The sequence below is a fragment of the Hyla sarda genome, chromosome 6 (assembly GCF_029499605.1).
Source record: "Hyla sarda isolate aHylSar1 chromosome 6, aHylSar1.hap1, whole genome shotgun sequence".
Classification (NCBI taxonomy): Eukaryota; Metazoa; Chordata; class Amphibia; order Anura; family Hylidae; genus Hyla; species Hyla sarda.
The window spans coordinates 272443377-272731734 of record NC_079194.1 but is presented as its reverse complement, the minus strand read 5'-3'; the positions used below and the strand labels follow the sequence as shown (position 1 = coordinate 272731734).

The 288358-nt window shown below is 43.7% G+C and overlaps 1 protein-coding gene across 5 annotated transcripts; it reads left to right on the top strand.

The window, feature by feature from the left end:
• Positions 1–95335: 95335 nt before the first annotated feature.
• LOC130277062 (serine/threonine-protein kinase D1-like) lies at positions 95336–283748 on the top strand. Of its 5 annotated transcripts, none has more exons than XM_056527327.1 (20): positions 95336–95458; positions 98758–98871; positions 131554–132166; positions 167874–168012; positions 178727–178855; positions 181708–181892; positions 205022–205205; positions 207002–207085; positions 214762–214909; positions 219567–219678; positions 221136–221213; positions 235562–235826; positions 238726–238754; positions 241863–241935; positions 251504–251610; positions 254009–254170; positions 263990–264088; positions 267919–268186; positions 269929–270014; positions 283303–283748. In XM_056527327.1, the coding sequence occupies exons 3-20, from the start codon at positions 132026–132028 to the stop codon at positions 283480–283482; spliced, it is 2469 nt and encodes an 822-aa protein (XP_056383302.1). In that variant the 5' UTR covers positions 95336–95458; positions 98758–98871; positions 131554–132025; the 3' UTR covers positions 283483–283748. The 5 variants fall into 5 exon arrangements, with proteins under 5 accessions (XP_056383302.1, XP_056383301.1, XP_056383300.1 ...); XM_056527326.1 differs by having other exon boundaries at positions 98758–98964; XM_056527325.1 differs by lacking the exon at positions 98758–98871 and having other exon boundaries at positions 95340–95458.
• The last annotated feature ends 4610 nt before the right edge of the window (positions 283749–288358 follow it).

Sequence of the window (288358 nt, the reverse complement as noted above, 5' to 3'; positions counted from 1 at the left end):
AGAGCAGCCTGCAGTGATCGGATGATGAGACTTAGCACAGCACAGCAGACTCAGGGGAGAAGTGAATGCATGATGAACTCAGTGCTTCCCTCGACCTGCCTCTTCCTGAGCAGTGGATGTCAGAATGAGTGAGCAGCAGAACAGAAGGATTTGTGAGCCAAATACAGAAGATAAACCTAAAAAAGACATGGAAAGAATCTGCATGACCTAGTAAGTAACATATATAAGCATAATTTTTTCTGTGATATTACAGGTACTCTTTAAAATTCTGTGTGCCCTCCTGAAGGGTGACCACATTTAAAACGTTCCCTATACAAAACATGTACTATTATAACCTAACTAGTTAAGGACAGCCTTGAGCAGAAGGGAGAAGTGCCTTATCAAGATGGAGGCAGTCTGTTATGCAGGACCATTTTGGTATTGTGGCCAAAATACAGGCTGGTTGTCTCAAAGGAGTCTCAGTCAGAATCTCCTAACAGCAAATAAATGGGCGAAGGGAAACAAACACAAGCAAATCTTGGCAAATCTGCACCTACTTGTTTATTGCACTTTTTTTGGGATGTGCTGACTAGGTTTGCTTTATGCGTGTGTCTTTCATGTTTGAAATGACCGGACTGAAGCCTGCCGCAGCCGTGCTGTGATCATTTCATAACAACACTTCCTGTTCGGAATTCCTGTTAAGTGTTGTCATAGAGACATTGAGGGGAAGTCATCAAAGCTAATGTAACTACTTCCATTTTCCAAGGAAACCGGGAAAAATAAGAACTGGAATCTTTTAGTCTGTTAAGGACAACTCACCCACTTGCATTAGTTCTGATAAACCTCCATTATTGTAAGGATGTAAACCACAAATGCCAACTCTCCCTGAATGTCTGAGACTCCTGGAATAAGGGAAGATCTCTCAGACTCCTAAAAAGACTATAAAAGAGCAGACACAAGATCCTTTTATAATATCCTCATCTCTGTTCATTGAGTCCCCCCATACTCCTGAGCACAATGGGTGTAACATACCTACCTGGCCAAACTCCGGCGGCAATCACAGTGTGGCATCGCTCAGTAGCTATGGCTACCAGAATCACTGAAAGTGGGGGTAGTTAATTTATCGGGGAGCTTGGATTCTGAGTCAAACATGCTAGGTGCTGGTGTCCCAAGCTTCCTGGAGCATGCTAGATGCGAGTGTCTACTCGTCAGAGACGCATTGATGGTATCTTTAAGGTCCCACTCACATTTCTTGCAGTTTGTTTCTTACATGGGGACCTAGCCTCCCAACCCCGAAAAATAATAAAATAAATAATGAGGCAAGACAAATTAGTGGATTGAAAAGGCCACGGTCCTATTTATTTACTCTTAAATAATCCAGTAATAAATAACTTTAAATGCATAATATATAAATGCAAACCTTTTATAAATAAATAAAATAGTATATAACTATCCAGCTCAAAATTACTGTCCGCCCAGAAATGCTGGGTGACACCTATTTTATTTCATAGGACCATGACCGAAATAGCATAAACTAAGGGAAGGGAGGGTGGGGGATCCTCTTCTGTGCTTGACACGTAGCTTCTGACACCCCTTCACAAGAAGCAGGCATATTTCTAAACATAGAAATTTCCCGCCGAAGGGATACTGACCAATCACCAACTAATTTTATTCTGCCCAGATACCTGAAGTACCTTAGCAACAGGTGATGTCATCACAATAAGCTCTACTTCATACAACCTCCAGGGAAAAGGAGGCGAAGTAACTCTCACATTAACCCTTAACTGAAAACATTAAAATTAACCCTAACATCCGGGGTGAGGAGGCGGCCCCCATGTGGTCCCCGCTTCTAAGACTCCAGGCCCTATATCAGGAAAGAACGTCAATATCAAAGTCTGGAGACAGACAGGTAACCAGATAGCCAAGCCAATGGTCCAGAAACAGCATATACATGGAAACATAGTTCATAAGGTTGAAAAAAGACATAGGGGGAGATTTATCAAAACCTGTGGTTGCCCATAGCAACCAGTCAGATTGCTTCTTTCATTTTTGGAAAGGCCTCTAAGAAATGAAAGAAGCAATCTGATTGGTTGCTATGGGCAACTGGTTAACTTCTCCTCTGGACAGGTTTTGCTAAATCTCCCCCATAGTCCATCAAGTTTATCCTTTCTGTGTTGATCCAGAGGAAGGAAAAAGAAACCCTTATAGGGGTGATGCCAATTTCCCCACATCAGGGGGGGGGGGGAATCCTTCCCGACTCCAAATATAGCAATCAGAATAAATCCCTGGATCAACATTCTGTGCCTATAAATCACAGAACCTGTCATGTTATTACTCTCCAGAAATGTGTCTAGGCCCCTTTTGAACGTTCTTTTTAAAACTAAATAATCCTAACTGTAATAATCTTTCTGGGTACTGTACTCCTCCCATTCCCTGTCTTTGAACCTTCTCACGCTCCACTGTCAACATGTTGTGGCATTGTGTTGGAGATGATTGTGGCCTTGTTTGTCTATTTCCCTTTTCATATGCTCTTTTCCTTCCTATTCACTGGAAAGCAGTTAACCAGTAACAATTTTAACATTACATATGGCAGAAGTATTTACTCTAATCGAAATATTAACCTTTTTCAGACTTTACTGACCACCAGGGCACAATGTCAGTGCTCACCATCTGGACCAGAAACACCAAGTTTTACAGCATCTCAAGCCCAAGTTGTACATGTAGCCAGATCCTTCAGTTGCCCAGTGTTCACACAGATGTGGTTCCTAAGTTTAAGTTTCATTACCTCCATGCTACGAAAAAAACTGAGCTGAGGCTTCCTAAACCAGGGTGTCTTCTCCTTGTGGGAGTTTTTTTTTTTTTTTAACTCTCAGCCTGAAACTCAAGCCATAGAAGAGTACATCAAGGGAAACCTTTAGGCTAGGTTCAGACTACGGAATTTCCGCCTGCAATTCTGCTTTGAAATTGCAGACGGAAATTCCGCTTGCTAAAATGTATAGTGTAGTGAATGGTTTTCCGTTCACAAATACACACTTCGGAATTTGTGAAGCTGAATTTGTGAACGGAAAATCTGCTTGGAAATTTCCGCCTGAAGAAAGGGGTTGCTCTTTCTTCAAACGGAAATCCACGCGGAACACATTGCAGTCTATTGGAGACTGCAGTGTCCACGCGGTCCTAGCACCGACTGATTCAGTGGAAATTTTCTGCCCGGAGATTCCATAGTCTGAACCTAGCCTTAGAAAGATTTTATTATGAAGTCCTCATTGCCAGGTGGAGCCGATTTTCATTAGTCCAGTCAAAAGATGGATCTCTGCCTCCTTGTATTGAAAACCATAGACATAACAAGATTACTGTAAAGAAAGTATGCCTTCACATTCATTTCTGAGCCTTTTGAATTCATAGAGTCATTGGGGGATATCTATCAAAGGATTTAGACTGGTTTTTCCTAATTTGTCGCACAGAAAGTCGCAGTCTAAATATGTGCGACTTTTTTGCTACTTTTGCTCTAGAGGATTTTTAGAACATGATGCATGCTAGTCTATTTTAGACGGAAATGCATTGGAAAATGCATTGGTGCTGAATTTATCAAAAGCGACTTTTCAGCGACAAGTCGCATCGGCTGAAAGTACGCCAAAATGTCAGACCATGTTGGAGCAGGTTTAAATACAGTCTAAAGCATAGATCACAAAGTCTGTGCGCAGAATTTATCAAGAACCTTTTGATAAATTAGGCGCACAATAGACAGGCATAACCCTCGGTGGTTTGGTCTATATTGATGCGGGACATAGACAGCTTTGATAAATATCCCCCATTGTCTTTTCCGATTTGGACCTACACAGAGCTTACAACCTAATTTACGTTCAAGACACCAATGGCATTTAACACCAAGATGGCCATTATGACTACATCGTGCTGATATTCAGCCTCTGCACTGGTCCAGTGGTGTTTCAAGAGTTCATCAACAACATCTTCTGTGGTCTGCTATATATCTGTCTGTGTGATGGTAAATCTACTGATACAGTATATGCATAATGGGTGTTGTCTTCCAAGCACTATGGATCTGTGACAATAGTGTTGTGGTACATAACTTGATAAAGAAAATATGCGTGAAACATGTAGCCTAAATATGCAGAAAATGTGAACTTGAACATCAAGTTCAACCTAAAACCCTACTGTGTTGATCCAGAGTAAGGCAAAAAAAAACGATGAGGTTGATGCCTCCTCGTCATGGTTACCGGCCTAGATATAAAAAGATCGCTAGAAAGATCTTTGTACTGTCCATTCATATGTGTACATTGTGATCAAATCACCTCTAGGATATCTTTTCTCCAAACTAAATAACCCCAAGATGTCTTGATATTCTAATCATATATTGTAGATAATACAATTATATGTATATATGTAATATACATTGGTTACATTTTTTTATATTTTTTTTGTTTCTACAGCTATTGTCTGTATGTCTCTATGAGGAGTCCAAATACAGGAAGTGGGGGTGGACAAGCAGGGCTCTGTGCACTGAGGCTCTATGACACGCCCCAGTCTCACACATCAGGATGATTGACTACCCAGGAGCCTGCACAGAGCCCTGCTTGTCCTGCCCTCACTTCCTGTATTTGGAGAGACACACAGGCAATAGCTGCAGGAACAGCATTTCTTCACCCAAAAGTATACAATTTTTTTTGAACAATGTATGTTACAATTTTATATACCGTATTTATCGGCGTATAACACGCACTTTTTAGGCTAAAATTTTTAGCCTAAAGTCTGTGTGCGTGTTATACGCCGATACACCCCCAGGAAAGGCAGGGGGAGAGAGGCCGTCGCTGCCCGCTTCTCTCCCCCTGCCTTTCCTGGGGTCTAGAGCGCTGCTGTCGGCCCTTCTCACCCCCTGGTTATCGGCGCCGCTGCCCGTTCTGTCCCCCTGACTATCGGTGCCGGCGCCGATAGCCGGGGAGAGAGAAGCGGCCTGTTGCCTCCCCCCATCCCCGGTGGCATAATTACCTGAGTCCGGTCCGCGCTGCTCCAGGCCTCCGTCGTGCGTCCCCGACGTCATTGCTATGCGCTGAACGGCGCGGCGCATGACGTCAGAGCGCCGCGCCGTGCATAGCAACGACACTGGGGACGCACGACGGAGGCCTGGAGCAGCGCGGACCGGACTCAGGTAATTATGCCACTGGGGATGGGGGGAGGCAACGGGGCAGCGGCGCCGGCAATGAGTGCCGCTGCCCCTTCTCTCCCCCTGGCTATCGGCGCCGGCACCGATAGTCAGGGGGACAGAACGGGCAGCGGTGCCGATAACCAGGGGGTGAGAAGGGCCGACAGCAGCGCTCTAGACCCCAGGAAAGGCAGGGGGAGAGAAGCGGGCAGCGACGGCCTCTCTCCCCCTGCCTTTCCTGGGGGTATATCGGGGTATACACGCGCACACACGCACCCTCATTTTTTCATGGATATTTGGGTAAAAAACTTTTTTTACCCAAATATCCGTGGTAAAATGAGGGTGCGTGTTATAGGCCGGTGCGTGGTATACCCTGATAAATACGGTATAATAGTATTATCTACATTATATCAAAAGTTTTTGTTAATGACAAGTACATTTTAAGCATGGGTTAAGCCGAGGGCTATCTTTCATATAAGATAGGGTTAGTGACTATTGATAGTATTCAGAATATTGAGAAGACTATGTTTCTATGTCCTTCTTATATACAGGAGGTCAAAATTGAACACAATACTCCATATGTGATCTGACTAATGATTTATACAGAGGAATTACTATGGTCCTATCCCGAGCCTCTATACCTCTATACCCCCGGGGCTGGTGCTATTTTACTTGACTGGTCTTTAAAGGGGTTCTCCGGTGCTTATACATCTTTTCCCCTATCCAAAGGATAGGGGATAAGATGCCTGATCGCCGGAGCCCTGCCACTGGGGACCCCCGGGATCTTGCACGCGGCACCCCGTTTGTAATCAGTCCCCGGAGCGTGATTACAGGCGACCACCGGGCCGGCGGCGTATGACGTCACGCCTCCGCCCCGCTCCAGGCCTCCACGCCTCCGCGCTGCTCCAGGCCTCCGGCGTGCGTCCCCACGGCGCGGCGCACTGACGTCATGCGCCGTGCAGCACATAGCAACGACAAAGGGGACGCACGCCGGAGGCCTACAGCAGCGCGGACCCGACCCAGGTAATTATGCCACCGGGGATGGGGGAAGGCAACGGGGCAGCGGCGCCGGCAATGGGTGCCGCTGCCCCTTCTCTCCCCCTGGCTATCGGCACCGGTACCGATAGTCAGGGGGACAGAACGGGCAGCGGCGCCGATAGCCAGGGGGTGAGAAGGGCCGGCAGCAGGGCTCTACACCCCAGGGAAGGCAGGGGGAGAGAAGCGGGCAGCGACGGCCTCTCTCCCCCTGCCTTTCCTGGGGCGGTATCGGCGTATAACACGCACATAGACTTTAAGCTAAAAATTTTAGCCTAAAAAGTGCGTGTTATACGCCGATAAATACGGTAGTTGGGCAGAGTTTATTAGGTTAGCCCACTTGTTTTAGGTGTGCAACCTTGTACTTTATGGGTAGCCACTACACGTGGCACTTTTTGGTTAATTATTACTATTAACTCCCGGGGTGTGTAGTTTTATATGTGTTTGATTTTTGAAATATTCTGTGCTGTAGTACAAATGTAATGCAGCATAGTATGACCTGTAAAAAGTAAAAAATAAAATAATAAAAGGTTCTTCAATAAAAGTATGAAGTGTAAAAGAAATAAAATAAATGCCCCTTTCCCAATAAAAGCCCTGTATTATCATAAAAGAACACAAGTCATATATATATACTAGGTATTGCTATGTCCCTAATGATGTGTACTACAAAGCTATAATGTAAATTATCCTGCATGGTAAATGCCATAAAAAAAACAACAACAAAAAAAGTGCAAAATTCACCAATCTTGGTACAAATAGCGGTATAAAAAGATCAAAAGGTAGCATGTATCACAAAATGATACCAATCAAAAGTACAGCTTGTCCCGCAAAAAATAAGCCCTCACTCAATGGCTTCGGATGAAAAATAAAAAGGTTCCGGCTGTCGGAAAATGATAACTCAAAAAAGGGAAAAATTTATTTTGCTCAGAAAAGGAAGGAAAAAGAACATAAAAAGCTATATAAAATGGATATCACCATAATCATAAAAAAAATTTAAACAATGTTAGAAATTTTCCAGTTTTTCACAATATTTTGGAGTTTTTCCACAAAACATGCTGAAAAAATAAGTCTCATGCATAAAAACGTATCCCCTATCCAAAGAATAGGCAATAAGCAGGCCCGTTGCTACAGGACAGGCAAACCAAGCAATTGCTTGGGGCCCCGAGCTGGCTGGGGGCCCCAGAGCACAGCCAGTGCTTGCCCATCCTGTAGCGATTAACAATCCTGCTCTTGGAGCTTGTGCTCTGGACCCCAGGCACCCAGTCAAACAAGAGGGCCCCCGAATGTCTGACATTTTTTTTTTAAATAAACTAATTTACAGCTTTGGAGTTCTTCTCACCTCACCACAATCACGCTCCCCCCACCCCCCACTGCACTTGGTATCTTCCCTCAGCCCGGACTCTTCTCTCAGCCGTCTGAGCAGGAGGAGGGGGAGGAGAGAGCACAGAGCTGTGAGGAGACCGCAGAGGCTGTACAACATGGGGCCTGACTATAGTAGGTGTCCCTGCATGTATATGTGTATAAGCAGGTGTGTGTGGATATATATATGTGTGTACATATGTGTATGTCTATGTACTGTGCCTGTGTGTGTGTTACTACTGTGGATGACTATATGTAAAGAGCCAAAGGCTGTCTGGACATGCTGGGAGTTGTAGTTTTGCAACCTCTGTAGGCATCCTGGTTGGGAAACACTGATCTATTCTATCTGTGTGTGTATGATGCATGTACAGTATATAATGTGTACACTGTGTTGTGTATGATGCATGTACAGTATGTAATGTGTGCAGTGTGTGTGTGTATGATGCATGTATAGTATTTAATGTGTACAGTATGTGTGTTGTGTGTATGAAGCATGTATAGTATGTAATGTGTACAGTATGTGTGTTTTGTGTATGATGCATGTACAGTATGTAATGTGTACAGTATGTGTGTGAATGATGCATGTACTGTATGTAATGTGTACAATATGTGTGTGTATGATGCATGTACAGTATGTAATGTGTACAGTATGTGTGTGTATTAAGCATGTATAGTATGTAATGTGTACAGTGTGTGTGTGTATGATGCATGTACAGTATGTAATGTGTACAGTGTGTTGCGTGTATGATGCATGTACAGTATGTAATGTGTACAGTGTGTTGTGTGTGTATGAAGCATGTACAGTATGTAATGTGTACAGTGTGTGTGTATGAAGCATGTATAGTATGTAATGTGTACAGTATGTGTGTGTATGAAGCATGTATAGTATGTAATGTGTACAGTATGTGTGTGTATGAAGCATGTATAGTATGTAATGTGTACAGTATGTGTGTGTTTGCATGTACAGTATGTAATGTGTACAGTGTGTGTGTATGATGCATGTACAGTATGTAATATGTACAGTATGTGTGTGTATGATGCATGTACAGTATGTAATGTGTACAGTGTGTTGTGTGTGTATGAAGCATGCATGTACAGTATGTAATGTGTACAGTATCTGTGTGTGTATGAAGCATGCATGTACAGTATGTAATGTATACAGTATCTGTGTGTGTATGAAGCATGCATGTACAGTATGTAATGTATACAGTATGGTGTGTGTGTGTGTATGAAGCATGCATTTACAGTATGTAATGTGTACAGTGTGTTGTGTGTGTATATAATGCATGCAGTGGCAGATCCAGGGGGGGGGGGGGGAACGGGGCAATTGCCCCGTCCCGTGCGTGCGCCCATTGGAAAGCAACGCGGAGGAGTGGAGCAGCGAACAGGACATGCGCTGGCCAGCATGGTAAGTGACCAGCGGCACATCAGCTTCAGTGCTCTGACCACCGCTCCTCCAGTCCCGGGACCTACTGCTATGGTGGCCGGACAAAAGGAGCAGTGGTCAGAACACTGAAGTAGGGCACTAAACAGGCATACAGCCTCCAGCCATACACTGTATGGCTGGAGGCTTGATGTCTGTGAGGGAACATTCTACACCTAATGTGGGGGGACTATACTGCACCTAATGTGGAGAACAATACTGCACCTAATGTGGGGGAACTACAGCCTAATGTGGGGGAACTATACTGCACCTAATGTGGGGGAACTATACTGCACCTAATGTGGGGAAGTATACTGCCTAATGTGGGGGAACTATACTGCACCTAATGTGGGGAACTATACTGCACCTAATGTGGGGAACTATACTGCCTAATGTGGGGGAACACTGCTAGCCTAATGTGGGGAGAACTCTGCTGCACCTAATGTGGGGGGCACTCTGCTGCACCTAATGTGGGGGAACTATACTACACCTAATGTGGAGAACTATACTGCACCTAATGTGGGGGAACTACAGCCTAATGAGGGGGAACTATACTGCACCTAATGTGGGGAACTATACTGCACCTAATGTGGGGAACTATACTGCCTAATGTGGGGGAACTATACTGCACCTAATGTGGGGAACTATACTGCACCTAATGTGGGCAACTATACTGTCTAATGTGGGGGAACTATACTACACCTAATGTGGGGGAACACTGCTAGCCTAATGTCGGGGGAACTGTGCCGCACATAACGTGGGGGGAACTGTGCCGCACCTAACGTGGGGGGAACTGTGCCGCACCTAACGTGGGGGGAACTGTGTCGCACCTAACGTGGGGGGAACTGTGCCGCACCTAACGTGGGGGGAACTGTGCCGCACCTAACATGGGGGGAACTGTGCCGCACCTAATGTGGGGGAACTATGCTGCACTTAATGTGGGGGCCTCGTATCGACGTTCGCTCACATCGCGCTCCCAGCATTCAAGGGCCGGCATTACTACGTCCTGACGCCGGCCCTAGAGTGTGACGTGCGTGAACATCAAGGGGGGGCCTCCATGTCCATTTTGCTTGTGGCCCCCAAATTCCTTCAAACGGCCCTGGGGATAAGTTTTAGATCGCGGGGGGTCTGAGTGCTGGGGTCCCCCGCAATCTCCTGTACAGAGTAACTGTGATGTAGCACAGGAGTGCGTCACGACCCCCACCCGAAGCGGAGGCTGCCTCGCTCCCTCCATTAAGCTCTATGGGAGAGCTGAAGGTTGCCGAACGGCTCTCCCATAGAACTATATGGAGGGGCATGGCAGCCTCCGCTTTGGGTGGGGGTCGTGACGTGCTCCTGTGCTACAGCACAGGGGCTCCGTACAGGACATTGTGGGGGGGCCCATCGCTCGGACCCCCCACTATCTAAAACGTATCCCCTATCCTTTGGATAGGGGATATGTTTTTATGCATGAGATTTATCCTTTAATGTGTCAACAAAAATGCACCACTAACATAAAGTACAATATGTCACAAAAAACTATCTCAGAATCTCTCCACTCAGAAAAAGCGTTCTAAAGTTATTACCATTTAAAGAGACACATGTCAAATTAAACAAAAAAGAGCCTGGTCATTAAAGTGGTACTCCACCCCTAGACATCTTATCCCCTATCAAAAGGATAGGGGATAAGATGTCTGATCACGGGGGTCCCACCGCTGGGAACTCCCGCGATCTCTTCTTCAGCACCCCTGTCATCTGCTGCACGGAGCAAACTTCGTCTGTGCCTAATTACTGCAGGAGAGATCACTGGAGTTCCCAGCGGCGGGACCTCCCCCCACAAACCCTTCCCTCCCTCCCCCGCGATCAGGGATAAGATGTCCAGGGGTGGAGTGCTCCTTTAAGGTAAAAAAACATGGGTCTGTCCTTAAGGGGTTAAGGACCTCAGTTAAAGAGAAAGACTAATGAATCTTTGAAATCACCTGTCTAAAGTTAACCCCTTAAAGAAGCAGGGTTTTTCCGTTTTTGCATTTTAATTTTTTCCTCATAACCTTTTTTTTGCACATAAAATTCCATATGATGGCTTTTTTTTCCGCCACCAATTCTACTTTGCAGTGACATTAGTCATTTTACCAAAAAATCCACGGCGAAACGGAAAAAAAATTCATTGTGTGACAAAATTAAAGAATTTCATTTTGTAAGTTTTGGGGGCTTCTGTTTCTACGCAGTGCATTTTTCGGTAAACATAACACCTTATCTTTATTCTGTAGGTCCATACGGTTAAAATGATACCCTACTCATATAGGTTTGATTTTGTCGTACTTCGGAAAAAAATCATAACTACATGCAGGAAAATTTACATGTAAAAAATTCTCATCTTCTAACCCCTATAACTTTTTTATTTTTCTGCGTACGGGCCGGTATGAGGACTCATTTTTTGAACCGTGTTCTGAAGTTTTTATCATTACCATTTTTGTATTGATCGGACTTTTTGATCGCTTTTTATTCATTTTTTCATGATATAAAAAGTGACCAAAAATACGCTATGAAATTTTTGGGCGCGTACGCTATTGACCGTGCGGTTTAATTAATGATATATTTTTATTGTTCAGACATTTCCACACGCGGCGATACCACATATGTTTATTTTTATTGACACAGTTTTTTTTTTTATGTGAAAAGGGGGGTGATTCAAACTTTTATTAGGGAAGGGGTTAAATGACCTTTGTTTAACTTTTTTTTTCACTTTTTTTTTGCAGTGTTATAGGTCCCATAGGGGGCTATAACATTGCACACACTGATCTCTTATACTGATCCCTGCAAAGCCATAGCTTTGCAAGGATCAGCGAGATAGGGGCTTGAATGCTCAAGCCTGTAGCTCAGGCTTGGAGCAATCAAACGCCTATTGGACGCGACGGAGCAAGGTAAGGGGGTCTCCGCTCGCGTCCTAGCTGATTGGGACATCGCGATTTTATCGACTGAGCTGCCGGGAAGCCTTTACTTTCATTTTTAGAAGCGGCGATCAACTTTGATCGCCGCGTCTAAAGGGTTAATAGCGCGCGGCACAACGATCGGTGCTGCACGTTATTAGCCCAGGGTCCCGGCTATCGTTAGCAGCTGGGACCGACCCGGTGTGATGCCTGCTTTAAACACCGGGACCGTGGCGAGGGGCATACAGGTACGCCCTTCGTCCTGAAGGAGTTAAAGACTACCTGTCACCAAACTAAACTTTTTATATATTGTTCCTTATGTAATTATAAGATACCGGTACTTTGCTGAAATACTTTGCTATGTGATTGAAAAAACAGCTGCTAGGTGGCTCTGTTCTGTTCCCATTAGTTTGGTCTTCTCCTGGCCTGGCAGGAGACCAAACTCATGAAGTGCCTTTAGCGGCATTTCAAGGTACAGCTCTCGCAGGCTTCAGTGACATTGCATACAAACACAAAGATTGCAGCGGCACATTATATATGTGTTTTTTGTTTTATGCAACTTTGAGGGAATGGCACCCTCTCTAGCCATGCACCCCTCCCCCTTTTCCCAGGAGGGATTTAAAATTGATAATGGATCTAGCATATCACCCAGACAAGAGGCTATATGCACAGCAGAGGTGAGAGTTGTGAGTATTAGACTCATAATGTATGTTAGGGACCAATCCGAAAACAGCCACCTCCACGTGGTGGATGGGGGGACACGTTTTGATCAAAAAGTGCGCTGAGAGCCTTAAAAAAATTCTGAGATAAAAAAATTCTGATAAAAATGTGTTTATTTATTTATTTTTTATATAATGTGCTACTGCAATCTTTGTGTTTGTATACTTTGCATTTGCCACAGCAGCATGCACCCGTGTATTAGGAAGTTGTGCTGGCTATTTGTGTTTTTTGTTCAGTGACATTGCGCCTGCTGGGGAACACCCACTTTCTCCTGCCGGGAGCTCACACGATGTGAGCAAGGGGAAAGGTATGATACAGAGCTTTTTAAAGCTAAGAAAAAAAAATTAAGCACAGGAGGGGTGTTAGGAGTAGTTAGGGAATATGTTCTGAGTTATTTTAGAAAATATGGTTTGATCACAGGTGCTCTTTAAGACAAATAAGTCAGAGGCCTGATGGGATACACCAAAAGCTGTTGAAAGAGCTTAGCACTGTACTAGCAAAACCGCTAACAGATTTATTTAACGATGTCACTGGTAACAGAACTTGTCCCAAAATAGACAGGAAATAAGCAAATGCTGTGCCTATTCACAGGAAAGGTAGTATGGGGAATTGGGCGACTATAGACCAGTAAGTCTGACATTAATAGTGGGGAAATTAATGGAAACTCTACTAAAGGATAGGATTGTGGAACATCATGTTGGCGCTGGTAATCTAGATATGGAAAGACTAGGAACACTGTATCGTCCCTTTAAATGGTTTATTGGTAGTATACACACAGGCAACGCGTTTCTGGTCCATACCGGACCCTTTGTCAGGCAAAGTGTATGTGACTAAACAAGACAGTGGAGTAAAAATGCATTCAGTATGCATATGTAAAGGTTACATCTATTAAGATATTCTATACCATTGTACGCTTTTTCCGCAATTAGTGTGAGCTCCCAGCTGATAAAACCGGAAGCCCTGCATATGGTATAATGGTTTTAGAATCCCGGTTTGCACAAAAAGAGCAAACCAACAAATTTATATAGAGAAGACGTGCAATTATTTACAGGAGCAATAAAAACTAAATACAATAAAACCTCTGCAGTTTAATGTATAGTCCGTGAAAATACTCTGTATGAGGGGCAAATGTAAGGAGCCGGGGCAAAAGATTGAGTTTTAACCTTATGATTCCACTGTCAAGGAAATTGCATAGGGAAGGGTGTTGCATAATTATGTATTGCACAGTTATATTTTAAGAGCACCATATAGTTGTGGCAATGTTCAAAAGGGGCGGAGCTAGTGTGCCCTATGTATTGAGCGGTAAGGAGGAACATTTCTTTTTTTGTTTTTTGTTTTCTCTTCACTGTAAATGAAAGAACATAGTCTTCATGGGGGAAAAGGACCCCCTACATTTAGTTATCCACAGTTTTTAGAGAGCAATATATAGTTCTGGCCATGTTCAAAAGGGGCAGAGCTCGAATGCACGTTACAAGACTTCGGTGGAAGTCGCAAGCCGCAAGTGTTTGAATGGGTGCTATAGTAGCCGTAGTGGAGCGCTAAAGGGGGGGTCCCATTTGAACACAGTATCAGAGCACTATAGAGGCTGTGGCAATGTACAAAAGGGGCGGATCTTCACATTGGTCTCGACTTTGCTTGCCGGAGTGTGGATGTATTATTACATCTTATTATGTATTATTATGGAGACATAATAATACATCCATACTCCGGCAAGCAATTCCCAATAAAAGGTTTTTATACAGGTCATTCAAAAAATGTAATTTACTTAATTAAATGTCCGTACGGTCTCCTATATGTTGGGGAGACATCCCAGCGTGTGGGAGACCGCATAAATAGACCACGATTAGATGTGGTAACCTGATGTTCCCGATCCCTTTTCATTTTAAAGAGAAAGAACACAATATAGCACAACTCAAATTTCAAGTAATTGATCAAGTCATTCCTCCCAGAAGAGGAGGTGATATAAAACAATTACTCCATAAAAAAGAAGCTTTCTGGATACACACATTGGACACGTTGGAACCAAGGGGAATGAATAGAGATCACGAACTCACACAATTAATATAGAAATCTATTCACTATGTGTTCTGCATATTAATTCCTGATTGTTTGTATTTACAGATGCAAATGTGAACGGATGGGATCTGAGCGCAGTGATCCTCTACGTTCATTCAAGTTTGATAAGTACTATTGAAAGTTATTTTGAAATGATGAATGTGGATTGCATACTATTGTTTTTGTTTATCATGTTGTCATGCCTTTAAATACCATCATTATCTAACACCAGCACATGCAGTTGAGAAAGGCACTTTGCCGGAACCCGTGCTGCTGTGTCTTGCATATGCTGTAAATGCACTAAGAACGAATTAAAAACATCTAAGAAAATAATTCAAAGAGTGCCGGAAATTCTTTACCATTTATCATTACTCATCATCCACGGGCATCGAAAGTGAATACTGCAGTGCAGACCTACACTCTACCTTCATAGGCAGCAGAGTTAACCCCCCTTCCCAATAGGTATAAGAGCAGAGTTAACCCCCCTTTCTCCTTAGGTATAGGCAGCAGAGCCCCCCCCTTTCCCCGTAGGTGTAGGCAGAGTTAAACCCCCCCCATTCCCCATAGGTATAGGCAGAATTAAAACCCCTTTTCCCCATAGGTATAGACAGAGTTACCCCCCCCCCTTCCCCATAGGTATAGGCAGAGTTAAAAATGAAAAATAGAAATTATGCTCACCACGCAGCGATCTCCTCAGCAGCAGGGGCCCGTGTCTTCTCCCCTCCACAGTACAGGCGCTGATCAGTGACGTCATCAGCTCGTGTACTACGTGCTGCTTGGGGGCGGAGGTCCCGTCTCCTCTGTGTAATCTGCAGATGCGGCTCAGTCAGAGGGGACGCCTTCTCCTGTATGTGCATGTATCGCACATACTGGAGAAGGCAGTGCTGTCTGCTGGGGATCTAGGACCAGTGTCCTAGATCCTCAGTAGCAGTGGGCCCTTAACTCGGCCGGGCCCTCGGATGACGTCCGATCGGACCGGCCGGTCAGTCCACCCCTGGCAGTAACACATGTTTTGCTATACACATGTTTATTCCCTTTGTGTGTATTGGAACTAAACCAAAAAAAGGGAGGAAAAAAAAGCAAATTGGACATAATGTCCAAAAATGGGCTGGACAAAATTATTGGCACCCTTAACTTAATATTTGGTTGCACACCCTTTGAAAAAAAATAACTGAAATCAGTTGCTTCCTATAACCATCAATATGCTTCTTACACCTCTCAGCCGGAATGTTTGACCACTCTTCCTTTGCAAACTGCTCCAGGTCTCTCTTATTGGAAGGACGCCTTATCCCAATAGCAATTTAAAGATCTCTCCACAGGTGTTCAATGGGATTTAGATCTGGACTCATTGCTGGCCACTTCAGAACTCTCCAGCGCTTTGTTGCCATCCATTTCTGGGTGCTTTTGGACATATGTTTGGGGTCATTGCCCTGCTTTAAGACCCAAGATGCAAACCCAGCTTTCTGGCACTGGGCTGTACAGTGCGACACAAAATCTGTTTGTAATCCTCAGATTTCATGATGCCTTGCACGCATTCAAGACACCCAGTGCCAGAGGCAGCAAAACAACCCCAAAATATCATTGAACCTCCACCATATTTCACTTTAGGTACTGTGTTCTTTTCTTTGTAAGCCCCATTCCGTTTTCGGTAAACAGTAGAATGATGTGCTTTACCAAAAAGCTCTATCTTGATCTCATTTGTCCACAAGATGTTTTCCCAGAAGGATTTTGGCTTACTCAAGTTCATTTTAGCAAAATGTAGTCTTTATTTTTTATGTCTCTGTGTCAGTAGTGGGGTCCTCCTGGTCTCCTGCCATAGCGTTTCATTTAATTTAAATGTTGACAGATAGTTCGCGCTGAAACTGATGCTCCCTGAGCCTGCAGGACAGCTTGAATATCTTTGGAACTTGTTTGGGGCTGCTTATCCACCATTCGGACTATCCTGCGTTGACACCTTTCATCAATTTTTCTCTTCTGTCCACACCCAGGGAGATTAGCTACAGTGCCATGGGTTGCAAACTTCTTGATAATGTTGCGCACTGTGGACAAAGGCAAATCTAGATCTATGGAGATGGACTTGTAACCTTCAGATTGTTGATATTTTTCCACAATTTTTGGATTCCCAAGTCCTCAGACAGTTCTCTTCTCCTCTTTCTGTTGTCCATGCTTAGTGTGGCACCTACAGACACACAATGCAAAGACTAAGTGAATTTCTCTCCTTTTTATCTGCTTTCAGGTGTGATTTTGATATTGTCCACACCTGTTACTTGCCCCAGGTGAGTTTAACCTCTTAAGGACCCAGCCATTTTACACCTGAGGACCCGGCCATTTTTTGAACATCTGACCACTGTCACTTTAAACATTAATAACTCTGGAATGCTTTTAGTTATCATTCTGATTCCGAGATTGTTTTTTTGTGACATATTCTACTTTAACATAGTGGTAACATTTTTTGGTAACTTGCATCCTTTCTTGGTGAAAAATCCCAAAATTTGATGAAAAATTAGAAAATTTTGCATTTTTCTAACTTTGAAGCTCTCTGCTTGTAAGGAAAATGGATATTCAAAATATTTTTTTTAATTCACATATACAATATGTCCACTTTATGTTTGCATCATAAAATTGACAAGTTTTTACTTTTGGAAGACACCAGAGGGCTTCAAAGTTCAGCATCAATTTTCCAATTTTTCACAAAATTTCCAAACTCACTATTTTTCAGGGACCAGTTCAGGTTTGAAGTGGATTTGAAGGGTCTTCATCTTAGAAATACCCCACAAATGACCCTATTATAAAAACTGCACCCCCCAAAGTATTCAAAATGACATTCGGTCAGCTTTTTAACCCTTTAGGTGTTTCACAGGAATAGCAGCAAAGTGAAGGAGAAAATTCACAATCTTCATTTTCTACAGTCGCATGTTCTTGTAGACCCAATTTTTGAATTTTTACAAGGGGTAAAAGGAGAAAATGTATACTTATATTTGTAGCCCAATTTCTTTCGAGTAAGCACATACCTCATATGTCTATGTAAATTGTTCGGGGGGCGCAGTAGAGGGCTCAGAAGCGAAGGAGCGACAAGGTGATTTTTCTGAAATGTTTTTTGGGGGGCATGTTGCATTTAGGAAGCCCCTATGGTGCCAGAACAGCAAAAAAAAAAACACATGGCATACCATTTTGGAAACAAGACCCCTTGAGGAACGTAACAAGGAATTAAGTGAGCCTTAATACCCCACAGGTGTTTCACGACTTTTGCATATGTAAAAAAAAATTAAAAAATTTCACTAAAATGTGTGTTTCCCTCCCAAATTTCACATTTTTGCAAGGGTTAATAGCAGAAAATTATTCACCTATAGATCACCTTAGTGATCCAGCAAAAAACCCTTTTTCCCATATACCATTAAAAAGTGCTTTATTGTCAATGGCACATCAATTGTGAATTAAAATATTAGTGCACATCAAACCCCCAGTCTGATCAAGATATTCAGCGTGCCTTGCTGGCCACACAGTATTAAGCCTCATGCACTGCAGTTGCTATGTGGCTATCGCTGGAGAGATGTGTCACTATGGTTAAAACACTACACCTCAGCCCCCCCTCAACATGTTTCACTGCATCCGCAGCTTTGTCAAGAGGTAAACAGGGCACTGAGCGTGGACGCCGTGACAGGGGTTTATAATACCTCCCTCAATGACATCACTCCATCGGAAGTGCACTACTGTGATTGGTTATCACAACGTTGCACCAATCACACGATTAAGTGTTTTAATGACATCTGCATTGACCTATCATCATCTATAGTAATGTACCAATCAACAACCTGTACATGCCGACAGTCATGACGTATCGGCGCTGTGACCCATGCGCCGACACTTATATTCCCACTGCACTGACAAGTGTGCGCAGTGACCCCTGCGCAAACACTTGTATCATAGCAGTGCTTCGCCGCTCTGAAGATTGCGCCCGCGCTATCACAAGCAATCTCCAACTCCCAGTTCATAGACTGCTCCATCCCGACCATGTAAGTATGCGCATGCGCTGAAGCTTATATTCACGATCTCCCTGTACCAGAGATCCGCCACATGAGCAATCCAATGGGTATCCTCTGGATAGACAGTGCAAATGTCACTGTTCCTAATCATTAAGCGCTCCTGATGTATATTAGCAACCTGTCTGCATTTCTCTTGTATGGGTTACCTCATCCCTTCTTCATTCAATTAACACTGAGCAGAAGAGACTTCCCAGTTGTCCCTTATTCTGCCCTAATATCTGTATGTATATGAATCATGGGGATTGTGTACATGGAAATAAGGACTGCCCATGCATCAATTCTCATATCTCTGAGCGCATTAACACCATGAGATAATTATGAGATGAGATGATACTATGAATCTCTGTACTGAGTGATAACATTATTTGCATATCACATATATTCGAGGTCTGAGATATTTCTATTGTTGTATTTGCAATGATTGTGCTTCATTGTACCATTTTCTATTCCATAGGTCTATCTCCCCTTACGCACTACAGTCACTGCTTCCACGGTAAGTATATTATTATTTTAATTTGAATTCCCACATGAATGCGTTTATTATAGAGTTGTAATGCTAGAGACTAATATTCCATGTATATCCAGATTAAATGTCATACTAGGATATTGATATTTATGGTTACTATAATTATCATGGTGCACAGAGCTCATATACATGTACATATCCCCAATTATATTGTCAAGTTGAGATGTTAATTCTTATTATTTGATGCTCATGACACAGGGAATCAACAATGTACATGAATATCACCCTGGGGTGATCATACTCATGTAAGATCCCAAATGTATATGCATCCAGGATTAATGATCTATTTAGGGGATGTTAATGCTCAGATGACTCGGAACTTCCATATTGGAATATCTGATTGCTCATGTTAATGGACTACCTAATAGGAATCTTAAATACAGAATCGACAGGGCGACAAGACTGGGAAGGGAGAAAGGTCATTGATATGTCAAGATGGTGATGTATAATTGCACCCCACATTGACCCCATAGTTAAACTATGCTAGACTTGTTCAATGCAATGTCTGTGCACTTAATTGCCTTCTGTGATGTAATTTTATGGCGATGTGCCTTTCATTTTATACTTATGTATTCATTAATCTAAACGCAGGTCATAGTCAAATAAATGCTATGAAGGTGAAACCTTCATTTAGGCCGGACGGGCTCAAACTTTTTAATCTTTGAATCCACCTTGCTTCCTCACGGAGCAGCTTCCTATCCAAGTTCCCTCTTCTGGGGCCCAAGCTCATCTTAATCAAACCCCAAAATTTAAGGGTCCGTGTGTCTCCTCTATGGGCATCTCGGATGTGTCTCGCCAGGGGTGTGTCAGTTCCAGTGCGGATAGTGCTAAGATGCTGGGAGATCAATCTCCTCAATTGTTGGGTAGTTTTTCCCACATAAAGCTTCATGCACTCACACTGTTGATTGACAGTTGATGAAATCCCTGATGATATATCTACGGTTGTCCACCGGGTTAGTAAATTCCTTCATTTTCGGGAGATACTTGCAGAAAGAGCAATTCCCGCATGGATGAGATCCCTGAACTGGTGTTTGCAACCATGTTTTTTGAGGTTTTTTATAGAAGAGGCTATGAACTAGATGTTCACGAATATTTTTTCCTCTTCTATATGTAACCACTGGATGGGTTGATATTACTTCTCTAAGATCTCCATCTGCTTGCAGTATAGGCCAAAATTGACGCAAGATATTCATAATCTGGTGATTATGTTCGTCAAAGGTTCCGATGAAACGGACCATCTTGGGTTCAGAATCATGAGTTACCTTGTTACGCAATAATTCATGCCTGGGAGTATCACGCGCTCTCGCGAAAGCTCTATGTAGGACCCTCTTCGGATATCCCCGTTTGATAAACCGTTCATACAAGAGCTTACTCTCCTGTAAAAATGCCTCCTGACTTGAACTGTTCCTTTTTGCCCGGAGGTATTGTCCGACCGGGATACCTCTCTTGAGGGGGCCTGGGTGGTAACTGCCCCACTCAAGGAAACTATTAGTAGATGTAGGCTTCCTGTATATTCTCGTTTGGACATTACCTTCAGTATCAAGTGTAATCTCAAGGTCCAAGTAATTAATGGTGCTCTTGTGAATTTCAGAAGTGAATAACATGCCTATATCATTAGTGTTAAATGTCTTAACAAATTGATTAAATAAATATTAATCGTGAATATAAGCTTCAGCGCATGCGCATACTTACATGGTCGGGATGGAGCAGTCTATGAACTGGGAGTTGGAGATTGCTTGTGATAGCGCGGGCGCAATCTTCAGAGCGGCGAAGCACTGCAATGATACAAGTGTTTGCGCAGGGGTCACTGCGCACACTTGTCAGTGCAGTGGGAATATAAGTGTCGGCGCATGGGTCACAGCGCCGATACGTCATGACTGTCGGCATGTACAGGTTGTTGATTGGTACATTACTATAGATGATGATAGGTCAATGCAGATGTCATTAAAACACTTAATCGTGTGATTGGTGCAACGTTGTGATAACCAATCACAGTAGTGCACTTCCGATGGAGTGATGTCATTGAGGGAGGTATTATAAACCCCTGTCACGGCGTCCACGCTCAGTGCCCTGTTTACCTCTTGACAAAGCTGCGGATGCAGTGAAACATGTTGAGGGGGGGCTGAGGTGTAGTGTTTTAACCATAGTGACACATCTCTCCAGCGATAGCCACATAGCAACTGCAGTGCATGAGGCTTAATACTGTGTGGCCAGCAAGGCACGCTGAATATCTTGATCAGACTGGGGGTTTGATGTGCACTAATATTTTAATTCACAATTGATGTGCCATTGACAATAAAGCACTTTTTAATGGTATATGGGAAAAAGGGTTTTTTGCTGGATCACTAAGGTGATCTATAGGTGAATTAATTGAGTGACCCACCATATACTGGTCTATGTGGGAAAACACGATTTTCTGGGGTAAATCTCCCCTTCTTGTTAAGACCTTGCCATATATGGCGAATTGATTTATACTATTAGCATGGCAGGTTTCTTGTCTAACAAATTGAATCCCGAAATCTTCCTCACTGAGGCACAGCACGTATTCTCCTCCAATGAGTTGCCACTGAATCAGGTGGATATTAGTATAGCATTTAAAAACCTACAAAAAATATATAAAAAATATTTGCGTTCTTGGTGGGAGGTAGCCAGTTTGGAAACGTATCTCCAGCAGGGACTGGTATATAGAGGATTACGCATCAATATTACTCCCAACTCCCACCAAGAAGATCCTGAATTCATAAAAGGGTGGCAGCAAGTACTCACTGATAATTCATTGCGGATGATAGATTATCTTCTATCATATGAAAAGAAAGCATTTAGCTCAGTGAGTACATTGCTTGAAACTCAATTGGAGGAGATCCAGACCTTTAAGGATAATTCTGAATTTGCTAACCTTGAACAGCGTCTACAACGTAACATACAAATATTTCAATCGGAGATCATAGAAAAAAAGCATAAAAAATATATACGTGATAAAAGAGATTTCGACTCAGGACAGGTATAAACCAAAAAAGCTACTGATAATTTATACAACAAATACACTGATATTTCTGAGTCTGAATACTCTCAGTCTGACGATCCTACAAGTACTAATAACGTTGGAAGGAACCAAACTAATAGACAACCTAGGAATAGGAGTAGGAAAAGGACATATTACAAGAAATACTACCCTAGAGGTCCCAATAATACCCAACAGTATCAGGGTGCCAACAACTCATACCAACAGCAGGGCACATCAGTTAGCAATACTACTAACTCCCGGAATAGTGGTAGTGGGCCATCCACCAGTAGCATTACACCACAGCCACAATGGGTAGGGAATGGAATACAACCTCAACATACAAACCCAAATCCTCCCACAATTACAACTCTCAGAAATGGAGAAGCCCCATTATTTACTACGTCCTATTCTTCAGCATTACAATGTATACCACTGGCACAACAACCAGTGGCTACTACTGCTGCACAAATCATGCCTGGAGTTCACTCACTAAATATGAGTCAACCTCCTCCACTTTTTTTAGGCGAAGGAGTGCAACTTCGGGACAGGGAGAGAAGGGCCTATCCATCCAGACCCAAGTAAATGCAACCAATGATAGCGAAATGCAAATATGTAATTTGTCATCATACACATTAACAGTTGATCAACAAAATCTCCTTAAGAAAGGACTGTCATTTACGCCAACACCCAAATACGATTCTTTTGAGTGGATAAAGGATGTCAATTTATTTGCGAGGAAACTCGCCCTACACAAAGTCCACAATCAAAGAGGGAGTGATATGGTTATGGCCCAGGATAATCAAGTAGTATCTGAATTATATGAGTTGTTGGAAGAAAATGAGAGTGGTGTGAGTAGATCTACACCCCCATTCTCAAATTTAAAACCGAAATGTCGGACTACTCCAAACTTTTCCCAATTCAGCAATATTAATATATTTGTACAAATGGTGAGTGCCCAGTTGGAAAAATTAAGACCAAGGAAACATAACAGTAATTTATCACCTGAAGAGAATAGAGCCTTAGCTGAACTGAATACCAACCAAGAAATAATTATTAAGCCCTTCGATAAGGGGGGCAACATAGTCATCAGGATAGAGCTGATTATCAAGATATGGTTCAGAGGCTTATTCAGGATGAGACTACCTACCAGCGTTTAGAGGCCAACCCTACAGAGGAGTATATTGATGAGTTGAAAATGTTACTTGTGGATGCTAAAAGTAAAAATCTGATCTCAGAAGACGAATTCAAGGTTATGCTTAACCCTAAACCTACAGTGGCGACAATATACGCCCTACCCAAGATTCACAAAAAGAAGATCCCTGTGCCCGGACGTCCTATCATTTCGGGGAATGAAAATCTCACAGAGGGCATCAGTTTATATGTAAATCAGATGCTCGCCCCGTTTGTGTACACGTTGCCGTCATACCTAAGGGATACCAGCGATGCTGTATCAAGACTTCAAGAAATTTCGTTCCCGCATTCAACATTTGTAGCTAGCCTCGATGTAGAGGCGCTGTACACCAACATCCGGCATGATTTGGGGATAAGGGCGGTTGAACATTTCCTATGCACAAAAGGAACACAATTCACGGAGCACAATAATTTTATTTTGGAACTACTTAAGTTTTTACTCACTCACAATTATTTTACTTTCGACGGGAAGTATTATTTGCAACACAAGGGCACAGCAATGGGCACGGCTTGTGCACCAAATTTTGCTAATTTATTTTTAGGGTGGTGGGAGGATTCAGTTGTTTTTTCGGACACTCACCATCAATACACATCTCACATCTTATTTTGGGCACGCTTTCTTGACGACGTTTTACTATTTTGGGACGGCACTGTAGATTTATTTAATCAATTTGTTAAGACATTTAACACTAATGATATAGGCATGTTATTCACTTCTGAAATTCACAAGAGCACCATTAATTACTTGGACCTTGAGATTACACTTGATACTGAAGGTAATGTCCAAACGAGAATATACAGGAAGCCTACATCTACTAATAGTTTCCTTGAGTGGGGCAGTTACCACCCAGGCCCCCTCAAGAGAGGTATCCCGGTCGGACAATACCTCCGGGCAAAAAGGAACAGTTCAAGTCAGGAGGCATTTTTACAGGAGAGTAAGCTCTTGTATGAACGGTTTATCAAACGGGGATATCCGAAGAGGGTCCTACATAGAGCTTTCGCGAGAGCGCGTGATACTCCCAGGCATGAATTATTGCGTAACAAGGTAACTCATGATTCTGAACCCAAGATGGTCCGTTTCATCGGAACCTTTGACGAACATAATCACCAGATTATGAATATCTTGCGTCAATTTTGGCCTATACTGCAAGCAGATGGAGATCTTAGAGAAGTAATATCAACCCATCCAGTGGTTACATATAGAAGAGGAAAAAATATTCGTGAACATCTAGTTCATAGCCTCTTCTATAAAAAAACTCAAAAAACATGGTTGCAAACCCCAGTTCAGGGATCTCATCCATGCGGGAATTGCTCTTTCTGCAAGTATCTCCCGAAAATGAAGGAATTTACTAACCCGGTGGACAACCGTAGATATATCATCAGGGATTTCATCAACTGTCAATCAACAGGGGTGGTATATATAGCCCAGTGCGAGTGCATGAAGCTTTATGTGGGGAAAACTACCCAACAATTGAGGAGACGGATCTCCCAGCATCTTAGCACTATCCGCACTGGAACTGACACACCCCTGGCGAGACACATCCGAGATGCCCATAGAGGAGACACACGGACCCTTAAATTTTGGGGTTTGATTAAGATGAGCTTGGGCCCCAGAAGAGGGAACTTGGATAGGAAGCTGCTCCGTGAGGAAGCAAGGTGGATTCAAAGATTAAAAAGTTTGAGCCCGTCCGGCCTAAATGAAGGTTTCACCTTCATAGCATTTATTTGACTATGACCTGCGTTTAGATTAATGAATACATAAGTATAAAATGAAAGGCACATCGCCATAAAATTACATCACAGAAGGCAATTAAGTGCACAGACATTGCATTGAACAAGTCTAGCATAGTTTGACTATGGGGTCAATGTGGGGTGCAATTATACATCACCATCTTGACATATCAATGACCTTTCTCCCTTCCCAGTCTTGTCGCCCTGTCGATTCTGTATTTAAGATTCCTATTAGGTAGTCCATTAACATGAGCAATCAGATATTCCAATATGGAAGTTCCGAGTCATCTGAGCATTAACATCCCCTAAATAGATCATTAATCCTGGATGCATATACATTTGGGATCTTACATGAGTATGATCACCCCAGGGTGATATTCATGTACATTGTTGATTCCCTGTGTCATGAGCATCAAATAATAAGAATTAACATCTCAACTTGACAATATAATTGGGGATATGTACATGTATATGAGCTCTGTGCACCATGATAATTATAGTAACCATAAATATCAATATCCTAGTATGACATTTAATCTGGATATACATGGAATATTAGTCTCTAGCATTACAACTCTATAATAAACGCATTCATGTGGGAATTCTAATTAAAATAATAATATACTTACCGTGGAAGCAGTGACTGTAGTGCGTAAGGGGAGATAGACCTATGGAATAGAAAATGGTACAATGAAGCACAATCATTGCAAATACAACAATAGAAATATCTCAGACCTCGAATATATGTGATATGCAAATAATGTTATCACTCAGTACGGAGATTCATAGTATCATCTCATCTCATAATTATCTCATGGTGTTAATGCGCTCAGAGATATGAGAATTGATGCATGGGCAGTCCTTAATTCCATGTACACAATCCCCATGATTCAGATACATACAGATATTAGGGCAGAATAAGGGACAACTGGGAAGTCTCTTCTGCTCAGTGTTAATTGAATGAAGAAGGGATGAGGTAACCCATACAAGAGAAATGCAGACAGGTTGCTAATATACATCAGGAGCGCTTAATGATTAGGAACAGTGACATTTGCACTGTCTATCCAGAGGATACCCATTGGATTGCTCATGTGGCGGATCTCTGGTACAGGGAGATCGTGAATATAAGCTTCAGCGCATGCGCCTACTTACATGGTCGGGATGGAGCAGTCTTTGAACTGGGAGTTGGAGATTGCTTGTGATAGCGCGGGCGCAATCTTCAGAGCGGCAAAGCACTGCTATGATACAAGTGTTTGCGCAGGGGTCACTGCGCACACTTGTCAGTGCAGTGGGAATATAAGTGTCGGCGCATGGGTCACAGCGCCGATACGTCATGACTGTCGGCATGTACAGGTTGTTGATTGGTACATTACTATAGATGATGATAGGTCAATGCAGATGTCATTAAAACACTTAATCGTGTGATTGGTGCAACGTTGTGATAACCAATCACAGTAGTGCACTTCCGATGGAGTGATGTCATTGAGGGAGGTATTATAAATTCTGTCACGGCGTCCACGCTCAGTGCCCTGTTTACCTCTTGACAAAGCTGCGGATGCAGTGAAACATGTTGAGGGGGGGCTGAGGTGTAGTGTTTTAACCATAGTGACACATCTCTCCAGCGATAGCCACATAGCAACTGCAGTGCATGAGGCTTAATACTGTGTGGCCAGCAAGGCACGCTGAATATCTTGATCAGACTGGGGGTTTGATGTGCACTAATATTTTAATTCACAATTGATGTGCCATTGACAATAAAGCCCTTTTTAATGGTATATGGGAAAAAGGGTTTTTTGCTTAATCACTAAGGTGATCTATAGGTGAATTAATTGAGTGACCCACCATATACTGGTCTATGTGGGAAAATAGCAGAAAATACCCCCCAAAATTTGTAACCCCATCTCTTCTGAGTATGGAGGTACCCCATAAGTTGACCAGAAGTGCACTACGGGCGAACTACAATGCTCAGAAGAGAAGGAGTCCTATTTGGCTTTTTGAGAGCGAATTTTGCTCGGGGGGGGGGGGGGGGGGGGGGGCATGTCGCATTTAGGAAGCCCCTATGGTGCCAGGACAGCAAAAAAAAAAAAACCACATGGCATACCATTTTGGAAACTAGACCCCGTGAGGAACGTAACAAGGAATAAAGTGAGCCTTAATACCCCACAGGGGTTTCACGACTTTTGCATACGTAAAAAAAAAAAAAAAATGTTTTTTCCCCTTTTACCTCTTGTCAAAATGAAAAGTATAGGGCAACACCAGCATGTTAGTGTAAACAATTTTTTTTTTTTACACTAACATGCTGGTGTAGACCCCAACTTCACCTTTTTATAAGGGGTGAAAGGAGAAAAAGCCCCCCAAAATTTGTTAGGCAATTTCTCCCAAGTACGGCGATACCCCATATGTGGCCCAAACTGTTGCCTTGAAATACGACAGGGCTCCAAAGTGAGAGAGCGCCATGCGCATTTGAGGCCTGGATTAGGGATTTGCATAGGGGTGGACATAGGGGTATTCTACGCCAGTGATTCCCAAACAGGGTGCCTCCAGCTGTTGCAAAAACCCCAGCATGCTTGGACAGTCAACGGCTGTCCGGCAATACTGGGAGTTGTTGTTTTGCAACAGCTGGAGGCTCCATTTTGGAAACAGTGGCATATCAGATGTTTTTCATTTTTATTGGGAGGGGGGCTGTGTAGGGGTTTGTGTATATGTAGTGTTTTTTTTACTTATTATTTTATTTTGTGGTAGTGTATTATTTTTAGGGTACAGTCACACGGGCGGGGGATTACAGCGAGTTTCCCGCTGCGATTTTGAGCTGCCGCACAAAATTTGCTGCATCACAAACTTGCAGCCTGATACTCTCTGTAAGCCCCCTGCCCATGTGAATGTAACCTCCAGCTGTTACAAAACTACAACTCCCAGCATGCACAGTCTATCAGTATATGCTGGTAGTTATAGTTTTGCAACAGCTTGGGGGCACACAGGTTGGGAGACACTGAGTTAGGAAACAGACAATGTTTCCCAACCAGTGTGCCTCCAGTTGTTGCAAAACCACTACTCCCAAACATTCTCAGGCATGCTGGAAGTAGTAGTTCGGCAACATCTTTAGAGCCAGATGTTGCCGAACTACAACTCCCAGCATGCTTAGAGTTGTAGTTTTGCAACATCTGGAGGACTACAGTTTGCAGACCACTAATACAGTGGTTCTCAATTTGTGCCCTTCCAGATGTTGCAAAACCACAACTCCCAGTATGCCAAAATTGTCCAGGCATGCTGGGAGTTGTAGTTCTGCAACATCTGAAGGGCCAGATGTTACAGAACTACAACTACCAGCATGCCTGGACAGTAACGGCATGCTGAGGTTGTGTAGTTTTGCAACATCTGGAAGGGCACAGTGGTCTCCAAACTGTGGACCTCCAGATGTTTGTTGCAAAACTGCAACTCCCAGCATGCCCAGATGCCAAGGGCTGTCTGGGCATGCTGGGAGTTGTAGTGTAAGGGGACCAGATGGAGCAGTCCAGATCGCTTTACGGCGGTCTGGACTGCTGCAAAGGTCCCGCGCCGCCGCCGAAGATCAACTCACCTGTTGCTGCCACCGGGATCCGGGTCTTCAGGGACGAGGTAGATACCTGGGCCGGTCCCCAGCACTCCCCCGTCCCCCGCTGCGTCCTCCGGTCTTCCTCCCGTCCTCTCCGGACTTATTTTTCCACAATTTTGAAAGGGTGCCAATCATTTTGTCCAGCCCATTTCTGGAGTTTGGTGACATTATGTCCAATTTGCTTTTTTTCCTCCCTTTTTTGGTTTAGTTCTGTGAGAAATACTTAATTTTCTTAAAAAATGTCAGGGGTGCCAACATTTAGGGCCATGACTGTATAAGATCAGTTAGTATATATCCATGTACATTTAGTGTGTCATTTATGTTTACATCTTATATGGTATCATAGGCAGTTTTTGTATGTATTCTATTTTTATTCTTTTATTACCTGTAAAAGTTGAACCCACAAGGGCCCTGTGGGAAGTAGATTCCAGTGATATTCTGACTGGTGGAATCCTTTTTAATAAATGATATTCGATTTATTTATTTGTCCAGTAATCCTTGAGCTCCACAAATTCTGGTTCCTTGTTTGGATAAACTAGAGGAATGGCCAGAACTCTGGCAACTAAAATCTGTCTCCCACATTGGGTATAAAAACCCTCTGGCAGAATATAAAATCAGTGATACAGTCCTAACCTCAGTATCTGAGGAAAGGAAATTAGGGATCATTATTTTAGAAGACTTAAAGGGGTATTCCAATGGAAAACATATTTTTTTTTAAATCAACTGGTGCCAGAAAGTTAAAAAGATTTGTAAATGACTTCTATTAAAAAATCCAAATGCTTCCAGTACTTATCAGCTGCTGTATGCACCACAGAAAGTTCTTTTATTTTTGAATTTCCTTTCTGTCTGACCACAAGTGCTCTCTGCTGACACCTCTGTCTATGTCAGGAACTGTCCAGAGCAAGAAAGGTTTGCTATGGGGATTTGCTCCTACTCTGGACAGTTCCTAAAATTGACAGAAGTGTCAGCAGAAAGCACTGTGGTCAGACAGAAAGGAAATTCAAAAATAAAAGAACTTCCTGTGTATTATACAGCAGCTGATAAGTACTGGAAGGATTGGGATTTTTTTAATAGAAGTAATTTACAAATCTGTTTAAATTTCTGCCACCAGTTTATAAAAATAAAATAAAAATAAAAACCCCTTTGAACAGTGTTTGGAGTATATAAATGTACATACATGGCATAGTATATGTCATAGAATGATGAAATACAACAGATTTTATCTGTCTTCGATGTTTGAATACTCTTCTATAGGTTGATGTGCAGCTAGGTGAAAACGTAATGCATTAGCTCATAGTAAAGAAATGTAAATTAAAAAAAACAAGAGATCACAACAGGATTATGACTCATTGAAAACATTTTACAAAAGTAATGAATGGTTAAACAAAAGATGGATACTAGTAGAATGTCAGAGGTGGCAGACCATGGAATGCAAAGAAGACACAAATGTCACAAATGTCAACGATCCTAATGCTACAATCCATGACGTGCATAGGAATAAATAAAGACTTTTACGTAAACTAAAGCTGCACAATATTTTTACACATTGTGGGTGGAGGCACAACATGTTGTATTAAATACAGTCTAGTTGCTTCCAGTGACTGTTCTTAGAACACAACGCTTTATACAAGAAGTGTCAATTGTGGAACTTATGGGACAAAATTTGTTGTTTTTATCTTGATTGTGAATAACTAACTTTTAATAACATTTGTATAGAGTTATATCATGGGCGTAGCTATAGGGGGGTAAAACTTTAGTCGTGTAAGATTGTGTTGTCTCTTTTGACTGCTACCGCAGCAGTACTGCATGCATGGAGCAGGTCCCAATGGAAATGTCAAGAGGATAAAACAGCGGTGGTCAAGTGAAGCAAAATGCAACATTTCTTTAGTGAACACAAAGCAAAACTTGTCTTCACCAGCAGGTTAGGCACTCAGTGTGTTGTTACAACAGACCACGAGTAAGAGTATATCGTGCATACCGTTCCACACTCTATTCCACACTAGTAGACTGTCACATCTCTTACCGTGTATACTCGAGTATAAGCCGGCCCGAATATAAGCCGAGGCCCCTAATTTCACCCAAAAAACCCAGGAAAGTTATTGACTCGACTATAAGCCTAGGGTGGGAAATACATCATCCCCCCCGTCCTCATCCAGACCCCCGTCATTAACAACCTCATCATCATCACCCTGTCATCATTCCCCTTTCATCATCCCCCCCTTTATCATCACCGCCTGTCATCATCCCCCTGTCATCATCCCACACCCCCCCTTCATCATCACCGCCTGTCATCATCCCACACACCCCCTTCATCATCACCGCCTGTCATCATCCCCTGTCATCATCCAACACCCCCCTTCATCATCGCCTGTCATCATCCCCCTGTTATCATCCCACACCCCCTCCTTCATCATCACCGCCTGTCATCATCCCCCTGTCATCATGCCACACCCCCCTTCATCATCACCACTTGTCATCATTCCCCTGTCATCATCCCACACCCCCCCTTCATCATCACCGCCTGTCATCATCCCACACCCCCCTTCATCATCACCGCCTGTCATCATCCCACACCCCCTCCTTCATCATCACCACCTGTCATCATCCCCCGTCATCATCCCACACCCCCTTCATCATCACCGCCTGTCATCATCCCCCTATCATAATCCCACCCCCCCCTTCATCATCACCATCTGTCATCATCCCACACACACCCCCCTTCATCATCACCGCCTGTCATCATCCCCCTGTCATCATCCCACACCCCCCCCCCTTCATCATCACCGCCTGTCAATGTCTGAACAGTGGTCTTCAACCTGCGGACCTCCAGATGTTTCAAAACTACAACTCCCAGCATGCCCGGACAGCCACCGGCTGTCCGGGCATGCTGGGAGTTGTAGTTTTGAAACATCTGGAGGTCCACAGGTCGAAGACCACTGCAGCCTTCGTCATCATCCAGACCCCCCCTCCCCGCGCTTCGGGCCCGGAATAGTGACGTTGCCTTGACGTCGACGCACAGGGACGTTGCGCATGAACGTCCCTGTGCGTTGTTGTCAAGGCAACATCACTATTCCAGGCCCGAAGCGCGGAGAAGAGGCCCCCCGGTGAAGATGGACAGCCCGGAAAGACTATCCCTCCCCACCGGACGGTCCCTGCAGCACAGATGGCCCGGACCAGCTCACCCTTCCTTCCCACCGAGGGGAGGTGAGTTCAAAACTAAAGGGGGGGGGGGTCTGGATGATGATGAAGGCCGGGCAGGCTGGGAGTTGTAGTTTTGAAACATCTGGAGGTCCGCAGGTTGAAGACCACTGAGGGCGGAGAGTTCACTCGAATATAAGCCGAGGGGGGTGTTTTCAGCACAAAAAATCATGCTGAAAAACTCTGCTTATACTCGAGTATATATGGTACTCTCTCACTGACAAGTATGTCTTCCAACTTTTAGGCATCCACACTTCGTACACTCTGCATTGCTCTTGCAGTTGTCAAACAGTCTTTCTGATCCCCACAGGCCTTTCTCTAACTCGGACCCTACCACACTGTTGCAGGTGCACATACCTTTCAACTTTCACTGGAAAAAAGTGTATAGGGTTTCAGGGTTCTCAAATACGACCCTTTCCTCAGTAGTCATGACTACTGAGGAAAGGGTCGTATTTGAGAACCCTGAAACGCGTCTAGTCCTGCTCACTGGCACTTATGCTCTTTATGAACTCTATCCATTATCCACGGAGTAAGCTGATCATACTGTGGATTTTCTACGCATTAGTCGATCCAGACTAGTGTCCGGTCCTGATCTTACCTGGCCAGCTCTGGCTCAGCTGACGTCACACGCCATCTACACGAGGCAAGTTCCATCTACCCAGCGTGCGGTCTCCGGCTTCTTCCAAGTCCAGCGGTGAGGAGATCGACATCATAAGCGCCTGCCAGCGCTTGGTCTCCTGGCAAGTATACCATCGGCGCCTGCCAGCGCACGGTCTCCCGGCAAATTTACCATCGGCGCCTGCCAGCGCCACCAGCCTGTGACGACCACCACCGCGAAACATCTGGACCCTGAGAGCTAAAGCCACAGCACCATCTAAGACCGCTGACTGTGATATCTAGGCACTAGTGTTGCTCGCGAATATTCGCAATTCGAATATTATTCGCGAATATCGCATATTCGCGAATTCGCGAATTTCGCGAATATAGCGCTATATATTCGTAATTACGAATATTCGTTTTTTTGGTTTTTTTTCACAGTACACATCACAGTGATCATCCCTCTCTGCTTCCAGCTTGTGTGGTGTAAAGAAGGCTGTAATACTACTGTGTGAGACTGGCGCGCGAAAAGTCGCATATGCGAAAATTAGCATATGCTAATTTCCGCATATGCGAATTTTCGCGTATGCTAATTTTGTATATGCTAATATTCACATATGTCAATTTTCGCATACGCGAATTTTCACGTATGCGAAAATAAAACGAGAATATATCGAATATGTGAATATTCGCGAATATATGACGAATATTCGTCCATATATTCGCAAATATTCGCGAATTCGAATATGGCCTATGCCGCTCAACACTACTAGGCACAGGAACAACTCTATTGCCTCAGCGAGAGCTGTCAGAGCCACACCATTCAGGACCGGTAACAAAGTATCTAACTTGATATACAATTGTCATACAAAAGGACACTTATATCGCATCATTCTAACAATGCGAGGATATAAGATCAATATGTCTATATAGAGCTATTCCATATGTCAGTGCTATATTTTAATATTTGCATATTTTTACATTTTAAGATTGTATAACTTTGTATATTTACTATATGTGTTCTTCTTACATGGGCCCTGTGAGGAGTAATGCACTGTATTAGAATACATTTTAAATAAATAATTATTTTGAATTATTATTGGAGTACGACCCAGTTATCCATATTCTATATTTAATTAATTACACTACCTTGGAAGGTCCGGGCAATATTTTTTCTATACAGATTTGTAAATTACTTCTATTAAAAAATCTTAATCCTTCCAATAGTTATTAGCTTCTGAAGTTGAGTTGCTGTTTTCTGTCTAACTGCTTTGTGATGACTCACGTCCCGGGAGCTGTCCAGCTCCTATGGGGATATTCTCCCATCATGCACAGCTCCCGTGACGTGACATTATCATTGAGCAGTTAGACAGAAAACTTCAGAAGCTAATAACTATTGGAAGGATTAAGATTTTTTAATAGAAGTAATTTACAAATCTGTTTAACTTTCTGGAGCCAGTTGATATATATATAAAAAAAGTTTTTGCCTGGAATACCCCTTTAATACTTTTACTTAACTGTTCCTGTAGCACAGGTCTGTCTGCTTGTATTGCATTCCTTCAGAAGTCTTTGAATGCAGGTGAGGTTTTTTCCATTGTAATGATACATTTCAGAGCATATATGGGGATGTATACAGGCATACAGAGAAACTAACTTATTATAGTATTAGTTTAAGGGATGCCATGAGTCATAGTATTGACCTATAAATATGCAACAACAAGCAACAATTGTATTTCCCAACCTGCCAATACAAAACACAAGAAAGAAAGAGAAGTCAAACTTTTTTTAAACAAAATAAGTATGCCTAAAATTGCCCAATTCTGACCCCTATGACTTTATTTTTTATGTTTTTCATCTATGCGGATGTTTTACACCTTGATCTGTAGTTTTTTGTTTTTTTAACATTTTGGCTTAGATGGAACTTTTTGTTGTCTTTTGTTATAATTTTTTTCTGATATATAACCAAAAATCAGCAAATTTTTTTGTTATAGTTTTTTACAACAAAAATAGAGAAACATAGCCGCACATCCATCATTTGTATTTTTATTTACTTCTCAGCATAATTTAAAAAAAATAACAGGTTGTTAGTAGACATTCCAATCAAAAAGTACATGTCCACTCGCCACATAAAGGCCACCTAGTCAGAGTGGGTCCCTAACCTGACACTGGCGTAGCGCTGGGCGGTGACCACTGCCTCCGAGACAAAAAGCCTACTGGGGGAATGACCCAGTGGCCAGGCAGCCCCACTGCTGCTCGACCAAGCCCCTGGCTCTGGGCCACACCACCCCACAGACAAAGCATCACAGCATTTTCCCAGCCCTCTGGCAAGGAGCACTTGGTAGGTATTCACATTGGTGTGGTTGCGCTGCGGCGGTCATTGTTATTGTGATGCTTTGTCCGTGAGGTGGTGTGACCCAGAGCCAGGGGCTTGGTCAGGCAGCAGTGGGGCTTCCTGGCCACTGGGTCACTCCCACTGTGGGCATGGTGTTGCGGTGGTGGTGGCCGCCGCCCGGCGCAACACCAATGTTGGGTTAGGGACCCACTTTAAATAGGTGGCCATGACTTGGCGAGTGGGCTTGTACTTTTTGTTCAAAATGGATGTTAACAACCGGTTAGTGTTTGAATTTAGGCTGAGAAGCAAGGAGATCAAAATAAAAAATGGGGATGTGCGGCTGTTTCTTTTTCTCTATTTTTGTTTTACAAAGTGATTTTTTTTTATTTTATTTAAGGTGGGTGCTTTTTTTTTTATATTTCTCATATATTTTTTTTTTTTTATTATTTATTACACTATGGGGTCATGTTGTAATCTCCTTCTAGAACAAAGTTATCATGCTTACAATCGGTAAGTGTATTTAAATCACCTGCGATGCAGAACATGACCCCCTTAAAGTTCATCTAGGAGACTTTTAAAAGCAATCATAAAATTTCTTATACTGATTCATACTGATTTCTTATACTGATTCATACTGATATCACACTAAATAGTTAAACAGCAACGCAGCACTCCAAAAAAAAACAAAAAAAATAAAAAACGGTGGATTTATTAACCCATGTCAGCAGCAACATTTTAATTCACCAGTAGAATCTTTTTCAAGCAGAATGATAAACAGCATTATGGGGCCTTCTATGCCCAGACAAGTGATAAAACAATCAAAGTGCACATGTGAGGAATTAACACCTCAATTACATAACATTTACAAAAATACAGTGTAAGTTACAAAATTTGTATCTATTTATATGAGCCATATATTATAACCAGTGCAAAAAGTGTATTTATAGTGAAAAAACATAAAATACTTGAAATTCATTCATCTATTGTTAATTAAATATCCAGCATATCATCTGTAAACAATAAATATCATAAATGAGAGGGAGATACAATCACCCCGTTCAGTGTGTTAAGATATGGCGCTGTTAGCGTGGGACCGAATCCACTGCGCATGCGGCCCAAACACTCCATAAACTCCGGTCATGTGACTACACACATGACCCGTAACCTAGCACCCAGTGTATACTGAAGACCAGATACGGTCATGTGACAAATCACATGGTACGTATCCAGGTAACAAAGGATGCCCAGTGTCTATCTGCAGCGCATAGGCTCCCGATCCATTGTTGATAGGTGCAATTGCAGAATACCCGCCCGGGGCAGCAGAGACCAAACATGCTGCTGACATGGGTTAACCCCTTGGGGACAGAGCCCATTATGACCCTAAGTTTGGGAGCATTTTTTGCAAATCTGACCACTGTCACTTTAAGCATTAATAACTCTGGGATGCTTTTACTTATAAATTTGATTCCGAGATAGTTTTTTCGTGACATATTCTACTTTATGTTAGTGGTAAATTTTCGTCGATACTTGCATTATTTCTTGGTGAAAAATTCCAAAATGTTATGAAAAATGTGAACATTTTGCATTTTTCTAACTTTGAAGCTCTCTGCTTGTAAGGAAAATAGATATTCCAAATAAATTATATATTGATTCACATATACAATATGTCTACTTTATGTTTGCATCATAAAATTGACATGTTTTTACTTTTGGAAGACATCAGAGGGCTTCAAAGTTCAGCAGCAATTTTCCAATTTTTCACAAAATTTTCAAAATCTGAATTTTTCAGGGACCAGTTCAGTTTTGAAGTGGATTTGAAGGGTCTTCATATTAGAAATAACCCATAAATGACCCCATTATAAAAACTGCACCCCTCAAAGTATATACAAAACAATAGACACAGTATTGGGAGAATGTTACACTGAATTTTATCTACTGTCTAGTGACACCCCAATAACCAGTGCATGCCGTAAAATATAAACTCCAAACTAATATTTCAAAAACCAAAGAGAGCACAACGGAGTCATTTAGAAAAAACATATGTGCCAAATATGCACAGATTTTATTATTTCCGTAGAAGACAAGACAGTGCATAAATAAAAAACATGTATATGCGAGAAAGAGGAATACAACAATAGATGGTGATATCACCGGCTCTGCACAGAAAGAGATCAATGTACATAAATAATGGAATATATCCCAATTCAAATATAGAAGGTATATGCGTATAAACAGATGGTATAAGCACATCTACAATACATATATGTAGCTATTGCACATTCAAGGATATTGCACATAACAAAGGTAGCTCATATATAGAGCTAAACAGTGTAAACATTTAGAAAAAGTGCTATGTGCATATAACAGCTGCCTGTGGATGCAGCATAAAGGGATACAGACCTAATAGCAGCATGTGAAACAAAGTGCTGTGCACTGGCAGAGACTGGGGTAGCACCACTCCAATTTAGGGTAACACCAGCATTTTAGTGAATTTTTTTTTTTTTTTTTTTACATTTTCCCATCCAAATTTAATGAAAATTCGTCAAACAACTGTGGGGTGTTCAGTCTCACTATACCCAATGTTAAGTTCCGTGGGGGTGTAGTTTCCAAAATGTGGGTATTTTTCACATGTGGGTATTTATGTTTTTGCGTTTATGTCAGAACCGCTGTAAAATCAGCCACCCCTGTGCAAATCATCAATTTATGCCTCAAATGTACATGGTGCGCTCTCACTCCTGAGCCTTGTTGTGGGCCCGCAGAGCATTTTACGCCCACATATGGGGTATTTCCGTACTCAGGAGAAATTGCATTACTAATTTTGGGGGGCTTTTTTTCCTTTTACAGCATGTTAGAGTAAAATTTTTTTTTTCACTAACAGGCTGGTGTAGACCCCAATTTTTCCTTTTCATAAGGGGTAAAATGAGAAAAAGCCCCCCAAAATTTGTAGTGCAATTTCTCCCGATTACGGAAATACCCCATATGTGGCCCTAAACTGTTTCCTTGAAATACGACAGGGCTCCAAAATGAGTGAGCGCCATGCGCATTTGAGGACTAAATTAGGAATTGCATAGGGGTGAACATAGGGGTTTTCTACGCCAGTGATACCCAAACAGGGTGCCTCCAGCTGTTGCTTAACTTCTAGCATGCCTGGACAGTCAGTGGCTGTCCAGAAATGCTGGGAGTTGTTGTTTTGCAACAGCTGGAGGCTCCGTTTTGGAAACACTGCCGTACAATATGTTTTTCATTTTTATTGGGCGGACAGTGTAAGGGGGTGTATATGTAGTGTTTTTACTCTTTATTATGTGTTAGTGTAGTGTAGTGTTTTTAGGGTACATTCGCACTGGCGTATTACGGTGAGTTTCCCGCTAGGAGTTTGAGCTGCGGCGAAAAATTTGCCGCAGACCAAACTTGAAGCAGGAAACTTACTGTAAACCTGCCTGTGTGAATGTACCCTGTATGTTCACATGGGAGGGCAAACCTACAACTGTTTCAAAACCACAACTCCCAGCATGTACTGACAGACCGTGCATGCTGGGAGTTGTACTTTTGCAACAGCTGGAGGCACATTGGTTGGAAAACCTTCAGTTAGGTTCTGTTACCTAACTCAGAATTTTCCAACCAGTGTGCCTCCAGCTGTTGCAAAACTACAAATCCCAGCATGTACTAATCGCTGAAGGGCATGCTGGGAGATGTAGTTATGCAACAGCTGGAGGTTACGCAACTACAACTCCCAGCATACTGAGACAGCTGTTTGGGCATGCTGGGATTTGCAGTTTTGCAACATCTGGAGGGCTACAGATTATAGACCACTGTACAGTGATCTGCAAACTGTGACCCTCCAGATGTTGCAAAACTACAAATCCCAGCATGCCTAGACAGCAAAGAGCTGTTTGAGCATGCTAGGAGTTGTAGTTTTGCAAGATCTGGTGGGATACAGTTTAGAGACCACTGTATAGTGGTCTCAAACTGCAGCCCTCCAGCTGTTGCAAAACTACATATTCCAGCATGCCCAAACAGCTGTCTGGGCATGCTGGGAGCTGTAGTTTTGCAACATCTGGAGGGCTACAGTCTCAGACTGTAGCCCTCCAGATGTTGCTAGGCAACTTACCGGCTTCCGTAGGATCCAGGGAGCCGTCCTCTTCTGCCACATGCCACCCGCGCCAATCTCCGTCGCCACCCGCCCATCACCGTCGCCCGCAGCCTCCAGAGGGGTAAGTGGACCTTCGGAGTTCGGTCCCTTTCGTTTCCCCGTTCTGCCCCGCCTTTTTACGAAAGTAAACCCCTCCGCCCCCGATCTGTTATTGGTGGTGGCATCTAGACCACCAATAGCACTCCTATCCCTTCAGGGGGATCGTAGGTGTCTTAGACAACCGCGATCCCCTTTCTATTCCGGGCCACGATAGACCCGTAATGACCCGGAATGACCCCCCTGGGCAATTGCACGGGGTGCCTGCTGATAGATATCAGCAGCCACCCCGGTCCGGTCCCCGCCCGGCGCGCGTGTTGCCATTTTAGGTCCCCTGGCCCACACAAAATGGAGTTGATTAAGCGATTCGTTTTATCGAATCACGGCGATATTCAGATTCGTTATGAATAGAATTTTCTATGAAATTCGTAACAAATTCAGATTCGTACGATTCGATTTGCTCATCTCTAGAAATTATACTTAACGCATCTTGATCCGTCACTCTGTTCCGCTGTAATTCTTCTTTTTCTGTATATGCAAATTAGTTGCTTGGCGCATGGGCGGAGCTACGAACCCTGCTCTGGGCACTGTGATGTCATCTTCGTATTGTCAGCCTGGACATGCAGATCACTGGTAATAGGTATCTAATAGAAAGAGCACATAAGATAACTGTTACCAGTGATCTGTATAGAAAGGCATCGAGAGAAGATGCTAATTGTGTTTTCTCTGCTAAGGGAAGCCCTGAGACATCATTAATGATGTCACAGGGATTCCCTTATACCATCTGAATGCTGAAGCAGAGGTACTGCATTCCAGAGCAAGGCACTCAGTAAGACTAATGTACTGGTGACTTTGTGATGTCAGGACCAGGTTTTCTTTTAGACAGTTTTATAAAGCTCCAGTTTTTCTAACCATGGATTAATGTACACCCAGATCTTTAAAGGGAATGCATCATTATTGATTTTTTTTGTTTGGATTTTTGTGATTATTTTTATTTTTATTATTTTTAGTAAATCATTATTGTGGCTGCCTTCTTACCCGAGCTGTTTTTGACAGCATTTAAAGATATGTTTTACAGCAAGCCCCATGGGCATAGACACAATAGACAGGAGCACATAAATGAGAAATGTTACTAGGCGTACTCTGTGACCTTTGCAGGGGTCATACTACAGGGAGGGGGAGGCTAAGTTGTGAGCTTCATCTTTGTGTTACCTTTCTACTGGTGTCACATTTCACTGTAATACTGTACAGATCACTTTCTAACGGCCTTCTCCTTATCACAGACAAATCAGGAAGTCTCAGAATAGCTTTAGGCCTAGTGGCCAGACTAAAAACTCCAAGATTTCAAGATAATTTCATAATATTACAGTAAAATGGAAAATTAAAAAAATCACCAAATTTCTTAAAACATATGTTTAAAATAAAAACTTAATTTAACAATAGGTCATTTTCTGATGACACATTCCCTTTATTGTTGCTTTTGTAGCCCTTTGTCATGCTTTTTTCATTATACACAATCAGATGTTAATTATATTACAAAGGAGAGATCTAAGGAACGTTTACACATAACAGAGCTTGGGAGACAGATCCGAAATGGTGGAGGCAATAGGAGTTTGTGAAAAAAAAAAAAAATTATTTATTACAATGTTTCTAGCAATGGTAAAAAAAATGATATATTTTCTTCTTTACAACTGGGTGTTCAAATTCATAATACTGTTAATATAAGTTTCAAAAGAAACTGTCTTACACAGATATTCCGAAATAACTAACTTCCAGTGTATTACCCACACTAACATATTGATATAGGCAGGGCCAGCTCAAGAGTGTGCTGCCTGGGTCCAAGAGTGAAATACTGCCCCCCCCCCCCCCCCCCCCAAAAAAAAAAAACCCTGACGTCACATGATCGCGCTGGGCCTGCCAGGCGAACGCGTCACAGTGGCTCACACGCTGCAAGCAAAGAAGGGCTCACAGCGTGTAAGAGTGAATGGTGGTGAGGGAGCTGGCCATTCACTCTAGTGACTTACTGCCTCATTCTAGTGACTTACTGCCACTGTGGACGCAGAGGCAGTGAAGCATTGCTGGGGTGACACCATCGCGGGATTGCTTCCCGCTTGGTGGGGTTACCCAGTGCAGTCTGAACTCCCCTAGCAATGCCACTGTCTCTGGGTGACAATTTGCCGCCTCGGTGAAGATGCCACCAGGGTCCAATGGACCCAGCGGGACCCATTGTAGGGCCAGCCCTAGGTATAGGCTTGAAGTCCCCAATCTGTGCTTTCGTTCCAGCCATATTCTTCTTTTCTTTTGATATGCTAATAAGGAGCTTGGTGCACAGGACTCCCAAGACTCCCCCTTGCATACCCGGCATGAAGTGAATCTGTCTTCTCGTGAGAGAGATTTCATTGCAGTGGAGAGGGGTGTAGTTGCAGAATATTCCTGTCTGCAACAAAGGAGGATCAGCTCAGATTGAAGATGGATGTCACCTCGTGTTCCAAACTCCTCGTTAGCATATGGAGAAAAACAAGAATATCACTGGAAGTAAAGCACCGATTGGGAAATAAGTATAGTTTTCAACAGTATCACCCACACTACAAGACTATACCAAAATGGTTAGTGCAGGAGATACTTTTTTCAAAGTGGCCAACTATTCTATGCCCAAATTTTTCCTTAACTATATACAGTATATAAGATTTGCTGACAATTAAATATGTATAATGATAGCCCCACTGACCTCAAAACAAGGATTGGGCATTTCACACTGTTTCTAAAGGAAATAGGTATCTATCATCACACACATATATAACAATATGATACTATATAGGCGGTTGTTGTTTTACATTATGCCCTTACGGAACATTTTAGAAATGTAAACCTATGCCTCCCTATAAAAGTGCTTCATCACACACAGCCTGTATTCATTGCCTGCACGCATTAAGAGAACTATGTCAGCAGAAAGCTTTTTAGTTGGCTGTTGACGTTAAAGGGGGTGGCCTTCAAACCATCCATAAACAGTTTGCATTGTCCACTTCTCAAATCCCTTCCTGTTTTTGGGGCAGTGATTTCCTTTTTTGCGTGGGACGCTTTATTTATAGAACAGAGAGGGATCTTAGCTTATAAAAACTTCTGCAGGTAATAAAAGAACTCCACTTATCTGTTCGAAACCATTCTCTTATAAAGTTACATTTGTATTTTTCTGCACTGAACTTTTAGTAACTAGTCCATACTAAACAGAATAGCTTCATACTGACAGCTCAATAAAGTCTTGTAAAATAAGGCAAAAAACACAAAGGCTCACATTTACTAAGATTGGTGTTTTTTACACTAGTAGAAGTGGAGGAGATGAAGTGTTTGCACCAAATTTACTAAAAGACATGCACCTCTTGTCACTGCTATATGGGTTCCAATCTTTGAGTGGAAGTGAGCAAATTGTTGGACAGCAGTGAAAGATCAATGCAATGAAATGTTGGGGGAGGGGGAGAATGATCCTTCCAACATGCCTGGTTATTTCGTTTTGAAAGGAAATAAGCTGCTGCCATGGGTGCATGTTGTGGATCACTTCTTTTTACTATTTTAGAACACATGCATGCCTATCCATGTTGAGTGTGCATGTATATGGCATGCTTGGAAGAGATAGCTGTCAGCCAACTTAAGGGAATCTGGTCTGGGATCTAAGGAATTACTGATCTGGTTTGAGCTTTGAAAAATGTAGTATGTCCGGTCTGGAAACAAATAAATTTTGGGGATCTGGTCTGAGGTCTCTCTTAATATAGGGGGTCTGAATTAAATAAAGGGGTCTGATCTCTGGAATAAATCAATTCAGGGGTAAGGTCTGAATTTCTTTCTGGTCTGGGGTTTAAATAAATGAAAATGTCAGGTCTGGAGTCTGTTTTATTTAAGGTTTTGTATTTGTATTTGGAATGTGCTGCAGAAGTGAAGTACCAAAAGTATCTTGGTAGAAAACTGCATTCTGGACTGGATGGAGAAGAAAAGGAAAGTGAATTACTCCAATCAGAGAAGACTTCACCAATAAGTCCCTTGATGTAACAAAAGTATAGTAAGAAAGAAGTCAGTGCAGCTCACAGTACACAAAGCTCTAGGTTAACCAAAAACAGACATATACACCCAAATGTCTACAAAGTAGAAGCTAAAATAACCAAAGAGCAACAGTCCTCAAAAGCTTCCAGGGGTCCCAACGCTGGTCCCTGCCAAAATACACAAAGCATTGTGGCAAGGACCAGCATTGGGACCCCTGCAGGCTTTTGAGGACCATTCCCCTTGCATTCTTCTGCAGGGGCGTCTCCTGGTGACTGCCAGCCTTCACTGCATCTATGTCCTCAAGACATTGATGCAATGAAGTGGAATGGGGAAGCAGGAGCTGTCAGCTTCCTGCTCCACCATTGACTCAGAGGCTGCTCCATCATTCACCCATGACCTGCCGGGTCAATTCCCACACTGGCCAGCGCAATGATATGACATAATAATGCCTGTCCAGGTATCCTGTCCCTGCTGCTCACATAATAAGAAAAATAAAGAGCCAAATAATGATTGAGGAACACGAAACGCGTTGCATTGTGGGTAATAAAATTCCCTCATCTTACCTTGGTCTCATTTACCTTGGTCTTAAGTTGAATATTGGCATGGAGCGACTGCAGAGACCTGCTATCTTATATATGCTATCCAATTGTTGTACTTGCTCAGAGTACAACTTCCCTTGGTAAGTTACCATTCATCCCAAGGTATCACACTACGGAGCGCATCGTGTTGTTTTTCTCTTTCTAATTAATGATTGTGGGAACCCAGGAACCAGATAATTTTTTTTCCAGTTTTCCCACAATGGGGCACATGTGACATTAACTACTAAATAGGGGTACATGGGGCCATTATTATAAGAGGTGGACACAGAGGACATAATATGGGGGCACAGGGGACATAATTATTATAGGGGGTACAGGGGGCATTATTATTTTAATATAGGGTACAGGGGGCATCATTTCTGTATGAAGCACAGGGAATGCCCTGTAGTATAAGGCTTTTGGTCTTTAGTTCACCAAAAGATAAACCAAATCTGCAATCTGAAAATCCTGCTGCAGGTGGAATCAATTTTGCTAAAAGTGTTTCCAGACTCCATTCCAGCCAAGTCTTTAATACTCACAAAGACTTTGTTCTCAGCAGTCAGAGTTTTATTATCAAAAACCTGGAAATCCAAATTTGCACCTACCATGAATGAATGGATAAAAAAGGCAGACCACATTTACATATTACTTGGCATGGAAACACTGCTCCCATGCCAAATTTAGGATAATGTGGCTTCCATGGATCATATTTAGAAAAGTTTTACTAAACATATGGCATTATTACTCTAAGGGGACACAATAAGGGCATTACATGGGGGCACAGTTAGAGCATTACTGGTGAGGACACTATAACCATATAGCATAGTAATGGGGGGTCCATACTCTGCAGAGACAAATTGTATTTGGTAGAAGTGGTCTTCTAGGTAAAATGGAGAAGGAAACATGAACACAACTGATCAGAGAAAACATCACCTATGAGTCACTGTATGTAACAGTCATCACTTATATGGGCTGCAGAATGTCGGTGGCAAAGCATGCATTGGGGCTCGTGCCCTAGATGTTTTTACCATCAAGCAATGCCTCTGGGTTTCTGTCCGTGACTGTGCCTAAGGAGAGCTATATTTTCTTGTATATCCCGAACAAGAAAATGTCCAGCACCAGGATTGCAGTAAAAGCCAGGGAATAACTTTAATATTGAATAATCAAAAGGAACATGAACGCCGACGCGTTTCTGACCACGCAGTGTCTTTAGTCGTGCAATGACTAAGGATCCTGCACAGTCCTAAATGCATCATTGTTCATGTTCCTTGTAATGATTCAATAATAAAGTTATTACCTGGCTTTTGCTGTAAACCTGGTGCTGGACATTTTCTTCTTTGGGACTTGCAGTGGACTGGTTGAGCCCGTACACAGGTGCAGTCGGTGGAGGTGGGAGCAGATACCTTTCTGTCTATAGTCTGTAGCCTTATACACTCTTCAGCCTGTAATACTTAAATATATAGCAGGTACAAAGTTAAATGTAGCAGGCACATCAGCCGTCCAGCCTTCCGCGCACAGCTCTCGCTCCCGCCTGTCTGATTGACAGGCAGAGATCTGCGCTGTGCTCTTCAGTGTCAAGGCTGCACTGAGAGTTTGGACTCTCTGAGCCGGGACATGTAGAGAGACCCATAGTGGTCAGTTTTTAAAAGTAAAAAAAAAACCTATAAAGATACATTTTTGTTAATCACATGTTTTTAGAAAGTTGTTTCTAATGCATTGATTAACAAAATATAAAAAGTTTTTGTGCTGACTGGTACTCTTTAAGGTGTTATTCTGGTGGTACAAATATTTTTCGGATTGACTCCGGGTGTAATAAAAATGCAAACATACTCATCTGCCTCGATCCCCAGATGATGCCATTCCAACAATTCCCACTCCCCTCTGCTCTGTTACTTCCTGCTACCTTGGGCATGTCAACCCAGCAAAGACTGACTTCTTAGCCAGTCATTGGACCCACTGGCGACCAACCTTAGCAAGTCATTGGCTGAGCAGGCATTTCCTGTATGGCAACACATCAGATGAAGCAGGAAAGCAACATAGAGCAATGCTGAACAGCAGCATTGGGGGATTGGGTAGTATGATTGCTTGCTTTATTTTTACAGCACTTGGCATCAATTAGAAAAATGTTTGTACAGGTACAGCTAGAATAGCCCTTTGAGCTCTGTGTTTACAGCTGCATTCCCAGACATTTGATTGTAACAAGCTAATGGGGAGAAAGCATGAACATTTCAACAATACAGCATATTAGCTTGGAGGAAATGAATCCCCCAATTCCCCAGTAGATTTTGTCTACAGTTTCTGTTCTATTGGTTGGTCATTAGGTGCTACAAATGGTCATCTGTTCTCTTGACATGGGAGTGACTTTAAGATTCCAGGTCTCAGCATACTTTTTTACAGGGCTCCCCAACTTTACATGTTGTAACATACTTACCTGGCTGTGCTCCAGAGTTGCTGTTCCACAGAAGTGGTTGCTTGGTTGCTATACCTGAGTATGTGGCCTATTTATTTTTATGGTGCTAGCTACTTGAATAATCCAGGAAGTATCAACATGTTAATATCTTTATTACATCCTGACAAGAATCCTAAATATTACTTATAGCAGTATTGTTATTGTAAATTTTTATAGTGCTATAGTGCTAACATTATTGCAGTATAATTGGGCAATTGTATGCTGCCCAAGATTGCACTACTCTTTTTGACTTTTGGTACTACTGTTACTTTAGTGATATTGAAAGCTGATCGTGATATATTAAACTATATTATTTATCCAGGATTGCTCCACTTTATTGTCTATATTTACTATACTTTTTATTTAAGACTATCTACGACTTACGCTCTACTGACCACCTTGGACTTTATTATATTGGCAGGATATGGCTTTTCCACTAAGGACCACAGACACATAATATCTGACCACTTATGAATATATTTTGCTGGAGGAATAACATTTATTTGCAAAAGATACCTTACCCTGAGTCAAATATATAGAAGCAGCCCAGTAACCTGGAGACTTTTTTATTTTTTATATATTTAATTTATTGATTTTTTATTTTTTTTTATCTACTATGAGCTAAGGTTGTGTAGGGCTTCCAGGCTAGGAATTTTCCTTGTTAGGGCAGAATCACTTGTGTTATGCAGGGTTTAGATACAGTAGTGTCTGTCTGACCACAGTGCTCTCTGCTGACACCTCTGTCCATGTAAAGAACTGTCCAGAGCAGCATAGGTTTGCTGTGGGGATTTGCTCCTCCTCTGACATGGACAGAGGTGTCAGCAGAGAGCCCTGTGGTCAGGCAGAAAAGAAATTCAAAATGAAAAGAATTTACCCTGTAGTATAAATAAGCAGCTGATGAGTACTGAAAGGATTAAGATTTGTAAATAGAAGTAACTTTCTGGTACCAGTTTATTTAAAAAAAAAAATAGTTTTCCACCGGAGTACCCCTTTAAGTAAAAGCCTGCTGGAGTTAGATTCGTCAGATGTACTTTATTAAGAGGCGCAGTTGCTAAACCTAGGTTGCACTTTTTAGTACCAGTTTTCTGCATAAGTTATCAAAAATAAGTGGGGTCACCAAGGTTAGCCCACTTTACTCTACTCACACCAGACTCACAAAACAGGGATAAGGTACACAATGATTTCCATTACATGGAAAATAAATGCAGTCACCGTACAAGTATAATAACTACAGTGATGTCACAGAACAGGTATAATAAATGGAGTGACAGTACAGATAAAGTTATATCTTTACACAGGAGCAATAAATATACAATACATGAGTAATGACCAAATCAAAGTAACAGCACAGGAATAACAGTAACAATGATCATGGTTAAAATGAGATACTGCACAAGGGAAAATAATGATAAGGATAATATTGATATTATAGTGACATCACGACTGAGTACTACCATAATATAATAGCACAAGGACAATAAACATTGATTCAGAATACAAGGATAATGTACACAATGATATCACAACAAGAAGGTAATAAAAACAGTTACATATCTAGAAGATGATGTAGACAGAGATGTCACAGTACATGGAAAAAACAAACCCTGATTTCACAGTATTTCCTCATATAGCAGATTAGCCTGGGGCTCATGTGCAACTGCATCCCCTGCGGCCCCTGACAGATATTCAGAGAAGCAGCTAAGAATATAGCAGCGGGTCTGATAATACAAGTCTAGAATATGGCTTAAAGGGGTATTCCGCCCCTAGACATCTTATCCCCTATCCAAAGGATAGGGGATAAGATGTCAGATCGCCGCGGTCCCGCTGCGGCACCACGCTATCATTACAGCACAGAGCGAGTTCGCTCTGTGTGTAATGACGGGCGATACGGGGGACGGAGCAGCATGACGTCATGGCACGGCCCTTGTGACATCACGGCCCGTCCCCTTAATGCAAGTCTATGGGAGGGGGCGTGACGACCACCACGCCCCCTCCCATAGACTTGTATTGAAAGGGGCGGGCCATTACATCACGAGGGGCGGAGCCGTGACGTAACGATGCTCCGGCCCCTGTACCGCCCATCATTACGTGCAGAGCGAACTCGCTCTGTGCTGTAATGATAGCGCGGTGCCGCAGCGGGGATCCCGGGGGGGTCCCCAGCAGCGGCACCACGGCGATCTGACATCTTATCCCCTATCCTTTGGATAGGGGATAAGATGTCTAGGGGCGGAATACCCCTTTAAGGGTACATTCACATGTACTGTATCTTCCATATTTGATTCCGTATTTAACTATTTATTTGTATTGATTTAACAGCATTGAATCTGCAGCTTCAAATCCGCAGATGCTGTATGTATGAATGTACCCTTAAAAAGTACCTGTCACCAAATAAACTTTTCTAAACTAACTCATGCTATGTTCCCTAACTAATCCTAACACTCCTCTCACCCATAAAAAGTTCAGAGCTTTAAAAAGCTCTGTACTGTATCTTACCTTTATTCTTGCTCACATAGTACAATCTCCCATCAGTGAGAAAGTGGGCGTTTCCCAGCAGGAATGACATCATTGAAGCCTGCGGGGGGACCACTTCTGCCCTCACATTGTTGCAGCGCTGTGATGAATAGGTGACCTCAAGCTCTGTTGTTACGCCGAGCGCTCCGGGTCCCCGTTCCTCCCCGGAGCGCTCGCCTCATCTTCGTTGTTGCAGCGCCCCGGTCAGATCCACTGACCGGGTGCGCTGCGGTCCCGCCTTCAGCCGGGATGCGATTCGCGATGCGGATAGCGCCCGCTCGCGATGCGCACCCCGGCCCCCGTACCTGACTCGCTCTCCCTCGGTCCTGTCCCGGCGCGCGCGGCCCCGCTCCCTAGGGCGCGCGCGCGCCGGGTCTCTGCGATTTAAAGGGCCAGTGCACCAATGATGGTGCCTGGCCCAATCTTCCCAATTAGCTTAATTGGCTCCCACCTGTGCACTTCCCTATATCTGCTCACTGCCCCTGCACTCCCTTGCCGGATCTTGTTGCACTTGTGCCTAGTGAAAGCGTTCCCTTGTCTGTTCCTAGTCCGTGTTCCTGACCTCCTGCCGTTGCCCCTGACTACGATCCTTGCCGCCTGCCCCCGACCTTCTGCTACGTCCGACCTTGCTTCTGCCTACTCCCTTGTACCGCGCCTATCTTCAGCATCTTCAGCAGCCAGAGAGGTGAGCCGTTGCTAGTGGATACGACCTGGTCACTACCGCCGCAGCAAGACCATCCCGCTTTGCGGCGGGCTCTGGTGAAAACCTGTAGTGGCTTAGAACCGGTCCACTAGCGCGGTCCTCGCCATCCCTCTCTGGCACAGAGGATCCACTACCTGCCAGCCGGCATCGTGACAGTAGATCCGGCCATGGATCCCGCTGAAGTTCCTCTGCCAGTTGTCGCTGACCTCACCACGGTGGCCGCCCAGCAAGCCCGACAGATCGCCCTTCTAACCCGTCAGCTGTCGGAAATGTCCACCATTTCGCACCAACTTCAGTCGCAACTTCTCCAGCAATCTTCTCCTCCGCCAGCTCCTGCACCTCCTCCGCAGCGAGTGGCCACTCCTAGCCTCCGCCTGTCCTTGCCGGACAAATTTAATGGGGACTCTAAGTATTGCCGTGGCTTTCTTTCGCAATGTTCCCAGCACTTGGAGATGATGTCGGACCAGTTTCCTACTGAAAGGTCTAAGGTGGCTTTTGTGTTCTGCCTTCTGTCTGGAAAAGCCCTGTCATGGGCCGCACCGCTCTGGGACCGCAATGACCCCGTCACTGCCTCTGTACACTCCTTCTTCTCGGAAATTCGAAGTGTCTTTGAGGAACCTGCCCGAGCTTCTTCAGCCGAGATTGCCCTGCTGAACCTGGCCCAGGGTGTTTCTTCCGTTGGCGAGTACGCCATTCAGTTCCGTGCTCTTGCTTACGAGTTGTCCTGGAATAGTGAGATTCTCTGCGCGACCTTTAAAAAAGGCCTATCCAGCAACATTAAAGATGTTCTGGCCGCACGAGAGACTCCTGCTGACCTACATGAACTCATTCATCTAGCCACTCGCATTGACATGCGTTCTTCCGGATGGCGTCTGGAGCTCCGCCTGGATATGGACTTTGTTCGCACGAAGCGTTTTTTCTCTCCGGCTCCTCTCTCCTCTGGTCCTCTGCAATCTGTTCCTGTGCTTCCCGCCGCGGAGGCTATGCAAGTTGACCGGTCTTGCTTGACACCTCAAGAGAGGACACGACGCCGCATGGAGAATCTTTGCCTGTACTATGCCGGTACCGAACACTTCCTGAAGGATTGTCCTATCCGTCCTCCCCGCCTGGAAAGACGTACGCTGACTCCGCACAAAGGTGACACAGTTCTTGATGTCAACTCTGCTTCTCCACGCCTTACTGTGCCTGTGCGGATATCTGCCTCTACCTTCTCCTTCTCTACTATGCTCTTCTTGGATTCCGGATCTGCAGGAAAATTTTTTTTGGCCTCTCTCATCAACAGGTTCTACGTTCCTGTGACCAGTCTCGCCAGACCCCTCTACATCTATTGTTTTTACAATAAAAGATTGGACTGTCTCGTACGTTTCCACACAGAACCCCTCCTAATTTGCATCGGACCTCATCACGGAAAAATTGAGTTTTTTTTCCTCAGGTTCTTTGGCCCCAAGAAGAGGGGGAGACCCAAGGGGGGGGGTACTGTTACGCCGAGCGCTCCGGGTCCCCGTTCCTCCCCGGAGCGCTCGCCTCATCTTCGTTGTTGCAGCGCCCCGGTCAGATCCACTGACCGGGTGCGCTGCGGTCCCGCCTTCAGCCGGGATGCGATTCGCGATGCGGATAGCGCCCGCTCGCGATGCGCACCCCGGCCCCCGTACCTGACTCGCTCTCCCTCGGTCCTGTCCCGGCGCGCGCGGCCCCGCTCCCTAGGGCGCGCGCGCGCCGGGTCTCTGCGATTTAAAGGGCCAGTGCACCAATGATGGTGCCTGGCCCAATCTTCCCAATTAGCTTAATTGGCTCCCACCTGTGCACTTCCCTATATCTGCTCACTGCCCCTGCACTCCCTTGCCGGATCTTGTTGCACTTGTGCCTAGTGAAAGCGTTCCCTTGTCTGTTCCTAGTCCGTGTTCCTGACCTCCTGCCGTTGCCCCTGACTACGATCCTTGCCGCCTGCCCCCGACCTTCTGCTACGTCCGACCTTGCTTCTGCCTACTCCCTTGTACCGCGCCTATCTTCAGCATCTTCAGCAGCCAGAGAGGTGAGCCGTTGCTAGTGGATACGACCTGGTCACTACCGCCGCAGCAAGACCATCCCGCTTTGCGGCGGGCTCTGGTGAAAACCTGTAGTGGCTTAGAACCGGTCCACTAGCGCGGTCCTCGCCATCCCTCTCTGGCACAGAGGATCCACTACCTGCCAGCCGGCATCGTGACATCTGTGCAGCTTTCAGTCTGTGTATCTTTCAGTGAGGCTCTGTGCAGCTGTCAATCAAGCTCAGAGCACACTTCCTGAGTTTGGTCTCCTGCCAGGTCAGGAGGAGACCAAACTCGCCGTATTAATTGCAGCAGGGAACAGAACAGAGTCACCTAGTGGCCGTTTTTTCTATTACATTTTAAACATATTTATGTTGATAATTTTAAAAGCAAGTGAATGGGAAAGTGTCTGCTAATTACACAAGGAACACTATATTAAAAGCTTTATTTGGTGGCAGGTACTCTTTAAAGGAGATATGTCATGGGGAAAAACGTATTCCCTATCCCCCATCTCCCATAGAAATATACGGAGGAGGCGTGTTAGCTGCCACTTTGTGTAGGGGTCCTGACACGCTGCTCCTGGAGAGAGCCAGGGCCCCGTACATGAGATCGCAGGAAGTTCCAGTGGTTAGACCCCTCTGTGATCCAAAACTTATCTCCTATCCTTTGGATAGGGGATACATTTTTCCCCATGATAAGGAATTGCTTTATTAAGGAATTGCTTTATTAATGACAGTATTTTTACTTTTTTTTTTTCTCACCAAATATAAACCTGGACTGTAAAGACTGTGAAGTTCATATGCTTTCTTGTAATGTGGAATTATAGTTACATAGTTGGGTCATGAGGTTGAAAAAAGACCAGAGGCCATCAAGTTTAACCTATACATCCATTGTGTCCCTACTGATTGGATCCTGAAGGCAAAAAAAAAACAATCATACCAATTGCCCCATACCTAAGCAAAAATTCCTTCCCGATTCCAAATATCTTATGAATTGCATAATACTGGATGTGCCAGACAAAGAATGTAAGAAATCCCTTCCTCCATTTAATGACACTGCTATGTCATACCTTCAACAATGTGCACCAGCCAGATGCATTTATACAGTACGAGAAGAAAACATTAACTGTAAATCAATTTCTTTTAAAATAAATGATAATGGGGTTAGACAGATTTCATGTCTTATTTAGCCAGTTCTCCCATGTAGCTATTGTGCTGATTTATTCTAGTTGTAACTTATACAGTGCATAGGCTTTTAGATAAGAAGGTTTTCCAGAGGGTCAATAATGAGATTTTCCTGTAACCTTTCTCCCTTTTCCTTCCTTTGTATTTCCTTTGAATTCTTCCAAACAGGAGTGACCTGAAGACATGAAATCCTGTGTCCTCATAGATTAGCACATACTGTATAATATTGTCATAAATTATGATAAAAGGCACCTAAAAAAATCACACCATCCCCATTATCATTAACCAGCCCTAAAGAGGATAAATGTTTACATTTATAGGTTTTCCAGTTTTTCTCATACAGACAAATGCTAGCTTTTCATGTGGGCACTTTAACAATTTGTTAGGGTGGGCTCAGACAGCGGAATGCCTGTCTTTAGTATAATGCTGGTCTTAAGTAAAATCCTGCTGGCTTCTGATTTGCTTCATTTATTAAGAGGAACATGCCCCTGTTAGTAGGTCTGACACGTTAGCAGGTTCCCATGCAATAGCACTTTTAAAGTCTATGCGAGCCCTGAGCTAGCCCCCTAAACCTCTAAATAAATAAAGAACCCAGACCAGACCCCTAAATAAACACAGACCTTTGGCCCCTTTCACATTGCCATTGCTCCCTGTCGAGAATGGCCGTTAAAGGAGTATTCCAGGCAAAAACTTTTTTTTATATATCAACTGGCTCCGGAAAGTTAAACAGATTTGTAAATTACTTCTATTAAAAAATCTTAATCCTTCCAATAGTTATTAGCTTCTGAAGTTTTCTGTCTAACTGCTCAATGATGATGTCATGTCACGGGAGCTGTGCATGATGGGAGAATATCCCTTGCATGATGGGAGAATATGCCCATAGGAGCTGGACAGCTCCCGGGTTGTGAGTCATCAGAAAGCAGTTAGACTGAAAACAGCAACTCAACTTCAGAAGCTAATAACTATTGGAAGGATTAACATTTTTTAATAGAAGTAACTTACAAATCTGTTTAACTTTCCGGAGCCAGTTGATATCTAAAAAAAAGTTTTTGCCTGGAATACCCCTTTAAAGTCTCTCTTTTTTTTTTTTTTTTTTTACTTTAACGGCTGTTCTCATGATGAGGAGCAACGGGCAACAACGGGTTCCGACGGCTCCCATTTACTATAATGGGGGCTGTCGTGTGCTGTTATTTTTTGACGGGACTAGCAGGAGAAAAACAGCACATGCAGTAATTTTTCTCCTGCTATTTCCTTGGGCTCCACCAACAGCCGTCACACTGCCATGTGGCAACGGCAATGTTAAAGAAGCCTTAGAAGCACTATTTCTCTGTGTAGCCATATTGCTATCCTCTCTTGCTTGAGAATTGCAAAGGGTATAATTTCATAAAGCTGCTTTGTTGTGTTTTTTGCTGTGAATAAACCAAAATGTGCCTCAATTGTTTTTTACTGCAATCACCTGCCTTGTTTGGCAGGTTGGTCCCCCCCCCCCCCCCCATCAACCCCCAGTAGCACTCAAGGCAAATGCTCCAGCTGCCCCCCAGATATGCCCCTGCCTCTGTCCAATCCGGGTTTCTCAGAGAAGTTTCCTTATGGCTGTGAGTGGCCTGTGAGTCTTTGCTTTTGGCATCATGAAAGGCATATTAGGGTAAAAACTGGAGATGATGGGTAATGTCGTGCAGGCTAGCTGGTAGTTGTAGTCCCTTAGGGATGTAGACAGTAATGATATCACATGGCAGAGTGGTGTAGCAAACTTGAGGGTCTCCTGTGAGCCCAACTATTTTTTGGGCAAAATCCTTTAAATACTGTACAGTATTATAATCACTGCACATGGCCTGGATCTGTCTTGGATGATGGAACTTGCAACTGGAACAGGACAGTGACTTCCTTCTAGTAGGTTTGAGCTTGAACAGGTTACAGGACAGGATTAAATTTAGGAGTAACACTTTGGCCTAGGTGTAAGTACAGTAATCCCCCGACATGCCATGGCCCCGACATATGATCAAATCGACATACGATGGCCTCTCAGAGGCCATCGCATGTCGATGTCAGCATCAACATACGATGCTTTTATATGTCGGGGCCATCGCATTAACTGCTATCCCACAGCGCAAAATGTTTAAGCTGCTGTCGGATAGCAGTTCAAGCATCCCGGACAGGTTCACTTACCTATCCCCGCTGCTCCAGGTCCACTTCGCGATCCTCCGGCATCTTCTGCATCTTCTCCGGGGTCCGGGCCTTGCTTTCCGGCGTCGTTATTACGTAGCTGCGCACGCCGTCCCGGCGCAGCAACGTAATAACGTCACCAGAAGGCGAGGCCCGGACAACGGAGAAGATGCGGAAGAAGCCGGAGGATCCCGAAGAAGACGCCGGAGCAGTGGGACATCATTGGGAGCGGTGAGGATGCGGTCCGGAGCGGCGGGGACAGGTGAGTATTAAATGCACTTTTTACATTGCACGAATCCCTCAACATACGATGGATTCGACAAACGATGGGTCGTTTGGAACAAATTACCATCGTATGTTGAGGGACCACTGTATGCCTAGCAGGAGCTGAGTTAGGAGAGATGCTACTCTGGTAAACGGCAGACCTAGACTAACTGACTGTTTTTTAGGTCCACCCTTCTATGAGAGAGGGGGTTGGACAAGAGACTCTTCCCACAACTGTTCTAGAAGTTTCAGTATAGAAACTAGCTGGGTAGCATCATTTGACCATGGCCTCATATATCTGATACAAGGCGTATGTAGATCTTTAACACTTACACTTACATTATACCACAATATATGCAGTTGAGGTAATGTAATGTATTAAACAGTTTGTAAATTCTCTCACAGTACCCCACACAGATTTATGCATATAGAAAAGGGTTTTCTCACAGCCACATAACAACTTTATATGCATGATTGGTAGCTGGAACATGTCTACCGAAACACTACACTGGCTCATAAACTTAACTGCTTAAGGATGCCGCCTGTTTTTATCTTAATAACCAAGCCCAATTTTTCTAATCTGACGTGTCAGATTTTTTATATATGATAGATTAATGAATAATAATCAACTTTTCAAATTGGTTTTTACTACAAAATTTGCTTACTTTTATTTGTTATTACTGTTTAAAAAAGTGGCCTCTAGGGGTCTCCCTAGCAGTCCTGACCGCAAGCCTTTGTATAGATTTCGGACTCATGCTGGCCTGGCATGAGTCCGAAATCTCAGACTGCGGTCGGGACACGTGACCAGCACAGCGCAGCTCCCTGCCTCTCAATCAGACAGGTGGGAGCAAGCACTGTGCTCGAAGCAGCTCCGGATAGGGAGATCTGTGTACAGCTGTCAGCCCTGCACGCCGCTGACAGTCCCTGTGGCTGTGAACCCCTGCTCTCCGCTCACAGCCGTGAGTGTGCAGGGAGTGACAGAAAGGCAGCAGGGATGGCAGTGGCTATGCGGTTTAGGATGCAGGGAGAATGGAGTGAGAGCGAGGCAGCAGGGATGGCAGGGGCTCTGTGGGTGAATTATGCGCCTGGCTGTGAAATAATGAGTCTGCTGGCTCCTCCTTGGTGAAATGTGGGCGGATGCAGTCCCCCCCAACAGGCTTCAGTGACGTAGAGCCCACATCCTCCTGCCGTCAGCTCACACTATGTGAGCAAGAAGAAGTGAGATACAGAGCTTTTTAAAGCTCTTTAAAAAATTTAAGAGCAAGGGGGTGTTAGGTGTAGTTAGGGAACATAGCCTGAGTTAGTTTAGAAAAGTTTACTTAGTTACAGGTACTCTTTAAGTGGTAATACCTCTGACATGCTTTTACTTAGCAATGCGATTCTGAAGTAGGAAGGAGACTGGGACTGGGAAACCGAACCGTTTTTTTACTTTTTGCATCCCGGGTACAATAGGAGGATAAAAAGTCCCGCCATACTACTCTTTTAACCCCTTAAGGACCAAGCGTTTTTCTGTTTTTGCACTTTCGTTTTTTCCTCCTTACCTTTTAAAAATCATAACCCTTTCAATTTTGCACCTAAAAAAACCATATGAGGTTTTTTTTTTTTGCACCCCAATTCTACTTTGTAATGGTATCGGTCATTTTACCCAAAAATCTACGGTGAAATGGAAAAAACAATCATTGTATGACAAAATTTAAGAAAAAACGCCATTTTGTAAATTTTGGGGCCTTCCGTTTCTACGCAGTCCATTTTTCAGTAAAAATGACACTTTATCTTTATTCTGTAGGTCCATACGATTAAATTGATACCCTACTTATATAGGTTTGACTTTGTCCTACTTCTGGAAAAAATAACTATGTGCACGAAAATTAATACATTAAAAATTGTCCTCTTCTGACCCCTATAACTTTTACATTTTTTCGCATATGGGGCTGTATGAGGGCTCATATTCAGTGATCTGAAGTTTTTATCGGTTCCATTTTTATTTTGATCAGGCTTTTTGATCGCTTTTTATTAATTCTTTTTATGGAATAAAAAGTGACCAAAAAAATGCTATTTTGGAATTTTGAATTTTTTTCCGAGTACGCCATTGACCGTGCGGTTTAATTAATTATATATTTTTTATAGTTTGGATATTTACGCATGTAGCGATACCACATGTTTATTTTTATTATGTTTATATATTTTTTATATGGAATTTGGGAAAAGGGCAGTGATTTGAACTTTTAATGGGTGTGTTTTAAAACTTTTTATAATTTTTTTTTTTTTTACCCCTTAGGGGACTTTCAGGAGGAATCATTTGATTCCTCATACAGATCAATGTGGTTCCATAAAACCACATTGATCTATGCGCTCTACGCTCGATTGATAAAGCCTGGTCCTGCCCGGCTTTATCATTCTCCGGGCAGGAGCCAGTATTACAGGAGAGGTAAGCCCTCAGGCTACCTCAGAAGTGGATGGCCCCCAAGATCGCGCTGCAGGGGGCGATCCACTTCAATGGACCAAAAGAGACGGGATAAAGGCACGTCTAAAGGTGCCTTAATACCCGTCCCTGCGATCTAAAGGGTTAATAGCTGGCCGCGGCGCTCGCTGCATGTCAGCTATTAACGCCGGCCCCCAGCTACAGGAATCAGCTGGGGGCCGGCCGGTATGATGCGGGCTCGAGTCAGGAGCCCGTGCCATACCCTGTTAACGGCACATGGACGAGTTTAGACGTCCATGGTCGTTAACGGGTTAATATACTGTTGTGCAGTATGCTGCAAGTGGAATTGCTGTATGTGATTCATTACAATAAACCCAGGACTACTGAACTGTGACACCTTTCTGTTTGGGTTTGTTTGCTTGCTGACAAGAAGGGTCACCTTCTACACACCATACATTACCTAATGATTATGCCATTCAGTGCTAAAGACATACTGCCTTATGAGCTCTAATAATACATCTTCAATTTAGATAAAAAACATATAAAATAATGAAATACACTATACAGGTACTCACATGCTGAGTCCAGGGTCTGCATTCCTGCCCACACAGTTTACCTACCCTGATGAAGTGCCCTCCCTGCCCTGCTGATGATGTCCTAAACACACCGCCGTCAATCACTAAGGTATTCGGGCAGCATTGTAGTGCTAGCATTAGCCTTGGCAAGGTAAGTAGGGTGTTTTATTATTTTAGACCCTTTTCTGGCTGTAATTTTTCGGAGAACACCTTAAAACATACATCAATATATGCACATTTAAATGAATCCATCATCCATACTCCTTCACACAGGCAACATCAACAGAATTCATTGCGTCTGTGGCATTATTCATGTAAATTATATCTTTTTTATTCACATTTAGTTTATGTATTTTATTTAATGCATTTAAAACATTATAAGGACTAAAATACCAAATAGTAATGTCAGGAATATTACAGGTTAACGTATCAATGTAAAATTAATAATGGGCTGCCAAATGGTTAAATTCTGCCCAACCAAGGAAGCACTAGCTAACATATTTGTTCCTGACTTCCAGTATTTAACATTTATTTATATTAATGATTAATTCCTTTTGTCATTTGATGTTAATAATTATTTTTTAACCATATTAAATCCTGTTCAGTCAAAGGGTACAAATAGTGTTTCTTTTCTGTTATCTATTATAAACCTGCACCATCTGTTCACATTTTACTTTAGGTTTTTAAACCCTAATTTTCCTCTCCAAAGTACAACAAAGTCCATAAGAACAAAACAATGGCATCAAGTTTGTTAAATGTCAACAATTTGCACTAAATGGAATATTTCCATTTAACACATATTTAGAATAGTTTGCTACTTTTTATTCCTATACTATTTTTTTTTTTTTATTAAAAAGATAATGGGGGAGATGTCTCCATCCATGGGGGAGAGTTGCCCATCGCAAACAATCAGATCACTTTTTTCATTTTTCAGAGGCCTTCTCAGAAATGAAAGAAGCGATCTGATTGGCAAATTTTACTCTAGACAGGTCTTGATAAATCTCCCCTAATATTTGTTTGTGTACCTTATATTAAACATATTTATTTATATATATATATATATATATATAATTTTTTTAAACATACTATGGAGCGTCTCAATGGCAGACATTTGTACAGTGGGGGATTAATTAAATCTGTATGTAACATGGAGTATTTATTGAGCCATAATATTTGTGCGATCTGTAGGGCCGGTTTTAGACTAAGTGTGGCCCTGGGCAAAATTAAATATAGGGCGCCCGATTGCATGACCAAAGATTTTCCTGTTTCCTCTGTTTACTGATCACGCACCATGTGAATACGGCCTGAGATCCCAATGAGAGGAAAAGCATCTAAGGCCATAACACAAACATATCAGGGTCCAAATCTAAGATCTATAGTAAATAATTTCTGTTCAAGAGAACGTTCACACGTTCATAACTAGCAGTAGGTTTCCACTGCGAGTTACCCTACCATGCACTTGTTTGGGCACATTCCGTAATAGTGGCAGGTTTGCAGACCCGTTGAAATGACTGGTAGCGTAACCTGCACAGGTTTTTCTGCAGTGGGAAACCGGCTGCTAGTTGCGAGCGTGTGAATGTACACTGAAGGAGAACTTTAGTAAAAAAAATGTATCCTTTATTTCGGGTCTACCAGAATAAAAATAATTAACTTTAACTAACTTTTCAGTGCTCCACTGGTGCCACCAATATTGCAGTCCCCTCCTCCGGTCCTGGTCTTCTTCTTTTTGAATTCGGGTAGAAAACAGACATGGTGCACATCTACAATCTTGTATAATGATCTGATTGCTTCTCAGCATAATATCAAAAACTAACAGGTTGTTAGTATACATATGTGATCAAAAAGTACAAGCCCACTCGCCACGTCAAGGCCACCTATTCAGAGTGGGTCCCTAACGTCCCTAGCATAAAATGGCGTAGCACTGGGCGGCGACCACCACCGCCGCGACACCAGTGCCCACGGGGGGGGGGGGGGGGGGGGGGGAGCGACCCACTGGCAGAGCGGCCCCAATGCCTCTCAAACCAGTCTATGGGCCGCACCCGCCCGCAGACAGCGCCACGGCAGCAATGGACGCCGCCCTGCACCACACCAGTGTGAACAAGGTGTAATGGCTCACTTACCATGCTCTCCCAGTCAGACTGGGAGGCTGCTAGGAATGAAATGGCCCCTGTGTGGCTAATTACTGCTACGCCATTTTATGCTAGAGATGTTAGGGACCCACTCTGAATAGGTGGCCTTGACGTGGCGAGTGGGCTTGTACTTTTTGATCAAAAATGTATACTAACAACCTGTTAGTTTTTGATATTGTGCTGAGAAGCAATCAGATCATTATACAAGATTGTAGATGTGCGCTATGTCTGTATTCTACTCGAATTCATATTGTGATTTCTATCCTTCCTTTTTTTTTTTTTTTTGAACATGTGCTGCACTCTTCCCCACCCCCTCAGCCCAAACCTATATAGGTGGTAATTAGCCACACTAGGGCCATTTCACTCCTAGCAGCCTCCCAGTCTGACTGGGAGAGCAAGGTAAGTGAGCCTTTACACCTTGTTCACACTGGTGTGGTGCAGGGCGGCGTCCGTTGCTGCCGTGGCGCTGTGTCTGCGGGCGGGTGCGGCCCATAGACTGGTTTGAGAGGCATTGGGGCCGCTCTGCCAGTGGGTCGCTCCCCCCCGTGGGCATCTGTGTCGCGGTGGTGGTGGTCGCCGCCCGGTGCTACGCCATTTTATGCTAGGGACGTTAGGGACCCACTCTGAATAGGTGGCCTTGACGTGGCGAGTGGGCTTGTACTTTTTGATCAAAAATGCATACTAACAACCTGTTAGTTTTTGATATTGTGCTGAGAAGCAATCAGATCATTATACAAGATTGTAGATGTGCGCTATGTCTGTATTCTACTCGAATTCTTCTGGCTTTTGGTGACCGATTAAAATAATATATAATGTTGATGATCCCGTACAGTGAACGGTGTATATGTAAGAAGAAACAAACAACCTCAAATTGTTGCTTTTTGGTCACATCATTTATTTCAGAAAATAAAATAAAAAGTGATCAAAAAGTCACATATGCCCAAAGCGAAACCAATAAAAACTACAGATAAGGGTGGGTTCACACCATGATTATGCTACACGGTTTCGGATTACGGTTTCATAAAAAAAACGTATGCAATCGCACAGAAAACCGTGCCCATAGACTTCCCATTCAAAACCGTATGCACCATATTGTATACGGTTGTCTCCGTTTCTCAAACCATAGGGTTTTTTACTTTTTTTTTTCCGGACAGAAAACCGTGGCCTACCACGGTTTTTGGTCTGGGTGAAAAACTGTATTAAACCGTATATGTTTTTTTTAAACATGGGAGTCAATGGGAACCGTACAGAACCGTTTGTGCGTACAGTTCCATCTGGTTTTCACCATACGGTTTTTGACTTTCCACAGTATTTTTTCTTGGAATTTTAATCAAACAAGTGAAACTTTATTCATAATGGAGTGAAAAGTCCACATACGTCAAACATATATGTTTTTTTTTTCGTAAAAAACTGATGCAACCGGACAAAATTTTTCAAACCTTATACGGTTTTCAACCGTATACAGGCAAAAATTTGTACACACGTTTTTATACAGTTTAGTCAGGAACTGTATTGCAAAAACGTGGTGTGAACCCAGCCTAACAGGGGTCAGAATAGGGCAATTTTACATACTGATTTTGTTAAAAAGTATGAGTTTTTTTTAAAACCAGTACAATAATAGTAAAGCATGTAACCATGGGTATCATTTTAATCATATTTACTTGCAGAATAAAGAAAATATGGACTTTTTAATGTAAAGTGTACTGCTTAAAAATTGTGGTATTCTTTTAAATTTTCCCACAAAATAATGATTTTTTGGGTTCGCTGTACACTTTATGGTAAAATTAGTCATATCATTACAAAGTACACTTTTTAGAAAAGAAATAGAGCTTGGCACAGCTATCATATGCCCAATGTCCTGACACTCAGGGACCCACAGTCTGTACCCACAGTCTGTACACCTCCAGTCGGGTGCTCAATCGAAAATTCAGTTAACATGTGAAAAGAAACAATGATGGCACTCACCACAAATTGGGTGACAGCTGTACTTTATTCGGTGATCGGCAGACTACAGCATGGGGAGGAGGGACGCCAGGAGCGCGATAGCTATTTCATGCACCAAGTGCACTTCTTCAGACCACTCCCCCACTGTCGTCAGTGCCGGTGTGAAATACCTGTCATGCCTGATGAAGCTGCGCATGCGCAGCGAAACGCGTTGCATCTAATAAATCCATTGATTTTACTCGGCTGCCTGATGGTTCCTTTCTGCGCCAGACAAACTCCTGACTCCCTGGTCATTCGGTTTTGATTTTACTCTTACCCAGGAGGGCTGCAGTGGACCTTCTTCTATATTTCTTCTGCACTTTACCTTGTTGTGTGTGGGCGCACAACCAACTTTGGTAAGCGGCTTGGCAATTACCGTCCCCTACCCCCACCAACAAGATCTACTGATCCCGCACATGAGACGCCTTCCTCCCTCTCTCTAGGTGTGAAATACCTGGTAGTGACGTCAGTGGGCGTATGCCTTAAAGTACACCATAAGTGTACAAAAATCAATTTAAAAACTTACGAGTTGACCAACATTATGCAAATAAAAGGAAAAAGAGAGACATAGTTACAAAAATATACTTAAATCCACCTTTTCGTTGAGACCAGACGGACCCTGCGCATGCATGCGCAGGATCCATCTCGCCTCCTTTTGCAGTAACAGCTTCCTTCTGTCACCCCCAGGCAACCGGGAGGACTCTTTCCAATCCGAAGAACTTCAGAGCTGAGGTATCTCCTCTGTGCTCATTATTTACATGCTCAATAATTCTGGGGCAGCCTTTTTGCGTTTTTATGGACCGCACGTGTTCACGGATCCCGTAAACAACGTGATCTGTCCGGCTGGTGATAAGACTCCTGACATATATTTCGACTCCCCCTAAAATATTTCTTTTTTCCTTTTTTGAGACTGGGGCACCACCTACAGCTACAACAGCAATGATTTCCTATGGGTGCTGCGTTACTGTGCCAATCCAGGTCTTTTTTCTTCTCGGAGATATAGCGGCTGTTCGTAAGGAGATTGCCAATATATTTTACTTTACGAAAGGCTACCACTGGTCTATTTTTAGTCACTTCACTTAGGAATTACAAAGTACAATTGGTAACGCAAAAAAACAAGCCTCATATGGGTCTGTGGATGGAAATATGAGTTATGACTCTCAGAAGATGAGGAGGGGGAAAAAAATGCAAAAATAAAACCCGGCTGTGTCCTGAGTGGTTAAAATATTAAATCACACCCCCACTCCCCATTTCTAAAGTGTCACTCTGCACTGCTCCCTATGCCCCCCATCCTTTCCCCTTACCTTCTATTCTCCTCTCCTATGTTTGTGGAACCCATAGACAGCATACACAGACTTACTATGTATCGTCCAAGACCTGGGATGACTCCTATTGGCTTAGAGTCCTGATGATGTCACCAAAGGTCCTAGAAGATCCAAATTAAGTGTGTGCTGTCTATGGGCTCTGTGCAGCCCGGACAGCTATCCGGCTATATTCTCACTACTGTAGTCAGGAACAGACTGGGAATAAAAACCAGCCCTGGAAATAATTGCATACCAGCCCTACAGCCACTGGCATCGGGGCACAGATGTATTTCTCTTTTTTTTGGTAGATATATATATATATATATATATATATATATACACTGTCTGAATCCTGTATACTTCTAGAAAAGCAAAACCCTTCATCTGGATAATCCCTTTAAGCCCCCTGTGCTCCATATTCATCACACCAAGACTATATAACACCACCATGCCATGAGTAAATAACGCCTCCATTCAGTGATTCAGGTAAAAACAACTAGAGGAATAACAATATTGCCACCATACTGAGACTTGATACACATACAATATATCAATATCAGATAGCACATGCTGGCCTGTAGAGTCACCACAATCAGTGCTGGATAAATGAATATATTAGATCAGACTAATTCAGAGGCAGAATAATCTTCTTTGTTAGGGTCTATTCACATGTACAGTATCCTGTGCATATTTGATGCACAGGATTTGAAAATGCAGATTTGAAGCTGCGTCCAACTCGTTTTCATTGAAGTCTGCAGCATAAAATCTGCAGCTTCAAATTATGTGGATCAAATATGCGCAGGATACTATTAGTGTTCATGCCCCCTCAGGAGTTATTTTCTTTTCCCATCTTCTCACTCCACCCCAAACCGCCATGATGACTACAAAACCTCTGAGTTTACAAAAAGAAAACTAAATAATACATTTCCACACTGCAATACAGCCAGGGAACCTTTATACCAGAGAGCACCCACAAAAGTCAGCCAGGGAACCTCTATACCAGAGAGCACCCATAAAGGTCAGCCAGGGAACCTCTATACCAGAGAGCACCCATAAAAGTCAGCCAGGGAACCTCTATACCAGAGAGCACCCATAAAAGTCAGCCAGCTGGCACTAACTTGGCAGTGCACTTAATTCTCACAGAAGCCAAGTGAGTAATGCTGAGTCTTTTAATCCCATGGAAGTTAAAGATAGAATGAACAGAAAAGGTGGTGGAGTCTGTCTGTATGTTAGAAGTGGTATGAAAGTCATTGTGAACAATGCCATAGTGTGTGATGATTCTGAGGAGGTGGAATCACTGTGGGTAGAATTACAAAAGGAGAAGAATAGTGGAATCCTGGTTCCACGAAGAAGCGGTGCTTAGGTAGCGCTCGTTTCCAGCGGGAGACGAAAGATTGTAGTCTACGAACTCGGGTATGGTATAAAGAAAAAAAATCTTTATTCGCACATGTAGTAGCAAAGGGATAACGCGTTTCGAGGGGCGGAGACCCCCTCTTCGTCAGATCCAATCATCTTGATTGGTTGATTGGATCTGACGAAGAGGGGGTCTCCGCCCCTCGAAACGCGTTATCCCTTTGCTACTACATGTGCGAATAAAGATTTTTTTTCTTTATACCATACCCGAGTTCGTAGACTACAATCTTTCGTCTCCCGCTGGAAACGAGCGCTACCTAAGCACCGCTTCTTCGTGGAACCAGGATTCCACTATTCTTCTCCTCATATCAGACGTCCAGGACCAGTTCCCGAGACGAACGGGTGCCCAGCAGCTCTTCCACCGCTACCTCCCAGGGATCTGGGGAATAAGCCTTCAACGGTGTTGTGTCTGTAACACAACACCCCCAGGTGAGCGCAGCAGTCCTTGTTTACCTGTGTATCTCCTATACATACAGAATCATGGCACATTAGTGCGCTCTCTTTTCTGTTTCTTTTTTTTTTTACATATCACTTGAGTCTAGAATTACAAAAGGAGGGAAATACTGAAAAAATTATATTTGGTGAAATCTACAGACCCCCTAATATCACTGAAGAGATAGAAGGTCGGCTGCATAAACAAATAGAGAGGGTCGCCCGGCAGGTACAGTGGTAATAATGGGAGATTTTTACTATCCAGATATAGATTGGGGTCCGGGGTTGGCTAAAACTACAAAGGGGCGACAATTCCTAAATTTATTGCAGGATAGTTTTATGGGCCAGTTTGTGGAGGACCCAACAAGAAGTGATGCCTTGTTGGATCTGATCATTTCCAACAACGCAGAGCTGGTTGGTAATGTAACTGTGCTGGAAAACCTTGGTAATAGCGACCACAATATAGTTACTTTTGACTTAAAATGTAGAAAACAAAGACAGGCGGGGAAAGCAAAAACATATAACTTTAAAAAGGCAAAATTCCCTGGGCTGAGGGCTGCACTACAGGACATAGACTGGGGGAGGTGTTGTCAAATACTGATACAGAAGGTAAATGGGACATCTTTAAATCAACTCTAAATAACTATACAGCTAAATATATACCAAAGGGGAACAAATATAAACGATTAAAACTAAATCCTACATGGCTGACAAATGATGTTAAAAGAGCAATAAACAACAAAAAATAGCCTTCAAAAAATACAAATCTGATGGGTCAGCTATAACATTTAAACAGTACAAAAAGCTTAATAAAATCTGTAAAAATGTCATAAAAACAGCAAAAATTCAAAATGAGAGACAGGTGGCCAAAGAAAGCAAAACTAATCCTAAATATTTTTTTTAGATATATAAATGCAAAAAAACCAAGGACAGAGCATGTAGGACCCATTAATAATGATAATGGGGAGGTTGTCACAGGCGATAAAGGGAAAGCGGACCTACTGAATGGGTTCTTTAGTTCTGTATATACTATGGAAGAAGGAGCTGACATTGGCCAGGTCAGTGCTGGTAACACATCATGTAATGTACTGAACTACTGGCTTAATGTAGAGATGGTACAAGGTAAGTTAAGTAATTTAAATGTAAGCAAATCTCCAGGACCTGATGGATTGCACCCAAGAGTTCTTAGAGAGGTAAGTTCAGTAATATCTGTACCCTTGTTCATGATATTTAGAGATTCTCTGGTGTCTGGTATTGTGCCAAGGGACTGGCGCAAGGCGAATGTGGTGTCAATCTTCAAAAAGGGCTCTAGGTCTTCCCCAGGAAACTATAGACCGGTAAGTTTAACGTGCATTGTGGGTAAATTGTTTGAAGGACTTATAAGGAATTACATACAGGAATACATAGGGGATAATTGTATTATAAGTGATAGCCAGCATGGGTTTACTAAGGATAGAAGTTGTCAAACCAATCTAATTTGCTTTTATGAAGAGCTGAGTAGAAGCCTTGACAGAGGAATGGCTGTGGATATAGGGGGAGATGTATCAATGTTGTTGTTGGTAAACTTTTTTGTAGATCATTTTGGTTGGTCTAATTTTGGAGCAATTTCTCCAAATTTATCAAACTTGTGCAAGCCCCATGATAAATTTCGTGCAATGGTCTAAATCTCCACAAAGTTCTATTTGTAGACCTGTTCTACACCTCACAAGAAAAGTGGTGTATCCTGGACGCTGGGCTTTTGTTCTATTGTTTTTCAGGATTCCACTGAGGTTTTTTTTTGTCCACCAGCAAAAACGCCTGAAAAACGGTCCCAGCTTTTCCAGCATTTTGGTAATTTTTCTTGGGGGAGATTTATCCAAAACTGTACAGAGGAAGAGTAGTGCAGTTGCCCATGGCAACCAATCAGATTGCTTCTTTAAAAAAATGAAAGGAGCAATCTGATAGGTTGCTATGGACAACTGCACCGCTCTTCCTCTACATAGGTTTTGATTAATCTCCCCCTTGTGTTTTTTCTTGCAATTTTGCTGGTGTGCGGAAACAAACATTTTTGTACCCTGTGTGCATTTTTTTCACTGCAGGTACTACTCCATGGGTCTGATGCAGAGCGCCAGCCCCACGGAGTGTAAGGAGGTAAGGAGTGATGTTTAGCATATACATATACAGGGTGCAGAGCATCACTACTTACCTCCGCCCGCTGTATAGTATACAGGGGGCATAGTGTATCCATGTATACTATACAGGAGCCCAGCAAGGAAAGAGTTAACCCACACTGCAGTTCTGAGTTAAATCTTTGTACACTCTCCTGTATATACAGCCATCTATAGATTACTGTATATACAGGATACAGTAGGCAGACAAGAACAATTGGAAGTTCCTTTTTACCCACTGCAGTATGGGCACACTCCCCAGGTGAGATCGCAAATGATGTCCTAACCTTTTATTTTCTCATTTCAGATACGTGAGATTCAGTGTATTGCGATGATGACCAGCTTTTTTTTAATGTCAATAAAAGGTTTAATGAGGGCTGTGTGGGGAGTGTTTTTTTTTTTTTCAAATACATTTTTTTTCAATGTGTCGTGTTTTTTTTTATTGAATTTTTCAGGCTTAGTAGTAGAAGCTGTCTTGTAGACGGAATCTATTACAAAGCCAGGCTTAGCGTTAGCCACAAAAACAGCTAGCGCTAACCCCCAATTATTACCCCCGTTACCCACCGCCACAGGGTTGCTGGGAAGAGTGTCAAAAATAGCGTTCCTGGGCCTAGGCGGTAACAGGCTGGGGTTATTTAGGTTGGGGAGAGCCAGTAACAATGGTCCTCGCCCACCCTGGTAACGTCAGGCTGTTACTGATTGGTTGGTATCTGACTGACACTGAAAATATGGGGAACCACACACTTTTTTTTATTACAAAAAAAACAACAACACATAGGGTTCCCCATATTTTCAGTGTCAGGCAGACATCAACCAATCAGCAACAGCCTGACATTACCAGGATGGGCGAGGACCATTGTTACTGGCCCTCCCCAGCCTAAATAACCCCAGCCTGTTACCGCCTAGGCCAAGGAGCGCTATTTTTGATGCTCCGGGCCTGTTGGTACCGGCTCTTCCCGGTACCCCTGTGGCGGTGAGTACCGGGGTAATAATTGGGGGTTAGCGCTAGCTGTTTTTGGGGCTAACGCTAAGCCCAGCTTAGTAATAGATTCCGTCTACAAGACGGCTTCCACTATTAAGCCTGAAATTTCAATTCTAAAAAACACAACACATAAAATAAAAAATGTATTTAAAAAAACACTCTCCCCCAGCCCTCGTTAACCCTTTTATTGACATTAAAAAATGCTGGTCATCGTCACAGTCCACCGAATCTCAGGTAGTCCTCTGCATTCACTTATCTGAAATGACAAGAAAATAAAAACACGAAAAATGGGTTAGTACATTTTTGGCGCTCTCCCCTGGGGGGAGCGCACATAATGCAGTGTGTTCCTAAAGAGGAAGCCTCCAATTGTTGCTAAACTACAACTCCCATCATGGGGGCTGTAGGTAAACAACAGCTGGAGTCTCCCTGTTTGGGAACACACTGCCAAAAAGGCTCTGTTCCCATTATGCAAAATGCATAATGAGAACAGAACCATACTTACCACCCTGGCTTCAGGCCTGGACTGTGAAGCTCCGCCCCCTAATGATGTCATCACTAGGGGGCAGGGGCGGAGAAGTTGCAAGGGGTCTCAAGAGTGTGACCCCTGAGATCTGTCCTTGGACTACTACTCCCATCATGGGAAATTTTGTGTCCCATGATGGGAGTAGTTGTAGTACCGCAGTGCTGAGGGATGGCTCTTGCACATCCCCCAGCTGCGAAACTGTATTGTGACTGTTAGGACTACTACTCCCATCATGGACAGACTCTCTCCATGATGGGAGTTGTAGTTCTTGGGCTGAAGGACAGATCGCAGCAGGTCATTCTCCAGAGACCCGCTGCAATCTGCATTTATTAACTTAAAAAGCCGGCGGCAACACTGCACTCCCCGCCGCCTCCTGTATACAGATGTCACGATTCATAATCCCCGCCGCCGGGAGACCGGAGCTCTGATTGGTGGAAAGCTATTCACCACTATACACCAATCAGAGCTCCTGTCTTCTGGCGGGGATTATGAATTGTGACAGGTCTATACAGGGGAGCGAGTGGAGCCGCTTCTACAGTATATAATTGTTATGTGTATTTCCCCAGCACAGACTAATAGTGACCCCCTGTAAAGTGAGCGCTGGGACCGTTGTGTGATTGACACACAGGTCCCCAGCGCAAGTGTCCGGCCCCACTGACCTTTATATGTTATAAATCTTTATGATACACACTGCCCGTCCTCCTCTTCTTTCTTCTGATACCAGAGACGAGCGGCTCCTGCTTTCACTATAGTCAGAGCGCCCCCTGCCGTTGTCTGACCCCAGCCCCGTGCAGTGTGGAGGCAGGGAGGGAGCGCTCTGTCTATAGACTATGATACAGAAGCCGCTCGTCTCCGGCATCAGAAGAATGAAGAGGAGGACGGGCAGTGTGTATCATGAAGATTTACAACATGCAAAGGTCAGTGGGGCCAGACACTTGCACTCGGGACCTGTCAACCACACAGCGGTCCCAGGGCTCACTATAGAAGGGGTCAGTATTAGTCTGGGGGGGGGGGGTACAGTACACATAACAATTATATACTGTAGAAGCGGCTCCACTCGCTCCCCTGTATAGACCTGTCACAATTCATAATCCCCGCCAGAAGACAGGAGCTCTGATTGGTGAATAGTGGTGAATAGCTTTCCACCAATCAGAGCTCCTGTCTCCCGGTGGCGGGGATTATGAATCGTGACATCTGCATACGGGAGCCGGCGGCAGCGCAGTGGAGCCGCATGTACCGCTGGCTTTTTAAGTTAATAAATGCAGATTGCAGCGGGTCTCTGGAGAATGACCTGCTGCGATCTGTCCTTCAGCCCCAGGACTACAACTCCCATCATGGACAGAGTCACAATAGAGTCCCGCAGACGGGGGATGTGCATCTCTCAGCGCTGCGGTACTACAACTACTCCCATTATGGGACAGATTCTGTCCCATGATGAGAGTAGTTGTAGTACTGCAGTGCTGAGAGACGGCTCCTGCATCCCCTACCTGCATCTTCCACAGTCTGTCATTTTCTACGAGTCCTTGCTAGCACTCTTAGGTTAGACTACTTATATTGCAAAAAAAAACATCTACTTTTTTTTCGCAATTGATACATACCAGTCCACTGGATTAGGTGGTGTACGGTAGACCAAACTGGTGACAACTTTAGAAAACTGTCCACCAAAAAAAACGCAGCTCTATGCAAAAAAAGCGCAATTGTGCAAAATTTGTAGACGTGAAAAATGGTCTAAATGCAATGATACATCTCCCCCATAGTGTTTCTGGATTTTGCTAAAGCGTTTGATACTGTCCCTCATAGACGTCTGACAGGTAAGTTAAGGTCTTTGGGTTTGGAAATTTTAGTTTGTAACTGGATTGAACACTGGCTCATGGATCGTACCCAGAGAGTGGTGGTCAATGATTCGTACTCTGATTGGTCCCCGGTTATTAGTGGTGTACCCCAAGGTTCTGTACTGGGACCGCTGTTGTTTAATTTATTTATCAATGCTATAGAGGATGGTATTAACAGTTCTGTTTCTATCTTTGCAGGTGACACCAAGCTTTGTAGCACAGTACAGTCTATAGAGGATGTGTATAAGTTACAAGATGACTTGGATAGACTAAGTGTCTGGGCATCCACTTGGCAAATGAGGTTCAATGTGGATAAATGTAAAGTTATGCATCTGGGTACTAATAACCTGCATGCGTTGTATGTCTTAGGGGGGATTAAACTGGCAGAGTCACTGGCAGAGAAGGATCTGGGTGTACTTGTAGATCACAGACTACAGAATAGCATGCAATGTCAGGCTGCTGCTTCCAAAGCCAGCAGGATATTGTCATGCATCAAAAGAGGCATGGACTCTAGGGACAAGGACATAATACTCCCCCTTTATAAAGCATTGGAACGGCCTCACCTGGAATATGCTGTTCAGTTTTGGGCACCAGTCCATAAAAGGGACACTGTGGAGCTGGAAAGGGTGCAGAGACGCGCGACTAAACTAATATGGGGCATGGAACATCTTAGCTATGAGGAGCGATTAAAGGAGTTACAACTGTTTAGTCTTGAGAAGAGGCGTTTAAGGGGGGATATGATAAATGTATATAAGTATATTAATGGCCCATACAAAAAATATGGAGAAAAACTGTTCCAGGTTAAACCCCCCCCCCAAAGGACGAGGGGGCACTCCCTCCGTCTGGAGAAGAAAAAGTTTAGTCTCAAGGGTCTCAGCCTTCTTTACCATGAGATCTGTGAACTTATGGAACAGTCTACCTCAGGAACTGGTCACAGCAGGAAGAATTAACAGCTTTAAAACAGGATTAGATACATTCCTGGAACAAAATAACATTAATGCTTATGAAGAAATATAAAATCCCATCCCTTCCCCAATATCGCGCCACACCCCTACCCTTCAATTCCCTGGTTGAACTTGATGGACGTATGTCTTTTTTCAACCGTACTAACTATGTAACTATGTAAAGTGCAGCAGAGCCACAAGTTAACTTAGCCTTTCAGAGTGTTAAAATGTATCTCTAGAGTTCTTTATGACGCAGCACTGTGCATGATACTAATTTGTCTAAATATGATTTTTTTTAAATCCGTGCCTAAAAAGCCAAACAGTAAGATTTCTCCTGGATGCTTTCAGCTGTATATCGCTATGCCGTGTAAGAAGAAGTTACCACTGCGTCTCCATAGGACCCATCTCCAGTGATGAGAACCAGCAAAATGTAATTCATCATATGTTGAGGGATTCGTGCAATGTAAAGTATAGGAAGCTGTACTCACCTGTCCCCGCCGCTCGCGAGGGTGACCCGAGCCTCCGCTGGGCTCTCCTGGTCATCTCCGGTCCTCCGCTTTCTTCTCCGGTCCTCCGCTGTCTTCCGCAAGGCCTTACTGGGCCTGCGTAGCCACGTCATTACGCCGCAGCAGAGTATTGACGTCATCGGAGAGGGCCCAGAAGACACCGGAAGACCAGCGCTGGACCTGGAGGGCACCCCGGAGCATCGTGGAGGGGTAAGTAATACTTACCGCACCACATGGGGAACATTAAGCTGCTATCCGGCAGCAGCTTAAGCATTTTGCGCTGCCGGATAGCACTTAATGCGATGGCCCCAACATTAAAAAAGCATCGTATGTCGATGCTGACATCGACATTCGATGGCCTCTGAGAGGCCATCGTATGTCGATTTGATCATATGTTGGGGCCATCGTAGATCGGGGGGGTCACTGTACAATTGAAAACATCTAGGATTAAAGCTTACAATTTGGCTTTTTAGGTGCTGATTTTAAAAGAAATCATATTAAACAAATGAATATCATGCACAGTGCTGCGTCATAGTCATATGTTAAAAAGAACTCTAGAGGTACAATCTATGTGTATAAATCTCAATGTGTGTATGTATGTGTGTATGTTCCAGCATCTCGTCCAAATGGCTAAAGATATTAATATGAAACTTGGCACACGTTACTTATATGTCAACAACAAAGATAGTTTAGGTGATTTAACCCTTACCCCATTTGCCAGGATCAGGGTTTTTGTTTAACCCCTTAAGGACCCAGGTCAAATGGGTACGCCCTGGCTTCCTGGAAGTTAAGGACCCAGGGCGTACCTGTATGCCCGTGGGAATTTTGGTCCCTGCTGCGTGCCGGGCGGGGACCATGCCAGGATGATGGTATCTATCAGCAGGCATCCCGTGCAAATGCCCAGGGGGGTCCTGAGACCAGCGATTTGCCACAATTCCGGGTCAATCGGGTCTCTGTTCCCGGTAGCAGGAGCAGTGGCAGCAGCGGCGATGGTCCAGGCGGTGCAGGCAGCAGGATACAGCAGGAGGTGAGGCCTGTCCACCTCCTGCTGTTGCTTAGCAACGACTCTCAGCATGCACAGCCAAAGGGAATGCTGGGAGTTGTAGTTTTGCAACAGCTGGAGTTCCAACTACAACTCCCAGCATGCCCTTTGGTAGTCTGTGCATGCTGGGGGTTGTAGTTATGCAATAGCTGGAGGCACATTTTTCCTATGAAAAAGTGTGCATCCAGTTGTTGCATAACTACAACTCCTAGCATGCACAGACTACCAAAGGACATGCTGGGAGTTGTAGCAGTGTGCCTCCAGCTGTTGCAAAACTACAACTCTCAGAATGCCCTTCGACTGTCAATGCATGCTGAGTGTTGCAGTTTTGCAACAGCTGGAGACACATTGGTTGTGAAACAGAGTTTGTGTCCTAACTCAGTGTTTCGCAACCAGTGTGCCTCCAGCTGTGTCAAAAATACAACTCCCAGCATGCACTGAGAGACCGTACATGCTGGGAGTTCTAGTTTTGCAACAGCTGGAGGCACACTGGTTGAAAAACACTGAGTTAGGATACAAACTCTGTTTCACAACCAATGTGTCCCCAGCTGTTGCATAACTACAACTCCCAGCATGTATGGTCAGTCAGTGCATGCTGGGAGTTGTAGTTTTGCAACAGCTGTAGGTTTGCCCCCCCCCCCATGTGAATGTACAGGGTACATTCACACGGGCGGGTTTACAGCGAGTTTTCTGCTGCAAGTTTGAAATGCTGCAAATTTTCCACCACAGCTCAAACTCCCAGCGAGAAATTCACTGTAAACCCGATTGTGAGAATGTACCCTAAAAACACTACACTACACAAAATAAAAAGTAAAATATTACATATACACATACCCCTACACAGTCCCATTCCCCCCCCCCCCCCCCCCCCCCAATAAAAAAAAATGTCTTGTACGGCACTGTTTCCAAAACGGAGCCTCCAGCTGTTGGGAAAAAAAATAACTCCCTGTATTGCCGGACAGCCACTGACTGTCAAGGCATGCTGGGAGTTTTGCAACAGCTGGAGACACCCTGTTTGGGAAACACTGCCGTAGGGTATTTTGGTGGCGGATGCAAATCAAATGCGCATGGCCTCAAATGCACATGTGCTCTCTCGCTTTGGAGCCCTGTCGTATTTCAAGGAAACAGTTTAGTGCCACATATGGGGTATTTCCGTACTCGAGAGAAATTGCGTTACAAATTTTGGGGGGGCCTTTTCTCCTTTTACACCTTATGGAAAGGTAAGGTTGGGGTCTACACCAGCATGTTATTGTAAAAAAAAATTTTTTTTTTTACACTAACATGCTGGTCTTACCCCATACTTTTAATTTTCACAAGCAGTAAAAGGAAAAAAAAAAAAAGACCCCCAAAATTTGTAACTCAATTTCTCCTGAGTAATACCCCATATGTGGTTGTAAAGTGATCTGCAAGCACACAACAAGGCTCAGGAGTGAGAGTGCACTATGTACATTTGAGGTCTAAATTGATGATTTGCACAGGGGTGGCTGATTTTACAGCGGTTCTGACATAAACGCAAAACAATAAATACCCACATGGGACCCCGTTTTGGAAACTACACCCCTCACGGAATGTAACAAGGGGTATAGTGAGCTTAACACCCCACAGGTGTTTAACAAATTTTTGTTAAAGTTGGATGTGAAAATGACTAAATGCTGGTGTTACCCCTAATTTTTCATTTTCACAAGGGAGAATAGGAACAAAAAAAATTTGTAGTAAGTAAGAACATACCCCATATGTGGATGTTAAGTGCACTGCGGGGGCACTACAATGCTCAGAAGAGAAGGCGTGCCATTGGGATTTTGGAGAGAGAATGTGTCCTAAATTGAATGCCATGTGTGTTTACAAAGCCCCCATAGTGCCTGGACAGTGCCCCCCCCCCACATGTGACCCCATTTTGGAAACTACACCCCTCAAATAATTTAATAAGTGGTACAGTGAGAATTTACACCCACTGGTGTCTAACAGATTTTTGGGAACAGTGGTCCATGAAAATAAAAAATTTTAATTTTTTATTTGCACAGCCCACTGTTCCAAAGATCTGTCAAATGCCAGTGGGTTGTAAATGCTCACTGCACCCCTTATTAAATTATGTGAGGGGTGTAGTTTCCAAAATGGGGTCACATGTGGGGGGTGTCCACTGTTCTGGCACCACAGGGGGCTTTGTAAATGCACATGGCCCCCGACTTCTATTCCAATCAAATTCTTTCTCCAAAAGTTCAATGGTGCTCCATCTCTTCTGAGCATTGTAGTTTGTCCGCAGAGCACTTTACATTCACATATGGGGTATTTCCATACTCAGAAGAAATGGGGTTACAAGTTTTGGGAGGCTTTTTCTCCTATTACCCCTTGTGGAAATGAAAAATTTGGGGTAACACCAGCATTTTAGTGAAAAAAATCTAATTTTTCATTTTCATGTCCAACTTTAGCGGAAATTTGTCAAACACCTGTGGGGTGTAAAGGCTCACTGTACCCCTTGTTACGTTCCTTGAGGGGTGTAGTTTACAAAATAGTATGCCATGTGTTTTGGTTTTGCTGTTCTAGCACCATAGGGGCTTCCTAAATGCGACATGCCCCCCCCCCCCCCCAAGAAAAAAAAAAACCATTTCAGCAAAATTTGCATGCCAAAAGTGACTCTTTCTCTTCTGAGCACTGTAGTGCACCCGCAGTGCACTTGATGTCCACACATGGGGTATTTACATACTCAGAAGAGATGGGGTTACAAAATTTTTTTTTTTTTGGGCGGGGGGGGGCATTTTCTCCTATTACCACTAGCATTTTATTGATAAATAATTTACACATCCAACTTTAACAAAAAGTCTTCAAACACCTGTGGGGTGTTAAGGCTCATCGTACCCCTTGTTACATTCCTTGAGGGGTGTAGTTTCCAAAATAGTATTCCATGTGTTTTGTTTTTGCTGTCCTAGCACCATAGGGGCTTCTTAAATGCGCTTGGCAGGTTTGTGGAAGATCACACCTACCGGGGCACACACCTGACGTATCCGTGATGCACAAGTAATTAAGGTCTAACGGTTGTATCAGTGTACAGACCTCATCTTGTGACATCAGGCCACATCAATAGGACTATACCCATAAGTTCCTTGAGAAACCCCGGTAATGGGGGGAAACGTGTCGGAACGGGAATAAATTGTAATGTCCTTTTAATTTTTTCACTCACGATTTGCTCTTATAGGTGGTAGTTATTTGGGTGCACACCTGATATACCAGTGGTGAGTTGCAAGCTCCGGTTATATATTACGAGACTGATGATTATATAAATGTGAGTGGGTAGAGCAATTGCAGATGCAATATTTATTTTGCCCTGACCCAACTTGGGAGATTTTGCATAAATATATATGCGTCGGCCTATCTATCCTGGGGGACCGACGTATGACATTGTACTTACCACATGCAATATCTTTAAAAACAGCCCATTAGTCAGGACTGGCTTTGGACTGGTATAGTTGTTAATAATCAGGTGTTGGGGTATTTTTTGTTTATTGGCAAATGTCACATTATTGTAGTCACAATTTATTTGATAGGCATTTTTAAAGCATACCATTAAAATTCAAGTTTTAGCTATATCCATTACTAAGGTCTTTAAAGGCTGTGATACCATACTAATTGCTTCTCAGCATAATTTCAAAAACTAACAGGTTGTTAGTATACATTTTGATCAAAAAGTACAAGACCACTCGCCACGTCAAGGCCACCTATTAAGAGTGGGTCCCTAACATCCCTAGCATAAAATGGTGTAGCACTGGCCTGGACGTGGCGAGTGGGCTTGTACTTTTTGATCAAAATGTATACTAACAACCTGTTAGTTTTTAAAATTATGCTGAGAAGCAAGTAGATCAAATTACAAATGGTGGATGTGCGGCTGTGTTTCTTTTTGTGTTGCACAAATATATGTTACTGCATAACTTCCAAACAGCTCTAGATATTTCGATAATACTTGGTCACATGTTACTTATATGTCCACTTAAAATATAGGATAGTTCATTTAACCCTTAACTACCCCCATTTGTTAGGGTTGGGGTTTTTGTTTAAAGTCCCATGCAAATCAAAGGGAAATATATGTTCCCACATAACTTCCGTACGGCTGGAGATATTTCAGTAATAACTGGTACACTTATTACTTATATGTCAAATAAAAAGATATGATAGTTAAATTAACCCTTACCTACACCCTTATATAAAAGATGGGTTTTTGTTTCAAGTCCCATGCAAGTATTTATGGGGCTTCCAGTACCTTACTCCACAAGTTCCGCTCTGCTTCTCCTGGTGAATGTGTCAATCCAGCTTGCAAGCCACACCCCATCTCACAAAGACATGCCCACACTTTAAACACTATCGGTCTGGCTTGCAAATTATGCCCAGTCCCACAAAGCCACGTCCCCTTCTATTTTCAGCTTACAATATCTTCATCACAAATCAGTCCCACCGAGGTCTGGATATAAGGATGGGATATAGGGACGGTATATGAGGTCGGGATATCAAGACGGGATGTGAGGACGGGATATGAGATCAGGATATGAGGTCGAGATAGGAGGACGGGATATGAGGTCGAGATATGAGGATGGGATATGAGGTCGGGATATGAGGATGGGATATGAGGACAGGATATGAGGTCATGATATGAGGACGGGATATGAGTACAGGATATGAGGTTGACATATGAGGATGGGATATGGGATTGGGATATGACAACAATATATGAGGACGGGATATGAAGTCAAAAGCTTCCTCCTTTGTTGATTTTCCTCCCAAACAAGCATTAGGAAGGAAAAACCTGGCAACACCGGCTAGTTTGTTATACAACATAGGACTACAACTCCCAGTGTGGTCTCCCTGTCTGTGCCTCCTCCCCCAGCCTTAAATGGACACAGCAAAACCACACTGGGAGTTGTAGTTTATATTGTACATTTACAGTCTGGCAAGCAACATTAAAATAAAGCTCTGCTGTACTGTAGCTCATGTTGGACTAATAGACTCAGCCTGATGCAGCAGGCTGCTAGGAGTAGTAGTATTAGATGGGCTGTCAGTGTGTCCTCCCCATAAGAACAATTTTCTTACATTTAATCACAGGCAGACAGTGACAAGTATTTACATCCATTACTGTCACTGCCTGCAGTCCTGCTTGTCAGTGTGGGGGCAGTCCTCACACTTCCTTCCCCCTCAGCGGTGCCCGTGTTAGCTGACAGGAGGATAGCACTGGGTAACTTGTAAATAGCAGAGGGAGAAGAGTTGTCATCTCTCTCTTGCTCTGCAGGCTATCCTCAGATCTCCTCTCTTCATGTCTCCATAGAGACTGCAAAGGCTGGTTTATACCTGCAGTCTATGAGACAGGGGGAACCTTTGATGTCATCAACGTGCTCCTTCAGGTCTAAACCAGCCTGTGGCCATAGAGCATAGGGAGGTAAGTGCAGCCATGGGTCCCATAGTTTCTGTCAGTCAGGGTAGTAATTGGCCCTGCCAGTGTCTGAAAAATGACAAATCCGGTCTGACTGTATTTTGCCACAATTTGCGTGAAATCACTGTAAAAACGTGGCGATTTTACCACAATGTTGCGCAAATTGCAGCAAAATACAATATTGTGAGTATGGATGTAAATATGTTCAGGGGGCCCTCTTTTGGATGGTAGCCCTGGGCAACTGCCCAGGTTGCCGTGCCCTAACGCCGGCCCTGGTGGTCTGTTACTGTCATTGGACATGCATTGGAAAGAGAATCCCTTCTGTGGAATGACAAACTGAAAAGTAGAATGGGGGGTAAGTATGATAAATCTATATGCCCTCATGTGCAGTAAGTCTAGTGATTTTTTTTAAATTAAACCTCATAATACTATTTTGTAGCTATTATTTTATGATCACTCTTCCATCAATTTGAAGTTATTTTTTCCGCAGTCATTGGGACATTTTGTAGTTCATCTATCATTAAAGCAGGAAAATAATGGCGTATCTCTTTTTTATCTCAATAGTCCTCTCTGTCTATAAAATATAAGCCTTTTTGTTAATATGCAAATTAAGCTTAACTGCCCCCCGGGGATGTTCCACAGCACAGCATAAGCCCAGGTAAGTCCAGCCCATATCCTTTTTATCTAGTGGTTATCAGTCAAATGGGTTAGGTGGATGCAAGCAAACCAGAGGATGAGATATACAGTAGAGTACATGGGGGCTGGACTTGCCTGGGCTCTTGCTGTGCAGGGGAACGGCCCCCTGGGCACTTGCATATTAACAACAGGGCTTATATCCCACCAATGGATAGGACTATTGAAATATTAAATGGTATGCCTGTAATCCTGATGGATTACATTACATTATAAACAGATCAACTTTTAAGCATTATTCCTGTTACGCCTAGCGCTCCGGGTCCCCGCTCCTCCCCGGAGCGCTTACGGCGTCTCTCTCTCCGCAGAGCCCCGGTCGGTCCCGCTGACCGGGAGCGCTGCACTGTCATGGCCGTCGGGGATGCGATTCGCACAGCGGGACGCGCCCGCTCGCGAATCGCATCCCAGGTCACTTACCCGTCCCGGTCCCCTGCTGTCATGTGCTGGCTCGCGCGGCTCCGCTCTCTAGGGCGCGCGCGCGCGCCAGCTCCCTGAGACTTAAAGGGCCAGTGCACCAATGATTGGTGCCTGGCCCAATTAGCTTAATTGGCTTCCACCTGCTCCCAGACTATATCTGATCACTGCCCCTGCACTCCCTTGCCGGATCTTGTTGCCTTAGAGCCTAGTGAAAGCGTTACTGTGTTTGTCCATACTGTGTACTTGTCCTCCTGCTATTGCCTTATTGACTACGATTCTTGCTGCCTGCCCCGACCTTCTGCTACGTCCGACCTTGCTTCTGTCTACTCCCTTGTACCGCGCCTATCTTCAGCAGTCAGAGAGGTTGAGCCGTTGCTAGTGGATACGACCTGGTCACTACCGCCGCAGCAAGACCATCCCGCTTTGCGGCGGGCTCTGGTGAATACCAGTAGTGACTTAGAACCGGTCCACTAGCACGGTCCACGCCAATCCCTCTCTGGCACAGAGGATCCACCTCCTGCCAGCCGGCATCGTGACAATTCCCCTCATGTCATGTTATGATGTATGGCATTATGATCTTTGAATGAGGCTATGTTGCAGTTCCCTGACCAGCAGATGGGCAGGAGTAATGTTTTGCTGCCTATTTTCTGCTGTGTATTTTTCTACTATTAAAGTCAATAGGTATTAAAGTCAATAGGTAGCAAAATCTGCTGCATATTTTCCAACTCATTGACTTCAATGGATAGGAAAATATGCAGCAGAAAATGTGCAGCAAAATACATCACGTGTGACCCTACCCTAAAGAAACTACAGTGCTGAAATGAAGTCATGGCATACCCTAGTAATGTTCTTTAATCATAGTGATGACTAAATCATACAATATGTTGAAAATATAGCACGGCTCATAAGTAAAGTTTGGGTTTGTTTGAACTTTACCAAGTTTGTTTTATCTGAAAAGTACTGCTGCATTCTAAGATTTCTGATTCTATGGAACAGTCTAATATTATACTCTGAGGTACCCTAGCAGAACCCAGGGACCTCAGAGTATCATTCAGTGTATCATTCAGTGTATCATGCAGTGTATCATTCAGAGTATCATAGAGTATCATTCAGTGTATCATTCAGAGTATCATAGAGTATCATTCAGAGTATCATAGAGTATCATTCAGAGTATCATAGTGTATCATTCAGAGTATCATTCAGTGTATCACAGAGTATCATTCAGTGTATCATTCAGTGTATCATTCAGAGTATCATAGAGTATCATTCAGAGTATCATTCAGAGTATCATTCAGTGTATCATTCAGTGTATCATTCAGAGTATCATTCAGTGTATCATAGAGTATCATTCAGTGTATCATTCAGTGTATCATTCAGAGTATCATTCAGAGTATCATAGAGTATCATTCAGAGTATCATTCAGAGTATCATTCAGCGTATCATTCAGCGTATAATTCTGAGTATCATTCAGGGTATCATTCAGAGTATCATTCAGAGTATCATTCAGAGTATCATTCAGAGTACCATTCAGAGTATCATTCAGTGTATCATTCAGAGTATCAGAGTATCATTCAGTGTATCATTCAGTGTATCATTCAGAGTATCATTCAGTGTATCATAGAGTATCATTCAGTGTATCATTCAGTGTATCATAGAGTATCATTCAGAGTATCATTCAGAGTATCATTCAGAGTATCATTCAGTGTATCATTCAGAGTATCATTCAGTGTATCATAGAGTATCATTCAGAGTATCATTCAGTGTACCATTCAGTGTATCATTCAGAGTATCATTCAGTGTATCATAGAGTATCATTCAGAGTACCATTCAGTGTACCATTCAGAGTATCATTCAGTGTATCATTCAGTGTATCATAGAGTATCATTCAGAGTATCATTCAGTGTACCATTCAGTGTACCATTCAGTGTATCATTCAGTGTATCATTCAGAGTATCATTCAGTGTATCATTCAGTGTATCATTCAGTGTATCATTCAGAGTATCATTCAGTGTATAATTCAGAGTATCATTAGGTGTATCATTCAGAGTACCATTCAGAGCAGTGTTTCTCAAGTGTGGTCCTCAAGTCCCCCCAACAGGTCATGTTCTCTGGATTTCCTTAGTCTTTCACATGTGATATAATTATGGTCAGTGAATCAAGAATCGCCACAATTATATCACCTGTGAAATACTAAGGAAATCCTGAAAACATGACCTGTTGGGGGGACTTGAGGACCACGCTTGAGAAACACTGATTCAGAGTATCATTCAGAGTATCATTCAGTGTATCATTCAGTGTATCATTCAGAGTATCATAGAGTATCATTCAGAGTATCAGAGTATCATTCAGTGTATCATTCAGAGTATCATTCAGAGTATCATTCAGTGTATCATTCAGAGTATCATAGAGTATCATTCATTGTATCATTCAGAGTATCAGAGTATCATTCAGAGTATCATTCAGAGTATCATAGAGTATCATTCAGAGTATCATTCAGCGTATCATTCAGTGTATCATTCAGAGTATTATTCAGAGTATCATTCAGTGTATCATTCAGAGTATCATTCAGTGTATCATTCAGAGTATCATTCAGTGTATCATAGAGTATCATTCAGAGTATCATTCAGTGTATCATAGAGTATCATTCAGTGTATCATTCAGAGTATCATTCAGTGTATCATTCAGAGTATCATTCAGTGTATTATACAGTATCATTCAGAGTATCATTCAGTGTATCATAGAGTATCATTCAGAGTATCATTCAGTGTATCATAGAGTATCATTCAGTGTATCATTCAGAGTATCATTCAGTGTATCATTCAGAGTATCATTCAGTGTATTATAGAGTATCATTCAGAGTATCATTCAGTGTATCATAGAGTATCATTCAGTGTATCATTCAGTGTATCATTCAGAGTATCATTCAGTGTATAATTCAGAGTATCATTAGGTGTATCATTCAGAGTACCATTCAGAGCAGTGTTTCTCAAGTGTGGTCCTCAAGTCCCCCCAACAGGTCATGTTTCATGGATTTCCTTAGTCTTTCACATGTGATATAATTATGGTCAGTGAATCAGGCATCACCACAATTATATCACCTGTGAAATACTAAGGAAATCCTGAAAACATGACCTGTTGGGGGGACTTGAGGATCCTGCTTGAGAAACACTGATTCAGAGTATCATTCAAAGTATCATTCAGTGTAATGTTCGTGTAATACCCTGTGTACCCCATCAGGCCCTTCGTCCATCGAAAGAAAGACACACAACACACAACTTCTACTCCATTGTAGCAGCTCCAGCTCCCACTTGACTGCTGCCCATGCCTTTTATTTATGTACACCGTAGGATGTCAACCAATGGGATGATGGTACAATGACATGATGTGTTTCCATTTACAATATAGCAGAGTAAGCCGTTTAGACAAAACCTTCTAAGGACAGACAATTAGGCCGACATGACTGTTTTTTGTGTCTACAAAAGGCACAAAAAAGGGTGCAAGCAAGGTTTATTTGCTCCTTTTTTGCACCTTTTGGTTTACACATTTCTGCTGATTTTGAGTTTTAGTCCACTGATTTTGGCAATACACATGATATGGATGGGTTTTATGAACCGCGCCCTTTTGTGAAAAGTTGCAAAAAAGGCACAAAGCCACTGAAAAGTCTATAAAACTACACCAGCCCAGACTTAGTTTAGCTTTTTGGTGTATGTGAAGAGATGTATGCGCTCCTACACTTTATCAGCACACAAAAAAAAGTTTAGAAAAATGCATCACTTACACCTACAATGATAAATGCTTCACTTACACCTACAATGATAAATGCTTCACTTACACCTACAATGATAAATGCTTCACTTACACCTACAATGATAAATGCTTCACTTACACCTACAATGATAAATGCTTCACTTACACCTACAATGATAAATGCCGGCCTATATGTTTAGTACCTTCTCTTCTGGGAAGTGCAAACATAGCTTATTGGGTAATGTCTCAATACAACAACTATGCAACAGACAACTCTGGAACTCAAAAGACTTTTCTTGGAGAGACGATGTATCAGCTCTTTATCTCTTCTATATGGGCAGGTGGTATTATATAGAGACCATGGTGTATTTATTAAATATAGTGAAATATTGATTAACCTTAAATATACAAAATTATCATGTCAGTATCATTCAGTGTATCATTCAGAGTATCATTCAAAAAACCATTCCTTGCAATCCGAAAACTTTGAAACAGCAAGGGAACAAGCGCTCCATAGTGTGATAATGTTTGTAACACATATATTGAAAGCCAGTTTTGACTGGTGATCACCAACGGTAGATGTACCATCCTCGTACAACTATCGTATCAGCATGGATCTGTGGTGACCACGGGGTGTTGCAGTGAGTGGTGGGGTCGGATGGTATTAACCCCTGGGGCAAGATGTTGTTAACCCCTAGTGTTCGTGACGCCAGGATGTGGTTGTTTTGGTATAGGGCACTGCAAACAACCAGCCCAGAAATGGCATGCAGTAAATGAGAGTCCACAGCAAGGATTTGAAGCAACTTGAACTTTTGGAAAAGGCAGATACAACTAGCCAACTTCCATAGAGGTGACCAGTTTTGACTTGTAGTTATTGTAGTAATGATGCAGGTCACTGTACTACTGTTGTAACTTTAGCGGGGCAGTAGTGGACTTGAATTGTAAAGGTACAATTACAGCTTAGTCGTGGCTGCAGGTTCTTAGGCTTTGGCCTAGATAAGCTTAACTTGAATGGTACAGGACTTTGTGCTTGCTTTTAGGTCCAGGTCTCAATAGAGTGAATCTGGAGACTTCAGCCCCTTATATATCAGGGGACTGGACTAAAGCCCATTGGTAGCTGGTTATACAATCTGTACGACTTTATACATAATGACATTCTCAGTAGAACACATACAATAAATGTACATAATGAATATACAATGCATTAAACACCATATAACCTAGGGGTAACCTTGCAGGAGAGCCCTGTGGACCTTAGGGACTCTTCCTGAGGGGACTTAAGGACTGTACAGAACTGTGTTCTGTATTGGGACACCACAGCTCAGGAGAGCATATGAGACCCTGCAGCCGCTCCTGGCGTAGTAGACAGAAATACAACACACACCTCCAAGATAACATCAGGATAAAGCAGGGCGCTGGGGCTATTCAAAGGCTAAAAGGATTTATTACTCATAATGCAACACAATGCAGTCACGCCCCCTCCCATAGACTTGCATTGAGGGGGCAGGGCGTCACATGGGGGCGGAGTCGTGATGTCAAATACTCCGACCCCATAGTCGTTACCTGGCAGACTCTGAGGCTGCAGCGCTGCGTGCAGCTCCTAGAGGTTGGTGCTGCATGCGGGTACCCCTTTAACTTGGGTAGCTGTTGTGTCATAAGGTTTGCTGGACATTAAAATGTGTGTTAAAAGTGCTGTAGGTTTATATAACTGTTTCTACATTGCATATGCATTTGTTTTTCTTTCAATGGAAAAACATACATACACAGAGTTTCTTACAGTCTGCGGAGAGTTAAAGGAGTGCTCCGAGGAAGTTAAAGGGATACTCTGGTGGAAAATGTTTCTTTTTTTAATCAACTGGTGCCAGAAAGTTAAACAGATTTGTAAATTACATCTATTAAAAATTCTTAATCCTTCCAGTACTTATTAGCGGCTGTATACTACAGAGGAAATTCTTTTCTTTTCTGTCATGACCACAGTGCTCTCTGCTGACACCTCTGTCCATTTTAGGAACTGGCCAGAGCATCATATGTTTGCTATGGGGATTTTCTCCTGCTCTGGACAGTTCCACACATGGAGTGTCAGCAGAGAGCACTGTGGTCAGACTGAAAAGAAATTAAAAAAGAAAATAACTTCTTCTGTAGCATACAGCAGCTGATAAGTAATGGAAGAATTAAGATCTTTAAATAGAAGTCATTCACAAATCTGTTTAACATTCTGGCACCAGTTGATTTAAAAGAAATAGTTTTCCATCAGAGTACCCCTTTAACAGTAGACAAGTACAAGTCCACATGTAAAAGCACTAAAGAAAGATATCTGCTAAAAGCAAAATATGTAAACAGAGCAAAATCTTAAAGAGACAGTAACTAGTGACCAAATCCTGTTTCTCCGGAAACTAAAAGTTATACTACTAACAACCAGTTAAAATTCAAGCAACATTCCAGAGAATCTGCATTGTATTGATCTCCTTCAGATAAGTAATGTTTACAGTTGTTTAGCAAAAGCCCTGGCTATCAAATGTATTTTTCCTGATCGTTGTAAAAGGGGAAGAGCTTAGCTTGAAAAAGGTGCTTGCGGGGTCTACTTAGAAAAAAAAGGGTAGCACCACATACCATGTGACACATCAGGGGCTACTACACTCATCATTGACCTACACTACAAATCCCACAGAAGCACATAACTGCTCACCTGGCTTTATCTATTGATTGGTGGGGTTCTCAACACTCAGACCCCGACCAATGAAAACTTTACATATCCTTGCAACAAGTCCTACGTGTTTTATAATGCAATTTCCAGATATGGTGACCCTTTATGATGCTGCTGAGTTAACAATACTGTGATACTTTATAGTAAGTACATTTTACCTTATAGTAAGTACATTTTACCTTATAGATGTTCTTCCAAATCCAGTTTGGAAGTGGTTTTTGCCATATTTGTAACTCCTTGTCTTCTAAGAACCATAACTCTTCTATTTCTCTACATGCAAAGTCACATGTGACAACTATTTTACTATAAAATGTACAGCAAAAAAGTCCAGGCCTCAGTACTTCAGGAGCTTGGGAACTTCTATATGATATTTTTTTTTTAAATTTCTACTATATGGAACTACAGAAAGATATATGACAGATACCATATGTCCTACAAGGTATCTAACACTGTCAGCAGTTTGGAATGTGAACTACAGCTGACAGATTCCCTTTAACAGATTATTAGGGTATAACTTTTTGGGTTCTAGAGATGCTAGAAAGGAAAAGGATTTTGTACCATGTTAGCTAGTTAAAAAAAAAAAGTATATTAAGCTCAGAGAAAGAAAAAAATAGCAGTCTTGCAGTTATGATACCTTTTAACCACTTAAGGACACAGGGCGTACAGGTACGCCCTGGCTCCCTTGTACTTAAGGACCCAGGGCGTACCTGTATGCCGGTGGGAATTCCTGTCCCCGCCGGGATTCCTGGTGAAATCATTCAGCAGGCACCCTGCGCAAACCTCTGGGGGCTCCTGAGACGGCGATAGCATGTCGGTGATAGCTGCAAATCGCCGGTTAATTCAAACCGGCGATCTGTGGTGATTCCAAGTCATATGGGTCTCCGGTGACCCGGAAAATAAGGGGGATCGGGGCTGTCCAAGACACCCACTAATCCACCTGAAGGGATAGGAGTGAGGTGGCAGGGATGCTACCCCTCCTATCCCTGCTATTGGTCAATCAGAAGTGACTGACCAATAGCAGATCGAGGGCGGGCTTAAAGTTCTGTTCCCCCGCTCTGCCCACCCACGGTAGTGTGGGCAGAACAGGGAAACTGTGCTGTGACCGGTGGTCACTTACTGGCGGCGATCGGCAGCAGGCTGTGATGAGGTGCGGCTCCCTGTTGCAGACTACGGAAGCCGGTGAGTAGTTGCCTAGCAACATCTGGAGGGCTACAGTTTGGAGACCACTATACAGTGGTCTCTAAACTGTAGCCCTCCAGATGTTGCAAAACTACAACTCCAAGCATGCCCACACAGCAGTTTGATGTTTGGGCATGCTGAGATTTGTAGTTTTGGAAGATTTAGAGAGGTACAGTTTGGAGATCACTGTGCAGTGGTCTCTAAACTGTAACCCCTAGATCATGCAAAACACCAACTCTCAGCATGCCCACACATCTGCCCTTATGAATGTACCATAAAAACACTACACTACACTAACACATAATAAAGGGTAAAACACTACATATACACCCCCTTACACTGTCCCCTCCAATAAAAAGGAAAAATTATCGTATGGCAGTGTTTCCAAAACGGAGTCTCCAGCTGTTGCAAAACAACAACTCCCAGCATTTCTGGCATCAGTGACTTCCAGGCATGCTGGGAGTTTAGCAACAGCTGGAGGCGCCCTGTTTGGGAATCACTGGTGTAGAATACGTCTTTGTCCACCCCTATGCAATCCCTAAAGTCCTCAAATGTGCATGGCGCTCTCTCACTTCAGAGCCCTGCGTAATTCAAGGAAACACTTTAGGGCCACATATGGGGTATTCCCGTACTCGGGAGCAATTGCATTACAACATTTGTGGGGATTTTTCTCCTTTTACCCCTTCTGAAAAGGAAAAATTGGGGTCTACACCAGCCTGTTAGTGTACAAAAAAAATTTTTTTTTTACACCAACATGCTGGTGTTGCCCCATACTTTTCATTTTTACAAGAAAAAAAAGGGGAAAAAAGGGGGAAAAAAAAGCCCCCCAAAATTTGTAACACAATTTCTCCTGAGTACGGAAATACCCCATATGTGGGTGTAAAATGCTCTGCAGATGCACAACAAGGCTCAGGAGTGAGAGCGCACCATGTACATTTGAGGCCTAAATTGGTGATTTGCACAGGGGTGGCTGATTGTTCAGCGGTTCTGACATAAACGCTAAAAAATAAATACCCACGTGTGACCCAACATTTTGGAAACTACACCCCTCACGGAGCGTAACAAGGGGTATAGTGAACCTTAAAGGGGTTCTCTGGTGCTTAGACATCTTATCCCCTATCCAAAGGATAGGGGATAAGATGCCTGATCGCGAGAGTCCCGCCACTGGGGACCCCCGGGATCTTGCACGCGGCACCCCGTTTGTAATCAGTCCCTGGAGCGTGTTCGCTCCGGGTCTGATTACCGACAACCACAAGGCCGGCGGCGTGTGACGTCACGCCTCCGCCCCCCATGTGACGTCATGCTCCGTCCCTCAATGCAAGCCTACGGGAGGGGGCGTGACAGCTCTCAGACCCCCTCCCGTAGGCTTGCATTGAGGGGCGGAGCGTGACGTCACACGGGGGGTGGAGGCGTGACGTCACATGCCACTGGCCTTGTGGTCGTCGGTAATCAGACCCGGAGCGAACACGCTCCAGGGACTGATTACAAACGGGGTGCCGCGTGCAAGATCCCGGGGGTCCCCAGCGGCGGGACTCCTGCGATCAGGCATCTTATCCCCTATCCTTTGGATAGGGGATAAGATGTCTAAGCACCGGAGAACCCCTTTAACACCCCACAGGTGTTTGACGAATTTTCGTTAAGGTTGAATGGGAAAACTAAAAAATATATATATATTTTTCACCAAAATGCTGGTTCACAAGGGAAAATAGGAAAAAAAGCCCCCCAAAATTTGTAGCCCCATTTCTTCTGAGTAAGAACATACCCCATATGGGGATGTAAGGTGCTCTGGGGCCGAACTACAATGCTCAGAAGAGAAGGAGCGCCATTAGGCTTTTGGAGAGAAACTTTGCCCGGAATTGAAGGCCACGTGTGTTTACAAATCCCCCAATGGTGCCAGAAAAATGCACCCCCCCCCCACATGTGACCCCATTTTGGAAACTACACCCCTCACATAATGTTATAAGGGATACAGTGAGCATTTACACCCCACAGGTGTTTGACAGTGGTCCGTGTAATTTTTCATTTGCACAGCCCACTGTTCCCCTTATTAAATTCTTTGAGGGTTGTAGTTTCCAAAATGGGGTCACATGTGGGGGGGGGGGGGGGGTCTACAGTTCTGGCACCATGGGGAGCTTTGTAAATGCACATGGCCCCCGACTTCTATTCCAAACAAATTCTCTCTCCAAAAGCTCAATGGCGCTCTTAGCATTGTAGTACGCCAGAAGAGCACTTGATGTCCACACATGAGGTACTTCCATACTCAGAAAAAATGGGGTTACAAATTTGGGAGGCACTTTCACCTATTACCCCTTGTAAAAATGTAAAATTTGGGGAAAACCAGCATTTTAGTGAAACATTTTAAGGGGTGTTAAGGCTCACTGTACCCCTTGTTATGTTCCCTGATGGGTGTAGTTTCCAAAATAGTATGCCATTTTTTTTTGCTGTTCTGACACCATAGGGGCTTCCTAAATGCGACATGCCCCCCAAAAACCATTTTCACAAAATTTGCTTTCCAAAAGCCAAATGTGACTCCTGAGCATTGTAGTTCGCACTCGCAGAGCATTTTATATCCTAACATGGGGTACTTCCATACTCTGAAGAAATGGGGTTACAAATTTGGGGGGGCATTTTCTCCCATTATCCTTTGTAAAATTGGTAAATTTGGGAAAAAAACTGCACTTTAGGGAAATAAATGTTTTTCATTTACACATCCAACTGTAACGAAAAGTCGTCAAACACCTTTGGGGTGTTAAGGCTCACTGGACCCCTTGTTACGTGCCTTGAGGGTTGTAATTTCCAAAATGGGGGGGTATTTTGCTGTTATGGCACCATAGGGGCTTCCTAAATCCGACATGCCCCCCAAAAACCATTTCAGCAAAATTCACTCACCAAAATCCCTGTTACGCCGAGCGCTCCGGGTCCCCGCTCCTCCCCGGAGCGCTCACGGCGTCTCTCTCCCTGCAGCGCCCCGGTCAGTCCCGCTGACCGGGAGCGCTGCACTGACATGGCCGTCGGGGATGCGATTCGCACAGCGGGACGCGCCCGCTCGCGAGTCGCATCCCAAGTCACTTACCCGTCCCGGTCCCCTGCTGTCATGTGCTGGCGCGCGCGGCTCCGCTCTCTAGGGCGCGCGCGCGCCAGCTCTCTGAGACTTAAAGGGCCAGTGCACCAATGATTGGTGCCTGGCCCAATTAGCTTGATTAGCTGCACCTGTTCCTTGCCCTACTTATGCTCACTTCCCCTGCACTCCCTGGCCGGATCTTGTTGCCCTTGTGCCAGAGAAAGCCTTTCCTTGAGTGTTCCTAGCCTGTGTTCCAGACCTCCTGCCGTTGCCCCTGACTACGATCCTTGCTGCCTGCCCTGACCTTCTGCTACGTCCGACCTTGCTCTTGCCTTATCCCTTTTACCATGCCTATCTCAGCAGTCAGAGAGGTTGAGCCGTTGCCGGTGGATACGACCTGGTTGCTACCGCCGCTGCAAGACCATCCCGCTTTGCGGCGGGCTCTGGTGAAAACCAGTAGCTACTTAGAACCGGTCCACCGACACGGTCCACGCCAAACCCTCTCTGACACAGTGGATCCACCTCCAGCCTGCCGAATCGTGACAGTAGATCCGGCCATGGATTCCGCTGAGGTGCCGCTGTCAAGTCTTGCCGATATTTCCACGGTGATCGCCCAGCAATCCCTAATGATCACCCAATGAAATCACCAGCTGTCATACTTGACCACCGTGACACAGCAACTTCAGTCACAGATACAGCAGCTGCTGCCGCAGATACAGCAACTTCAGTCACAGACACAGCAGCTGCAACAACAACAACCATCTCCTCCGCCGGCTCCTGCAACTCCTCCGCAGCGACCGGCCGCTCCTAACCCCCGCTTGTCCCTGCCGGACAAATTTGATGGGGACTCTAGACTCTGCCGTGGTCTCCTGCCTGGGAAGGCCCTGCCATGTGCCACATCGCTCGGAGCACCTCTCTCACAGTATCCTTTGCAATCCACCCCTGTGCCTCCCGCCGAGGAGGCTATGCAAGTGGATCGGTCTCGCCTGACCCCTGAAGAGAGGACTCGCCGCAGAAAGAAATATTTACTTCTATACTGCACTGTGCGATTGAGCATGGAACTGTATCTCGAAAAAATTGAACTTTTTGTTTTGCCCAAATGCTCCTCTGAAGTCCTCCTCTGTCTGCCATGGCTCCAACGCCACTCCTCTACCCTTGTCTGGACCACCGGGGAGATCAAGAGCTGGGGTGCTTCTTGCCACAGAAAATGCCTCACGTCTGCTCCCAGTCCCGTCAGTCAAACCTCTGTGTCTCCTCCTTTACCTGGTCTCCCCAAGGCCTATCTGGACTATGCTGTGTCTCCTCCTCACAGCCCCCGTCCTGTTAACACTCTGCCCCATGCCAAGCTTTACCCTCTTCCCTCCCTCCCCACTCCCACGCCTTCTTGTGTGCCCGCTATTGATGAGGTTTCCCGGGGCTTCGCCACCGTCTGGGAAAAGACTCTAAAATTCCTCATACTAGCCTCATCCCGGGTGAAGAAGCTTGCCGGAAAAAAGAGAAGAGCTCCTCCTGTTTTTGTGTGGCTCTCCGCCAAGTATATCCGCTTCCGTGTCCCCAGTTTTTATCTGGGACCACGTTATCTTGGACCCTTTGAAGTGAAATGCCTAGAGGAAGCTACTCCGGTCTCCGGGTCCTCAGACGTCTTCCGGATTAAAGAATTTTCAGGTCCCAAAAAGAGGGGGAGACCCAAGGGGGGGTACTGTTACGCCGAGCGCTCCGGGTCCCCGCTCCTCCCCGGAGCGCTCACGGCGTCTCTCTCCCTGCAGCGCCCCGGTCAGTCCCGCTGACCGGGAGCGCTGCACTGACATGGCCGTCGGGGATGCGATTCGCACAGCGGGACGCGCCCGCTCGCGAGTCGCATCCCAAGTCACTTACCCGTCCCGGTCCCCTGCTGTCATGTGCTGGCGTGCGCGGCTCCGCTCTCTAGGGCGCGCGCGCGCCAGCTCTCTGAGACTTAAAGGGCCAGTGCACCAATGATTGGTGCCTGGCCCAATTAGCTTGATTAGCTGCACCTGTTCCTTGCCCTACTTATGCTCACTTCCCCTGCACTCCCTGGCCGGATCTTGTTGCCCTTGTGCCAGAGAAAGCCTTTCCTTGAGTGTTCCTAGCCTGTGTTCCAGACCTCCTGCCGTTGCCCCTGACTACGATCCTTGCTGCCTGCCCTGACCTTCTGCTACGTCCGACCTTGCTCTTGCCTTATCCCTTGTACCATGCCTATCTCAGCAGTCAGAGAGGTTGAGCCGTTGCCGGTGGATACGACCTGGTTGCTACCGCCGCTGCAAGACCATCCCGCTTTGCGGCGGGCTCTGGTGAAAACCAGTAGCTACTTAGAACCGGTCCACCGACACGGTCCACGCCAAACCCTCTCTGACACAGTGGATCCACCTCCAGCCTGCCGAATCGTGACAATCCCATTGTCGCTCCTTCCCTTCAGAGCCCTCTAGTGCACCCACAGAGCACTTTACATCCACATATGAGGTATTTCCTTACTCAAGAGAAATTGAGTTACACATTTTGGGGGGCTTTTTCTCCTATTACCCCTTGTAAAAATTCAAAAACTGGGTCTACAAGAACATGCAAGTGTAAAAAATTTAGATTTTGAATTTTCTCCTTCTCTTTGCTACTATTCCTGTGAAACACCTAAAGGGTTAGCAAACTTTATGAATGTCATTTTGAATACTTTGAGGGGTGCAGTTTTTATAATGGGGTCATTTATGGGGTATTTCTAATATGAAGGCCCTTCAAATTAACTTCAAAACTGAACTGGTCCCTGAAAAATTCTGATTTAAAAAAAATTTCTGAAAAATTAGATGCAAATCAAAAAATTTTGCAGTATCTTGTATTACTTTTTTATTGGACTGACAGGTTTTTTTAGAGACAAGCTTTCGGATTCCTCACTTTATCAAGTCCAAAGCAAATCTGAGCTCACAAGCAGAAGACACAGGTTACATCTCACAAATATGCAGGGGTTAAGACAATAGATGTGGAGAATTCACACTAAGATGGGCCATAAATTGTCCATAAAGAAAATGACTACTGCACCCCAGTTGGACACCATTTTACCCAAACAGGCCACTCCAAACATGACCTTACAATCATGATACTGAGAGAGAAAGACATTTGAAGCTAAAATGATACTGTTTTTCGATTCCAAAAACAGGGGACTCAATGTGGATTTGAGCTTTTTATTTCATTATCAAGATGTCTTATTATAACATGTGCTGTACTGGATTCTCTTTTGCATCTCACTGTGTCCTGCTTAATTACAGTCTCTCCCTTGTTCCCTGCCCCCCCCCCCCCCACTCCCCCTTTATCTCATCCTTATCTATAGCTGGACAATTTATGGCCCATCTTAGTGTGAATTCTCCACATCTACTGTCTTAACCCCTGCATATTTGTGAGATGTAACCTGTGTCTTCTGCTTGTGAGCTCAGATTTGCTTTGGACTTGATAAAGGGAGGAATCCCGAAAGCTTGTCTCTACAAAATTCTATTAGTCCAATAAAAAAGGTATTACAAGATACTGCAACATGTTTTGTTTTGCATTTGGACTAATATGGCTGCTCAAATTTACTGCATTGTGAAAAATTAGAAAATTGCTGCTGAACTTTGAAGCCCTCTGATGTCTTCCAAAAGTAAAAACATGTCAACTTTATGAAGCAAACATAAAGTAAACATATTGTATCAATATAAAATTTATTTGGAATGTCTGTTTTTCTTAAAAGCAGAGAGCTTCAAAATGTGAAAAATTATAAATTTACAAAAATTTTCATTAAATTTGGGAATTGTTCAACAAGAAATGATGCAAGTATCGACAGAAATTTACTGCTATGTTAAAGTAGAATATGTCTCGAAAAAACAATCTCTGAATCAAATTCATAAGTAAATGCATCCCAGAGCTTAAAGTGACAGTGGTCAGATGTGCAAAAAATGCTAAAAATATAATATTAAAGGTTACGAATACTAGAGTTATGGGGATAGAACTTCAATCCAGGGACTGTCCTGATCGCCATGTTGGCATCGGGAAAAATGTTTTCCTCTGTCATTTGGCAATTGGCATCAGCTTCATGGGTGGTAATTACCTTCCTCTGGATCAACACAGTAGGGGCTTAGGTTGAATTCGATGGACTCTTGTCTTTTTTTCAACTTTACAAGCTATGTTACTATGTAAAAAACAAACAAAAACAAAAAACGATTCTGTTGAACTTTACAATTCAGGGTACAAATAAAGACAAGTACCACATATTACCATGTAACACACTGAGTATTGAAAGAGGAGGAGTGAGGGCCCTGATTGCAGGAGCTTATAACCTATGAGGAATGGGGTTGAGATAAAAGGCATGAAGTGCTTTATTAATACATTGGCCCAGCCATATTTTATAAATAGGGGAGGTTACATAAAGGAGGCTGAACAAAGTACTAGCTAATCTCCGAATGTCTAAAGTGCATAGAGAGTAGGGGTAGACTGCTGAATATGGAGCTTTTGAAGTCTCCAAGACCCAGAGGTCTCAAAGAGGCAAAAAGGTGATAGTAGTGGAAGCCAATAAGGGTAGTTGTCCAAAAAAAAACCTTATATTAACAGTTCTGAGAAAGGGAAAAACAAATCCTAAAGAACTCTCAGATGTACCACAGCACGCAGATGTTGCATAGACAGTCACGTCTAACATTTTGGAGCCTCATGTAAGGCAGCATATAAATGCCTTGTTTGGTCTGTTGTGTGATATAGTCCTCACGAGACATTTTTAAGCATGCATTTCCTCGATGAGACAAATCTGCTCAGTTTATCTATTTCCAATGTGGTGACTGAAACGACACCTTTTATTTGTGTGCAGTAGCAAACCCGTCACAAATATGCCTCATCCCTCATGTCAGAGCCTTGTCTCCTGTGTGAAGTTAAGCAATTTCCAAGCAGGGAGGGGAGGGGCAAACAGGACAGAGCAGCTCTTGAATTTCCTGTCTCTGAAGTTGTACACAGAAAATAAGAACTCTTGAGATGTTCTGGGAGGAAGCTACGAGAAGTGAAGGGAGTGCAGAGAGTTGGCACTGGCAGCACAAGCAGTTCTCAGCTGAGGTGAGGAGACTTTCTTTAGTTACTATGTTCTATAAACCATTGTATTTGTTTTGTATACTTTTCGCAATCGCAGGGACTTTTCACCTTTGCCTCCTGCTCTCTCTTCCAGTTCCTTTCATGTTGTGGTTTATGCTGTCATCTTCTCTGGACGTTTATGTCTTTGCTTGCCCACAATTCCTTGTCGTCTCCCTTTTTCTTACTTTCTTCTTTTATTCATTCCCATATTTATCTTTTCTTTGACGTTTTTAACTCCTCCATTTTGCATGGCTCTTCTTTCGTTTGCTGTCTTTGGAATTGAAGTACAGATTTAGACTGTCATACTTTAAAAAAAATAAATAAATAAAAAAAAGGTTGATATGCTGATCCCCTCTATGATGAGAGTATCCTAATCAGTTTTGGGATTTTTGGCATGTGTTTGTTTAAACATTATAACTTTTAACCATTAAAGTGTTTTATGTGTTTCAGATGTACATCTGTCTATTTACTATTTGTACACTTAGGGTTACTTGAGATATTTATGAAATATGTTCGCAGCTTGTTCAATGATAAAGTTCAAAACTGTGCGTTTCAGTCAGGGCTTGTGTTGCATATAGAGTGTAGTTAGTGTAGTAGATTTTACTTATTATGGTCAAGTAACATTATCCGGATGTCTAGCTATGCAACATGTTCCAAAAAGACTATCTTGGATTACTTCTGGCCCATATAATCTTTTATTTATGTTACTGCGTAGGTTTGGAATTTTTTTTCCTTAACCAAAGATATTCCTCTACATTAGCACATAAGTGTGGTTTAAGCACAGCCTATGTGTCTTGTTAAACCAGATATGCACAACCTGCAACCTAAACAGCTATGATTCCTTGAGGCATGGATCCTTGAGGTGTTCTGTATCTGTCTCCAAGACGTCAACAGCAGACCATTTAAGTCCTGTTATTTGCGAGGTGGGGCCTCCATGGTTTGGACCTGCTTTTCCAACACGTCCAACAGATGCTCACTAGGAACAAAATTTGACCTCTTTGTCACGTTCCTCAAGCCATTCCTGCACAGTTTTTTTTCGGTATAGCAGGGTGCCTTATCTTTTCTTTAGGGAATATGGCTTCCATGAAATGTCTGCTTGGTCTGCAACAATTATAGGTGATTGCATCTACATGAAGTAGCGTCCATATGAATGCCAGACCCATGCCAGACTGGTTTCAGGCTGGTGTGGCCCTGGGCAAAATTAAATATGGGGCCCCCGATTTGCATGACCAAATATTTTCCTGGTTTCCTCTTTTTTGTTATACAGAATACACAGCACTAGGTTACTGATCACGCACGATGGGAATACGACCTGAGATCCCAATGAGGGGAAAAGCATCTAAGGCCATAACACAAACATATCAGGGTCCAAATCCTAAGGGTCCTAAGATCTACAGTAAATATTTTCTGTGTTTAAGAGAACGTTCACACGTTCATAACTAGCAGTAGGTATCCACTGCAAGTTACGCTACCATGCACTTGTTTGGGCACATGAACAGTCCGTAATAGTGGCAGGTTTGCAGACCCATTGAAATGAATGGTAGCGTAACCCGCACAGGTTTTTCTGTAGTGGGAAACCGGCTGCTAGTTACGAGCGAGTGAATGTACACTGAAGGAGAACTTCAGTAAAAAAAAACAATGTATCCACTATGTCCAAGCTGCCAGAATATATATAATAAACTTTAACTAACCTTTCACCGTTCCCGCCAATATCGCAGTCCCGTCCTCCGGTCCTGGTCTTCTTCTGGCTTTTGGTGCCCAATTAAAATAATATATCATGTTAATGATACCGTACAGTGGACGGTGTATATGTAAAAAGAAACAAACAACCTCAAATTGCTGCTTTTTGGTCGCATCATTTATTTCAGAAAATAAAATAAAAAGTGATCAAAAAGTGAAACCAATAAAAGTGAAACCAATAAAAACTGCAGATAACAGGGGTCAGAATAGGGCAATATTACATACTGATTTTGTTAAAAAGTAGGATTTTTTTTTTTTTTTTTTTTTTAAACAAGTACAATAACCATGGGTATCATTTTAATCATGTTGACCTGCAGAATAAAGAAAATATGGACTTTTTAATGTAAAGTCTACTGCTTAAAAATTATACCCCCCAAAAGCTGAAAATTGTGGTATTCTTTTTAATTTCTAGTGGTTAAATATTAAATCACACCCCCAGTGTAACTATGCTCTGCTCCCTATGGCAACCCCCCCCCCCCCATCCTTTCCCTTTACCTTCTACTCTGCTCTCCTATGTTTGTTGAACCCATAGACAGCATACACAGACTTACTATGCATCTTCCAAGACCTGGGATGACTCCTGATGACATCACCAAAGGTCCTAGAAGATCCAAATTAAGTGTGTGTGCTGTCTATGGGCTCTGTGCAGCCCGGACAGCTTTCAGGCTATATTCTCACTACTGTATTCAGGGACGGACTGGGAATAAAAACCAGCCCTGGAAATAATTGCAAACCAGCCCTACAGCCACTGGCATTGGGGCACAGACGTATTCCTCTTTTTTTTGTTGTTGTGTGGATATATATATATATATATACAAATATACACACACACACTGTCTAAATCCTGTATACTGAAACCAATATTACCAGTTACCAGTATACTTAGTAAGTGGACTGCAGCCAGGGACTGGAGTGGGATATCGAAGGCACCGCGGGAGCGCTTATTTTTTTTTCATATTTAACATAAAATGGGCATGCTTCTAGGAAAACAAAACCCTCTATCTGGATAATCCCTTTAAGCCCCCTGTGCTCCATATACATCACACCAAGACTATATAACACCACCATTACATGAGTATATAACGCCACCATTCAGTGATTCAGGTAAAAACATAGGAATACCAATATTGCCACTATAGCTTGAAAAAATCTCACGAAAGCAGGTGAAGAAATGTGCTCCTAATGGCGCTCACCCGTAGCTCACTGCATCAATAGGAAATGAGCGATGCGGACAAGTAAAATAATAAATAAAAGGGGTTTAATCAGTAAAAGCACTAGGACTATGCGTTTCATGAGGTGGGACCCCCTCTTCCTCAGGTCCAACTGTTGATCAGTGTTGCACTGCGTCATTTTATACGCAGAAAAAAAACTCGAAAATGAGCCGTATTATATAATCATGATAATACAAGTTCAAATAATAAAAGCATTCAAACATATAAGGACATAAGGGTTAAAAGCTGCATATAGACAAACAGATTTATAATGCAATATTAGGATATTAAAAACTGGGAGCAATAGATTGTGATAATGTTCTCTCTATCTAGATTGCTCTTTGCCACCTTCTAAAAAGGATTGGAGTGGCAGCTCGCAGAGTCTGTTCACTGATCCCATGGGAAATTCGCAACGGCAGCAGCTCAGGTGGAAATCATATGGGGACCGTAAGTTCAACTAACAAGCAGCTCCTACAGTGTATACCCAACGGGTCCTGTTCAGATTCGTGATCGGTGTCTTCTATGGGTCATCTTTTTAGAGTGAGTGTTCTAACTACCACAGCATACCAGATAATATAATCGCATTCTAGGTGGAAGAGACAGTAGCGTCAGTAATATGAACAACTGTGTAGGGCTATGTGAATCGATTTGCAGAGCTTCTGCAAAAGATAACCACATATAAAGATAACCACATATAGATATAAAGATAACCACATATAGATATTAACTAGAGGTATGTACTGATGTAGTAATTTGTAAGGCTCAGAAATGGTATGTAGCTGCATATATAGATGTTAAATGACAGTTTTTTTAATACAACTAGTATTAATGCCTCATTCAGACCATATGGTTGCAAAGAGTGGAGAGTGTAGATCCAGAACATCTCTCCACACTCTCCACTCATTGGGTGAAAAAACGAGAACTTGGCATCAGATGTGTGGCATCAGGCGGGTAGCAGGATCAGAATAGTAGCTGAGGCCAGTAGGCAGAAGAATACGGTCTCTTTTGTTAAAGTGTTAGTGTGCACAAGTAAGTATTGAGGATATGCATTACGTAAAACTTAACTTTTAATAATATTCTGAGGATAAAATATATGTACCCAATTTTTTTTAAATCAAACAAAAGGAAAGTTGTGCAAAAATACCATGTGCCACCTACATCACCAAGTATTGATGTGATGCAAAGACCTCTAGGTGGAAGGGAACAAGGTATGGTTCATTGTAACCATGGAGGGTCAGCAGGTGGGGGTAAAAAATTCCCCTGTAAGACCCTACATTCACATTATTAAATCCCTTCTTGGCAAGTGTTACTCACACAAGGAAAGGTGTGCAAAAGACACCATGTGCCACCTACACCACCTTGGCAAGTGTTAAGAGGTTAAGACGAGTAACATTTTCCTCGAAAAGGTGGAAGGGAACAACGTATTTCCCATTGTAGCAGGTGGGGGTAAAAAATTCCCCTGTAAGGCCCTACATTCGCTTTATTAATTGCCTTCTTGGCAAGTGTTATTCACCCTAAAAAGAGTGTCCCCACACAGGAAACTCTCCCTATTCCCACCTAAAAACCCTGTGAGATGGCAGTGTTTGCATGTGGAAATAGGGAGAGGTTCCTGTGTGGGGCCGCCCTTTTTAGGGCGAGTAACACTTGCCAAGAAGGGAATTAATAATGTGAGAGTTGGGCCTTACAGGGGAAGATTTTAACCCCACCCTTTACAATGGACCATACATTGTTCCCTTCCATTTTTGCATCACATCAATACTTGGTGGTGTAGGTGGCATATGGCGTCTTTTGCACACCTTTCCTTTTGTTTGATTTCAAAAAAAATTTGGGTACATATATTTTATTCTAAGAAAAGTTAAGTTTTAGCTAATGCATATCCTCAATACTTACTTGTGGTCTGATGCTGAGGAATATCTGTAACTGGGGAGCAGCACCTTAAATATGTTTTGCACTATCCATATTTGTGAAGTGTTGGTGTGGCACCATGGTCAATCTACTCTGATGCATCAGGCAATGGTGGGTAGAAATCCTGGCTAATCCATGTCTGATTCATTTTCACAAAGGTCAGTCTCTCCACATTTTTTGTGGACAGACGAGTTCTCCTTGGGGTTACTATGGCCCCCGCCGCACTAAACACCCACTCTGATGGCACACTACTGGCCGGGCAGGACAGCTTTTCGAGGGCAAACTCTGCTAGTTGCGGCAACAAATCAAGTTTGGCTGCCCAGAAGTCCAGCGGATCTTCAAGGTGTGTTGGCATGTTCATGTTTAGGTATGCCACCACCTGCTGGCTCTGGTCCTGCCACAGGTCTACTTGCTGCAGATGAGTTGCTTCACTATGCGAGTGAAGAAAGCTACTCATCAGCAACCTCTGGCTGCTGCTGATGGAGCTGGTACTGCTCCTGCCACCACACCCCTCCCCAGCAGCCATGGCAGTGGAAGGTGAGCACAGAGGGCCCTCCGAGTCAGACCTGTGAGAGAATGGACAATGGCGCAGACAGGCATCGCCCAACTGACTACGTAGGATGTCTCTGGAGTAGGTTACTTTGTCTTCCCTCTCAGTAAGCGTAAAAAAGGCCCCCATTTTATGCTGGTAGCGAGGGTCCAATAAGGTGGAGAGCCAGAAGTCATCCCGCTGTCGAATGGTGATAATTCGGCGGTCACTACGCAAGCAAGTGAGCATGCATCATTCCATTTGTGCAAGGGACTCCCTTCCTCCATTTCCACTGCCTCCATCTCCACTGCATGATGTGTCTGGGTCCTCTGTCTCGCCTTCCTCATAACCCTCTAGCTCCTGTAGCTGCTCCTGTTCCTACTCTCCTGTCAGATGACTAGAAAAAACGCCCATCTCGCAAAACCTAAACTGTGCTCCACTGTGCCCCTCCTCCTCCTACTCCAGTTCAGCCCCACAGGGCTCATTTGGCCATGAGATGTAGGCACCACGTCTCCACGTGCCCTGACCAGCCATCATTTCCAACACGTGTTGTAGTAAATGAAGCAGGGGAATGATGTCATTCATCCCGTAATCCTTGCGACTGACTAATAATGTGGCTTCCTCAAAGGTATGAGCTGCCACTGTTTGACATTGAAGTTACTCAGAGGAGTCCCCCTATCTTCTTGTATCATCAAGAAATTGGTGATGGCTTTTCTATTTTTGTATAGTGTTCCAACATATGGAGGGTAGAATCAAAGGCGAATGACCAGGGAGTCAGGAGTTTGTCTGGCGCAGAGAGGAACCATCAGACAGCCAAGTAAAATCAATGGATTTATTAGATGCAACGCGTTTCGCTGCGCATGCGCAGCTTCATCAGGCATCATATGGAGGGTGGAATTCCAACGGGTGGAAACGTCGCAAATCAGACTATGTTTCTGACGCTGAAGCTCAAGAAGGGTGTGCTTTGCGGTGTCTGTTTGGCTAAAGTGCATGCAAAGTTTCCTTCCCATTGTTAGGATGTCTTGCAGATGGGGGAAACAATTCAGGAACCGCTTGACAACCATATTGAACACATGTGCCATGCAGGGCAGATGTCAAGCTTCCTTGTCGCAGCGCAGACAAGATGTTCTCCCCTTTGTCGGTCACCATGGTTCCCATTTCCAGTTTCGTGGAGTAAGCCATGATTCGATTTCTTGATGAATGACTTTTAGCAGTCCTCTCTTGTGTGACTCGGGTTCACCAAGGCAAACCATGTGAAGAACAGCGTGACATCGCCATGCCCTGAATACATGGCATGCTGGAGGGCATTAAGACTTGTCCTTGCAGTGGAGGCTGAGGATGTGGTGGAGGATGAGGAGGTGGAGTCGCACACTGTCACAGCCAGAGAGCATGGAGACGGAAGTGGCGAAGTGGCGTGACCTGTCCAAGTTTCTGTTGTGGCTGTGCAGGAATCATATTTACCCAGTGGGCCGTAAAGGACATTTATTGTCCCTGACCGTAGTTACAGCTCCACACGTTGGCGCTGCCATGCACTTTGGTACACACTGACAGGCTCAAGGACTGGCCCACCTTCTGCACCACAAAATTGTGCAGGGCTGGTACTGCCTTCTTTGCAAAGAAATGACGGCTTGGGACTCTCCACCTCGGCTCGGCACAACTCATCAGTTCTCTGAAAGTTGCAGAGTCCACCACTTGAAAAGGGAGGGACTGCAGCACCAGCAACTTAGACAGGTGCACATTCATCTTCTGCGAGTGGGAGCATACTGTTGTATCTTTGACATGGCTTCGCTGATGGATTGCTGGCGGAAATGACTTACTCGAAGTGGGAGGAGCAGGAGCAAATGGAGCAACAGAAGATGGGTATAACACACAGCTCCCTTCAGCTGAGGTGGTGGAGCATTGGCTGGCTGAAACAGGGAGCAGCGTGCCACTGGATGATGCAGCAGGCTGGACCACCACATCTGAGCCATTCTCCCAGGCCACTTTATGTTGATGTTGCATACAGGGCCATGGTGCCAACATTGGGACCCTGGCCACACTTCACCTTCTGCCGACACATCTTGCATGTGGCTATGTGAACATCCTCAGGATGCTTGATGAAAAACTGCCACACTGCAGAGTAGCTGATTTTCCCACCAACAGTCCGCACTGATTTACTTCTACTGCTGCAGACTCCGGGAAACACTGTTCCACTACCTCCCGGAAAGGCCGGGAAGCAGATGGTCTACCCCGGGCACGTTTGGCGCCAGACTTTCCAATTCTGCCTCCATGCTGACTGCCAACCATGCTACCACCTTGCTGCGTCAGCTGCTGTCTCATGGGCAACCTGCAACCCTCTTCTGATGATGATGATGATGAAGCCCCTTCTACACCTGGTTCCCAAGTGATATCGGCTTCATCACCATCGAGTTATGTCTGCATGTCACTGGTGTCCTCCTCAGGTTCCTCAACAGTCTCTACTTCAGGAGTCTGAACGCTCGCAACACCACCTTCCATGCCACTCTCCTCATCACTACTTGCCTATCTAGTGGAGGAAGCGGCGGATGTCTCCTCCACTTCTTCAACAGGTGAGAACTTCCAAGGGGCCTGATGAAGCTGCCTAAGTGCGGTGAAACGCGTTGCATTTGAATAAAAAATCTTTTACTCACCGGACGTGTCCGATCTTGGCCAGCGCCGATACCCCCCCCCCCCCCACCGCCCCTTGGAAGTCCTCACCTGTTGAATATTGCCCAGGTCGGGGAGGCTGCAGACCAGATATACTCTCTCATCCACGCAGACCATTGTTGTGTGTGAGTTCACACAACTGCCTTCGGTAAGGTTTTTTTTATCACTTTAAATTGGACCCTGGATGTCGGTTTTACGCTATGGAGCGCTCTTCTTTCTTGTTTTATTCCTCCACTTCTTGGCTGGGCAGTAGCTGCTGACTGTCCTCTAGATTGTCCTTACTCAATAGTTGAGCTGAACCAACAGAATAAGATACTTCTGTGGGGGAGGGAACAGCATAGGATAGAGGCAATATGCTCCACTATGCTTAAAACTGTATTTGTCTACAACACCAGCAGGTGTGTACTTTTGGCTGGCCTTTCACAGTATCTAGTACCTTAAGACTTTAACAGGAACAAAATGATACACCACTTAGCTGTGCGCACAGCTTACACTTAATAGAGGATAATACACGTATAGTGCTCTGCTCACCCTAACTGGCTGGCTTCTATTAGCTTTTCAGTTGTTGTACACACCAGTGCTGCAGCACACAGTCGCTGTGTGCTACACTCAAAATTGCACTCTCTCTCTCAATCTCACTCCCTTCCCTATCAGTGCTTTGAGGCTAGATTTGGGCTTGAGGTGAATCGCTGCTATAAAAAAGCTTTTCTGTGCAACACACTGCTCTCTGTTCCTCTTTGCAATAGAATGCTGATGTGACCGGGAGGTGAATCGCTGCTGTAAAAATGCTTTTCTGTGCAACACACACTGCTCTCTGTCCCTCTCTCTCTGTAATTGAATACTGATATGACTGGCCACCAGATGGCTGCCAATTATATAGGGCTGTGTCATCACAGGGGTGGCTGGCTGGTGATATACTGCATGCTGCATGTGATTCAGGGTCATCCTGCCGACCCTTGTTCCCACCTTCCCAGGATTCCTTTCCCCAGGTTCTCACATGTGGATTCGCCATTTAGATGCTCGAGACTGGTCCGCACTAAAAGGAGTTTAATGAAGCGATTTGCGCACTTGAATCGCGGCAATATTTGCATTCGTTACTAATCTAATTTTTCCTGAAATTCCTAACGAATTCAGATTCGGCAGATTCGATTCGCTCATCCTTACTGGAGACCATCAAACCATTGCCAGGAATTATGAGCGAAACTATTTCTTAGGGTGAATCCACACCATGTTTTTGCAATACTTTTCCTGTATCAGGTTTTGATGAAAAACGGATTCCTCAAAACCTGACTAAACTGTATCAAAACGTGTTCACAAATTTTAACCCATATATGGTTAAAAAATGGCTAAAAAAGTGTATGTTTTGAAAAATGATGTCCGGTTGCATACATTTTTTAAGAAAAAAAAAAGTATACGTTTTTAACTTTTTACTCCTTTATGAATAAAGTTTCACTTGTTTGATTGAAATTCCAAGAAAAAAACTGTGCAAAGTAACAAAACTCTTCAGTTCCCATGTTAAAAAAACATATAATACGGTTTCAATACGGTTTTTCACCCGGACCAAAAACTGTGGTAGGCTACTGTTTTGGGTGCAAGAAAAAAATGGTAAAAACCGTACAAGATGCAAAATGGAGGCAAATGGATGGCATACAGTTTTCAATGGAGAGTGAATGCATACTGTTTTCAATATGGTTCCATACGGTTTTAAAATTGAAAACGTATACAGGAACTGTATTGCAAAAATGTGGTGTGAATGCATAGTTACATAGTTAGTATGGTTGAAAAAAGACATACGTCCATCAAGTCCAACCAGGGAATTGAAGTGAAGGGTGTAAGGGGATAAGGGGAAGGGATGTAGTTTTATAATTCTGCATAAGCATTAATGTTATTTTGTTCCAGGAATGTATCTAATACTGTTTTAAAGCTGTTAATTGTTCCTGCTGTGACCAGTTCCTGAGGTAGACCGTTCCATGAATTCACAGTCCTCACTGTAAAGAAGGCGTGTCGCCCCTTTAGCCTAAACCTTTTCTTCTCCAGATGTAGGGAGTGCCCCCTCGTCCTTTGGGGGGGGTTTAACCTGGAACAGTTTTTCTCCATATTTTTTGTATGGGCCATTTATATACTTATATACGTTTATCATATCCCCCCTTAAACGTCTCTTCTCAAGACTAAACAATTGTAACTCCTTTAATCACTCCTCATAGCTAAGATGTTCCATGCCCCATATTAGTTTAGTCGCGCGTCTCTGCACCCTTTCCAACTCCGCAGTGTCCCTTTTATGAACAGTCGACCAAAACTGAACAGCATATTCCAGGTGAGGCCGTACCAATGCTTTATAAAGGGGGAGTATTATGTCCCTGTCCCTCGAGTCCATGCCTCTTTTTATACATGACAATATCCTGCCGGCTTTGGAAGCAGCAGCCTGACATTGCATGCTATTCTGTAGTCTGTGATCTACAAGTACACCCAGATCCTTCTCTACCAGTGACTCTGCCAGTTTAATCCCCCCTAAGACATACGATGCATGCATGTTATAAGTGCCCAGATGCATAACTTTACATTTATCCACATTGAACCTCATTTGCCAAGTGGATGCCCAGACACTTAGTCTATCCAAGTCATCTTGTAACTTATGCACATCCTCTATAGACTGTACCGTGCTACAAAGCTTGGTGTCATCTGCAAAGATAGAAACAGAGCTGTTAATACCATCCTCTATATCATTGATAAATAAATTAAACAACAGCGGGCCCAGTACTGAACCTTGGGGTACACCACTAATTACCGGGGACCAATCAGAGTACGAATCATTGACCACCACTCTCTGGGTACGATCCATGAGCTAGTGTTCAATCCAGTTACAAACTAAAGTTTCCCAGCCCAAGGACCTTAACTTACCTGTCAGACGTCTGTGAGGGACAGTATCAAACGCTTTGGCAAAATCCAGAAACACTATATCCACAGCCATTCCTCTGTCAAGGCTTCTACTCACCTCTTCATAAAAGCAAATTAGATTGGTTCGACAACTTCTATCCTTAGTAAACCCATGCTGGCTATCACTTTTAATACTATTATCCCCTATGTATTCCTGTATGTAATCCCTTATAAGTCCTTCAAACAATTTACCCACAATGCACGTTAGACTTACCGGTCTATAATTGCCTGGCGAAGACCTAGAGCCCTTCTTGAAGATTGGCACCACATTCGCCTTGCGCCAGTCCCTTGTCACAATACCAGACACGAGAGAATCTCTAAATATCATGAACAAGGGTACAGATATTACTGAACTTACCTCTCTAAGAACTCTTGGGTGTAGTCCATCCGGCCCTGGAGATTTGCTTACATTTAAAATACTTAACTTACCTTGTACCATCTCTACATTAAGCCAGTACAGTACATTACATGATGTGTTACCAGCACTGACCTGGCCAATGTCAGCTCCTTTTTCCATAGTGTATACAGAACTAAAGAACCCATTCAGTAGCTCCGCCTTCTCTTGATCACCCGTGACAACCTCCCCATTATCATTATTAAGGGGTCCTACATGCTCTGTCCTTGGTTTTTTTGTATTTATATATCTAAAAAAAAATATTTAGGATTAGTTTTGCTTTCTTTGGCCACCTGTCTCTCATTTTGAATTTTTGCTGTTTTTATTATATTTTTACAGATTTTATTAAGCTCCTTGTACTGTTTAAATGTTATAGCTGACCCATCAGATTTGAATTTTTTGAAGGCTATTTTTTTGTTGTTTATTGCTCTTTTAACATCATGTGTCAGCCATGTAGGATTTAGTTTTAATCGTTTATATTTGTTCCCCTTTGGTATATATTTAGCTGTATAGTTATTTAGAGTTGATTTAAAGATGTCCCATTTATCTTCTGTATCAGTATTTGAGAGCACCTCCCCCCAGTCTATGTCCAGTAGTGCAGCTCTCAGCCCAGGGAAATTTGCCTTTTTAAAGTTATATGTTTTTGCCTTCCCCGCCTGTCTTTGTTTTCTACATTTTAAGTCAAAAGTAACTATATTGTGGTCGCTATTACCAAGGTTTTCCCGTACAGTTACATTACCAACCAGCTCTGTGTTGTTGGAAATGATCAGATCCAACAAGGCATCACTTCTTGTTGGGTCCTCCACAAACTGGCCCATAAAATTATCCTGCAATAAATTTAGGAATTGTCGCCCCTTTGTAGTTTTAGCCAGTAATGTTTCAAGGCTCCTTAAGGAAGTTTTGCAGATTCCTCAAGGGGGCACAAAATGCCCTCAAATTCAAATCAGAGACCTCTTTTAGGGTATCAAGCTGCTCTATACTGATGAATGCAAGTAACCCAACACAGCTGACTACAGATGTGTAACTATCTTTTGGAGGAGATTCCGGTTTAGCAGATTATCTGAAGGAATGTTTAAGGCACTTTATGGGGGTCAGTCATTAACTTATAGGGAAGCAATTTCAAGTAGATGAGACTAAAGAGAAAATTATTTTCCTTAATGAGAAAAGATATTTTGCATGTCTTGATCTTGATATTGAAGACATGTAAAGGTGATTTTTTTAACCCCTTAACGACACAGGACGTAAATGTACTTAACGCACCAGGACCTACATTTAGGTCCTGTACATGACCGCAAGCATTGGAGCGATGCTCGGGTCATGCGCGGCAGGTCCCGGCTGCTGATAGCAGCCAGGGACTCGCCAGAAATGGCATACATCCACGATCTTGCGGATGTCCGTCATTAACCCCTCAGATGCCATGATCAATACAGTGGGAGTGTAGATAGGGGAAAAAAACGGTTCGGCGAGGCGCTGCTCAGTGTATGGTCGATAGAAGAGGACTCGAGTAGCACAGGACAATAAAAACATTATTGATGTATTGGGGACAACGCGTTTCGGCATCCACTGATACCTTCCTCAGGTCCACTTACAGCTCTAAAAGATTAAATACATATAAACACACGTGGAAGGTGTATACCTTCAGGAAGGATAGAGAGGAGGTTGTATAAAAGAATCTTAGGGTAATTTAAAAAAAAACATAGGATGATCCTAAAGTATTAAAATATTATGCTCCGTCTTGTATGGAGATGCAGATACGCATGAATAATACTGTGCAAATGCACCCCGCATCGCATGAAACACCATTTGTTGTGTATGGGTAACTTAAACATATTCATAGTTTGCAGAATATGGCAAAGGTTACTATTTCAAGGTATATATCATTGTCTATGGAAAAACAATAGTGTTTGCGGTACATATTGACAGTTTGCAGAGTATTTGATAAAAGTTGCTATTTCAAGATATGTTGTCATTATATATGTAAAAACAATAGTATTTGCGGTACATATTATCCCATGGATGGGCACACTAACCCCAGTGTTGCTGTATACTATCCGCTGGGTATAGAGAGGGTTAAGTTATGTGTCTCAAGATGTCTTGGGTGAGGAGAGAAGGTGGGAAGGTAGGAGCAGTTACCTGGAACGGAGTCCTGTTCAGTTTCTGTGCTTCTCTCGGTCTGTGGCATCACTCCGGGAGCGCGCGCTTTAAGGCTGTCAAGCTGGCGGCACGTCACTTCCGGCACTGGGTAGCCACGGTTACCGGAGACGCTAGGGGGAGTATGCGCATAGATTATGCGTGGCTCGGTGCTTGTATGCGCTGGGAGTAGGTGCGCATGGGTGATGTGCAGTGCGGCGCTAGTATGCACAGCCCGTTGCCTGTAAGCGCTGGTAGATGGATTCGTGCGAGCATCTCTGATTCCAGAGGTGTTGCTATGTAGGGAAAAGAATGCGAGGAAACAATACAATGTAAAAAGACATGACGCTTATGTTGAATGGTATATATAAACTAGGTATAGTGGGCTATGTTATAAGGATACATAGTTATGGATACATGAATGTACCAGGGTAAATTAAGAAAATGAAAATGGATGCATAATTATGCAAAAGTCAAATAAAATGAAAATATTGTATATTAAATATTGAATGCTGGATATGATTAAGTGTGGGTAGGTCTGGAATGAGTGTGAATGGGAGTGGGGTGTGAGTAGAGCGAGTGGATGGGGGTTTGGATAAGAATAAATGGATTGTATTGTGGTTGGCCTGGGGTGGGGGGAGAGGAAATGTTAGTTGGATGTGGAGGGTGAAGTTATGTGGATCCGAAGAACAACTCAAATCAATTCACACTCACCCACACTGACTAACGGTTCATTCAAATGCGCCCAGAAGGGATGTTTGTGCTGCAACAACATAGGCCACAACATAAACACCTTTACCTCCAAAATACTACATATCAAAACACATCTCAGCTGCAGTTCCACACATGTGGTATACCTAATAGAATGTAAATGTGGACTCCAATATGTGGGAAGAACCACCCAACTTCTAGGGAAACGACTCAATGGTCACCGCCATAACTGCACCATTGGATACCAAAAGCACTGTGTCTCCCTCTATCTTGCCGACAAACACAACAGAGACTTTTTCACAGATCCAGATCATACCCATCGAACAAATTTCTTCAGAAACCCAGAACAGAAGAGCAACCCTGAACAGAAGAGAGGCCTACTGGATTTTCAAGATGAACTGTCTCCAACCCAACTGACTAAATGAATGTATAGAACCACTCTCGCATACTCCACCATGATAACAGTGCCACCGGTACCTCCCATCCCATACCTTTCCCCACGATATGACTTTTGCATAATTATGTATCCATTTTCATTTTATTAATTTACCCTGGTACATTCATGTATCCATTCATCACATCACATCCCTCATAATTCATAACTATGTATCCTTATAACACAGCCTACTAATCAGCCCACTATACCTAGTTTAAATATACCATTTAACACAAGCATCATGCCTTTTTAACAGTGTATTGTTTCCTCGCATTCTTTTCCCTACGTAGCAACACCTCTGGAAACAGAGATGCCTGCACAAATCCATCTACCAGCGCTTACAGGCATCGGGCTGCGCATACTAGCGCCGCACTGCACATAAGCGCCAAGCCGCGCATAATCTACGCGCATACTCCCCCTAGCGTCTCCGGTAACTGTAGCAACCCAGCGCCGGGAGTGACCTGCCGCCGGCTTGACAGCCTTAAAGCGCATGCACCCGGTGTGAAGCCACGGACCGAGAGAAGCACAGAAACTGAACAGGACTCCGTTCCAGGTAACTGCTTTTACCTTCCCACCCCCTCTCCTCACTCCCGCCATCTTTAGACACATAACTTAATCCTCTCTATACCTTCCACAGCTACCCAGCGCATAGTATACAGCAACACTGGGGTAAGTGTGCCCATCAATGGGATAATATGTACCACAAATACTATTGTTTTTACATATACAATGACAACATATCTTGAAATAGCAACTTTTATCAAATACTCTGCAAACTGTGAATATGTACTGCAAACTATGTACCGCAAATACTATTGTTTTTACATATACAATGATATATACCTTGAAACAGTAACCTTTGTCAAATACTCTGCAAACTATGAATATGTTTAGGTTACTCATACACAACAAATGGTGTTTCATGCGATGCGGGGTGCATTTGCGCAGTAGTATTCATGCGCATCTGCATCTCCATACTAGTGTTGAGCGGCATAGGCCATATTCGAATTCGCGAATATTTGCGAATATATGGACGAATAATCGTCATACATTCGCGTATATTCGCATATACGTAATATTCTCGCTTTATTTTCGCGTATACAAAAATTCGCGTATGCGAAAATTAGCGTAACCGGAAATTCGCATATGCGAAAATTAATATGTGCAAATTTCGCATATGCGAAAATTTGCACACCAGTCTCACACAGTAGTATTAGAGCCTTCTTTACACCACTCAAGCTGGAAGCAGAGAGGGATGATCACTGTGATGTGTTCTGTGAAAAAAATAAAAATAAAAAAAACCGAATATTCGTAATTACGAATATATAGCGCTATATTCGCGAATATTCGCGAATTCGCGAATATGCGATATTCGCGAATAAAATTTGCATTGCGAATATTCGCGAGCAACACTACTCCATACAAGATGGGGCATAATATTTTAATATTTTAGGATCTCCCTATGTTTTTTTTTTTTTTATTACCCTATGGTTCTTTTATACAACCTCCTTTCTATCCTTCCAGAAGCTATACACCTTCCACATTTGTTTATATGTATTTATTCTTTTAGAGCTGTAAGTGGACCTGAGGAAGGCATCAGTGGATTCCGAAACGTGTTGTCCCCAATGCATGAATAACGTTTTTATTGTCCTGTGCTACTCGAGTCCTCTTTTGTCGACCGTACACTGAGCAGTGCCTTGCCAAACCGTTTTTTTCCCTATCTACACCTATCTATCCCATTGCCTTTCTATCGGACACCACTCTGGGTGATCCGATACCGGTAAGAGTGCAGCTGCCAGCAAACTCCGAACACCGCTACCCTGTCAAGCGCAGCCAAACCCAGCGCAAAAAATACGTCTAAGGTTGGTATATCACCTGGGTGTGGTGTAGGGTACACACCAGTGGATACACCTCACCAGGGAGTGCCCCCTGTATTTTTCATCCCTTCTCCTAAGCATGATAAATACAGATCACGGCATCTGCGGCAGTGCAGTCACTAAAATGGATGATCAGATCGCCGGCAGCACTGTCGCGGGTATCCGATCATATTGCCGATCCATAATGCCGAACGTAGGTTCCCTCACCTGCCTCCGTCTGTCTCCCGACGTCTTCTGCTCTGGTCTGAGACCGAGCAGACCAGAGCAGTAGATAGCTGATAATTATAGATGAGTGAATCGAAGCTGACGAACCCGAATTCGTTGCGAATTTTATGAAATGTTCGTTTCAAAACAAATGCGAATATCGCCGTGATTCTATAGCACTAATCGTTTCATAAAACTCCATTTACTACAGTCCAGTCTCCAGGGTATCTAAAATGGCGGATCCACGTGTCAGTACATGGGGTAAGGAACGCTGGGAAGAGGGGAGGCAAGGCGGGAAGGTAAGTAGGCAGGATGACCCTGAATCACATGCAGGATGCAGCCTATCAGCAGCCAGTCACCCCTGTAATGTCACAGCCCTATATATTCGGCAGCCATTTTACGGCTTGTCATATCATTCATTACATTGCATACAGATAGGACGAATATCGATGTGTGTGTGTTACACAGACAAGCTCATTCCAGCAGTGTTTCACATCCTAGTCACATCAGCGTTCTGGTGGACAGAGAGCAGTGTTTTTTCACTGAAAATGATTTTTACTGCAGCCCTAAACCTCCCAGTTACATTCTTTAGCATTGTTTTACAGAGAGGGGCAGATAGCTGTGTGTTGCCTCGTACATTTTAACAAGCTGCATCAACTTAATAAACCTTAGCAAAGAAGGCAGGAATAATTTTCAGGGCAATTCAGTGTCTTTGTTCCACAAAAAAATCATCTGCTGGTTATACTAATCTTTAGACGGTATAATACCCAACAGTCCATTCCTAATAGTCTTTGACAGAGTGAAATTTTGTGTTTAGTACACAGCTTTTTTTGTGCTGCAGCACTGTTGTTCTGCTGGTGCAAAAATACTTTTTTTTAAAGTGTACTTTACCGCATTTTTCTGCCCCCATAAGGGCATACCACATACCTACATCTAAATGGTGTACTATTTTGTAAGTGTTAATCTGTCAAGGGCCTACATACTGTGAAAGTCCAGGCAAAAGTAATCACCAGTTGGTGCTTTACTAAAATAAAAAATTTTAAGCGTACTGTACCGCATTTTTCTGCCCTCATAAGTGCATACCACATACCTACATCTAAGTGGTGTACTATTTTGTACCTGTTAATCTGTCAAGGGCCTACATACTGTGAAAGGACAGCCAAAAGTAATCACCGGCTGGTGTTTTACTCAAATGATTTTTGAAGTGTACAGTAGCGCATTTTTCTGCCCTCATAAGTGCATACCACATACCTATATCTAAGCTAATCTGTCAAACTGTGAAAGTCCAGGCAAAAGTAAACACCAGCTGGTGTTTTACTAAAATACATTATTTTAAAGGGGTTCTCCACCATAAGGTTATTTTAGTATGTACCTGGCAGATAGTAAGGGACATGCTTAGGAAGGATCTGAACTTGTCTTGGGGCTAAATGGCTATGTTGTGAGATTACCAAAATACTGTGGCTAGCTTTTTGTGAACTGGAATTTCCTGTTTGACTTTTCTTTTTTTTTTTTTAACTACAAATCCCACTATTCCATTTTCTTGCCTCCCACACATCAGCCACCCCACCCATTGAAACATAAATGAGCTGCATCCATTCAAAAACCTGTGGTTTTCAATCAGGTGCCTACAGCTGTTGCATTAGTTGCAGATTGATCTCTCTTCCACCAAGCGATCCCTCCACCCATTGAAGCAGACAGGCTCCCTGACATCAGCTGACTAGTGAGTCAGGTCTCGGCCGCATTGCAACCTGGGAAAACTCTGAGAAAACAGTCATTTTGTATGCAGTTAAAAATAAATACTGGGGTGAAAATCACATAAGAATTGTGAGAACACCGTCACACACAGGTAAATACGCTATATTATGAACTACACTAACTTTACAGCCCCTGTAGCATAGTCAAATAAAAAATAAAAACCTGGAATACCCCTTTAAGTGTACAGTAGCGCATTTTTCTGCCTTCATAATTGCATACCACATACCTACATCTAAGTAGCGTACTATTTTAAACCTGTTAATCTGTCAAGGGCCTAGATACTGTGAAAGTCCAGGCAAAAGTACTCACCGTCTGGTGTTGTACTTAGATACTTTTTTAAGTGTACTGTAGTGGATTTTTCTGCCTTCATAAATGCATACCACATACGTACATCTAAATAGTGTACTATTTTGTACCTGTTAATCTGTCAAGGGCCTAGATACTGTGAAAGGACAGCCAAAAGTACACACCTGCTGCTGTTCTAGACAAATACTGTTTTAAGCGTAGTGAAGTGTATTGTACTCCCTCATATATGCACTAAGTATGTCAGGCAGAGAAGTGCCAGGACGTGCACAGAGGAGTGGCAGAGGCCTTAATTAACCAGGCAGAGGTCGCAGCAGACTAGGGGCGAGTGGCAGTGAGAGGCCTGCGCTCTCGATATCAGCTAGCGGTCGTGTCTCGACCAGCAACCCATCTGCCGTCATCGTTTGGCTAACACGTTCATCCACTTCATCACAAGTGACATCTGATACCCCCCAGTCAGTAGTCTGTGGATTCCTCAGACACAACCCTCAGTTGGCATAGCCCGGGAGCAATCCCTGTCCTCACATTGCCTCTGTCCTATGCTGTTCCCTTCCCTACAGAAGTATCTTATGCTGTGGGTTCAGCTCCACTATTCACTGAGTACAATCTTAATAAGGACAGTCAGCAGCTACTGCCCGTCCAACAAGTGGAGGAGACATCCGCTGCTTCCTCCGCCAGACGGGCTAGTAGTGATGAGGAGAGTGACGTGGTAGGCGTTGTTGCCAAGGTTCACGGTCCTGAAGCAGACACTGTTGAGGAACCTGAGGAGGACATCATTAACGTGCAGACACTTGTTGATGATGATGAAGCCGAAGAGAAGAAAGTTGCAGGTTGCCCGTGAGGCAGCAGCTGAGCCAGCAAGGTGGTAGCATGGTTGCCAGACAGCATGGTGGCAGAAGTGGAAATTCTGGAGCCAAACATGCCCAGAGGAGACCACCTGCTTAGCGGCAGCCTACCTTCCTGGGAGGTAGTGGAATAGGGGATCCTGGAGATGGCGGCAGTAGCAGTCAAGTAGTGCGGACTGTTGGTGGGAAAATCAGCTACTCGGCGGTGTGGCAGTTTTTCATCAAGCATCCGGAGGAGGTTCACGTAGCCACATGTAAGATATGTCAGCAGAAGGTGAAGCGTGGCCAGGCCCTGCGTAAACATATGCTTACAACACATGTTGAAAACGATGGCTGGAGACATGGCGCCTACATCTCACAGCCACATGAGCCCTGTGGGGGCTGAACTGGAGGAGGAAGAGGGGAAGGGGCACAGTGGAGTACAGTTTAGGTTTCGCCATATTGACGGTTTTTCTAGTAATCTGACAGGAGAGGTGGAGCAGGAGCAGCCAGAGGGTTATGAGGAAGGCGAGACAGATGACCCAGACACACCATGGCAGTATGCAGTGAATATGGAGGCTGGGAGTCCCTCCGAGTCACTTGCACAAAAAGCATGATGCATGCTGCATGCTCACTTGCTTGCGTAATGACAGCCAAATTGTCACCATTCTGCAACGGGATGACTTCTGGATCTCCACCTTATTGGACCCTCGCTACCGCCACAAAATTGGGGCCTTTTTCTCACCCACTGAGAGGGAGGACAAAGTGACCTACTACAGAGGCATCCTATGTAGTCAGTTGGCCAATGCCTATCTGCGCCATTGTCCATTCTCTCGCAGGTCTGAATCAGGGGCTCCCTGCACTCATCTTCCACTGCCATGGCTGCTAGGGAGGGATGGGGTGGCAGGAGCAGTACCAGCTCCATCAACAGCAGCCTAAGTTCACAGTCATTGATGAGTAGCTTTCTTCACCCGCATAGTGAAGCAACTCATCAGCAGCAGGTACACCTGGAGCAGCAAGTGGTGGCATACCTTGACATGCCCATGCCAACACACCTTGAAGATCAGCTGGACTTCTGGGTAGCCAAACTAGCAGAGTTTGCCCTGGAAAAGCTGTCCTGCCCAGCCAATAGTATGCCATCAGAGAGGGTGTTTAGTGCAGCAGGGGCCATAGTCACCCCAAGGAGAACAAAATGAAAAATGTGGAGAGACTGACCTTTGTGAAGATGAATTAGGCATGGATCAGCCAGGATTTCCAACCACCAATGCCTGATGCATGAGAGTAGATTGAGCATGGTGCCACACCAACACTAGATGGATAGTGCAAAACAGATTTAAGGCGCTGCTCCCCAGTTACAAACATTCCTCCGCATCAGACCTTTTTTCACCCACCTTCGTCACTGGGTACTGGTATTGACACCCACCCACCACTCTGTCACCAGGTTACTTTCAGGACAGGCAAACTGATGCCACCTCTAGGCTCTGTCATTGTGCTGCCATGTGACTCCTTGTTAGATTTGGTCCTTTGTACCCACACGCCGGGGCCCAGGACACTAAAACTTGGGAGTTAAAATGTCAATTTCAAAATCCTCAATTTCAAGTTTAAAATCTTAAATTTCTATTAAAAATCTTAAATTTCAATGGTCTCCTCAAGCTTCAGCCAACTCCAGGCTGTGTCATTCAGCCAATATATGGTTTACTGATGCTGCTGGGCCTGGGCCTACATTTTTTTTATTTTAGCACTAGCTACACTACATCTTCAATTAAAATTTCAAAATTCATCTTTTAATCTTAGGGATTGTGAAGCCCTAGTGTCTACTCATGCTGCTTCCAGCTCCAGCTCCAGGCTGTGTCATTCAGACACTATATGGTCTCTCTTCATGCTTCAGCCAACTCCAGGCTGTGCCATTCAGCCACTGTATGGTCTCCTCATGCTTCCGCCACCTCCAGGCTGTCATTCAGCCACTATATGGTCTCCATATATTGACTGTGTATTGTAGGAAACATGTGGGTGTCCTTGAGTTACTCTCCCAGAATTATTGCCATGTTGATACTAGTGTTGAGCGGCATAGGCCATATTCGAATTCGCGAATATTCGCTAATATATGGACGAATATTCGTCATATTCGCATATTCGTAATATTCTCGTTTTATTTTCGCATATGCGAATATTCGCGTGTGCGAAAATTAACATATGCGAAAATTAGCATATACAAAAATTAGCATAAGCAAAAATTCGCACATGCGAAAATTAGCATATGCAAATTTTCGCATATGCATAAATTCGCGCGCCAGTCTCACACAGTAGTATTAGAGCCTTCTTACACCACATAAGCTGGAAGCAGAGAGGGATGATCACTGTGATGTGTACTGTAAAAAAAAAAAACGAATATTCGTAATTATGAATATATAGCGCTATATTCGCGAATAAAATTCGAATTACGAATATTCGCGAGCAACACTAGTTGATACCAGTAATAAGGAATATTGCCAAAGACTAGTAGAAACAGGGAACTGTGAATATTGACCACCGGCTGTTGGAATTGACTGACTATCCCAGGTAGTAGATTTACCATTTTGAAGTTCCTCAGTTACAGTAGGCTTTAAGTCGTTTATTCTTTGTTGTGGTTCGTCAGTTGCAGAATTAAGTTTTATCATGTTTTCCTGTTCCTCCGATGGGCTAATATAGGGAGAGATAAATAAAAATGACCAGCGCTCAGAGGACATCAGTAAAGGGATGGGGGAGAAAGGGGATATACATGTATCAGTTTTAACTCACTCCACGTTGGGGGGGATGCAGTGATTATTGCAGAAACCCCCCCCCCCCCAAGTTAGCATGTAATATTCCTCAAGTAGAATGGTCCATCATAAAGCAGGACGATGCGGCATATATTCTTCACAAAATTTATTTGCGACGCGTTTCCGAGGTTACAAGGGCTTACGCCACCTCCTTCATCAGGTACAATACAATGAATATTCACTTTGTTTATATACTTCTCGGTAATCACTTACCATCAACGTCACCGTCGCTCCATTTGGTTCCCGGCATCTCTCTGTATTTCCGGTTTGTTACATGATCATCTCTTGGGGCACGTGGCTTCCGGCTAGCGCTGGGCTCATTGACACGCATTGCGTTCCACGACTCGGAGCCGATCCACCCTGTATTCCTCCATAGTCACTTCCGGAATTGTGGAACGCATGAGAGGCGGTTAGTTCCGGATGCTTGGAGCGCAGAGAACGGCAGCTGAAGCAATTTGTAAAAAATTCATCATTGTAACAGTTATAATAATAATATTAAAACATTATTAAAAAGACTTCTAAAATCATTATCTTCCCATAATAATCTATATTCATTATATAAAAGAATTATACAGAATAATATGGATTATTATGGGAAGATAATGATTTTAGAAGTCTTTTTAATAATGTTTTAATATTATTATTATAACTGTTACAATGACGATTTTTTTTACAAATTGCTTCACCTGCCGTTCTCTGCGCTCCAAGCATCCGGAACTAAGCCTCTCTCATGCGTTCCACGATTCCGGAAGTGACGATGGAGGAATACAGGGTGAATCGGCTCCGAGTCGTGGAACGCAATGCGTGTCAATGACCCCAGCGCTAGCCGGAAGCCACTTGACCCAAGAGATAATCATGTGACAAACCGGAAATACAGAGAGATGCCGGGAACCGAATGGAGCGCGGAGAGCGATGGTGACGTTGATGGTAAGTGATTACCGAGAAGTATATAAACAAAGTGAATATTCATTGTATTGTGCCTGATGAAGGAGGTGGCGTAAGCCCTTGTAACCTCGGAAACGCGTCACGAATACATTTTGTGAAGAATATATGCCGCATTGTCCTGCTTTATGACTGACCATTCTACTTGAGGAATATTACATGCCAACTTGGAGGGGGGGTTTTCTGCAATAATCGCTGCATCCCCCCCAACGTGGAGTGAGTTAAAACTGATACATGTATATCCCCTTTCTCCCCCATCCCTTTACTGATGTCCTCTGAGCGCTGGTCATTTTTAGTTATCTCTCCCTATATTATCTGTACGGATGCTCGTGGAGTCTATCCCGATCTAGACCCTGACGCTCTCCAGCATTGATTGGATACCCATTCTGGGGGAGGAACATCTCTGCAACAGAAATGTATGTAATTATATATACCAACGTGGCCCTGAGGTGTTCGCGGTGGATCCTCTTTGGATATAGGGCCCACTGCTCACACCGGGTGAGTTTGTTTGTTTTTCTCCATAGTGCTTTTATTATTGGTCCAGATTGAAGCGCTTCCTTTTATTTTAATTCCTTTGTTTTTATTCCGATGAGCTAATGTCACTGCAACACACAATACTCATATTGTCATCTAATGAAGGATCCTTTTCTTCAGAGAACATATGTATAATTTTCTTATTTTGAATATCAGGTGGTATTCTGACATTTTCTGATTATAAAGGAATTTTGGAATCTGGGACACAGGTAAAAATAAGTATTTTTAAGCATACTATTAAGTGTACTATTTTGTACCTGTTAATCTGTCAAGGGTCTATATCCTGTTAAAGGAAAGCCAATAGTACACACCTGCTGCTGTTCCAGACAAATACTGTTTTATACGTAGTGAAGGGTATTGTACTCCCCTCAAATACGCAATAAGTATGTCAGGCAGAGTAGTGAAATTTAAATTTCAAAATCCTTCATTTAAATTTCCAAATCTTAAATTTCAATGGTCTCCTCAGGCTGCTGCCAACTCCAGGCTGTGCCATTCAGACACGATATGGTCTCCTGATGCTTCAGCCAACTCCAGGCTGTGTTATTCAGCCAATATATGGTTTACTGATCTGCTGGGCCTGGGTCTGGGCCTAAAAATTTTTTGTGTTAGCACTAGCTACCCTAAATCTTCAATTTAAATTTCAAAATGTGTCTTTTAATCATAGGGGTTGTTAAGCCCTAGCACATTTTTCTGCCCTCATAAGTGCACACCACATACCTACATCTAAGTAGTGTACTATTTTGTACCTGTTAATCTGTTAATGGTCTATATACTGTGAAAGGAAAGCCAATAGTACACACCTGGTGCTGTTCCAGACAAATACTGTTTTATGCGTAGTGAAGGGTATTGTACTCCCCTCAAATATGCAATAAGTATGTCAGGCAGAGACATCCTTAATTTAAATTTCAAAATCTTAAATTTCAATGGTCTCCTCAGGCTGCTGTCAACTCCAGGCTGTGCCATTCAGACACTATGGGCCTCATTTACTAAGCTGAAACTGACCGTTTTTTTGTCTGGTTATTTTGGCGCAGAGTGTCTGAGACATGTCTGCACCAGTGTGCGCCTGAAAAATCCAACAAACCCGACATTGCACTGTGAAAAGCCGAAAAGGGGGCGTGGTCTGTTGCAAAGGGGCGTGGCCAGTCCGAAAGGGGGTGTGGTTTCACAACCCGACCGATTTACTATTGAATTCACAGAAAATCCTGTGGGTAAATGGCTGGAAATATCGACCTAGAAAAAGCTGGTCAGAAAATGTCCCTGACTTTTCCCAATAGTAAATAGAGAGGAATCCTACAAGTCTAAAACAACTTTTCCCACTAGTAAAACCCCCAAACTCTTAGTAAATGAGGCCCTATATGGTCTCCTGATGCTTAGCCAACTTCAGGCTATGTTATTCAGCCAATATATGGTTTACTGATGCTGCTGGGCCTGGGTCTGGGCCTAAAAAAATTTTATGTTAGTACTAGCTACCCTAAATCTTCAATTTAAATTTCTAAATTTGTCTTTTAATCTTAGGGGTTGTGAAGCCCTAGTGTCTATTCATGCTGCTGCCAAATCCAGGCTGTGCCATTCAGACACTATATGGTCTCCTCATGCTTCAGCCACATCAAAGCTTTTTTCATTCACCCACTATATGGTCTCCTCATGCCGCCAACACCTCCATGCTGTGTCATTTAGCCATTGTATGGTCTCCTCATGCTGCCAACACCTCCACGCTGTGTTATTCAGCCACTATATGGTCTCCCCATGCTGCCAGAAACTCCAGGCAGTCAGTCAGCCACTATATGGTCTCCTCATACTGATGCTACCTCCAGGCTGTCTCATTCAGCCACTATATGGTCTCCTCATGCTGCCAACACCTCCACGCGGTGTCATTTAGCCACTATATGGTCTCCTCATGCTGCCAACACCTCCACACTGTGTCGTTCAGCCACTATATGGTCTCTTCATACTGATGCCACCTCCAGGCTCTGTCATTGTGCCGTGATTCTAAAAACTGTAATCTGCATATCATTCTGTATTATTTCACTACCCCAGCACACTCCATATGCATGTTAGTACAAAGCAAAGTATTCTACACCCCTATTGAGGCTCTCTGTAGTCCAGAAATAGCCATTTTTAATATAGATTCGCCACAAGTAAATTCGGATTTTTTAAAAAAATTTGGCGAATCGGCCGAATCTATTTTTTCAAAATTTCGCTCATCTCTACCAATAATACTGATCAGTGCTATGCCCTATGCAGAGCACTGAACAGTATTAGCAATCAAATGATTGTTATAAATAGTCTCCTGTGGGGACTATTAAAGTGTAAAAATAAAAGTAAAAAGAGTAAAAAAAAACAAATTTGAAAAATCCCCTCCCCCCAATAAAATTGTAAGTTGTCCCTTTTCCCCCATTTTACCCCCCCCCCCAGAAAAAAAAAATGTCATAAACATATTTGGTATCGCCGTGTGCGTAAGTATCCGAACTATTAAAATATAATGTTAATGATCCCGTACGGTGAACGGCGTGAACATTAACAACAAAAAAATAATTTAAAATTGCTGCTTTTTTTTTATAACATTTTATTCCAAAAAAATATATAAGACATTTATTAAAAGTTTTACATACCATATATCCCGGCGTATAAGACGACTTTTTAACCCCGAATTTTCTTCTGAAAAGTCGGGGGTCGTCTTATATGCCGGGTATTGGGGTCAGGCATAGGAATACTTATGATTATCTTCCCAGCTCCTGTGTGCGGCTGCAGGCGGGGTCCGGCCAGAGCATGTACAAACTAATAACTGTACAGTATACTTAAAAACCAGGGTGCCTCCAGCTGTTGTGAAACTACAACTCCCAGCATGCCCGGACCGGCAAAGGCTGTCCGGGAATGCTGGTAGTTGTAGTTTCACAACAGCTGGAGCACCCTGGTTTTTAGTATACATGAATTCGTTTTTACATGCTCTGGCCGGACCCCGCCTGCAGCCGCACACAGGAGCCGGGAAGATAATAATAAGTATTCCTATGCCGGACATCCCTGTGTCCCGAAAAATCTTTTCAGAACATACGGATGTCCGCGGATCACTTACCATTCCCCGACCACCACGCGTCCTCCTCCGGTCCTCCTGAGGTCTTCCTCCGGTCCTTCTGCGCTTCTCCACCTCTCTATGGTTGTACGCATGTGACGTCAGTGACGTCCCGTGCGTGCAACCATAGAGGCGCAGGAGGACGAGAGCTGGCCGGGGCCTGGTGAGTGACCGGCGGCGCGTCATCTACAGTGTTCCGATCACCGCTCCTCCGGTCCCGGGACTGCTGCTATGGTCCATAGGCCATAGCAGTAGATTGTGACCACGGGCCAGAGGAGCGGTGACTGGAACACTGTGGGGAGCAGTACACAGACATACAGCCTCCAGCCATACACTCTATATGGCTGGAAGTTGTATGTCTGTGGGGGGAGCTGCCTACTATTGTGGGGGGGGGGGGAGCTGCCTACTATTGTGGGGGGGGGGGAGCTGCCTACTATTGTGGGGGGGGGAGCTGCCTACTATTGTGGGGGGGGAGCTGTCTACTATTGTGGGGGGGGGGGGGGGTACTGCCTACTATTGTGGGGGGGGGGAGCTGCCTACTATTGTGGGGGGGGAGCTGCCTACTATTGTGGGGGGGAGCTGCCTACTATTGTGTGGGGGGGGGGGAGCTGCCTACTATTGTGTGTGGGGGGGGGAGCTGCCTACTATTGTGTGGGGGGGAGCTGCCTACTATTGTGTGTGTGGGGGGGGGAGCTGCCTACTATTGTGTGGAAGGGGGAGCTGCCTACTATTGTGTGGGGGGGGGAGCTGCCTACTATTGTGTCGGGGGAGCTGCCTACTATTGTGTGGGGGGGGGGAGCTGCTGACTATTGTGGGGGGGGAGCTGCCTACTATTGTGGGGGGGAGCTGCCGACTATTGTGGGGGGGAGCTGCCGACCTAATGTGGGGGAGTTGCCTACTATTGTGGGGGAACTGCTGACCTAATGTGTGGGAGCTGCTGACCTAATGTGTGGGAGCTGCTGACCTAATGTGTGGGAACTGCTGACCTAATGTGTGGGAACTGCTGACCTAATGTGTGGGAGCTGCTGAACTAATGTGGGGGAGCTGCTGACCTAATGTGTGGGAACTGCTGACCTAATGTGGGAGAGCTGTCTACTATTGTGGGGGAACATGCTGCCTACCTAATGTGGGGGAACTATACTGCCTACTTAATATGGGGGAAACTACAAGGTACTGTACATCGCGGTAGGAGGGGTAGTCTTATACGGCAAGTATATCCCAAACTCTATATTTTAACTGTAAAAGTTGGGGGTCGTCTTATACGCCCAGTCGTCTTATATGCTGGCATATACGGTATGCAAATGTGGTATCAATAAAAAGTAAAGATCACGGCTCAAAAAATGAGCCCTAATACTGCCGCTTATACGGAAAAATTCAAAAGTTATAGGTCATCAAAATAGAGGGATTTTAATCGTACTAATTTGGTTAAAATGTTTGGGATTTTTGTAAAGTGGTACAATAATAGAAAAGTATGTAATCATTGGTATCATTTTAATCATATTAACCCACAGAATAAAGAAAACATGTCTATTTTACCATAAAGTGTACAGCGTGAAAACAAAGCCTTCGAAATTTTGCTTAATTGCTTTTTTTTTTTTTTTTATTAATTTCCCCACACAAATAGTATTGTTTTGGTTGTGCCATACATTTTATGGTAAAATGTGTGATGTCATTAGAAAGAACAACTGGTCCCGCAAAAAAACAAGCCCTCATACTAGTCCGTGGATGAACATATAAAAGAGTTATGATTTTTAGAAGGCGAGAAGGAAAAAAAGAAAACGTAAAAATAAAATGGGCTGAGTCCTTAAAGGGGTACTCCGCCCCTAGACATCTTATCCCCTATCCAAAGGATAGGGGATAAGATGTCAGATCGCCGCGGTGCCGCTGCTGGGGATCCCCGGGATCCCCGCTGCAGCACTGCGCTATCATTACAGCACAGAGCGAGTTCGCTCTGTACGTAATGACGCGCAATACGGGGGCCGGAGCATCGTTACGTCACGGCTCTGCCCCTCGTGATGTCACGGCCCGTCCCTTTCAATACAAGTCTATGGGAGGGGGCGCGGCGGTCATCACGCCCCCTGCCATAGACTTGCATTAAGGGGACTGGCCGTGATGTCACGAGGGGCGGAGCCATGACGTCACGTGGCTCCGTCCCCTGTATCACCCGTCATTACGCACAGAGCGAACTCGCTCTGTGCTGTAATGATAGCGCAGTGCCGCAGCGGGGATCCTGGGGGTCCCCAGCAGCGGCACCGCGGCAATCTGACATCTTATCCCCTATCCTTTGGATAGGGGATAAGATGTCTAGGGGGGAAGTACCCCTTTAAGGGGTTAAAGGAAAGCTGTTATCACTTTCATGCTGCCTGAATCATGAGTTATGAACCAGAGATTAGCAAGCCCAGCCAGGTGAACCCATTCTCATTCCTAACTTTGGCATCAAACAAGAGAGAAAGGCAGCAACTATATAAGGATGCACACCCACAACGATACATTAAAATGTAAAGTCAATAAATTTTATTAGACACAAGCAAAGCACAAAACTATTAAAAACATTTAAAATATACACACCAAAGTAGAGGAATGTAATTCAACTACAATAAGGAAGCTGCGGTAGCGTGCAGTGGAACGCATGGAGCTTGTTTCCTTTGTGTTGGGGGTATGGAGTCCCGGTAACCATATGACCAGTTCATACAGCTTGCAGGCACCCTAGCAGCCTATTTTATGGTAATCGTAGTCACTATAGCACTTTTTTGTATTTGGGCACTTTGTGCACATTTCATCACTTTATTTGTTATGTGATCTTGTGCTTTGTTGGTGTCTAATAAAATTTATTGACTGTACATCTGTAAATCTTAATCCTTTCATTACTTATGAGCTGCTGAAGTTGAGTTCTTATTTCTGTCTAAGTGCTTCCTGATGACACTTGTCTCGGGAACCGCTCAGTTTAGAAGCAAATCCCCATAGCAAACCTCTTCTACTCTGTGCAGTTCCCAAGACAAGCAGAGATGTCAGCAGAGAGTACTGTTGCCAGACAGAAAAAACAACTCAACTACAGCAGCCGATAATTATTGAAAGGATTAAGATTTTTTAGTAGAAGTAATTTACAAATCTGTTTAACTTTCTGGAGCCAGTTGATATAAAAAAAAAAAAGTTTTTTCCTGGAATACCCCATTAAGTTGTATGACTTTCTATAAATGGTGATGCCCCACTAATTATTCAAGATTTAATGCATGGGAAAACTCAATGAGCTTTCCAGGTAATGCATGAATATGTTAGGTCCCCCAGAATGAGAGGCACTCATCCAACACTCTCTGCTGTGCCTAATGGATGGCATCCTAAATAGGAGACAAACCTGAAAATGAGAAGTCTTTCTGTGAAATCAGAATTCCCTAATACAATTGTTCAGAATGTAATTCTAAATCAGGGAACCCCTTTAAGTGATTTTTATCTTTTTTGAAGTGATATTTTCAAATGCCTGATACGGTTTGAACCTAAAAAGTTGTGCTTGACTTACCGGGTGATCAGAGTACTGTCTTACTTAATATCAATTATTTTAAGGGGCTATATAACCATTTTCTAACTAATTTAAACTAGGTACTGATGCAAATCCTTTTTTTCTTATTTATATTCATTTGCTCTTTGTTGACTTTTTAGTTTTATTTTTGTATTTGTTTATTTGGTTTAGGCATCTTGCTTGAGCTACTTTTAACAGCATTTAGAGATATTCTCTACAGCAGCCACGTGGACATAGGAAACCATAGACTCGGACTAATTCACAAGATATAGGAGAATTTTATAGGCATGCTTTGTGACCTGTGCAGGGAGGGGTAGAAGGGGAACAGTGACCATCTCATATATTGAATGGTCAATCCTGTGTTATCTGTCTCTCATGATAGTGAAAAGGCTGCTGAAAAGCTATTTCTACAGAACGGTAAGTTGCAGCTTACTATTAGGCTTAGTGATCACTGCACAATTTCAGGATTTTTGTTTTTTTGTTTTAAATAGGTAATAAGCTAAATAGATGAATGGGTTGAAGAGTGACATGGGAAATGCAAAAAAAGAAAATAAAAAAAATCACCAAAAATCACATTAACTGCTGACACTGTTAGAAAGCTGGAAGCTAAAATGTTGTACCTGCTCACAATTCGTATGCACAGCGCAGGAACAGGCTTTGGAAACAAAGCTTGATTTCCAGTTGACTGTCAGTCATGCAGGTACAGGGAAGGGAAGGGGAGCAATAAGGCATTCCAGGCCACAGCACTTCAGGGGGCTTGGGAACAGCACTTTAAAGGGGTACTCCGGTGCTAAGACATCTTATCCCCTATCCAAAGGATAGGGTAAGATGCCTGATCACGGGGGTCCCCGCCGCTGGGGAACCCCATGATCTTTCACGCCGCACCCTGTTAGAATCAGCCCCTGGAGCGAGCCCCGCTATCAGGCATCTTATCCCCTATCCTTTGGATAGGGGATAAGATGTCTTAGCGCCGGAGTACCCCTTTAACACTTGGCACCATAGAATGAAAACATTTTTCTATGTTATGAAATCACACAGATGAAAGGTATCATGTGTGTCCTTGCTCTAACAGCTATCAGTGTCAGCAGTTTGGCAGTGAGTTGCAGCTGACAGACTCCCTTTAAATATATTTTTGAAGAATTTTTGAAGTTTTTTTTTTAAATTATCTTCCACATCAAAGACAGATATATCAGCAGTTTGGAATGTGAATTGCAGCTGACAGATTCCTTTTAACATAAAAACTTAAAAACAATTATTATATTTCTGATGACACCTTCCCTTCAAAGTACCGTACATAGTAATAAGCATGTGTAGAAATTACAGACATAAGCTACATACATTAAAGTGAATTACCCAAGGAAGTTGTTTATTGGATAATTGTATCTTTTTACGTAGCTCTAATAACCATCTTTAGTTGTCAGGACATTTCCCCATGTAAATAGGGAATGTGCTGTCCACAATAATGGAAGTGAATGTCCATTTACTCCCCACAATTGTGCTGTGTAAATACCACTTTAACCTGTTAAGGACCCAGGGCTTACCTGTACGTCCTGAGTCCGCTCCCTTTCTATAACGCGGGGCCACGGCGTGGCCCCGCGTCATAGCGGGTCAGGCACAGCCTCTAACAATGGCCTGTCCAGTGGCTAATAGCGTGCAGCACTGATCGCGGTGCCAGCCGCTATTAACCCTTTAGACGCGGTGTTCAAAGTTGAACGCCGAGTCTAAAGTGAAAGTAAAACCATGCCGGTTAGCTCAGGGGGCTGTTCGGGATCACGGCATCCTGAACAGCTTACATGACAGCCGGAGGATCCCTACCTGCCTCCATGCTGTCCGATCGCCGAATGACTGCTCAGTGCCAGAGAGCCTGGCACGAGCAGTCAAGCAGCAGAATCATCGATCAGTGGTTTCCTATAAGAAACCGCTGATCAATGTAAAAGATCAGTGTGTGCAGTGTTATAGCCCCCTATGGGAGCTATAACATTGCAAAAAAAAGTGAATAAAGATCATTTAACCCCTTCCCTAATAAAAGTTTGAATCACCCCCCTTTTCCCATAAAAAAAAAAAACTGTAAATAAAAATGAACATATGTGGTATCGCCGTGTGCGGTAATGTCCGAAATATAAAAATAATTAAACCGCACGGTCAATGGAGTACGCACAAAAAATTCCAAAGTCCAAAATAGTGCATTATTGGTCACTTTTTATATCATGAAAAAATGAATAAAAAGCGATTAATAAGTCCTATCAATGCAAAAAATGGTACCGCTAAAAACTTCAGATCACGGCGCAAAAAATTAGCCCTCATACCGCCCCATACGCATAAAAATAAAAAAGTTATAGGGGTCAGAATATGACAATTTTAAATGTATAAATTTTCCTGCATGTAGTTATGATTTTTTCCACAAGTATAACAAAATCAAACCTAATATAAGTAGGATATCATTTTAATCGTATGGACCTACAGAATAAAGAGAATATGTCATTTTTACCGAAAAATTTACTGTGTAGAAACGGAAGCCCCCAAAAGTTACAAAATGGCCTTTTTTTCCAATTTTTTCTCACAATGATTTTTTTTACCGTTTCGCCGTAGATTTTTGGGTAAAATGGCTGTCGTCATTACAAAGTAGAATTGGTGACGCAAAAAAATAAGCCATCATATGGATTTTTAGGTGCAAAATTGAAAGAGTTATGATTTTTTTAAGGTAAGGAGGGAAAAATGCAAAAACGGAAAACTCCCGGGTCCTTAAGGGGTTAACAATCACTGACTGAATGGCTATATCAGTGTTTCCCAACCAGGGTTCCTCCAGCTGTTGCCAATCTACAACTCCCAACATTCCCGGACAACCTTTGGCTGTCCGGGCATGTTAGGAGTTGTAGTTTTGCAACAGCTGGAGGCACCCTGGTTGGGAAACTCTGGGCTATATAGTTAATTTGCGCTTGTAATAGGAAATAGTATGACTGTGTACAAGGAACGGGGAACGTGGCAGCCCATACACTGGAAATGCTGAGTGTAGTCAGCTCCTGTTTACCTGAAGAGTTACCAGGAGGAGGTCACCGCACTCAGTGTCACAGGCTGCAGCTGGAGATTGGCAGCTGCTTATCCTGCCAGTGATCAGCTTATCAGAGTAGTGAGAGCAAACGTTTTATTTATTTATATCACTAAGTTTACACAGACTGTAATAGCTTAACTATGTAAAAAAAAAGACGAATGAACCTCTGATTCGTAGGAGGTTTTACTTAAAGAGTAGCTCCCACCATCTTTTTTTTTCTTTTCTGTCCCTGCTAAACCCCCTTCCTGCTTTTAATTTTTTTTTTTACTATACAAAAAATGCCTTTTTGTCTGCCTGGCAGTGCTCACTACCAGGCAGACTTCCCCAGCAGGCACGACGTCACTGATGCCTGCTGGGGGGGGGCCGACTTCTGCCCTTAGTTCATCTAGACAGGGTGCCTCCAGCTGTTTCACCACTACAACTCTCAGCTTGCTCTGACATCTATTGACTGTCAGGGCATGCTGGGAGTTGTAGTTGTGAAACAGCTGGAGGCACCCTGTGTTAAAAACAATAGGTCAATAAGTTAGGGCAGCGCTTACCCCAAATTTGTAAATGACTATCTTGTATTATCACACAGCTATATGCATCAGTCAGTAGTGTATACTCCGGTAAACATACTGTCAGACTCTGGGGGAGATTTACCAAAACCTGTCCAAGGAAAAGTTGACCAGTTGCCCATAGCAACCAATCGGATCCCTTGTTTCACTTTTCACAGACCTCTTTAAAAGCTGAAAGAAGCAATCTGGTTGCTATGGGCAACTTTTCCTCTACACAGGTTTTAATAAATCTCCCTCAATATTATGTGTAATGTCATCTAATTTTGACTCCCAGTGTCAAGGCATAGAATAGAGTCTTTGTTGTTCTGGGAAAAATGCATAAAAAGAGTGCATGATATCCAAAATATAGGATTACTGCAGGAATGTATCAACCATACCCCATTTAATTTAATGAGCTGACTGGAGTCAGCTAGTAGCTTTGGTAATTTTTTTAACGTATCCAGGCCCAAAGGCCAATATGGTAAAAAAAAGACCTGACCGAAGTCACTAGCTAACGTTCTTTGACTTATTGAATAAAATGGGGTATGGCAAGGAAACGGCAGGGATACGGCCACAAGCAGCTTTGAAAGTCTCCTGACAGATCTGTATGCTGGAGGCTGAAAACATGGTGCATATTTTGACTTTAATGGGTAGCAAAATACACAAAAAATATGCACGTGTGAACGTACACTGATTTTTACTAGTCTCAGTCAGTGATTGGCTGAGCGGGCCGTCGTTGCCGTGACTAGTATGTCTCAGAATATGGGGGGGGGGGGGGGAGGGGGGGGGGCATAGGCAGGCCTCACTTATCTGTTACATTTAAAAAAATAAAATAAACCCTTTAAAGATTCCCTATTATAGGAATTTCTAATTACATAAAAAATATTATGATCCATTAAGCAGTTTACCTTTTGCAATTTGTCTCCCCCATTGCCTCATACTTCCGCAAAACACCCTACTTTAAAGGGGTGATCTGGTGAAAAACTATTTTTTCAAATCATCTGCTTCCAGAAAGTTAAACAGATTTGTAAATTACTTCTATTAAAAAAATCTTAATCCTTCAAGTACTTATCAGCTTCTATATGCTCTAGAGGAAGTTAAAGAGGTACTATACATCTTATCCCCTATCCATAAGAAGTCTGATCTTGGGGGTTTCGCCGCTGGGGACCCCCACAATCTGTCGTTCAGCACCCACCTTTGCGAGCTCTCCGCAATGCTGGAGACTCCGAGTGTGCAGCGTGACGACCACGGGGCCGGAGTATTGTGGTGTCACGACTTCGCCTCCATGTGACGTCATGCCCCGCCCCCTCAATGCAAGTCTATGGAAGGGGGCATGAAGGCCATCACGCCCCCTCCCATAGACTTGCATTGAGGGGGCGGGGTGTGACGTCACACGGGGACGGAGTCGTGACGTCACGATGCTCCGGCCCCGTGGTCATCATGCTGCACACTCGGAGTCTCCAGCGCTGCAGAGAGCTCACAGGTGGGTGCTTAATGACAAATAGGGGATAAGATGTATTAGGGCCCCTTTAAGTTGTTCTGTTATGACTGAACACAGTGCTCTCTGCTGACACCTCTGTCCGTGTCAGGAACTGTCCAGAGCAGGAGCAAATCCCCACGGCAAACCTCTCCTGCTCCAGTCTGTTCCTGACATGGACAGAGGTGTCAGCAGAGAGCACTGTGGTCAGACTATAAAGAACTGTGCAACTTCCTCTCTAGTATTCAGCAGCTGATAAGTACTGGAAGGATTAAGATTTTTTTTATAGAAGTAATTTACAAATCTGTTTAACTTTCTGGCATCAGATGATTTAAAAAAAAAAATTCCACCGGAGTACCCCTTTAAGTCTAATACATTCATCATAGTTAATATTTATGCAAAAAATATGTGACTATAATGAGGATGCTATAATAATGTATTATTTTCAGGAATACAGTTCTATTCAACTTACAAAATGGCAAGTCTTGTTCTGTTTATCGCCATGCTGCAAATTTATATAGACTTCATTTTCTTTTTGCACAGAAAGAAGACTGAAAAGAAAAAAGGTCAATGATGACTACTTAACAGTGCTCTTTAATGCTGGAAATCTTACTCAGCTGACATTAACTCTGGATGTTAATCTCCTGAAAGCCTTATAGAAAATGATTAATGAATGTTTGGATAGCTTTGGACTTGCTGGAAAGGACTAAAGTTAAACATCAGAGGAAATCATCACAGTGACACTATTATTTTCTGGATTACTTTGATTTTTGTAGCTGTTGGATTACAAGTCTATATACTTCTACAATCTGCCTATTTACTTTCTTATATTTAGTACAAAAAATACAGGAAAATTGTTAATCCCCATCAACCAGAACGAGACATGGATGTGCAAGTAGCTGATCGATAAATGTCTTCCTCCATTTATATTCTAAAAAGAACTGTATACCCAGTAAACATCTTATAACACTTAGTACCGTTTCTTGCCAGTTTAGTATTTCTGTAGATTTTCACAATGACTTTGGATAAATTTTCTCCGGGAAAAACAACAGTCAGGCTCCAGATAGGCCTCTGCCGGGAGGCCTTTCATCTCCATCCAAGTGACGCCAATTTTGTGACACTGAAGAGGCTTGCCATGGACCTTGTAGAGAAGAAGGTAGGGGTTTACTTATTTATTTTTGGTTAAATTGTTAAATATTACATTGTGAGGAAGTATTATGGTCAATAATTGGAACATATTTTGATCCTTGTTTTACTAAACTAAGACTGAACCTTTATTTTTATTTTTTTTATCCAATCCTGGCTTTGGATTGGATTTACCCAGTCAAAGGGTAAATTTACCAACACAAGACATTTTGTGAGAATTTGCCCCAAAATCAGGATACAGAATAAAGTGTAATAAGGGGTAAGGCCAATTTTGTCACACTGAAGAACATAAAGAAAATAGAAAGGTGCTCCATTGGATAATATCGGATAGCACTAAAATTGTACAAAAATAAAACCTTTAAGTGGCAACTAAAACTCTTAGGCTATCTTCACACATCCGGAATGTCCATATGGAAAATCTCTGTGGGGACATTCCAGAGTCTGGGCGCTGGGCATAGTATGGGACCACAGAGCATTGCGCTTGTCATAGATGGCTATGCATTCCGTGCGGTGTCCGCAGGAAAAATGAACACGTTCATTCTTTCTGCAGACACGGAAAAGAGAATTTCCTAGCCAGAAACATCTGTCATGGAAATTCTGGACCTGTGCACAGCGCAGCAGAATTTTGTTGAAAACAACTTCTTCAGAATTTCTGGTGAAATTCCAATGAGGAATTCTGTACTGAGATTCTGGACGTGTAAACATGGTCTTAGAATTGTGCATCCCCCCCATATATGTCTTGCTGCTGGGTTGCCGACCTATATAATGAAGCCCGTCTCCTGCAATCAGATGGATTGAGCACCTAGCAGGGGAGTGGGGCTCTCTGATCCTGGCTGTATCTAGAGGTTGACGGAGGTCTCTTTTTTTTATTTAAGTGACAGTAATTGCTGTGCCTTCTGCCTCAAGTCCCCCACAGGGCTTTATATCCTAGCCCCTATGTTTGCAACCCAGTAGCATGGCATACAAGAGACCAAATTCCTTACCATCATGTTGCTAATGCTAACCACATGCTCAACTGCAACTCTTTGCAGTGAGCTAATAAACGGCACATATCAATTGTCAAAATAGGGCTAAACCATGACCCTCTACATTCCTGAAAACAACATAAAACCACTAAACCTTCACAAGATCACAGTATCACAAGTGCACAATAAATTGTATCAATCACAGTTTCCTTGGGCACATTTTACGCTATTCACCTAGTAAAGTTTGCTATATTCCATAAGCTTTCTATCAAAACAACCCTATTCAGATGAATGGATCTTATTTGCAGAAATTTCTGTCATAAATCTACCTTGTGTGAATGCATGGCTCGAGGGTTGACTTTCAATAGATCGCAGCGACGGAGCTGCTCTGCTACGCACGAAACCCTGACCCAGAATCAGGTCGTCTACGAATTATTTAGCACCGGGTTCCCGACGAACTTGCGATGCGCTCCGGGAGAGAGATGGAGGTCTTCATTCTGCACTCCGGTCCAGAGGCGTGCGGCTCTACTCGCCGGCCCGGCCTGCTATACACGAAACCCTGACCCAGAATCATGTCGTCTACGAATGATTTAGCACTCGCGGGCGGGCCGGCGAGTAGAGCCACACGCCTCTGGACCGGAGCACGGAAGGAAGACCTCCGCCTCTCTCCCGGAGCGCATCGCACGTTCGTCGGGAACCCTTTGCTAAATCATTCGTAGACGACGTGTGAATGCAGCCTAAGGATTTATGCAGGTTAAACTATTAAGGCTCCCTGAAACTTACATATTTAGAGCGGTGGACAGAATTGAATCTTGTTGTTTGAAATCAGGAAAGCTTTTTTTTTTTTTTCTAAAGGCAACCTGATGTGTCCCAGGAATATCGTTGTTGTCAATTTATAAGCATTTTCAGCAAATTTTCTACTTAGAAAAGCTGTGTAGGCAGGGAGGGTTTTTAATATGGGACCCAGTATCCCAGAAAACCCATCCCGATCCAACACTGCTGCCAGTTTCCTGATTATCTGGTTTCCTAGTTGGTCCTTTTCTTGCTAGTTCTGTGACGTGCCATATAGACTGGCAATTCCTGCCCAGCCAATCACTGCTGTTAATGGGTAGTTCCTGTCCACATGGCACATCACCAGATGTAGTAAGAAGAGGACCACATTGGGGCCAGGACTCTCTGGAAACCTGCAGCGGGATGGGATCTGGCCAGGTGATGAAACTTTTTTTGTGATTTTTCCTCCAGCCCTGTTTCATGTCGTGTCATATACCGCTCCCTCTATGGTCATTTTATGGATGGGAGTGGCATGTAGTCAGGACAAACTCTAAGCTAATAAAAGGGTTTGCCTTTACATACAGAGAAAATGGCGCTGAACTTCAAAAAAGGAAATATTAGTAAGGTGCCTGTAATCATCTGTTTCCCACACATTTGTTCAATAAAGCAGCCAACCCCTTTAAACAGGTTTGTGACCGAATTTTGCCCCCAGGGCAATATGGATAAACTACTCACAATTCTGGGCAAAGGATGACTATCCTGCTTTATTCATTCATCAATTCCAGGTACGTAGGATTTTTACGTAGGAACATTGAGGTCTCTCCAAACTACACCTGGCTATGCTTTAGAATAACTGAGAAAACAGTGAAGTGTTTATTTCTTATCTATTACAATCAGCTTTTTATTTGTGTGTTTATATTGTGTAGAAAACACTAAAACCACTTTGAGACACAAAAATGTAGTTTTTGTATGTACACAAGTGGGGAAAGGCAGATATACACACTGGGAATGGTGACTACTTTGGAAAGTTGTTGCCAGTTTGGAAGAAGTTAGATAGTGTTTTCTATTTGAATGTACACTTCTTTTTTAAGTGTTTTGGACACAGATGCTTCTTCTTTACTTAAAACCACAGAGAACATTCTCAGGTTTCCTGCAGTTTGGTTTACCAAAATATAAAATTTCCTTATGTAGGTGACTGAAAATGTACTGCAAATAAAGACGCTGTGCATGCTCATGTTGCTGATATTAACTCCTTCCCACCAGAGTAATTTTTGACAATTTTGTTTTATTACTTTTTTATTTTTCTATTGACAGAGCCATATGAGGCACCGTTTTATGGGTAGAATTGAGTACTATGTCTGGCATATTAACTTTATTCTGAACATGGGTTTGCTTACAGTGACACCAAATTGTTGTTTCAACTACTTTGCATTTCCATATTCTGACTCCTATGACTTTTTTGTTTTCCTGTCTGCCTCAGTCAACTATTGGTTGAACTTGATGGACATGTGTCTTTTTTCAATCATACTATGTAACTATGGCAGACCTTAAAGGGGTACTCCGCCCCTAGACATCTTATCCCCAATCGAAAGGATAGGGGATAAGATGTCAGATCGCGGGGGTCTCGCTGCTGGGGACCCCCGGGATCTCTGCTGCAGCACCCACCTGTTGTGGCTTCTGGCAGCACTGGAGGCTCTCATTCTAAAGCCTCACGACCACGGTGACTGGAGATCGTGATGTCACGACCTCGTCCAGTGTGATGTCACGCCCCGCCCCCTCAATGCAAGTCTATGGGAGGGGGCGTGACGGCTGTCACGCCCCCTCCCATAGACTTGCATTGAGTGGCGGGGCGTAATGTCACACGGGGGCGGAGTCGTGAAGTCGCGATCTCGATCTCACGTCACCGTGGTGTGGAGCCGAAGCCTCAAGCGTTTCCGGAAGCCGCAACAAGTGGGTGCTGCAGCCAGTGGCGGGACCCCCGCGATCTGACATCTTATCCCCTATCCTTTGGATAGGGGATAAGATGTCTAGGGGCAGAGTACCCCTTTAAGGCTTTCACTAGGTCAGTGTTTCCCAAACGCGGTCCTCAAGCACCCACAACAGGTCATGTTTTCAGGATTTCCTTAGTCTTTCACAGGTGATATAACTGTGGTGATGCCTTATTCACTGACCATAATTATATCTCCTGTGAAAGACTAAGGAAATCCAGAAAACATGACCTGTTGGGGGTGCTTGAGGACCGCGTTTGGGAAACACTGCACTAGGCCCTTGGCTGCCGTAACATCAGAGGGTAGAAGAGGTCTGTTCAGGTGACACATGAGGCCCCCCTTTGTTCAATACCTTGGTGCAGTGTTTGCATTGACTGTAGGTTGTAGGGGTTTAAACAGCCGGGATGAGAGTTGGGATGAGTACTGGAGGTATTCATTGTTATCAATGTAGTTAATGCTCAGCTTTCGTCTGTAGAATTCATTGCAAATAAGTGATGTCACTTTTTTTATGCAATGCAAATTGAACTCTTATCAGAAACTTTCTGATGCAAGTGGACAAGGTTCGGAAACCCTATTTCAACCTACATTACTTGCCAAAATAATTAAAACCAAACAATCCTAATGTTTCATAGTTCAGAAAATTAAACCTAAAACACTACTGTGTTGATCCAGAAGAAGGCAACCCTCCCCCCATGCGACTGATGCCAATTGGCCAAAACCAGAGAAAAAGTTTCTTCCTGACTCCAATATGACAATCAGAATAAATCCCGAGATCAATGTTCTATCACCACAAATCTAATATTTAAAGAATACTATGGATACTCAATCCATATGGTTTATTAAGTCAGCAATCACAACATCATCTGGAGATCTCTCATCTCTCATTATCTTACTGCCCTTGTCATGGTTACTGGCCTAGGTATAAAAAAATCACTAGAAAGATCTCTGTACTGTCCATTCTTATATTTGTACATTGTGTTCAAATTGCCCTTGAGACATCTTTTCTCCAAACTGAATAACCCCAAGCATGATAAGGTTTCTTGGTACTGTTTTCATATATAATCAAAATCAAGTTTCTGTCCTGAGCCTCTATACCTCTCTTAATACATCCTATGACTATATTAGCCTTGGCAGCAGCTGCCTGGCACTGATCACTAAAGTTGAGTTTACTGTCTACCAGTACCTTTTCAATAGAAGTTTTACCTAATGTTTTATTATTTTACACATTCTGTAACATTGTACATTCTGTGCTCAAGCCTCCAGCCTCCCCAGATCCCTCTGTAATATTATGTTATCCTCCCCTGTGGGATAACCTCACCCAGTTTAGTGTCATCTGGAAATATTTAAATTCTACTCTGAAATCCCTCTACAAGGTCAATTGTAACATATTAAAAGAAGTGGACCCAGTTCTGACCCCTGTGGTTCCATTGATACCCACCCTCTGCCTTCTATCACTAAGCCAGTTGATATTCCATTTACATATATCCTCCCCTGATCCCAGCATCCTCATTTTATGTACTAACCTTTTGTTTGGCACAATATCAAATGCAGATCAAAGTCCAGATACACAACATCCACAGCTTCACATCTTCACCGGTCCAATCTATAACTGACCTCCTCATAGAGGCTGATCAGATTAGTTTGACAGGACCGATCCCACATAAACCCATGTTGGTGCTGTGTTAGGTTATTTTCGTGAAGATTATTTTCCAGAATAGCATCTTTCAGAAAACCCTCAAAAATCTTACCCATAACAGATGTTAAACTTTCAGGCCTAAAGTTTCCAAAATCCCTTTTTTTCTCCTTTTTAAATATTGACAGCACATTTGCTAAGCACCAGTCATGCTGCACAATTCATGTAATTATAGAATCTTTAAATACAAGGAATAAGAGTCTGTCTAGCACGATACTTAATTTCTGTGAAACTCAGTGATAAATGCCATCTGGGCATTGGGCCTGATGGTTAGTGTGTTTTAATGTTAGTAAGTCTGTGCTGTACTTTTTGTTGGGTTAAACAAGAGAGATTTGCTGGAGAATTTACATTATCCCTACTCATGTCATTTGTCATTGGATTTTCATGTGTGAGTATAGTTTAAAAGAAGGCATTTCGTAGACTGGCCTTTTCCTCATCCTCCTCTAGCATCACAACCAGATTATTTCTAAGGGGGGCAACATTTTCAGTTTTAACTTTCTTATATTTTGGGTTAATTTTACTTTCTGTTCCAATCTTTCTCTCTGTTGCAATGTTTGTCAATGTATTAGTTTCTTTTTTACAGGATTTATGCTTCTCACAAATTTTTATTGCCTCCCCACTGCAGGTAACACTTTTTGTCAGGTCCATCATGTTGGAACTGACGAAGAGTGATAACTCGAAACACGTAGTCCTTTTATCCTTACAATAAACCTTTTTATTTTAAGTTCATGACTATGGCATGACTAAGTCAAGTGTACAAATATTCCCTCTTTCCTTCTTCCTTTCCCCACCCCTGGAGCCCGTCCACCTCATGGATGCAGTACTAGTGTGGAGTCTTGTGGAAAATCTTGAAGACTTTATGCCAGACGCAATCTCCATAGGAGTCTGCAGTGTAACGCCACGGCTAATTCCTTGCTGACACACCAGTTGTTGTGTTGATGCCAACTATGGTGTAGTGCTTATAGCGCAACATGGTCAGGTGAGCAGTACAAATACGTCTGATCCTTTTGTACCTAGCTTTATTTGGAATAACGTCAGATAGAGCACTTTTTTCTTTTTTTGTTCCTCTCTATAATTATGATTATAATGTGCAAATCTGCTATCCATGTCATGGCCACCTTTGTGTAGCAGGTCCCTATCACTGCAACATCAGTGCCCATAGGGAGAATGTCCCAGTGACAGAGCAGCCCCAATAATGCCCGACCTAGCCCCCGGCTGAGGCTGACCATCCAACAGACATGGCGCCACGGTAGCAATGGCTGTTGCACAGCACCACAACAGTGTGAACAGATGGCAAAGCTTACTCACCATGTGCTCCTAGTTTAAGGACTGGAACACTTCCAGGAAAAGACTCCTGCTAATTAAACAGGCCTGGGCTGAGTAGGCGGGCAGAGTGCTGACCAAGTAAACAATAAAAAAAAATTAGGGGGATAGAACTCACAACAAGACATCAATGGAGAAAAACAGACATTTTATTTATATATAATATATAAATATATATATATATATATATATATATATATATATATATATACAAGAAATGAACAGGTCATTGGTGTTCATTATGATCATAGTGTGCAAGCCCACTAGCCACGTCACAGTCATCTGTGTGTAGCTGGTCCCTAACATCTCTGACATAAAATGGTGTTGCCCTGATCGGCAACCAGCACTGCAGCAACACCAGTGCCCATAGGGGAACGTTTCAGTGGCAGATCAGTCCCAGTGCAGCCCAACCTAGCCCCCGGCTCTGGACCATGTCATCCCACAGACACTGCGCCATGGCAGCAAGGGCTGCCGCACAGCACCACACCAATATAAGCCTTGCATAATTAATATCACCAGGGTTCAGCAAGCACCAAACTGTACTCGAATGGCAAGTACTGTGAAACATCAAGTAGATCCAACTTAACCTGATGAAGAGAGGCATTGGTCCTCTGTAAATGCATTGCCCATTGATTATATTAAATAAAATGAGGATTTTTATTATTTTCATGTCTGGTTTGTTATCTTCTAGTGCAGGTTAATACAAGGCTGCACTGTGGACACATCTCACCATTGCTCCAGAGACCCTTAGTCTGCCTTCTTGCTTAAATAGCACATTGTGCAAATCAGTTGAAAAGATGTGAAAAGATGACACCTAAGTAAATCTATTCAAACTATTACAACAGAGAACTCCCAGAGCAAGGATGGCACAGTGTGCTGGACAAGATAAAAATTTCTAAAGAGCATGAAAGGACTTCCAAGGGACATAGGTTGCCCCCCTGGCATAAACGTACCACAGGTTGAGAACCTAGTCTCTAGAGCACCACTTAAAAACATGACCCACCTGTGTAATAAGGCTCATTGTGACAGCTGTAAATAACCATGCCAGCATTTATTATGGGGGTTAAGTTTTTTCTCTGAGTTTATCAAATGCCTTCATTCCTATAAAATGTTAGCTTTTGTAACTTTATTGACTAACCCTAATGAATACTGTTCATGGTGAACGTTTGTCAATGTGGAACATTCTGGTAGCTGTATTCTATGACTGTATAGGGCTTCTGACTCTGAATCCATGCACACCTTTGTTTTGATATTTGACCTCTCCAGCACCAAGATATTACGATTCAAATTCATAGGCAAGATAGCCTTAAATAACCAGTGTTGCTAAGAAGTTGATGTGATGAACTTTGCTGGGTTATGCAGTCCAGGGGATCTCCTTCTGGGCCTTTAAGGCAAATTTGCATATCAACTCAAAGTGCAATATCTCTACGTTGGAAGGATTTGTGATGTCCCAGTATGGGATATGTGCCTACAGTCCTGTCAGGTTGAGTCCCTGTATGTCCTCAGTGCTCTCTTGCAGTGTCCCCACATATTGTGAATAGGTTGTATATTAAGGGCAAAGGACCTTTGATGTGGGTCACATGATTGTTAGTAACATGATAATGTTTGTCACATGTTTAAAGCGTACCTGTCATAGTGTAATAAAAAGAAAAAACGTGATATGTTACTCAGGACCCTATCCTGATCATGTGCATATCATTTTTATGTGTCTCGGACCTTTATATCCAGAGATATAAGCATTTATCTGCTGGTGAGTTACATTTTCATTGTGCAGGCTGGAGGGGGCGTGTCAGTCTGTCTCCCTCACAGGAGCAAGCCTGGGCAGTCAGCCAATCAATACTCTCTACTCTGTAACCCTTTCCTCTCTGGTTTTATGCTGTGTCATGTGTCAGAGGAAGATACTTGGAGCTTGCCTGCAGTAATCAGAAGACATTATGGTGAATTCATAACAGGATAAAATTTATAAATATAAGAATAGATCTTTATAAAATTAGTGCAAGGATTTTTTAGATAAAAGTACAGCATTTTTATGAATACATGTTCTATCTGTTTTATCTTCTCCTAGTAAAGCTGGATCCTAATCAGCATAGCGGTCACTATGTGTGTCATTCATCTTTCACAGACTCCTGAATGTCTGATCAACTTCTTCGTCGTTCAGGAGTCCGAGAAAGCTTTGACTATTTCAGCATGCTGGGAGTTGTAGTTTAGTAACAACTGAAGCGGCAATGTTTGTAAATAACTGTGTTAGAGCAGTGTTGCCTCCAGCTGTTGTAAAACTACAGCTCCCAGCATGTCCACACATCCTTTATCTGTAGTTTTGCATACACTCAATAGAAATCTCCTATACTGGATACCGGTATGCTTTACGGCCGGTATCCAGTATGCTGTAAAATCTAGACTAGTCTGTCTGACTAAAAGACAGACGACCCCTAGTGGCGGCTATTTTGAGCTTGAATTTCAGGTGAAAATTTAAAAAAAAAATTAACAGTTGTATATTGTGAAATGTCATATTATAATGAGTCCTGAAAAGTTTTTTTTAACAATGACAGTGCCTCTTTAAGTCATATGTTTGTTACCCAGAGAGCACCAGGTGACCTCCCAAGTAACCTTTGGGCTCCTTGCACAGCCCCCCTATATAAGATAGGGAGGAGCTGCAATCTCTCTCTTCTCTTGTGATTCTCTTCCTGCTGAGGTCAAGTCCAGTAATCTGTCCCAGTGCCTGTGTCCAGCCATTGGAGGCCTCAAGCCTAAAGTCTGCAGCCACCTGTCAATTGCAAGTAAGCTCAAGTCATCTAATAGTCAGTCATAAAGTGAGTCAAGTCAAGTCCACTGCCTAGTCACCATGGCCTGCATTATAATCAGTCTACCTACTGTAAGTCCCAGCAAGCCTGCAAGGTCTCTTTGGTTCACTGGCCACCCCTCTGGGATACTGGCTGAACTGTATAGACTGTAACACCTGTATAACCTCAGTAAAAGCTACCGTTATCCTTAACCTGGCCTTGGACTACCTTCGGGTGGTTACATAAGCAAACCACGCCCTGGCGTCACGAACACGAAGGGGTTAATACCATCTACTCCTGGGCAACACCATCTGCCCTTTACACCTCACCTCACACCTCATGGCTTACCACAGATTCATTGTCAAATCAAAAGTATGCAGGGATTCAGGGTCAAAAGTCCTACACAGCCATGGCCTTTTTTTTATAGATCAAAAATGTGCTGACAAGTCAGCTGTAAACTGATCTGGAAAAATGAAACTTTCACTTTTACTTTAATTTTACAATAAATGTAGTAATGCAGTATCAGGGACCATGGTAAAGGATTATGCCACCTTAAGTTATTAAGAATCTGAACAGCAATGTTGTCTTGGTCCCTGATATGCAACAATTTTATAGCTTCAATGCAGGTATGCCTTTGCTCCCTGGTACTTAAGGACCAAGGGCATACCTGTACGCCTGTGGGAATTTCGGTCCCCGCCGCGTGCCGGGCGGGGACCGGACCGGGGTGACTGCTAATATCTATCTGCAGGCACCCCATGAAAATGCCCAGGGGAGTTCACACCGGCGATTTGCTGCGATTCCGGGTCATACGGGTCTACAATGACTTGGTGACCTGGAAAATAAGGGGGATTGGGGTTGTCCAAGACACCCACGATCCCCAAGAAGGGTTGGAGTGAGGTGGCAGGGATGCCACCCCTTCTATCCCTGCTATTGGTCGTTCAGAAGCAACAACCAATAGCAGATCGGGGGTGGGGGGTTAACGTTCGGTTCCCCCACTCTGCCCACCGACTGTTGTCCGGGCAGAACGGGGGAACCGATGGGACAGGCGCCGAAGGTCCGCTTAGCCATCGGCGGCGGCAGCGGGCGGCGATCGGTGGCAGCAGAGGACGGCAATGTGGCTCCCTGGATCCTACGGAAGCGGGTGAGTTGCCTAGCAACATTTGGAGGGCTACAGTTTGGAGACCACTATACAGTGGTCTCTAAATTGTGGCCCTCTAGATCTTGAAAAGCTACAACTCCTAGCATGCCCACACAGCAGTTTGCCGTCTGGGCATGCTGGGATTTGTAGTTTCGCAACATCTGGAGAGCCACAGTTTGGAGATCACTGTGCAGTGGTCTCTAAACTGTAGCCCTCCAGATGTTGCAAAACTGCAAATTCCAGCATGCACAAACAGCAAACAGCTGTCTCGGCATGCTGGGAATTGTAGTCGCATACCTCCAGCTGTTGCATAACTACATCTCCCAGCATGCTCTTCGGCAATCAGTACATGCTGGGAGTTGTAGTTTCGCAACAGCAGGAGGCACACTGGTTGTAAAATACTGAGTTAGGTAACAGAACCTAACTGAAGGTTTTCCAATTAGTGTGCCTCCAGCTGTTGCAAAAGTACAACTCCCAGCATGCACACTCTGTCAGTACATGCTAGGAGTTGTAGTTTTGAAACAGCTGGAGGTTTGCCCCCCCCCCCTTTTTACCCTTTATTATGTGTTAGTGAAGTGTAGTATAGTTTAGTGTTTTTAGGGTGCAATCACACGGGCGGGTTTACAGTGAGTTTCCTGCTTCAAGTTTGAGCTGCGGCAAATTTTTCACAGCAGCGCAAACTCCTAGCGGGAAACTCACCGTAACCCCCCCCCCCAGTGTGAATGTACCCTAAAAACACTACACTACACTTCACTAACACATTTTCTCCTTTACCCCTTGTAAAAATGTTAAATTTGGGGAAAAACCATCATTTTAGTGAAACATATTTTTTTTTCATTTACACATCCAAATTTAACAAAAAGTCATCAAACAACTGTGAGGTGTTAAGGCTCACTGTACCCCTTGTTACGTTCCTTGAGGGGTGTAGTTTCCAAAATAGTATGCCATCTGATTTTTTTTTTTTTTTTTGCTGCTTTGGCACCATAGGGGCTTCCTAAATGCGACATGCTCCCCAAAAACCATTTCAGCAAAATTTGCTTTCTAAAAGCCAAATGTGACTCCTTCTCTTCTGAGCATTGTAGTTTGCCCGCAGAGCATTTTACATCCTAACATGGGGTATTTTCATACTCAGAAGAGATGGGGTTACAAATTTTGGGAGGCATTTTCTCCCATTACCCTTTGTAAAAATGGTAAATTTGGGGGAAAAACTGCACTTTAGTGAAAATATTTTTTTTTTAATTTACACATCCGACTTTAACGCATAGTCGTCAAACACCTGTGGGATGTTAAGGCTCACTGGACCCCTTGTTACGTGCCTTGAAGGGTGTAGTTTCCAAAATATTATCCCATGTGGGGTGTTTTCTGCTGTTCTAGCACCATAAGGGCTTCCTAAATGCGACATGCCCCCCAAAAACCCTTTCAGCAAAATTCACTCTCCAAAATTCCATTGTTGCTCCTTCCCTACTGAGCCCTCTACTGCGCCCACCGAACACTTGACATACACATATGAGGTATTTCCTTACTAAAGAGAAATTTTGTTATAAATTTTGGGGGCCTTTTTCTCCTATTAACCCTTGTAAAAATTCGAAAACTTGGTCTACAGGAACATGCGAGTGTAAAAAATGAAGATTTTGAATTTTCTCCTTCACTTTGCTGCTATTCCTGTGAAACACCTAAAGGGTTAACACACTTACTGAATGTCATTTTGAATACTTTGAGGGGTGCAGTTTTTATAATGGGGTCATTTGTGGGGTATTTCTAAAAAGAAGGCCCTTCAAATCTACTTCAAAACTGAACTGGTCCCTGAAAAATTCCGATTTTGAAAATGTTGTGAAAAATTGGAAAATTGCTGATGAACTTTGAAGCCCTCTGATGTCTTCCAAAAGTAAAAACATGTCAACTTCATGAGGCAAACATAAAGTAGACATATTGTATATGTGAATCAATGTATAATTTACTTGGAATGTCTATTTTACTTACAAGCTTCAAAGTTAGAAAAATGCAACATTTTCTATTTTTTCATCAAATTTTGGAATTTTCCACCAAGAAACATGCAAGTATCGACAAAAATTTACCACTAACATAAAGTAGAATATGTCACGAAAAAACTATCCCTGAATCAGAATGAAAAGTAAAAGCATCCCAGAGTTATTAATGCTTAAAGTGTCAGTGGTCAGATGTGCAAAAAACTCTCTGGTCCTTAAGGGGGAAATGGGCTTGGTCCTTAAGGGGTTAACATTTTGCTCTGATGTGGAAAGAACTTATTTGTGGAACTATCACTTCTAATGTTCAATGTCCACATCTCAGAGTAAGAAATGTGAAAAGCGACAATTGAAATTAGCTCCAGCCTCTAGGGCTAGAATTGGGATTCAAGTTGAAGTTATATTTACTTCATCATCAGTTCCTGGCGCTTGAGGGCAATGACAGTTTTCCGGTCTTCAAAACCCCTGTAGCTTTGCCAATGTGTAAATGTATTCTACCTTAGAATTCTCACACAGTGGTAATATTTTGCTTACTTCCCAATGCAAATGGAACATGTATCTGTTAAAATCGTTGTCATTATGAATTAATTATTTGAGGTTCATTGTTTTACAGTGGTGGCATTTATAATTATTAGGCTAAATCTAGGTACTAACAGCTTTTGTGCACAGTTTAATTTTACAGAGCATGTAGGCAGTGTCTGACCACTATTTTGAGACACCATCACCAATCCTGTTGCAACTCCCAAAAAGGGAGAATGCTTGCAAAAAGGCCATTGCGTCTTACGATAGCTCAGTGTGCATTCTAACACTGGCAGGAATGTGCCAACAAAAGGGGATACTTTATGCACCGTCCTTTATTTTAAAGTTAAAAAGCAAACAAAATCTGCTAGTGCAGTGTGTTTTTAAACAAGCTGTTAGTTACCATTGGTTACCGCATTTCATCGTAACTTTGATATTGGCTTAGCCTGAAAACTATTTGAATACATTCCTTGGTGATCATAGAAGTGTTATAGAGAACACTTGTCAAAGTTATTCATGTGTTTTAAGGCTTATTTGATTTTAGAACCATCTTTTTCAGAAAGTTTGGTGAGCCCGCCAAGCCAAACTTTTGAAAAGTTTGCTCATCTCTACTCCAAACCATGCCTATGGGGCTTAATATATAGCATATTTTAAATGGACATTTACATGGACAAAAAAAAAGTACAATTAAAAATGATAATCAGAAAATTATTTTTAAAAAAAGAACATGTTTGACTATGGTACTAACCTACAAAAAAGTGATCTTGGCAACACATTTACTTTAAGAGCAATGTTTCCAGGTAACAATACCTCCATGTTATGACACAGCATGGGTTGGAATATTTTATGATTTTTCACAGAATATGTATTAAACCTGTGTGATGCGTAAACACTAAATACTAGCAGTCTTGGATCAAGTGTAAGGTATTTAAGGATGCTCCAGATTATATTCATTTCATGGTTACCCCACCAGGGAAAGGGATCCTTTATGACAGCGTTTCTCAAACGCGGTCCTCAACCACCCCCAACAGGTCATGTTTTCTGGATTTCCTTAGTCTTTCACAGGTGATATAATTATGGTGATGCCTGATGCACTGGCCACTATTATATCATATGTGAAAGACTAAGGAAAACCAGAAAACATGACCTGTTTGGGGTACTTGAGGACCGCGTTTGAGAAACACTGCTTTATGACTCAGTGGGTGAGGTACTAACATTAAGAGACTGGCAGGACATTGCAAAGAAAACATTTTTCTAACCAATGTGCTGAAGCACATATATAAATAAAACAAAATAATAAAAAAAAAATCTTCTACTCACTCCCTCTCTCCCTCGTACCCTCTGGTATGGGCGCTCGGCACTTCACTTCATGGAGGGCTTGTCCATTACTGGCTGCAATCAGTGAATGGCATTTGACATCTGCGGATTCTTTCACTGGATAACCTCTTTATTGTGTCACTGATGGAAGTGATGTATAAAGTAATTCTGTAAAGATATTTCACCCTAGAGATTTTATCTTATTTCACTTTCCCATATGTTTGTCCTCTTCTAAAAATTCTTCCTATAGTATTTGTGTTTTACTGATTAAAAGATCATGGGGGACTGTTGCATTAGCTCTTTGCTGACTTGGTGGTGGCTTTTGTGGCACCAGACACAATCCGTTGCAGCGTCTCTAGATGTTTTGTAAGCACATGTCAGATGTACCGAGAGAAAGAATTAAGGTCTGGACCTTGTCAGCCACTGTGGCGAAGTAGAGGCAGGGAAAGGGGGACCTGAGGAGGAGTGAAGTCCCAGTTTCCACCATTAAGGGACTATGAGAGGGAATCCTCAGAGGGGTCACTCATGAGAGAGAGGCTGGTGAGCTTGAGAGATTATTGCATGAAGACAGTGACTGTGTTTTTCCCTAGAGCATAAAATCACCAAACAAGTTCAGTAACATTCTAGGATGGGTTGCCCCATGGCCTTATAAAGGCCCCAAATACATAATCAGACTGGGAAGAAGCATATGCTATGATCCGAGAAAGCCAGGGAACACATCTACAGGTGGCCACACCAGTGAGACATGGTAATGAAATAGAGTCAGAAGTTACCCTTCTCCTGCAAATAGAGAACAGTGTAGGGGGCACTCAGAACAAAGGATGTAAATTGAGAAATGACTGTCAAATTGAATTGTATGCTGTTAATCTAGTTAAGTTAGTGGTCCTCTTAAAGCGGTCAATTACTCAGGTTATTGTCTGTGACCTTGTACTTTGTTGCGCAGGACCGATCTCTGTTTAAGCACAAGTATTGAGTGGGGCGTACATGCTATATGCATACAACTGTAAGTGATCAAGAGTGTTTCCAGAAAGAGATAATAGCTTTGCAAGGACTCCCGGAGCCTCAAGATACAAGAAAATGATGCATTCCCCTGAACTACTAGGCAAAGAGAGGAACCAGCTCTCGCCTTGTCTTGCCTGATTTCCATGTTTAAAGGATTACACTTCAACCAGTGCATTCAGCCAATAGAAAAATCCAAAGGATGTCAATCTTTGTTAGATGCAGCATAAGAACAGGCTATAAATATGGTGATGGTGATGTAGGGAGAGCTTCTCAATCATTTATAGTGGCACAGTTGTAACAGAGCTGGATGTGGATCCTCTACCTGTGCGGCTGATATCTCGGACCGTATCTGGTCTTTACCAGAGCCCACCACAAGGCAGGATGGGATTGCTGTGGCAGACGACACTCAGGTCACTACCCCCAACACGGCTCAACCACACCGGTAACTGGGTAAGGCGAGGTACCGAAGGAAGAGGCAGTAGCGAAGTCAATGTAGCAAAAGGTCAAGGCAGGCAGCAAAGGTTCGTAGTCAAAAAACGTAACAGGAAGGTCTGGACACACGGGTATGGCAACAGGCAATAGGAACGCTTTCTCTCAGGCAATAGGCACTGAAGATCCGGCAGGGAAGTGTGGGAGGTGCAAACAACTTATAATGTGGTGTCAGGTGTATTCACTAATTATGGGCGTACTGACCCTTTAAATTTCAGAGCTCCGGGGTGCGCGCCCTAAGGGAAAGAGACGCGCGAGTCTGAGCTGAGAGACAGAAGGAGCTGCTGGAGCGGAGCGTGGGGAGAGACAGGCCGGGATTCGCATGTGGGTGCGTCCCGGCCCCGCCGGCGGTCGGGGGCACAGGGACACTGCCCTCATGGCTGGTGCTTGCAGCCGGAGCGCAGTGTGTAACAATAGTGTGTTCGAGAAAAAGTCACCAACTATCTAGAGAATTTGTAATGGGGCACAAGGTCCTTCAACTCCAGCAATATAAGCAACTCCATGATCATTTAAAGTCCTAGCAGCCAGATGATGCACCCATCGTATGTACTCATAGATTAGACATGTGCAGAACCCAAAGTTTCGTTTTGTATCGTTTTGTTCGTTTTCGTTTCTTAAAAATTGTCGGTTCCGTGAATATTCGAAATGCTGTGCATTCGTCATATTCGGTTTTCGGATGCATCCGCAAAAATTTCTTTAGTTTTCGGATGCATTCGTTAATAACATCGAATGCATTTGTTAATTCGGATCTTTCGTTATATCTGTAAAATTCGTTAAATTTAGCATTCGTTACTAAACGAAATGCACATTAGTTTCACTTGCTGATCCTATTTTGTAATAAATAGCAGGTGTTACCTTAGGATTCTTGTTGTTTTCACCTTTTTTCGAAGTTTCCTCTGTGTAGGAAGGCAAGTTTTCCTCAGGTAAACCCAATGAAAAAAATCTAATTCATTCCTTACATTCGGTTTACAGATAACGAATGCATTCGTTATTCGTTAACATGCATTATTCGTTATGCGTTATTTAACGAATGCATTCGTTAACTGTATATTCGTATTCGTATTCTTTTTCGGAAATATTCAATTTTTTTTTCGTGCATTCGGATTGTAACGAACACCCAAAAACGGGAAAATTCGTTAAGTTTAGTATTCGTTCCAAAACGAATTGCACATGTCTATCATAGATGGATTGAATAAAGCACTTTCAAGAAGACGTGGTGAATGCAGCCTCTTTCCATTCTATTGCCTGGATGTTGTGCTTTGAATAGACTCAATAGGGGCTAGAGCGCCTCCACTATAGTGCTAAATATTAGTGGCTGTTGCCCCATTTAACTCTCTTATGGCTCAAAAGCGTATTGCTTGAATATACAGCAGTGTCAGCTTCTTTTCTTTATTGTGTGCCCTTCAAATGGTTCAAGTACATGTTTCCCAAAAGTGCCAGTGTAAACACTAAGCTTGTGTACCAGTATAAGTGACTGTAACTGCTAAGCTTTACATGTCTCTCCGAGCGAATAAATAAACACTTCTTGTTTTGCACTAAAAAGTGTCTGTGAATGTCAGCAGGGTGTTATCAATATTAGGCTCTAATATTACTATATAATGCTACCAATATAAAAAGTATGTATGATATTTTGATGTGAGCACAAAACAGTAATTGCTCTATTAAATATGAATTAAGATCATACTGTATATGACAATAGAGAGTCCGATCCCTACCATACTTTATAGCAATAAATGGACAATTAAATTAACAAAAGAAACCGACACACAAATATTCCAGGATTTTTTTTTATTTGACTATGCTACAGGGGCTGTAAAGTTAGTGTAGTTCATAATATACTTTCTGTACCTGTGTGTGACGGTTTTCTCACAATTCTTCTGTGATTTTCACCCCAGTATTTATTTTTAACAGCATACAAAATGACTGTTGTCTCAGATTTTTCCCAGGTTGCAATGCTGTAACCCTGCATCTGGGATCTTTATTGCCCCAGCACTTGGCCCAGGAAGCTGCTTTACCTTGAATTGCGGAGGGTAACACTACCCTGACGTCACAAACTCTATTTCAGTCACAATACCATGTAAATACATTACACACACCCCAATACCTCTAATCTGCTCTTTATTATCATTGAATGTCGTTATGAAATTACTGTTTTTCTTAGGTTGTATTATATTGTTATTTTTCATAAGGCGATCACTTCATTCTAGCATTCTTCTGATATGGCTAAGTAGTCAATTTATTGGGGTATCCCTTTTACAAAAACCAAATCCTCATCTATATTTTTGCATTGCCCATTTATTTAAATTTATATTTTTTTAGGAATCTGGTGTCAGCTGTTCAGACAACATTGCTGATGCCTCTTCTGAAAATCTGGGGCTTTTCCATTTGATATAAACAGACTGGTCCTAAGATCTGTGTGATGCTTGGTTCACACTAGCTTAATACAGCCATTTTTTACAACCATATTGCTGCCACACGTTACAGCCTGATCGCGGTTTTAATAAATCAAACTTTCAGAGACATGGTCAGGCTAGGACTTGTGGCGGTAATATGGCTGTAACAATATGGCCATATTAAGCGAGTGTGAACACAGCATCATTGGAATTCTTGTAGTCATGTGCACTCACTGTTTTATGACAAATCTGTTGTTTACTGATCCTTTCTTATCCATCGGTGATAGGAAAGCACAGACATGCGCTATCACCGTTGACAGCAATACAGTCTGCATGGGATTCTGCTTAAAGAATGAAGGAGGAAAATTCTGCAGTGTGCACACAATGGGAGGCTGCTGCACCGAAATTTCTGAGCAGTATTTCTCTGCTCAGAAATTCAATAGTGTGAATGGAAGAAAATCAGCAGCAAAATACACATGTGTATGTTAAGGCTGATTCTGTATTTGTCCCTGTTTCCTGTTGGATCAGATGACAAAGTTGAACAGCTTTAGGCTGCATTCACACCTCGTTTCCACTCTACGGGTGCCGGATCTGGCTGAGGGAGGGGAAAACCAGGCACTCCCGTACCCCAGCTAGACCAGCGCTGAAATCCATTTACTTTAATGAGCCAATCGATGTCAAACAGTGACTCCGGTCGGCTCATTTTTGAATTGTATCCGGTTTTGTGACCGGACCTAAAACCGTAGTATACTACGGTTTTAGGTCCGGTCACAAAACCGGATATGGGTCAAAAATGAGCCAACCGGAGTCACCGTTTGACTCCGATTGGCTCATTAAAGTAAATGGATTTCATCGCTGGTCCGGCTGGGGTACGGGAGTGCCTGGTTTTCCCCTCCCCCAGCCGGATCTGGCACACGTAGAGTAAAAACAAGGCTTAAATGCAGCCTTAAAAGCATTGTCACTTACTTTAATTGGAATATTAGTTGCAGTGTTATAGCCTTTGTTCTTTTATTTCTATTGCACTGCTGTGCACACTGGTCACTGGGATCCAGCTTGCTGAGCTCCCCTGACTCCCTAATATTCCTTGCCCGGCCTGCCTCATGATTAATATTCAAATATATGCACTCACTTCACTCACTTCACGTCACGTCGGAGATCATTGGTCGGAAAACCAGGCGCTCCCGTACCCCAGCCGGACCAGCGATGAAATTCATTTACTTTAATGAGCCGATCGGAGTCAAACGGTGACTCCGGTCGGCTCATTTTTGACCCGTTTCCAGTTTTGTGACCGGACCTAAAAGCGTAGTATACTACGCTTTTAGGTCCGGTCACAAAACCGGATACTGGTCAAAAATGAGCCGACCAAAGTCACTGTTTGACTCCGATCGGCTGATTAAAGTAAATGGATTTCAGCGCTTGTCCGGCTGGGGTACGGGAGCGCCTGGTTTTCCCCTCCCCCAGCTGGATCGGGCACCCATAGAGTGAAAATGAGGTTTGAATGCAGCCTTAAAAGCATTGTCACTTACTTTAATCGGAATATTAGTTGCAATGTTATATATAGCCTTTGTTCTTTTATTGCTATTGCGCTGCTGTGCACAATGGTCACTGGGATCTGGCTTGCTGAGCTCCCCTGACTCCCTAATATTCCCTGCCCGGCCTGTCTAATGATTAATATTCAAATATATGCACTCTCACGTCACTTAACTCACTTCACGTCACGTCGCCTGCCTGGGGTAATCGCTCAGAGAGCAGAGTGCTTACTTTTGGCAGGCTCTCATGTCCTAGTGACGTGATCAAGGGGGCAGGCCGTCTAGTGTATGCATAGCATCTAATAAACTAATGATTGCTATAAATAGCAAAAGGGTCAAAACCAGGACTGTGAATGTACTACAGTTCCAAAAGGGTACTCTGCAACTCAATGCCAGACTCCAAGCCCCGTCTCACTTAAATCCAATTCCGGACAATTATAATTTTTTTTTTTTTACATTTATGCCATTCACCATACAGGATAATTAAAATTATATTTTCATAAATCGGACATTTACGCACGCGCAGATACCATATATGCTTTTTTAAATTCTTTTTAAAACAGTTTTTTTGTAAAATGGGGAAAAGGGGCAATTTAAAAAAAAATTTATATGGGGATGAGCTTTTTTACATTTTCTTAATTTTTTTTTACATTTTCCAATTTATTTTACACTTTTATGTCCCCACAGCTACTATTTATAGCAATCATTAAATCCAAAAAAAGCAGGAAAGTGGCACTCCAAAATACGCATGAAAAAAAGTGGTTTATGCACTCATCCATTGGACAGACAGCGACGTTTCAGTCTCTAAATGAGTCCTTTTGGAGTGCTTCTTCCCTACTTTTTGGGATTTAATGATTGCTACAAATAGTAGCTGTGGGGACATAAAAAGTGTAAAATAAATTTGAAAAAAAAAAAGGGAAAAAAGCCCATCCCCCAATAAAAAATAAAATCGCCCCTTTTCCCCATTTTACAAAAAAACTGTTAACTTTTTTTTTAAAACATACATAGTATCTTGTGTAAATGTCCGAATTATGAAAATATAAATTGAATAATCCTGTATGGTGAATGGCGTAAAAAAAAAAAAAAATAGTCCGAAATTTCTGTTTTTGGCCACATCACCTCTCAGAAAAATTAAATAAAAAGTGACAAAAAAAGTCCCATATACGTAAAAGTAGTACCTATAAAAACTACAGAACATGGCGCAAAAAATGAGCCCTCATAAATCCCTGTATATGGAAAAATGAGAGAGTTAGAGGGAACAGAATATGGTGATTTAAAACATAACAACCGGATGCCTGCTGAAATGCTTCAGCAGGCATCCAGGGCAAACGCCGAGGGGGGCCATGCAGGATCGCCCTTGCGATCTGCGGCGATACCGGGCTGATCGGGTCTCTGGGACCTGACCGCCCGGTAATTTTGCATGATCCCGGCTGTCACAGACTGAAAGGCCTAGTCTATTCTTTATACTCACCTTACTAGGGCAAAATCGGCAAGGTGGCTGACATGGCAGAGGCTTATTGGAAGGAATGCATCCCCTCTCTAACTCAAAAGGATTGGTTGGAGATCATGTCATCTCACCTAACGGTTTCTCTGGCAGCAAATAACAAATTAATTCAGTTGTATATTATACACCATAGCTATCTTACCCTGGTAAGGCTTTTCAGAATTGGACGTATGCCTTCCAATGCCTGCCATAGATGTCATTCTCCTATGGCTGACTTCTGGCATATGATTTGGATGTTTCCCTTCCTCCAGACATACTGGAAGGGAATCATTGACTTTCTCCCCTCCCTTATCTCTATCCCGTTCCTGCTGGAACCCCTGATCTGTTTATTTGGGGTCCTCCCAGAGGAGTCCTGGCAACACCACATGAGGGTCTTCTTTCGTGAGGGGCTGTTCCTGGTTAGAAAGGCGGTGGCCTTGCGTTAAATGGATCCCCAGCCACCTTCTCTTTCGCAGTGAAAGAGACTGTTCAACACCATCATTCCTTTTGAGCAACTAGTTTTTAAACAAAGAAAATGCCCTGATACGTTCTTCAAGGTGTGGGATGTGGGTCGCCTCTCACTCATTACCCTTGGCCTCTACCTCTTTGCTGTCCTCTTGGCTCCCCTTTTTGATTCTTGCTCCCCTCCTCTTTTCCCCTTTATTTCTTCCTACCCTTCTTCTATTATTTGTGTAATTGTGGCTCTTTCGGTTTGTGGGGTGGCGGCTATGTGTGTATCCCTTTTTTTTTTTTAAGTGGCGTCTATTCATTGACATCGCGAAGGCACTTGTTCTTTACATTAGTTTATTGTTATAGGTTTTATTCTTGCTGACCATGTCTGCACTGACTGTCCTGTATGACTCTTGTTGTTCTGCAATGCTTAAGTCACAGTTATTATTCTTTTGTCGCCTGTGACACAGATCTGTGGACACATTGTACTTGTCTTTACTCACTTTTCAATAAAACAAGTAAAAAAAAAGAAAAAAAGAATGTGTTATGAGTCGAATGCTTTTCTTCTTTAATCCACCCACAATACACAGACAATATTATGCATTTTCCATGGTCTATATAACCTGTATTAACACATTTGTAGGTCTAAAAACTGTAGCCATTAAAATACAAAGGGCATATGAAAACAACAAAGTGCTAACCTAAATTGCATGGTTCTCTTCCAGAATACCATATGACCAGAAAAGGTGAACCACCTTTATAGTTACATAGTTTATAAGGTTGAAAAAAAAAATAAAGTTCAACCTATAGCCCTACTGTGTTGATCTAGAGCAGTGCTTCTCAATTATTTTCTGTCATGCCCCCCCTAGGAAGAAGAAAACATTTGGCAGCCCCCGCACGACTGTAAATAGTATAATTTGTCTATAAAATTGTTATAAGTACACCTCTGCATAACACTGTATCCTTATTAACGTATATGAGGCTCTGTACACTGACAACAAGCAAAGCTCTGTACACTGACAACAAGCAGGGCTCTGTACACTGACAACAAGCAGGGCTCTGTACACTGAGGACAAGCAGGGCTCTGTACACTGACAACAAGCGGGGCTCTGTACACTGACAACATGCGGGGCTCTGTACACTGACAACAAGCAGGGCTCTGTACACTGACAACAAGCAGGGCTCTGTACACTGACAACAAGCAGGGCTCTGTACACTGACAACAAGCAGGGCTCTGTACACTGACAACAAGTGAAGCTCTGTACACTGACAACAAGCGGTGCTCTGTACACTGACAACAAGCGGGGTTCTGTACACTGACAACAAGCAGGACTCTTTACATGGAGGACAAGCAGGGCTCTGTACCTGAGGACAAGCAGGGCCTGTACGAGAGAGAGCAGGGCGACGGGCGCACTGCTCGGTGGCACAGTGAACTCCGACATGGTGGGCTGCTGTGCTTAGACGTGAGGTCACGTCACCCCGGTGACGTGACCTCACGTCTGAACGTAGCAGCAGCAGTACATGTCCGTCAGTTTTTAACATAACTATTTCATATTTGACCGTCGTATCTACCACCAACTCAGGGGCACAGCGATGGGGAGCCCTTGTGCCCCCACATACGCAAATGTGACCCTGGGTTGGTGGGAGGATAACATTGTATTTGGAGAGGAGGAAAACCAGTATACATCAAAAATTCTATATTGGGGAAGATACATAGACGACGTGTTTATATTGTGGAAAGGAACGGAGGCTTTGTTTAAGGAGTTTGTATCATCCCTCAATCATAATCCTATCGGGCTGCGGTTTACATCAGAAAGCAGCTCTGTATCCCTCCCGTTTTTGGATGTGCTAATTGAGAAAGACGGAAGGGGGAGCCTTAGGACGAGCATATATAGGAAACCCACGGCGACCAATAACTTATTAAGATACGAGAGTCACCACCCCAACCCTCAGAAACACGGGATCCCCAAGGGTCAGTATTTACGACTGAGACGCAATTGCACAGATAGGGAGGACTTTATTAGACAGTCGGCTGACCTGAGAAAAAGGTTTCAAGAAAGGGGGTATCCCGATAGGGTCCTTAGGAAAGCCTTTAAACATGCACTTAAGAGTGATAGGACAGACCTTCTAACTCCTAAAAAGAGACCACCCAATAACAACAAACAGATCCGCCTGATAGGCACTTTTGATGAAAGATCAGAACAGGTTAAAAGGATTTTGGGTCGATACTGGGGCATTCTAAAAACTGACCCTCACTTGAAAGATGTGTTATCTGACCATCCGTCCATCACTTTTCGAAGAGGAAGATCCATCAGGGACTTTGTGGTCCATAGCCACTTCGAAAGAGAAGAAGCATCAGGATCATGGTTGGCGAGAAAGCCTATAGGCACTTTTAGATGTGGAGGGAACTGTATAGCATGCCCTTTTATGGACAAATCCAAAACCTTTAAGAACGATCATACAGGTGAAGAATTTAAGATCAGGGACTTCGCAAACTGTAAAACAAGTGGAGTGGTCTATTTATGTAGATGTACATGCCCATTAGGTTATGTGGGGAAAACAAGCCGTGAGATACGAAGGAGGGTGGGTGAACATCTAGGTGACATACGACACAGACATGACACCTCTATAGCCAAACATGTGTGGGAACAACACAATGGAGATCCTAAGGTATTAACATTTCAGGTGATAGAGGTCATCAGATCGAGTATAAGGAGAGGTGATATGGATAGAAAGATTTTGAGGAAGGAGGCCGAATGGATTTTCAGACTGAAGACAGTGAGACCTTATGGCTTAAATGAGAGCCTTTTATTCACACCCTTTATTGAACAGGGATAATTTACAGTGTCACTTTATTGGATGATAAAAGGAGGATTAGCTTAGGCTACAGGAGACTAGGAGATGTGATAAATTGCCTTGTTCTCCCCCCCCCCTTGTTTTAGGGTATCTATTTGTCTCCAACATAGGAGCTAACATTTATTTGGTGAACATTATGAAGACTAACTATAATTTGGTGACAGGCTGTGATTATAGATTTGTGTGGATGGGATCGCCAAAGACATTCGTCCCATTTTTCCTTTCTGTAGGATGTGAACCGGATAGATCCATCACTTAGTAAGGGAGGGAAAGTCCTCGTGGTTGAGGCCACCCTGCTAAGGAGGTGGGTCCCTCAAAAGGTAGGGACAGAGGGTTGAGGATTTAGATTTAGGGGGGCACCGCTGTCTCCCCCTCTTTAATGGTTATTCTTATCTTTTTCATTTCCTCTACATAAGTTCTGGAGCCCATTTTACATATGTCTTCCATAACAAGATATAGTCATAAAACCTGATTTGGCTGGGAGCAATGATAATATCAATGGGGATCCGAAACAGATATAGATTTAAGAGGAAGGTATGATGTACTCTGGGTAGCTATATCATCTCAATATATTACCAGAATGATAGATCTTCTTCTTCTGCTACTCTAAGTGTTAGTATCATTATCTTTATTATTTTCTTACAGCTTCTTCTTCTTTTTCTATAACCACCTCTTTCTCCTCCTTTTTGTTAAACAATATGGAAGGACAATGGTTTTGGTGATCATAAGTACATCCAAATCTGCGGACATAATCACAAACCTTCATAATAATTACCATATAAGGTGTCCTGTAATAATAATAAATTTACATCTTGTCTTGTAATAATAATAAATTTACATCTTTTGTAATATAAACCTCCCCGATGGCCAGCAGGTCATACTTACCTTGATTGTACACTATGGGATTGAGTGGACTGACCTGGTCCATTCTTTACCATATTGTTTGTAAACATTAAAATCACATGACGGTCACATGATCGGGAGTAGCTCCGGTCATGCGCAATAGGCACACACGGAGACACTGATGTGATCTCTGTGTAATCTGAGTGCGCCTGCGCCTGATCGGAGTGACATCATAGAAAACACTTTCAGAAGCAGGGAAGTCACGCATTACACAGCCGGGTAAATACCGGAAGTGAATCGGTGCTACCCCGGAAATGTATGCCGGCCTGTGTATTTAATGGCAGTGTACTGAGCCATACACATGTCGCCTGTGATTAAACAGTGCGCTTATCCTGGCGCTCGGTATCCATTGTTGGTACAAGGCGGGCATAAGATAGGTATGTATCACAACTGGGTACTTTGTTATATCATGTCCCCCCTGCTTTATTGTGTTAATGCAATGTGGTTTAAAAACTGACGGACATGTACTGCTGCTTGTTTATCTAGTGCTTCTTCTTTGGAGATGCAGTACATTATACTGTCCATAATTTATCTGCCTTGAGAGTGGTGTCAATCAAGTTATGGTATGTACCCCTCCTGGGGAGAGTTTCTATATAAATATCCTTTTATTTTCATTTCTTTCATGTACATATTTAGCAGTTTTTATGCTGGATTGAGAGAGATGCAAATAGTGTGTTTATGTATTCTTTTATTCAGGCACCTACTGCATCAGAGACAATCTAAAAACACCAGAGACGATTTTTATGACTGTTGATTGTATCCCATTAGTTCCTTGAGAAACCCCACAAGTTGGGGGGAAACGCGTCGGAACGGATACCAAATTGTAACATTTATCTTATCACTTTTCTCACGTGGTGTGGGGAGAGGTCCTAGATAATGAGTAGCACCATTGTATATATATGAGAATGTATCTAATTGTACCACTGATATATCCGTAGTGATTGATGGTTGTGGTACATTGTCTCTCTCATAGGGTGCTGCCCATTTAACAATAGGACCTGTGTCTCTTTTTTTGACATATTTTTTCACCTATAGGTCACTAATTATAGTTTATTATTTTTTGCTTTAGTTATTCTTATTTTAAAGCATACCATTAAAGTATATACCGTATATACTCGAGTATAAGCCGAGTTTTTCAGCACGATTTTTCGTGCTGAAAACACCCCCCTCGGCTTATACTCGAGTGAACTCCCCCACCCGCAGTGGTCTTCAACCTGCGGACCTCCAGAGGTTTCAAAACTACAACTCCCAGCAAGCCCGGGCAGCCATCGGCTGTCCGGGCTTGCTGGGAGTTGTAGTTTTGAAACCTCCGGAGGTCCGCAGGTTGAAGACCACTGCGGCCTTCAACATCATCCAGCCCCCTCTCACCCCCTTTAGTTCTGAGTACTCACCTCCGCTTGGCGCTGGTCCGGTGCTGCAGGGCTGTCCGGAGAGGAGGTGGTCCGGTGGCATAGTGGTTCCGGGCTGCTATCTTCACCGGGGGCGCCTCTTCTAAGCGCTTCGGGCCCGGCCTCAGAATAGTCACGTTGCCGTGACAACGACGCAGAGGTGCGTTCATTGCCAACGTACTTCTGCGTCATTGTCAAGGCAACGCCTCTATTCCGGGCCGGAAGCGCGGAGAAGAGGCGCCCCCGGTGAAGATAGCAGCCCGGACCACCTCCTCACCGGACCACCTCCTCACCGGACAGCCCTGCAGGACCGGACCAGCGCCGAGCGGAGGTGAGTACTCAGAACTAAAGGGGGTGAGAGGGGGGCTGGATGATGTTGAAGGCCGCAGTGGTCTTCAACCTGCGGACCTCCGGAGGTTTCAAAACTACAACTCCCAGCAAGCCCGGACAGCCGATGGCTGCCCGGGCTTGCTGGGAGTTGTAGTTTTGAAACCTCTGGAGGTCCGCAGGTTGAAGACCACTGAGGGCGAATGATGAGAAGAGGATGATGAAGGGGGGGGGTGTGGGGATGATTACAAGGGGGGTGGGGATGATGAAGGGGGGGGGTGTGGGATGATTACAAGGGGATGATGAAGGGGGGATGTGTGGGATGATAAGGGGATGATGAAGGGGGGATGTGCGGGATGATAAGGGGATGATGAAGGGGGGATGTGTGGGATGATGACAAGGGGATGATGAAGGGGGGATGTGTGGGATGATAAGGGGATGATGAAGGGGGGATGTGTGGGATGATGACAAGGGGATGATGATGAGGATGTTAATGACGGGTCTGGATGATGACAGGGGGGGATGAGGTATTTCCCACCCTAGGCTTATACTCGAGTCAATAACTTTTCCTGGGATTTTGGGTTGAAATTAGGGGTCTCGGCTTATACTCGGGTCGGCTTATACTCGAGTATATACGGTATGTTTTAGAAAAAGGTTATTTTCAGTTGCTGTGATACATAGAGAGGAACCTTTAATCTGACAGTTTTTGTTGCTGTGAATACCCCATAAATTACCCTATTATAAAAACTGCACCCCTCAAAGTATTCTAAATGACATTCAAAAGGTTTGTAACCATTTAGGTATTTTACAGGAATAGCAGCAAATTATAGGGGAAAATTCTAAATCTTCATTTTTTACACTGGCGTGTTTTTGTAGACCCAGTTTTTGAATTTTTACAAGGGGTAAGAGAAGAGAAATCTTCCTAAAATGTGTAACCCAATTTCTCTCGAGTAAGGAAATACCTCATATGTGTATGTCAAGTGCTCTGTGGGTGCACTAGAGGGCTCAGAAGGGAAGAAGCGACAATTGGATTTTGGAGAGTGTGATTTTCTGAAATGGTTTTTGGGGGGCATGTCACATTTAAGAAGCCCCTATGGTGCCAGAACAGCAAAAAAAAAAAAAAACAACATATGGCATACTATTTTGAAATCTACACCCCTCAAGGCACGTAACAAGGGGTACAGTGAGCCTTAACACTCCACAGGTGTTTGACAACTTTTCATTAAAGTTGGATGTGTAAATGATTATTTTAATTTTTTTTAACTAAAATGCTAGTTTTCCTCCAAATTTTACATCTTTACAAGGGGTAATAGGAGAAAATGCCCCCCATAATTTGTAACCCCATCTCTTCTGAGTATGGAAATACCCCATGTGTGGACGTCAAGTGCTCTGGTGGCGCACTACAATGCTCAGAAGAGTCGGAGTCACGTTTGGCTTTTGGAAAGCAAATTCATCTGAAATGTTTTTTGGGGGGCATGTCGCATTTAGGAAGCCCCTATGGTGCCAGAACAGAAAAAAGAAATACCACAGGCATACTATTTTGGAAACGACCCCCTCAAGGAATGTAACAAGGGGTACAGTGCTCCTTAACACCCCACAGGTGTTTGACGACTTATCGTTAAAGTTGGATGTGTAAATAAAAAAAAAAATCATTAAAATGCAGTTTTTTCCCCCCAAGTTTTACATTTTTACAAGGGGTAGTAGGAGAAAATGCAATCCCATCTCTTCTGAGTATGAAAATACCCCATGTGTGGACGTCAAGTGCTCTGCTGGCGCAATACAATGTTCAGAAGAGGAGGAGCGCCATTGAGCTTTTGGAGAGAGAATTTGGTTGGAATGGAAGTCAGGGGCCATGTGCGTTTACAAAACCCCCCGTGGTGCCAGAAATGTGACCCATTTTGGAAACTACATCCCTCACAGAACGTAATAAGGGGTGCAGTGAGTATTTACACCCCACTGGCGTTTGACAGATCTTTGGAACAGTAGGCTGTGCAAATGAAAAATTAGATTTTTCATTTTCACGGACCACTGTTCCATAAATCTGTCAGACACATGTGGGGTGTAAATGCTCACTGTACCCCTTATTACATTACATGAGGGGTGTAGTTTCCAAAAGAGGGTTACATGTGGGGGGTCCATTGTTCTGACAATATGGGGGCTTTGTAAACACATGTTCCCTTCAATTCCGGACAAATTTTCTCTTCAAAAGCCCAATCTTTCTCTTCTGAGCATTGTAGTTCGCCCGCTGAGCACTTTATATTCACATATGGGGTATGATCTTACTTAGAAGAAATGGGGTTACAAATTTTGGGGGTCTTTTTTCCTATTTTCCCTTGTAAAAATAAAAAATTTAGGGTAACACCAGCATTCTAGTGAAATTTTTTTTTTTTCATTTTCCCATCCAAATTTAATGAAAATTCTTCAAATACTTGTGGGGTGTTAAGGCTCACTATACCCCTTGTTACATTCCATGAGGGGTGTAGTTTCCAAAATGGGGTCACATGTGTGTATTTATTTTTTTGCGTTTATGTCAGAACCGCTGTAACATCAGCCACCTCTGTGCAAATCACCAATTTAGGCCTCAAATGTACATAGTGTGCTCTCACTCCTGAGCCTTGTTGTGCGTCCGCAGAGCATTTTATGCCCATGTATGGGGTATTTACGTAATTTTGGGGGTCTTTTTTTCCTTTTACGGCTTGTGAAAATAAAAAGTATGGGACAACACCAGCATGTTAGTGTAAAAAAATACAAATTTTTACACTAACAGGCTGGTGTAGCACCCAACTTTTCCTTTTCATAAGGGGTAAAAGGAGAAAAAGCCCCCCAAAAGTTATTGTGCAATTTCTCCCGAGTACGGAAATACCCCATATTTGGCCCTAAACTGTTTTCTTGAAATACGACAGGGCTCTGAATTGAGAGAGCGCCATGCGCATTTTAGGACTAAATTAGGGATTGCATAGGGGTGGACATAGGGGTATTCTACGTCAGTGACTCCCAAACAGGGTGCCTCCAGCTGTTGCTAAACACCCAGCATGCCTGAACAGTCAGTGGCTGTCCGGAAATGCTGGGAATGGTTTTGCAACAGCTGGAGGCTCCGTTTTGGAAACACTGCCGTACGATAAGTTTTTCATTTTTATTGGGGGGGTGGGGGGTGTATATGTAATGTTTAACCCTTTATTTTGTGTTAGTGTAGTATAGTGTTTTTAGGGTACATTCGCACTGGCGGGGGGTTACAGTGAGTTTCCCGCCAGGAATTTGCTCCTGGGTAGTCAATCATCCTGATGTGTGAGCATGGGGCGTGTCATAGAGCCTCACTGCACAGAGCCCTTCTTGTCCTAAGTGCACAGAGCCCTTCTTGTCCTAAGTGCACAGAGCCCTGCTTGTCCTACCCTCACTTCCTGTATTTGGACTCCTCATAGAGACACACAAACAATAGCTGCAGAGACAAAAATGTAGAAATTTTTTAACCAATGTATATTGCAAATATATATATAATGGTATTATCTATATTACAAATACACATATAATGGTATTATCTACATCTGACAATAATAGGTTTCCCTTTAGTTTGTTCTTAAAAGCTTTAAAGATGAAGAAAAAGAGAAATGTAAGAATGGAAGTCGATTGTTGTTATTTAAAGGGAACGATAATGCGTTATATACGGTATGCTAAAATCGTTATCCTCACTATTACCGGGTGGCATTTTTGCCCCTAAGGCTGGTGAAGATCTTACCAGGGCGGACTTTTTTTTTTCTTAATTTTTCTAGGACAAAAAAATTTTTATTTCCTCTTTTTCTTCAGAATATTTTGGTCCTCGGTTCCGTACACCAAAAGCACATTTAGATGGATAAGAAACCAAAAAAAAACATGTGCAGACCATTTGTGGGATACTTTGTTGTTCAGGTATATGTGGGCCAGGTACATGTTGTTTATGTATATATTATATGAATTTTCAGCCTACCCAGGAAACCAAATTCAAATCATCGTTATGTACAGTCATGCATGTGTACATATCTCCTTGAATCCTGTAGCCTCCATTTTAGCCATTACACCCAAAAAATCAGACTGGCAACCATGCACAGGGCTGCCATCAGAAATTTTGGGGCCCCTTACACAGCTTGTAGTCGGTGCACCCCTTCCCTCACTGTGGCACACGCTGGATTTTACCTTAGTATCGGGCTTAGAAACATAAAATAATATCGCCACTCCATATTAATTCTGCAGTGACTAAATAGTACCACCATACTGTAAGGAAATAAAAGCCACTATACACAGACCAGTATTACTAATAACACCACAATACAAGGGACATATAATTCCGCCACACCATGACCATTACCACTGACTAACACTGTTATATTGTTATTGAATAAAAACCACTATACAAAAGATCAATGGGGGAGATTTATCAAAACCTGCGTATCGGAAGAGTGGTGCAGTAGCCCATAGCAACCAGATTGCTTCTTTCATTTCTCACAGGTCTATTTAAAAATGGAAAAACCCATCTGATTGGTTGCTATGGGCAACTGCACCACTCCTCCTCTACACTTGTTTTGACAAATCTCCCCCAATAACCCCTATAAAGGAGTACATTTGAGCTGTACGCAGGTGCTGCAGGCGATATGAGTAATTATAGTTACATACTCATAGGGTCGAGTCTCATTTTTCTCCTTCTTCTTCATTTGTCCTGGGTCATCATGAAGATTTCTCTTGATCACAACTCGTCTTCACCGAATCTGCCAGACAAACATTTTAGGATTCATGCTACAGCAAAGTCCTCACCTCTATACAAACCCCCTATATGTATTACACTGCCCCATATAGTAGTCCCTTCTGTGCCCTGTATAGTATTAGGCCCCAACATTGTCCTCATACATTATAATGCCCCCTCACATTGCCCCCATATATAGTAATGTCCCCGTACACATCCCCCATACATTCTAATGCCCCCTCACATTGCCCCCATATATAATAATGCCTTTTTACATTACCCCCACAGATTATAATGTCCCCTCACATGGCCCCACACATAGCCTCCATATATATATATTAATTCCCCCTCACATAGCCCATATATATATATATATATTAATTCCCCCTCACATGGCCCATATATATATATATATATATCCACAAAAAAACTGAAGCGGCACTCCAAAGTCACATCAAATAGTGGTTTATTCACTCATCTGTGAAGGCGACGTTTCGGCTTATCAATAAAGCCTTTCTCAAGGCTTTATTGATAAGCCGAAACGTCGCATTCACAGATGAGTGAATAAACCACTATTTGATGTGACTTTGGAGTGCCGCTTCTGCTTTTTTGTGGATATTACATTGGGGGTCGATCTGCCCCTGAAGCTGAGCACCCAGACGGATCTGGAATCCTGCATCACGGTGCTTCTTCCTTCTTCTTCTTTGTTCTATATATATATATATATATATATATATATATATATATATATATATATATATGTATATTAATGCCCCCTCACATGGCCCCTATATATATATTAATGCCCCCTCACATGGTCCCTTTATATATTAATGCCCCCTCACATGGCCCCTATATAAATATTAATGCCCCCTCACATGGTCCCTTTATATATTAATGCCCCCTCACATGGCTCCTTTATATATTAATGCCCCCTCACATGGCCTATATATATATATATATATATATATATATATATATTGCCCCCTCACATGGCCCCTATATATATTAATGCCCCCCTGACATGGCCTCCATATATATGAATGCCCCCTATATATATATATTAATGTCCCCATATATATATTAAAGGGGTACTCCGGTGCTAACACATCTTATCCCCTATCCAAAGGATAGGGGATAAGATGCCTGATCGGGGGCGTCCCACAGCTGGGGACGCCTGTGATCATGCACGCGGCACCCCGTTTGTAATCAGTCCCCGGAGCGTGTTCGCTCCGGGTCTGATTACGGTCGACCGCAGAGCCGGCAGCGTGTGATGTCACGCCCCCGCCCCCGTGTGACGCCCCCGCCCCTCAATGCAAGCCTACGGGAGAGGGCGTGATAGCTATGTCCTCCTCCTCACTGTTTTCTATATCCATTTCCTCCACAGCAAAATTAAATTTTTGACTCAAGTTTGGAGCTGCAGTCTCCATTTGAGAAATAGAACTGGTCTGGGCTCTATCTTCATCTTGTGGGAAATGAGCTTCCAAAATGCATGGAAAGCTTGTGAGATTTCTTCTTTGCGTTCATCCATTTTTCACCTTCACAGAAGTCTTTTCTGCTTTCTGTGCTTGTGACAGGATTTTTCCCTAGGTAGGTCTGCCCGTGATGTCATGTGCCAAAAAACACTACGTGCGACACTTTGTGCGACTCATTAGTAAATAATGAGAGAAAACTATGGCGGGAAAGAAAAACCCAAACTTTGGAAAACCCCACTCTCATAGTAAATCGGGGCCACTATGTTACATTCCCATGGCATCCTAAAGCACAGTCAGTAAGGAAATGGTTTGTATTATCTAATACAATGTGCTGTTGGTATCTAGAAATGGCTATGTTGGTTTCTGCCCTGTAGTGCATTTTCTAACTACCTGCTGATTTCCTTTCTAAACTGAAAGGTCTGACCAGGTTTTTTTTGGGTCACACATCAATGTGCTTTTGCTTACTGATTCAGCATACTTGACCACAATATCTGTCTGTATATTGAGATAAGGGGGGGTTAATAAATATTGTGTGCATTTCCAAAGAATGTATGAAATAAGTATTATGTCTATAGCAAGTAATTAACATCTTTTTGTTATTAGATATCTTACACTAATGTCAGTTGTGTATTTTTGTGTCCTGCAGTGACTGAAATTGTACCACTTTAGTGTGAACGGACTAATTTTAATGCCACATTTTCAATAAGAGACACTTTTCTATCACAAAACATACCAATACTCAACATTGATTAACCAAGGTGCATTAAAGGGGTACTCCGCCCCTAGACATCTTATCCCCTATCCAAATGATAGTGGATAAGATGTCTGATCACGGGGGTCCTGCTGCTGGGGACCCCCGCGATCTCCCTGCGGCACCCGGCATTCGTTTGGAGCATCAGGTGCAGCCCAGAGGCTTGTGACGTCACAGTCGCACCTAGCTCGTGATTTCACAGCCACGCCCCCTCAATGCAAGTCTATGGGAGGGGGCATGACAGCCATCACTCCCCCTCCCATAGACTTGCATTAAGGGGGCATGGCCGTGACATGGCATCACAAGCCTCCGCCCTTTCATCGCCAGTCATCCGTCACGGAGCGAAGTTTGCTTCGTGCCCAGGATGTCTGGGGTGCTGCAGCCGAGATCACGGGGTTCCCCAGTGGCCTTTGGATAGGAGAAAAGATGTCTAGGGGCAGAGTACCCCTTTAAAGCTACACCAAATGGATATGTGCGATTGATAATCTTTGTGTGCCCTTATTTTATAATACTGCTGGCTTTGCCTTGGTCTTTAGCTATAGTTATCCAGACAATTAACAACTCATTTCCACATTGTGTACATGTGTGCAAATGTTATCCTTATAGCCAAATGCATATATTTAAATGTTCATATATTTTGAGCAATATGATGCCTTAGTGGTTAGCACTGTTGCCTTGAAGTTAATTAGATTGTGAGCCCCAATGGAGCCCCAAGTGAAGACAAGCTCTGTACAGTGCTGCAGAATATGCTGGGGTTACTGTATATAAATAAAGGAACTATTATTATTATATTCCCCAAATTATGGCTTCATTCACTGCGTATGTGTTCCTACTTAAAGGACCCCTTAGGGAATAAAATGCATGGGACTAAACTGTGGAGTCCCTGGAGTTTCTCAATATATATCAAAGTCAGCTAGATTAATTATTTTGGCCAATTCTAGACCCATTGTGGTCTTTGCGGTCTGTATAATATGTGGTCTGTATAATATGAATTGAAATATAAAAAATACAGATGTTTGGTGCAGTGCAAAATAGAAAATGACCTTTAGGTAAAATAACACTTTCATGCTTAACCAAGGAGGAAAGGAAACTTAACTAGAATGGCAAAAATACTATTAGAGACAGCTTGATATACACTAAACCCAAATGTAAATGAGAGGTAAATGAAGGTAAATGTGAGATGTAGCTGATAGAACTGTTCAAGGAACTGTACTCGAGGTGGAATATTTGGCACATTCCAGCCAATCCACTCCTCCATGTCAAGGTGCACCAGAGCACAACGGTCTGGACCTGTACAACAAGTTCTACCACACCCCCACACAATAAAAGTAAGAAATACACATTGACAATTATGTATTCAAAATGTAATATGTATATTTTCTATATAACATACCTAGTAGCTTCCTTGTACATACACAAGGTTTTGCTTACATTCCTACAAATTTTAATATTCTTTTACTAATACTTCTTTTGTATCTTTTTAGTACCCTGAATATGGATTTTTGGGTGTTTCTGAAAAGATTCAACTTTTTCGACATAACCTAAACTCAGAAAATGTCCTAGAGCGTCTTATACCCAGCAATTTCATTGGAGAGGGGGACTTAATTGAAGTTGTTCTTCCTGGTAAGTATCTGGATGTTGGGATTCTATTACATCATACTTGATAATGAGACTAGAGACAGGAATACAGGAGTCTTCTTACTATAACAACTAGGAGCTCCGTATATGGAATGTTTAACTCAAAACAAAACAGGGAAATACCTACTGTAGCTAGCATAGAGGCCAGTGTTAAGCACTATTACACAGAACACCCTTGACATTAATAGGCCAGAGGCCTACAAGCACTTTGAATATGTAACTTAACATCACTGCCTTCACCACAGCTAGTCTTAGTAAAGCCATGAATGTGAGGCAGTAAATGCATCGCTGCAAACTATCCATCAAAGCAAAACATGCCATGGCATCTAGAAGATATTATTTAATACTAATTTTAAAGTCAGTCTTTGCTATACTTCTCTATAGTATAGAATGTGAGCTTGGCTGTTCCCGGTGCCATCCATCTCTAAAGAGGTTAACTCAGTGCTATATCTAGAGATGGGCAAATTGAATCTGACGAATCCGAATTTGTTACGAATTTCATGAAAAATGCGAATATCGCCGCAATTCTATCGCGTGAATCGCTTCATTAAACTCCAATTAGTGCGGTCCAGGCTCCAGGGCATCTAAAATGGCGGATCCACATGTGAGGACATGGGGCAAGGAATCCTGGGAAGGCGGGAACAAGGGTAAGCGGGATGACACTGAATCACATGCAGGATGCAGCATATCAGCAGCCAGTCACCCCTGTGATGTCACAGCCCTATATAATTGGCATCTTTTCACTGAAGAGAGATATATAGGGACAGACAGCACTGTGTGTTACACAGAAAAGCTTTTCCCAGCAGCTGTTCACCTCCTAGTCTAGTCAGCATTCTGTTGCACAGAGGGACACAGAGCAGTGTGTCTTTCACAGAAAAGCTTTCTTATGCAGCGATTCACCTCCCTGTCATTGTCTACAGCATTCTATTACAGAGAGCAGTTTGTTGCACAGAAGAACAGCAGCGATTCAGCTCAAGCACAAATCCTGCCTAGAAGCTCTGATACGGAAGGGAGTGAGATTGAGAAAGAAAGTGCAATTTTGGGTGTATTACACAGTGACTGTGTGCTGCTGCACTGGTGTCTACTGCTAGTGTTGTGCACAAATACTTTTTTAAGCATACTGTAGTGCATTTTTTTTGCCCTCATAAGTGCATACCACATACCTACTTCTAAGTGGTGTACTATTTTGTACCTGTTAAATTCTTAAAGAGTACCTGTCATCAACTAAACTTTCCCTGATCCCCCTCCCCATCTGTCCCTTACTCTAACTATGCCTATCCCTGTGTTTATTGAGGTTTAAAACGCTGTGGAAATACCTTTTTTTTTTTCCCTCTTCATTAGCTCAGGAGCACTGTTTTTCTGATGGGTGGAAGGAGGCGGGTCCCGGCAGGCATGATGTCACATGAAGCCTGGCCGGTACTCTGCTTCTGCCAGTCTTCCTGTATGCTGCTCTCCCTCTGCAGCAGTGTTTCCCAACCAGGGTACCTCCAGCTGTTGCAAAACTACAACTCCCAGCATGCCCTGACAGCCAACAGCTGTCCGGGCATGCTGGGAGTTGTAGTTTTGCAACAGCCGGAGGCACCCTGGTTGGGAAACACTGCTCTGCAGTGTGCATACAGACTAAGTACAGGGGAGGGGCAGGGAGAACACAGAGCAGGGGGGAGGGGGAGGTGACTGGCCTCTGTTATATGAGAGGCATGTGCAGGCTTGTAGCTCACAGTGCTGCTCCAGGCTGGGAGTGAGTCCTGAGCTGAGAGTACTGAACTTCCTGTGTAAGGACCAGAGCCCTTTCAGCATTAGTCCTAAAAGCTGTACACTTACTATGAAAAGCATAGGAAACTGCCTGCAGACCAGGCATAGAAGAGAGACCCCTAGTGGCCAAAAGTATAAAATGAAAAAACTGGTATAAATATTAATATTTTTTAATGAAGATATATTACAATATGTCTTCATTAATGATTATGAACAACATATTAAAAGTTTTTGTTGATGACAGGTACTCTTTAAGGGCCTAGATACTGTGAAAGGCCAGGTAGAAGTACTCACCGGCTGGTGTTGTACTCAAATACTTTCTTAGGCATACTGTAGCACATTTTTCTTCCCTCATAAGTGCATACCACATACCTACATCTAAGTGGTGTACTATTTTGTACCTGTTAAACTCTGAAGGGCCTAGATACTGTGAAAGCCTAGATACTGCAAAAGTACTCACAGGGACAGTGAGCAGTGTGTCTTTCACAGAAAAGCATTCTTACCGCAGCAATTCACCTCCCAGTCACTGTCTACAGCGTTCTATTACAGAGAGCAGGGTGTTGCACAGAAAAACAGCAGCGATTCAGCTCAAGCTCAAATCCTGCCTAGAAGCATTGATAGGGAAGGGAGAGAGGCTGAGAAAGAAAGTGCAATTTTGGGTGTAGTACACAGCGGCTGTGTGCTGTAGCACTGGTGTCTACTGCGGGTGTTGTGCACAAATACTTTTTTAAGCATACTGTAGCACATTTTTCTGCCCTCATAAGTGCACACCACATACCTACATCTAAGTGGTGTATTATTTTGTACCTGTTAAACTCTCAAGGGCCTGGATACTGTGAAAGTCCAGGCAAAAGTACTCACCAGTTGGTGTTGTAATCAAATACTTTTTTTAAGCAAACTGTAGCGCATTTTTCTCCCCTCATAAGTGCATACCATAGACATACATCTAAGTGGTGTACTATTTTGTACCTGTTAAACTCTGAAAGGACTAGATACTGTGAAAGTCCAGCCAAAAGTACTAACTGGCTGGTGTTGTACTCAAATACTTATTTAAGCATACTGTAGCACATTTTTCTCCCCTTATAAGTGCATACCACATATCTACATCTAAGTAGTATACTTTTTTGTACCTGTGAAACTCTCAAGGGCCTAGATTTTGTGAAAATCCGGGCAAAAGTAGTCACCGGCTGGTATACTCAAATACTTTTTTAAGCATTCTGTAGCACATTTTCCTCCCCTTATAAGTGCATACCACATACCTACATCTAAGTGGTGTACTATTTTGTATCTGTCAAACTCTCAAGGGTCTAGATACTGTGAAAGGCCAGGCAAAAGTACTCACCAGCTGGTGTTGTAATTAAATACTTTTTTAAGAGTACTGTAGCGCATTTTTCTCCCCTCATAAGTGCATATCACATTCGTTCATCTTAGTGGTGTACTATTTTGTACCTGTTAAACTCTCAAGGGCCTAGATACTGTGATAGGCCAGGCAAAAGTACTCACCGGCAGGTGTTGTACTCAAATACCTTTTTAAGCATACTGTAGCGCACAAAGAAGTGGCAGAGGCTTAAATTCATCAGGCGCAGGCAGAGGTCACGGCAGACTAGGGGTGAGTGGCTGCAGGAGTCGCAGCGAGAGGCCTGATCTCCTGGTATCAGCTAGCGGTCGTGTCTCGACCAGCAACCCGTCTGCCGTCATCGATTGGTTAACACGGTAATCCACTTCATCACAAGTGACATCTGATACCCCCAGTCAACAGTCGGTGGATTCCTCAGATACAACCCTCAGTTGGCATGGCCCGGGAGCAGTTCCTGTCCTCCCATTGCCTCTGTCCTATGCTGTTCCCTCTCCTACAGAAGTATCTTATGCTGTGGGTTCAGCTCCACTATTTAGTGAGGACAATCTAATAGAGGACAGTCAGCAGCTACTGCCCAGCCAAGAAGTGGAGGAGACATCTGCTGCTTCCTATGCTAGGCGGGCAAATTATGATGAGGAGAGTGACGTGGGAGGTGGTGTTGCCAGCGTTCAGGGTCCTGAAGCAGACACTGTTGGGAAACCTGAGGAGGACATCAGTGACGTACAGACTAGGGATGTACCGATACTGGTATCGGTAACGGGGGCTGATATTAGCCATTTGCATGGTATCGGGGACTCGTTTAATGTCCCCGATACCATGCCCGATACCTGGTGCCGCTCTGCTGTCCCGTTCTCCCGTCCTCCAGGCTGCATCATCTCGTCCTATGGAGGAGCATGTGACATATACATCACTCCGCCTCCTCCCCTGCGCCCAGCGTAGCGCTAAGGAGGAAGCGGAGGGATGTATATGTCACATGCTCCTCCATAGGACGCCAACCGTAGGACGGGAGAACGGGGTAGTGGAGCAGCAGCACCCAACAGAGGAGGTGAGCTGCCTGCAAGGAGGGGGGCTTCTACTAATGTCTACTGGGGGGGCCCTGCTGCTGTTTAAATGGGGGGGCTGTGACTGCTTAAACGGGGAGCCCTGCTGCTGTCTAAAGGGGGGCCCCTGCTGCTGTCTAAAGGGGGGCCACTGTTGCTGTCTAAAAGGGGCCCCTGCTGCTGTCTAAAGGGGGGCCCCTGCTGCTGTCTAAAGGGGGGCCCCTGCTGCTGTCTAAAAGGGGGCCCCCTGCTGCTGTCTAAAGGGGGGCCCCTGCTGCTGTCTAAAGGGGGCCCCTGCTGCTGTCTAAATGGGGGGGCCCTGCAGCTGTTTAATGGGGGGCCCTTCTGCTGTCTAAAGGGGGGCCCTTCTGCTGTCTAAAGGGGGGCCCTGCTGCTGTCTAAATGGGGGGGCCTGCTGCTGTCTATTGGGGGCCCTGCTGCTGTCTAAAGGGGGGCCCTGCTGCTGTCTAAAGGGGGGCCCCTGCTGCTGTCTAAAGGGGGGACCCTGCTGCTGTCTAAAGGGGGGCCCCTGCTGCTGTCTAAAAGGGGGCCCCCTGCTGCTGTCTAAAGGGGGGCCCCTGCTGCTGTCTAAAGGGGGCCCCTGCTGCTGTCTAAATGGGGGGGCCCTGCAGCTGTCTAATGGGGGGCCCTTCTGCTGTCTAAAGGGGGGGCCCTTCTGCTGTCTAAAGGGTGGCCCTGCTGCTGTCTAAATGGGGGGGGGCCTGCTGCTGTCTATTGGGGGCCCTGCTGCTGTCTAAAGGGGGCCCTGCTGCTGTCTAAAGGGGGCCCCTGCTGCTGTCTAAAGGGGGCCCCTGCTTCTGTCTAAAGAGGGGCCCTGCTGCTGTCTAAAGGGGGGCCCCTCCTGCTGTCTAAAGGGGGGCCCCTGCTGCTGTCTAATGGGGGGGGGGCCCTGCTTCTGTCTAATAAGGGGGCCTTCTGCTGTTTAAATGGGGGCCCACTGTCTAATGGGTGGCTGTGGTCTACAGGGGGGCTGCTACTTATGTCTAAAGGGGGGCTGCTGTCTATAAGGGGGGCTGCTGTCTACAGGGGGGCTGCTACTAATGACTGCCAGGGGGCTGCTGCTAATGTCTGCAAGGGGATACTACCTACTATTAAAGACAATCTTACAGCAGAGTCACCTGCACTGACTTGAATTTATATGTAGATAGTGCAGGTGACCCGGTTTCTACTGCTGCTCACCATGTGATCATCGGTCTCACCGCCAATGCAAATTCCCTGTTCTGTCCAATGGAGAAGAGAAAAATCTTGGCTCATACTACAGCAGCCGCCTCCATTGTACACAACAAGGAACCACGTATCAGCACGATAAACAGCGCCAGAAACCGGGTCACCCTGCTGTCAGATTCCCTTTAAAATATAAGTACTTGTACTTGGTGTCGGCGAGTACAAGAATTAAAGTATTGGTACTCGTACTCGGTCTTAAAAAAATGGTATCGGGACATCCCTAGTACAGACAATTGGGAGCCAGGTGCAGAAGGGGCTTCATCATCATCAGAAGAGGGCTGCAGGTTGCCCGTGAGGCAGCAGCTGAGCCAGTACGGTGGTAGCATGGTGGCAGAAGTGGAAAGTCTGAAGCCAAACATGCCCGGGGGAGACCATCTGCTTCGCGGCAGCCTACCTTCCCAGGAGGTAGTGGAACAGGGGTTCTTGGAGATGGCGGCAGTAGCAGTCAATTAGTGTAGACTGTTGGGAAAATCAGCTACTTGGCGGTGTGGCAGATTTTCATTAAGCATCCGCACATGCAAGATGTGTCGGCAGAAGGTGAAGCGTGGCCAGGGTCCCAATGTTGGCACCACAGCCCTGCGTCAACACATGCTGCGCCACCATAAAGCGGCCTGGGAGAACTGTGGCTCCAGTGTGGTGGTCCAGCCTGCTGCATCACCCAGTGGCATGCCGCTCACTCTTTCAGCCAGCCAAGGCTCCACCACCTCAGCCGAAGGGAGCTGTGTGTCATACCCTCCTTCTGTCACTCCAGATGCTCCTGCTTCTCCTACTTTGAGTCAGTCATTCCACCAGCAATCCATCGGCGAAGCCATGTCCAAGAGACAAAAGTATGCACCCACTCATCCAACGGCGCAGAAGCTGAATGTGCTCCTGTCCAAGTTGCTGGTGCTGCAGTCCTTCCCTTTTCAAGCGGTGGACTCTGCACCCTTCAGAGAACTGATGGCTTGTGCCGAGCCGAAGTGGAGAGTCCCAAGCCGTCATTTCTTTGCAAAGAGAAGGTGGACCAGTTCTTGAGGCTGTCGGTGTGTACCAAAGTGCACGGCAGCACCGATGTCTGGAGCTGAAACTATGGTCAGGGACAATACATGTCCTTTAGGGCCCACTGGGTGAATGTGGTTCCTGCACAGCCACAACACCAACTTGGACAGGTCACACCCCTTCCTCTTCCACGCTCCCAGGCTGTTGGTCCTGTGACAGTGTGCGACTCCGCCTCCTCATCCTCCACTGTGTCCTCAGCCTCCACTGCACGGCTAAGTCTCAGTGCCCCTTCAGCATACCATGTGTGCAGGGCACGGCGGTGTCACACTATTCTTCACATGGTTTGCCTTGGCGAACGTAGTCACACAGGGGAAGAACTGCCAAAAGTAATTCATAAAGAAATCGAAGCATGGCTTACTCCATGGAAACTGGAAATGAGAACCATGGTGACTGACAAAGAGAAGAATATCTGGTCTGCGCTGCGACAAGGAAGGCTGAGCCATGCGCCCTGCATAGCACACGTGTTCAATCTGGTTGTCAAGCAGTTCCTGAAGTGTTCCCCCCATTTGCAAGACATCCTAACAATGGGAAGGAAACGTTGCGTCCACTTAAGCCACTCGTACACCGCAAAGCACACCCTCCTTGAGCTGCGGCGTCAGAACGGTATCCCCCAACATAGTCTGATTTGCGATGTTGCCACCCGTTGGAATTCCACCCTTCATATGTTGGTTTTACTATATGAACAGAGAAAAGCCATTACTGATTTCTTGATGATCCAAGTGGATAGGGGTATTCCCATGTGTAACTTCAATGTCAACCAGTGGCAGCTCATACGCGACACCTGCCGTTTGCTCAGGCCCTTTGAGGAAGCCACATTATTTGTCGCCAGGATTACGGCATGATCAACGTCATTCCACTGCTTCATTTCCTATAACACGTGTTGGAAACGTTGGCTGGTCAGGGCACTGGAGACGTGGTCTTTACATCTCACGGCCCCATGAGCCCTGTGGGGGCTGAACTGTAGGAGGGGGAGGGGCACAGTGGAGCACAGTTTAGGTTTCACAAAATGGGCTGTTTTTCTAGTCATCTGACAGGAGAGGAGGAGCAGGAGCAGCCAGAGGAGCTAGAGGGTTATGAGGAAGGCGAGACAGAGGACCCAGACAAACCATGGCAGTATGAAGTAGAGATGGAGGCAGGTTGTCCCTCCGAGTTACTGCCACATCCACACGCTCTGCGGCAGTTATTCTAATAGCGATGCCTATAATCTGCATGTCATACTGAATAACAATGTTATTTCACTAACACAGCACACTCTCTATGCGTGTTAGGACAAGGCAAAGTGTTTTTAATAGCGATTCTGCACAAATAAATTCGGACCGAACTGAATCGGCTTAATCAAATTTTTCAAAAATTCGCTCATCTCTAGCTATATGCAATACTCTCTGTCTTTAGCATTGGGCACAGCACTGGGCAAACCTATTTAGAGAGATAGAGAGAGAGAGGGAGAGGGAGAGAATGGGGAACAGTGCATTTCTGCTACTGCCCGTAACGTAATGTAACGGACAATTTTCAGGGTTTTCATAACGGAACATTATAACGGATCTTTAAAATGGATGAATGTAAAGTGTGAAAAGGGCCTTACCTGTGGAATTATCACAAGAATCCAATGAAACAGCTTGGAGCGATAACAATGAACAATAACTGATTAAATTAAACATTCGCACTTTCATAGTCAGGGGGGGCGCTGAGAGGCAGGGGCTGGAGGAACAGGTATGATCTCGCTTGTTAAAAGACCGCCAACTTGATGCTCACCAGAATGGGTAATCAAAAAATTTTTATAAATTTAAATTAAAGAGTAGCTCCCACCATCCTTTTTTTTTCTTGTATCCCTGCCTATTGCCCATGTATCCCTAACCCCCTCCCTGCCTTTAATTTTTTTTTACATATTAAAAATACCTTTTGTCTGCCTGGTAGTGTGCTCACTACCAAGCAGACTTCCCCAGCAGGAGCGACGTCACTGATGCCTGCTGGGGGGGACTTCTGCCATTAGTTCATCTATACAGGGTGCCTCCAGCTGTTTCACCACTACAACTCCCAGCTTGCCCTGACATTTATTGGCTGTCAGGGCGTGCTGGGAGTTGTAGTGGGGTAGCCACTGGAGGCATACTATATAGGTGAACACCGTATCTGTGATGGTCGCAGCTGTCGAACTTCCCGTTCCCTGCTGCTCAATCCACTCCCCCCTGCCGCTCAATCCACTCCCCCGCCGCTCAATCCACTCCCCTCTGCCACGCAATCCACTCTCCCCCGCTCAAACCACTCCCCCCGTTAAATCCACTCCCCCCCGCTCAATCCACTCCCCCCCCCCACTCAATCCACTCCCCCCGCTCAATCCACTACCCCCCGCTCAATCCACTACCCCCCACCCGCTCAATCCATTACCCCTACACACCCGCCCGCCCACAAAAGAATAAACAGAACAGTCATAGCGGAGCCGCTGCGCATGATATTTTACCGGGGCCTGCGTGCAAGGCCAGGGAGCCTGCGCGCATTCTCTTCATTCAAAGCGCTCCCTCCCGCCTGTCTGATTGACAGGCAGGGAGCGAGCTCAGCCTGACTGAATTCGGACCGATGCCCTGCCGGCATCGGTTCGATTTCAATCGTGACGTCTTGCCAGGCTGCAGCCGGCCGCTAGGAGGGAGACCCCTAGTGGCCGGTTTTTAAATGTGAATTAAACTATTTTAATGGGAAAAAAAATTATGAAGGTATATTAGAGATATGTTGTAGTACATAAGTACTACAATATATAAAAAAAATAATTTGGTGATAGTGCCCATTTAAATTAAATAAAAATTACATAAAAAATCTGCCACATCCAGACGCTCTGCGGCAGTTATTCTAATAGCGATGCCTATAATCTGCATGTCATACTGAATAACAATATTATTTCACTAACACAGCACACTCTCTATGCGTGTTAGGACAAGGCAAAGTGTTTTTAATAGCGATTCTGCACAAATAAATTCGGACCGAACCGAATCGGCTTAATCAAATTTTTCAAAAATTCGCTCATCTCTAGCTATATGCAATACTCTCTGTCTTTAGCATTGGGCACATCACTGGGCAAACCTATTTAGAGAGATAGAGAGAGAGAGGGAGAGAATGGGGAACAGTGCATTTCTGCTACTGCCCGTACACAGCTAACTGGACAGAGCATAGCAATGTTACTTTAGAGCAATCCCACATGTGAAAGATTGAACTAATAAAAAACATTGAGAATCTTCCTAAAATTGCCCAAATTTTGTATACATAACAGTTTAAAACTTTCAACATTAGTCCTAATCAGTTAGCTAAAAGATACTGGGGGGACTTTTTTTTTTGCTCTGTATGTGTGGCTGTGGGCAAACTCTGCTAGTTGCTGCCCCAAATCAAGTTTGGCTGCCCAGAAGTCCAGTGGAGCTTGCACAAACTCACGTACCACAGTCAAAATTCTAGCGAGAGTTAAGAGGCTGTGGTAAAGTGCTGTGCAATTGGTAGCTCACTGGGATGTGCATGCACAGTTGCCTCTCTTCTTTTGCGGCCGCTCCAACAGGTTGCTGATTCGCTGGGAGGCGTAATGCTGGGTTGCCGAATTCACCAGCCTACTCATTAAGCCCACCCTTTTATTTAAATATTCATAGGTTTGTCCTCATGTCCTAGTGTCATGAGAGGCAGCGGCTCACGTGACTGCTGTACACCATTTGCCTGTGCCCAGTCATTTTTGTAAGTATAGTAACTCTGCCATTGATTTCCATCAAAAAATGTGTCCAAAAAAGTCACTATGATAAATCCCTGACCACTGCATCCAACCATTCCGATTTGACTGTGAGCAGTGTTTTGGTCCCACAAATTGGCTATATGGTAAAAAGTTTCAGAAAAGTCGCACGGAACGCACATGCGCCTTTTGTGCAAAATGTCTAAATCACTTGATAAATTCCCCCCCCCCTATATATATTGTGTGTTTTGAACTAATACATGTCAAATAAACCCTATTACCTACTGAAAGCTAAGTTATCCCAGTGCTTCGACCAGGGCCTATACCAGTCAACCTAGACAGAAATAGTTGGTAATAATGAATAACTGTGGATATTTTAATGGTTTATTGTGGACATTTATATTATAGCACACTATCAGCAATTACTTTGCCCATACACCGAGATCAACCTTCCTTTGTTGTTAGACTTTAGAATATTTGTTTATCAACTTGCAGTGTTAAGTGATCGTTGTTTTCAAGCTTATTATTATAAAAAATGACAAACTTTCATCATTATTCTTTTTTTTCATACAGCTTCTGTGTCCCTCGACTTCTCAATCCGACCTCACATCCTATTAGTTCACTCCTACAAATCTCCTGCCTTTTGTGACTATTGTGGGGAAATGTTGTTTGGTTTAGTGAGACAAGGCCTAAAATGCCAAGGTAAGCTGAAGCATTATATACACTGTCAAAAAGAAAAACTGTCGTTATTCCCCATAGCAACTAAAGCTGTGCTATGATTGGTTGCCATGGTCAAATACTGGTTTGATTTGTCCACAACAACCAATCACTGCCCAGCTTTCAATTTACCAAAGCAGTCTAAGAAATGAAAGATGAGCTGTGATTGGTTGCCATGGGCAAAATTAGACAGTTTTTGACTCCCAACTCTGATAAATCTGATAAATCTCCCCTTATGCCTTTATAATTTTAAAGGGGTACTCCACTTCTCAGCGTTTGGAACAAACTGTTCAGAATGCTGGAGCCGCCGGTGCCGGGAGTTTGTGACGTCATAGACCCCCCCCCCCCCTCATGATGTTACGCCCCGCCCCCTCAATGCAAGTCTATGGGAGGGGCATGACAGCCGCCATGCCCCCTCCCATAGACTTGCATATAGGAGGCGAGACATCATGAGGGGGCGGGGCTATGATGTCACGAGCTCCCAGTGCCAGCTCCAGCGTTGGGAGCAGTGGAGTACCCCTTTAACGTAGGTACAAAAACATGTATAACTTATTGTATCTGGTGTTAACTCTGTGTGACATATAGTCCAGAGATAGATTTGTGATTTTTATATCTTTATGACTGAAACCTTCCTGCACTTTTTACCAGATCAATGCTTCCACGGAGTTTGTTCGATAGTTTGCATTCTGGGAAGTGTTCTCTACACACCAGACATATACTAAATGAACTCATTTATTTCTCTATTATTAAACTGTAATAGGGCTTGTTCACACAAACTGATTTTTGTGCGGATTTTCTGTAGCTGATCTGCTGCTTTTTATTTTCTGCTGCTTATTTTATTATTGACTTACCAACACAAAATAAGCAGCAGAAAAAGAGCTGTTGAAAATTAGCTGCAGAAAATAAGCAGCTGAAAATCTGCAGCAAAATCCACACTAAAATAAGCAGCAAAATACACTTGTGTGAACGTACTCTTTTGCATAACAATTAAAAGGGAGATTTACTTAGACATCGGTGGCTGCCCATGTGGCAGACTTAGAAATCTTTACCAGCTATAAGCTGGCATAGATTTCTATTGTAAATTAAAGTAAATAATGCAATTTTTATACCATTTTCCAAAAGCTTTGGGCATTGCATATCCCAACCAGAAAATTGCAAATGTTTTGTGCAAATGAGCTCTCCACAAATATGTTTAAATCAAAAACTGACATATATTGTTTAATAGATTCTCCTTTAACTTTCTTCTGCAATTTGAAGTACATATGAATATGTTCTCAGAGCCAGTCAAACTGTAGCCCTTGGCAATATTAAAAGTGGGACATCAAATGTTGAAATATCGCATCAACACAGTCACATGCTATATACTATACAAAGACCAGTATAACCAAAAATACCATAACACAAAGCCAAAATAATACTGTCACACCAGAAGCACCATTATTACTAAACAATGACTACATTTTCCACCATGTTGAATAGAAAACATTTTACAGAGAACAATAAGACCAATAACTCATAGGTCATATTTGATTAAAGGGGTACTCCAGTGGAAAACTATTTTTTTAAATCAACTGGTGCCAGAAAGCTAAACAGATTTGTAAATGACTTCTATTTAAAAATCTTAATCCTTCCAGTACTTATCAGCTGCTGCATACTACAGAGGAAGTTCTTTTCTTTATGAATTTATTTTCTGTCTGACCACAGTGCTCTCTGCTGACACCTCTGTCCTTGTCAGGAACTGTCCAGACCAGGAGAGATTTGCTATGGGGATTTGCTCCTACTCTGGACAGTTCCTGACATGGACAGAGGTGTCAGCAGAGAGCACTGAGGTCAGACAGAAAAAAAAATCATAAAGAAAAGTACTTCCTATGTAGTATACAGCAACTGATAAGTACTGGAAGGATTAAGATTTTTAAATAGAAGTAATTTACAAATCTGTTTAGCTTTCTGGCACCAGTTGATTTAAAAAAATAGTTTTCCACTGGAGAACCCCTTTAATCAAATATAACCTATGAGTTATTGGTCTTATTGTTCTCTGTAAAATGTTTTCTATTCTATTAGAACTTCCTCTGTAGTATACAGCAGCTGATAAGTACTGGATTTTTAAACAGAAGTAATTTACAAATCTGTTTAACTTTCTGGCACCAGTTGATTTAACAAAAAAAAAAAAAATCCACTAGAGTACCCCTTTAAAGTCATTTACATTTTCTGTCATTTCCATCTGGCCCAGACCACCAGGATGACTTCTTACAGCCACAACCGACTTATTTGCAAAACAAACATCCTATCTTCCTTACTTTTTCAGCAGCCTCTGCAAAGTCTCCCATCTGCACAAACTTCCCATCCATAGTGCACACAAACTTCTCATCCATAGTGCCTCAGTACCTCCCATTTTCTAGGCAGGTTGGTTCCTGGATAACTTTCCATTTTGTTAGGTAGGTTGGACGTAGACAGGAACCTGTACTCTTGCCTACCCATCATCCTAGCCCTCATCCTGGCCACCAAGGCCAAAAGTCTGGTGACCTTGATCTGTGGGGGCCCCCTTGGGGGTGGGAGCTCTCAGAGACAGCCTTGCATATTCTATATACTGTAGGTATTTAATAGAAACCCCAGTCTGACAGTTGGAACATCCCTGTATTTCTTGCTGTTGCAAAAAATGATTAAATATCAGTAACAGTAATATACTATAGCACAACAGGCTTAATTATATAAGGCCTATAGTATGTCAGCATGTTGACATAAAATAAAGCAGATAAGGTAAAACACGTTTTTTTAAATAAATATTATTGATATGATTTATGGTTTATTTTGACATTTCTTACCTTCTAATATTCTAGGCTGTGGTCTAAACTATCACAAAAGATGTGCCTTTAAGATACCTAACAATTGCAGGGGTGTAAAAAGAAGTCACCTTTCCAGTAGATCATTTACAGGAGCAAGTTCTATCACCAAGCAAAGAGCTGTGACACTACCTACTGGAGGCAGCTTAGAAGACCTAGGAGGAAATATCTCAGAGCAACAGGTAACTAGTGTTGAGCGGCATAGGCCATATTCGAATTCGCGAATATTCGCGAATATATGGACGAATATTCGTATATATTCGCGAATATTCGCATATTCGTTATATTCTCGTTTTATTTTCGCATACGCGAAGATTCGCGTATACGAAAATTAAAATATGTGAAAATTCGCATACACAAAATTAGTACGTGCGAAAATTCGCATATGCGAAAATTAGCATATGCTAATTTTCGCATATTTGAATTTTCGCACGCCAGTCTCACACAGTAGTATTACAGCCTTCTTTACACCACACAAGCTGGAAGCAGAGAGGGGTGATCACTGTGATGTGTACTGTGAAGAAAAAAAAAAAAAAAAAAAAACGAATATTCGTAATTACGAATATATAGCGCTATATTCGCGAAATTCGCGAATTCGCGAATATGCGATATTCGCGAATAATATTCGAATTGCGAATATTCGCGAGCAGCACTACAGGTAACATGATCATTTATGGCCACAATGGCTTTTATCTCTAATGTGTTACTTTAGTCACTAGCAAAGTTGCTTGTTCAGGGTGATTCAGAAAGGATGATAGAAAAGTAAATGATTGTATTTAATGTAACATCAGTGGTAAATGGCCGGAAACTAAAAGTCAAAGAAAAACAGGCTTAGTTGCCCAATAGCAACCAATCACGTCACAGCTTTCAATTTCAAGAGACAAATTTAAAATATGCTTAGTTACTAGTCGGCTACCCATGGGTCAGTCTTGGGTCCTATTCTTTTTAATATAGTTAGTAATAATCTTGTAGAGGGATCATATAGTCAAGGATCAATCATAGCAGATAATACTAAGGTCTGTAAAGTGGTTAACACAATAGAGGACAGTGAACTGTTACAAATGAATCTGGATAGGTTGGAGGTTTGGGCAAGAAAGTAGCAGATGAGGTTCAACATTGAGAAATGTAAGGTTATGCACAGGGGGGGGGGGGGGGGTGTCAATCCAGGCTGGGATTATATCTTAAATGGAAAACACTGGGGATGACTGATATGGAAAAGGATTTAGGAGTTTTAGTCAAAAGTAAATTGTCAGGCAACTGCTGCCAGTGCAAATTAGAGAATGGGGTGATCAATAAGGGGCATAGATGACCACGACAAGTAAATAATTATACCGATTTACAAATCACTAGTCAGACCACACATATAATACTGTATACAGTACTGGGCACCAGTGTACAAGAAAGATAAAGTGGAGCTGGAGAGGGTTCAAAGACAGGCAACCAGAGTAATAAGGGGAATGGGAGAACTATAGTACCCAGAAAGATTATCAGAATTAGAGTTATTACGTTTAGAAAAGAGACGGCTTAGGGGCAACCTAATAACTATGAATAAATATACTGCTCAAAAAAATAAAGGGAATACTTAAACAACACAATGTAACTCCAAGTCAATCACACTTCTGTGAAATCACACTGTCCACTCAGGAAGCAACACTGGTTAACAATCATTTTCACATGCTGTTGTGCAAATGTAACAGACAACAAGTGGAGTATAGGCAATTAGCAAGACACCCCCAATAAAGGAGTGGTTCTGCAGGTGGTGACCACAGACCACTTCTCAGTTCCTATGCTTCCTGGCTGATGTTTTGGTCACTTTTGAATGCTGGCGGTGCTTTCACTCTATTGGTAGAATGAGATGGAGTCTACAACCCACACAAGTGGCTCAGGTAGTGCAGCTCATCCAGGATGGCGCATCAATGTGAGCTGTGGCAAGAAGATTTGTTGTGTCTGTCAGCGTAGTGTCCAGAGCATGGAGGCGCTACCAGGAGACAGGCCAGTACATCAGGAGACGTGGAGTAGGCCGTAGGAGGGCAACAACCCAGCAGCAGGACCGCTACCTCCACGTTTGTGCAAGGAGGAGCAGGAGGAGCACTGCCCGAGCCCTGCAAAATGATCTCCAGCAGGCCACAAATGTGCATGTGTCCACTCAAACGGTCAGATACAGACTTAATGAGGGTGGTATGAGTGCCTAGCGTCAGCAGGTGGGGTTGTGCTTACACCCCAACACCGTCCAGGACATTTGGCATTTGCCAGAGAACACTAAGAATGTGCTCTTCACAGATGAAAGCAAGCAGGTTCACACTGAGCACATGACAGACGTGACAGAGTCTGGAGGCACTGTGGAGAAAGTTCTGGTGCCTGCAACATCCTCCAGCATGACCGTGGGCGGTGGGTCAGTAATGGTGTGGGGTGGCATTTCTTTAGGGGGCCGCACAGCCCTCCATGTGCTTGCCAGAGGTAGCCTGACTGCCATAAGGTACCGAGATGAGATCCTCAGACCTCTTGTGAGACCATATGCTGGTGCAATTGGCCCTGTGTTCCTTCTAATGCAAGACAATGCTAGACCTCATGTGGCTGGAGTGCGTCAGCAGTTCCTGCAAGAGGAAGGCATTGATGCTCTGGCCTGCCTGTTCCCCAGACCTGAATCCGATTGAACACATCTGGGACATCATGTCTCACTCCATCCACCAACGCCACGTTGCACTACAGATTGTCCAGGAGTTGGTGGATGCTTTTGTCCAGGTCTGGGAGGACATCCCTCAGGAGACTATCCGCCACCTCATCAGGAGCATGCCCAGGCATTGTAGGGAGGTCATGTGGTCACGTGGAGGCCACACACACTACTGGGCCTAATTTTGACTTGTTTTAAGGACATTACATTAAAGTTCTATCAGCCTGTAGAGTGGTGTTCCACTTTGATTTTGAGTGTGACGCCATATCCAAACCTCCATGGGTTGATAAATTTGATTTCCATTGATCATTTTTGTGTGATTTTGTTGTCAGCACATTCAACTATGTAAAGACGAAAGTATTTAATACGATTAGTTCATTCATTCAGATCTAGGATGCGTTATCTTAGTTTTCCCTTTATTTTTTTGAGCAGTGTATATCAGGGGGCAGTAGAAAAATCTCTCTCATAATCTATTTATACCCATGACTTTATCTATGACAAGGAGGGTTTTACACCAGCACAGATGGGAGTTATTTACTGTAAGAGCAGTGAAACTATGGAAATCATACAATACAAAGGGGCCTGGATGCTTTTCTGGAAATAATAACATTATAGGTTATGGACACTAGATTTCTAGGGACTGAATGTTGAATTTATTGTGAAGGAATTTCACACCCTAGTATGGGCATTTGACATCAGCTGCCTCAAAGGTTTTTTTTTTTCGCTTTCTTCTGGATCAATACAGTACGAGCACAATAGTTTTATACCTTATGCATAATTATGAACTTATTATAGATGGCAACATTGAAACAAGAGAGAGTTTTTGCTTGTTGGAATTTGCAAGAATGGAGTAGTGACAGTAAAGCGTATAAATTTGGTAAATGTCCTCAGAATAGAAACTACATTTTGCATTGGGTGAAACACTGGGAGTGTATGTCATGGGCAATCCAAAGACTTAGGAAGAAACAATGAGCAGTAGTTGAGCTGTGTACGAGCGTACTCCTAGCAAGTCAGCCAAGCTATTATTATAGAACTATAGTGCTACAAACCACAGTATGACATATCTTGCATTTTAAATCATACAGATTACATCTTCTTTAGGAAAGCAGATGAGAAACTAAAGTGCCATGACTACTGCATAGACATGCAGGGCTGAATGGGCGAGGACATAGTCACTGATAGCCTGTTGCTTAGTGATGATGAGGCTACCTTCCAGCTCAGTGGGAAGATTGATCACTAGAGATGAGCGAGCTTTTAATCCAAATTTATTTGCGGCTATTTCTGGGCTACAGAGAGCCTCAATACGGGTGTAGAACACTTTGCTGTTGTCACGATACGGCTGGCTGGAGGTGGATCCTCTGTGCCAGAGAGGGATTGGCGTGGACCGTGTTGGTGGACCGGTTCTAAGTTGCTACTGGTATTCACCAGAGCCCGCCGCAAAGCGGGATGGTCTTGCAGCGGCGGTAGCAACCAGGTCGTATCCACCAGCAACGGCTCAACCTCTTTGACTGCTGAAGATAAGCGCGGTACAAGGGAGTAGACAAGAGCAAGGTCGGACGTAGCAGAAGGTCAGGGCAGGCAGCAAGGAGCGTAGTCAGGGGCAACGGCAGGAGGTCTGGAACACAGGCTAGGAACACACAAGGAAACACTTTCACTGACACAATGGCAACAAGATCCGGCGAGGGAGTGCAGGGGAAGTGAGGTATAAGTAGGGAGTGCACAAGTGAACATACTGATTAAGCCTGCTGCGCCAATCAGTGGCGCAGTGGCCCTTTAAATTGCAGAGACCCGGAGTGCGCGCGCCCTAAGGAGCGGGGCCGCGCGCGCCGGGACAAGATAGACGGGGAACGGGTCAGATACGGGAGCCGGGATGCGCATCGCGAGCGGGCGCCTCCGGCCTCACGAATCGCATCCCGGCTGGGAGTGATATTGCAGCGCACCCGGTCAGCAGGTCTGACCGGGGCGCTGCGAATAAGAGGATGCTGCGAGCGCTCCGGGGAGGAGCGGGGACCCGGAGCGCTCGGCGTAACAGTACCCCCCCCCTTGGATTTCCCCCTCTTCTTGGAGCCTGAGAACCTGAGGATAAGACTTTTGTCTAGGATGTTGTCCTCAGGTTCCCAGGATCTCTCCTCTGGGCCACAGTTTTCCCAATCCACCCAAAAAAATCTTTTCCCTCTGACAGTCTTGGAGGCCAGAATCTCCTTCACAGAGAAGACGTCAGATGAACCGGAAACAGGAGTGGGAGAAACAACTTTGGGAGAGAAGCGGTTAATGATGAGTGGTTTAAGGAGAGAGACATGGAAGGCATTGGGAATACGAAGAGAAGGAGGAAGAAGGAGTTTGTAAGAGACAGGGTTAATCTGGCACAAGACTTTGAAAGGGCCAAGATAGCGTGGTCCCAATTTGTAACTGGGGACACGAAAGCGGACATATTTAGCGGAGAGCCATACCTTGTCTCCGGGAGCAAAAATGGGGGGAGTTCTTCTTTTCTTATCAGCAAATCTTTTCATCCGGGATGAAGCCTGTAAAAGAGAATTTTGGGTCTCTTTCCATATGGTGGAAAGATCACGAGTCACTTCATCCACAGCGGGCAAACCAGAGGGCAAGGGAGTAGGGAGGGGAGGAAGAGGGTGACGGCCGTACACCACGAAAAATGGGGATTTAGCAGAAGATTCGGAGGCTCTGAAGTTGTATGAGAATTCGGCCCATGGTAGAAGATCTGCCCAGTCATCCTGGCGGGAGGAAACAAAATGCCGTAAATAGTCACCCAGGACCTGATTAATTCTTTCTACTTGCCCATTGGATTGGGGATGATAAGAAGAAGAGAAGTTTAATTTGATCTTGAGCTGTTTACAGAGGGCCCTCCAGAATTTAGACACGAATTGGACGCCTCTATCCAAGACGATATGCGTGGGCAAACCGTGAAGGCGAAAAATGTGTACAAAAAATTGCTTTGCCAACTGAGGCGCTGAAGGAAGATCAGGAAGAGGAATAAAATGTGCCATCTTGGAAAATAGATCAACGACCACCCAAACAACTGTGTTGCCACGGGATGAGGGCAAGTCCGTAATAAAGTCCATACCAATCTGTGACCAAGGCTGTTCAGGAACAGGCAGAGGATGAAGGAGACCAGCAGGCTTCTGGCGAGGAGTCTTATCCCGGGCACAGACAGTACAGGCCCGCACAAAATCAACAACATCAGTCTCCAGAGTCGGCCACCAATAAAATCGAGAGATGAGTTGCAAGGATTTTTTGATGCCCGCATGGCCTGCGAGGTGGGAGGAGTGTCCCCATTTGAGAATCCCGAGACGCTGGCGTGGAGAAACGAAGGTCTTCCCTGGAGGAGTTTGCCTGATGGAGGCTGGAGAAGTGGAGATCAGACAGTCCGGAGGAATTATGTGTTGCGGAGAGACCTCTACTTCAGAGGCATCAGAAGAACGAGAGAGGGCATCGGCCCTAATGTTCTTGTCAGCAGGGCGAAAATGGATTTCAAAGTTAAAACGGGCAAAAAACAACGACCACCTAGCCTGGCGAGGGTTCAGTCGTTGGGCAGACTGGAGATAGGAGAGATTCTTGTGATCAGTGTATATGATAACTGGAAATTTTGATCCCTCCAGCAGGTGCCTCCATTCCTCAAGCGCCAATTTAATGGCCAGTAGTTCTCGATCACCAATGGAGTAGTTTCTCTCCGCTGGAGAGAAGGTCCTAGAAAAAAACCCACAAGTAACAGCATGCCCGGAAGAATTTTTTTGTAGAAGGACAGCTCCAGCTCCCACAGAGGAGGCATCTACCTCCAATAGAAAGGGTTTAGATGGGTCAGGTCTGGAGAGCACGGGAGCAGAAGAAAAGGCAGACTTGAGATGTTTAAATGCGTCTTCCGCTTGGGGAGACCAGGACTTAGGATTGGCATTTTTCTTGGTTAAAGCCACGATAGGGGCCACAATAGTGGAGAAGTGTGGAATGAATTGTCTGTAATAATTGGCGAACCCCAAAAACGTTGGATAGCACGGAGTCCGGAGGGGCGTGGCCAATCTAAGACGGCAGAAAGTTTATCTGGGTCCATTTGTAGTCCCTGGCCAGAGACCAAGTATCCTAGGAAAGGAAGAGATTGACATTCAAAGAGACATTTCTCCATTTTGGCATAAAGTTGATTGTCCCGAAGTCTCTGAAGAACCATACGGACATGCTGGCGGTGTTCTTCTAAGTTGGCAGAAAAAATTAGAATATCGTCCAGATAAACCACAACACAGGAATATAGGAGATCACAAAAAATTTCATTAACAAAGTCTTGGAAGACGGCAGGGGCGTTACACAGGCCAAAGGGCATGACCAGATACTGAAAGTGTCCATCTCTGGTGTTAAATGCAGTCTTCCATTCGTCCCCCTCCCTGATGCGGATGAGATTATAAGCACCTCTTAAGTCCAGTTTGGTAAAGATGTGGGCGCCTTGTAGGCGATCAAAGAGTTCCGAGATAAGAGGTAAGGGGTAGCGTTTTTTTACCGTGATTTTATTAAATCCGCGGTAATCAATGCAAGGGCGTAGGGAGCCATCTTTTTTGGACACAAAAAAAAACCCAGCTCCGGCAGGAGAGGAGGACTTGCGGATAAACCCCTTTTTTAAATTCTCCTGGATGTACTCCGACATGGCTAGAGTCTCTGGAGCAGACAGAGGATAGATTCTGCCCCGGGGTGGAGTAGTACCTGGGAGGAGGTCAATAGGACAGTCATAAGGCCTGTGAGGAGATAAAGTCTCTGCTTGTTTTTTGCAAAAAACATCAGCATAGTCCATATAAGCCTTAGGAAGACCGGATACCGGGGGAACCACAGGGTCACGACAGGGAGTACTGGGAACCGGTTTAAGACAGTCCCTGAGACAAGAAGTACCCCAGTTCTTGATTTCTCCTGTGGACCAATCAAGGGTTGGGGAATGGCGTTGAAGCCACGGTAATCCAAGAAGAATTTCAGAAGTGCAGTTGGAGAGGACCAAAAATTCTATTTTTTCGTGATGGGGTCCGATGCTCATTAGGAGAGGTTCCGTGCGGTAACGCACGGTACAGTCCAATCTTTCATTGTTAACAGAATTGATGTAGAGGGGTCTGGCGAAACTGGTCACCGGGATGTTGAACCTGTTGATGAGAGAGGCCAAAATAAAATTTCCTGCAGATCCGGAATCCAAGAAGGCCATAGCAGAGAAGGAGAAGGTAGAAGAAGATATCCGCACAGGCACAGTAAGGCGTGGAGAAGCAGAGTTCACATCAAGAACTGTCTCACCCTTGTGCGGAGTCAGCGTACGTCTTTCCAGGCGGGGAGGACGGATAGGACAATCCTTCAAGAAGTGTTCGGTACCGGCACAGTACAGGCATAGGTTCTCCATGCGGCGTCGTGTCCTCTCTTGAGGTGTCAAGTGAGATCGGTCAACTTGCATAGCCTCCACGGCGGGAGGCACAGGAACGGATTGCAGAGGACCAGAGGAGAGAGGAGCCGGGGAGAGAAACCGCCTCGTGCGAACAAAGTCCATATCCTGGTGGAGCTCCTGACGCCTTTTGGAAAAACGCATGTCAATGCGGGTGGCAAGATGAATAAGTTCATGCAGGTTAGCAGGAATTTCTCGTGCGGCCAGCACATCTTTAATGTTGCTGGATAGGCCTTTTTTAAAGGTCGCGCAGAGGGCCTCATTATTCCAGGATAATTCGGAGGCAAGAGTACGGAATTGGATGGCGTACTCGCCAACAGAAGAATTACCCTGGACCAGGTTCAGCAGGGCAGTCTCAGCAGAAGAGGCTCGGGCAGGTTCCTCAAAGACACTTCGAATCTCCGTGAAGAAGGAGTGTACAGAGGCAGTGACAGGGTCATTGCGGTCCCAGAGCGGTGTGGCCCATGACAGAGCTTTCCCAGACAGAAGGCTGACTACGAAAGCCACCTTAGACCTTTCAGTAGAAAACTGGTCCGACATCATCTCCAAGTGCAGGGAACATTGCGAAAGAAAGCCACGGCAAAACTTAGAGTCCCCATCAAATTTATCCGGCAAGGATAATCGTAGGCCGGAAGCGGCCACTCGCTGCGGAGGAGGTGCAGGAGCTGGCGGAGGAGATTGTTGCTGAAGCTGTGGTAATAGCTGCTGTAGCATCACGGTCAGTTGAGACAGCTGGTGGCCTTGTTGCGCTATCTGTTGCGACTGCTGGGCGACCACCGTGGTGAGGTCGGCGACAACTGGCAGTGGGACTTCAGTGGGATCCATGGCCGGATCTACTGTCACGATACGGCTGGCTGGAGGTGGATTCTCTGTGCCAGAGAGGGATTGGCGTGGACCGTGTTGGTGGACCGGTTCTAAGTTGCTACTGGTATTCACCAGAGCCTGCCGCAAAGCGGGATGGTCTTGCAGCGGCGGTAGCAACCAGGTCGTATCCACCAGCAACGGCTCAATCTCTCTGACTGCTGAAGATAAGCGCGGTACAAGGGAGTAGACAAGAGCAAGGTCGGACGTAGCAGAAGGTCAGGACAGGCAGCAAGGATCGTAGTCAGGGGCAACGGCAGGAGGTCTGGAACACAGGCTAGAAACACACAAGGAAACGCTTTCACTGGCACAATGGCAACAAGATCCGGCGAGGGAGTGCAGGGGAAGTGAGGTATAAGTAGGGAGTGCACAGGTGAACATACTGATTAAGCCTGCTGCGCCAATCAGTGGCGCAGTGGCCCTTTAAATTGCAGAGACCCGGCGCGCGCGCCCTAAGGAGCGGGGCCGCGCGAGCCGGGACAAGACAGACGGGGAACGGGTCAGATACGGGAGCCGGGATGCGCATCGTGAGCAGGCGCCTCCCGCATCGCGAATCGCATCCCGGCTGGGAGTGATATTGCAGCGCACCCGGTCAGCAGGTCTGACCGGGGCGCTGCGAATGAGAGGATGCTGCGAGCGCTCCGGGGAGGAGCGGGGACCCGGAGCGCTCGGCGTAACAGCTGTGTTCTAACACACATATGGAGTGTGCTAGAGTAGTGAAATAATACTGTTATTCAGAATAACATGCAGATTACCGGCATCGCTTTTAGAATCACTGCCGCAGAGTGGCAAAATGACAGAGCCTGGAGGTGGCATCAGTATGAAGAGACCATATAGTGGCTGAATGACACAGCGTGGAGGTGTTGGCAGCATGAGGAGACCATATAGTGGCTGAATGACACAGCATGGAGGTGTGGGCAGCATGAGGAGTCCATTTAGTGTCTGAATGGCACAGCAAGGAGTTGACAGCAGCATGAGTAGACACTAGGCCTTCACAATCCCTAAGATTATAAGATGAATTCAGAATTTTAAACCAAAGATTTTGGGTAGCTAGTGCTACCATAACAAAATTTTTATTCCCAGACCCAGGCCCAGCAGCATCAGTAAACCATATATTGCCTGAATGACACAGCCTGGAGTTTGCAAAAGCAAGAGGAGACCATTGAAATATAAGAATTTTAAATAGAAATCTAAGATATTGAAATTGAGGATTTTGAAATGGAACTTTTAACTCCCAAGTTTTAGTGTCCCGGGCCCCGGCGTGTGGGTACAAAGGGCCTAATCTAACAAGGAGTCACATGTCACATGGCAGCACAATGACAGAGCCTGAAGGTGGCATCAGTAGGAGGAGACCATATAGTGTCTGAATGGCACAGCCTGGAGTTAGCTGAAGCATGAGGAGACCCTTCACAATTCCTAAGAAAAAAAGACAAAGTTTTAAATTTAAAGTGAAGATTTTGGGTAGCTAGTACTACCTTAACAAAAGTTTGTATTCCCAGGCCCAGGTCCAGCAGCATCAGTAAACCATATATTGCCTGAATGGCACAGCCTGGAGTTGGCTGAAGCATGAGGAGACCATATAGTGTCTGAATGGCACAGCCTGGAGTTGGTGGCCGATGAGGAGACGATAGGGCCTCACAATCTGTAATAATAGAATAATGAATTTTGAAATTTCAATTGAAGATGTATGGTACCTAGTGCTACCATAAACATAGATAGGTAATGTCCTAGGCTCAGCACCATCACTAAACCATGTTGTTGCTATATGACACATACAGGAGCAGGCAGCAGCATGAGTACACAAGAGGGATTCATAACCCCTTACATTGAAAGATCAATGTTGAAATCTCAATTAAGCATGCATTTAGCTAGTGCTAAACATCCAAAAATTTAAGGCCAAAGCCCAGCAGCATCAGTAGACCAAGTAGTTCCTGAAACACACAGTCAGGAGCAGGCATCAGCAGTACACCAGAGGGTTTCATAACCCCTTACATTGAAACATCAATGTTGAAATTTCTATTAAGCATGTATTTAGCATGTGCTAAACATCCAAAAACGTTAGGCCCAAGCCCAGAATCATCAGTAAGCCAGTAGTTCCTGAAAGACACAGTCAGGAGCAGGCATCAGCAGTACACCAGAGGGTTTCATAACCCCTTACAATGAAAGATCAATGTTGAAATTTCTATTAAGCATGTATTCAGCTTGTGCTAAACATCCAAAAATGTAAGGCCCAAGCCCAGAATCATCAGTAAGCCAAGTAGTTCCTGAAAGGCACAGTCAGGAGCAGGCATCAGCAGTACACCAGAGGGTTTCATAACCCCTTACAATGAAAGATCAATGTTTACATTTCTATTAAGCATGTATTTAGCTTGTACTAAACATCAAAAAATGTAAGGCCCAAGCCCCGAAACATCAGTAAGCTAAGTAGTTCCTGAAAGACACAGGAGCAGTCAGGAGCAGGCAGCAGCAGTACACCAGAAAGTTTCATAACCCCTAACATTGAAAGATCAATGTTGAAATTTATATTAAGCATGTATTTAGCTTTTACTAAACATCCAAAAATTTAAGGCCCAAGCCCAGAAGCTGCAATAAGCCAAGTAGTTCCTGAAACACACAGTCAGGAGCTGGCATCAGCAGTACACCCGAGGGTTTCATAACCCCTTACATTAAAAGATCAATGTTGAAATTTCCATTAAGCATGTATTTAGCTCCTGCTAAACATCCAAAAATGTAAGGCCCAAGCCCAGAAGCATCAATAAGCCAAGTAGTTCCTGAAACACACAGTCAGGAACAGGCATCAGCAGTACAAACGAGGGTTTCATAACCCCTTACATTGAAAGATCAATGTTGAAATTTCCATTAAGCATGTATTTAGCTAGTGCTAAACATCCAAAAATTTAAGGCCCAAGCCCAGAAGCATTAGTAGGCCAAGTAGCTCCTGAAAGACACAGTCAGGAGCAGGCATCAGCAGTACCCAAGAGGGTTTCATAACCCCTTACATTGAAAGATCAATGTTGAAATTTCCATTAAGCATGTATTTAGCAAGTGCTAAACATCAAAAAATGTAAGGCCCAAGCCCAGAAGCATCAGTAGGCCAAGTAGCTCCTGAAAGGCACAGTCAGGAGCAGGCATCAGCAGTACCCAAGAGGGTTTCATAACCCCTTACATTGAAAGAGCAATGTTGAAATTTCTATTGAGCATGTATTTAGCTAGTGCTAAACATCCAAAAATGTAAGACCCAAGCCCAGAAGCATCAGTAAGCCAAGTAATTCCTGAAAGACACAGGAGCAAGCATGAGCAGTATCAAAGAGGGTTTCATAACCCCTTACATTGAAAGATGAAGCTTGAAATCTCAATTAAGCATTTATGTTAGCTAGTTATACCATAACATACTTGGAGTTAATATCCCAGTTCCAGTAGCATCAGAAAACGGTAAATTGGCTGAATGACACAGCCTGGAGGTGGGGAAAGCGTAAGAAGCCCATATAGTGTCTGAATGGTACAGCCTGAAGGTGACTGAAGCAGGAGGAGACCATGGAAGTACAAGAATTTTTTATAGAAATCTAAGATATTGAAATTGAGGATTTTGAAATGGAACTTTTAACTCCCAAGTTTTAGTGTCCTGGGTCCCGATGTGTGGGTACAAAGGACCAAATCTAACAAGGAGTCCCATGTCACATGTCAGTACAATGACAGAGCCTGGAGGTGGCATCAGTAGCAGGAGACCATATAGTGTCTGAATGGCACAGCCTGGAGTTGGCTGAAACATGAGGAGACCTCAGGGCTTCACAATCCCTAAGAAAAAAAAAGACGAAGTTTGAAATTTAAACTGAAGATTTTGGGTAGCTAGTGCTACTATAGCAAAAAAATGTATTCCCAGGCCAAGGTTCAGCAGCATCAGTAAACAATATATTGGCTGAATGACACAGCCTGGAGTTGGCTGAAGCATGAGGAGACCATATAGTATCTGAATGGCAGCAGCATGACAAGAGTTGGCAGCAGCATGACAAGACCATTGAAATCTATGATATTTAAATTTAAGATTTTGAAATTTATATAATGGATTTAGTAATTGAAATTTCACTACTCTGCCTGACATACTCATTGCGTATATGAGGGGAGTACAAAACCCTTCAGTTCTCTTAAAACAGTATTTGTCCAGAACAGCAGCAGGTGTGCACTATTGGCTGTCCTTTCACAGTATATAAACCCTTGACAGATTAACAGGTACAAAATAGTACACTACGTAGATATAGGTATGTAGTATGCACTAATGAGGGCAGAAAAATGTGCTACAGTACACTTAAAAATACTTATTTTTACCTGTGTCACAGATTACAAAATTCCTTTATAATCAGAAATTGTCAGAATACCACCTGACATTCAAAATAATAAAATGATACAGAAGTTCTCTGAAGAAAAGGATCCTTCATTAGATGACAATATGAGTATTGTGTGTTCTAGTGACATTAGCTCATTGGAGGAACAGAAAAACATGATATAACTTAATTCTGCAACTGAAGAACCACAACAAAGAATGAATGACTTAAAGCCTACTGGAACTGAGGAACTTCAAAATGGTAAATCTACCACCTGGGATAGTCTGTCAATTCCAACAGCCGGTGGTCAGTATCCACAGTTCCCTGTTTCTGGGAACTGCCACATGTTTCCTACAATACACAGTCAATATATGGAGACCATATGGTGGCTGAATGACACAGCCTGGAGGTGGCTGAAGCATGAGGAGACCATATATTGTCTGAATGGCACAGCCTGGAGTTGGCGGCAGATGAGGAGACAATAGGGCCTCACAATCTCTAAGAATAAAAGATGAATTTTGAAATTTCCATTGAAGATGTATGGTACCTAGTGCTACCTAAACATAAATATAGGTAATGTCCTAGGCCCAGCAGCATCACTAAACCATGTAGTTGCTGAATGACACAGACAGGAGCAGTCAGCAGCAATAGTGCACAAGAGGGTTTCATAACCCCCTAAGATTGAAAGATCAATGTTGAAATCCCAATTAAGCATGTATGTAAGCTAGTGCTAACATCCAAAAATTTTAGGCCCAAGCCCAGCAGAATCACTAAGCCAAGTGGTTCCTGAAACAAACAGCCTGGAGCAGGCATCAGCATGAGTTTACTAGAGGGCTTCACATTCCCTAACATTATGTTAATGTTGAAATCAGTATAGAATATGTATATTAGCTAGTGCTTACATCAAAAGGTTTTAGGCACAGGCCCAGCAGCATCACTAAACCATATTGTTGCTGAAACACACAGCCTGGATCAGGCAGCAGCAGAAGTACACAAGAGGGCTTAATAAGCCCTAACATTAAAAAGTGAATATTGATATCTGTATAGAACATGTATGTTAGTTAGTGCTAACATCCAAAAAATTTTGGCACAGGCCCAGCAGCATCAGTAAGCCAAGTAGTTCCTGAAACACACAGCCTGTAACATTAAAAGATCAATGTTGAAATCTTTATTGAGCATGTATGTTTGCTAGTGCTACCATAAAAAAAATTGTAGGTAATATCCAAGACCGTCCCAGCAGCATCAGAAAACAATATATTGACTGAATGACACAGCCTGGAGGGGGGGGGAAGCATAAGGAGCCCATGTAGTGTCTGAATGGAACACAGCCTGGAGGTGGCTGAAGCATGAGGATACCATATAGTGGCTGAATGGCACAGCCTGGAGATGGCATCAGGAGTCCTGAAAGTTACCCTATTGCAAGGAATTTCTGAAACTGGTAACCAGCACCTTAATTATGTTTTGCAGTATCCATGGCGGCACAATGAGATAGCCCGGAGGTGGTAGCATCAGCATGAGGAGACCATAGAGCAGCACAAGTATAGAGCCTGGAGGTGGCAGCATCAGCATGAGGAGATCATAGAGCAGCACAATTGTAGAGCCTGGAGGTGGCAGCTTCAGCATGAGGAGACCATAGAGCAGCACAATTATCGAGCCTGGAGGTGGCAGCATAAGCATGAGGAGACCATATGGCGGCACAATGACAGTACCTGGAGGTGCTAGCATTAGCATGAGGAGACCATATGGTGGCACAATGACAGAGCCTGGAGGTGGTAGCATCAGCATGAGGAGACCATATGGCGGCACAATGACAGTGCCTGGAGGTGCTAGCATCAGCATGAGGAGACCATATGGCAGCACAACGACAGAGCCTGGAGGTGGTATCATCAGCATGAGGAGACCATAGCGCAGCAGAAGGAAAGAGCCTGGAGGCGGCAGCATCAGCATGAGGAGACCATATTGCGGCACAATTACAGAGCCTGGAGGTGGTAGCATTAGCATGAGGAGACCATAGAGCAGCACAATGACAGAGCGTGGAGGTGGTGGCATTAGCATGAGGAGACCATAGAGCAGCAGAATGAAAGAGCCTGGAGGCGGCAGCATCAGCATGAGGAGACCATATTGTTGCACAATGACAGAGCCTGGAGGTGGTAGCAATAGCATGAGGAGACCATAGAGCAGCACAATGACAGAGCCTGGAGGTGGCAGCAGCAGCATGAGGGCCATGCCAACTGAGGGTTGAGTGTGAGGAACCCACCGATGACCGAGTGAACCGATCAATCACGGCTGCTGGGTTGCTGATTGCTACAATGAGCCTAAAAACTCTATAATTTTTGTGAAACACCAGCCGGTGATTACTTTTGGCTGTCCTTTCACAATATGTCGGCCCTTGACAGATTAGCAGGTACACAATAGTACACTACTTAGATGTAGGTATGTGGTATGCACCGATGAGGGCCGAAAAATGCTCTTTTGGCTGTCCTTTCACAATATGTCGGCCCTTGACAGAATAACAGGTAAAAAATAGTACAGTACTTAGATGTACATATTCGGTATGAACTTATGAGGACAGAAAGATGCGCTACAATGCGCTGAAAAACTCGGTATGTTTATAAAACAACTGCCAGTGCATACTTTTGGCTGTACTTTCACAGTATGTAGGCAGTTGACAGATTAACAGGTACAAAATGGTACACTATTTAGATATAGGAATGTGGTATGCTTGTATTAGGGCAAAAAAAATGTGCTACAGTACACTTGGAAAACTTATTTTCATAAAACAACAGCCAGTGATTACTTTTCCCTGGCCTTTCACTGTATGTAGGCTTGTTACATATTAACAGGTACAAAAAAAGTGCACTACTTAGATGTAGGTAAGTGGAATGCACGTATGGGGGCAGAAAAATGCACTACAGTCCGCTGAAAACAACATATTTTTGCACAACAGTGCAGCACCACAAAAAAGAAATTGTATTAAACACAAAATTGCACTCTGTCAAAGAGTATTAAGAATGAAGTGAACTGCTGGTTACTATACCGTCTACAGACTAGTATAAGCAGCAGATGATTTCTTGTGGAAAAAATACACAGAATTGCACTGAAAAATCATTCCTGCCTCCTCTGCTAAGGTACATGAAGTTGAGGCAGCATGTTGAAATGTATGAGGCAACGAAAATCTATCTGCCCCTCTCTGATAAAATGCTGAATAAAGTGACTGGGAGGTTAATAGCTGGCGTAAAAATCCTTCTCAGTGACTCAGTGAGAACAAGCAAAGCTCTGCACTGCTCTCTGTCCACAATGCTGATGTGACTAGCAGTTGGAAGTGGAACGCTGCGGTATTATCAATTCAGCGTGTCTGTGTAACACACAGAGACACACAGTCCGTCCTATCCCTCTGCAGTGTATGACATGAAAAATGGCTGCCGATTAGATAGGGCTGTGACATCACAGGGGTGACTGAATGCTGATAGGCTGCATCCTGCATGTGGTTCAGGGTCATCCCACCTACCTCCCTTCCCGCCTTGCCTTCCCGCCATCCCAGCATCCCCTTTTTGTGGAGCTATATCAAGTCAGTGTAGTGTATCTGCCCCTCCCCCCAGCCACATAATGTGAACGACCTGAGATAACATATCCTATGATATGCTGGCAAGTGTCTGGACATAATTGAACTACTGATATCTACTGTGACACCAATGGACATCACTTTATTGTTTATGGAAAAATTGTGGGATAGATAGTGTATCTTTTCATGTTAATACTTTTGTTTTCTCAGTTTTGAATATTGAGACTATAATTTTGTACCTTCCTTTTTAAATGACCTTGTATTTCACTATTCAAAAAAAAAATTGTGAATTTTACAGCCTATATTATTAGTAAGGCTGCATTCACATCACGTATGGAAAAAGAGGTCTGCTGCCAGTCCAAAATGGCTGCCTTATGGCAGCCATTTTGGACTGGCAGCAGACCACTTTTTTCAGTCCGACAACAAAAACGGATATGATCCAATTACCTGACCATAGTCACTAGCCGACTGAGTCTGGCTCATTTGTGGTACCATAAGATGCAGTAGTGGGGTAAACTTCCTTAAAATCAAGGAGTTAGAAATAGTCCATGTAACCATAAGTTTCCAGTATGGTCACCTAAAAAGGGTGAGGGCCCTCTCTGCAGGTAAGAAAAATGTCAATGTCCAACTGCAACACAAGTTTACTGTAAGAGCTGTACAACTGTTTAATAGTATATTACATTGCGGAAGCATAAATTCCGTCAGAAAAGATATGGAGGCCACCTTTATAGTTACTGTCACGATGCCGGCTGGCAGGTAGTGGATCCTCTGTGCCAGAGAGGGATTGGCGTGGACCGTGCTAGTGGACCGGTTCTAAGCCACTACTGGTTTTCACCAGAGCCCGCCGCAAAGCGGGATGGTCTTGCTGCGGCGGTAGTGACCAGGTCGTATCCACTAGCAACGGCTCACCTCTCTGGCTGCTGAAGATAGGCGCGGTACAAGGGAGTAGGCAAAAGCAAGGTCGGACGTAGCAGAAGGTCGGGGCAGGCAGCAAGGATCGTAGTCAGGGGCAACGGCAGAAGGTCTGGAAACACAGGCAAGGAACACACAAGGAACGCTTTCACTGGCACTAAGGCAACAAGATCCGGCAAGGGAGTGCAGGGGAAGTGAGGTGATATAGGGAAGTGCACAGGTGAACACACTAATTGGAACCACTGCGCCAATCAGCGGCGCAGTGGCCCTTTAAATCGCAGAGACCCGGCGCGCGCGCGCCCTAGGGAGCGGGGCCGCGCGCGCCGGGACAGAACAGACGGAGAGCGAGTCAGGTAGGGGAGCCGGGGTGCGCATCGCGAGCGGGCGCTACCCGCATCGCGAATCGCATCCCGGCTGGCAGCGGAATCGCAGCGCCCCGGGTCAGAGGACGTGACCGGAGCGCTGCCGCGGGGAGAGTGAAGCGAGCGCTCCGGGGAGGAGCGGGGACCCGGAGCGCTCGGCGTAACAGTACCCCCCCCCTTGGGTCTCCCCCTCTTCTTAGAGCCTGAGAACCTGAGGAGCAGACTTTTGTCTAGGATGTTGTCCTCAGGTTCCCAGGATCTCTCTTCAGGACCACAACCCTCCCAGTCCACTAAAAAAAAATTTTTCCCTCTGACCTTTTTGGCAGCTAAAATTTCTTTGACCGAGAAGATGTCCGAGGAGCCGGAAACAGGAGTGGAAGGAACAGATTTGGGAGAAAAACGGTTGAGGATGAGTGGTTTGAGAAGAGAGACGTGAAAGGCATTAGGGATACGAAGAGAGGGAGGAAGAAGAAGTTTATAGGAGACAGGATTAATTTGACACAAAATTTTGAAAGGACCAAGATAGCGTGGTCCCAACTTGTAGCTAGGGACACGGAAGCGGACATATTTAGCGGAGAGCCATACCTTGTCTCCAGGGGAAAAAACGGGGGGAGCTCTTCTTTTCTTATCCGCGAACTTCTTCATGCGTGATGAAGCCTGTAAGAGAGAATTTTGGGTCTCTCTCCATATGATGGAAAGGTCACGAGAAATTTCATCCACAGCGGGCAGACCAGAGGGCAAGGGAGTAGGGAGGGGGGGAAGAGGGTGACGGCCGTACACCACGAAAAATGGGGATTTGGAGGAAGACTCAGAGACCCTGAAGTTATACGAGAATTCGGCCCATGGGAGGAGATCTGCCCAGTCATCCTGGCGGGAGGAAACAAAATGTCGCAAATAATCACCCAAGATCTGGTTAATCCTTTCTACTTGTCCATTGGACTGGGGATGATATGCAGAAGAAAAATTTAATTTAATCTTGAGTTGTTTACAGAGAGCCCTCCAGAATTTAGACACGAATTGGACGCCTCTATCCGAGACAATCTGCGTAGGCAACCCGTGAAGACGAAAAATGTGTACAAAAAATTGTTTAGCCAACTGAGGCGCAGAAGGAAGACCAGGAAGAGGGATGAAATGTGCCATTTTGGAGAATCGATCAACGACCACCCAAATAACAGTGTTGCCACGGGAAGGGGGTAAATCAGTAATAAAATCCATACCAATCAGAGACCAAGGCTGTTCGGGGACAGGCAGAGGATGAAGAAAACCAGCGGGCTTCTGGCGAGGAGTCTTATCCCGGGCACAGATAGTGCAGGCTCGCACAAAGTCCACAACATCCGTCTCCAGAGTCGGCCACCAATAGAAGCGGGAGATGAGTTGCACAGATTTCTTGATACCCGCATGACCTGCGAGATGGGAGGAGTGACCCCATTTGAGGATTCCGAGGCGTTGGCGAGGAGAAACAAAGGTCTTTCCTGGAGGAGTCTGCCTGATGGAGGCAGGAGAAGTGGAGATCAGGCAGTCAGGTGGAATGATGTGTTGCGGAGAGAGTTCAACTTCTGAGGCATCCGAGGAACGAGAGAGAGCATCGGCCCTAATGTTCTTATCGGCAGGACGAAAGTGAATCTCAAAATTAAATCGGGCAAAGAACAGAGACCACCGGGCCTGGCGAGGATTCAGCCGTTGGGCAGACTGGAGGTAGGAGAGGTTCTTGTGGTCGGTGTAGATAATAACAGGAGAACTTGATCCCTCCAGCAGATGCCTCCATTCCTCAAGTGCTAATTTAATGGCTAGAAGCTCTCGATCCCCGATGGAGTAGTTCCTCTCCGCTGGAGAGAAGGTCCTAGAGAAGAAACCACAAGTGACAGCATGCCCGGAAGAATTTTTTTGTAGAAGAACAGCTCCAGCTCCCACTGAGGAGGCATCAACCTCCAATAGGAAGGGTTTGGAAGGGTCAGGTCTGGAGAGGACGGGAGCCGAAGAAAAGGCAGACTTGAGTCGTTTAAAGGCGTCTTCTGCTTGAGGAGGCCAGGACTTGGGATCAGCATTTTTTTTGGTTAAAGCCACGATAGGAGCCACAATGGTAGAAAAATGTGGAATAAATTGCCTGTAATAATTGGCGAACCCCAAAAAGCGTTGGATAGCACGGAGTCCGGAGGGGCGAGGCCAATCTAAGACGGCAGAGAGTTTGTCTGGATCCATCTGTAGTCCCTGGCCAGAGACCAAATATCCTAGAAAAGGAAGAGATTGGCATTCAAACAGACATTTCTCAATTTTGGCATAGAGTTGGTTGTCACGAAGTCTCTGAAGAACCATACGGACATGCTGGCGGTGTTCTTCTAGATTGGCAGAAAAAATTAGGATATCGTCCAGATATACAACAACACAGGAGTATAACAGATCCCGAAAAATTTCATTGACAAAGTCTTGGAAGACGGCAGGGGCGTTGCACAGTCCAAAGGGCATGACCAGATACTCAAAGTGTCCATCTCTGGTGTTAAATGCCGTTTTCCACTCGTCCCCCTCTCTGATGCGGATGAGGTTATAGGCGCCTCTTAAGTCCAATTTAGTGAAGATGTGGGCACCTTGGAGGCGATCAAAGAGTTCAGAGATGAGGGGTAAGGGGTAGCGGTTCTTAACCGTGATTTTATTAAGACCGCGGTAGTCAATGCAAGGACGTAGGGAGCCATCTTTTTTGGACACAAAGAAAAATCCGGCTCCGGCAGGAGAGGAGGATTTACGGATAAAGCCCTTTTTTAGATTCTCCTGGACGTATTCGGACATGGCAAGAGTCTCTGGGGCAGAGAGAGGATAAATTCTGCCCCGGGGTGGAGTAGTGCCCGGGAGGAGGTCGATAGGGCAATCATAAGGCCTGTGAGGAGGTAGAGTCTCAGCTTGTTTTTTGCAGAAAACATCCGCGAAGTCCATATAGGCCTTAGGGAGACCGGTTACTGGAGGAACCACAGAGTTACGGCAAGGGTTACTGGGAACCGGTTTTTGACAGTTCTTGGAACAAGAGGACCCCCAACTCTTGATCTCCCCAGTGGACCAATCCAGGGTAGGGGAATGAAGTTGAAGCCAGGGAAGTCCAAGGAGAATTTCCGAGGTGCAATTGGGGAGGACCAAAAGTTCAATCCTCTCATGATGAGATCCGATGCTCATAAGAAGGGGCTCCGTGCGGAAACGAATGGTACAGTCCAATCTTTCATTATTTACACAATTGATGTAGAGGGGTTTGGCGAGACTGGTCACCGGGATGTTGAACCTGTTGACGAGGGAGGCCAAAATAAAATTTCCTGCAGATCCAGAGTCCAAGAAGGCCACTGTAGAGAAGGAGAAGGCAGAGGCAGACATCCGCACAGGCACAGTAAGACGTGGAGAAGCAGAGTAGACATCAAGGACTGTCTCACCTTTGTGCGGAGTCAGCGTACGTCTTTCCAGGCGGGGAGGACGGATAGGACAATCTCTCAGGAAGTGTTCGGTACTAGCACAGTACAGGCAGAGGTTCTCCATACGGCGTCGTGTCCTCTCTTGAGGTGTCAGGCGAGACCGGTCGACCTGCATAGCCTCCACGGCGGGAGGCACAGGAACAGATTGCAGGGGACCAGAGGAGAGAGGAGCCGAGGAGAAGGAACGCCTCGTGCGAACAGAGTCCATATCTTGGCGGAGTTCCTGACGCCTTTCGGAAAAACGCATGTCAATGCGAGTGGCTAGGTGAATAAGTTCATGTAGATTAGCAGGAATTTCTCGTGCGGCCAGAACATCTTTAATGTTGCTGGATAGGCCTTTTTTGAAGGTCGCGCAGAGGGCCTCATTATTCCAGGACAATTCTGACGCAAGAGTACGGAATTGTACGGCATACTCGCCAACGGAAGAATTACCCTGGACCAGGTTCAACAGGGCAGTCTCAGCAGAAGAGGCTCGGGCAGGTTCCTCAAAGACACTTCGGATTTCCGAGAAGAAGGAGTGTACAGAGGCAGTGACGGGGTCATTGCGGTCCCAGAGCGGTGTGGCCCATGACAGGGCTTTTCCGGACAGAAGGCTGACTACGAAAGCCACCTTAGACCTTTCAGTGGGAAACAGGTCCGACATCATCTCCAGATGCAGGGAACATTGGGAAAGAAAGCCACGGCAAAACTTAGAGTCCCCATCAAATTTATCCGGCAAGGATAAGCGTATCCCAGGAGCGGCCACTCGCTGCGGAGGAGGTGCAGGAGCTGGCGGAGGAGATGACTGCTGAAGCTGTGGTAGTAACTGTTGTAGCATAACGGTCAGTTGAGACAGCTGTTGGCCTTGTTGCGCTATCTGTTGTGACTGCTGGGCGACCACCGTGGTGAGATCAGCGACAACTGGCAGAGGAACTTCAGCGGGATCCATGGCCGGATCTACTGTCACGATGCCGGCTGGCAGGTAGTGGATCCTCTGTGCCAGAGAGGGATTGGCGTGGACCGTGCTAGTGGACCGGTTCTAAGCCACTACTGGTTTTCACCAGAGCCCGCCGCAAAGCGGGATGGTCTTGCTGCGGCGGTAGTGACCAGGTCGTATCCACTAGCAACGGCTCACCTCTCTGGCTGCTGAAGATAGGCGCGGTACAAGGGAGTAGGCAAAAGCAAGGTCGGACGTAGCAGAAGGTCGGGGCAGGCAGCAAGGATCGTAGTCAGGGGCAACGGCAGAAGGTCTGGAAACACAGGCAAGGAACACACAAGGAACGCTTTCACTGGCACTAAGGCAACAAGATCCGGCAAGGGAGTGCAGGGGAAGTGAGGTGATATAGGGAAGTGCACAGGTGAACACACTAATTGGAACCACTGCGCCAATCAGCGGCGCAGTGGCCCTTTAAATCGCAGAGACCCGGCGCGCGCGCGCCCTAGGGAGCGGGGCCGCGCGCGCCGGGACAGAACAGACGGAGAGCGAGTCAGGTAGGGGAGCCGGGGTGCGCATCGCGAGCGGGCGCTACCCGCATCGCGAATCGCATCCCGGCTGGCAGCGGAATCGCAGCGCCCCGGGTCAGAGGACGTGACCGGAGCGCTGCCGCGGGGAGAGTGAAGCGAGCGCTCCGGGGAGGAGCGGGGACCCGGAGCGCTCGGCGTAACAGTTACATTGTGCTTTAGAGCCACTGTTCTTTTTATAGACAAGTACAAGATTTGTTTTAATGATAAATTTAAAAAGCTTTTTTTCTTTATTTAACCTATCTCCCACATGTTGCTCATACAGGTTAACAACAAGAAATCCCGTGTCTGCTCCTTTAAGGGACGACCTATATGGAAAGACTGGCAGGATATGAACAGAGTGAAGGTTCCCCATACCTTTCAAGTCCATACATACACACGTCCCACAATTTGTCAGCACTGCCGACGCCTCCTAAAGGGGCTTTTTAGACAGGGCATGCAATGTAAAGGTAAGTATGTACAGTAGTATGTTGACCTTTAATATGATTGTTTCAAATTGTAGACGCATCGCTTAATAACAAATGGAAATGTGTAGTTATCCTGAGCACCTTTATTCCATAGTTTTAAAGCTTATTGCTTGCAGCCATTCGATAGAAACATTTATTATTTACTTTCAGTAAATACATATCTGGACCCTTGGATGCATGGCTCTATACATTTGGGGTAAGTGTGCCCACAGTGGAAAAACATGCTACAAATCCCCAGCAAAATTTTTATGTGTAACATTCAGATTTTACTGTGGGTTTGAAGTGGATTTCACCTTCCTACATCAAAAAAGAGATTAAATCTGCAGGGAACATTTACAACAGAACTTGACACAAGGATTTAAAGCATACCAGTCATATCCCACTCACACAAAAAAGTTATATGTTATTTAGAACCTAATCCTGATCCTGTACATATAATTATGTGTCTAGGACCTATGATTCGCTCACAAATACCTTATATCTATTGCTCACTTGGTTTGTCACTCTGTGCTTTGGAGGGGGAATGTCCTCACTTTACATGACTCATCTTTCTCCCTGAGTGCTAGTTCTCTTCATACAATCACTGCAGGCTGCTCTGTAACCCCCTCCTCCCTGCTGCATTCTGATAGGACAGGAGTGAGCACAGAGGAGTGCTAGTGCCACCCTCGCCTACTGGACTTTTTCCATGCCTGTGGACAAAGATGATGCGGCAGCCAGACAGGATGGTATTCTGGATGGTATGGGGTGTTTTTTTTTTTTTTATAAGACATGATTTGTAAAACAAAGGAGATTAAAAATTTCTTATAAAGTATATTAGAGAGGATAATGTTTTGCCAAAATGTACAACAGTGCCCATCCACACCACGGGTCAGTTTTGGAGTTGGAATTTTTTTTTGCAAAAGTTATCAATTTTTATCCACATGCATGGTTCTATAATTACTGTGTTTTTTTTATGTGATTATCCTTGTGTATCCTTTAGTGGTAGCTAAGTTGTCTTTTACTCCAACCTAGCCCTGTTCTCTGGCCAAAGCACCATGAGTCACCCATAGAGATTGAATGGATCTTCACTCTCACATAGAGAATGAATGGGAGATGTGGAGACAGCTGAATGCCATGCCCGCTCATATTTGTTATTCTTCACTTTTACATCCTCGTCCTTATTATGTGAGAGTGAAGATCCATTCATTCTCTATGTGAGACATGGAGACAGCCGAATGCTATGCCCGCCCATATTCATTATTTTTCAGGCTCACATCCTAGTCATTATGACATGAGAGTGATGATTAGCCACCTGCACATGCCCTCTGCAAAAGCACCAGATCACTCACATGGCCATAGGCTCTAACGTCACTAGGACATGAGAGTGAAGAAAAATGAATATGCATAAGATGGGCGGCATACAGGATGGAGGCAGGGAAGCTCAGTAAGCCGGCTCCCCCCTCCATGGTGCACTTAACCTAATAAGGGGTCTAGCAACGGGGGTTATATATTGAAAACGCCTTTACCAATTTAAGTAAGTAATACATAATTTTAAACCTGTTCAACCGCACTATAACCCAATGTATTGAGTTTAGTGTGGGGGAATAGCCTGTCAGTTTCCCTTGAAGGGGAGTTTCCAAGAAGTCAGGCATGCATCCACAGCCACATATTTTTCAAATAGTTAGGTTGTAGGACAATGCCACAAATCATATCCTTTTAATTTCATATTCTTTTAGTTTGTATTAAGTACTCTGTATAGGCCTTAAATATGGTCCTAATATGTCAATTATTCTCTACAGACTGCCGCTTTAACTGCCACAGACGTTGCGTTCCAGATGTACCAGATGAGTGCCTGGGAGAAGTATCAAGTCTTGATGGTGAAGGTACCTATATGCTTGAAAACCCCCACAGCTTCTTTTTTCTGTCAGCTTAGGACTGGTGTTACCTCCCTCTCACAGCAGCACAGTGTATAGTCAGCAGGAGAGAGAAGAGCAGGGTAGTAAGAAGGAACTAACATTAAACTCTGCCTCCACACATATATGAAGGTATGGAATCCAACATATAGCCCAAAGGGCTACAAAAATCCTTCAGTATTATATGTCTGTTATATAAAATATAGCTTTTATTAGAATTTTCTTAAAAGTATATTGGTGAGTAACAAAATATAAATGATAAATTTATATATAAATATAAAAGAATTACAACCCCAGACCCTCTTGTCTCTATCTTGGTAGTACATATGATATATATACCGTGAAGTGGTTATAAACTAATTAGACACAAGTGTAATCAAGCGGCACAAACTAGCCATATTGCAGATCTATTTATATATGTAGATTTTTATATGGCAGTTTAATAATGTGTATTCTCCTAAATAAGGATTATTTTAATGACACATAGGCAAATATGCATATGCATTAGATATATAATAAAATCTCCACCACTTATTGTCTGACCACAGGCTGTGAGTGAACCACTGTGGTCTCTACCGTATTTACTAAATTCCTATACTATCTAGTACTGAATTAGAGACAGGGACTGATGCTAAGATCTAAACTGCCTAACTCCTTCATGTTTCGCCACTAATGTGGCTTTATCAAGGAGACAAATTGACAGCTATTTTTGTTACTCACCAATATACTTTTAAGAGCATTCTAATAAAATATATATTTTATATAACAGATATATAATATTGAACGAGTAGAAGTGGATGCAGGAAAAAACCCTTTAGTTTGGCGGCACTGTCAGTTTCCAGAGTAGAAGAGAGGAGCTTACCGCAGCCCTAGCAACGTGTCCTAGCTGCAGCATCACCTGTGGATCCTCCTCTAACCCGGAGGTGCTTCAGTACTGGCCACCTTTGTTTACACAGTTCAGCTGTAATCCTGAGGTGCTACACTACAGGCCACCTTTGTTTACACAGTACAGCTGTAACCCGGAGATGTTATGGTACAAGCCACCTTTGTTTCAGCACTTTGCTTTATTGTATTATGAATTTCTGTACATTTTGTGTAATCATTTTATTGCATTACCATATACTGCTTCCTTTTATGTTTATACAATTGTTTTTCTTTATTTTTTTTTATATGTTTGGTCAAGTGACACCAACTGACCCCTCACTGTGTTTTTTGGCACCTTTTTCCTACTGCATTTATACCATGCGCTTCCACTATGTTGTTATCACTGATCTGAAGAAGGAGGCGGGGACCTCCGAAACGCGTTATTCTGTATATCTTTGTTGATGTCAGATATACATAAGTCAAGTTGGCACACGAATCAAAGTGATATTAGCATGATCTAAGCAATATACATGCATTATCCATGGCTTTCAGGTGCACAAGAAGTTGTCATGGGTCCATTCAGATCTGCTGGACATCTCCTCGAACCTGCACAGTTGATGGACTATAGTGGTCCATTCTGCTATAGAAGGTGGAAGAGGGTTAAGCCATTTTAGTGGAATTAAGGACTTGGCAGCAGACAAGAGGTGGGCGATTAAAGTGTCCTTATGTGGACAGAATGTCAAAGTGGGCCTGCCCAGAAGGACCATGTCAGGTGTTAAAGCAATCCGAGAGGGGATGATGGAATTGATAAGTGATTCCAGTTCCTTCCATAACTTTTGAATGGATGAGAAAGTCCACCAAATGTTTGCTAGGCTGCCCACTTGCGTCCCACAATGCCAACAGGAGTTCTTGGGAGACAAGCCGTGTGTATATAGGAATTCAGGGGTTCCGTACCTTCTGGACAGAAATTTGAAGTGAGATTCTCTCAGGCGGATACATCTTGAGTAACCCTGAGAGTGTTTATGAATGTAATCCACCTCAGAGTCAGAAAGGTTAAGACCCAGCTCCTTTTCCCATGAGGTTATATAACCCGGCCAGGAAGAATATGCTGGAGCAGGACACAATTTCTTAATAAATGAAAGTTTATGCGCGCCCCCTCCCATAGGCTTGCATTGAGGGGCGGAGCGTGATGTCACACGGGGGCGGAGGCGTAACGTCACACGCCGTCAGCCCTGTGGTCGCTGGTAATCAGAATGCGAACACGCTCCGGGGATTGATTATAAACGAGGTGCCGCGTGCAAGATCACGGGGGTCCCCAGTGGCGGGACTCCCGCGATCAGGCATCTTATCCCCTATCCTTTGGATAGGGGAAAAGATGTCTAAGCACCGGAGTACCCCTTTAAGGACTTCAGCTTTTCCAAGGTCGCAATGAGTTGTGTGCGTTTATGAGCTCTTTAAAATGTTGAGATCTCCTGCAGTAGGTCATCAACTCGCTTCCTATACTCTTTTTTGAGTGCCGTGCCCCAGGAGATGAGAATCCCATGTATATATGCATTGTGGGCCTCCCAAATCATGGGGGGAGATGGGTCAGAGCCCTGATTATTCTCAAAGTATGTCTTAATATGTTTCCTAAGGTCAGCCATGGCTCAGGGATTTTCTAGGGTTCTTTCCTTCAGCCTCCAAGTACGGGGAGAAGGAGGAGAGTTCAGTAGGGAAAGAGAGATACAGATAGGAGTGTGGTCTAAGATCGTGATCGTGTCAATACCTATAGAGGTGAGCACAGGAAGGAGGGAGGCATGGATCAGCAGATAGTCCAGTCGGTGATAGGAATCATGGACGGAGGAGTAGTACGTGTAGTCTCGGACAGAGTCGCAGAGAGCGCCAGGAATCTACAAGGGATAAATCAGCAAGTTTAGTATGCAATCTCGACAAAGAACGTTGACAAATGCTAGAGGAGGCAGATGAGGAATCTATGCACGTATTCAAAGCAACATTCATGTGAGAACCTAATATGATCGGCCCCTCCGCAAACAATTTTAAGTCGGACAGAGTAGATAAAAGCCATGGCACCTGGGCGTGATTTGGGGAGTAAATATTAGAGTATAGGTAGATTGATAAAGCTGTATACAGCTGTATAACAGGGCTCTCCCTTCTGAATCTGAATATTGCTTAAGAAATTTGACTGGGAGGGTGCGGTGTATGGCTATCGATACCCCTTTTCGACGCCGAAGAGCCACGACATGAGTGAAACCAGTGGGAGTAATACTTAGTGGGTAGTTTCGGTATCTTGTCTTTCTTAAAATGCGTTTCCTGCAAAAACACTATAGAGGCATTATGCCTCCTTTGAGAGTCATAACATGGTGCCTTTTTTAAGTGGTGTTCAGACCCCTAACATTAAAAGAAACAGCAGAAAGGTCTGACATCAGTGCAAATAGAGGGGGAGGGAGGATAGGAAAGGAGGGGGGTAGAGTCTGAGCAAGGAAGAGAGAGGCATTAAAGCAAAGGGAGAGCAGGTAAAGCAATACAGAGGAAAATGGAGGTGGAGGGGGGGTTAAAGGGGTTAGAGAACGGCAAGGGTGAAGGTACGTTAAAGTGAAAAGTGTAGGTAGTGATGCAGAGGAGCAATAATGGAGAGGACAGGAAGGAAACAGAGGGGTAAAGTAACAGATGGGGGGGGGGGTTGAATAGCCTAGGGATGATGCCATGGCTGTGTGGCCATTCCACAACTGGTGAACTGGTGTATAGGGAGACGGGCAGAGCAAACAGGGGCAAAAACAAGCAGTGGGCCCAAAGGCCCTGCAACCTTCAAACCTGGTGTCCGCATGGGGGGAGAATAAACACGGCAAGGTGGGGGAGGTCGGCGGAGCTCCACTCAATTTGCAGTCAAGGACTGGATTCTCACTGTAGCATCAAGGAGCTTCTGCGTGGCAGAGGTCCCTCTTTATTGGGCGTTTTCTTCTTTTTAGAGGATTTGGTGCAAGACACCACCTTCCATTCATCCGGCTTCGGCATTGGGGGAAGCGGCTTCAGGTCAGTCACTGACATCCAGGAGGGTATCTCTACTGGAGGTATACCCAGTGCGGGCCAAAGAAGCTCCAGATCAGCCAGCGTCCTGACCGCAATGCGCCGGTTGTTGTGGGAGAGGCCGAATGGGAAGAGCCAGGCATACTGGAGCCCCATACCTCTCAGTTGTTCCAGCAACGGGTGTAGGTTTCTTCTTTTGGCCAAGGTAGAGGGTGCAATGTCCTAATATAGGGCGACTTTAGCATCTCTATAGGTGATGGGCCTATTTTTTTCTGGCAGTCTGTAGAATGGCTGCAGTGTCGACAAAGGAGAGAAGACCACAGATCTCCCTGCAGCAGCCCGCGTTCTATGCGTAATGCGTAGCTGCGTCTGCGGCTTCCAAGACACGGACGTGATGTCACGCCACGCCCCCTCCATTCATGTCTATGGGAGGGGGCGTTGCAGACGATACGCCCCCTCCCATAGAAATGAATGGAGGGGACGTGGCGTGACGTCACGTCCCCATCTCGGAAGCCCGGCGGTTTCTGAAACTTCAGATGCAGCTGCGCATAGAATGCGGGCTGCTGCAGGGAGATCGCAGGGAGGATCCCAGTGGTGGGCCCCCCACGATCAGACATATTATCCCCTATCCAAAGATAAGATGTTTTTGTCTGGAATACCCCTTTAACCACTTGTGCAAGGGCTTTCTTCAGAAAGGATTTCAGAAAGTTCTGTGTAACCACTGTGGAGGAGCACCCCTCAGTGTCACTGTCTGGCTTACCCTCCTCGTGGGAGTCTTGTGGAGAATGAGCGTCCAGCGCTATCTTAAGCAGTCGAGCTGGCGAGACACTGCCTTTCTTTTTAAATAATATGGACATGTTTGCCTGGTTTTTGCCCAGTCTAGGAGATTCTCTGGGTTCTCCCCTTTGGATAGGGGGATAAGATGTCTTAGGGCCGGAGTACCCCTTTAAATCTGACAAACAGGCAGGCCAAGGAAGTGTTGCAATCTGGCAGAGACATTCCTGGGAAACCCTTGTATGTGTGGAGGTGAGCATTATCCTGCTAAAAAATGCCAGTTTTAACCTCTTGGGGACGCAGGGCATATGCATATGCCCTGCATCCCCGATCCTTAAGGACTCAGGGCGTACCTGTACGCCCTGGTCCCGTTTATTGGGATTAAACCGTTCTCACCAGCAGAGAACGGGTTAAACCCAGTGGGTCCCGGTTGCTACGGGCAGCCAGGACCCACGGCTAATGCCGGGCACGGACAATCGGGCTAATGCCGGGCACGGCCAATCGGGCCGATGCCCGGCATGAACCCTTTAGACGCCGTGATCAAAGTTGATGACAGCGTCTAAAACGAAAGTAAAATAATCCCGGCAGCTCAGTGGAGCTGATCGGGACTATCGCGACAAAATCGCAATGTCCTGATCAGCTTACCGGACGACGGGAGGGACCTCACCTGCCTCTCCGTTGTCCGATCGGCGATCTACTGCTCAATGCCTGCTAGAGCAGCAGACCGCCGGTTTCACTGATCAGTGCTTTGCAATGACAGAGAACTGAAAAACTGAACAGTGAATGCAATCAGAAGATTGCATGTTGTAGCCCTATTAAAAGTAAAAAAAAAAAAAAAACCTTTTCCCATTTTTTTAAATAAAATTATGTAATAAAGAATAAAAATAATCATATATGGTACATCCTCATGTCCAAACTATTAAAACATTAGGTTAGCTAAACCACACGGTCGATGGCGTACACGTAAAAAAACACCAAAGTCCAAAATTGTATATGTTTGGTCACTTCATATACCATAAAAATATTAATAAAAAGCGATCAAAAAGTCCCATCAAAACAAAAAGGGTACCGATGAAAACTACAGATGACGATGCAAAAAATGAGCTCTCATACCACCCCGTACACGGAAAAAAAAAAGTTATAGGGGTCATAAAATGCCAATTTTAAACATACTAATTTCGGTGCATGTAGTTTATAATTTTGTTAAGTATTAAAATAAAATAAAATCTATATAAATTGGGTATTCTTGTAACCGGATGGACACACAGAATAAAGATATGCTGTCATTTTTGCCTAATATTGCACTGCATAGAAACGTGAGCCCCCTCCTTCCTTTTTTAGAACGGAAGGAGGAAAAAGCGAAAATGCAAAAATGAAAATTTGCTGAGTCCTTAAGGTGAAAATAGGCTGAGTCCCTAAGGGGTTAAACTCTTCCATGAGAGGCAACACATATGGCCTGCACGAATTGCTGAGCTGTTAGTGTTCCTCAATTCACTACTGGGGGTTACTGACTGTCGTTTGAGATGGTTCCCCAGATGATCACACCAGCAGTTGGGGCAGCATGTCGCAGACAAGGCCTCCATGTTCCAATCCTATTGTTGAATCCCAAACATGACTAGGATTGGTCACTATAGAAGATACAGTTCTAGTCCATAACAGTCCAGGTTTCACATTCATGACACCACTGAAAACAAAAACTATGGTGGCTGCTGTCAATTGCAAGACACGTAAAAGGCACAGTGACAACAAATTTCCTTTTGCTAAGCACCTGGAAAAGCTCTGGGCATAGAAAGAGGTGTATGGCGGACAAGGAATCTGCTCCTGCTTGTTGGTGAATCAAATGCTGATAGTCTTTCTGGGTCATCTGGAGCCTATTCAGTGCGTATAGGAGTGGAAAAGAAATGTTTATAAATCAACTAGTGCCAGAAAGTAAAACAAATGTGTAAATTTCTTAATCCTTCCAGCTACTCCCAAACTCCCATGTCCGCAAAAAGAATAGACTTGTCTTATTCTTTCTGTGGATTCAGCTCAGAAATGCATTGCTGTCTTGCATTTCCAAATGTCCTAGGCCCACCGGATCATGTTTTCTGGGCAAACATTCTGCCGTGTGAACCCAGCCTTACACCCAGTGTCTAATCAAACCTCACCTTTTATCATTTACATATCTGCCTAAGATATAACTGCATGCTTTTGCAATTTTGCTGCACGCTAGCATTCCTATCTGCGTGCATTATTTTATTTATTTTTGTCAATCTGTGTATATCTAGCTACAGTGAGAAGGGGTGCACGGAGGCACTCAGTAGAATAGGAAAAACAAACCTTGCTATTCTATGCTACATGAAAGTTTACTTTTATACCTTTGTATCTTGTTTTTACCTGCAATAAATTGACGATTTTCAGAAGTGTCGACAATCCATGTTTTTTCCTATAACTTTCTACAACTAAAACTTAGTATTACATCCTTTTTTTTATATGACAGCTCCAAATTCAGATTTTGTGCAAATTACAATTTATACCTTCAACAACAGTTGTCTAATGGTTTTTCCTAACTTGCAAATGCAAACAACTTTTTAGATATTGTATTCACCTTCTGTCAATTAGCTGCCTTACTGTTGCAGTACAGAAATGCAGTGGACTGTGGCATTTCAGCTTTTGTTTAAAAAAACATCAGCGTATGTTCCAAGCTGAATTTTCCTATTACTTTCAGTGGTTAATTTTATGAGTGCTACTTTAAAAAGATGTTCAAATCCTTTAAAACTGTTTTTATCTGGAACACCTTCCTTGCCATACAAATGAGTCGGAGCTGCTTCGACTTTCATCTTGCCACAGTAGCATCTCTGTGCCATTATGTTGCAATATAATGGGATATGGAAAGGTATTGTAGTCATGATATGTGGAATATAAGCTCAGCATTTAAAACGTAGTGTGCTTTTTTTTTCCTAACTGAAAATGTAATGCTAAAATATTGGTCCTTTTGTTTACAGATACAGAAAGTTTTGGCCAAGATGTTGAGGATGAAAGTGAAAATGATAGACCAGTCAGCCTCAGTGGTAGCACACACGATGAAGAGGAGAGTCTGATGAAAAGTACAGAAAGCACAATGTGCCCATGTGATAACCCAATGTTTGATAGGTAAATATGTAAACTGTATATGGCCGTGATCTCAAACTACATAAAAAAATTAGGTTAATAAAAATCAGGAATGATCTGTATTTTACCTTTTCCTAAAAGAAAGTGGTCCAGATTGATACCCAACTCTCTTATGAAAAGCATTAAGTTAGAAAGTTCCTTCAAGAATAGTATATGTCATTGTTAGATTATTAGTTATCCCATTCAAGTCTAAAGTGGATTTGTGGATTATTAATCGGGGATAGGGCTGTGGTAGAAATTTGGATCTAGACCAGGGGTAGGGGACCTTTTTTTCTGGTGAGGGCATTTTTATATTTATATGAATATTTGCGAGACTTACAAAATTATTAACTTAAAAATTAGTTTAGTCTGGAGGTAGTTTGCTCCTCCACCCAACTGTAGCTTGTCCTCTGAAGATAAGGTTCCCTTAAGGTTGCTTGCCCATGAAAATAGGTAGTTTGCCACCTATATATAGGACATCCTGTATGTAGAATCCCCTGTATATAGTTCCCCCCCCCTCCCCATAGTTATCCTGCATCCTGTAGGTAGTTTTAGAACACCCTGTAGTTAACTTGCCTCATGTAGGTGGATTAAGGACCCCTATTGTCATTTTGCCCCCCCCCCCTGTAGTTTAAGGGCTCCCTGTAAATAGGACCCTTCTAATGGTTAAAACAAAAACACATACTTACCTAGACTTACCGGGAGTCACCGTGGTCTTCTTCTAGCCCCTAGAAGCCCCTAGAGGCCTCATCTCTTTATTCAGAACATGCACAATAACATCACTCATTGTGCACCTAACAGAGGAAGAGATGCTTGTGGCCTTTAGTAGCAGTGGCACCATCACTAGGTGTTCATTCTAGGATGTCTGTGGTGGTCCTATGTCACAGGCATCTTGTGGCCATCTTACCCACCGTAATGCTGCAGCACTCAAGTTGGGAATAACTGGCGGGTCACAAAAATTGATGTTGCGGACCGCATATAACCCCCAGGCTGGAGGTTCTCTACCTCTAGTTTCAATGGAATTTACGAGTGCACTAGCTTGATAAACTTTATAGCCTTATAGTTAATTTCATGGTGTACAAGAAAAATAAAAGCGATATCTCTAGTACTCCAGTATTCCCAATATTTTTTGTAATTGTATGCCTTTGAATTTGAAACATACAGTATATACATATATAAGGTGCAAGAGAAAACAAAACAAAAGAGAACACAAATAATTACACGGCCCTTTAGGGGTAAACCCCTGCTGGGTAATCACATAACAAAAGACCCTTCTCCCCAAAAGCTGTGATGGATAGCAGTTCCTACATGCCCAGGGAACACTTAGTATACAATACTTAATTTTACTAACACATTAGTGTATGCCGCAGATAAAGAATGTTTAGCTTCTTACTCTCAGCAAAGCTGGTATGCCGGCAAAACGTCAGGGTTGCTTTGGATGTTTACTTAATTTGCAGCATACACTCATGTGCTAGCAAAAACAAAGTATTGCATACTAAGTGTTCTCCTGACATAATTAAAGGCAGTAGGGAATACTATTTATTACAAGTCAGCATCTATTAGTATGCAGCATCTTGGATAAGAACTCTCTAGGAACACTTTGGCTGACATTTATCATTGTCTTTAGACAATTTTTTATGTCTAGAAAAGGCGCTAAAAAGATGCAAGCAGGGCTTATTTGCGCCTTTTTTGCTCCTTTTGGTTTACACATTTCTGCTGATTTTGAGTTGCAATCCACTGATTTTGGCAATACACGTAATATGGAAGGGTTTTATGAACTGTGCCTTTTTGTAAAAATGCGCAAAAAAGGCAAAAAGCCACTGAAAAGTCTAAAAAAAACTACACCAGCCCAGACTTAGCTTAACTTTTTGGTGTATGTGAAAAGAGAGATTTCAGAAAATGTGACCTGCACAAAATTTATCAAATGCTCTGTAACCATTTAATAAATTTGGTGCTCTTACACATTACCAGAACACAAAAAAAGGTGTAGAAAAATGCTTCACTTACACCTACAATGATAAATGCTGGCCATAATGTATCAATTCATGATCATGTAAGTGTTTGGCTGTTTTTTTTCTTAAAGTTACCCTGACACCTAGTGGTATAGTTTAGCAAAGGGTCTAATACAAAGTGGTTTTATTGTGGGTGTGTGTGTGTGTGTGTGTGTGTGTGGTGGTGGGGGGGGGGGGGGGGAAGAGTATTACCCCTAAAGAGTTGTTCAGTTCTTTTAGGCTAAAACACACACGTATTTGTGAGACAGGGTGACCAAGAAAACAGCAATTGTGACATTAGGTCATTTATTTATTTTTACACATTTTATATGCACTGCGCCCATACTACAACATATTAAATTACAAATAGTTTTATTATTAAACACACAAAAGTATGCATATATACTCAAAATATTACAATCAGATGAATGGGATAAAGCAATGCACCAGAAAAACCATAGCTAAGTTATCGCTAATGAAATATACTAAAACAGTTGTAATGACTCTTAATTATTCTATTTATGCATATATTTGTTCTGTTTTAGTACATTTCATTAGCTATCAACCCACTATGGTTACTCCTGTACATTGCATTGTTCCTTTTATCTAATTTTAATATTTTGTGTATATGCATACATTTATGTATTGGCCAAAAAAAAACATAAATGTGTAACTTACCTAATATGTTGTGGTATTGGTCCTGCATGTGAGTAGGCTCCATTTTTAATTTTCTTTATGTTAGAGATTATTTTATGTTCAGGTTTATAGGTGATCTATTTTTTTCTTTTACAGCATTCACTGTATAGGATAGAAAACATTAAATATTAACTAGCTGAGTACCTGGCGTTGTCCTGTTTTTCCTTCCTAATCCTTATTGAGGAGGAAAATCAAAAAAGGAGGAAGCTTTTGACTTCATATCCAATCCTCATATATTGTTGTCATATCCCAACCCCATATCCCGTCCACATATCCCAACCTCCTATCCCAATCTCATATGCTGTCCTCATATCCCATTCTCATATCCCGACCTCATATCCCGACCTCATATCCCGTCCTCATATCCCAACCTCATGTCCTTTCCTCGTATCTCATCCTCATATCCCGACCTCATATCGCGTCCTCCTATCCTGTCCTTATGTCCCATCCTAATATCCCGACCTCCTATCCCATCCTCATATCCTGTCCCCAGGTGGGACTGATTTGTAATGAAGATATTGTAAGCTGAAAATAGAAGGGGACGTGGCTTTGTGGGACTTGGCGTAATTTGCAAGCCAGACCGATGCACAAAAAGGGTAGAGAGGGGGGGCTTAAACAGTGGGTGTGTCTTTTTGAGATGAGGTGTGGCTTGCAAGCCACGACTGACACATTCACCAGAAGATGCAGAGCATGTGCAGTAAGGTACTGGAAGTCCCATATACTTGCATGGGATTTGAAACAAAAACCCATCTTTTATATAAAGGTATAGGTAAGGGTTAATTTAACTATCATATATTTTTATGTCATATAAGTAATATGTGTACCAGGTATTACTGAAATATCTCCTGCGGTACAGAAGTTATGCCGGAACATACATTTACTTTAAACAAAAACCTCGACCCTCACAAATGGGGGTAGTTAAGGGTTAAATTAACTATCCTATATTTTTAGTGGACATATAAATAACACGTGACCAAGTATTAGCAAAATATCTCCAGACGTTTGGAAGTTATGAATTAACAAATATTTCCCATTGACTTGTATGGGACTTTAAACAAAAACCCCCGACTCTGGCAAATGGGGGTGAGTAAGGGTTAAATTACATATCCTATGTTTGTTGACATATTAGTAACATGTGTGCCAAGTTTCATGTTAATATCTTTAGCCGTTTGGAAGTGATGCTGGAACATACACACATACATACACACACACAGACACACATACACACACATACACACACATACACACACATACACACACATAGGCCATGATTTACTATTGTAAACCCGACATGTTTTGTCAGGTTGTGTGCCAGTATCTGGCTCATTGCACCAGAAATTCTGTCTGCACCAGAAATGAAGAACCCGACCAACTCTCCATTTTACTGAGAAAACCCGTAAAAGCGGCGTGTCTGTCAGGGGAAAGGGGCATGGTCACGGAAAAGGGGCGTGTTCCCGACATTTTCACAAAAACCCTACATATTTACTAAGGTTTCCACAGAAAATGTGGTGGATTTGAGTTGAGGAAAACCCTACAGATCAGAGCATGTGTAAAAAAAAAAAAAAAGCAAAATGTAGGGAAAAGTGCAAAATGTAGGGAAAGCTTTGCAAATACCATGGAAAAATAATTGTAGGCAAAAAAAAAAAAAAAAAACCCAAAGAAACCTACACTCCACTCTTAGTAAATAAGGGTCATTGAATTTTATATAATTGAATTTTATATAATTATATTGTAACTGCATATTTCTGTACTACATTTGTAATTACTTTTTTTTTTTTATCAATATTTGATTTATATGAATATTTGATATTTTTCTTATACATTGTAGCAACAGTATTTCCACTGGCTGCTTGACTGCTTATCTTTAGTACATGGGACAATATAACATGTAAAGGACCTATTGTGACTAGCATAGGGTGCTAAATCTGGTTTTGTTACAGCTTTGCTAACAACCATTGTTTTTCTTTGAACAGTAACTTCATCCCACTCATGAGAGTTGTACAGTCTGTGCGATATAACAAGAAGAAAAATAGTTGTGTGTTGATGGAAGGCTGGCTGGTCCACTTTACTAGCAAGGATAGTATGGTGGGTAGAAATAAAAATTGGTCCCTTTTGAAACACAGTTTTTTTTTTTTTTGCAAATTAAATGTGGTAGAAGTCATGTATTGTGTTGTAAATGTGGGCCATTGTTTCCATAGTGAGCATTTAAGAATTGTTAAAGCATTACTGTTGTCTGTCGCTCAGACATGTCAAAAGTTGTTGATTGCACCAGGTCTTACTGCTTAGACCTTCTGTGAATACAATACACATGCAAATTTTCAGCGATTTGCACTTAAAAAAAATAAATAAAACATGCATTACAATACACTGTGTTAACATAGCTTAAATGTAGAAAAAATACAGGATTGTTCTCATTACCTTTAACCCCATAAAGGGGTACTCCGCCCCTGGCATCTTATCCCCTATCCAAAGGATAGGGGATAAGATGTTAGATCGCCGCGGTCCCGCTACTGGGGACCCCAGGGATCGCCGCTGTGGCACCCCACCATCATTACTGCACAGAGCGAGTTCGCTCTGTGCGTAATGACGGGCGATACAGGGGCCGGAGCAGCGTGACGTCATGGCTCCGCCCCTCATGACATCACGGCCCGTCCCCTTAATGCAAGTCTATGGCAGGGGGCGTGACGACTGCCACGCCCCCTTCACATAGACTTATATTGATGGGGGCGGGCCGTGACGTCACGAGGGGCGGGCCGTGATGTCACGAGGGGCGGAGCCCTGACGTAACGATGCTCCGGCCCCTGTATTGCCCGTCATTACGTGCAGAGCGATCTCGCTCTGCGCAGTAATAATAGCGTGGTGCTGCAGCAGCGATCCCCGGGGTCCCCAGCAGCGGGACCCCGGCGATCTGACATCTTATCCCCTATCCTTTAGATAGGGGATAAGATGTCTAGGGGCGGAGTACCCCTTTAAGGACATGCGGCGTAAATGTACGGCGCTGCAGCCAGTAACTTTGTGCACAGGACCGTACATTTGCAGCGCGGCTATCAGCAGCCTGGGACTCATCGATAATGACAGATATCTGTGATCACGCTGATGTCTGCCATTAACCCTATAGATGCTGTGATCAATGTTGATCACGGCATCTATAGGGAAAATAGAGGTGCCAGTGGGTTCTGGTGGGCTTATCGGACCCCCTGCAATGCAATAGCAGAAATCCGATGATGGCTGCCGGAGGTCTCTTACCTCACTCTGGCATGCAGGATGGCCTTGTGCAGTCTGCAAAGCCAAGCAGTTCAAGAGTATCACCGACAGTACAGATCAGCAGTTCAGTACTATGATATTACAAAATACTGAACAGTCCATAGCAATGTAATGATTGCTGTTAATAGTCCCCTATGGGTGCTTAAATATGGTAAAATAAATATTAAGAAACTTTGAAAAAATTTTATAAAAGCCACTCTCCCAACAAATATGAATCATAATATCAATAATGGTATTTAAAATTCAATGTTTAATATGATGTTTTATTTATCCTGCAGAAAAAAAAGCATTACTGGCAGCTGGACAGTAAATGTATAACCTTATTCCATAATGAAACTGGTGGAAAGTTTTACAAGGTAAGTTTACTGAGTGATATTTTACACCATTAATGTGCTGGTAAATTTAGTGATGATCCCCTTACATACTACCATATTTGATTTATTCATCAAACAATCTAATTTTATTGTCACCCTTCCAAATAAAATGTAAAAACATGTAATAGGGCATTACTTATCTATGGGTGTACGCCATGCTTATTTCCAAAATATTTAATCACAACAAAAAATTATAAATGCCAAGGTAATGAAGATAATTTACACCATAGTGAATTTGAAAAAAGAATTATTAAAGGGGTAGTCCAGTGCTGATAGGTTTCAGATCGCGGGGGGTCCGACTGCTGGCACCTCCCTCCCCCCCCCCGCGATCTCCTGTACAGGGCCCCAGCTCGCTGGACAGATAGCGGTTGTCGACCACCGCACAAAGTGGCGGCTGACATGCCCCCTCAATACATCGCTATGGCAGAGCCGGAGATCGCCGAAGGCAGCGCTCCGGCTCTGCCATAGAGTTGTATTGAGGGGGCGTGTCAGCTGCTGCTTTGTGCGGTGATCGACTACCGCTATCTGTCCAGCAAGCCGGGGCCCTGTACAGGAGATCGCAGGGGGCCCCTTACAGGAGATCGGGGGGGGGGGGGGGGGGCAGTGCTCGGACCCCCCGCGATCTGAAACTTATCCCCTGTCCTTAGAATAGGGTATAAGTTTTTCAGCACTGGATATCTCCAGTATGCACTACACAAAGAGCATTTTTACATATTCGGCCAACTGTATTATGTTCTTAGTGCCTAGTTTCTATCAAGTTTGATGTTTTTTTTTGGCACCTTTTCTTTTCTTTTGTGCCTTTCGCACCTTATTTAGATTTGCTGTGCACCATTTTTTTTTTTTGCACCACGCTTGCCATGTTGCTTCTTTCTTTGTGAAAACCATTTTTATTAGGTCAAGTTTGCGTTTAGAATTGTACTGTTTTTATTCCATTTTCTGTTGCATTATACTATCGCAAACCAGCTTATAGGTGGTGTAAAATTAAGCTGCCATCTTCTGCACAGGAACAACACCGTAGGATCCTATTTAGTTAAATGGGTACTTTAGTACTGAACAACATATTCCCTATCCATAGGATAGGGGATAAGAGTCTGATCGCAGGGGTCGACCCCTGGGACCCTCGCAACCTGCTGCCCGGCGCCCTGGCTCTCCCCATTCATGGAGAGGACACTGGAGCATGTCTATGAAAAAGTTGGAGATACAGCGCTGGGGCATTTCTGGCTCTCATATAGAGATGCATGGAGGGGGCGTACATTCAGGTGCTCGTAACTCGCAACAGGATTTTACTGCAGGAAATCCGATGCAAGTTTAGTGCAATGGGTCAGCAGAAAATTTACAATAGTGGCAGATGTGTAGATTGCCGGCTGACCCATTGAAGTAAATACAGCGGATTTCTGGCAGTGGGAAGCCTGCTACAGGTTACAAACATGTGAACGTAACTTAAAGGGGTTTTTCCATCTTACCTAGGGTGAATGAATGTCGTGGTACAATTCTGCCTGGCCACTGCTGTTTTCATTGTCTACAAGCCTGCCAAATATTTTCTAGTGCTAATGTTCAGGTGCTTGAATGGAGCCATGACTTCTCACATGAAGCAGTTTTCACACACCACTGCATTTGTGTGTCCTGTGAAAGGTATATTCACATATGTAAGATATACAGTATCTCACATAATTGAATAAACCCTTCTCTTTTTTGTAAATATTTTATCATATCTTTTCATGTGACAACGATAAAGAAATGATACTCAGCTACAATGTAAAGTAGTAAACACACAGCCTGTATTACAGTGTTTAATGTCTAAACCATGGCAACAAAAGTTAGTAAACAGGTGTGTCATGTAACTTGTAAGGGTCTATTCACACAACAGAATTTCTGCATGTGGAATTCCGCACAGATTCCACATGCGGATTCCTCCTCAAATTAAAGCCCAATAGACTTCTATGGGATTCCACACTCCCATTCACACTTCTGAATTTACGCATGCAGATTCCACACGGATTACGCACCTGTGGTAGGCCTCTGTGGTCGGGGTAAAGTAGTGAGGGTTTTGCTTTAGTATATCAGGGGTGAAGGTTAACACTATTGTTCGTGACGCCAGGCTGGGGGCTAGGATGCTAAGGTAATTCTCCGGCCTATCGCCGCCCTTCCCAGTAACGATACGTGCATGCAAATAATAACTGAAGGTCCAACTTTACTCAAAGGCTTGCGATACATCCAATGAACAGTAACAGTCTCATCAATGCAGTCTCTATACACTTCAGTGACTGACAGTTGTTGCGGACCTTGACTTTTCCTATAAGTTTCTGAATTTAGGGTTATTTGCGAAGATCTGTCCGGATTTAGGGGATAGATATGGTCCGGTGATCTTGCAGAGTGCTAAGGGATTGATACACTCACGGTTTCCTAATGGTCAGCCTTCGCCGCAAGGCTCAGGCCTAACTCACTGATGACAGCAGCGCAGATCCTTCTCTCACAACAGCCCAGGAACAAGAGGGTGAGCAATGGCCGCCGCTCCCTTATATGGGCAGGGGCAGGGCCGTTTCTATTGGTCCGAATATCTGTCACTCACCGTTACAAGGAATGATGGTTGCAATACGTCATAGGGACCTCCAAAGGTCCTTAAGCAAAAACCATAGAGTTTACCTGATCACGTGACCCGCAGGTCCTGCTACGCTCCGTACAGGTAATTAACCAATTATGTTCGTTTGTACAATTATATTTATATAAATCCTGAATAAACTGCTAGATCTACTAATTCCTAGATGAGAGGTGACAAGGGACGGACTAGATAAGAAGAACCCCGACGTCCTAGGGACTCTGGCTATCTGGACCTATATACAGGTACCGTATAGGATGCGGTACCGGGACACCCCACACCAAATCCACACAAGCCAGAAACCACCCAAATGAATGCGGAAGAGGAATTGGGGCGGATGTGCGGGAATTCTGCTGTTTGAATAGACCCTCAGTGTTACAAGGTCTCAGGTGTGAATGGGGAGCAGGTGTCTTAAATTTGGTGCTATTGCTCTCACACTATCTAAAACTGGACACTGGAAGTTTAACATGGCATCTCATGGCAAATAAGTCTCTGAGGATCTTATAAAAAAATGCATTGATACTCTTCATAAGGATGGCCTAGGTTATAAAAGATTACCAAGACCCTGACAGCGGTTAGCCTGTCAATGCTAAAACCATATGACACACACTGCACCAAATTGGTCTATACACGGTCCCAGATGGAAGCCTCTTCCAAAGATAAGAGCATAAGACAGCCTGCAAACAGATAGCTAAAGACATGCAGACTAGCTTTTACTAGCAGACAAGAATTCCTGGGACCATGTCCTATGGTCCAATGTGACCAAGATAAACTTGATTTGATTTAGATGGCGTCAAGTGTGTGTGGTGGCCGGGTGAGTAGTACAAAGACAAGTGTGTCTTGCCTAAGGTCAAGCATGGTGGTGGAGTGTCATGGTCTTGGGCTACATGAGTGCTGCTGGCACTGGGAAGCTACAGTTTATTGAGGGAACCATCAATGCCAACATGTACTGTGACATACTAAAGCAGAGCATGATGCCCTTCCATTCAAGACTGAGCCACTGGGCAGTATTCCAACATGAAAAGGACCCCAAACACACTTATAAGACATCCACTGCCCTGCTTAAAAAGCTTAGGGTAAAGGTGATGGACTGACCAAGCATATCTCCAGACCTAAACCTTATTAAACATCTATGAGACATCCTCAAATGGAAGGTGGGGGAGCACAAGGTTCACCAGCTTAGTAATGTCATCATGGAAGAGTGGAGGAGGTTTCCAGTGGCAACCTGTGAAGCTCCATGTTCGCTCCGGATGTCTGGGATGCCGCAGCCGAGATCACGGGGGTCCCATCAACGGGACCTCCGTAATCAGACATCTTTTTATCTTTAGATAAGAAGTCTAGAGGTGGAGTACCCCTTTAAGGCAGTGCTGGAAATTAATGGTGGTCATAAAAAATATTGGCACAGTTTGGACATTTCCACTGCCAAGGTTTACACATTAATGGCTGTGTGTTGAGTTATTTTGAGGGGACAGAAAAATGAAACACTGTGCACTCACTACTTTACAATGCAGCAGAGTGACATTTGTTCAGTGTTGTCACATGAAAAGACATAATAAAATATTTACAAAAAATTTGAAAAAATGGGTGTACTAACTTATGTGAGATTATGTTTATACACACACAAGCACACACTGGGGGAAATGTATTATGGTGTGTGTGATTTACATGTTTTTTTTTAACCTTTGTTTCCTTGCTGTGTAATTGACGTGGTTGAGACTAAGCTATCAAAAAGTAGCATGGCTATTTTAGGGTCAATTTTACACACAACAAAAGTGTAAAAACCTTTTATAAATGTCCCTCACAATGTGTGTGTGTGTGTGTGTATATATATATATATTGTGGCAGTGTGGCAAGGAAAGGGTGTATTTCCTTGGCTCACCCTGCAGAAGCTCTCACCTGCTTCTTAAGTAATGAGGCAGGAAGGAAGGGAAGTGTATATGAGATGGAGACTCAGTCTAATCTGGGCTCTTCCTAGGAGACAGCATGTGGGCTGTAGGGAAGAGACAGAGCCTGCTGAGGAGTACACAGCCCGAGCTAGGAGAGGCTCAAAGAGACTGCCATGAATTGTGAGTAGAAGGTTGCAGGGGGCATAAGTTTAACCGACTGAGGGAAGCTCAGTGGTTGTTAGTCAGGACAAGCTGATCTGTTTAGTCAGTGACCAGACGGTCTAGGATTTTGTTTTGTTCCTGCTTTTTGTTTATTTCTTTCCCTGCAACCTGTCTAATAAAACTGGCAAGGTGCCAGATTTGCATTATAAGCGTTTGTTTGCTGGTTTATTGAGAAGAAACGCATCCTGTGGCGTGGTCCAGGACGATCCCAGACCTAATCCCCAAGACGGATCGTCACAATATATATATATATATATATATATATATATATATATATATATATATATATATATATTTGAAGGTCTGCATGAAGAGCAGTCCTAACAGCCTGCTGTGTGCTCTCTCCCTGCCCCTTCCCCTCCTCGCTTGTGTTCCCACAGCAGAGAAAAGAAGCAGCCTGGGAGGAGGGGAGCACCCTGCAGACGATGCAGGGGAAAGGAAGAGATTGGGCCACTTTGTATGTTTATTTGGCCAGGCAGCGGGGCATAAGGTTCCTGTGAGGGGCACATAGAGGCAGATCATGCACAGGCCCTCCTGTCCCATAGGCCCTATAGCACGTGTGTAGTCTAGCTCTATGGGCGCTAAGCGACTCTCTGGAGGATATTATGGTTAAAAGGAATCTGTCAGATTTATTTGCTGCTAAGAACTACAGACAATATTGGATAGCTGTTAGAGTATAAAAGCAAGCTAAACTTTTCCTGGAGCTGATGATGTTTGCCAAATTTAAAACTCAAATCGCCTTTCTATTTCTCAGCCAAGTGTCAAGAAGGTGGGGCCAAGTTAGTAAAATGGAATGCCTCCTCCCTTGCCCTCCCTTCCCAGCCCTGTCCATCATTCAAGGGGTGCTGAAAGGTGAGCGGAACCCTGCAGTACCCATGGATTATACATTTTACTGTAATGCCGAGCGCTCTGGGTCCCGCTTCTCCCCCGGAGCGCTCGCAGCGTTACTCTCCTGCTTGCAGCGCCCCGGTCAGACTCGCTGACCGGGAGCGCTGCTCTCTGTCTCTCGGCGGGGATGCGATCTCCACGGCGGGACGTGCCCGCCCGCGGATCGCATCCCGTGTCTCTCACCGGCCCCTTCCTCCTGCTCAGTCCCGGCGCGCGCGGCCCCGCTCTCTAGGGCGTGCGCACCGGGTCTTTCAGATTTAAAGGCCCAGTGCACCATTAATTGGTGCCTGGCCCAATTAGTTCCAAGCTTTGCGGCGGGCTCTGGTGAAAACCAGTAACCCCTTAGATTCCGTTCCCCTTGTACGGCCCACGTCATCACCTCACTGACATAGAGGATCCACTACCTGTGTCTGCCCTGCATACCACTCCGGATCCTGACAGTAGATCCGGCTATGGATCCCACTGAGGTCCCGCTGCCCAGTGTCGTTGACCTAACCCCCGTGGTCGGCAAGCAATCACAGCAGATCGCACTACAAGGACAGCAGCTGACTCAGTTGACCGCTATGCTGCAACAGCTGCCGCAACAACAGCAACCATCTCCTCCGCCAGCTCCTGCACCTCCTCCGCAGCAAGTGGCCGCTCCCAGATTCCGCCTGTCTCTACCAGACAAGTTTGGTGGGGACTCTAAACTGTGCCGCGGATTCCTGTCCCAGTGTTCCCTACACCTGGAGATGATGTCAGACCAATTTCCCACAGAACAGTCTAAGGTGGCGTTCGTGGTCAGCCTGCTGTCTGGAAAGGCCTTGTCATGGGCCACACCGCTTTGGGACTGCAACGATCCTGCCACTGCTACAATCCAGTCCTTCTTCTCCGAAGTACGTAGTGTCTTTGAGGAGCCAGCCCGGGCTTCCTCAGCCGAGACTGCTTTACTGAATCTTATCAAAGGGAGTTCTTCAGTGGGCGAATATGCCATCCAGTTCCGCACCCTCGCCTCTGAGCTATCCTGGAATAATGAGGCCCTCTGCGCGACCTTCAAGAAAGGCTTATCCAGTCACATCAAAGATGTCCTGGCCACACAAGAAATTCCTGCTAACCTGTCTGAACTCATCCATTTGGCCACCCGCATCGACATGCGTTTCATGGAAAGACGCCAGGAGCTTCGTCAGGAAAAGGATCTTGTTCGCACCAGGCGGTTTCCTTCCCTGGCACCTCTCTTCCAACGTCCTTTGCAATCTGTTCCTGTGACTCCTGCCAAGGAGGCTATGCAAGTGGATCGGTCTCGCCTGACCCAGCAAGAGAGGACTCGCCGTAGGAATGAAAACCTGTGCCTATACTGTGCAAGCACCGAACATTTCCTAAAAGACTGTCCTATTCATCCTCCGCGTCTGAGAAACGCACACACAAACCTTTTTAACGTAGGAGAGGCGTTGCTACGTGTAAATTCTTCCTCTCCACGATTGACTATACCTGTGCGGATTGCTATACCCGCTAATACTACTTCCTTCTCTGCTGTGGCCTTCTTGGACTCTGGAAGTTTCATTGAAGCCTCCCTAATTAACAGATTCAATATTCCAGTTACCCGTCTTGTCAAACCTCTCTTCATTTCAGCCGTCAATGGAGAGAGACTGGTCTGCACTGCGCGTTACCGCACTCAACCGCTACTCATGAGTGTTGGAGTTCACCATCATGAACATATTGTATTTTTTGTGCTGCCCAACTGCACTTCTGAAATTCTTCTGGGCTTGCCCTGGCTCCAACGTCATTCGCCTAGCTTCGTCTGGGTCACCGGGGACATTAAGAGTTGGGGAACTTCTTGCCACAAGCGATGTCTCCACCCAGTTTCTTCCTGCCAGGTCTCCATGGCTACTTCATTGCCAGGTCTTCCTAAGGCCTATCAGGACTTTTCGGACGTCTTTTGTAAAAAGCAAGCAGGGGTCTTACCTCTACATAGACCCTATGACTGCCCTATCAACCTGCTCCCTGGTACCGCCTCGTGGTAGGATTTACCCACTTTCTGCCCCGGAAACACAAGCTATGTCTGAGTACATACAGGAAAACCTCAAAAGAGGTTTTATACAGAAATCATCTTCTCCAGCTGGAGCTGGATTTTTCTTCGTTGCTAAAAAAGATGGATCTCTACGCCCCTGTATTGACTACCGCGTTCTCCAAAAAATTACTATAAAAAATCGCTATCCTCTGCCTCTCATCTCCAAACTCTTCGACCGACCGTGTGGTGCTAACATTTTCACCAAACTTGACCTAAGGGGCGTATATAACCTCATCCATATTCGAGCAGGCGATGAATGGAAAACCGCCTTTAATACCAGAGATGGTCACTTTGAATACCTAGTCATGCCCTTTGGTCTTTGCAATGCTCCAGCAGTCTTTCAGGACTTTGTTAATGAGATTATTTGGGACATGCTGTACTCCTGTGTGGTAGTCTATCTTGACGACATCTTCATTTTTTTCCTCCAACCTAGAGGAACATGTCCGTCAAGTGCTCCAGCGACTACGCCAAAATCAACTTTACACCAAAATTGAGAAGTGTCTATTCGAACGCAGCAGTCTTCCCTTCCTGGGATACATTGTGTCCAAACAAGGTCTTCAAATGGACCCTGATAAACTATCTGCGGTAATGGATTGGCCTTGTCCCACTGGCCTACGAGCAATCCAAAGATTTCTCGGATTTGCTAATTATTATCGTCAATTTATTCCCCACTTCTCCACCATCGTTGCTCCTATTGTAGCACTGACTAAGAAAAATGCTAATCCGAAATCCTGGTCGCCACAGGCGGAGGAAGCCTTTAACCACCTCAAAGCCGCCTTCTCCTCTGCTCCAGTCTTGTCCAGACCAGATCCTCTGAAGCCTTTCTTCCTCGAGGTTGACGCCTCCTCAGTTGGAGCCGGAGCTGTTCTCCTACAAAAATCCGCTAAAGGAAAAAATGTCACTTGCAGATTTTTCTCCAAAACCTTTTCTCCTCCAGAAAAAACGATTCCATTGGAGACCGTGAACTATTGGCTATTAAGTTGGCCCTTGAGGAGTGGAGACATCTTCTGGAAGGATCCCTTCATCCCATCACCATCTATACAGATCACAAAAATCTGTCTTATCTTCAATCCGCCCAGCGGCTAAATCCTTGCCAGGCTAGATGGTTGTTGTTTTTTGCCCGTTTCAACTTTCAAATCCATTTTCGTCCCGCAGACAAGAATGTCAGGGCTGATGCTCTATCTCGTACCACCGATGCCTCTGAAGCCGAGACCCTTCCTCAGCACATCATATCCCTTGAGTGTCTGATCTCTTCTGCTCCTGCTTCTCTGGTGCCTATTCCTCCAGGAAAGACTTATGTTCCTCCCCGTCTTCGCCTCCGGATTCTCAAATGGGATTCTCAAATTCCTCCCTTCTGGCAGGTCACACGGGAATCAAAAAGACTTTACAGTTGATTGCCAGACACTATTGGTGGTCCTCCCTGGAAAAGGATGTGACCGATTTCGTACGAGCCTGTACAGTGTGTGCACGTGACAAGACCCCTCGCCAGAAGCCTTCAGCTCTTCTCCTTCCACTGCCGGTGCCTGAACAGCCTTGGTCCCACATAGCCATGGACTTCATCACTGATCTACCTTTATCCCGTGGCAACACTGTCATCTGGGTGGTGGTTGATCGTTTTTCCAAAATGGCTCACTTTATTCCGCTTCCTGGCCTTCCTTCTGCGCCACAGTTGGCGAAGCAATTTTTTCTGCAGATTTTTCGTCTTCATGGGCTTCCCACGCATATCGTCTCGGATAGAGGCGTTAAATTTGTGTCAAAATTTTGGAGAGCTCTCTGTAATCAATTAAAGATCAAATTAAATTTCTCGTCCTCCTATCACCCCCAATCCAATGGACAAGTGGAAAGAGTGAACCAGATTCTTTGTGACTACTTGTGACATTTTGTCTCCTCCCACCAAGATGATTGGGTCGACCTTCTGCCCTGGGCGGAATTCTCGTACAATTTCAAAAATTCCGAATCTTCCGCCAAGTCTCCATTTTTTGTGGTGTACGGCCGTTACCTGCTTCCCCCCTCCCCATTCCCACTTCCTCTGGAGTTCCTGCCGTGGATGAAGTAACCCGGGACTTCTCCACTATCTGGAAGGAGACTCAAAAGTCGCTCTTACTGGCCTCTTCTCGTATGAAGAAACATGCGGATAAAAAGAGACCAACTCCTCCTGTCTTCGCCCCTGGTGACAAAGTATGGCTCTCCGCCAAATACATTCAGTTCCAGGTCCCTAGCAACAAGCTGGGTCCTCGTTACCTCGGGCCTTTTAAAATCAAAAATCAAATAAATTCTGTCTCCTACAAGCTCCATCTTCCTTCCTCTCTTCGTATTCCTAACTCTTTCCATGTCTCCCTTCTCAAACCTCTCATACTTAACCGTTATTCCCCCAAGGTCACCGCTCCTGCTCCTGTCACTCTGTCCTCTGATGTCTTCTCGGTGAATGAGATCCTCGCCTTCAAGGTCGTCCGAGGTAAAAGATTTTTTCTTGTGGATTGTGGACCCGAAGAGAGGTCTTGGGAACTCAAGGCTAATATCCATGACAAGGAACTCATTCGTAAATTCTGGGGTTCCAAAAAGAGGGGGAAACCTAAGGGGGGGTAATGTAATGCCGAGCACTCCGGGTCCCGCTTCTCCCCCGGAGCGCTCGCAGCGTTACTCTCCTGCTTGCAGCACCCCGGTCAGACTCGCTGACCGGGAACGCTGCTCTCTGTCTCTCGGCGGGGATGCGATCCCCGCGGCGGCACGTGCCTGCCCGCGGATCGCATCCCGTGTCTCTCACCGGCCCCGTCCTCCTGCTCAGTCCCGGCGTGCGCGGCCCCGCTCTCTAAGGCGCACGCGCGCCGGGTCTCTCAGATTTAAAGGGCCAGTGCACCATTAATTGGTGCCTGGCCCAATTAGTTCCAAGCACTTCCTACACTATAAAAACCCACTTCCCCTTCTTGTCCCTGCCGGATCTTGTTGCCTTGTGCCAGTGAAAGCGTTCCTGTGTGTCCTTTGCCAGTGTATCCAGACCCTTGCCGTTGCCCTTGACTACGAATCGTTGCTGCCTGCCCTGACCATCTGCTACGTCTGACCTTGCCTTTTGCCTAGTCCTTGTGTACCGCGCCTGACTCAGCAGTCAGTGAGGTTGAGTTGCTATTGGGTGGAACGACCTGGGGGTTACCTGCCGCAGCAAGTTCATCCCGCTTTGCGGCGGGCTCTAGTGAAAACCAGTAACCCCTTAGATTCCGTTCCCCTGGTACGGCCCACGCCATCACCTCACTGACATAGAGGATCCACTACCTGTGTCTGCCCTGCATACCACTCTGGATCCTGACATTTACATTGGAAAACCAGTCATTTAAATCAGATGGCACAATTTAGGGGCTCAATCCAATTGGATTTTTATACCTGGAAGCAGACTAAGGACTTGTTAGTTTGTGTCCCCTTTATTTATTTATTTACAGTTGTAGCTGTTAAGCATGGTACTTTTAGTTTTCCTTTTACCCTAAAGACAGTATAATTTTGGTCAATATTATTGGCACCCCTGATTGTATAGTATACAAAACCTATAGGGGAGATTTATGTGAATGCAGTTGCCAATAGCAACCAATAAGATTGCTTCTTTGGCTTTTCAGATGCCTTTTTTAAGAATGAAAGAAGCAATCTGATTGTTGCTAGGACAGGAGCACGCACATTGAAGTACTAGCAGACAGTAGAGATGAGCGAATTTACAGTAAATTCGATTCATCACGAACTTCTCGGCTCGGCAGTTGATACCTTTCCTGCATAAATTAGTTCAGCTTTCAGGTGCTCCTGTGGGTTGGAAAAGGTGGATACAGTCCTAGGGGACTCTTTCCTAGGATTGTATCCACCTTTTCCAGCCCACCGGAGCACCTGAAAGCTTAACTAATTTATGCAGGATAAGACATCAACTGCCGAGCCGAGAAGTTCGTGACAAATCAAATTTACTGTAAATTCGCTCATCTCTAGCAGACAGGAGAGAGCACAGAGGATTACTATAAGACAGGAGAGAGCACAGAGGAGTCCTATCAGGCAGGAGAGAGCACAGAGGAGTGCTATCAGACAGGAGAGAGCACAGATGAGTCCTATAAGGCAGGAGAGAGCACAGAGGAGTCCTATCAGACAGGAGAGAGCACAGAGAAGTCCTAGACCACCCTCACTTACTGGACTTTGTCCATGCCTGTGTTTCAGCTTGGATAAAGCCATGATTTTATAAGCCATGGTAAGGAAATAAAATTTTCTTATGAAGTATATTAGAAAAGTCAATGTTTTGCCAAGATATAAAAAGTTTTTTTTATCTGACAGTGCCCATTTAAAGTGCATTTTGTAGAAAATATTGCCATTAGGTCTTTTCATCACAATTATGCTGTGTTTACATTTTTACAGTATTTTTTTTTTTTTTTTTTTTTTACTTTCTCTAACACCTTTAAGGGGTACTCCGCCCTAGGCATCTTATCTAATCTTCAAGTGGCTTATCTTCTTGTCTAATCTTCAAGTGGCCAAGGTCGTGACGTCACGTCCCCTCAATTCATGGCTGTGGGAGAGGGCATGATGGGTGTGGTTGAGCAACAGAAAAATTAAAAAGTTAAATGGATCAGAAGATGACAATTTTAAAGGGGTACTCCCTTTTTTTTTTTTTTTTTTTTTAATCAACTGGTGCCAGAAAGTTAAACAGATTTGTAAATGACTTCTATTTAAAAAAAAAAAAATCTTAATCCTTCCAGTACTTATTAGCTGCTGAATACTACAGATAAAATTATTTTCCTTTTGGAACACAGTGCTCTCTGCTGACATCACGAGCTCAGTGCTCCCTGCTGACATCTCTGTCCATTTGAGGAACTGACCAGAGCAGCATATGTTTTCTATGGGGATTTTCTCCTACTCCAGACAGTTCTTAAAATGTACAGAGATGTCAGCAGAGAGCACTGTGCTCGTGATGTCAGCAGAGAGCTCTGTGTTCCAAAAAGAAAAGAATTTCCTCTGTAGTATTCAGCAGCTAATAAGTACTGGAAGGATTAAGATTTTTTTTTAATAGAAGTAATTTACAAATCTGTTTAACTTTCTGGCACCAGTTGATTTAAAACAAACATAAATGTTTTCCACCGGAATACCCCTTTAAGCATACTTACTTTCATAAAATGTTGCCCCACAATTTCTTTGGGCTTTGCCATATATTTTGTGGTGAAATGATTGATGCCATTACAAAGTACAAATGGTGATGCAAAAAAACAAGCCCTGATATAGGTCTGTAAATGGAAAATTTAAAGCAAGTGCAAAAATTAAAATTGTCCTTAAGGGGTTAAAATAATGAATAACAAATATATATATATATATATATATATATATATATATATATATATATATATATATATTGTAAAATGGTTTCACATGAATAGGGGTCAATGTCATTTATATTTACATTTAAAGTTACTGTAACTAGATTTAATGTTTATATTCTACTGTATTTTTAATGTTAAATTATAGATAATAATGAAAAAATACATCCCCTAGCAATAACAATGGACAAAGGAGAAAAGGAAAAAGAGTAGTGTGTTCAAAAAATCCCCAAAAATACTAATTTAAAATTTTTTGGTGAAAGTATTAGTAAATAGAAGTAAATAATATACCGTATTTATCGGGGTATACCACGCACCGGCCTATAACACGCATCCTCCTTTTACCAAGGATATTTGGGTAAAAAAAAGTTTTTTTACCCAAATATCCATGGTAAAATGAGGGTGCGTGTGTGCGCGTGTATACCCGATATACCCCCAGGAAAGGCAGGGGGAGAGAGGCCGTCGCTGCACGCTTCTCTCCCCCTGCCTTTCCTGGGGTCTAGAGCTCTGCTGCCGGCCCTTCTCTCCCCCTGGCTATCGGCGCCGCTGCCCGTTCTGTCCCCCTGACTATCGGTGCCGGCGCCCCATTGCCGGCGCCGATAGCCAGGGGGAGAGAAGCGGCGCCGACAGCCAGGGGGAGAGAAGGGGCAGCGGCACCCTTTGCCGGCGCCGCTGCCCCGTTGCCTCCCCCCATCCCCGGTGGCATAATTACCTGAGTCGGGTCCGCGCTGCTGCAGGCCTCCGGCGTGCGTCCCCTGCGTCGTTGCTATGCACGGCGCACTGACGTCATGCGCTGCGCCGTTCAGCGCATAGCAACGATGCCGGGGATGCACGCCGGAGGCCTGCAGCAGCGCGGACCCGACTCAGGTAATTATGCCACCGGGGATGGGGGGAGGCAACGGGGCAGCGGCGCCGGCAATGGGTGCCGCTGCCCCTTCTCTCCCCCTGGCTGTCGGCGCCGCTTCTCTCCCCCTGGCTATCGGCGCCGGCAATGGGGTGCCGGCACCGATAGTCAGGGGGACAGAACGGGCAGCGGCGCCGATAGCCAGTGGGTGAGAACGGCCGACAGTAGCGCTCTAGACCCCAGGAAAGGCAGGGGTAGAGAAGCGTGCAGCGACGGCCTCTCTCCCCCTGCCTTTCCTGGAGGTGTATCGGCGTATAACACGCACACAGACTTTAGGCTAAAAATTTTAGCCTAAAAAGTGCGTGTTATACGCCGATAAATACGGTAATAAGGATTTCCTTTGTTTTCTTTGTCTTATAAAAGAAGATCAGAAATAAAATGTATATATCAAGAGAGTTTGATAACGTGCTAATTTATCCATATATATTAATTTATAATAATTAACATTATAATTACATTTTAGGAATTGCCCCTTTCTGATATCCTTCACATTGAGCTTTTTGACAAAAATGTCAATAAACCGACAAAAGATATGGAGACACCTCACTGCTTTGAGCTTTTGACGGACACCCTGGTGTATTATGTTGGGGAGCGACGTCATAATCCACAGGCTGGTTACAACCGTGCAGATTCTGGAGATACCTGGTATAAAATGATTCGTCAAGCCCTGATGCCTGGCATGGGTGAGAGCACGACAACAAAGAATTCGGCCCAGTCAAGTATTCCAGGTGAGATAATTTTTCAGAAAAAGTTTATTACACATAGACTAAGTTTTTGGTCTTTATTTTTAACCAAAACTAAGAGAGGCCTCTTTCACATTGCCGTCGTGCTCCACTATATGGAGCTCCGTTGGCAATTTTGTCATTAAGATGGAAGTTTAGCAGAGAAAAAAATGGTGCATGCACTATTTTCTATCTCCACTAAACTCCAGTAAATTACCAGATCCATTCAAGCCAATGGGATCCGTTGGGACTTGGTGGTGACCCAATGAAGTCAGTTGTGCTCTGACCCATTTTGGGGTCCATTTAGTGCAAAAAAAAGCACTATGCCAATGTGAATTTAGCTGAACTGACTATAAGGGTACTGTAATACAGGTGGGTTTACAGACAGTTTTCCACTGCCAATTTAAGCCATGGCAGATTTTCCACAGCAAAAAAATCTGCAGCAGACCGAACCAAATTTAATGTAATTTGCTTGAAAACGCGCTGTTGTTCAAACTTGCAGGGGGAAACTTGCTATAAACCCACCCGTGTGAACATACCCTAATGAAAAGATTTGCAGATGTTTTTGTGTTTTGAATCCATTCCTGGTTTTACCTAAAAATACTGAACAAAATCCCATGGGGGGCATTTATTAAGCCACGCCCTTAGTACAGACCCTCTAAAGTTGCACATTTCTGCACAAAAATGGATAACTTTTTTGCGCTGCTCTCACCAAAGGGGGCATGAAGAACTACAGACACAAGGGTGGAATGCTCTGCACAAACCCCCACGGGTAAAGCGGTGTGCACTGCTTACCGATATACACATAGGGGTATATGCAGAGCGTTGCACCCTTGTGTCTGTAGTACAGACACAAGGGTGCAATGCTCTGCACATAACCCCATGTGTATAGTAGTGTAAGTGTGTACTACATGCACACTGCTATACACATGGTAGTATGTGCAGAGCATTGCATCCTGTGCACCCTGTGTTTGTAGTACAGACACTAGGATGCAATGCTCAGCACATACTACCATGTGTATAGCAGTGTGCATGTAGTACACACTTACACTACTATACACATGGGGTTATGTGCAGAGCATTGCATCCTAGTGTCTGTAGAGGACACTAGGGTGCAATGCTCTGCAGATACCCCCCATGTGTGTGTCAATAAGCAAAGTGGCAGTAACAGGGGCAGGGCGCATTAAACTGCAGGATACTGTCCTACTTGCGGCAGTAGTACGGAGTCCTCCACGGCAGGCTGAGGCTCCATAAGTGTAGAGCGTCCACAAGTGGCGGGGAGGGGAGGAGTTCAGAGAAGCAGCCGTTCACGTGATTGGTGAGCAGTGGGTAGCGGAGGATGGAACAGGGACTAGACTAACTTAACAGAGGCTGCGGCGGTGCGGACTAGCATCTGACCGCGCTCCCGCAGCAGTGTTATCACAGCCGGAATCCGGACAACGAATCGGCCGATTATTCGATAACGGGATTCGTCAACAACGAATCCCGTTATCGAATTTTATCGATTATGTTGATTAATCATTGCAGCCCTAATTATGACAATACCAAATGAACATACTTTTTTATTATTTACTGCTTTTACAAAGTAAAATCTATAATATATATATATATATATATATATATATATATATATATATATATATATAAAATTAGAGACATAACTTTTTTTTTTTTTACCAATAGAGCTGTATAAGGACTTTTTTCTGACATGTGGTAGAAGTTTTTTTTTCATTTAAATTTTTTTTATGGTGTTCACCCTTTCGTAGCCAAGGCAGACTCAAGACTCAGACTCAAGGCAGTTTTCAGGCCTCCAACTTGACTACCATTGACACCCTGAAATCCCATTGCTGGGTGTCAATGAAGAACAGAGGAAGCCTACTCTCTTTGTTACCCACCTTAATCTTCTGGTTACCATTGACAGCAGGATTCAAGGGGTTAAATGGCCAGGATCAGAGAAGCAGGATGACAGTAACTTGGAATAGCATGACTCATTGCTGCGCCTCTACCTACCTGTGGTGCTGATGCTGCCAGAGGGACACCATAAATTTAAGACAGCTAGAAAATGTGGCCCACTCCGAGGTGCTATAAATTTATGTTATGCAATCAGGAAGGCATTTAATGAAAAAAATACCAAGAAATGTCAGAATTACCAGATGTATTTCTTGGTGATGTAATTAAAAAGTGATCAAAAATTTCCCTATAATGGTACCAATAAAAACTACAGTTCATGGGGCACAAAAAGAGCCATCATACAGCTCCATTGACAAGAAAATTAGAAAATAGCAATTCAATGCATTTTTTCACATATACATTTTTTTAAAAGAGGTAAAACATAAGATTCTATAAATTGGATATTGCTATAATAACACTGACCTGCAGAATAAAGTGATCAGAATAAAATGTAAAATTCATAAAAATTTGTTTTAAAGGGGTACTTATTTGCTAGACATCTTATCCCCTATTCATAAGATAGGGGATAAGATTTTTGATCGTGGGGGTCCCCCCCCCCCACGATCTCCGTGCAGACAGCTGTCACGCCCCCTCCCATGGACATGAATGGAGTGGGCATGGTGTGACGCTAGGACCACGACCTCCCAAACCCAGCATTCTGAACACAGTGTTCAGAATGCTGTGTTTCTGCACGGGACCTCCACAATCAGACATCTTATCCCCAATCCACGATAGAGGATAAGATTTCTAGCAACAGAGTACACTTTAAATTTTTTTTCTATTGCAGCTCACAAATCATTTGGGGGGGGGGCAGTACATTTAGAGTAAAATGAAGGATATCAGAAACACAATAGTACGGAAACCCTAAAAAATGCACCAAAAATAATACATGATATAACAGTAAAAAAATGACAAATGTACAAAGTAATTGTTTAATGTTTATTCTTTTATTTAGGAGCTTCTCTTCTACCACAGCAGAATTTGGTAAGTATATTGCATAGCATCTGTATAGTGTTTATTTTACCTATAAGCAGTTATATGGTTATTTCCGAAAAAAAATATTTTCAAATCAACTGGTGCCACAAAGTCATAGTTTTGGAAAATGACTTGTATTAAAAAACATGTGCTAAATCAATGCCTCTACAGATTTGGCACATGACGTGAAAAATCAAGCAAACATGTGTTACATGGTTTAAATAGCACAATATACATAATGATTGGAACTATCAAGATAATGTAAAGGAAATATATAATAATAAACATGCAGTAAATCTAACATCAAGTGATGCAGGCCTGTTGCTAGGGACCGAAAACATCCGGGGCACTCCGTTATGCTCAATAAGGACAACACAAATTAACATACTCAAATAACCAAGGTGATGCTGGGAGTCGTTTTTTACCCATCATAAATGCAGAACTTACAAGTGACCACAGCTCTGATGGGACAGTCAGGCGGCTTACACAATGATATCAGTGACAACAGGTGACGTCTTCTCTATAGTGAGGAGAATACACAATATTATCAGTGACTACAGGTGATGTCTTATCATTGTGTATTCTTCTCACTGTAGAGAAGACGTCACATATAGTCACTGATATCATTGTGTATTCTTCTCACTATAGAGATCAGTGACTACAGGTGACATCTTCTCTATAGTGAGGAGAATACATAATGATATCAGTGACTACAGGTTCTGTCTTCTCTATAGTGAGGAGAATACATAATGATATCAGTGATTACAGTTGATGTCTTCTCTATAGTGAGGAGAAAACACAATGATATCAGTGACTACAGGTGCTGTCTTCTCTATAGTGAGGAGAATACACAATGATATCAGTGACTACAGGTGACGTCTTCTCTATAGTGAGGAGAATACACAATAATATCAGTGACTACAGGTGACGCCTTCTCTATAGTGAGGAGAATACATAATGATATCAGTGATTACAGGTGACGTCTTCTCTATAGTGAGGAGAATACACAATGATATCAGTGATTACAGGTGACTTCTTCTCTATAGTGAGGAGAATACACAATGATATCAGTGACTATAGGTGACGTCTTCTCTATAGTGAGGAGAATACTCAATGATATCAGTGACTACAGGTGACGTCATCTCTATAGTCAGAAGAATACACAATGATATCAGTGATTACCGGTGACGTCTTCTCTATAGTGAGGAGAAAACACAATGATATCAGTGACTACAGGTGATGTCTTCTCTATAGTGAGGAGAATACATAATGATATCAGTGACTACAGGTGACATATTCTCTATAGTGACGAGAAAACACAATTATATCAGTGACTACAGGTGACTTCTTCTCTATAGTGAGGGGAATACACAAGGATATCAGTGACTACAGATGATGTCTTCTCTATAGTGAGGGGAATACACAATGATATCAGTGACTACAGGTGACGTCTTCTCTATAGTGAGGAGAATACACAATGATATCAGTGATTACAGGTGACATCTTCTCTATAGTGAGGAGACTACACAATGATATCAGTGACTACAGGTGACGTCTTCTCTATAGTGAGGAGAAAACACAATGATATCAGTGACTACAGGTGATGTCTTCTCAATAGTGAGGGGAATAGACAATTATATCAGTGACTACAGGTGACGTCTTCTCTATAGTGAGGAGAAAACACAATGATATCAGTGACTACAGGTGATATCTTCTCTATAGTGAGGGGAATACACAAGGATATCAGTGACTACAGGTGACGTCTTCTCTACAGTCTTTCCTTATCTAATTCAGATGGTACATACCGCCATAATTTCATCCAGCAAAATCTTCTCTCTGCAGAACGTGACGCCTAAATGGCTCCTCACTATGTCAGCGCATTCTGATCCTTTATATAAAAACAATAATCATTATAACCCTGCTACACAATGTGCTCTCTGAATATAATATTGCTGCACACTGTACCCTCTGAATATAATACTACCACACACTGTACCCTCTAAATATAATAATGGCACACACTGCACCCTCTGAATATAATGCTATCACACCCTGTACCCTCTGAATATAATACTACCACACACTGCACTCTTTGAATATACTACTACCACATACTGTACCCTCTGAATATAATACTGGCACACACTGTACCCTCTGAATATAATACTACCACACACTGTACCCTGTCCTGTGCCCTCATCATATTAATGCCCCCTGTCCTGTGCCCCCGACACACTTGCGGGTATGTGGGTATTGGTTTCAGTGAATGTATATGTGGTGACCCACGGTGATGGCGGGACCACGGGGTGTAGCGGTGTAGGTGGATGGGGCAAGATGGTGTTAACCCCAGGGGCAAGGTGTTATTAACACCTTGCCCCTGGGGTTATGTTCGTGACGCCAGATTGTTTTTTGGGTACCGGAAGCACCCAAACGGTATCTCCGCTATTCCAATAGCTAGGCAGCGAAAATGAGAGTCCACAACCAGGTTATGGTTTAACAGAGGCTTTACTGAGGTCAGATAGGTGTTATTATCTGCACAGCTAGGCCAGAATCCCAGAGAAGTGGCCAGGAACACAGAAGGACCTCGCAGCTTGCTGGGACCAATGAGACTTGTAATAGACTTTAGAATCATGACTTTAGGCTGGACTTGACCATAGGTAAGAGTGACAGCAGACATAGACTTGACTTACTGGAATGACTGTAGATTTGAGGCCTTCCAGGTACTGGACACTAGCACTGAGACATCTGGTCCCCACTGTTCCTCAGCAAGAGTGATGGTAGAAGAGAGAGAATTGTAATGGCCACCCATCTCACAGGTCCTTTAGACATTTACTGGAGTCCTCCAAAGGTCCTTTATACTAACTAGACATTGATACACTGACTATAATCATATGACAATAAATGACACTATAGTAACAGCAGGGGAGACACTGCAGGAGAGCCCCCAGATCACTGAGGGACTCAATCTGACAGGGCCTAAGTGTAGTGCAGGACCATGTCCTGTACTGGGACATTACATATATATGTAGATGTACTGTAGGTTATCTTTCTAAAAATAGAAGAAAAAAAATAAAAGGAAAAAAAAGTATTTAAAAAAGTATGTTTTTTATATTGTAGGATATCAGTCATATGTATCAGATCTTCCCAGACGAAGTTCTTGGCTCTGGACAGTTTGGTACTGTCTATGGAGGTAAGAAAAAGTTGTATTTCATGTGAAGAAGTACTTTTAGTCATTAAAGGGGTGTTCCAAAAATATTAAATTTTGCTGGGACAGTATAAAAAAAGACATACTCACCTACCTGAGTCCCCTTCAGTTCGCACTGTGACACCCCCCTGCTTGTTGTTCTGCCTTTTACTTCCAAACTTGATTTGTCCAGGCAGTGACAACCAATTTGTCCATCACTGACTGAGGTGGCCGCGCAGAAAAAAGAAAAAAACGAACAACTGGTAGAGGCAATGCCATTACCCAAATGATGGGTAATAGTTAATAGAAAATAATTTTACTTGCCTAGTGGTGTTAGGCTAAGGGCTCAACACCTAAGATTGCACGGGTTAAAGATGTGCTATGGCTGCCTCCGACCCGGAACCGTCATCTGAGGGTCCAACATAGAGAAGAAACCAATCACCTAAGTGTCCAGATGCTGAAAGAAAAAAGCGATCTAATGGGGCGCACACGGGGGGTTGGTGTCCCAAATGATGATAGAGGACACCGAGATTAAAACGTATATAAAGGGAGGGTTTTATTAATCAGATAGACTGCGCATTTCAGGAATCCCAGTTCCCTTTGTCAAGTCTTTCTTGACAAAGGGAGCTGGGACTCCGGAAATGCGTCATCTGTCTGCTTAAAAAAAAAAAAAACTTTATTTGTTTTAATTACGGTGTCCACAATCATCATTCGGGATTAATATTAATTAAAACTTTTAAAATTGTTCACTTCTGACCTCTATAACTTGTTTATTTTGGTATGAGGGCTCATATTTTGCGCCGTGATCTGAAATTTTTATCTGTACCATTTTTGTTTTGATCGGACTTTTTGATAGCTCTTTATTCATTTTTTATAGTATAAAAAGTGACCAACAATATGTTATTTTGGACTTTTAAGATAAGTGGGTTGGGAGAAGAGTAGGTAGTTCCCCCAGTTATGTAGATCGGTCATTCCAGTATGTAGACAGGCCCTTCATGTGGTTTCCCCCATTACGGAGGTGCCCCAAATAGGTAGGTGCCACCTCTAGGTCTCCGTGTAGATAGCTGCCCCCTGTAACTAGTCATTCTCAGTAGGCAGTAGCAGCCTCCTATAACTAGGGGTTACTCCTTGTAAGTAGGTCCCAATGCAGATAGTAGCCCCCCTTTATATAGCTGCAGACCCCCATATACATGAGCTGCAGCCCCCCACATATAGTAGTAGCAGGCCCCTTAGGTATTAGTAACAGCTGTAGCCCTTTTTAGGTAGTAGAAACTGAAGAAGCCCCTTTAGGTGGTAGTAGTAGCAGCAGCCCCCTTTAGACAATAGTAGGATAGATCCAAGGAAACTAAGAAAATTTAACTACTGATGGTGTTGCCATACCGGATTCAGAGTATATTATGTTCCATTAAACATTTTTTGCCAGCAAAATAAAAAAAACAGTAAAACCCTTAAAACAAGACACGCTTCAGGAGTTATATCTCCCTTTTTCAATTTAACCTCACTCACGCTCCTTATTTTAGACACTTTACTTTGTGCAATTAAAAAAGGGAGATATAACTCCCAAAATGCGTCTTGTTTTAAGGGTTTTACTGTTTTTTATTTCGGTGCCAATAAATGTTTATTGACACACTATATACTCTACATCCGGATCCTTTATGGTAGCGCCATCAGCAGTTTAATTTTCTTTGTTTCCATGGATTTACCCTTTTGACAGTAGTAGCATTATTTATTATACATACACACAACATACATAAACACACACATTTATCATACATACATACACACATTATACATTCATACACACATCATACATACATAATACATACACACATTATAAATACAGCCATTTTTCATACCCACATAATACATATGCGCATCATACATACACACGTCATACATGAATACACACAAACATCATACATACATACACATCATACATGCATACACACATCATACATATAAACCTGCAGCCTTTGTGAAATCAGCGTCGTGGCCTGCTGCAGATCAGGTGATGAAGTGAGGTCAGAGGCAGCACTTGCCGACTCCTAGCCAATCAGGTACATTGGCATACTTTGAGGCATCCACTTCTTCTCTCTCTGCGAGGGGAACATTACCAAACCGGCAGGTGGGGCAGAGGGACAACTCCAAGGCTAGGAGCAGACATGTGTGCCTGCGCAGGGGCACGTCTGTTCCCAGCCCCATATGCTCGGCAGGGCAGAACTGCCGAGGCCGCAAAATCGAGGTAGGCAGATGGCCTGGGGGGCACAAAATTAAGATATGATTCCCTCTCCCCTGATAACGCAATTGGGGATGACCAGGAGACACTTGGCTTCTAAGAAAGGGGGAGGAAAGATATACAGTGGGCAAAAAACTTCATCAAGAAGGGGGTGGGGAGACCGGACGGGCAGGAGGCACACTTAGGGGGCAGAAGGGAGTGATGCGGGTACAGCAGGGGGACAGTTCAGCACTGGCCAGCTTATTATACCTCATGGCTTGCGGTGTTTGGGTTTTGCATGCTGTCCGGCAGAAATAGGAGGAGCAACCAAAGGGGCCTGACAAGCGCATTGGCTGCACTGTCACTACCGGATAAGAAAATATAGTAATTTTGTGGAAGGGCCGTTTGCTATTGTGGTGACTGGGGTGTTGTAGTATGTAGCAGGGTTTGGTGGTATTAACCCTGTGGGCAGATGTTATTAACCCCTTAGTGTTCTTGACGCCAGGATGTGGTTATTCCAGTATGGTAACCGCATCCAACCAACCCAAAACGGTTTTGTAATAAAGGAATGTCCACAGAAGGGATTTTGAATAAACTGGAACTTTTACTTGAAATGCTTAGGAAACAGTCTTTACACTTATGCAGTTCCTTCAAAGGCAACTGGAACACAGGATACCTCGCTGGCTTGCTGGGACTTGTAGTTATGTAGATATTTATGCAGGCCACTGTGTACTTATATATTCCTTAGATGAATAGTAGTCACTGGATTTGTAGGGAGAATTGTAAGTCACCTTTTAGAAGTGGCTGCGTTTCTTTAGGTTTTGGCCTAGATGAGATGAATTTGCAGTATACAGGACTTTATGCTTGTTTAGATCCAGGAGATAAGAGAGAAGAGAACTAACTGAGAGACTACAGCCCCTTATATACTAGGGGGGCTGGACTAAAGCCCATTGGTTGCTAATGCTTGGGGTTCCTGTGCCCTTGGAACTCTGGGTATGTCACATGACAGTGGTTCACATGACTAACACTTTTATACATTTGTACAAACTTTATACATATTGACAATGCATACACAATATACACAATGCATTTAAATAGAACAATAAGAAGGTGAGCAAGGGGGGAACCCTGCAGTAGAGCCCTATGGACTCAAGGGGCTCTCGCTGAGGGGACTTAAGGATGGTACAGGACTAGGTCCTGTACCGGGACACCACAAACCCCCTTACTTAATAAGAGTCGTTCTCGACGTCTGTCCCCTTAGGGAGAGGAGCAAAGTGGCCATGGGGCCGGATGCAGTCCTGAAGCATTTAATCACAATGTCCCATTTCAGGCTGAAGAACAGTAGAATAATAATGACAACTATAGAGTCTCTGTGCATTTGAGAATGTCCATACATGCTCTGTAACCTTTACAAACAGGATGGAACAGGATGATAAGGAATAGACTTTTTCTTAAGACTCACTAAATATTAACATTCCTCAATAACATGACCATTATGTTATGTTTTATCTCAATACCTTTTTCTTTAGTATAGGCATATTTATTTTATTTTATTTGATTATGCATCTCTAATGACTATGCATGAATTATGAATAGCTATCACATCTGACTATAGCTAACAATCTTACTGACATTGTACTATGACTGATATTTGACATTTGACTATGAATGACATTTGAAATTTGACTATGACTGACAATTTTATTGACATTTGACTGCTATATATGGTATGTATAATGACTACAATGCTACTACATACTTGACATTATCTCACTGTTGCTTATTATTTTTTATTCATTGATATGCAGTTAATATTATACCACTCATTATTTCCTTTGTTATACACTGGTTGCGGACTAGGTTGCCTGAGGCTTTCTGCCCAATGCCTTAGCTGCTAGGGTCTATCGGTACTACACACTAACCCCTAGAACTCTTTGTTTAGATAACATTTGCACATAATGTTACCTTTACTTAATACGTGCGTTTTTAGTTAGCTACAGGAATACTTTCTGGCCACAAAAGCATCCTGAACACGTGGAGACAAAAAGAACACATTAGTACATGACATTTTGTGCATAACAGTGGTATGGACTGGTATAGAACAGGTTACAGTCCTAAATACTCTTTTTTTTTTTTTTGTGCATGTGAGATAGATATATGAATTTTAGTGAATTATATGTACTAGACTTTGTAGATGTACACTACTTGGATTTTGTATGCACTGAATTTTATGTGTACTGAATTTTAAGTACATGTATGAAGTCAGTCTTGATATCTAACTGGTATTTGGTGTAAGTGGGAAGGTAGCTTTCCTTGTTTCTCCCAGTAGAAACACTATAACACCTTTATATAATTTTATACTTCCATACAGGGATTTTATACTTCTGTACAGGAATTTTGTACTTCTGTACAGTAAACCATTTACATTTTTACATTTTGGTAAACATAACTTTTATTTGTTTAGAGACACAAAAGCTACAAACCAGCAGAAGAACAATTGAGACAGTCAGGCTACATTTACCTGACATTTTGAGTGCAAGGGTGCACAAAAATATATTACTATTATCACATTTACAATAACATTTACAATAACACATTTATAATACAATTATTACATTTACAACAGTCCACCTACATTATGGAGTCTTTGGTTATAGCAGGGCACAAAACTTAATAGGATCTCCTCAAGCAAAGAGTCTCTCGGCCGGAGCCGGGCACAAACTCCTTCAAGCAACTAACTACTACAGTATTCAAAGGGCTGAAAGATATCAGTCCGTGTGTCTTGCAACAGCTGGAGGCACCCTGGTTGGGAGGGAACCGCTGGTTAAAAGGGGTACTCCAGAATCAAACTTAAGTTCCTTCAAGCAACTAACTACTACAGTATTCAAAGGGCTGAAATATATCAGTCCGTGTGTTTTGCAACTGCTCGAGGCACCCTGGTTCGGGACCACTGCTTAAAAGGGGAACTCCGCTGGCAAGCTTTTTTGCTCATAAAATTAAAAAAAACTTTTTTGGCTGTTAAATAAAATCAGTCATCACTGTCAGTTCACGTCACAGTTGCCATTTTTTTTGCCTGCAGGGCAAATTGTGTCACCCTAGTGCAAATCACATTTGGTGTGACACTTGTGCAAATTTAACCCAAAAAGTGACAGGCAGAGGAAGGCCACCCCCAGGGGCCGTCGTGGTGCTGGGATTCCCTTTGGCCCTAGAATGGCCAGTGTTCAGAGGCCACGTTCCCTGAACCCCCAAAGTTCTGAGGACTTAGTTGACTGGCTATCACAAGACACCCAATCTACTACAGCTTCCACTTGGAACCTTGAAGCACCGTCCTTCTCCTCCTCTAGCTTAGCTTCGGGCACCTCTCATGCTACCACTTGCCCGCCTGCCACCACCACCAACACTAGCACCTCAGCAGCTTTACTTGATCCGTCAGAGGAGTTATTTACACATCAGTTTGAAGACATGAGTGATGCGCAACCATTATTGCCAGAGGATGTAGTTAACAGGGATATGTCTCAGTCAGGCAGCATTACACACATGGACGTACGGTGTGATGATGATGTTGTATCCGCTGCTGCTTCCTTTCTTGAGATGTCAGATAGCGGTGAAGGAGTTGATGATGACGATGTGTCCGTGGATGCCACGTGGGTGCCCGCTAGAAGAGAAGAAGAGGGGGAAAGTTCAGATGGGGAGACAGAGAGGAGGAGACAAGTTGGAAGCAGGGGGAGGTCGTCGCAAGGAGCTAGTGGCACAGTCAGACAGCATGCATCGGCACCCGGGGTCAGCCAGATGGGACGCCAATCAACGCATGCCATTGCCACCACCAGAATGCCGTCATCGCAGAGCTCAGCAGTGTGGCATTTTTTGTGTGTGTCTGCCTCTGACAACAGCAAGGCCATTTGCAACCTGTGCCAGAAGAAACTGAGTCGTGGGAAGTCCAACACCCACCTAGGCACAACTGCTTTGCGAAGGTACATGATGTCACATCACAAACGCCTATGGGATCAACACATCAGTACAAGCAGCACACAAAGTCAAAGCCGCCATCCTCCTCCTGGTCCAGCATCTTCAGCCAAGTCAACCACTGCTGCCCTCCTTGCCCCCTCTCAACCATCCGCCTCTCCATCTCTTGCCTTGAGCAGTTCCTGCTCATCTGCCCACAGTCAGGTGTCTGTCAAGGAGATGTTTGAGCCCATGAAGACAATGTCTCAAAGTCACCCCCTAGCCCGGTGTCTGACAGCTGGCTTGTCGGAACTGCTAGCCTGCAAGCTTTTACCATACAAGCTGGTGGAGTCTGAGGCCTTTTAAAAAATTTGTAGCCATTGGGACACCGCAGTGGAAGGTACCCGGCCGAATTTTTTTTAGCACAAAAGGCAATCCCCAACCTTTACTCCATTGTGCAAAAGGAAATTATGGCATGTCTGGCACACAGTGTAGGGGCAAGGGTCCATCTGACCACTGATACCTGGGCTGCAAAGCATGGTAAGGGCAGGTATATCACCTACACTGCGCATTGGGTAGACCTGGTGACGGCTGCAAAGCATGGAATGTGTGGCTCTGCAGAGGAGTTGGTGACACCGCCACGACTTGCAGGCAGGCCTGCTGCCACCTCCTCTACTCCTCCTACTCCATCCTCTTCCATAACCTCCTCGGCCGAGTCCTCTTCCACTGCTGCGTCTTGCTCCACATCACCGGCACCCCCTCCAGCTCCCCAGGTGCTATTCCACATCCCGGATACGGCAGTGTCACGCCATCTTGGGGTTGACTTGCCTCAAAGCGGAGAGTCACACCGCACCACCGTCCTGCATTATAGAGTCTTCTGGACTTTATGATAATTTAAACTTGAATTTTCAAGAGTACTAACCATTACACAAAGGAACGCTTGTTGCGTGTGATTTTTTAACTTAAATTTTCAAATGTAAAATACAGAGAGGGAAGAACTCTGTCTCTTTATTTGATGAAAAATTTTATTTTGAAAATAATTTCTTTGTCTGTTTTTCCATCCTGCATTATAGAGTCTTCTGGGCTCTTGGATATGCGCTTGTTCTTATATTTCAGCCATGTGTACATGCCTAATTTTTCTGGCCTCTGGTGCTGCACTTTTTCTGCTGCTGCAATTTTTCTGGCCGCTGCTTTCATCTTGATTTGATGAAAAATTTTATTTTGAAAAGGATTTTCACAGTCCTGCATCATAGAGTCTTCTGGACTTTCTGATAATTTAAACTTGAATTTTCCAGAGTACTAACCATTACATCAAGGAACGCTTGTTGTGTACATGCCTAATTTTTCTGGCCTCTGGTGCTGCACTTTTTATGCTGCCGCAATTTTTCTGGGCGCTGCTACAGCTGCGGCTGCAACAATACTAAATTTTTGAGCAATGTGTACATGCCTAATTTTTCTGGTACTCTCTGCTGACATCTCTGTCCATTTTAGCAACCGTGCATATTAGATGTGTGGTAAGGGTAGCATGGTGTCTCAGAGGTTAGCACTGCTGACTTGCAGCGCTGGGGCCTTGGGTTCAAATGGTTGGGCCTGGTTATGGCTGCAGCCCATTCACCGCACAGACTTTTCACTGGGACGGGACACGTCATGGCACGTGACAATCCCGGACAGTTTTGCAAACACAGTTCTGAATAGGGGGAGGACTAGTGGCACTTGCAATAATGGTGTACACCCGTTTTTCCTTGTGGGTGCGCTGGGTAGCTGAGTTATGAAAGGCACACACCCATATCCTGTTCGTAGGATGCCAAAAGCTATGTGGTGACTGGGTTGTTGCAATATGTAGCTGGTTCTGGTGGTATTAACCCTGGGGGCAGAAGTTGTTAACCACTTAGTGTTCATGACGCCAGGATGTGGTTATTCCGGTATGGTAACCGCCGTCAACCAACCAAAAATATAAATATAAATGTAATAAAGGAATTTCCACAGAAGGGATTCTGAATAAACTGGAACTTTTACTTGAAATGATTAGGAAACCGTCTTTACACTTATGCAGTTCCTTCAGAGGCAGATGGGACACAGGATACCTCACAGGCTTGCTGGGACTTGTAGTTATGTAGATATTTATTTATGCAGGCCACTGTGCTACTAATATATTCCTTAGCTGAATAGTAGTCACTGTATTTGTAGGGAGAATTGTATTTCACGTTTTAGAAGTGTCTGCATTTCTTTAGGCTTTGTCCTAGATTAGATGAATTTGCAGTATACAGGACTTTATGCTTGTTTAGATCCAGGAGATAAGAGAGAAGAGAACTAACTGAGAGACTACAGCCCCTTATATACTAGGGGGGGCTGGACTAAAGCCCATTGGTTGCTAATGCCTAGGGTTCCTGTGCCCTTGGAACTCTGGGTATGTCACATGACAGTGGTTCACATGACTAACACTTTTATACATTTGTACAAACTTTATACATATTGACAATGCATACACAATATACACAATGCATTTAAATAGAACAATAAGAAGGTGAGCAAGGGGGGAACCCTGCAGGAGAGCCCTATGGACTCAAAGGGACTCTCGCTGAGGGGACTTAAGGATGGTACAGGACTAGGTCCTTTATCGGGACACCGCACTATTATAGCCTTTGGGGAAAGGACGCACCAGTTTACTGATGCGCTAGGAACATCAGAAAAAAGTGATGCAGGCTGCGTCCTGTGTCCGGGAATATAAACAAATGCGGCAAAGTAACTAGACTTTTAGTAGAAAAAATTTAACATCCGTCACTCCATTCAAGTCTATGAGTGAGGTAATGGATGCGTTATTATGGCCGTTTACTGCACAAACAACGGACCCGCAAAACTGAGGTCAGAACACAATCTGAAGCCTTAGAGGCCTGAGCTGGACAGACAGGTGTGTGATCACTGCCAGAGAGCAGGAGAAGGAATTTCTCTGGGGCAAATCCAGTGTGTCCGTGGAATATTGGATGCTGATGCACGGTACAAATAAATCAGATTTTTGGGAATGAATCTTCCATGTTTTAGGTAAGAACTTCATATTGATGTAAAGAACCTGATTTGAAGGACATTTAGGTCTCCATTTACTGCATGCTGCAAGCCAAATATTGCTGTATGTGAACTGCTGCAATAAACCCTGAACTATTGAACTGTGAACCTGCCTGTTTGGTTCTGTTTGCTTGGTGGAAACTCTGTTTGAACATTCCCATTCTACAAAACTATGAAACATTTGAAAATATAAAAATGTGTTATGTAGTAACTATGGAGTTAGTGAATGATTAACTCATAGATCACAATTTTTTTTGTATACATTAAAGAAGTTAACTTGATGTTATTTTGATGCCAATGTTTGTTTGTTTTTTATCATTATGATTTTCATAAATTTATATCACTTTTTCTTTTTAGGAAAGCATCGGAAAACTGGGAGAGATGTTGCAATAAAAATCATTGATAAACTTAGATTTCCCAGCAGGCAAGAAAGTCAGCTCAGAAATGAGGTGGCCATACTGCAGGTATGAATATTGATGGCATAAGTAAGATGCATGACATGTCACTGTCTTGGACATGGGTATCCTATATGGTTATTATTACTATTTTTGGATAAAATTGCCACCGTCATGTACCAACACAGTACATGAGATGAAAAGGTTTCATGATGAAAAAGCCATTCCCTAATCAATAAAGATACCGGGGGAGATTTATCAAAACCTGTGCAGAGGAAAATTTGCCCAGTTGCCCACAGCAACCAATCAGATTGCTTCTTTCATTTTTATGAAGGCCTGTGAAAAATGAAAGAAGCGATCTGATTGGTTGCTATGGGCAACTGGGCAAGTTTTCCTCTGCACAGGTTTTGATAAATCTCCCCCACCATGTTGTGGTGAAACATGCCAGTGGGATCCTTATCATTAATATAATAGTTAATCCATACTAGATAGACTATTGCAAGTGATACTGTGTGCTGCAGCCCCACCATTAAAGGGGTACTCCGCCCCTAGACATCTTATCCCGCTGCTGGGGACCCCGGGGATCGCTGCTGCAGCACCCCGCTATCATTACTGCGCAAAGCGAGATCGCTCTGCACGTAATGGCGGGCAATACAGGGGCTGGAGCATAGTTACGTCACGGCCCGCCCCCATCAATACAAGTCTATGGGAGGGGGCGTTGCGGTCGTCACGCCCCCTGCCATAGACTTGCATTAAGGGGACGGGCCGTGATGTCATGAGGGGCGGAGCCATGACATCACGCTGCTCCGGCCCCTGTATCGCCCGTCATTACGCACAGAGCGAACTCGCTCTGTGCACTAATGATGGCGGGGTGCCGCAGCAGCGATCCCCGGGGTCCCCAGCAGCAGGACCGCGGCCATCTAACATCTTATCCCCTATCCTTTGGATAGGGGATACGATGCCAGGGGCGGAGTACCCCTTTAAACAGTAATAATATGTGCTTCTTCAGTAATCTGTTTAAATAACGCTACATAAAAAGCTAAAAAGGTTATTTCAGTCTTTAAGGGAGGGGGACATTATATTTAAAAATTTTAAGTAATTAAATAGTAGGTCAATAAAAAAAAGGCTTTCGTTTAAGTTTTATTGAATTCATAATAAAGGGGAAAATACATATTAGTGGCCAATATGGCAAACTAAATTAATATTAAAGAAGTTACCTGGATGCATTTAATAGCATTTGATTCTATTTTCATGAAAATGATAAGACATGGTGGCACTCCCTCCACCTAGTGAAAGAAAGGTTTGGTCTCCAGGGGCGGCAAGTCTTCTTTTCTATAAAAACTGTGAATTGAATTAGCAGCCTACCTGAGAACTGGGCACAGCAGGAACGGTTTAGTAATTCAAAACAGGGTTAGATACAAGAAAACATTAGAACAAAATAATATTAATGCATATGCACAAATATAGAATCACATTCCCTCCCCTTCATCCACCCATACCTCTTCCCTTCACCTACTTGGTTAAACTTGATGGTCATGTGTCTGTTTTCTACCGTACTAACTATGTAACTATGATATGCACACTTTTGTAACCAACTCTTATTGTGCCGGTTGTCTGCTGGTTCCTTTGTCCAGTATTGTAAATGTCTTTGAAGTTTATTATTTATTTCAAGTTGTATTACATTTTCAGAGAGCTGTACATGTAAAATACATAGCACGAGGCTATAAAAATAAGTGCACTAAGCATGAGTAAAATAGGGCCATACCTGCACTGCCAGACTTAGAATTTAATGTGGAGCTCCTGGGCCCAAATACTCAGTCTATAAAAAGGCTCGCAATTTAAAGGGGTACTCGGCCACTAGACATCTTATCCCCTATCCAAAAGGATAGAGGATAAGATGTTTGATCACGGGGGTCCCGCCACTGGAACTTCGCTCCATGCCGGATGACTGGCGATGAGGGGCGGAGGCTCATGATGTCACAGTCACACCCTGATCGTGACATCACGGCCATGTCCCCTCAATGCAAGTCTATGGGAGGGGATGTGACGGCTGTCACACCCCCTTCCATAGACTTGCATTGAGGGGACATGGCCGTGATATCACAAGCGGGGCGTGGCCGTGACGTTACGAACCTCCACCCCTCATCGCCCGTCATCTGGCACGGAGCGAAGTTCCAGCGGCGGGACCCCCGTGATCAAGCATCTTATCCCCTATCCTGATGTTCGCTCTAAACAAACGCCAGGTGCAGCAGGGAGATCCCGGGGACTCTCTTTTGGATAGGATAAGATGTCTAGGGGCGGAGTACCCCTTTCAGGCCTTCACAGGCTCTAGTGTCTACCTGCCTTGCAACTACAACCTCTGCATCCCCTTTAGTTATGCCCATGGTCTAGATGACCACTAAAAAATATAGCTAACAAAGAATGCATATTTGGACTACTACAAAATATTTATTTTTGTTTTCTTTAGAACTTGCGCTGTCCTGGTGTTGTTGACCTGGAAGCTATGTGTGAGACACCTGAACGTATTTATGTAGTTATGGAGAAGCTGCATGGTGACATGTTAGAAATGATCCTGTCAAGCGACAAAGGTAGACTTCCTGAAAGGATCACAAGGTTTATTGTTACTCAGGTAAAGTATTTTTTTTACTATTTTTAATGTAAATCATTATTTTAGTATCTAGTCAGCTAATAACAGGACACCTACCAAGATATTTGTTGCCGGAGAAAAAATTCAATAAAAGCAATCTTCATTGAAATACAATATAAAAACTCATATTTAACAATACAAAACAGACAATGGCAACTGAAAAAGGAAATTGAATAAATTGACTTTACAGAAATGTATATAAAAACCCACCCTGGGCATAAACATATGAGATTCACAACAGGTATGAATATAAATCAAAAATGTTCAGATGAACCCAAAGTTTTACTTTTTAATTCTCTTCGGGCCTCTGAGTGTCCAGGCATACGTATCACTACTTAACTACTTACACTACATGGACCGGGAGCTCTGAAGCTTGCCCATGAAATGTAGGGCTTAAAGGGGTACTCCACTACCCCAGCATTTGGAGCATTTTGTTCCGAACGCTGGGTGCGGGCTGTGGGGGTTGTGACGCCACGCCCCCTCCCGTAAACTTGCATTGAGGGGTCGTGGGGTGACATCACGAGGGGCGTAGCTGTGATGTCACGACCCCCGCAGCCCGCACCCAGCATGACTTTAAGCACTCCTTTATTAACCTTTGCAACATTTCACACTGAAGTCTTCCTCATGGGTCATTTAGGGAATACCACACACTCTATTTACATCAATGAACTGAATAATATTAATCTTAATAATAATGACAATTACATTTACATTTATATCAATATTTATTTATATAGCGCCAACATATTCTGCAGCCCTTTATAATTCTGAGAGTACATATACAGACAATCAGATATAACAGAATTATACACTTATTATTTAAACAAAAGGAATGAGGGTCTTGCTCGCAAGAGCTTACAGTCTATGGGCAAAAGAGGTTGAGACAAAAAGCAAAAAGTGCTTCATTTGTACAGTAGTCCTGACATCATATATAAATAGGTTAGTGTGCATAAAGTTACAAGCCTATCTCTGTATGTACAGATACAAAATGCAGAAAGGTGGGCACTGATGAATTGAAGGTAAGAGGGAGGGGTGGGGGGTAGTATGGGAGTCCCATTTAGGCAGTATTAGGAATTAATATGATTGTTTTGAGTATTACATTTCAGAGAACTAGTGCAGCATAATGTGGAGCCCACCAGGGACGTGCACACATAGGCTTAAAGCGTACCCATCAGATCCAACAAAAAACATTTTCTTAAACATATCACTCAGTACCTCACTGTGCAGGTCTCCGCCCCCTCCCTCAGTATGCTGTCTGCTCACATGTCCCCTAACATAAGCAAAACTACAACTCCCATCTTGTCCTCACTGACAGTAGCGGGACACAAGCTGACAGTGGGAGGATTTTTCCAACAGCTGTGAGCCCTGCGCTCAGAGCTGTCAATCAAAGAAGTGTGTCCATGACATAGGTGAGGATGCATGGACACAGCAGGACTAGTATGTGTCCAAGCAGGCAGGGGGGCAGGTGTTTGTCTGGCTTTTTCAGTATGAAATACTAAAAATGTTCTAATGAAAGCAATTGCAAAACCTATTGGTTTTGCATGCTTTATAACATATCAAAAGTTTTTGTATCTGACAGTGCCCATTTAAAAGGGGGCTTGAGGGTTGTAGTGCTTTGTCACCTTTGCATATTGGAGTCTCTACTACAGACTCCAATGTACATGGGACAAAGCACTACAACCCCTAGTATGTAAAGTGAAAATGCATTACAAGCTCGCAACCTCCAGCACGCAAGGCAAAAAGGCACTACAGACTCTTTGTCCCTTTGCATACTGGGGGTTGTAGTGCATTTTTGTCTTGCATACTGGAGGTTGTAGTACAAAATAGGAAATAAAATATCTTTTAAATGTGTTCGTAAATGTGAATTAGCCCCTTCCCTAATAAAAGTTTAAATTACCCCCTTTAAAATAATGTACAAACATGAATATATTTGGTATCCCTGTGTGCGTAAAAGTCTGAACTAATTAGGCCACACAGTGAATGGCGTAAATGTATAAAAAAAAATTACCAAAGTCCAGAATTGCAGATTTTTGGTCACTTTATTAATGAATAATTTTTTTTTTTTTTTTATACAAAGTAATTTCAAAATGAATTCTAAACAAAAATGGTACTGATTAAAAAAAACTACAGATCATGGCGCAAAAAATTCCCCTCATACAGGCCCGTATACAGAAAATATATTATAGTTATAGGGGTCAGAAGAGAAAAATGTTAAGCATACTGATTAATTTACAAAAAGTTATAGTGGAAGATGTATTGTTTTCTTTTTTATGATACGTGTCCTTTTTTTTTTTTTTTCCTCGAGCCCCTGCCCTCCAAAATGTCTGTGCACGTCCCCGGAGCCCACATAGAATGGTAGACAGGGATGAGGGAGGAGATGTAGGGGGTACAGCAAGAAAACAGTGCTATAACATTTATACATAGTAATATAGTACAAAATACTTTGTACACAATGAGATTGGTGTTCTAAGTGGATTAAACCTTTAGTCTTTGCTGATCTCAAGAATGGTGTTGTGGGCAGTGTTGCCCCTTGTAAAGATGACACTTTTAAAGGGGTATTCCAGGCCAAAACTTTTTTTTATATATCCACTGGCTCTGGAAAGTTAAACAGATTTGTAAATTACTTCGATTAAAAAATCTTAATCCTTCCAATAGTTATTAGCTTCTGAAGTTAAGTTGTTGTTTTCTGTCTAACTGCTCTCTGATGACTCACTCCCGGGAGCTGTGCAGTTCGTATGGGGATATTTTCCCATCATGCACAGCTCCCGGGACGTGACATAATAAATGAGCAGTTAGACAGAAAGCTAACTTCAGAAGCTAATAACTATTGGAAGGATTAAGATTTTTAATATAAGTAATTTACAAATCTCAGTTTATTGGAGATTACTCGGCACCAAAAGGAATAACGGGTAGGTATCGGAATGGAAATAGTGTACGGCCCCTTTAACTGCTGTGTGAGCTCTGTATGCGGTGCTGACTCGCTGAAGATAAAGCAATTCACAATTCAATACTGAAGATGTAGAAAAAGCGGAGCACTCACCCAAGCTTCTACTGCAGTGGTAGTTTATTACAAACTTACAAACATGAGGGTACACGGACCAGGGAGCTGTAGTGGAGGACGCGGGGGTATAGTCTCGGTGACGGACCGTTGCGCGCTTCTGCGCTTCATCAGACCGGGAGTGTTGGGTTCACAGGTGTTTGATGACTTTTCGTTAAAGTTGGACATGTACATGAATTTATTTATTTTTCTCACTAAAATGCTCCCATGTGTGTGAAATACCCCATGTGTGGACTAAACTGGCACATTACAATGCTCAGAAGAGAAGAAGCGCCATTGGGCTTATGGAGAGAGAATTTGGTTGGAATAGAAGTCGGGGGCCTTGTGCATTTACACAGCCCCCCTGGTGCTAGAACAGTGGACCCCGCCACATGTGACCCCATTTTGGAAAATACACCACCCACAGAATTTAATAAGGGGTGCAGTGAGCATTTACACCCCACTGGCATTTGACACATCTTTGGAACAGTGGGCTGTGCAAATGAAAAATTAATTTTTTCATTTTCACGGACCACTGTTCCAAAAATCTGTCAGACACCTGTGGGGCGTAAATGCTCACTGTACCCCTTATTACATTCCGTGAGGGGTGTAGTTTCCAAAATGGGGTCACATGTGGGGGGGGGGGTCCATTTTTCTGGAACTATGGGGGCTTTGTAAACACACATGGCCTTGAATTCCGGACAAATTTTCTCACCAAAATCCCAATGGCGCTCCTTCTCTTCTGAGCAGAACACTTTACATCCACATATGGGGTATGTTCTTACTCAGAAGAAATGGGGTTACAAATTTTGGGGGGCTTTTTCCTATTTTCCCTTGTGAAAATGAAAAATTTAGGGTAACACCAGCATTTTTGTGAAAAAAAAGTTTTTTCTTCATTTTCCCATCAAACTTTAACGTAAATTCGTAAAACACCTGTGGTGTGTTAAAGCTCACTATACCCCTTGTTACGTTCCGGGGTGTAGTTTCCAAAATGGAGTCAAAATGGGTATTAATTTTTTTGCGTTTATGTCAGAACCGTTGTGAAATCAGCCACCCCTGTTCAAATTAACAATTTAGGCCTCAAATCTACATAGTGCGCTCTCACTCCTGAGCCATGTTGTGCACCCGCAGAGCATTTTACACCCACATATGGGGTATTTCCGTTCTCAGGAGAAATTGCGTTACAAATTTTGGGGGTCTTTTTTTCCTTTTAACGCTTGTGAAAATAAAAAGTATGGGGCAACACCAGTATGTTAGTGTAAATTTTTTTATTTCTTTACACTAACAAGCTGGTGTAGCCCCCAACTTTTCCTTTTCATAAGGGGTAAAAGGAGAAAAAGCCCCCCACAATTTGTAGTGCAATTTCTCCCGAGTATGGAAATACCCCATATGTGTCCCTAAACTGTTTCCTTGAAATACGACAGGGCTCTGAAGTGAGAGAGCGCCATGCGCATTTGAGGACTAAACTAGGGATTGCATAGGGGTATTCTATGCCAGTGATTCCCAAACAGGGTGCCTCCAGCTGTTGCTAAACTCCCAGCATGCCTGGACAGTCGGTGGCTGTCCAGAAATGCCGGGAGTTGTTGTTTTGCAACAGCTGGAGGCTCTGTTTTGGAAACACTGCCGTACGATATGTTTTTTATTTTTATTGGGGGGACAGTGTAAGGGGGTGTATATGTTGTGCTTTACCCTTTATGTTGTGTTAGTGTAGTGTAGTGTTTTTAGGGTACATTCGCACTGACGGGTTTACAGTGAGTTTCCCGCTAGGAGTTTGCGCCGCGGCAGAAAATTTGCCGCAGCTCAAACCTGAAGCTGGAAACTTACTGTAAACCTGCCCATGTGAATGTACCCTGTACATTCACATGGGGGGGGGGGGAGCAAACCTCCGGCTGTTTCAAAACTACTTTTGCAACAGCTGGAGGCACACTGGTTGGAAAACCTTCAGTTAGGTTCTGTTACCTAACTCAGTATTTTCCAACCAGGGTGCCTCCAACTGTTGCGAAACTACAACTCCCAGCATGTACTGATTGCCGAAGGGCATTCTGGGAGATGTAGTTATGCAACAGCTGGAGGTACGCAACTACAACTCCCAGCATGCCGAGAAAGCTGTTTGGGCATGCTGGGATTTGCAGTTTTGCAACATCTGGAGGGCTACAGTTTAGAGACTACTGCACACTGATCTCCAAACTGTGACCCTCCAGATGTTGCAAAACTACAAATCCCAGCATGCCCAGACAGCAATTGGCTGTCTGGGCATGCTGGGGGATGTAGTTTTGCAACAGCTGGAGGCACACAACTACAACTCCAAGCATGCCCAGACAGCCGTTTGCAGCCGGGCATGCTGGGTAGTGGTCTCCAAACTGTGATCCTCCAGATCTTGCAAAACTACAACTCCCGGCATGCCCAGACAGGCATTGGCTGTCTGAGCATGCTGGGAGTTGTAGTTTTGCAACATCTGAAGGATCACAGTTTGGCGACCACTACACAGTGGTCTCCAAACAGTGGTTCTCCAGATGTTGCAAAGCTACAACTCCCAGCATGTCCAGACAGTCTGGGAATGCTGGGAGTTGTAGTTTTGCAACATCTGGAGGATCACAGTTTGGCGACCACTACACAGTGGTCTCCAAACAGTGGTCCTCCAGATGTTGCTAAACTACAACTCCCAGCATATAACACCTACACTCTCCTATTGGACAGTCAAATATCATGCAGATAGCAATAAACAACAATTTCAATATACACCTACACTTGCTATCCCTCACCAATAACCACAATCAAGTAGTATCAAAAGACATCTTTATTATTAACAAAATCGAATTACAAAAATACACAATAGTAGAAAAAGACGCAACCCCTAACCCCTAAAAAACACACACCCCAAAATAGTATGGGAATCCCAGGCCGATCACTCGCACAGTATGACAGTATGCAAAATATCCTACTTATTATACCTCCATATATCTATATAGGAATGCTGATATCACAATAATATATTATGTACAATCACCGGCATCATAACACATTAGATCGCATTACCTGTTCCTTGCATACTATCAGCGGCCATCTGGGGACTCCCGTGCACCCTCAACGGACGTCTGTTTCGTGGGCTAACCCACTTCGTCAGGAGGTAATTTACCCTTGCCCACCGGGATATTTATACCTAAAGCCCGCTCAATGGCGCATGCCCGGATCTCCGGGCCGAAAGTCGGGACCTGCGGCGTCTTCAGGCTTCCGCCAGCATGTAAACATGACGGTTTCTGCCCTTAACTGACACTCTAGGTCAGGACTTCCGCTCAGACGATCAGCGCATGCGCACCGGGTTCAGATATTAGTAAGATCACCAATTTAGATACTATCTCATATATTATGAATATAAATTGGTCCCCAAATAGCTGTGATATACATTATACTACACATTATCAATACATAAGGTTCTGAGAACATCTATATTGACATTGATATTATATTACATTTTCTACATCAATCCTTATACACGGTACATTGTGCATTACACTCCTTTACATAATTTTATTTAAAAAAAAAAAAAATGTAAAAAAAATTGTCATGATTCAAATACCAAAATTACCTAAACATAATTATAACTATTATAGTGTTTTTAATCATACACATTATTATATATCTCTATACCATTGTGTCCAATAATGTGTTATTATAACCCTACAATTATTCTCCTCTTACATTACACAATCAGTGATTGAAAATTAATATTCAACCGTGTCTAGTGATACTTATTAAATTATTAGGTGACATATACAGTGATATTTTATGTAAAGGAGTTTAATGCACAATGTACCATGTATAAGGATTGATGTAGAAAATGTAATATAATATCAATGTCAATATAGATGTTCTCAGAACCTTATGTATTGATAATGTGTAGTATAATGTATATCACGGCTATTTGGGGACCAATTTATATTCATAATATATGAGATAGTATCTAAATTGGTGATCTTACTAATATCTGAACCCGGTGCGCATGCGCTGATCGTCTGAGCGGAAGTCCTGACCTAGAGTGTCAGTTAAGGGCGGAAACTGTCATGTTTACATGCCGGCGGAAGCCTGATGACGCCGCAGGTCCCGACTTTCGGCCCGGAGATCCGGGCATGCGCCATTGAGCGGGCTTTAGGTATAAATATCCCGGTAAGCAAGGGTTAACTAACTCCTGACGAAGTGGGTTAGCCCACGAAACAGACGTCCGTTGAGGGTGCACGGGAGTCCCCAGATGGCCGCTGATAGTATGCAAGGAACAGGTAATGCGATCTAATGTGTTATGATGCCGGTGATTGTACATAATATATTATTGTGATATCAGCATTCCTATATAGATATATGGAGGTATAATAAGTAGGATATTTTGCATACTGTCATACTGTGCGAGTGATCGGCCTGGGATTCCCATACTATTTTGGGGTGTGTGTTTTTTAGGGGTTGCGTCTTTTTCTACTATTGTGTATTTTTGTAATTCGATTTTGTTAATAATAAAGATGTCTTTTGATACTACTTGATTGTGATTATTGGTGAGGGATAGCAAGTGTAGGTGTACAACTCCCAGCATGCCCAGACAGCCAATGCCTGTCTGGGCATGCCGGGAGTTGTAGTTTTGCAACATCTGGAGCATCACTCACCGGCCAGTCAGATCCCGCCGCAGCCTGCAGGATCCGCCACCGCCACCGGGTAAGCAAGGACTTATTCCCTCTGTGCCCCGCTCTCCCCGGACTAACACATGTGGGCCGCTGCCGGACACCCGGATCACCGCGCATCCGCTGACCACCCCCCGCCGCCCCTACACACCTGATCGCTGATCGGGTTAATCAAATGGGGTCCCAGGGTGTCGGGCAGGAGTGGTCACCTGCCGGACACCCCGGGACTTTAGCTAGTTAACCCGATCAGCGCCGCGGGAGCATGCACAATGAACGCCACCTTTATACGGCGGAATGCGTGAAGGTATCGCGTTATCTGCCTTATAAATGCAGCGTCCAGCGCAACGGGGTTAAGCTGAACTTCTCACCTGCCGGAGACAACCGGAGGTGAAAAGTTCAGCCCCCCCGGATGCAGCAGCAGCTGCAATTATGTGAATGACGGGTATACCCGTCGCTCTGCGCGAATGCACTTCAGCAGCCGACGGGTATACCCGTAATTCTGCGTTAAGGGGTTAAAGGGGTATTCCAGGAATTTTTTTTTATTTGACTATGCTACAGGGGCTGTAAAGTTAGTGTAGTTTATAATATAGTGTCTTGTGTACCTGTGTGTGACGGTTTTCTCACAATTCTTATGTGATTTTCACCCCAATATTTATTTTTAACAGCATACAAAATGACTGTTGTCTCAGATTTTTCCCAGCTTGCAATGCGGTCGAGACCTGACTCACTAGTCAGCTGAGGACAGGGAGCCTGTCTGCTTCAATGGGTGGAGGGATCAATCTGCAACTAATGCAACAGCTGGAGCCACCCTGATTGAAAACCACACTGATTTGAATGGATGCAGCTCATCTATGTTTCAATGGGTGGGGTGGCTGATGTGTGGGAGGGAGGAAAATGGAATTATGGGATTTGTAGTCAAAAAACGAAAAGTCAAACAGGAAATACAAGTTCACAAAAAGGTAGCCACAGTGTTATGGTAATCTCATAACATAGCCATTTAGCCCCAAGACAAGCGCAGATCCTTCCTACGCATGTCCATTACTGTCTTCCAGGTACATACTAAAATCACCTTATGGTGGATAATCCCTTTAATTGGGGAAACCAAACTGGAAACAATGCATATACACCATGATTGTCTGCTTGCTGAATTTGTATACATATGTATACGTTTACTTTATTTGTAATTTCATTTATTCAGCATTATCTGGATGCATTTTTCTATCATATATAGATCAAAACGTGTAGGGGGAGATTTATGAAAACCCCCTACACGAAAGGTTAACCAGTGTACTATAGCAACCTCAGATTTCTTCTTTCTTTTTTCAGAGGCCCTTTCAAAAATAAAAGAAGCAATCTGGTTGCTATAGGCAACTGAAGAACTTTTCCTCCTGTTGGGGATTTTATACTGTACTGATTGTTAAAAATCATATGTATTGTTCGTGTATTTTGCACTGTATGTCTTAAAGGGGTACTCCGCCCCTAGACATCTTATCCCCTATCCAAGGGATAGGGGATAAGATGTGAGATTGCCGGGGTCCCGCTGCTGGGGACCCCCGGGATCTACCATGCAGCACCCACCTTTAGCAGCTTCCGGAACCGCTGGAGGTCCTCAGGCTGAGTCCATCTCGACCACGAGAACGGAGCATAGTGACGTCACGGCTCCGCCCCCGTGTGAAGTCACACTCCGCCCGCTCAATGCAAGTCTATTGGAGGGGCGTGACAGCTGTCATGCCCCCTCCCATAGGCTTGAATTGAGGGGGCGGAGCGTGACATCACACGGGGGCAGAGCCGTGACGTCACTATGCTTTGTCCCCGTGATCGCCAGTAATCAGACCCGGAGCGAACACGCTCCGGGGACTGATTCTAACAGGGTGCGGCGTGGAAGATCATGGGGGTCCCCAGCGGCGGGACTCCCGCAATCAGGCATCTTATCCCCTATCCTTTGGATAGGGGATAAGATGTCTTAGCGTCGGAGTACCCCTTTAAAACAGTAACAAGGTGCTTGGCTTTTCCCTATGATGATATATTCACACATAGTATTTTGGATTTTGTTTGAGCTTAAACCTGATCAAAAAATTACTTAAAATGTTTTTTCTTTAGGTATTGGAAGCTTTACGTCACCTTCATTCTAAGAGTATTGTTCACTGTGACCTTAAACCAGAAAACGTTCTCCTGGCAACAGAAGATCCATTCCCACAAGTAAGCATGAGACCAGATAACAAAAAAACTTGTGTAGCAGTGGTCATAGTACATATGTATTTGGTCATTGTAACTACATTTAATAAGACAAATATATTAATCTCAAGGGAATATATAAAATATTGATGTACCTTTTTTTAGGTCAAAACTGTCTCTCTTGAGAGAGATATATACACACCTGTCCCTGCATGTGTGCATGCTTTTCTAAATGGAGTGATTGCAGAAGGCTGTTTATCAGACTACTTCCCAAGAGTTGATGAAAATCAAGCATGCGTGACCAATTTTTTTCCCCTGACATATATGTTGGCCAATTCCACCAAAAAGATAGGTTCAGTCAATTTGAAGAGGGTATTCCGGTATTAGAATATATATATATATATATATAATTATATTTACATAAAACTATCACCCCAAGACACATAACTCACTAATATTAGTGTTCTCTCAAATTGAACTGGCTAAAACATGCTTTTGCTTGACTCACTTCTTGACAGGAAGTTGTGTAACCCTTTCACTTTTAGTTTGGTGCTATTTCAGCAGCTCCCTGGCTCCTCCCTCTAAACACATCATTCTCTTCTATCTCAGGAGGTGTTGCTGGATCTTGACTCTAAGCTCAAATGATGTTACCACCTAAATCTAGCCCCTCTTACAGACATTATCATCTTACATTTAGGGAAGAATGAGTTTATACCATATTGCCTTGTGCAAAAGACATATGAGATGAAGGGGGTGGGGAGTCAGCCTGTCAGTGCTTAGACCATATGCAGCACACTGCATTAAATTAGTCTGCATGGGTGTCATCCCAGAAGGAAACCTCTTCTAAAGATGATGCACAAAAAAGTCAGATGAGACCAAGATTTGTTTCAGATGGTGTCAAGAGTGTGTTTCGGCAACCAGGTGAGGAGTACAAAGTCAAGTGTGTCTTGCTCACAGTCAAGCATGGTGGTGAGAGTGTCATGGTCTAAGCCTGCATGAGTGCTGCTGGGGAGCTACATTTTATTGTGGGAACTATGAATGCCAAATTGTACTGAGTGTACTGTGACATACTAAAGCAGATCACCTCCCTTTGGAAACTGGGTCGCAGGGCAGTATTCCAGCATGAAAAAGACTCTAAAAACACCATCAAGATGACCACTGCCTTGCTAAAGAAGCAGAGGGTGAAGGTGGTGAACTGGCGAAGCATGTCTCCAGACCTAAACCCTATTGAGCATCCTCAAACAGAAGGTGGAAGAGCGCAACTTTTCTAACATCCACCAGCTCTGTGATGGAGGAGAGGAGGAGGACTCCAGTTGCAACCAGTCAAGCTCTGGTGAACTTCATGCCCAAGAGGCATAAAGGGGTACTCAGTGGGAAAAATTTTTGCTGCTGGGGCCAAAAACGTCACACTGCCGCTCAGCCTATAGCCGGCCGAGTCGGGGCTTCACTGCGGCCGATGATTGGCTGAGTGCAGTATGATTCACCAACCACTGGCAACCAGGAAGAGGATCGCGACGGAGACCGGAGTGGGTTACTGGAGGCACCGGGGGAGCAAAGGAAGGTATGTATCTCTTTATGTTTTTTACTGCCGGCAGTATGGAGGACAATTTTTCTATCCTGGATTATTCCTTTAAATAGAAGTAATTTACAAATCTGTTTAACTTTCTGGCACCAGTTGATTAAAAAAATTTTTTTTTTCCACTGGAGTACCCATTTAAGGTAGTGCTAGAAAATAATGGTGGCCACACAAAATATTGACAGTATATCCCTACTGTGTTAAGCAAAAAAAAACTTATAAAGCTTATACTAGGGGTACATTTACTTCCTGACTCCAAATATGAATAATCAGAATAAATCCCTGGATCAACATTCTATTCCCATAAATCTAGTATCAATAACTTAATAACTTAATAATATTATTACCCTCCAAAATGCATCCAAACCGACTTGGAACTCTTTTATTGGGTTTACCATGACCACTTCCAGTGGCAGAGTTCCATAATCTCACTGCTCTTACAGTAAAGAATCCTTGTCTTGCTGGTATAGAAACCTTTTTTGCTCTAAGCATAGAGAATATAATCCTGTTATAGATACTTGGTCAAAATAGATTATGGGAGGGATCTCTGGTCTGCCCCTTATATATTTATACATAGTTATTAGGTTATCCCCTAAACTGTCTTGTTCCTAAACTAAATAACCCACTTTTGAACATCTTTCTGGTCATTGTAGTCCTCCCATTGCCTGTCTTTGAACTATCTTAAAGGTGTACTCCTGTGGAAAACATTTTTTTTTAAATCAACTGGTGCCAGAAAGTTAAAAAATCTTTACTCTTCCAGTACTTTTAAGTAGCTGTATGCTACAGAGGAAATTCTTTTATTTTTGAATTTCTTTTTTGTCTTGTCCACAGTGCTCTCTGCTGACACCTGATGCTGGTATCAGGAACTGTCCAGAGCAGGAGAAAATCCCCATAGCAAACCTATGCTGCTCTGGACAGTTCCTGATACGGGCATCAGGTGTCAGCACTGTGGACAAGACAAAAAATAAATCCAAAAATAAAAGAATTTCCTGTGTAGCATACAGCTGCTTAAAAGTACTGGAAGGGTAAATGTTTTTTAATAGAAGTAATTTACAAATTTGTTTAACTTTCTGGCACCAGTTGATTTAAAAAAAAAAAATTTCCACTTGAGTACCCCTTTAAAACTGTGCTACTATGAGACAAGGGTTAATTGTATGTATAGAGATATGTATGCGTTTATGGCTATACAGAAATGACAAGTAAAAGCTAACATTGTTGTATACAGTGTCTTCATTACTTCTCACAAACCAATAAATATAGGAAAATATACCTCTGTGTAACAAATATAGGCTTATATCTACATCACTTCCCAAATAGTAAGCCCAAATAATAAAACTAAACCCAATTTTAACAAAATAGAGCAATTTTCTTGAACATGATTATTACCCAAAACGATTACCAATAACACTACAATACACGTAAGACAATTAACATTGATGAGGGAGCATAGCAAGTAGAAGTACTATAATTCATAATGTAATTCATATATCATACAAAGTATAAATATTAATATGTATAGCCATTCAAGGGCCTCTGTAAAACAGCCAAAATGAATCCCAAATAAGAGGATATTCCACAATATGTAAACATAGACTGATAAAGGTAAAGAGCGCAGTTATAAACCCGAATAAAGTGCACTTGCAATAAATGTGCCCCAATTGGATAGGCACAACAAAGTGCTACGTAGTATTATCAGGTACTGGCACTAGCACTTTGTCGTGCCTATCCAATTGTTGCAAGTACCCTTTATTAGGGTTTACTGCCCTCTTGTGGACAGTGCAATATTTACCTTTAACAGTCTATGTTTACAAATTGTGGAATATCCTCTTATTTGGGAGCAATTTTGGCTGTTTTTCAGAGACACTTGCCTGATGAAATTTGCAGTGATGTAATGGCTATACATATTAATATTTATACTTTGTATGATATATGAATTACATTATGAATTTTAGTACTACTGTTTGCTATGCTCCTCCATCAATTGTAATTGTCTTATGTGTATGTGTATTTTATGGGTAATAGTTTTCAGTAATAATAATGTTCAATAAATTTGCTCTATTTTGTTAAAATTGGGTTTGATTTCATTATTTGGGCTTACTTTTTGGTAAGTCTTCATTACTTCTGTCTTTTTGAGCATATTTTCAGGTAATTTATTTTCAGAGTAATCTACAAATCTCCCTGGAAATGTCAGCATTCTGGCTAGATTCTGTTGATTTATCAAAATTTTTTGACATTTTATTTTGCACATTTTTATTCTTCCTTTATGTTTACAATTAAGGTAAAACTTTGTGACTTTGGCTTTGCCCGCATCATTGGTGAAAAATCCTTCAGAAGATCAGTGGTTGGGACTCCTGCATATCTGGCTCCTGAAGTTTTGAGAAACAGTGGTTACAATCGGTCACTGGATATGTGGTCTGTTGGAGTGATCATCTATGTCAGCCTTAGTGGCACCTTTCCCTTTAATGAGGATGAAGATATCAATGATCAGATACGGAATGCAGCATTTATGTACCCTAAGAACCCTTGGAATGAGATTTCAAATGATGGTGAGATTCAGATTTGCAAATGTTGCACCCATAGAATCAAATTAAAAAAAAAAAAGTCAAAAGTTTAGATTGCTTTGAGAGTTAGTCCTGAGACCTGCTGTGGTCATGAGTCATAAGAGGGTTAAGTGCTCTTCATTCCCCAGCTGTCAATCAAATAAAAAAAATTCACTTTATAGGTCTATGCAAAGAAAAATTTGGATGTAGCGGCAGTCTCCTGCAAGGAGTTTTATTGTGTGGTGAGCCAGGGAGTGAATATAGAAATTGAAATGAATAAGGATTGTAAAATAACACTGACACTTAGGTTTATTCTTTATCACCTGCCAAACACTGCAGCTTGCTGCAGTATTTACCATTTTGTTAATGTCATCTTTCGTGATGACGTCACTCAACATTACAGAAACGTGAAAGAGTATGGAAAAGTAAGCACTTAAAAAGTTGGAGCAAATATCTTTGATTGGAACCATTAGTTTTTTTAGTTCCTGTATGGTCATTAATACAGTTTCTGTATGAGTAACGATCTTAAAGGGTAGCTCCCACCATCATGATTTTTTTTTTTCTGTCCCTGCCTATTGCCCTTCTATCCCTAACACCCTCCCTGCCTTTATTTATTTTTTTTACTATTTTTAAAATGGCATTTAGTCTGCCTGGTAGTGTGCTCACTACCAGGCAGACTTCCCCAGCAGGCACCACGTCACTGATGCCTGCTGGGGGGGGACTTCCGCCGTTAGTTCTCCCAACAGGGTGCCTCCAGCTGTTTCACCACTACAACTCCCAGCATGCCCTGACATCTATTGGCTGTCAGGGCATGCTGGGAGTTGTAGTGGTAAAACAACTGGAGGCACCCAGGACAGGAGTTTCATGGGGGAAGGAGTGAGCCAGGAGCCGATGCGGGAGGGACGGATGCGGGAGAGACTCTTCCTGCCGCTCGGTAAGTAAACCCAAACAACCCCCCCCCCCCCGTACCTTGGGACCTTGCAGCGCACCCCATCCTCCCCCGTACCTTGCAGCAGCGCCCCCCATCCCGCTCGTACCTTGCAGCAGCGCCCCCCATCCCCCCGCACCTTGCAGCAGCGCCCCCCATCCCCCCGCACCTTGCAGCAGCGCCCCCCATCCCCCCGCACCTTGCAGCAGCGCCCCCCATCCCCCCCGTACCTTAGAGCAGCACTCCCCGCACCTTGCTGTAGCAGCCAACCCCCCGCGCCGCCCGCACCTTGCAGCAGGGCCGTCAGCCGATGCGGAGCCCTGTTACTGCGCCTGCGCAAAATTTCGACTGATGCCCTGCCGGAATCAGTCGGAATTTTGCTGTGACGTCACTCTGCACTGCATTCGGCCACTAGGAGGGCGCCCCCTAGTGGCCGAATTTCAAATTGCTTTTAAAATGTTTTAAAAGCATTTTTTTTTATAAAAGTATATTAGAGATATGTTGTAGTACTTGAGTACTACAACATATCAAAAATTATTTTTCATGACAGTGCCCATTTAAAATTCTTACCTATTTACACTTCATTGAACAGATTTTATGAGGATTGTATTTATTTTTTTTTGCCCAAAACAATCTTTGTTTGTGCTTTCCCATAAGGATTTAAGCTCCATCTTTTGGCAGAAACATGCAATCTTCATATGTATCAATAACTCAGAAGAGTAAATGCACTATTTGAAAACCTATGTGTGGTATATGAAATATAGCTTCATGTTCTTTGCCAATTATTAATGCTTATTAATGTTTTATTTTCTCTCCATAGCAATTGCTCTTATTAGCAGTTTGTTACAAGTACAAATCAGAAGACGATTTAGTGTTGACAAGGCGCTGAGTCACCCATGGATGCAGGTACATGTATCTTCTTGGTTATTCTCATGGCTTGTTTTTGAAGGGCCCCAGTTCACAGAGTGATTACTGAACAAATAGGCTAGTATCACCTTGTGTTATAGGGACAGCGATCAGCCAACAAACGGGAAAACGGCTGGGGAGGAAGCTCGGGTTTCAAAAGTATACACAAACCTTTACTCACCTACTGCGGTGCTTCCGGTGTGCTGCGCTGGGTCCCTTCATCGATCGTCTTCTTGAGCTGCAGCCTGACGTGTTGGGTCCGGGAAGCACCTGGGTCCAGTGTATCAGGCTGCTGCTCAGCAAATCTGGCTGCAGCGATGTCCCATCTCAGCCAGTGATTCACTGAGCAGCAGTGTGACACACTGGACCTGGGTGATTCCTGGGCCCGATAGTCAAGCTACAGCTCAGAAAAAGAATCGCCTTTGGGTGACCAGAGCAGTACACAGGAGGCCTTGAGGGATCGCGAGAGGTTTGTTTTTGATATATACAGAACTTTTGAAAAAGAAAAACAGCCACTGAATAACCGCTTTAAGCTACTTACTTTAATTAGTTCCCCCCAGGTTCTGTCCATTAAAGGGGTATTTCTCTCTCTGTACAAGGATTCCAAGCTCCCCAGTCTGCTTGCTGCTGAAGGTGGTCAGGAAGCTGACTGTTTTATTCAATTTGTGTAACTCTCATTGACTTAACTGGGAAATGTGTAATGAGCATAGCATCACAAACTTTGTTGTTTTTTTCTTAATAATCTTTTCTGGCAGCTGCCAGAAGTCCAGAGGGCACAAGAGGCCCAAGTACATAAATGGGAATGTCCCTTTTGGGTATCTAGATAGGACCTCTGTATTAGGTAATTCTCTCCTATTAAGTTATAGGTAGGCCCCATAAAGTAGGTAGTTTCCCAGTAGGTACCGTATATATACTCGAGTATAAGCCGATCCAAATATAAGCCGAGGCCCCTATTTTTACCCCAAAAACCAAGGAAAAGTTATTGACTTGACTATAAGCCTAGGGTGGGAAATACATCATCCCCCCCATGTAATCATCCAGACCCCCGTCATCATCCCACCCCTTCATCATCACCGCCTGTCAATCCCTTCATCAGTGGTTTTCAACCTGCGGACCTCCAGATGTTGCAAAACTACAACTCCCAGCATGCCGGGACAGCCATCGGCTGTCCAGGCATGCTAGGAGTTATAATGTTGAAACCTCTGGAGGTCCGCAGGTTGAAGACCACTGCGGCCTTCGTCATCATCCAGCCCCCCTTTTTTTTTGTACTCACCTCCCCTCGGCAGGAAGTTAGGGTGAGCTGGTCCGGGCCACCTATGCTGCAGGGAATGTCCGGTGGGGATGGTTAGTCGTTGCGGGCTGTCCATTTTCACCGAGGGGGGGGGGGCCTCTTCTCTGCGCTTCGGGATCGGAGTAGTGACGTTGCCTTGACGACGACGCACAGGGATTTTGCCAATGAACGTCCCTGTGCGTCATTGTCAAGGCAACGCCACTACTCCGGGGCCAGGCCCGAAGCGCGGAGAAGAGGGCCTCCCGGTGAAAAATGACAGCCTGCAATGACTAACCATCCCCACTGGACGGTCCCTGCAGCATAGATGGCCCGGACCAGCTCACCCAAACTTCCCGCCAAGGGGAAGTGAGTACAAAAGGGGGGGCATGATGATGACAAAGGCCACAGTGGTCTTCAACCTGCGGACCTCCAGAGGTTTCAAAACTACAACACCCAACATGCCCGGACAGCCGATGGCTGTACAGGCATGCTGGGAGTTGTAGTTTTGCAACATCTGGAGGTCCACAGGTTGAAGACCACTGATGAAGGGATTGGCAGGCGGAGAGTTCACTCAAGTATAAGCCGAGGGGGTGTTTTCAGCACGAAAAATCGTGCTGAAAAACTCGGCTTATACTCGAGTAGATATGGTATTATGCCCTCCCATTAGGTAATTATAGCTCCTGTTCAGGCCACTGTGGTCTAAAATGCTAAGTGATATAACAAATAGCAATTGGCCTTTTGCTCCCATTCAGCTGTATGAGTGTCTTAAAAACACACATACAGTTGACAGCAGACCCACCCCATCTTAAAGGGGTATTCCAGGAAAAAACTTTTTTTTATATATCAACTTAAACAGATTTGTAAATGACTTCTATTGAAAAATCTTAATCCTTCCAGTACTTACCAGCTGTTGAAGTTGAGTTGTTCTTTTCTGTCTAACTGCTCTCTGATGACACCTGTCTCGGGAGCTGTCCAGAGTAGGAGCGAATCCCCATAGCAAACCTCTTATGCTCTGGACAGTTCCTGAGACAGACAAAGGTGTCAGCAGAGAGCACTGTATCAGACAGAAAAGAACAACTCAACTTCAGCAGCTGATAACTATTGGAAGGATTAAGATTTTTTAATAGAAGTAATTTACAAATCTTTCTGGAGCCAGTTGATTTAAAATGAATTTCCCCCCGGAATACCCCTTTAACACTAGCACATATTATCTTTTTATAAAGAGGGATGTAATGTGGATGCAGCTGAGTGGAGGTCTAGGCTCGACCTAACTTGTCCAATATTAACACTTGATTCGAGTCATTAAAAAAAAAAAAATTCTAATTTTTTTAAACCATTTGAGGATGGTTTCACAAATTGTTCTGAAAAAGTATATTTTTTACAGCTGTGATCCATAAAAAGAGGACCTCTCAAATTTTTTGATAATACTTTGGTGTTGTTACAACTTGGTACTGACAATACATCTGGAAATTCGTCAATGTATTTTATGTTCATTCTAATCACATAGGGGGAGATTTACGAAAACCCGTGCAGAGGAAAAGTTGACCAGTTGCCCATAGTAACCAATCAACTTGCTTCTTTAATTTTGCAGAGGACTTTTAAAAAACTAAAGAAGCAATCAGATTGGTTGCAATGGGCAATATGTCAACTTTTACTCTGCACAGGTTCAGCGGTGCTAGGTAGACAGAGCGGCTCAGTTATCCTCCAATGCAGCAGCCGGCGGGTGCTCTTCCAGTCGACCCGCTCTTGTCCCCCTGCTCAGAGCCGTGCGGAGGCTTGGCAGGCGCTTCTCTAGTGCGCTGTTACGAGCTGTCGCCGCTCCAAGGAATGTGCTTATTTTAAGTGTCCCTACATCAGGGACATGCTGTGGGCGTCCTAGCCCATCTCACTTAATGGACCACACGGGCAGTATCAGCTCAGGGTGCCTTGCTCCCCACGCTTCCTTCCTGCCATAAAAAAGAAAAGAAAAAATGGTTACTCAGACCATTTGGTGGCGTTTGGCGCCCTCTTGTGGCCAATAATTGTATTGTGCCATTGTTTTCCATTGCTTCATGTGAGCTCCCCCTTGGGGCAACCAAGTGCTATTATAGCCTTGGTCTGTCATGTCTGTTTTTATCAATTTAATATCTGCAGGGTCCCTTTCTACGGACTGTATTGGGGGCCGCATTATTTGCTTCTGTCCCCCTGTGGGTGACCTACTATTGACAAATTACATTGACTCAGTTGGGGTATGCCTCTATACCTATTCTCTGTAGGGTTCTCACTCTGTCAGGGAGTGTATGCGTACCACCGTGGAGGGTTGTTAAGGGATTTCACAATCCCTTGGTAACTACCGGGGCTATATTCAGTAACTTTTCTCCCCTGCCACTTTGTATCATACATATCCGTCGTGTCCACGGCCGACTTCCAGTCCCTCCCTACCGAGGCAAGACACTGGTGGTGCACTTGCAAGGGTTTTTGCATTCCTGGCGGACGCTAAGGTTGCTTTTGAGGTTCCTCCTCTATAGTGTTGAGCGGCATAGGCCATATTCGAATTCGCAATATTTTGCTAATATATGGACGAATATTCATCATATATTCTCAAAATTCGCATATTCGCAATATTCGCTGCCTTTTTTAATATGCGCCATAAAATTAGCATGTGCCTTCGCCATACAATGTGCATACGTATGTGCAATATTGTGTGATAAAAGAGCTAAAAGAAGGGAGGGATCAATATGCGTGAAAATTTGCATATGCGAATTTTCGGGCACCTGCCAGTCTGACACAGTAACTAGTATTGGAGCCTTGTTTACACCACAAGCTGGAAGCAATGAGGAATGATCACTGTGATGTTTACTGTGAAAAAAAGAAGCGAATATTCGTAATTGCGAAAATATAATCGCAATATTCGCGAATTTGCGAATATTCGCGATCAACATTACTCCTCTGTCAGCTCTGCCAGCCACCCATGAAGGTGGTGTTCTTGGCATGTCACACAATATGATTCCCCCCTCCACAGGCTGTCGCATCAGTGGCTAGTGCTCTGGATCCCCACGTCCAGTACAAGGTCTCTGTGGAAGTTTCCCTGGGCAGGGATTAGACATTATATCAATATGCCAGACAGTAGTCTCACCTGTCACTAATCTCACAGCTGCCACGTCCGTGGCTGGCATTCCAGTACCCCACTGCTGTGCGAGGTGTCCAAAGAAGTGACCCGTTGTATTCTATGGACCCATACCAGTAAGTCAGACAGTGGTCTGCGTGGTTTCCTCCGCCGCCTGTCACTCATCATTCGGCTGATGTATCTACGGCTGGAGTTCCGGTACCCCACTGCTGTGCAAGGTGTACGAAGAAGTGACCCAGCGTGTCCTATACGGTGTAACGGGGATACAATACACAGCTCCTAGGCCTCCCCTCCCTCCCAAATGCGACAGAGGGGCACAGTGATTGTCTATCTGGCTATCCCCTTTTCACCAGCACCTGGAGGTGTATTTATGCAGCCAGACTGTTGTCTGCATGGTCTCTGCCGACACTGGTCTCCCCTCTCAGGGCTACTCTGGGCATGGTCAGGTTTCCTGTACCTCACTGCTGGTGTACGGAATCTGGATGAGGGTCCCTGGAGGTCCTCAGGACTGATGCCAGTAAGCCAGGTTTTCGTCTGCTGGGTCTCCTACACTGCCAGGTCACCCATTAGTTTGGCCGCACTCCGATACCCCATTTTCTGTGGGTGGGTTTGAAGATGTGACCCTGAGTGTTCCGAAATCCTATCCCAGTCAGCCAGATGGTTGTCTGCAGTGTTTACTATTACATCAGGTCAACTGCCATTCACTTCCTACACCGTGGATGGAAGTTCAGACCCACTGCCAAGGTGTATTTCCAAGTGATACAATGCACCACACACTGGTTTGCAGGGTTCCCTCCTTTACCAGGTCCCTCTTTACATACCTGCCCCTCTCTCGGCTGATGGCTGGTAACCCACTTTCTGTGTGCGGTTCTGAATGTGGGACCTGTTGTGGCCATGGTCCTTATGCCAGATAACCAGACTGTGTCTGCATGGTTTTTTAATCCGCCAGCTCCCGCATCTGCAGTCCGGTGACTCAGTTTCCATGTGAAAGTTCCACAGTGTCTCGGTGGGACTGTGTCTGCATGTTTCCTTTCCCACATACATCCTTCCTCTCTTGCGTCTGCGACAGCAGTCCTGGTGTGTTGCACCACTAAGAGATGGGGTGTGGGTGTTTCCTGCAGGTTCCATCGACTTTCACAGCAACAGAAGCACTCTGTTCCCCTTTCTAAAGGTGCAACGGTGGTCTGCAAGGGGGCATGGTTGTGACACACCGTTGGGTGCTGAGCTGTCTTCCATACTGCTGGACTTTTGGATGTCTGCGGTTTCTTTCACGTCTGCAGCCTTGGTACCCCACTACTATCATGCGGAAACCATGTCTATGTCCCTACGTATGCTGGGCCACTCTGCACGTGTAGAGCACACCTTCCCTTCCTTTCGGTTAGGTGTGCCTCAGGCTTTCCTGTGATCTTGTTTCCACAGGTCTACGGTGGGTGAGCCCCTCTGTTCTGGCATGGGGCCTGATGGGGCGACACAGTCAGTTCAGCCCCCCCACTCTGCCTCCAGGTATCTGTCCTGGGCTCCTGTGCAGGGTGTTTCAGGCACCGGCTCTGTTGCCTTAGTCACGACCAGAATAGCTCCATTGTCGCCCATCTGGTCTAGGGTTTCACCATGTTGGGGTGTTCCTCTCAACGCTTTGGTTGCTGTGTGTGCTTCTTACTTGCATTCAGAGTCACGCCTTTGTATCTTTTGCCCAGCACCAGTGTCCAGAATTACGATCTCTCCGGGGACACTAATTGGCTCCTCCATACCTCAATATGTTGTTGCAGGGTTTCTGGGGGCTACATCCACCTAGTACCCTAGTACTTTGCCCCTTGCATTCAGGCAGCATTTCCCTGCTCCTATAGTGCCTGGCGCACTTTGATCTGGGCTGGCGGTTTTTGGTCTGCAGCTGTTCAGGTTTTCAATTTTTTTTTGCATTGGGCCTCTCTAGAGCCGGTTTCCATCTTTCTTCTTTTTGCCGGTGGTTTTCTGGTCTCCACCTCCTCTGCTCTCCTTTTGCTCAAGCGTATGCAGCTCTCCCTGGTGTTTTTTCTGCCATGTTCTCTTGAATCAGTTGACTCTGGATGGGGTTCTCTTGTTGTGTCCCTTTCCATTTTTGTTTCCCAGCTGGGCTAGCCCTCTGTCTGGTTCTGTGTTCCTTGGAGTTGATTTCCTACCAACTCCTGGGATGGTTCCGGCCCATCTGGCTTCCTAGTCGACTTTTTCTTGTCTCTCTAGGTGGACCGTAGGTTTAGAGTATCTACATAGGACCGTCTCTTCCTTTGGCGTCCTAGTACATTTCCAGGGACAGAGGTTTCTCCGGGAGCTCAGTTTGTGGGCTTCGGTTGTTTCTGCCCAGAATCTCGTCCGCAGGCCTTATGGTCAAGTGAGTTCGGTCTCTGGACTGATTCCCTTTCTCTGGTGGTTGTTTTTCCCACCCTAGGGGACTGCGTTGGTACGTCCCATCAATATAGGTGTCCCCCAATGAAGAGCGACCGAGAAAAGGAGATTTTATGTACTCACCGTAAAATCTCTTTCTTGTAGCCTTCATTGGAGGACCCCACACCCACCCATTTCTTCATTTTTGGTCCGGATCCTCTTTTCAGGTTATTGGGTTTTTGTATCCGGGATTCTTTTCTAGGGTCCTTCGGACATATTTCTTTGTTGGCTTCTACTGCTTTGTGACAAAACTGATAACCTCACTTCCAGTGGGCGGGTATATCCTGTCAGGGAGGAACCGACTTTTTTTTCCTAGTGGCTAGAGCATATACCATCAGTATAGGTGTCCCCCAATGAAGGCTACGAGAAAAAGATTTTACGGTGAGCACAAAAAATCTCCTTATTTAAAGGGGTACTCCGGTGAAAACCTTTTTTCTTTTAAATCAACTGGTGGCAGAAAGTTAAACATATTTGTAAATTAGGGAATGCAGATATGTGTAGCTCAACCACAAAAAATGAGCGAGGTTAACTAAAAGCTCTCCCCCACAGAGAGATATAAAAAAAATGATAAAAATTGAATATTAGTCCTCAGCTCAATATCAAAAAGATTAATGGGGGATGTCTGGTATCAATAATAGAGAAAAAACAAAATTGGTATATAAATTATATTTAATGGATATTAAATAGTGCGTTCCCGCAGGGCCCTACGGTGGCGCACAATTGGTTAAAAAGTAATAAATATAAAAAATGCAACAAGTTATTACACTACAGAGCGAATGATACTCTTAATAACAAATGTATCTATTATGGCTAACAGCCGTATAATGATACACTGGGTGATAATGTGACATACAGTGTTACTCTGATCAGAATGGTAGTAAATTCAGTGTGCACAAAAATAAAAAAAAATAAAAACGTTCCTCCTGGAAAGGAAATAGCTTGATAGAAAAAATTAAAATTAAAATTAAAAATAATAGATAAAATATGCAAAAAGTCCTGTAAATAATAAAAGTGACAGTCCTATAGATGATGGAGTTGTGTCCTGTAGGGTGGATCCTACAATTGGCCTGGAACAATGTCCTGCGATAAAATCGTATGCTGTATATGATTATAACATATAAATCAATTTGTATAGTGGGTATTAGAATTGGATCGCTGTTGCCGGTTTCTCCACTCCACAGCCAAATGGCCTGCAAATAAAAATATAATCACTGGCACGATTGTGCCACTCACCGCACCGCTGGTGGACAGATGGACGATGGACAAATGCGCTCTAGCTGGGGCGGCGTGATGGTCACAGGATATACAGCTGTTCTCACCGGCGAGCTGTCCCTTGGCGTCGGGTGTACTCTAGCCGGGGTGGAGTGTTGGTCGCAGAATATCCAGCCGCTCTCACCGGCGAGTTAACTCTTGGCGTCTGACGTAGCAGGTCAGCTGATGGCAGGTCAGCTGACCTTGTGCGAGAGGTTAGTTGATACTAGATGACGTTGAATATCAATGATGCATGCAGATAGAAATATTAATCCAATGATGGAGGGCTCTGCACCGGTTCAGCAGATGGATTTGAATACAGGACCATGTAATAAATGGATAGTAAGTGAGATCTCTCCAGAGAGGAACTGTCCAATCAGTGCTTGTATAACCGCAGCTGTAGTGTGAACTGGACAATATAAAAAGGGGAACCACTGAGGAAGGGGCACTACTAATCTGCTTTGAACCCCGAAACGCATTTGGTGACTGTGATTGAGCCTTTTTATATTGGTCCAGTTCACACTACAGCTGCGGTTATACAAGCACTGATCGGACAGTTCCTCTCTGGAGAGATCTCACTTACTATCCATTTATTACATGGTCCTGTATTAAAATCCATCTGCTGAACCGGTGCAGAGCCCTCCATCATTGGATTAATATTTCTATCTGCATGCATCATTGATATTCAACGTCATCTAGTATCAACTAACCTCCTGCACAAGGTCAGCTGACCTGCCATCAGCTGACCTGCTACGTCAGACGCCAAGAGTTAACTCGCCGGTGAGAGCGGCTGGATATTCTGCGACCAACACTCCGCCCCGGCTAGAGTACACCTGACGCCAAGGGACAGCTCGCCGGTGAGAACGGCTGTATATCCTGTGACCATCACGCCGCCCCGGCTAGAGCGCATTTGTCCATCGTCCATCTGTCCACCAGCGGTGCGGTGAGTGGCACAATCGTGCCAGCAATTATATTTTTATTTGCAGGCCATTTGGCTGTGGAGTGGAGAAACCGGCAACAGCGATCCAATTCTAATACCCACTATACAAATTGATTTATATGTTATAATCATATACAGCATACGATTTTATCGCAGGACATTGTTCCAGGCCAATTGTAGGATCCACCCTACAGGACACAACTCCATCATCTATAGGACTGTCACTTTTATTATTTACAGGACTTTTTGCATATTTTATCTATTATTTATTTTTTTTCTATCAAGCTATTTCCTTTCCAGGAGGAACGTTTTTATTTTTTTTTTATTTTTGTGCACACTGAATTTACTACCATTCTGATCAGAGTAACACTGTATGTCACATTATCAACCAGTGTATCATTATGCGGCTGTTAGCCATTCGCTCTGTAGTGTAATAACTTGTTGCATTTTTTATATTTATAACTTTATAACCAGTTGTGCCCCACCGTAGGGCCCTGATATTAAATATCATTTATATGCCAATTTTGTTTTTTCTCTATTATTGATACCAGACATCCCCCATTAATCTTTTTTATATTGAGCTGAGGACTAATATCCTATTTTTTATCATATTTGTAAATTACTTCTATTAAAAAATCTTAATCCTTCCAGTACTTATTAGCTGCTGAATGCTACAGAGGAAATTCCTTTCTTTTTGGAACACTGATGACATCACGAGCACAGTGCTCTCTGCTGACATCTCTGTCCATTTTAGCAACCGTGCATAGCAGATGCATAGCAGATGTATGCTAAGGGCAGCATGGTGGCTCAGTGGTTAGCACTGCTGCCTTGCAGTGCTGGGGACTTAGGTTCAAATCCCACTAAGGACAACAAAAAATAAAGTGTTATTTTTATTATAATAACCTCAGCAGAGAGAACTGTACTGATGTCATCAGAGAGCATTCCAAAAACAAAAGAATTTCCTCTGTAGTATTCAGCAGCTAATAAGTACAGGAAGGATTAAGATTTTTTAATAGAAGTAATTTACCAATATGTTTAATGTTCTGCCACCAGTTGATTTAAAAGAAAAAAGGTTTTTACTGGAGTACCCCTTTAAGTTTGGTAAAAAAAAGAAAAATGCTAGGTCATGAAGAGTACATTTTTAACAAAGAGTGTAACAGGACAAAGGCTAACATAGTGTATGCATACACCTATGAGCTTTAGTTGTATCTTCTTTTTCACCAAGCTTGTGCATCACAGCCCTGGTGCTATCACTAATCCCAGACTGTAGCTGTAGTAATAATCAGAGTACAATCCTTTTTTTTTAATTTATTTTTTAAACACAAAGAATATTGAAGTTTTACATAGATTATCTAATACTGTTTTATTTTTTTATTTTTTTTTTGGGTGGTGGTGATGGTGGGTGATAGTAGAGATAGATTTTGAACATTGCAATTTTTATTTCTGTACTGCCACTTGCCTGCTGAAAGTTTTATGCAGAAGTTTCAAAAAGCTGACTTTTTTTTTCTTTTTTAAACTTTTTTAACAACCATTACAGAATGTCTAATGATTTCATAACACATAATCGGTACATGTGAATGCAGATTTAAAAACCTCCACTATGATCTCAGCATTCTCCTCAAAGAAGTCACTGACCTCGCAGACAGAGGCGTACCAAGTTCCCCTTGGGCCCCTGGCGAGGTGCTGTATGGGCACTCCCCCCCCCCCCCCCCCCCCCCAATAAAAAATAAATACATATGGATTAAATATTCTGCCCCACTGTATGGATTAAATACTGTGATTCCCCTGTTTGGATTAGACATTGCAACCCCTAATATGGATTAGAGACTCTGTCTTCCTCCTCCAGACCCCTAAGGCTATATATTTACATGGTGGATTATGTGTGGAATGTCTGCCCAAAAAACACTAGCACCGCTTGGAAATGCGCCGTCTTTTAGACGGCAATGCATTTCTGAGTGGAATCCACAGAAAGAATAGACATGTCTATTCTTTCTACGCACCTCGGAATTTCCGCGGCAGATGTTGAAGTTAATGGCAGATTGAAATTAATGGGACTATGCTGCAGGGAATATCCGTGCGGAATATTCCTGTGGACATTACACCATGTTACATACCCTAAGTTCTCTCCACGCTGAACCCCTAACCAGAGACCTAAGTCCTCTCCACGCTCCTTTTCCCCCCTCCCCAGACCCCTAAGTCTTCCTCCCCACTCCTCTGTCCCCCTCCCCAGACCCCTAAATTCCCTTCACGCTCCTCTGCCCCACCAGACCCCGAAGTCTTCCTACCCACTCCTCTGTCCCCCTCCCCAGACCCCTAAGTCCTCTCCATGCTCTTCTGCCCCCTCAACCAGACCACAAATGTGTGTATGTATGATAGATGTGTATATGTATGATAGATGTGTGTGTGATAGATGGGTGTATGTATAAAAGATGTGCGTGTTAGAGATCTATCATATATACGTCTATCATATATACATCATACATACTAACATCTTTCATACATACGTCTATCATACATACATCTATTATACACACATCATACATACGCACATCATACATATGCACATATATCATACGCACACACATCATACATATTATTACACACATCATACATACATACGCACATACCCCCTCATCCTCGGACTCCTCACCCTCCCTTTCCCCCATCCTCGGTTTCCTCCCCCTCCCCCCATCCTCAGTCACCTCACACCCCCCATCTTCAGTCACCTTGTCCCCCTTCATCCTCAGTCACCTTATCCCCCCTTCATCCTCAGTCATCTTGTCCCCTCCTCCTCAGTCACCCCGCCCCCCCATCCTCAGTCACTTCATCTCCCATCCTCAGTCACTTCATCCCCCCATCCTCAGTCACTTCACCCCCCCCTTCATCCTCAGACACTTCACCCCCTTCATCCTCACTCACTTCACCCCCCCCCCATCTTCAGTCACTTCACCCCCCCCCATCCTCAGTCACTTCTCCCCCCCATCCCCAGTCACTTATCCCCCCATCCTCATTCACTTACACCCTCATCTTCAGTCACTTCACTCCCCCATCCTCAGTCATCTTATCCCCCCTTCATCCTCAGTCACCTTGTCCCCTCCTCCTCAGTCACTTCACCCCCCTTTCATCCTCAGACACTTCACCCCCTTCATCCTCACTCACTTCACCCCCCATCTTCAGTCACTTCACCCCCCCCCCATCCTCAGTCACTTCTCCCCCCCATCCCCAGTCACTTATCCCCCATCCTCATTCACTTACCCCCCCATCCTCAGTCACTTCACTCCCCCATCTTCAGACCCCTCCCCCCCCTTCATCCTCATACACTTCACCCCCCCATCCTCAGTCACTTCACCCCCCTATCATTAGTCACTTCACCCCCCATCCTCAGTCACTTCACCCCCCCATCCTCAGTCACTTCACCCCCCCCCATCCTCAGTCATTTCACCCCCCCCCCTTCCTCAGTCACTTCACCCCACATCCTCAGTCACTTCACTTTCTCTCTTTACAAGCTATATATGTATACTGCAGCTGCCATCTCTATGGGTATATCTCAGGATATAAATAGTACAAATATATTGTAGATATACAAATCTCTTATGGCAATATACACACATTGCAGTGTTCTATTTTTACTTTGGTTTTCTTACAATTGTGGCAAAATGCTATTTTACCCTGTTTCGCTAAAATGTGAAATAATTCAATAAGCAAGCACAGCCTAAAAACTTTAAATCTTCATAAAACAAATTTTGCCTCATTGCAATATTTCTCTAACTAAAAAACAGTTTGAAAAAGAAAATGAATCAAAACTGCACATAATGTGAACTGACCATACTTATCAGTTGATTGAGTTAACCTGGGTGAACTCCAACTCAAGCAGCCTGATTAGATGACCAGGTGCAGTGATCAAACACCACACCCAATCACTCTTTACAGGTAGAGGATTAATGGGAGATACAGGCTGCATTACAGAACCATTTCAGAAATGGATTAACTTCCAAAATGGAGCCTAACCCATACCTGACACATCAGCTAAAACAGGTAATTAGAAGGCATACACAAGAATCTTCAATAGCATATGATGCACAATATAAGCAAAAGAAAGCTTTCCCTGAGGGCTTCTTTTTTTATCTACCTTACTTTTTTCTTTACAGTTATGCTATTGTGTAAGTTCTATTCAGTACTTATTAAGCTTATTTTAGTATCCACACTTTCAGAATCATGGGTTATAAAATTTATCTTGGAGAAGATAGAAAAAGAAAAGAAAGAGGCCTACTTTACTTGCTAAATCATATTTATTTAATTTCAGGATTTTCAAACTTGGTTGGACCTTCGAGAATTGGAAACCAAAGTTGGACAAAGATACATTACCCATGAGAGTGATGATGCAAGGTGGCAGCGATTTGCAGAGGAATGTGGTATTGAATATCCTCAACATTTTGTCATGGGACCTCAATATGATGAAACTGAAGAGGAAGATGAAGAATGAATGTTTTCTGCATGTGTGAATATTGTTTATTTGTCAGGTTAAATACATTGCACTGTGAGCAATCCTTTGACGCTTACTATGTGACAATTTTTTTTTTATTGTTACTTGTGGATGACTTGTCCAGTGTCATGAATGTTTGTTAGACAAAAAGCTGGACAGTAAGAATATATTTCTGATTTATATAAAGTTATGTATAAAATGATATTTGTTGTAACCATAAAGGTTTGATATTCATTAACACCAAAAACATGTTTTTTTAACACTTACTTGATGGAATTCAGTGTATTTAAATTTTATGTAATAGAGCTGAATACTTTCACTGCAGAATAAGACAAAGCTAAAATATGTTTTAATATGTCAGTTCAAAGAGAGATAAGGGCCTAAAAAATTTCTATTAGTCTTTAGAAAAAAGCATATTTCTATTAGTCTATGTTCAGATGGTGGAATGTTTGCATGGAAATTTTCTGTGCGGAGATTTCACTGACAGCTGAGAACCGGCAGAATATACCGGTGCTAGAATTGCTTGGAATTGTGCTGTCTCATAGACATGTCATTTCTTTCTGCGGACTACAGAATTGGAATTTCAGCCAAATTCAGCCATTTGCACAGTGCGGCAGAATCCCATTGAAATCAATGGGACTTTGCTGCAGCAGAATGTCTGTGCGGAATTACGGAAGGAAATTCCATTGTGTGAACATAGCCTTACTGTCTATAGGTACCACAAGATGCTTTAGATTACTATATCTCTGTGGTTATTATAATCTCGTTGTTTCCTGAATAGATTCATTGTATAGTCCACCAGGAGAGAGAGAGAGTAGTGTTGCTCGCGAATATTCGCAATTCGAATATTATTCGCGAATATCGCATATTCGCGAATTCGCGAATTTCGCGAATATAGCGCTATATATTCGTAATTACGAATATTCGTTTTTTTTTTGTTTTTTTTTCTTCACAGTACACATCACAGTGATCACCCCACTCTGCTTCCAGCTTGTGTGGTGTAAAGAAGGCTGTAATACTACGAATTTGCGCGTATGCTAATTTTGTATATGCTAATATTCACATATGTTAATTTTCGCATACGAGAATTTCCGCATATGCGAAAATAAAACGAGAATATAACGAATATGCGAATATTTGCGAATATATGACGAATATTCGTCCATATATTCGCGAATATTCGCGAATTCGAATATGGCCTATGCCGCTCAACACTATGAGAGAGAGAGAGAGAGAGAAATCATTCTGCACAACCCACTAGCAACAGTCCATGCAGTGAGTAGATGTAGGTCACTCCAGAATTTCAATAGCCAGATTAAATACAGCATGGTGCTTAGCTGTTTAAGTGTGAACAGAGTTAATGAAAGCAACATCCACATAGAAATGTAGAAAGTACAGAGGCACTCACCAATGTCCAATAGATTTTATTATAATCTCTGTGAGCGTACACACCAGGCATGCAGCGAACAAAAGGGCGACGGCCCCTTACAGATAAATCCCACTTCCACTGCCCCTATTGTAATACCCAAGCCCCTCCCCTTATATACACAAAGTTTATTTAGATCACAAACACTTACATACCCTACAAAATACCTTATCTTATTATGTCAGTTATAAGAGCTGATTAATAATATCCAAAACCATAAAGTAAAAATGCACAATTTTAATAATTAAAAAATAGACCAAGGAGTCCTAGTGCCTGAGTTTTAAATATCAGGGAAGTCTCTCCTTCCATAGAAACCTAGCATTATGGTCGCCACCGTTATTGAAAGTGCTTTATTGATCGTTCAGTCATTACAAGTCATACAATAAATTAAAATCACACAAAGCATGACAGTTCAATACACAGCAATGGTTCCCTAAGCTATACATCGCACTGCTACTCTAACTCTCCACTTAATCCTTTAACCTCTTCAGGACGCAGGGCGTATGGATACGCCCTGCATTCCGAGTCCTTAAGAACGCAGGGCGTATCCATACGCCCGTGGGAATTCCGGTCCCCACCGCTAGCCGGTTGGGGACCAGAGCCGGATGCCTGCTGAAATCATTCAGCAGGCATCGCGGCATATCGTCCAGGGGGGTCATTATGTCCCCCCATGACGGTGATGGCCGCAGATCGCTGGACAATTCAGCCCAGCGACCTGCGGCGATTCCGGGTCAATCGGGTCTCCAGTGACCCGGTGACCCGGAATTACTGGCTGATCGGGCCGTCTCTGATGGAGGACGTGAGCGGGTGTGGGCAGTTGACCCCATCAGCTGGGGACCCCTATCCCTGGGCCCCTGTTGGGATCGGGGCCCCAGGAGTGGCGGCGGCGGCGAGGGACTGACCTGTGTGCGGCGGCGTGGAGCAGCAGCTGGAGGGGATTGACAGCCTCCTGCTGTTGCTTAGCAACAGCTCCCGGCATGCAAAAAGGGCATGCTGGGAGCTGTAGTTATGCAACAGCAGGAGGCAGACCACCACAACTCCCAGCATTCCCTTATGGGCAGTTATAGTTTTGCAACAGCTGGAGGCACATTTTTTCTATGGAAAAGTGTACCTTCAGCTGTTGTATAACTACAACTCCCAGCTTGCACAAACAGCTAAAATGCATGCTGGGAGTTGTAGTGGTGCATCTGCTGGTTGCATAACTACAACTCCCAGCATGCCCGTTGGCTGTCGGTGACTGCTGAGAGTTGTAGTTTTGCAACAGCTGAAGGCACACTGGTTGTGAAACACAGAGTTTTTTTTTTTTACTTAACTCAGTGTTTCACGACCGGTGTGCCTCCAGCTGTTGCAAACTACAACTCCCAGCATGCACCGTACATGCTGGGAGTTGTAATTTTGCAACAGCTGGAGGCACACTGGTTGTGAAACACTGAGTTAGGTCACAAACTCAGTGATACATAACCAGTGTGCCTACAGCTGTTGCAAAACTAAAACTCTCAGCATGTACAGTCTGTCAGCGCATGCTGGGAGTTGTAGTTTTGCAACAGCTGGATGTTCCCTCCCCAATGTGAATGTACAGGGCACACTCACATGGGCGGAGGTTTACAGTAAGTATCCGGCTGCAAGTTTGAGCTGCGGCAAATTTTCTGCCGCAGCTCAAACTGCCAGCGAGAAACTACTGTGAACCCCGCCCATTTGACTGTACCCTAAAAACACTACACTGCACTACCACAAAATAAAATAAAAAGTAAAAAACACTACATATACACATACCCCTACACAGCCCCCCTCCCCTCCCCAATAAAAATGAGCAACGTCTGGTACGCCACTGTTTCCAAAACGGAGCCTCCAGCTGTTGCAAAACAAGTACTCCCAGTATTACCAGACAGCCACTGACTGTCCAGGCATGCTGGGAGTTTTACAACAGCTGGAGGCACCCTGTTTGGGAATCACTGGCGTAGAATACCCCTATGTCCACCCCTATGCAAGTCCCTAATTTAGGCCTCAAATGGGCATGGCGCTCTCACTTTGGAGCCCTGTCGTATTTCAAGGCAACAGTTTAGGGCCACATATGGGGTATCACCGTACTCGGGAGAAGTTGTGTTACAAATTTTGGGGGGTATTTTTTGCTTTTACCCTTTTTAAAAATGTAAAATTTTTGGGAAAACAAGCATTTTAGGTAAAAAAAAATAAAAAATTTTTTACATATGCAAAAGTCGTGAAACACCTGTGGGGTATAAAGGTTCACTTTACCCCTTGTTACATTCCCTGAGGGGTCTAGTTTCCAAAATAGTATGCCATGTGGGGGTTTTCTTGCTGTCCTGGCACCATAGGGGCTTCCTAAATGCGGCATGCCCCCAGAGCAAAATTTGCTTCCAAAAAGCCAAATGTGACTATTCCTCTTCTGAGACCTGTAGTGCGCCAGCAGAGCACTTTTCACCCCCATATGGGGTGTTTTCTGTATTGGAAGAAATTGGGCTTCAAGTTTTGGGGGGGTATTTTCTGCTATTACCCTTTTAAAAATGTAAAATTTTTGGGAAAACAAGCATTTTAGGTAAATTTTCTTTTTTTCTTTTTACATTTGCAAAATTCATGAAACACCTGTGGGGTATTAAGGCTCACTTTATCCCATGTTACATTCCCCGAGGGGTCTAGTTTCCAAAATAATATGCCATGTGTTTTTTCTTGCTATTTTGACACCCTAGGGGCTTCCTAAAGGTGACATGCCCCCCAAAAACCATTTCAGAAAAATGTTCTTTCCAAAATTCCCTTGTCGCTCCTTCCCTTCTGAGCCCTCTACTGCGCCCGCCGAACACTTTACATAGACATATGAGGTATGTGCTTACTCGAGAGAAATTGGGCTACAAAACAAGTAAAACATTTCTCCTTTTACCACTTGCAAAAATTCAAAAATTGGGTCTACAAGAACATGCGAGTGTAAAAATGAAAAATGAAAATTATGGGGGGGTAAGGAGGGGGTGAATCACAGGGCCAAACTACTGGCCAATAACTTCAGGGGGACATGGGGAAGAGTCTTCACTCCTCTTCTTCATCAACGCCTGGACTGTCCAAGATGGCATAGTCTCTTAGCAGGCTCCGGATGAACCTGCAGCAGTCCCGGACGGACATGTTCTGCCTGTTGATCACAAGGTGGGTTCTGGAAAGCCAAACAGCATCTCTAAAACAGTTCATAAGGCGCTATGCCTCCTGGATAGCCTCCACATCGTGGGCCCCAGGGAACAGACCGTAAAGCACCGAATGGTATGATAGGCAGTTCCTGCATACAGAGTCTCTGAGTTCATGTTCCAGGGCATCCAACAGACCCTGTGCAAAGGGGCACTGACAAAAGACGTGCAAAGATGTTTCCTCCACGTAGGGGCAGTATTGGGTTCTGCACAAGTCGTGGGTATGCATGAACGACCTAAGATACAGTCCTTCCTAAATGGCCAT

Bases quoted from the DNA above. Each gene is read 5' to 3' on its own strand.
- LOC130277062 (XM_056527327.1), top strand. From the start codon at position 132,026: ATGACTTTGGATAAATTTTCTCCGGGAAAAACAACAGTCAGGCTCCAG. The intron at 168,013-178,726 runs GTAAGTATCTGG...TTTTTCATACAG, and splicing joins AATTGAAGTTGTTCTTCCTG to CTTCTGTGTCCCTCGACTTC. The intron at 219,679-221,135 runs GTGGGTAGAAAT...TTTATCCTGCAG, and splicing joins TTACTAGCAAGGATAGTATG to AAAAAAAAGCATTACTGGCA.